Source organism: Cottoperca gobio, chromosome 11 (genome assembly GCF_900634415.1).
Source record: "Cottoperca gobio chromosome 11, fCotGob3.1, whole genome shotgun sequence".
In the NCBI taxonomy this organism is placed as follows: domain Eukaryota; kingdom Metazoa; phylum Chordata; class Actinopteri; order Perciformes; family Bovichtidae; genus Cottoperca; species Cottoperca gobio.
The window spans coordinates 8,050,923-8,338,592 of NC_041365.1; the positions used below are offsets into that span (position 1 = coordinate 8,050,923).

At 38.6% G+C, this 287,670-nt stretch overlaps 19 protein-coding genes, 2 non-coding genes and 1 pseudogene across 28 annotated transcripts; 15 read left to right on the forward strand and 7 right to left on the reverse strand.

Moving 5' to 3' along the window:
• Positions 1-153: 153 nt before the first annotated feature.
• On the forward strand, positions 154-317 carry LOC115016281 (U1 spliceosomal RNA). The gene has a single exon (XR_003833108.1). It is a non-coding gene; the product is annotated as a U1 spliceosomal RNA (small nuclear RNA).
• Positions 318-635: 318 nt separating this feature from the next.
• LOC115016284 (uncharacterized) lies at positions 636-807 on the forward strand (annotated as a pseudogene).
• Positions 808-3,783: 2,976 nt separating this feature from the next.
• Positions 3,784-20,434, forward strand: ptpn2b (protein tyrosine phosphatase non-receptor type 2b). Of its 3 annotated transcripts, none has more exons than XM_029443170.1 (10): positions 3,784-4,010; positions 4,800-4,894; positions 4,998-5,098; positions 10,856-10,954; positions 12,842-12,979; positions 14,026-14,235; positions 15,138-15,299; positions 15,565-15,773; positions 15,867-15,962; positions 19,497-20,434. In XM_029443170.1, exons 2-10 carry the CDS (start codon positions 4,879-4,881, stop codon positions 19,516-19,518), a joined length of 1,053 nt encoding a protein of 350 aa, XP_029299030.1. In that variant the 5' UTR covers positions 3,784-4,010; positions 4,800-4,878; the 3' UTR covers positions 19,519-20,434. The 3 variants fall into 3 exon arrangements, with proteins under 3 accessions (XP_029299030.1, XP_029299029.1, XP_029299031.1); XM_029443169.1 differs by having other exon boundaries at positions 4,800-4,890; XM_029443171.1 differs by lacking the exon at positions 12,842-12,979 and having other exon boundaries at positions 4,800-4,890.
• Positions 20,435-21,217: 783 nt separating this feature from the next.
• psmg2 (proteasome (prosome, macropain) assembly chaperone 2) lies at positions 21,218-25,369 on the reverse strand. The gene is made up of 7 exons (XM_029443287.1): positions 25,180-25,369; positions 24,198-24,369; positions 23,554-23,612; positions 23,028-23,146; positions 22,770-22,949; positions 21,773-21,893; positions 21,218-21,560 (listed from the first exon to the last, which is right to left on the reverse strand). Exons 1-7 carry the CDS (start codon positions 25,234-25,236, stop codon positions 21,480-21,482), a joined length of 789 nt encoding a protein of 262 aa, XP_029299147.1. The 5' UTR covers positions 25,237-25,369; the 3' UTR covers positions 21,218-21,479.
• A 1,086-nt stretch (positions 25,370-26,455) lies between these two features.
• On the reverse strand, positions 26,456-33,432 carry LOC115015787 (probable 2-ketogluconate reductase). Of its 3 annotated transcripts, none has more exons than XM_029443349.1 (6): positions 33,241-33,432; positions 29,605-29,983; positions 28,861-29,032; positions 28,067-28,242; positions 27,854-27,950; positions 26,456-26,759 (listed from the first exon to the last, which is right to left on the reverse strand). In XM_029443349.1, exons 2-6 carry the CDS (start codon positions 29,978-29,980, stop codon positions 26,603-26,605), a joined length of 978 nt encoding a protein of 325 aa, XP_029299209.1. In that variant the 5' UTR covers positions 29,981-29,983; positions 33,241-33,432; the 3' UTR covers positions 26,456-26,602. The 3 variants fall into 3 exon arrangements, with proteins under 3 accessions (XP_029299209.1, XP_029299208.1, XP_029299210.1); XM_029443348.1 differs by lacking the exon at positions 33,241-33,432 and adding an exon at positions 30,467-30,498; XM_029443350.1 differs by lacking the exon at positions 33,241-33,432 and adding an exon at positions 30,257-30,359.
• A 7,587-nt stretch (positions 33,433-41,019) lies between these two features.
• On the forward strand, positions 41,020-55,288 carry ncaldb (neurocalcin delta b). 2 transcript variants are annotated; one of them, XM_029443381.1, is made up of 4 exons: positions 41,020-41,236; positions 50,294-50,727; positions 52,466-52,571; positions 53,301-55,288. In XM_029443381.1, exons 2-4 carry the CDS (start codon positions 50,350-50,352, stop codon positions 53,393-53,395), a joined length of 579 nt encoding a protein of 192 aa, XP_029299241.1. In that variant the 5' UTR covers positions 41,020-41,236; positions 50,294-50,349; the 3' UTR covers positions 53,396-55,288. The 2 variants fall into 2 exon arrangements, with proteins under 2 accessions (XP_029299241.1, XP_029299242.1); XM_029443382.1 differs by having other exon boundaries at positions 50,297-50,727.
• Positions 55,289-57,077: 1,789 nt separating this feature from the next.
• grhl2b (grainyhead-like transcription factor 2b) lies at positions 57,078-74,197 on the reverse strand. Its single transcript, XM_029443306.1, has 16 exons — positions 74,178-74,197; positions 71,291-71,480; positions 70,682-70,749; positions 69,121-69,490; positions 68,070-68,140; positions 67,698-67,854; positions 67,339-67,450; positions 63,607-63,701; positions 61,290-61,448; positions 60,407-60,464; positions 59,998-60,137; positions 58,738-58,775; positions 58,444-58,535; positions 57,847-57,932; positions 57,680-57,744; positions 57,078-57,192 (listed from the first exon to the last, which is right to left on the reverse strand). The coding sequence occupies exons 1-16, from the start codon at positions 74,195-74,197 to the stop codon at positions 57,078-57,080; spliced, it is 1,836 nt and encodes a 611-aa protein (XP_029299166.1).
• Positions 74,198-84,095: 9,898 nt separating this feature from the next.
• On the forward strand, positions 84,096-87,980 carry znf706 (zinc finger protein 706). The gene is made up of 3 exons (XM_029442518.1): positions 84,096-84,227; positions 86,274-86,419; positions 87,051-87,980. The coding sequence occupies exons 2-3, from the start codon at positions 86,285-86,287 to the stop codon at positions 87,144-87,146; spliced, it is 231 nt and encodes a 76-aa protein (XP_029298378.1). The 5' UTR covers positions 84,096-84,227; positions 86,274-86,284; the 3' UTR covers positions 87,147-87,980.
• A 3,830-nt stretch (positions 87,981-91,810) lies between these two features.
• ywhaz (tyrosine 3-monooxygenase/tryptophan 5-monooxygenase activation protein, zeta polypeptide) lies at positions 91,811-100,082 on the forward strand. The gene is made up of 6 exons (XM_029442883.1): positions 91,811-91,932; positions 94,647-94,954; positions 95,945-96,071; positions 97,431-97,594; positions 98,204-98,299; positions 98,489-100,082. Exons 2-6 carry the CDS (start codon positions 94,661-94,663, stop codon positions 98,708-98,710), a joined length of 903 nt encoding a protein of 300 aa, XP_029298743.1. The 5' UTR covers positions 91,811-91,932; positions 94,647-94,660; the 3' UTR covers positions 98,711-100,082.
• Positions 100,083-102,817: 2,735 nt separating this feature from the next.
• pabpc1b (poly A binding protein, cytoplasmic 1 b) lies at positions 102,818-109,554 on the forward strand. The gene is made up of 14 exons (XM_029442580.1): positions 102,818-103,544; positions 105,117-105,310; positions 105,791-105,906; positions 106,097-106,236; positions 106,351-106,445; positions 106,520-106,657; positions 107,017-107,112; positions 107,206-107,572; positions 107,698-107,808; positions 107,927-108,066; positions 108,194-108,278; positions 108,555-108,685; positions 108,868-108,967; positions 109,161-109,554. Exons 1-13 carry the CDS (start codon positions 103,352-103,354, stop codon positions 108,958-108,960), a joined length of 1,899 nt encoding a protein of 632 aa, XP_029298440.1. The 5' UTR covers positions 102,818-103,351; the 3' UTR covers positions 108,961-108,967; positions 109,161-109,554.
• Positions 106,765-106,900, forward strand: LOC115016296 (small nucleolar RNA SNORA5). Its single transcript, XR_003833122.1, has one exon. It is a non-coding gene; the product is annotated as a small nucleolar RNA SNORA5 (small nucleolar RNA).
• Positions 109,555-109,744: 190 nt separating the features above from the next.
• Positions 109,745-112,117, reverse strand: LOC115015372 (type-4 ice-structuring protein LS-12-like). Its single transcript, XM_029442582.1, is given in 5 exon segments — positions 109,745-110,102; positions 110,104-110,113; positions 110,613-110,736; positions 110,825-110,893; positions 112,033-112,117. Coding segments are annotated over 4 exon segments (387 nt in total). The 5' UTR covers positions 110,874-110,893; positions 112,033-112,117; the 3' UTR covers positions 109,745-109,898.
• A 5,991-nt stretch (positions 112,118-118,108) lies between these two features.
• Positions 118,109-127,231, forward strand: lix1l (limb and CNS expressed 1 like). The gene is made up of 6 exons (XM_029442581.1): positions 118,109-118,634; positions 121,214-121,377; positions 121,720-121,860; positions 122,304-122,399; positions 122,832-122,909; positions 123,765-127,231. The coding sequence occupies exons 1-6, from the start codon at positions 118,295-118,297 to the stop codon at positions 124,014-124,016; spliced, it is 1,071 nt and encodes a 356-aa protein (XP_029298441.1). The 5' UTR covers positions 118,109-118,294; the 3' UTR covers positions 124,017-127,231.
• A 283-nt stretch (positions 127,232-127,514) lies between these two features.
• On the forward strand, positions 127,515-133,339 carry sf3b4 (splicing factor 3b, subunit 4). Of its 2 annotated transcripts, none has more exons than XM_029442528.1 (6): positions 127,515-127,622; positions 128,794-128,922; positions 129,061-129,603; positions 130,412-130,579; positions 131,090-131,251; positions 132,997-133,339. In XM_029442528.1, exons 1-6 carry the CDS (start codon positions 127,589-127,591, stop codon positions 133,164-133,166), a joined length of 1,206 nt encoding a protein of 401 aa, XP_029298388.1. In that variant the 5' UTR covers positions 127,515-127,588; the 3' UTR covers positions 133,167-133,339. The 2 variants fall into 2 exon arrangements, with proteins under 2 accessions (XP_029298388.1, XP_029298389.1); XM_029442529.1 differs by lacking the exon at positions 127,515-127,622 and adding an exon at positions 127,741-127,870.
• Positions 133,340-134,868: 1,529 nt separating this feature from the next.
• LOC115015793 (synaptic vesicle glycoprotein 2A-like) lies at positions 134,869-150,621 on the forward strand. Its single transcript, XM_029443359.1, has 13 exons — positions 134,869-134,997; positions 139,052-139,805; positions 140,503-140,683; positions 140,868-141,019; positions 141,674-141,807; positions 141,980-142,069; positions 142,719-142,826; positions 143,689-143,777; positions 143,871-144,035; positions 144,179-144,312; positions 147,210-147,416; positions 147,511-147,670; positions 148,869-150,621. Exons 2-13 carry the CDS (start codon positions 139,190-139,192, stop codon positions 149,050-149,052), a joined length of 2,220 nt encoding a protein of 739 aa, XP_029299219.1. The 5' UTR covers positions 134,869-134,997; positions 139,052-139,189; the 3' UTR covers positions 149,053-150,621.
• Positions 150,622-154,065: 3,444 nt separating this feature from the next.
• On the reverse strand, positions 154,066-156,533 carry LOC115015608 (cathepsin S-like). Its single transcript, XM_029443078.1, has 7 exons — positions 156,371-156,533; positions 156,020-156,142; positions 155,690-155,839; positions 154,836-155,060; positions 154,595-154,760; positions 154,327-154,429; positions 154,066-154,237 (listed from the first exon to the last, which is right to left on the reverse strand). The coding sequence occupies exons 1-7, from the start codon at positions 156,488-156,490 to the stop codon at positions 154,138-154,140; spliced, it is 987 nt and encodes a 328-aa protein (XP_029298938.1). The 5' UTR covers positions 156,491-156,533; the 3' UTR covers positions 154,066-154,137.
• A 1,258-nt stretch (positions 156,534-157,791) lies between these two features.
• On the reverse strand, positions 157,792-163,328 carry LOC115015607 (cathepsin L1-like). The gene is made up of 8 exons (XM_029443077.1): positions 163,260-163,328; positions 162,483-162,603; positions 162,290-162,412; positions 160,414-160,566; positions 160,097-160,321; positions 159,248-159,413; positions 158,273-158,378; positions 157,792-158,147 (listed from the first exon to the last, which is right to left on the reverse strand). Exons 2-8 carry the CDS (start codon positions 162,600-162,602, stop codon positions 158,048-158,050), a joined length of 993 nt encoding a protein of 330 aa, XP_029298937.1. The 5' UTR covers position 162,603; positions 163,260-163,328; the 3' UTR covers positions 157,792-158,047.
• A 3,284-nt stretch (positions 163,329-166,612) lies between these two features.
• LOC115015711 (leucine-rich repeat and immunoglobulin-like domain-containing nogo receptor-interacting protein 1) lies at positions 166,613-172,240 on the forward strand. Its single transcript, XM_029443236.1, is given in 3 exon segments — positions 166,613-166,932; positions 169,666-170,823; positions 170,825-172,240. Coding segments are annotated over 2 exon segments (1,830 nt in total). The 5' UTR covers positions 166,613-166,932; positions 169,666-169,677; the 3' UTR covers positions 171,509-172,240.
• Positions 172,241-175,433: 3,193 nt separating this feature from the next.
• On the forward strand, positions 175,434-181,924 carry vps72a (vacuolar protein sorting 72 homolog a). Of its 2 annotated transcripts, none has more exons than XM_029442483.1 (6): positions 175,434-175,851; positions 178,337-178,489; positions 178,710-178,830; positions 178,978-179,178; positions 180,877-181,021; positions 181,168-181,924. In XM_029442483.1, the coding sequence occupies exons 1-6, from the start codon at positions 175,735-175,737 to the stop codon at positions 181,556-181,558; spliced, it is 1,128 nt and encodes a 375-aa protein (XP_029298343.1). In that variant the 5' UTR covers positions 175,434-175,734; the 3' UTR covers positions 181,559-181,924. The 2 variants fall into 2 exon arrangements, with proteins under 2 accessions (XP_029298343.1, XP_029298345.1); XM_029442485.1 differs by having other exon boundaries at positions 179,002-179,178.
• Positions 181,925-188,710: 6,786 nt separating this feature from the next.
• LOC115015542 (ras/Rap GTPase-activating protein SynGAP-like) lies at positions 188,711-229,074 on the forward strand. Its single transcript, XM_029442946.1, has 22 exons — positions 188,711-189,577; positions 189,722-189,842; positions 193,326-193,429; positions 201,948-202,036; positions 202,312-202,433; positions 205,466-205,619; positions 205,835-205,933; positions 206,042-206,281; positions 206,600-206,935; positions 207,094-207,238; positions 208,358-208,502; positions 209,761-209,997; positions 210,516-210,717; positions 211,381-211,571; positions 212,677-212,881; positions 213,620-214,198; positions 217,706-217,976; positions 218,133-218,410; positions 218,537-218,698; positions 219,237-219,448; positions 222,069-222,141; positions 224,153-229,074. Exons 3-22 carry the CDS (start codon positions 193,330-193,332, stop codon positions 224,174-224,176), a joined length of 3,864 nt encoding a protein of 1,287 aa, XP_029298806.1. The 5' UTR covers positions 188,711-189,577; positions 189,722-189,842; positions 193,326-193,329; the 3' UTR covers positions 224,177-229,074.
• Positions 229,075-230,531: 1,457 nt separating this feature from the next.
• Positions 230,532-231,746, reverse strand: LOC115016090 (relaxin-3 receptor 1-like). Its single transcript, XM_029443756.1, has one exon. The coding sequence runs from the start codon at positions 231,744-231,746 to the stop codon at positions 230,532-230,534; it is 1,215 nt and encodes a 404-aa protein (XP_029299616.1).
• A 14,765-nt stretch (positions 231,747-246,511) lies between these two features.
• Positions 246,512-253,336, forward strand: LOC115016037 (zinc finger protein 516-like). The gene is made up of 4 exons (XM_029443704.1): positions 246,512-247,850; positions 248,484-249,773; positions 250,060-250,124; positions 251,315-253,336. Exons 1-4 carry the CDS (start codon positions 246,512-246,514, stop codon positions 251,363-251,365), a joined length of 2,745 nt encoding a protein of 914 aa, XP_029299564.1. The 3' UTR covers positions 251,366-253,336.
• Positions 253,337-287,670: the final 34,334 nt, after the last annotated feature.

Consider the following 287,670-nt stretch of genomic DNA (forward strand, 5'->3'; position numbering starts at 1 on the left):
AGTCTAGTACAAAAGTGTTTATTCTGTATTAAACTCATGTATATTATCATCCCCTTATAGTTTCTGATTTTGGTCATTTGGTCACATTGTCGGCACCATCAGTTAACACGGTACGTCTGCGGATCATATGCCTGCCTCTGTGATGTACAACTCATACTTACCTGGCAGGGGAGATACCATGATCAAGAAGGTGGTTCACCCATGGCGAGGCTTGGCCATTGCACTCCGGTTGAGCTGACCTATGCGAATTTCTCAAATGTAGAAATCTCGACTGCATAATTTGTGGTAGTGGGGGACTGCGTTCGCGCTCTCCCCTGATGATATTGTAAAAATTAATCCGAAGTATCCCCAGTTGATTACTTCTAAGATGTGGCACCAATATGACAACGATATATATAGCTGCTTGTCTTACGTTATATATAAGGTTCCATGTCATGTAACTTGTGTGCCAGTGCCACTATTTAAAAGAAGCGATTTCTGTGATAAATAATACACCCGTAGACTTTTTTCGTTAAATGAATTCATATCCTGCTCATGTAGTACAGATTTAACATTGGGAAACTCAGATTTAGATCTCTTTTAGTCATTTTCTTTTGTTGTTGGTGTATAATTTTGTCACCGGAGCAGTTATAAGAACACATTGTATTGTATAATTGCAAGTCTAGCATCTGTTCTTATCAGTTTATTATATGGTACGTCTTTTACCCGGGGACCATATATTAAATTGATTCTTGGAACAAGGAAATGGAAACGGAGCTTGCCCCGTCCACTACACGCATCGACTTGGTACTGAACGGTGCATCCCCTCTGAATGCTTAATATAAAACTTGTTTATGTCTCCCATTAGTGTATGTAATTAAGTTCATAATTAAAATTCTACAGGGTTCAAGTAGTTCAAAGTCAGTGGTTAAATGCAACAAAGTACTTTTACTCTGGTACTTAAACACAACATTTGAGGAACTACTCAAGTATTTACCTTTTATGCAACTTTTATAGTTCTACTCCACTACATCTCAAAGCGAAATATTGTACCTTTTTACTCCACTGCGTTTATCTGACAGCTTTAGATTTGTATACTGTTCCTGTCCAGGGAAACTGTTAGGCTGATGTTGATTTTGAATGTTTGTGATGAAGTGAAACCCCTTTGTAGGTTGAGAACAATCTCCTTCTTCTTCAGCTAAAAAAAACTATTAAAAAACCCTCTTGGATCAGCTGGATGATGCATCATCACAAAGATAAAAACAGGGCTGTTTTTCTTTTCTTTTCTTTTTTTAAGTATGTGGTTCTCACAGGACAGCAACATGCCCTTGATTAAATTACCCAGCAATATATAATGGAGTTCAAATTAATACAACCTGAAACATCTTACTGCAGTAAAATGCAACATAATGCATTAGCAATATTAATCCAAAAACATCATATATAATAGTAAAACACTGACAGTACGTTATACTGCACAATGAATACTTTTCATACTTGTAAGTATATTTTGCCAATAAAACGTGCACTCAAGTAATGTTCTGTATGCAGGACATTTACTTGTAGTGGAGTATTTTTAGAGTGCCAATAGTACTTTTACTTAAGTAAAGGATCTGAATACTTCCACCACTGGTTATAACAACAGTTAACATAAGCTGAACACTTATAAATACTTTTGGGTTGACCGTACAGTTTAACAGTTGTCCTAAACTGTTATTGTTATGCATTGAATATAATATGAAACATCCATAAAATATGTCTCTTAATGTTAGTCAGGGGTCGTCAGTTTTGCCAATGATAGAAGGGAAAAGGTTGTGGACTACTGCACTAGAGTGTAGTTTTGTCATACACCCATCATGTATCATGTTCCTGCCATCAAGTAGGAACATTAGCACACACACACATACACACACTACTTGTTTTTATCACTTAGGAGGAACCTTGCAAAGGCTACATTCACTCCCTAAAGATTTATCCCAACCTTATCTATAAACATTAAATTCCTACCCATAACCTTAATCCCGACTGTAACCAATAACAGACACATAAAATGTAATGCTTTAACAGCTGGGGAGCAGCTTTTTGTCCCCAGATGAAGGCATGCTCCCAATTTCATTTATACAAGCACGCACAAATGCTCTCCCGCAGGCCTTTTTTTCACATTTGCTTTAAGAAAAGACACATGACCAAGAAAAGTGTCATCCTTAAGTATATGAGGCGTGTGTCTTTTTAAATGTATGGCACATTTCCTCGAGGCTCCTTGGTCAGTAGTTTGAAAGAGAACATTGTGTTCAACTTGTGTTTTTCTATGTTGTGCAATCAGTTCACACATCGAACCTTATCTGATGATAAAGCTGACCTGAATGTTCTCATTTCCCCCTTAAGTTCACCCTCAGAGACTTTGACATTTAGATGAAACAGTTTTCCAGTTATCTTAAACATATTGTGTACATAAGCTGTATTCATCACTGTAACTATATCACACATAATGAATAGTGTGTGTCACATATAAAAGTCTAAAATACTCTGTTATGGCCACATGGATATACAATGGAAAAATGACTGTACGTCTCCTAGCATAATATATACCACATGGGTTATATAAAACATTGGTTTTCAACTTAGCCTGTTTATACAAGGTTGTTATATGCTGATTATCAGTCTCAGGGGGATCATCACATCACTGTGGGTGTCTTTATGTTTCAGACACGTTCAAACATGTCCACCATTTAATCAAGCAGACAATGTCATGAGGCATTTTCTCATCTCTGTTTCCTAGTAACCTGGCTCAAAAAGAGAAGATTAAAATATTGTTAACTGTGACATCAATGCAGAGCTGTCTGAGGTGGAAAGGAAAATGTAGAAATGTTGTTTTTGACCTCTTTGTTGTCCTGCACTCAGTCTTATAAGAATCAGATTACTGAAATGATGTCCCGCACAATGAGCATCACATTTATATTAAACTGAACATCTTGGGTTTTGGACTGTTGGTCAGACAAAACAAGCAATTTAAATTTGTCACCGTGGGTTTTAAATAACAATTATTATTTATGATATTTTATGGACCAAATGATCTATATATATATATATATATATATATATATATATATATATATATATATATATATATATATATATATATATATATATATATATATATATATATATATATATATATATATATATATATATAAAAAGAAGAATAAAGATCAACAGAATAATCAATAATGAAAATAGTTATTAGTGGCAGTCCTAGTTCAAATTCAAGTTTAAGTTCTTTATTTATTTATAAAATACATTTGTGGTAGACAGTATAGCAATTGAATAACTGAATGTAAACAGAAATGTAGGAAATGTATATGCATGATGAGAAGTAATATAAAAACGGAGGTAAACAGTAAAAGCAAAACACTAAGTAAAGTATATAAAGTTAATAGATTAGTAGTCGCTATAGATTTGGTTTCGTTATCACTTATCATTTAAATCTGAATAACTAGGCCTAAAAGTTGACAAGTTGTAAAATTAAACCTCACCATCATAGCAAATACTGTCAAATTACTTCATACACTATAACTTTCTCCAAATAAAAAATATTTTATAAATATGTAATAAACACATAATAATGTAATATAACAAAATGTATCTACGCACTTATTAGGTGAAATTATATATATTTATTCTCAAAATGGGCGCTTCAGATTGAGTGATGTAGATGTTTGACATCTCGTGCGTTTACTGAATCTTTGCTGCATTTGTTTTTGACAGCTACTGGAGGACCTTTACTGACGCATGCGCACATGTCACTTCAGATGTCAACTGAGACAACGGACAGTTAGCGAGAGCTCGGTAGCGTAGGGAAGTAATACTAATTTGACCAAAAAGCTTCTCCAGCCTGAATAAAGTAATGAGGTAGATAGTCGGAAAGCTAATTACACTTACCTCGATTACAATAGACTGGCATTGCCACGGTGAACATGGACCAGGAGTTTGAAGACATAGATTCAGAGGGCCGGTGGCAAAAACTGTACCTAGTAAGTCTGTTAGCATAGCTAGCACAAAGCTAATAGATAGTACTTAAAGCGCGCATACATTTAACGTTAGCAAGCTAACAGTTCGGCTAGCTCATCAAGTATCCGATATCTAAACTCATTTATCGCCAATTTCCTTCATATTTTTGTTTTTTGCTTGTTTAAAGTTTGTTTAAATGTTTTTCTATAGACAATGCAACACTTTAATATGATAACGTAAATCTTACCGTAAGCTTAGGTTTAGTGTTATAAGCTGGTGCATGAGGTTGAAGCTCCCAGTGATAAGCTTCATATCGCTATTCACTTGTTTGACTTTTATACTATACTCGACAAGTAGGATCTTATTGTGATAAATTGTATAAGAACGTTGTGATTAGTGAACAAAAACAATTCCAGATACAATGTTATTGGGTTGAGGGTGGCAGAGAATATGGATATCTTTAAAATAACACTTTAAACACACATTTTTAGCCTGGCTTTTATCTTGTGTGTTTATTTTAACTTGCACTGTTACTGTTATTTATTAATTTATTATTAGTTATACTATATCATATTTTAATTTATGCCTTTTATTTCAACAAATGCACTTTGACTTACTATTATTTCCAATTATTATGTTCAGCACTTGAAGTAGCGTTGATGTATGACTTATAAAGTTTGATTGATTGGTTTCTTGCTTGTTCTTATCAAATGCTCAAGTAGTAGTAGGATTGAATCCAGTGTTGGTGTGCCATAAAATGTCCCAGTTATTGTGAATTTCTGGTTTCTAAAAAATCTTGCTATTGTCCTCAGGAAATAAGGAATCAGTCCTACGAGTGCTCCTATAAAGTGGCAAAGTATCCAGAGAATCGCAACCGAAACAGATACAGAGATGTCAGTCCATGTAGGTAAACATTTGTGGAAAGTCCAAACTGTTTACTGTGTGATTTTTTTTTTTTTGTCAATTTGTAACTAAGCCCCAGATAATCTTTTCTCTCACGCTGCCTGCAGTTGATCACAGTCGAGTGAAGCTGGAGAGCACAGAAAATGACTACATCAATGCAAGTCTTGTTGTCATGGAGGAAGCCCAGAGAAGTTACATATTGACTCAGGTAAGTCAAAGGCTTTTTATTCAAGTATAACAATCATGCACGCAGGTCTAATATAACAAACTTAACACTAAAGTGAAGTCTTCAGATTTCTTGGTTTGCTCAACCAAATAGTTGAAATTGCAAAGATATTAAATTTAAAGACAAGCTGCTAAATATTTGCAGATGAATTTTCTGTCAACGTACTAATTAATTCATTGATGAAACATTTAGGCTCTGAAACAGTTCACTACTAAACTTAACAAAAGCTACAAAAAAGTTGATAACAATTTTAGCACTTTAACTGCAGTTTAGTTACCCTTATAGACGTCAGTTAGTTAGTGCTATCACACAACTTGTGGCTGTTGTCTATGTTATGTCACTGAGTGTGATAAGGAGTGCTTAGTAAATGCAGGAGTGTGTGTGGTTTTGAGACAAATTTTGTGTTTATGTAGATCTTGAGAATGTGTGCTCTTTCTGATGTTATATCTTTGAAATATTTAATAATTAGTGAGTAGTAGTAGCCTATTTCAATTTCAAAACCGTAAATGGTGATCTTTCATAATCTATTGTTTACCAAGAATGATTATTGATTATTTTTATATACATACATGCACATAAAATAATAAAGTGAACATCATTTATTTATTAAATATAAATATTTATGTAGAGGTCATACAGTATTTTGTACCTAAGCTATTTCATTTTTATAATGATTTACTGCTTTGAGAAAATGGAGAATGAAAAATGGTAATATCACCTGGTGTATTTATAACATCAGACCGTAAATTGGCTCTATTTAATATCCTTTTTTACATATATTTAATAGACAAGACAAAAACTAAAGCAAAGTTATACATAATTTAGTGATAGTTTCTTATTTGAAAACTGAGATAAATCTACATTTAATGTATGTTTTTTGTCTGTAGGCAAGGCTGTTGAACAAACAATAGTCTTATTCATCAGGCCATAGACATGAGATTTAACATACATAGCAAAGAGTAAAGCTATTAAACTATGTCAAACGTCACTAATCAAATGTTTAATGGCAAAGAAATAGGGGAGAATCTGTAATGACGACCCTTAATGGATACTTTTTCCATTTAGCAGAATGATGCTAGTCAGCTGCTTGGTATTGATATTTGTTTGGAATCATAAATGTTTACCCACCATTATTGTAAAGATAACTGATATCTAAAAATCTGTTTTGCGTGCGTCACATTGGCAGTTGGGTTGAAAGTATTTGATGTGATGTGATGATTTCATTTTTCATACTTCGTACATGTATACGTTTGCATTACTATGATTATTGAGGACCAAAGCCTGATGTTAAGTCATTTGTAAAGCCTAAGTGATCAACATTGGTTCTGAACAGAAACACAACACAGGGTTGTCTTCATCCCACACAACTTTGAATATTTAAATTTCTTCAGGAAGTGAAAGGGCAAATATCCACTTCACTTTTTCAAGTGATGTTTTTTTTCTTGCTATCATGACCACAGAAAACTGCAGCTGAAAAAACACATTCCTTTTCACCAAATGATATTGCCCAACAAACACTGAATATGGCTTCAGTAATTTAAAGCCACAGAAAGTTTGTGCAATTCAACACGACAACTCTGAAATATTAAGTGTCTTAGAGGACACTGTGGATTGTGCCTTTCAATGTATTTCAAGAATCAAAAATAGAGGCAGACATTCATCTAGCAATAATATGTCAATATGTGTATTTGTGATGCACTTTGTTGGATGCTCAGCAACATGTTTGGTGGCAGTTTGTTTTCAAAATTTGTGTTCATTTTTTGTTTTGTTTTAGATGAGGCAAGATTGTGTAATGAAACACTGATCACAGATGCTCTGAGATTCATTACTTATAAGGTTTCTTGTTGCACAATGAAAAATATGATAAAGAAAGCCAAACATTTGAAGTAATGCTTGATTCTGTCTAATTCATTTTGGGTATCCTATCAGGAAATGGGGCAACCATTGAACACAATTTAAGCAGTTTATTCTGCAATTATTTAACAATCCTTCAGTTATTTGCATCCTAATTTACCTGACTATCAAACAGTGTGTCACTCTACATCATGGGTGTCAAACTCTGGCCCGCGGGCCAAATTTGTCGGTAACTAAGGAGTACAACATTAGGCGACACTATGAAACGAAACACCAGGACAAGTACAAGGACCTGGACACGACTCAAAGGAGCCAGAAAGTAGAGGAGATGAAAAGAGGTTTGGTTTCACAACAGAATATGTTCAAAAAAGTCACAGCACAAAATGAGGCTGCTGTAAAGGCAAGTTATATCGTGGCAGAAGAAATCGCCAAATCAACCCAACCCTTTAATGAGGGAGAGTTTGTTAAAAAGTGCATGCTGAAAGTTTGTGACCAAGTGTGCCCAGAGAAAAAGCAAGCCTTTTCAAGCGTAAGCCTGAGCAGGAACACAATAGCTGAGCGCACATGTGATCTTGCCACCAATCTGCATGACCAGCTGATGGAAAAGGGAAAAGATTTAGTTTCTTTTTCCCTTGCTGTGGACGAGAGCACTGACGCGTCTGATACTGCGCAGCTGTCAGTCTTCATCCGCGGTGTCGACTCAAATCTGTGTGTTACGGAGGAGCTTTTGGGATTTAAATCCATGCATGGCACAACCACAGGGAAGGACATCTTTGAGGAGGTTTGCAAATGTGTAACTGAAATAAACCTGCCGTGGGATAAACTCGTGGGATTAACCACTGATGGTGCGCCAGCAATGAGTGGTAAAAAGAATGGACTGGTGGGCAGGATTCGTGAAAAGATGCGGGAAGAGAACTGTGCAGGTGAGCTATCTGTTTATCACTGCATCATACATCAAGAGTCACTGTGTGCTAAAGCCCTAAAGATGGAACATGTTATGACCACAGTAACACAAGTTGTTAACTTTATAAGAGCCAAAGGTCTGAATCACCGCCAGTTTAAGTCTTTTCTGGACGAGTTTGGTTCGGAACACACAGACGTGCCGTATCACACAGAGGTGAGATGGTTAAGCCGCGGAAAAGTACTGAACAGATTTTTCGAGCTGCGTGAAGAAATATGTCAGTTTCTGCAAAGGGAAGGACACAGCAGAGCTCTGGGAAAAGTTTCTGTGTGACATCTCAAGCCACCTTGATGCGCTGAACCTGCCGCTACAGGGGCGGGGCCGCATCATCACAGATATGTACTCGTCAGTGAGAGCTTTTAAAACTAAACTCTGCCTGTGGGAGAATCAGCTGCTGCAAGGAAACCTGGGCCATTTCCCTGCTGCCAAACCATAAAAACGCAGATCTCTACCGCCGTGTGCGCACAGTTTGCTGAAAAACTCAGTGTACTCGGCGCTGAGTTTATCCGACGATTTGGCGACTTTGATGGTCAGAAATGTAGATTTGAACTGCTTAGTAATCCCTTCGCAGTTGATGTGGAAAAAGCACCAACTAACCTCCAAATGGAGCTGATTGAACTCCAGTGTGATGACACGCTGAAGTCAAAGTATGATGCTGTTGGCGCCGCACAGTTTCCACAATTCATCCCTGACACAATGCCTCAGCTCCGCACCCAAGCTGCTCAATTGCTCTCCATGTTCGGCAGCACTTATCTATGTGAGCAACTTTTCTCCTCAATGAAGATGACGAAAACGTCTCACAGGATACGTCTGACTGATGAACACCTTTGTTCGATAATGAAGGTTGCCTCAGCTCAAAGCCTGAACCCCGACATTAATGAACTGGTATCCAAGAAAAGATGCCAGGTATCTGGCTTGGGCACATCAGATTAGATCAGTGTGTCACAAACTGAGCAGTAAAAAGGCCTGAATGGTTGATTTATTCATTGTTATTTTGATTTCAGATTTATTAGCCTGTGGAAAAAGTTAATGTTGATATTTACCTCAGAAGGCTGCAAATAGAAAAGAGGCATTCCATTTTTTATTAAAATTTTATTTAATATACCATTGATGTTTTTTCGTTCGTTTTTTGAAAGTTGATTTTGCACTATTAAGTTATATAAGCGTTGCTTGTTCCATATTTAGTGTTAAAGCAAATCAGTGTAGCAAACTGAGCAATAATTAACGTTTTATTCATGCACTTTCTCTTGCTACTTCAAGGCTTGAATGTTTGATTCATTCATTATTGTTATTTTATTTTCAAATGTATTATTAGCCTGTGGAAAAAGTTTATTTTGATATTTACCTCAGAAGGTTGCAAATAGAAAAGAGGCATTCAATTTTTATTTTATTTTATTTGATATGCCATTGATATTTTTTTATTATTATTATTTGAAACTCGATTTTGCATGTCACTATAAAGTTATATAAGCCTTGCTTGTTCAATATTCAATGCAAAACTTGTTTGGGTCCCTATTAAAAGGTTAATTTGTTCAACCTTGGCCCACGGCTTTGTTCAGATTTAAATTTTGGCCCAGTCTGTATTTGAGTTTGACACCCCTGCTCTACATCATAGGTCACTAACAGGCGGGCCGCGGTCTGAGTCCGGACCCAGACGCCGACCTATACGGACCCGGACCTATAATTAATAAATTATTAAGGGATTTTCAATTTTGACGGGACACTTCTATTTTAACTGGCGCAGCTTTTCTTGTTCTTACGGCACTGGTTTAGCGGTTCAGGAAACTCACAGACCAATTACATGCGAGTTAAGCCATCCCACGTGATGCTACTCAGCCAATCAAATCTGTGCATTCCAAGCGGCAAACATTGCGACTCTGAATACAGACAGATGAGAGGCGAGAGGCGCGTGACAGACGGAAAGACGAGTTAACGATACAGGGAGAGAAGACGGAGAAAGGGAGAGAAACACAGACGAAGAGACGAGTGAGCGGCAGACAGGGAGAGAACAATAACTACTCATGGCGCTCTCCAGGAAGAGAACAGAGCTTTCAACCCAGAATGGACTCATTCATGTTCATCCTTCACACTGGGAGTACAACACCAGTGTCTCATATGGTCAGAGACCGTGGTGCTCATTAACAGTGGTAATGTGAAACGCCACTATGAGACAAAGCACAACGTTTTTGACCAAACATACCCTCTCAAGTCTGAACTGAGGGCACAAATAAAGCAAATAGGCCACCTGTCATCATCATCAGCCACAGAGAAAAGTTTAACATCCTGGGTTAAACTGTTTAATTGTTAAGATGTGTTGAGACTGATGTATTCTAACAGTCAGTAGTTGATTACGTGCAGACATTGATACAGCTACTAGGCTACTTCAATATTTATCACACTAATTCATAACGCAAGTTAGACATTATGATGCTCCGGACCTTTGCTTGCGGAAATTTCTCTAACTGGTCCTCTTAGAATTTTAGTTGAATACCCCTGCTCTACATGATGGTATTTATTTTAATCCTTTTACTGACACATTTTGTTGAATTTACACATAACAATAAAAGCAAGCAAAGCAAACAAGATCTCAGCACTGTCCTGTGTCTTTGTTTTCTATTCTGTATTATTTGAGATTGACATTTAAAGACATTGCACCTTACATAATGCAGTTTTCTCAACTCAACCACATCATAACCTTTAACAGTATTGACCTTTTACATTAACTGTTGTTAGTTGCACAGTTATCACATTGATAAAGACAATCCTCAGCTTAATGTTTTCAATGTTCGGTCATGTCTGAAATATTACGCACATCTCCATTGCAAAGATATCCCAGAATACCACTGGACTCATTTTCTCCTGCCATGTAACTGATCAAAGCATGTTTGTGTGCGTGTTTGTGTGTGTTTTATTTGTGTCCACAGGGCCCCCTCAGGAACACCTGTGGTCACTTTTGGCTCATGATCTGGGAGCAGAAGACCAAGGCGATTGTCATGCTCAACAGGGTCATTGAGAAAGGCTCAGTAAGTACACAATATAATAATAAAATGAATTGTTAATGTCAGGTTTAACATCTGTTATTTGTCTGGTGCGTACACACCCACACACAGACTAGTCATACACAGACCACTTTATCCACAGCAGCAAAAACTTTCTTAAAGTAAGTTTGCATATTTTTTACAGCTTGTTTGATTATTCTTGGGCCTGGTCCACACATACACAGGTATTTTTAAAAACGGGTTTTTTTCCTTTTCCGTTCTCCAGTCTGTGTTTGATAATGTAGCAGTGATCTCTGTAGCGCATTCTGATGCATCTGTTCCTCAATAAAGTAACTCTACTTTATGTGTAAACATGTAAAAAGTCTGGTTAGCAAGGCTATTAAAGTAATAATAATAATACATTAGATTTGTATTGCGCTTTTCTAGAAACTCAAAGATGCTTAGAACCGGCACTATTTTGGCCACGTCTGCCATTGCACAAAATGCTGCCTCATGTGTGACGCCTCACAAAGGAGATAACAGCGCACAGGTTAACTCTGGAAGGAGTTTCACACAAGGTTTCTGTGACCTAAAAAACGACGTGTATGAACGAAAGGCCAAAAGGCACAGAAAAGGCTACTTCTTAAAAATACCAGTGTACATGTGGACTCGGCCTTGATTTCTGTTTAAATGGTCCACAGTGAAGCTCCACTCTCCTGTCAGCAGGATAACAGGAATTCACTGTTTTGACAGCATGTTCACAGATTTATGTGAGGAACTGGGATGCGGCACAGCCTCTCAACTCTTCCTGTCAAATCCTGTGATCCTGTGATGTGCCGATTAAACACACACACACACACACACACACACACACACACACACACACACACACACACACACACACACACACACACACACACACACACACACACACACACACACACACACACACACACACACACACACACACTACACTCACACTCTCTCTCATGCCGAGCAGCTTTGATCTATCTCTTTCTCAGTAAAGCAGCTGTAGTGGATCTCGCTGGGTCATGAGATTCACTCTCCGACTGTTTTCTTGGAAATAGCCGATAAAGAGTACCTAGTCCACAGATATTATTAACCTCCCTTACAAGGATCTCTTATGTAGGCCAGCTCTCCAATCCTGCAGAGGGCAGGTTACATAATCCACTTATACTCAAGAGTTCTGGACATTGTCTGTTTACTAAGAAAATACTGTATGATGAGATGTTTGTTGTGGATATATATAAAATATATCTTTGTCTGCAGTACCGACTGATGGCTTGCTGTTTCCTAAAAAATATTGAGGGCCCTAATAGATCAGGAAGTCTTTTTGGAATAGAGCCAAGATCATCTTAACTTTGTGTGAAGACTTTTCCACTACTGGTTTATAATGCTGATAATAATACTCTGATAATCATCATCAAAATAATAATAATAATAAAACTTAATTTATATTAAATTGAAAATACATTAAAAATGAAAAGATATAAAATCTTGAAAAAACTTGTCAGAATTTTGTATGTATTTATTTTTTATTCATTTGAAATAATAACGCAATGTGGCATAACACAAAATGTGACCTAAATTTAGACATAAAAAAACAAGGCTGTGATAATATGTGTCAAATAAATTGGTTGGATTTGTTTTTTGCAACATATTGAGGTTTGTGTATGTTTCTGTGCATGTGTGAAAGTGTTTTATATGTGAGTGTGACCAGTTAACCAGGTATGTGTGGGGAGAGAAGACAAAGCGGATGCCTGCGATCAAACTGTCCTCCTCTTAGTCGTCAGCTGCTTTGCCTCAAGTGAACTCAGCTAGCATCTGCTTTTCATCAGGTGTATTTCTTTGTCGAATGTTTTCATTTATTTGGTATTTCTTACTATGTTTGTCTCCTTTCTGCTGTGACAGGAAAAGTGTGCCCAGTACTGGCCCACAGCGGAGGAGAGGGAGATGGCATTCAGAGACACACGTTTCCTGGTCACGCTGCAGTCAGAAGACACCAAGTCTTACTACACCACCAGAGTGTTGGAGCTGCAGAATCTTAGTGTAGGCCAAAGTTTTACTTACAACAAGGGGCATTCCCAGTTAAAAGTGTCAAAAGGAAAACTGAAATGATTCAAAGGTGTCACACCAAGATGCAACTACCTGCTTCTCATGGCCGATACTGATAAGATGATTGATAATTTCACATTTGTATTACTTATTTTAAAAAAGAAGTTCATAACCTGTAGTTCATGCGCACCTGGGGGTAAGAAAAGCTGGGCTATAGTGAGCAAAGATGGATGATTTAATATTCAATAGCTCTGACTTGAAATCTAACTGATGTCAGTGTTTTTAACAAAAAAACAAAACAAAGAACAGTTAATTTATTTTAATTTCAAGTACATCAAAAAAAACTTGTATTGCAATAATGTTGTCTTCCTTTATCTGAGTGTCTAGATGCTGTACTTAAGTCAATGAAAGCAATTTAGCTTCGTATTAATAGTGTATGGGCAATAATTTAATTAGAGGACTAATCCGTAATAATATAAACTTTCCATTATCGGCCAATAATTTATCAGCGTTCATATATATCGTGCATCCCGACTCAAAACATTTGTAAGACTCATTGTTTTCTGTTTTCACAGACTTTCAGACAGATTAAACAGAAGTTCTTTGTTCCCACACACCAAAGTGTTTGCCGTGTGTAGGTGTGGAGAAAATGCAAATGAACTGTAGATTATGCAGCAGAGAGATTTCAGTATGTAAATTACACAGCCTGATTTTCATCTACATCTTTTAAATAAACACCTTTTTAACACAACATTTAAAATATCAACAACTAAAAATTAACTGCGAAGGTGATGAAGCAAAAAAAAAAAAAAAAGCAAGAAAAAGAAGTACACATGTCTTGATTAGCTGTTTTAGTGTGACACGTTTTCAGAACATGGCTTCTTGCATGAATTGAAACTGAAACTGTTGGAAATGTTTGCTTAGTTCGGCTCTCAAACACTAGTGAAATAATCTTGAGTCACCTCAAACCAAGCTCATAAACATCAGCCCTTATAAAGTTTTGTAACTGCTAATGAGGCCTCTGTTTGTCTGTCTCACAGACGGGGGAGAAGAGAGAAATCCACCACTTTCATTACACCACGTGGCCTGACTTTGGTGTCCCAGAGTCCCCGGCGTCCTTTTTAAACTTCCTCTTCAAGGTGCGGGAATCAGGAGCGTTGGGGGTGGATCACGGGCCGGCTGTGGTGCACTGCAGCGCTGGAATCGGACGCTCAGGGACGTTTTCGTTAGTCGACACATGTGTGGTTCTGGTACGTCCTGCCTCTTTGTTTGTATCAGTGTTTCACTATCCTTATAAAGGAATTTGTTTTGCCTTTTTGTTCTTTGCTGAAGTAGTTTGATTTTACATTTAGACATCTAGATCCAACACCCACATTTCTTCTGTGTTGCCATGTTTATGTTTCCTCCTCTAAATCACTCAGCAGCAGCCTTAATGTTAAAAGTTAATTTGTCTCATCAACACGTATTCTTTGAATAAATGATCAAAGTTTTCCATATAGTTTCCTGATCGAAGCCTTTGAATGAAATGCAAAGAAAATTGAAGGCTGATTAAATTGTTTTATTTAAAAGTTTAAATAAACCTGATCTGATTGATACCTGGTTCAGAATGTAGTTAAAAGTGAAAAGAATATGTAAAGAAACACCTCATAAAGTGACTTTTATGTGCCTCAATACAACCCCCAGCTGAAATGCAATGTTGTTCTCTTGGCAGAGTAAAGTAGGGCCGCACGATATGCAAAAACATTGTTGAATATCGCAATACAAATATTACCTGCGATAAATAAACCGATATTAAAGTAGTAAGTTCTGCTGCTTTCAGTATACTGCTAAAAAACAATCACAAAAAGTAGAATGTAGTAGAAAAAGTGCAGTTTTCTACTGATACTCTCTTTCAACTTATTTAAAAGAATCCCTGAGTGCAGTCTGTTTATCGGTGTGACATTGCAATGATGATAGAACAATGTATTGTGCAGCCCTAATGTAGAGGTAGATAAGCCAGATCAAAGAAGAATAGGTTAAAACTTGCAGTATTCTTACTGTCACATACTGGCGATATGTAACTATGTGTCAGGCTAAAATTCTCCTTCAAAACACAACCAACAAATTAGTCACCAGATATGGAGAGAACAACCTGTCGTTCTGTCCTGAGCAGATGGACAAAAGGAAAGATCCTTCATCAGTGGACATCAAAAGCACCTTGTTGGACATGAGGAAGTACCGCATGGGCCTGATCCAGACCCCTGACCAGCTGCGCTTCTCCTTCATGGCTGTCCTCGAAGGATCCAAGTACATCATGGGAGATTCCTCCGTACAGGTACCTACACCACATGACTAATTATATCACTAAGTACACTGCAAACCTTGTCCTCTCCATCTCTTGTTTGCTTGTAAACCCAGAGACTCTTATTACGCTTCATCTGCAAGGTTCAGTTTGCGAGTTTCTCCAGGCCGCTGTTAAACACATCGATCTTGGGCTGAAACTGTGATTCTTTCAGTTTCTCTTTTTGAATGTCTGAAGCTTGTATTGTGTGCAGTAGAAAAAAAGCTTGAAAGTAAAATATTTTCCACTGTTTGTGTAGAACCGGTGGCGGGAGTTGTCCGGGGAAGATCAGGAGCCGACATCGGAGTCTCCCCCCTCAACTCAGCCTCAGGCCAGGTGTACGACAGAGCGATGCAACGGCAGCCAACAGGGAGGTCAGCTGGAGGAGGGAGAAGACTACAGGCAGGATGGCAAAGTACCAGCACAGTCTCCGTGCAAGGAACAGGAGCAGGATGGCGGCACGACACAGTCAGTTGCTAAATGTTCAGAATAGGTCATTGGTGATTTTTATATTTTTACTGGACAGACAGCTGTTAACCCGTTTCCCCCCTTTTCACACAGTAAGCGACGCAGAGAAGACAGCATCTCCAAATCAGGCACAGCCAAGACATCCCAAAGCAAGCCCAGGACAAATGACTCAGAGAAGAAAAGGAAAAGGTGATTATTACATATTTTGGCGAAACCACCTCTTATTTCTTTATACATAAAACATTAAGTTGTTGTTCTACGATGATTTGTCAAGCACCTTCACAATGTCACTTCTGTATTCATTACACGCTATGATTTATACCGCCAAGTGTGATATACAAACATTTATGTATTAATCTACACGGACTGTAAGAACCTGATCCAACACATCATGCTTCATCCTTCATTTGCTAAAAGCTACTGCTGGTGCAATCCCTATATAATGTTGTTCCATAAGGAGAGATGTAGAAAATCTGGATTGGGACATTTTATTTGCATCCTTCCTCGTAGGGCTGTACCGAATAGTTCAACACTTATAAGCTTCATTCATAAAGTTAATATTCAAATTCCAATCAACATTCTTATTTGTTGTCTATCCATTCTGTTTTAACCCAGTATTTCTGCACAGTTGAAGATAAAGATTAGACAACACTACTATAATTAGTATTATACTATTTGTAGAATACAATTCCAGTGGTGGCTGCATAGGTTTGTTTCCGACATGGTGATCAAAACAGTATTCTGCTTCAATCCGTATTTGTTGGCGTTTCAAAAACAAAATTTTCACTGCGGCCAAAAAACTGTTTGCTAAAATCTATTTCTGCTCCAACATTATTAGTTGTTACAGTAAAAGATCATAATAGATCAATTATGTTATGGCCTTATTAGATTACAGACAAGACATTCGTAGCTTCGAATGTAAAAACAAATGACATTCAGTACAGCCCTACTTCCTAGTTTTTTAGTTCCTTTCCTCCACAATAATTGTGATGTAAAAGAGATGCTGAAGCAGAAAATACACGAGTCAGTGTTCAGCTTCATTTCTTTTAACCCCACAGAGGAAATTCAGGCTTTCCCAGTGCATGACTCAACTAAAGCTAAGCTTCACACAGAGCTGAGGCTTTCTAATTTCCTCTTTCCCATCTCTCTCAACATTCTCAGTCATTTAGTGTTCAGCTAACTGACATCTACTTCATGTTCTCATAAAGGCAGGACGGTTAGCCCTGATGAAGCACTTATTTCTGATGACTGTGCACCTCCAAAAATGGCTCACTAAGCCGTTTCTCAGAAGCCTTCCTTTGTTGTGTGACATGTCAGTGTTGTTCCAGTAATTCGGCCCAAACTGCACCATTTCTGACGAGCTCTTACTCTGCTGTTGTGGTTCTTCTCGGACAGTTTGGGCTGCATTTGCTGCACATGACAAGAGCTGGCCTGTCCAGTGGGGGGCAGTGTATCTTTACCCCCCTCTGAGACAGCAACAACAACCACGAAGAGCACATTTAGAGGACGAGGTTTACCCACAGCTTTTAAAAAGAACTCCCTCTCTTGTACATGGAGGTGTGTGTGTGTGTGTGTACGTACGTGTGTGTGTGTGTGTACGTGTGTGCACTTTAGTCTGCTGTGTTTTTGATTCTGTTGAGGTGTTGCTCTACTTAACATGATTTGGAGTTGTGTTTACTTTGGCTGCACTCTAGCTGTGTGTGTGTGTGTGTGTGTGTGTGTGTGCGCGCTTTGTTACTTTGGCTGCACTCTAGCATGGTGTGTGTGTGTACTTGTTTGTGTGCTTTTGTGTGTGTGTGTGTGTACTTGTGTTGAAGCTCTGAAATGTCAGGTTGAGGTAGAATAATGAAAGGTGCTAATTTGTGCTGTCCATCAAATTTGGTGGGATCTTTTTATCTGTCATGCCAGTGTAAAACACAGTCATAGTCAACAACCACTGACGCTTTCACCTCACTATCACTGCTTTGCACATAGAAGTGCTGCTGTTTTGTTGGCAAGTAAGGTGGTTAAGACAGAGAAGAATCATTGATGGTCTCTTGACAATCATACAAAGGAAATGAAGAGTAAACTCTGGTCCTGGTCGTTAGTCACACCAAAAGTTTGTTGCATGTTCCTGTGGTTTTACAACGACTGTTGTTTCATGAGGTCTTCTTTACGTGTCTTCACCTTAGCATGACACTTTTTCCTAATTGGTTTGTTGGTTTTAAACTGCATCAGTTGTGTTTTGGTCTTGTTAAAGTTTGAATGGTTTGGATGTTTGAAATTTGTCAGGAGATTTATGATCAGGTCTAGGAGGGCCTTTGTAGATTTAATAGGCTGGAGGAACATTGAACAATCAAAACCTTTTTGTTGTCTTTTGCTGTAGTCTTTTTAAATAAGATATTTAGGGGCTGCAACTAATGATTATTTTCATTATCGATTCATCTGTCGATTAATCAATTTGATCTATAGAAATGTAGGAAATACTTAAATACCTTTTACAATTTTGTAATGTTTTGTTTTGTCCCAAACTAAAAAAAGTGAAATTTAAGAAAATGTCTTAAACAACCATTTAATTATCAAAATAGTTGCTGATTAATCTTCTGTCAATAAAGTTATCGTTCATCTCAATAGATATAAAAATGTCTTTCTACAAGTTAAATGTAATATTTATGCTGATAGGTTTTAGCAGTAAAAGGCACAGGACCGTATAAATACATCCTGGGCAGATGTAACAGTGCAGTACATAACCTTTTGTACTGGCTGTTTATGAACTTGGAACTGTCCAGTGCTCATTCATCTTAAGTTTAAAGAGCCCAAGATTGATATGCATTGATAACAATGATATCAAATTGACAAAACAGAAAAAGAACTAGACAACATCTTTGCTTGATAATTGACCTAAAGGATTAATCGGTGATCAAAGTTGTTGCTGATTTAATTTTCTGTTCATCATCTAATTGATTAATTGACTAATAGTTTCAGCTCTACTCTCATCTTCAAAACCCTCCTACATCATACTGGGATAATACGCACTCATGTGTTCTAATGCTCTGCAATAACTGAATGGAAATATTCTTGAAAATGTTACAGCAAGAACATCTGAACACAGTGTCACATGTTGCTTATTAAACATGATGGCTGCTTTCGCTGCATTTAAATCTAATATTGGTATGGTCATAGTGATCCAAGACGCTGTATTGTGCCACAGCTCCAGCTAGCAGCTGTGCAAATCTTTCTTGTACTAGAGATGCATCGATTACAATTTTCTTGTCCACGCCCTAGTCCAATGTTTTCACACGGCAATTTTCTTTCTAAGAGCCATCGACAGCACACAAACACTTTTGTAACTTTTCTGTCATGGACAATTTAAATGTTCATAATAAAACATTGACTATTAAATTACTTACATTTTTTCCTAAACTTTCCCAAGTTACGGGATCTTCTCTCACTCAAACAAATGTAAAAATAAAAGTGCTCCAAGTTACTGGACAAATAAAATCCAACTGAAAATGAATTGCAGTATATCCCACTTTATCCAACATATTTTACTTCCAGAAGAGAAGATGCAACACATTTATATAACTACGCACTCAATGTCATTTCCTCCGGTGCATCTCTATCTTGTAATGTTGTTGCTAACTTGATAATGTGGCACGGGTTCCTTTGATCACTCTTGAGCTTCACTGACACTCAATAGTGTTTTGAGTTCAAACTCTTTAAATACTTTGTGTGTTGTGACAGGGCGAAAACCAGTGACTGCTAACCACCTCCACCTGCGGCCGTGCACCTACAGCTCTGGCAGCAAAGCCAACATCGGCAGGGATCTTCAGCTCTCTCCCAACCTCTGCGTCCTTCCTTGACTTCAAACCACTCTTCCTCACCCGAACAGCCAGCTCTCCTCTCTTTTATCGCCGTTTTCTATTTTTTTTGTCCCAGCCTTGAAACATTATTCAGCCACCGCACACCTCCCTCTTCCTCCTCCCGTTAGCAGCATGTCACTCCTCGGTGCTACCACAGCTCCCCCACGTCTCCTCATCCTCTCTAAACTGTTTACAGCAGACACTTCGACATTCTTTGAAGACAGCACATTTGAAAAGACGAACACACCAGCGCTTTCTCCCAGTCACACCTTAACCACAGCCTGCGCTGCTTCTGGAGTCAGAAAATCAGTTTTTTTGCTTCATTATTATTATTATTATTATTATTATTATTATTAGCAGCTTGTCATTCTACTATGCTTCTTCTGCATTCATGAAATTAAGACCGATACTAGGGGCTATGCATTGCCAATTTGAAATGCTGTTCATATGTGTATTTTTAGAAAACCTTTTTTCAGAGGCAAAAATGTTCTATTTTTTATAAGAGATTACTTGAAGTTTTTCACGGTGACGGAGGTTGGTTAAATTAAAAGCACTGCCTCCTCCCACATGAGAAATTCAGTGGCATGTAATGTTTCCATGATGTACATAGTGTTCTTTTTAAAAAGATGTGTGTAAAAAGACATATTTTTGCTTGTAAAAACAAAAGAAAAAAACCAACGACAATGTTAAAGATTTGAATACAGTATAGAAACCTGATTTGATGACTTGTTCTCCTTTTTTAAATGAAATTGTCTTAAGTTTCTTTCTCTTAGAGTGTAATCTACAAATAAAACTGGTATTATCTAGTTTACATAACAACCTGTCTTTTGCTCTTTTCTGGTTATTTCACCACAAACCTGTCAGTTGATTTGTAAAGCAGAATGCTACTAATGAAGGATTTCACTTTAAGCAATCATTTGAGATTTTGAGAAATATGAGAAGATTGATAATACTCATGTCTGTTAACTATAAGGCTCCAGCCTGAAAAGTGAGGTTAAATTAACAAATTATATTTTTGGTTTGATTACAAATGGCATGGTATCTCATTTACTATATTAAATCAACATATTTACTTACCTTACTTACAGAAAGCGATTTAAATGTATGTTTTAACTTCAAACTAAAAATACTTTTGGGATAGAAAATATTCTCAGAATCCCCTTATCTGTTTTTTTAAGCAAATAGTTGTAATAGTCTTAATTAATATTAGTAATATTTCAAATGCACTTTTAGGGGAAGCAGTATTTTTCAAAGGATAAGTGTTTTTTTTTACAGATGCAAACCTTTATTTCATGTTTCTCTCTTACATACTGTCAGGACATTTCTTTCCCACAAGCAGTTCTACACAGAAACCACCCAAAAACAATGTCGTAGACCGCATACTGTATTACAAGATCAAAGAATGAATCAGTGTTCAGTCTTTTTACCACATTGTAAATTGTTGTGAAGTGTTTGTAGAAAGGAATCAAATTACAGAGAGGCGGGACTACCAGGAATACAGTGTGGCACCTGGCCAACTACTTTCAGTTAGGCAGGCAGACACAAGGTCCAGTGAGAGTAACAGAATCAAAGTCTTAATCGTTTTAGAGAATTCACACTGGATTCTTGTCACAACCTTTTATTGGAAAAAAAACAAATCAAATCTTGCAATACTAGGAAATAGAATTCCTGAAGTGCTCGTTTGGGTCAATTCCTGTACTGGAAGTTATGTTTGTACAGCTAAAAGATTATTCTGAGTGGGAGGGTTATTTTAAGGTTTTAGGTCCAGACCAGGTCATCTCAATATAATACACATATATAAGACTTTGCTGCTTTTACCAGAAGCTAATTATGAGCATAAAATAGCAAACACTTGATTTGTGTCTCAGAAGAGTGCTGGAGGGATGCCGCTCCCAAAGAGAAGACTCCAGGAAGCTGGGATTTTCCATTTGTTGGGCTTTTGGCTCTGAAATGTGACACAGGCAAAACCTTAATTAGAAAGTTCTAATCTTAAATCACATGTTACAGTATATAGTGAGTTCTGAATCAAACGTGTTGTCCATTATGACAGAATACTTTTCTAAAGCAAGTATTAAGTCTCTGCAGGTTTATTTTCTTATGTATTAAATAGCATTAGTGGCTCTCTAACCCAACTGTGTAAGCAAGTGTGTCACTTACAGGATCGTCCAGCAGGTGAAGCCAGTCGTTGAGGTGGTTTACAAGCGTGAAGGCGTCTGGGATGTTGTCGCCTTCTGAACAGAAGAGCAGCAGCACAGCCAGCGGGACGTCCTCTGCACAGCTGAACATCCAGCACACGAGATCAGACAATAAAAAACACCTTGATCAAAACTTACTACTGGCATGTTGCAGTGTGCTGAATTTAAAACATTGTTGTAGAGTTGTAAAGTGTGCTTTGATATTATGATACTAAAGATTGGGGCTACCAATTACTGATTATTTTTAATATCAATTAATCTGCTGATAATTTTTCAATATAATTTAATCTGCTGACCATTTTTCAACTGTTTAGTCAATGAAACGACAACATTAAAAAATAAATGGCCGTCACAACTTCCCAGAGTCAAACGTGACATGTGACACGTGTTCAAATGTCTTGATTTGTTTGTTCCAAATACCCAAAAATATTTAGTTTACAATGAACTATGACAAAGAAAATATTAGAATATTGGAATTTCACTGAACTTTCACCATTTCTGCTTATGAAATGACTGAAACGATTAATCGATTCTCAAATTAGTTGAGCAGGAGGGCAACTTTTTCATAACGATGACTTAGCATCTTGTAATTATGAGACAAAAATAAAGATGTGGTTAACAGTCATCACATGTTCACATCATATGTTGCTTGCTACACCCACACACCCACAGCTGGTGTGCAACTCCGTTTAATTAGTAAATTAATGCTCACAATGCTGCATAACCAGCTCAACGGTCACAACGACTTACTTAAGTTTAAATGGTAACAATTACAACAAAAGGGCATTGTTGCTGTTCTTACTTCTTAAACTTAGGTAACTAAAAAGTCATTAGAACTTCTAAAATAAGCCTCACCATTTAACCCAGTTACAGCTCTCTCTCTCTCTCTCTCTCTCTCTCTCTCTCTCTCTCTCTCTCTCTCTCTCTCTCTCTCTCTCTCTCTCTCTCTCTCTCTCTACCTGTCTGTGTAGAGTCCTTTAGTTATGCCTCCTCCAGGAACGTAGAGGCGAGGCTCTGCGTTGGCGTCCGATAGTCCCGGGTACGCCGACACCTGCTCCATCTCCTTCCAGCCAAGCTCCTTCAACACGTCCGCGCTCACCTTCAGCAGAGAAGGAGTCACCAGGTACCTCAAAGGAGTGCTGACGTGGAAACAAATGTGTTAACCGATAGCAAAGGCAAAGAAATGCAGTGATGACGAGAAGTGTGTAGTTAGGTACCCTTGCATCTGCTGGTCGTCCCTCTGGTAGGCCTGACTGCTGGACAGAACGACAGTCCTGGAGAACCCGCTGGCTTTGATCCACGAGACGAGCAGCTGACGGAACTTTTTAGATTTTGACTGCAATTAAAACAAAAAATTTGAGCTGCCAATACAATAAGATAGAAAGTTAGATCAAAATGAAACGTTATTGTCGAAGTGACAGAAATTCTCCTCTAACAAGAGTCATCAACAAACAAATAATGCACAAAACACGTTTGAAAACACACACACACACACACACCGATGGGAAAAAACTGTTAAAACAATTGTTAATGTTTTAATTAACTGTTAATTCTGGGCCCATGGAAACAAACTATATTCTTATGGAAGATAAAGGTGTAGTTCATGCTCTCTTAAAACATATCTCAGCTAAAAAGAAACTTGATAATACAATTAAAAAGGAAGGCCTCAAATTCAAAAAACACTCATTTGGCTCATAAAGAAATTAAGAATCAACTCATGCTGATGCAACAGACGAGTTTTACCTGGATAACTGGCGCCCTGATTTGAAGAACTGCCATCTTCAGTTCTGATGCTGTGTAAACTGAGAAAATTATGACAGATTATTTGTGGATTAAATCTTTGAATGTGTTGGATTTCTTTTCAGTTCACAGCTGATGACCTATCTCACAATTTATTCACTGTGTGCCGAGTCCCTGTTTTCGTTTTTTTTTTTTAAACCGTTATAAACACTGAATAAAGCAGTTTCATGTAAAATGTCAGTGTTTCTCTGCTACCAAGATGTAACAAGTGTATTGTAAAAATGTGGCTTGAAACTGGACAAAAAACAAAATTTCTGAAAGCTTCTGGCAGACGAGCGCAACGCTGACACACGCACAGGCTATACGTCACCATTACAGGCGACCAAATGAAATGCACCGTTACCTTGGTTAAAATGACAGATTTATCTAGGTTTCAAAATTGTTAGAACCATTTAGGATAATGTAAGTACACAACACAGTAAAATGTAAAAAAATATATTTTTATGCAGAAATGTTATTATACATTTAACAATAATAACGTCTTAGTACAAACCATACTTTCACAGGAAAATAAAGTTAGTATTAGTTAGCAGAATTTAACTGTACATACTACACAGGTGAATTGTGCACATTTACTGCGATGGTACCTTCTGCAGGAGTGTGCAGCTCCTCAGTGTCTTCTTTGCGGGTGGAGTACGGGTTGTTTCCAGTCATGGGGATGAGACAGTCTGTGTGTATGTAGCCCACTCTGGTCATGTTGAGAGTGGACACAATGAGGTCCACAGCCAGCTGGCCCACATTACCAACCGCCACTGCTGGCTGGGGGGAAGATTAAACAAAAAATAATAGCAATTAGCAATTATTTTTGATATCCTATTAATTGTTTTATTCTTTTTTCGTGCAAAAATGCAGCTGCATTTCATGGTTCCAGCTTCTGATTTGTGACGATTTGCTGCTTTTCTTGTCTTAAATGACAGTTAACTGAATTATTTTTATGCCTGAACCAAAAACTCCAGACTCTGGGTGATGGACATTTGTTACTATTTACTGACGTTATACAAACCAAAGAATTAATCAAATAATTGAGAAAATAATCAGTTGATTCAAATATAAATAATAATCAATGATGAAAAGCAGCCCTATACAAAATAATTAAAGGTAAATACACAAGTATTAATAATAATAATAATAATAATAATAATATTAATAATAATAATAATAATAATAATAATAATAATAATAATAATGATATGCCTTTTGATACAATAAAAGTCACAGTACTTTTACTTTTGATACGCTCGTACTTTCACTTTTACTATGCAGGACATTTATTTGTAATCGAATATTTTAACTCTGTGATATATAAAGAAGACTTTTTTCGCCAGGAAAGAAAATATTAGTATAATAAAGATAGGCTATATATAATAGCCTATAGCATAATGATAAACTTTCTCAAAATAATTTCAAAATACCAAGAAACTTATTTTTACGTTTTAGGATTAACGTTATAGGATCTTTAGTTGTATCACGCGGAAATGTGTTTCTAATGCTTTAGTAAAGGATCTAAATACTTCCTGGACCGATGCGCAGCTCTGATTCTGGGATATTTATCTACATGAAGTTGCTCACCAGGACGAGGGTGAAATCTTTGAAGGAGGGCGGTGAGTTTTGTGAAGAGATAAACATGGTGCCGTTTATCAGAGCTTAACATATACTGATTAAATAGATTAAAATGTAATTATATTATCTGAAATGATATTCTCCCGGCAGTTTTCACTTCTATTTTCATGCCTGCTTGTGAGGACCTTCTTGCGCGGCGTCGATTGTTGATGATGACGGTTTTAGGAGCTACTGGAAATGCCTGAATGAAATGTCGCGGTGAAGTTTTATTTTGGAAAACATATTTAGTAAATGTCTCTACCGGCTGTTAATATCTTGTTTATCGATCTAGGCTCCTCCTTTAGGATATATATTTGAAATAGTGTTCATATTATAATAAGGCATATTAACGGTCATACTGCAGCTCAGCAAAGATTTCGAGCGTAGTAGAGATCTGCAACTCCTAGTAAAATCTTAAACACAACATTAATATATATACTACTACTACTACTACTACTACTACTACTACTACTACTACTACTACTACTACTACTACTACTACTACTCCTAAAATAATAATACATATAATAATAAAAAATGTATATATATTTTTTTAAGCAATGTCAAATTCAATTCAGACATAAAAAGCCAAAACTATATAAATACTATGAAATAATAGCTAAAATGTCAATTTTGAGATTAAAGTAATCGTAAAATCAAAGGAAATCAACAATTATGTAATAACACATGCTATATTAATAAGAGTTATTACCTCTGCAAATAATCAACAAAGATGAGTTAACCTGATTTAATATTTCTTCTATGGTATTTCTATAGCTCTGGTATGTCTCGTTTGGAGATTCCTTTTAGATATTTAAAACAATATTTATGTCTGTTTGTAAATTGGTGTCAAGCATATACAGCTGTCTTTAATTTCATTGTTAGGTCGGTTCCTTTTACAAGCCGTCATGTTTTTTTTTCATCCCACCTGTGCATTTTCTATGTTATTGTATTTATTTTTATTTTTATATTTATTTTATTTTTATTATATGCACAAATACAGAACTATAAAGTGTAGTGCCAATACTATTAATATATTTTAATATATTAGATTAAAACCTCATAACTCTTAATGGCAGCATGTTTATTTTAACTCTGCATTAGTTTTACATCGAAGACTCACCTGTTTCCTCAGTTTTAGTCGCTTCCTCAAGTCAAAGGATCATGGAAGTAATGAAGGTCAAGAGTGCAAGGTGCAAACATTGAGGTAGCTTTATAAAAAGAAATGTGTAGGTGTTGCAACATGTACGTAAACTTTATATTTTAATGTAACAATCATTCATGTTCATCACAGTAATAATGGCAGAACAGAACAATCAAACAGGTAAAAACTAAAGTCTCCTTAAATATATACTTCAACTTGCAATAGGAAAACACTTCTAAATACAGACAGTCATTTTGGTTTGACTTCATTGGGAATCGATTGGCCTTTCAGTGCAGCCACAGCATTTTCTACCATCCTCTGCACCATCTTTCTTGTTGTCGTGTAAGTGTTGGTGCCGACGTGGGGGGTGATCAGCACATTAGGAAGGCTAAGGAGAGGATGATCCCTGAAAACAAGATGAAGATGAGGAGTTTTTAGGAGCCAGCAAGGAGTTGGTCGAGTGTTGGTAAATGTCAAATTCTGCTCCCTTTCACTATTATTAGTTAGCTGCCTGCTACAGCTGGAAACATGGTTGAGTAGAGCGAGGTTGCGGGCCAGAAAACCAAAACAATGAGCTAAAAGACGCTAAAAAACAATCACACAGCTGTACAGAGCTACAGAGTAATAATTCTCTATATCATATGATTCATAAAAAATACTGCCTAGTGAAGCTTTAAAGGGAAATAGACGTAATAATAATTTATGTATGTAGTAGAAATACATTGACCTGAAAATGAAAACAATGTGTATGAATGTGTATGAATACTAGCTTTACTAGAATACTGGCTGAATACTTGATCTATATTAAAATAATTGGGTTAGGGCTGGCTGCATGAGATAATGTTGTTGAATATCCTGATATTACTTGCGATAAATTCACAGATGTTAAAGTGCTCAGTTCTGCTTTTCTGCTGCTTTCAGTTTTTACTGCTAAAATACAATAAATTGCTTGTAAAATAAAATCTTAAAAAGGAAGGAAATTTGTCCCGACAAATTGAACAGTGAACTGAACACAAAAGGCACCAATAAAATAAAATAAAAAGGAAATTGACCTTTTAAAGTGCAGCTTTCCACTGAGTCTCGCTTTTAACATACTCAAATAATCCCTGAGTGCAATATCACAGTCTTTCTTGATGGGTTTATTGCACATGATAAAATCGCGTTGATGATTAAAAAAGCAATATATTGTGCAGCCCTAAATTTACTTTTATGCTGATGTCCCTGAAAACATTTTGTGTCAGTAAATACTGTGATCTATTGATGTGACAAGGATTATTTTTGTACAGTTAAAGGGAGACTTTTTAACTTTTGCTGGGAATTGACTCAGTCATGTCAAGTACACAGAAATGTTTATCCAAAGCAAGATCGAGTAGCAAAACTCCTTCGTATATTGAACTGAGCAAGAGTGTGTGTTGTACAACATTCAATTCAAAGAGGAAGAATGTTCTTTTTTCGTAGCTATATAATCTCATGAACTGTGGTTAAAGAGTGTGGTGAGACCTTGGTAACGGTTCAGGGTGAGTGACGTCTAACGCCGCCGCACGAATTGTTCCCGACTGCAGAGCTTTGACGAGAGCGTCCTGGTCCACAACCAGACCTGAGGCAGGAACAGTGCAACATCAGGTTACACATCAGGGTTTCAGAATGACTTCACAGTAACGTTTGTAATTCTTTAACAAAGATTAGTGAAGTCTGGGAACACATTATCATCACCTCTGCTGATGTTGACCAGAGTTGCTGTGGGTTTCATGAGGGACAGCTCTCTGTGGCCGATCAGGCTGGTGGTTTCAGGGGTCAGGTTGACCGCCAGCACGACAAAGTCCGACTCTTTCAGCAGGTCGCCCATGTTCTCACGGTAACACGCACCCACCGCCTGCTCATCTTCCACTCTAATGAACGGCACAGAGAAGAGATGAAGCTGACTATCAGCATTGTCTAGTTTATTCATTGCTTTAAAGTATCTGGTTATAGGGTGAGTGAAGAAGTTTATGTATAACAGGTATAGTTTAAGGATTTTTTATATGATTATAATAATAATAATAATAATAATAATAATAATAATAATAATAATAATAATAATAATAATAAGTAATAAAACAATAATTATTTATAGTGTAGTTTCTTTTCATACAAGAGATGCAGCTTGAAGTTCTTTACAAAATAAAATGCAAATTCAACACATTTAAACAAAGGCAAATAGACAATAAAATGAGGCGATAAAAAGACAGTAGATACTAAAATACAAAGTAAAACAGAGACCATTAGTAATGATAATAATAATTAATAAAGAAAATAATAAGAATACATTCATTATAAGTATTTAAGTAAATAAATAGGTTTTCAGCTGTTGTTTAAAAATGTTCAGAGTCTGCGTCTCTAATAGTTCTTGGTAGAGTATTTCAAAATTATTATGCTTGTATTTGCCATAAATTAGTCTTGAAATGAAATGCATTGACTAACAAATTTCTAAATTAACCAAATTAACTATTTTGTCATTAACCTTATACCTCCGGTTCCTGTTATGATACAGGATCTTCATGTCAAATCCTTTGCCTCTTTGAGCGATTTTGCAGCCAATGTGTCCCATTCCAATAATCCCCAGAGTCGACCCTGAGACTTCAACTCCCATCAGGTATTGTGGTATATGGGTGGTGTTGGGGTCAACAGCTATTTGGTGACCTACAGAAAAACAGGACATTTCCTCAGATAAGCTGAAGGTTGTTGTTTTTATTCACCAATAACACATTGAGGAGTCTGCTTAAAAATGTTAATGTATCTCACTTTGAACAACACTTTATTAGGGCCATTGTAGGTAAAACATTTCAGAGATTAAAGTTGTAAGGTTACAAGAAAAAAATTACAAATTAGCAAAAAGATTAGATTAAAGTAAGAAATTAACAAGAATAGACTCAGAAAGATTGTGTGATTTTCCCTCGCTTCACTTTGCAAGGTTGGATCAACTTCACACCACAGACTCGACCAGTAAAGAGGGAATGTTAGCATCTGTGTGTAATAGTTCCTGATGCACAAAAGCTATCAACTCATCCAAATCAGTATGTTGTTTTCTTCTGAAAAGGCACAATTCACGACCTTCTGCAACTAACAAGTTATGAGCACTTTATGTTTAAGTTTTTGAGTGGAAAAAGCCGAAAGTTTTAGTTACATATTATAAGGATTCAGTAAACCTTTGACCTCATAGAGATTGTAAAGCCTGAGAAAATTAATGATTTATGATTTTGGTCTTGACTCACCTTCAACAATCTTGCGTGCAGATGCCAGAAGCAGACCCATCGCTATATCTGCAGTGGCATCGCTCACCACCCCCGGCGTGTTGGTCACCTTCACTCCCAGACTGGTGATGTATGGCACGTCCAGGTGGTCGATGCCCACTCCTCCGTTGGCGACCACCTTCAGCGAGGGAAGCGAGCTGAGCAGCGAAGGCTCGGCTGCGGGGAGGGTGTTCCACATAAGCATGGCCTGGATTTTAGGACCATGCAGTGGAGGGTTTTGAAGGAAGTCTTTGTAACAGATGATTTGGAAGTGTTGTTTCATTATGTCAGTGACCTCTTCGATGTAGCCTTGTTCGCCCACCTCTGAGATCAGAGCCCATGGCTTGTTGTCCTCCATCACCTGACGGGATGAAACAAGTTAAAACACAGTTTGACAACCACATAAACACTTTGGTTCATTTCCCGCCAAAGAGGGGACCGAGGTGGAGTATATGGTGTCTGAAACTGCCCGGGTCCCCAGACCCTCAGGGGCCAAAAGGCTCCATTTGATTGTTAGCACTGTTTGCACTAAAAACACATTATAAACTGGAGAAATACAGAAGATTTAAATCAACAGTTTGGGAAATATGCTTACAAGTACATTTACTAAAGTATTACTTTTACTACTACTTACTACTTTTACTTTATTGATTGATTTGTTGTTACACCAGTTTCCAAGATGGATTCCTCAAGCTACTCAAATCCCTGTCATGAATGATACATTATTATTAGTTATTATTAATAATAACTAGTGGCACATTAAAAGGTCACGTATGATTAATGAGAAAGTTAGTAGAAACATGGTAATTTGGCAAAAATTGGTAATGGACAGGGCAGCACTCACAAGAGATCCTTGTTCGTGTTGGTTTCCTTCTGAACCAGGAAGAACTACTTAGGATATGTGGAGGATTTCAAAATAAGAGCTTTTGTTTTTTCAAGACTACCATTACTATTACTCAATGTCCTGTGCCTTCAAGTTTTGTCTACTGCAATAACAACAACAACTACAACAACAACAACAACAACAACAACAACAACAACAACATAATAATAATAATGATTTATTTAAAAATAAAATATTTTTTAGGATATGATGACATTGACAGCCACAGAAAAGCCTTTTTGAAGAAACATTATGTTCAGTGTGAAAGTAAAAGATTTTTGTTTTTGGAATAATCTTAAAATAAGTCAATGTTGGTTTTAGTATTGAAGATTATATCAAATAATACAAACTGTAGTGCAGATTCAGATCAATAATAGTGTGGCAGGCAATTTTCACTCAGAATAACACATTAAACTCATAAATTAAATGCATCAGTGGCCTCAGAGCAGAGCTCCAGCCTGACATTAAACTTAATTAGCACTCAAATCTGAGAGTGAGTCACCAAACCTACACACACACACACACACACACACACACACACACACACACACACACACACACACACACCACACACACACACACACACACACACACACACACACACAGTTTACTTTGCTCCTTATACTGACAGAAATAAAAACAGATGGGAACTAGGAACATTGTAGAACAAAATGCCAAACACAATAATATTGGTAACATTGCAGAAACAGAGACTGATGTCCATAAACTTGTTGCCCCTGTGAATGCTGGGATACCCTCTCATATGATGTTCGGGAGGGTCAGCAACACCATCCTGGTTAACCTTTGTGTTTAACGTATAAATTGATTTTCACAATTATGGTCAAACTAAACAGAAGAGTGTAACGGTTGAGACCAGTGGACTTTGACCCAAACTTAATGTTAGGCATTTGTAAATAATCTTAGAAAAAGGCCACTGTTAGATTAAATATTGCTCCTCTACTAATTTAGTATTTATTTCATGCTTATTGTTTAATTTTAACAGGCCCCATTGCTCTTGATGAGGAAATTAAGACTAGATTTTAGGTTATGTTTTTTAATTGTCCCTCTTGTATGAAGCTAAGATGGTTCTGGACCAGAAAACTATTATTTCTGCTGCTCAAGGAGGAAGTCCGCAGACCTTTATGCAGATGAGACAAATTAAGTATCGTTGCAATATTTTCTGGTGTGAGAGAAGATATAATTTGACACAGAAATCATAAAACATATGTCTCATTCAATGTAATGTAGTAAGGTAAATAATGTTAACTTGAAGATAGTTTATTGGTTGAATGTACCAATTACCTATTGATTTAAACCAGAACATTTTTATTTATGAATCATACAATGGGTACAGCGTATAGGTGTGTGTTCCATGCATTTCTTTGGCAGTCATAAGTCATAATGACTTACTGCATATCAATGCACAGATTGATTTCAGTTTTAGTGAAGATATAATGAAATTACATCAACGTGTTGTTTGTCAATGTAGGTAACAGTTAGATGGACTAAAGTATCGCAGTATTAGAGTAAAGTGTGCAGCCAATATGTTTTGTTAAAAATGTGAAGTGTGTCAAGCCCAATCTGAGATAATCCTGATAACATCACTATGACATTTTATTTATTTATTTTTCACAGTAAAAAAAAAAGCAGCAGAAACACGACAACAAAAGAAAAGAAGCAAGCAACTTGAGGTTTATAGAAGGAATCTCACCACAAAAGGCATTATAAGCTAATACAAAATGCTTGTAATCAGAACAAATAAAGAAACAAGCAAGCATAGAATCAAAAAGCAAACATAAATTAATCATAAAATAAAATAAATAAAAGGATGTAGTGAGAGTATGTTTGCTTATGTGTGTGAGTGTGTGTGTGTGTGTGTGCATGTAAAAGTGTTCATTGAACTCCTTACAATTCAGAGTGAGAGAGGTGTGTCAATTATAGTCAGATATGAACAGTTAGGAATAGTTTGGTTCATCACGCAGGATCTGAGCATATATTTGAAATTCTTTATCATCATTCGGGGTATTTCCTCAGACATTAGAAAGCTCCATGCGGAGCTCATGATGCAACTGTTTTCACAGGCTGAGTACTTCTACTCATGACATGCAAACTGATAACGGTCATGATTGGCGGAGTGTCCCTTTAATTTGTATTTGGTTGCACTGAACTGACCAAGTTGAATTAAATATTTTAAATAACTGCACCCAACCCTGTCTTCTTACCCCCCACCAAAAATAATCTCACTATAAGCACGAAGACAATGACATCTGATAATAACTAAACTGTAAATTACAAATGAAAATACCTTTTTGTGTTGCAGTACAGATCTGTGCATGTTTGTCACTTTAAGAAGCCGGGACGCTTGTGCTGGACCCCACAGTCTCCTTACACAGAGACTTTGCATTCTGGCAAAGTTAATGATATTGTCAAGATAGAGTTTTATAATGTTGCACAGCATTAATGACTCACCCTCAAGATTTTAACATAAAACTGAGGGAAGCAAAGTGTTTACTCTACAAGTCTATAAGTGCCATATGTATGAAAATGTGCATGCAGTAAAAGTGTAGGTCAAAGTGCTATGAATTATTAACTTGTGGGTCAACTAAACAATCTCAAAATAAGCACATGAGTGCTCAGAAAGAAAATGCATCAAATGATCCAAAACATATTTGATGTATGTAGTAAAATGTTTTATAAGGAATCAAAATTTCACTTCATGTTAGTTCAGTTCTCACCTTCAGCTGGGGCTTGAGGAGTTAAAACCCTGCTGTTTCCTGACTCTCAGTTCTAAAGAGTAGAAACTGAGGGTTAAGAGGAAGGGGGTGCAGGAAGAAATTTAGCTGGTCTTTGATATTATCCAACCACCCATTTGCTCCAGATAAAGATCAGTTTGAACTCGTAAAACTTGAGAAGCTAATCTGAAAGCAGCTCAGAGGGCCGTCTACACCCGGTGGCATAGAGAGGAGAGGAAGGGAGGAATTCATTAAGCACAGTGACCAGACAGGCAAGAGCTTCAGGGTGGTGAATGCTCAACACTGAGCACAGCGACCTATGGTCAGAAATCTTCTTCAGCACGCTTAAAGATACAGTACACAAAAAAAAATGTTCTCCAGTCACTTCTCCTTTTGTATCTGCTTGTTAGTATTATCCTCAGAGGGCAAGTTAAGCAACCATAGCAGCAAATAATAATTGGAAGAGCAGAATATAAAAGAAAGAGTAAAGTAAATGTAATTTATTGAGTTCATGCAAACTGGCAGTTAATCAATTGAATTACTTAATTTATGACAAAAAGAATGAATTATAGCATCAACACAGTGTGGGAAATGTATAATATAATATTAGATGTTTACAAAAATCTATTAATCACATGATAAATATTTACAAATTATAACAATAAGAAAACGTTAGGTGTATGAGACATGATAATGACATTCAGATATGCAAAGTATGTGTAAATTCAAATGAATAAGTACCATAAAAAGTAATAAAAGTAAATGTTTTGTTGACCCTTTTTTTGCATTAATGACACAACTGCTTCTTGTGTTTGCCTTTACCATCCAGCTCACCGAGCCACAGTGCAGCAAAAAGTTGCTCAACCACAAGTAAAAAAGTGGGTTATCTTTATTTATAGGCCTACAGCACTTTTTAAACCAGTAGTTACAAAGTGCTCAACAGAAGGAGGGAACACAAAGACATAAGAAACCACCAAATGGTAAAAGGCAGCATCCAGTATGTGGGGTCGGTGTGCAGGCTGCAGCTGTAAAAAAACTCTTTAATGCCACTTATATAAGAACCTTTGAACCTATATAACCTACATTAGGTCACAAATGCGAATTGAACATGTAACCACTAGGTGGCAGTAATACATTAACCTGTATCTGTGTGGCAGTGCGGTGACTTGGAAGTGTTGAAAGCTGCTGCTCAGGCTGTTACAGCCCACACAACCTGCCTGCACTTATGCTGCTTTTCTTGTGTGGGATGAATGACCTCAACCATCTTGAGTTTTTCCCATTTACACTAACATAGCAGACGAATCAGCAGGCAACAGCAATATGTATGTTCCCAACCTTTTTGGCTTGTAATCTATTTCTTGTGACCTATTTAAGTGTAGAAATATGTGCAGGTTATGGCCTAAGTGAGTTCATATTGTTGCATTAGAAGGGTTTTTAAAGGTCTAATTTGGTAAAAAAAAAAAAAAAAACAGAACAAGGAAATGGATCATATTACTCCTGTATTAGCTGCTCTGCACTGGCTCCCGGTAAAATACAGAATAGAATTCAAAATCCTTCTCCTGACTTACAAAGCAATTAATGGTCAGGCTCCAGCATATCTTAAAGATCTCATAGTACCTTATAAACCAACTAGAGCATTGCGCTCCCAGACTGCAGGGTTACTTGTGGTTCCTAGAGTCTCTAAGAGTACAATGGGAGCCAGAGCCTTCAGCCATCATGCTCCTCTCCAGTGGAACCAGCTTCCAGTTTGTGTTCGGGAGGCAGACACACTCTCCACATTTAAGAGCAGGCTAAAGACTTTCCTTTTTGATAAAGCTTATAGTTAGGGCTGGCTCAGGTTTGCCCTGGATCAGCCCCTAGTTATGCTGCTATAGGCTTAGACTGCTGGGGGACACCTCCCTACTCTCCTTCTCTTCCTCTCTCCTCTCCTCCCCTCCCTCTCTTCTTCTCCCTCTCTATCTGTATGCATTTATGTAAATGTATGTTACTAACTCATCATCCGGGGCATCATCCCCGGAGTGTCTGTCTCTCATGTGGCAGGTTGCCACTGATAAAGTTTACGTCAGGATCATGAATCGTGGCTGCCCCTGCTGACCTGGTCCTGCTGGACACCGGGAAGCCTTATTGACATTTTCCTGGATTCATCCATACTTTCTCTTTTTTTTCAACACAACATAATTTCTGTCAAATGTTGTATTTGTACTATGTTGTTTATCCTGTACACACGACATCTATTGCACGTCTGTCCTGTCCTGGGAGAGGGATCCCTCCTCAGTTGCTCTCCCTGAGGTTTCTTCCATTGTTCCCCCTTTAATTTTGGGGTTTCTTTTAGGAAGTTTTTCCTTGTGCGATGCGAGGGTCTAAGGACAGAGGGTGTTGTAACCTGTACAGTCTGTAAAGCACACTGAGACAAATGTATAATTTGTGATATTGGGCTATACAAATAAATTTGATTTGATTTGATTTGATGAGGAACCTGAAATCAAAGCAGCTAATTAAGCCATCATTAATTTCATTATTTAAACCTGTGTTGTTTCTATGTTTTCTTGTGACAGGTTTAAATGTCTTCTGTGAAAGAGCAGTAAACAATACATAAATATAGCCTTATAACACTGTTATTAGCTGTTTTGAAATAACTCATTTTGAACTTTCTATTTATTATTTTGTCTTAAAAACTACATTCACATTGTGATTTACTGAAAGCATTTGAGTTAGTTGTTTGAACCTTTAAGATTCTCATAAATCTTTAACTTTATCATAAACCTTTTAGTAGACACAGAACATTTGTTGAGCATGCTTTTCTTTCAGTTGCATGCATTCACACCTGAAATCTGTTATTACGTCTTTTCTAACTGTATTTCTCAATGACCTGACTCACTGTTGCTCTGTGAGGTTTTCTGTGAGGTTTTCACACAAATGATCCGTAAATACAAGCAGATGAGAGATTCTACACAGTCACAAGGTCACAGGCAAGGCCCTGTGTACAAGACAGCTGCAGATCAGCAGCTTACCTTGCTTTTCACGGGTATGTAATCTCACCACCTGAATTTAAAGTATCTTCTCCTCCCTGCAGCTCCTCATCTCTCCCTCTGTCTTTTCACTCCCCCCCTCCTCCACCCCTGTGTCGGTCGCTCCTCTTTACCTCCTGCCGTCAGGCCTTTGGCACTGTCCCAAACTTTCACCTCTTCTATCTATACTGGCCAGGAGTCATTAAAGCTTTCATCAAGCCAGTTTAGATCTCCAGACAGGCTCCGCTTCGATCTGCCACCACGTCCGAAAGCAGGTGCACCTTTTAGTAAAGTGCTGACTCACTAAGAGGACACGACAATTATATCCCTGGTTCATCACACAGCATATTGGATATTGTTGACGACGCTCTTCTATGATCAATAGGCAAACACAGAAGTATGATCCATGTCACATCAGGAGGTTTTTTGTATTTTGAGGATCACACATTTAATCTTTCAATACCACCCCTCCCGATGAACACTTTATATCATATCTCAGTATGACAGAATTAATAGTGTTGCATGTCATGATATCGGGTGAGCACTAATACCTGTGATGTCACAGCTGTCACGACACAGCACAGAGGGACTTGCTGACATGAGTCAGCGGCCTCATCCTTACTCAGCTTATTGCTGATGCAAAGCTTTTTGAAGTCAAGGTGTAGTTGATTTCTTCCCTCTGCCTCCTGTGAGCAGTTAAAAATAGTAAAAAACCTGACTTTGTAGGATTTATAAATGGTGTCAGTGCTGTGGTGTCATTTCTGCTTTCTTGTATTTTCTGGCAGAAGTAAATTGCAGTGAAACAAGACAGGGAAAGTGCTCTATATATAACTCCTTACTGTCACGTCCAGAGAATAAAAGTGATCTGTAAAGAGTGATGCAGGTAAATACTGGTAATACTTACCAACAATTAACTTGTTAAATTGAACTAGAAACAGAGTCCTGTTTGATGCCTTGTGTGAGGTGCTTGCATTTATCATTTTGGAAATGTAATTTAAGTTGCATTTTACTTATTTTGTGGGGGCATTTTAGCTTCTTTTGCAGATGTTGCTACAAACCTGCATGGTCACAAGTCTTTTTAAATCAAAAGCTGACATTTCTCCAAGCATTAGACCCTGGTACCATTATACAGTGATGGGAGAAGTATTGAGATCTTTTAATTAAGTTAAATAATAGCTAACAATAGTATAATTATAGTACATATGACTCTTAAAGTATCCAAAGTAAAACAAGTGTGAGTCTAATGAAGACATGATCATCTGATTTGACCATTTTACAGTATTGCATGTGTAATTACAGTGAAGTTGAATTAGCATGTGTGTATATTTGGGTTTGTCCATTTAACTCTCATTAAACTCTCCAGACATCAGCCTTTTCTGTTAGCATCACAAATATAATGGGAATGGTTGTGCTGTCTTGTGAAAAAAGTGCCTTCATTTCCTTCACTGTTTTGCTGTTTGTGCTAACACTTCATGTCGAAATCCTGCTGAACTTGTTAGCAGACATCTCCAGGTCATTGTTCTTCTGACCACTATTAGATCCTGTGCCAAGTAAAAATGTGCATGTGTTCAGTAACTCTGGTTTTCCCCAAAGGGTTTTTCCTCCTGGGATGTTCCTGCACAAGTTCAGTTCAGAGGATTTCCCCTCCCACAGGTGCTGTTTTCCTGCAGGAATACAAGAGAGTTCACACCCGTGTCTCCCTAACGATTCTGAAGAAGCTCAACACGCAGCCTTTGGCATGTTCTGGTTGAGAATAAATTCACCTGCTGGGTAATCCAGTCAGCCTGAGCATTAGCCTGCTGCTCATGACGCACAGATCGACTCAGTAGACCCGTCCTTGTTCTCTTTTACTGCTGGATGATCACCTGCTCCAGTGACACATGCTTTGTCTTTGTGGGGACACTAAACATCTATAACCGCTCTTACAGCAGATCATAATATCATCAGTGATGGACAATAACAGTACTCGCATACTGTACTGAAAGCTAGGATGTATTTTAGAAGCATTGTTGTTGTAATTGTTGAAATTCCCTTTACATCCCAACAGCAATCAATAAATCAAATGCTTTTCCAAAAAAAAAAAAACGGCATCTTTGGCTGTCACAGGACTGTAATAAGTATGTCTAATCATGATCGGACGGCCTACCTGTCTACCTACCTGTCTACCTACCTGCGTGCACTCTGCCCGTGCACTGATTGCGCGTCACCTGAGTCTTCCACAAGCTGCTAGCTTGACAGCTGTGAGTCCTAACAATAGACATGTTTGTTGTTTACGTTCATTATGATAATTTGGGGGGAGTGGCTTTGGAGAAAGGCCTGAAGGTACTAGGCTGTCAGTGTCGCCAATTTGGCAACTTTCTTGCTAGATTTAGCAACTTGTGGAGCTTGTGCTGCTACCTACTGTCATTGGAAAAGAGTTGGCAACATTAGGCTGGCTTTCGGTTGTTTTAAAAATATAGCTTACACTTGCTGGCTTCTCCAATGTTACCTATCTAAGCTTTAAGTACAATTTTGAGGTAGGCCTACTTTCCTTTCCTGCTACCTTATAGGCCTATTTCTACACCACTACATCTCAAATTAGTTGATAACTCAATTTATTTTGAAGAATCAGATTTTAGATTAATAGTACAAATTAAGATAAAATCGTTTAAAAACTTGTTTTAAATGCACAAGCTACCCATATAGCAATAGATAAGTTCCTGCTTAATCAGCTGCAACATTAAAGTGATGAACACTTTACTTTTTGTACTATTGTATTGTAAGTATATTCGATGCTAATACCTCACCACTGAATTTCACATATTGATCAGTAATTTTGCAGTGTCAGTAGAAACTTGAAAATGAGAATAGTAACAGAAACGGCAACAAATTCATTATGACCCAGTCTTCTACCTCTTGTGGAAAACTTTTTTCTAACTTTCAGACACCTTTCCTCAATAAGATCACATTAATCAGCCAAAGGATGGCTGCCAGGTAGCTTAGCTCACCTCGAAACCTAACTTTGGCCACACTCCTCAGCGGGCTCAGAGCAGCACAAGGTTAACTCTGTGCGGTTAGATAACAGATAATCAGTGAGAAGAAGTGTCTGGTTCTTTACCGTGCAGCTCAGTAGCTTCTCCAGCCAGCACCAGCTACTTAGCCTCGTCCCTAAAGCCGTGGTTACCTAATGACAGAGCCCTGATAGAGCCATGGGCCTGCTGATTTAGAAGGTGGCTCTCACCAGTTAAAAGCCTCTTGGCTTTTGAGCTGTGGCACCAGGCCTCACTGGTATATGTGTGTGTGTATGTGCGTGTGCGTGTGCGTGTGCGTGTGCGTGCGTGTGTGTGTGTGTGTGTGTGTGTGTGTGTGTGTGGATGAATGCAGAGTTGGGGATTGCTCTCCAGTCAGATCAATGTTATGCAAACCTATTAGTCAGAGGTTGCAGTGCTCGCTCCACAGTACTCAGGGACTCGCCCTTAGGGTTAAACTCAATGATGAGCTCTCACGTCTGTTAAGAGTGAATAAAAAAAGTACTCTGAATTACTTACCCTGAAACTGCATCAGAGACTGAAGTTTAATCATTAAACTTTTTTTTTTTACATTTCATAAGCTTCTCTATTTGTTTTTGTCTTTACATATTTGTAGGTCTGCAGTTTATGATTATTTTTATTATCGATTAATCAGACGATTATTTTCCAGATTAATCGAATAATTGTTTGGTCAAGAAAATGGCCTTCTAAAATTCTCAAAGTCCAAAATTATTTTTTAAATGTCTTGTTTTGTCCATCTTACTTCGGGGTTAATACACCAACCATGAACCACAACATCCGCAGTTTGAGTCTGGCTTGTGACCTTTGTTGCATCTCCCCCCTCATTCCTTGTTATCTCTCTACTGTCTATAATAAAGGCAAAATGACACCCTGAAATAACTTTCAAAAAATGCTCTTTGCACTTGTGCCCAACTGGGTTGTATGTGCACGTGACCCACCTCTTCCACAGATGAGATATATTTTTATATTGTTGTCACTTGACCTGAGTTTGATGTTGCATGTGTCACCATAGTTGTATGCATTCATGCATGCATCTCAATTACTAAATCTAATTTATCACCAACATTTCAAGGTACATTAGTCAAGCCCTGCTGAGATATGACTTCAATATACAATTATTTTAACATTGATAGCCATTAATTTGGACTTTTGCAACATTGCAGAGAAGTGCAACATTACATTTTTATTTAAGTTAGATGGATGCCTGCAAGCATGTGTTCTGGATGCTTTTCAGACATTTAAAGCTCCCCTTTTATGTATATTTGTTTAATGCAAATGTCAGGGAGGTCAGGAGTTTGCTGACTCAGCAGGCAGTGTACTTTATAAGGCCATTAAGAAAATGCTCGCTGGAACACTGGCTGAATAAGCTTCCACTAATCATCTTAGGCAAAGCATGGCTGCCAATGTGCCTGCATGGGAACACCTGTACTGCTCCACAGCAAATGCACGGCGGTATCATCACCATAATCTCATCATTATCATCCAATAATCAAAAACAGTTTCACTGTTCAGTTTTACAATTTCTTCATATTCCTAAAATATTTAGAACAAATTATAAAGAATGCCAACTTTACTACTATATCCCTCTTTGAAACCACACAATTATTAATACTTATATTAATATGATAACCATGTATTCATGAATTTATGTCTGAGACTGAATTGTTTTATACGCTAATCTTGTTGCCAGGACAACGCGGCTTCCTATTGGCCGTCGCCGCACCACGTGATGAGCAGTCTTGACGTCACGGCGAGAGGCTGCACGGCTGAGCGGAGTATGTGCAGCGGAACAAGCCTGCGAGAGTTTGCACTGATAGCAAGCCGGGAAACTGCAGCTCCTGAGTGGCTCCTGCTGCAACCTGTTGCCCCCCTTTGTCTCTGAAACGTATTACTCCGGTGACACGAGGTAATGGACTATTAGAGAGACCTTTAACAGGCCCCCCACAGCAACTTAAAAGTGAGGTAAGTTGTCGCTCATGTTGTCCTTCCCTCGTAGTTTGTCCGCTTCCTGTTACTTTTTGTTGTTGTTGCTTGCACCTCAGATGAGGTGAATTAACAAGTAACAGCTTCAACTGTAACTTTACGAGCTCTTACAAGCACTCTTATTCGTCTACATAATACAACAGTATTTATTCATTTTCTTCCTAACTTAGCAGCGCAGCAGCAATACAAGATGCTAGCAGGATAAAGCTTTAACTAGATTTCTAATCGGATGAGGCTGCTTCTTCTTTCCTAAATTACCCCTCTGAGGAGCCTGTTGTAGAGGTGCTTGATGTCTTTATAAACTCTCCATATTTATTTGTAGAATGAGTGAGGACAGGAAGTGGAAAAAGGAGTCCTGCCTCCACCCCACAACGCTGAGTGAGGTGAGGTAGGGTATCTCATTTCAGCAAATACACATCAGTCAGTCAGTGGATTAAAGCAGGGCAGGGGGTAGCATTATTGAACTGGTGGTGCGTTACCTTGAATTGAAATGCTTTGCTGTGACTGAATGCCTTTGGTAGAAGGATATATATATATATATATATATATATATATATATATATATATATATATATATATATATATATATATATATATATATATATATATATATAGTTTAATGAGGTGACTTGGTAATTCAGGGCATTACATAGTATACAATAGCTGTTAGAAATTCAAAAACAATTATTTGGAATGAAATTAACAGTCAAAGAAGTAATTAGATAAAGGCTGTACAGATCAAATAGTTGACAATGATTTTGATCATGTATCTATTTAAGTATTTTGTCAAGATCAAACATTTGCAGGTTCCAGTTTACAAAATGTGAGGATTTGTAACTTCCCTTTTTGTTTTTTTTTGCAGGATATATTTAATGATACATTTTACATTTCAAACACATTTTTAACTAGAGCATAAACAACAATTTATTTAATTATTTTCAGTCATTCTAACATTAGTAGATTTATTGATTGTTTAGTCTATAAAATGTCAGAAAAGGTGGCCCCAAATCCAAAGATGCATGCACTATGAAACGAGTAGTGCTAAAGCAATAAGTGTAAAACTTAAAGTAATTCAAAGTAAAAATGCCAAAAAACAGATGAAAAATTAATCAATAATGAAAATGGTCATTAGTTGCAACCCTACATTAAATTGTTCATCAGTGGACCATATTCGTTTCAGGTTTCCATTAGACGGGCAAAAAGCTCAAGACTGAAGACTGAAAGTGGCTTGTAGAATCAAGAGGCCCTGTGCAAATGTACTTTTCCTTTATCTGGTGGCTTGTAGTAATTGAATGCCACTGGGTTAGTTTGTGATGTGGCAAGTTTGTGACAAGAACCTGCCATGGTTGAATTTCCTCTGGGGGTCCCTGTGAAGTGTTCACGAAATGATCAGAGCGTGCAAAGATGTGAGTGGACACAGAAGGATAAAATAAAATGTTACAGTGACTGAGTGAAGAAAAGAACAAGCTCATTGGATAAAATGTAAATATAAGTGAAGGAAATGAGAACGCACAAAGCAAACTGAAAACTAACACACAGATCCTACATTTTGCTATCTTTGAGGCTCTGTGGCATCCAGATGTTTTGATATGTTTTTAGGAAATTAAAACTCTATCTAGCTGTTCCTCTCACCTCCAGACAGCCAACACAACATAGCAAAAATAATTTTAAGACCTGCGGAGGTGCTAACACAAGGGTGGAGTCGAGATAATAGCCCCTTTGGTGTCAAAAGCATCTCTCCAAACATTTCAAGATGCTGAACTCTTACAAACGGTCGCTAAATTTGAACAGATGTTCTATTTTCGTGTGCGTGGGTTTGTTTTGGGCCATACTGACCACACTGGCAGCCTCCTCTGTATTTATGCTCGTCTGCAGCAGTTGGTGTTCTTTTGAATTGAATCAGACCCTGTTTATTTTGTTTTTTTTGAGAAAGCAGACGGGGAGTGTGATTAGGAGAAAAGCAAGGACGAGTGTAAACTGAGGATGAGAACTTGCTGAGATAAAGAAATACATTCTGGCCTGTCACACTGATAGTATTTTGGATAGAAAGACACATTTCACACATGCTGTGCAGCAGATATAGCTGGCAGAGGGGGTCGGCAGTTGTTTAGTCATTGGACAGATTGACATTTCCATCTCAGTAGCCTTTGTCTTTACAACAGGCTGTTTCAGAGAGAGGCACATTTAGATATTCAGTGCAAAGTGAACAGCACTCTCCTCGTGCAATCGGTGACTATTTGCTGCGTGTGTGTTTGTCCAATCCTGAGTCTGTTGCAGCTCTGCCTGCCTTCTTGCAGTTGTTGTCAGTGACACTTTTTTTTTATCTTGTTCTCATTCGCTCCCTCATAATGGTTTCTCTGTCATGATTGTGGTTTTCTGCAGCGCTTTGACGCACGAAGCTCTCTGTCTGACAATTGGAGCTCATGTGTGCTGCATTATGATGAAGTTGCTGGCTCGGGTTTCTCAAACTGGCAGGATGAATGGTATTTAGAGAAGCGAAGAAATGGTTTAAGAAATTGTCAAGCAAAGAAATAGTATTAAACAAAAATCACAGTTGCAGTCGGCTGTGAAATAAACAATTACATGTCCAGAAAAACAAAACCCTCAATAGTACAGATATTTGAGACGTATTGACAGTTATTCACATGACTGGTGTCCATTAAAAAGACAGAGGCAGTAAAGAAGGAAGTATTGTGATTAACACACATATTAAGGAAGTGTAAGAGGATATTGTGGCTATTTTTAGAGCTGTTGCTATGAAAGTTTTTGTTTTTAAAGAGTGATTTGACCTTCAACCTCAGTTTGATGTGACTCTGATTATTGTTTGCTCTCATGAGGAGGCAGCTGGCTGCAACTAATGATTAATTTCATTATAGACTAATCTTCTGATTGTTTTCTCAATCAATCGTTTAGTCTAATCTCTAATTTTCAGAACCTATGGTGACATGTTCTTGTTTTGTCCAACCATCAGTCCAAAAACTCAAAGATAATCAATTTAATATCACATGACAAAGAAAAGCAGTAAATCCTCTCATTGGGGAAGCTGAAAGCCAGAAACATTATTGAAAAGATAAATCAGTCATCTAGGTGGTTGCAAATGAATTTGTGTCGATGGATTAATCCACTAACAGTTTCAGCTCTAAACTGGATGATGTTTGTGTCACGAGACCGGTGGCATCGAAATCCTACAAACCAGAAAGATTACTTTCACTTTTAGTTGTTGCATAGTCACATTTCTTATTGTATCTCACTTTCTAATACTTTTTACTAATCTTTTGTTACTTTTTTGATTAGTTGCTGCCGTAAATTGCTATAACCTTCTTTTACTAACGGCCCATGACTCCTCTACTGAAGTTAGCTTCGCTAGACAGACTCTGGTGCAGATTGGACCAACAGTAGACCAGTCCTGACCTTACACTAAATAACACAGGAGATAAAGTTGCAGCCAGATATTCAAGGAGCCACTAAAGCATGCTACACTGAACAGCCCTCGTCATGATTCTTGTAACGTGAGCATGGCTGCTCCTGCAGCAGCATTTGATGCTGGTTTGAAATGTGCTGCTGACCAGACATGTGATCGCAAACGGGCTGAAAACGTTTTAAAGAGAGAGATGGGCAGGGCGTAGTTCATACGTGCCACACTTATGAGAGTAATGGCTATCACAGTATAACAGTTCCTTGTTGTATTGTATTAATTTGTTACTTTTTTACATTAGTTTGGTTATTACGTCGGTTAGTAATAACCGCTCGCATGACTTTGATGTGCTCAACATACTGTAGGTGTCTTCAGTTGCTCACATGCAGCGGTGGATGTCATTTAAGCTTGAGGTAAAAAGGGTCTTGAATTGAGTCTTTGTTGTGCTGTAGGGTCTCACTAGTGTTAGTAGAAAGTTTGCTGCCATGTCAGTTTTTGTCATCCTGAACTTAACTGCACTGTAATTACACGGATGTTGATCTCATGCCAACATTGTTTTTGTGTGTAAACAGCTACACAACATCTTTTATTTGATTTGCATTAGAGTACTTTAACACAAACTTTAAATACTTTAAGTCATTTTTTTTTTTTTATGCAAAAGATGCCCCAAAGTCTCTGATTTCAGCTTCTCGGGGTGTGCATTATTTATAATACATGCAGCTGTAAACCTGTTGTTGGACAACTCTGAGCTGTTGAATGAATTGCTGATCAATTACTCTCTTAAATAGCAGAGAAGAAAGAGAATGGTTTTGATGTTGCACTCCTCAAAATCATGTGTCTGGGTGTGGTGTTCCAAACCACATTTGACTCTGACTTGAGCAGCTGCGTCTCAGGACTTTTCCAATTTGTGGTCGTCTGAACCTCTATAATCTGAGATGGGTAAAGTTGTAGTTTTTATTTATTTATCACAGCTGAGATGACATTATTTAATTGCGACCTGTGGGTGAATGTCAGATCTTGCAGGTCTAATAATTGCTGTAGCCTGAACACAGACGGATAATATTGCATTATGAATGTATCATTCATAAACTCACCATCTGTGATCAAATCTTCTTCACTCACTCTGTTGTGAAGCTTTCTTGTACTCTCTGTTCTTGGATTATCTGTGGGACCTTTGGGTTTAGATTTACCATCAGGATATAAATGGAGACTTCTGCCTCTTACGTAATAAGTGGGCAACAAGATGTCCTGGGATGAATGGCGTGTCGAGGGCCTTTTGATTCAAGCAGCAAGGATGAGTCAACCGTTCAGCTGCTGCAGTACGAACATATCGGCTGCACAGTGTGGGATTTTGTCGTCTTAACTAGTAGTTAAGTATACAGTAAATAGATTGTCTCTTTAAAATAAAACACACAAATTCATGTTCTCTAGCATTGAATATAAGTGTTGAGTACTGAGATTCAGCATCAAATACTTGGGTCACATTTTTAGAGTTGTTTACTTGCAACTAAAGATTCATTATCCATGAAAATCCATAAAATCATCACAATGTCTCTGTTGACTTATTCATATTACATGTTTTGTGCTGCAACCAATAGTCCAAAACCCAAATATAATCCTCTTACTTTCATAGAAGATTAAAAAAAACTTTCAAGAAAAATAATTGTTGTTGAAGTTGAAACCAGTGGCTTTCTTGGGGCTATTTTTCTTATTAAATAATTCATGTATTTTCCAAAAATCTCAGGTAACAATTTTGTTGACTTTACTTTTTCAGCTTTAATTCAAATGCATAATTAATTCAGGAAAAAATGTCCAGCTAATACATTTTTATAAAGGAAGAGTTCTTTAATTCCGTCAGCAATTTAGCACATGTTGCTATTAAATATTTATTTTTAAAAATCTGTTTATATTCGCCAAACTAAGGTATCGAAAAAAGCACCCATTTATATTGAACAAACATTAAAGCTGAAACCATTAGTTGATTAATTGATCAACAGAAAATTAATGCTAACTATTCTGATCATTGATAAACTGGTTCCAGCTCACATTTGAGGATTTGCTGCTTTTTTTCTTCATGATAGTAAATCTATCATCACTGATGATGTTGTCATGATATTGTCTTTAGTGAAATCTCATGCAGCATTGCTGTCGTTGGTTGTTAGTTGTAGTATTGGTTAAATCTGTCTCAAAGCCCAGCAGGTTGATCTTGTCCTCTGCTAAACGCTTCAACATGTGTGTTCAGTCGGCATTATTAGAAACTGACAGTGACAGCCTGGATTATACCTGCACAGGCTGAGGTTACTGACTCTCTCAGGACTGTTCTCCTCTCGGACGCTCTCACGACCTTAAACAAGTGCCTGGTGTTCACGCACTTGTCTTGACATTATGAGATGGTAGAGGTAGAGACTCTGCTCAACCTCGTGACCTGTCTACTTCTCAAAGCCTCGGTTACGTAACTGTGCCATCAAAGGTCCGCCAGCAGCGGCAGGTAAGAGTCTTAACGGGTAATTGTGGGCAGTGATCTCTGAGGGACAGAAATAGCTGAGTTCTTAGGGATGACTCGTCGAAGGGATGTTCAGTGGATGTCTGAGCCCTCATCCCATCATTTCTTGTTTTTAAACACACACACACACACACACCTTCAGCCAGGAGAGAGAGGTCAAATTAAATTACAACTAACAATTTTTGTGCTGCTGATTATTTAATTTATCCTTTAATTGTTTGGTCTATAAAATGTCAGAAAATAGTAAAAAAAAAATGTCCATCCCAGTTTCTCAGAGTCCAAGGTGATGTCTTTAAATGTCTTGTTTTGTCAGTCCAAAACCCAAAGATATTGAGTTTAATATCATTTACAACAGAGAAAAGAAGGAAATCCCCCAACTTGCATAAAACATTCTTCTATCAATTATGAAAAAAGAAGCCAATTTAGTATTTTTTTGTTAATCGACTGGCTGCGGTTCTAAATTACATTATATTAATTTGGCAGGCCTGTCTGTGTACTGCGGGAGGAAACAAACCCACAGAGGGGAACATGCAGCAAAAAAGTGAAATGCTTGCCTTGTTGTAATGACAGCATTCAGTGCGAGACAAAACGCTTCATTACACACAATAGAGCTGCAACTAGTTATTTTCATCATTAATTAATCATTTTCCGTACAAGTGAAAATGGACATAATAATAATATGTTGTAAAGGCAGCAAGAGCAACACTAATTAACCTTCCCTCGAAACATTTTAGTCGGCTCTGCTTGTGTAAACAGTCTGTATGATTAGAGCCGCAGCTAAAAGCAAACAATTAAACAAGCTGTCAGTCTGAACAGAAAGTGTAATTAAATGCATTATTGTGATAATTGTATTTTCTTTCTGCCAAAAACAAGAGTGATTGTTTGGTCAGTAATCATTACAACGCAGCCTCTATAACCATGGAAACGCTCCACACAATCCATTAAAAAATTTAAATACTATTTGCAGAGTATTTGGCGGTCATAAATGACATGAAAGGAGCTTGTGTGTGTGTGTGTGTGTGTGTGTGTGTGTGTGTGTGTGTGTGTGTGTGTGTGTGTGTGTGTGTGTATAAAGGGTAAATTTAATGAGCAGTTTTTGAATTTTTACAGCCTTTTTATGCATTTAGATTTTGAATGTGAGATATAAGTCATTTTGGTTGTGCATCATATGTTTGGTCATTTTGTTTGAAAAATTACTCAAGGGATTAATAGATGATCAAAATAATTACCTACTAGCATATTAGTGGATACCTTTGGTTTTAATGTTGTATTGTAAACAACCCCGATCTTGCCCCTCTCAGGGCTAGACTGTTTGCTTCTGTCTAATTTAAAGACACATTTCCAGTCTTTATATGAGCAGGACCCCCGCTCTGTATCTGCTGCTGTGTTTTGTTCCAGGAGAGATGAGTGTGTAAACAGGTGTTAATCTTCTTTTCACGCTGCTCCAGCATCCACGCTGGATAAAGTAAAAGTAAACTATATGAGTAACAGCAGGGAACTCATTAGAGGCTGCTGCCACATTGCTAGAGTCCATTGTTTACTCTGAGTTAATTAAAGGATTATAGCTGGCTGTTTATGGAACATGCGAGTGTGAAATAAAGGTAGAAGAAGGCTGAGTCTTTGCATGAGCAGTTAACAAAAGTAATGGAAATGCAGGCTATTTAATTCAAACTGCAAACCACTTCCTCACAAAACTACATATTCATACAGTTTAATTCAAAACGCCAAAATTGCTTCAATCAATTTGTGTAGAATAGTGTTTCCAAGACTCTTGTCTCCTATTGAGTTTGTCACTGAAGCAGCACTTTTCATTAACGCTTAATTTCATTGTTAATGGAAGGAAGAGCATATTCCCACTTAGTCTTGATTAATTAATGGATCAGTTGAAAAAGCTTAAATGGGATCGTAAACTGTCTACAGTTTGCATACAATAATATTAGTTGGATCGCTTTTCATATTAAAGCGCTGAAGTCTTTAAACAAAGTAAAAGAAGCCACAAACATTTCTTCATTTCCCTTCCTGGAACAAGCTACCTGTACAGTAATTTGCTTTGGCCTGACCTGACCTTGCTGATTTTATCTGTCATTAACCTCGGCTAAGCTTGGAACAGCTTCCCTCTTCTCTCCGGCCTGGAGAGCTCAGCAGCAGCTAGCGGTCTGACAGGGGAAAATGCTAAGCACATTAGCTGGAGGGTTAAATGATGAACCGCGTCTTCGGTCGGTCGAGTGTTAAGGCTCCCTGTTTGCTTTCTAGTACCGCGTTCTATTTAGTATGCATGTTTATTATCGGCTTGGAAAGCATAAAACAAGTCAAATCGTACTTGAGGTTTACTACATTAACTATATCCTTCTCTACAGGTTTTATTTCAAAAGCATCATCAAAACCCAAATGAGGTCGATTAACTATCCTAATTATTAATACAGAGCATCTTTGTGTGTGTTGCATTGTAGTTTGTGCAGGAAATGGAAGGTGTATCTGCACAGATGCATGCAGACAGACACATTGGCATGAATTGGGGTTATCAACACTGTAAGTGTGGGCGTAGTTGTGCACCTGTGGTGGTTGTGCACGATGAAAACATTAGGTGGCCTCCTGTTGCAGGTGCATGGGAGACTGAACCTGGCTGCACAAGACCGCATACTCAACTTTATCTCCCTGCTTTTCTTTTATCTAGTGTACTGTCATTGTTTCTATGATAATGTTTATTTGCAGTTAAGATAAGATAAACTGTCAACTAAATTACCACAAAAGAAAAGTTGTCTGTAAACACCCAAATACAGAGTGATACATGTGACAGTGAAGCGAATACAAAGAGATGAAATGAAGATAAACACATAAACTTAAGCATTGTATAATCCACGGCTTGTACTGAATACTGGAGGGACTTTAAATACCAGGGGTTATTAGGCGCCAGTTTTAATCTGGTATAACTTCTACTCAAGTCAACAACTCTTCGTGTTTGTTGGGCACTTTGACAACCCAAAACTCCCCACAGGGTTTGGGTTACTGTGTCCCTTCTCTTTCTTGTATGGAAAAAGCTCAAGGTCATTTCAGATTATTTCTAACAACCTTTTTCTATCCCCCCCTCTCCCCCTCTTTCTTTCTTCCTCACTGTCAGCAGTCTAAATCGCCGCTGCCCTCACATCCCCCATAGCCTAAACAGAAGCAGCGACCATGGGCAAACAGAACAGCAAGCTCCGTCCTGACGTCATGCAGGACCTGATGGAGAACACAGACTTCACCGAGCATGAGATCATGGAGTGGTACAAGGGCTTCTTGCGGGACTGCCCGAGCGGCGCGCTCTCCATGGACGAATTCAAGAAGATCTACGCCAACTTCTTCCCTTACGGAGACGCCTCCAAGTTCGCCGAACATGTCTTCCGCACGTTTGACGCCAATGGAGATGGGACTATAGACTTCAGGGAGTTCATCATCGCCCTGAGTGTGACCTCTCGTGGTCGGCTGGACCAGAAGCTAAAGTGGGCTTTCAGTATGTACGATCTGGACGGAAATGGATACATTAGCAAGGCAGAGATGCTGGAGATTGTAACGGTGGGTTTACTGTTATGGTCTGGAGTTTTTTTTTTGTAACTTTACTTCCCTCCATGCTTCGTTCTTTTAACCGTTCAGACTTTCTGCTTCTCTAGCTGTACATAGCCCTCAGTCTTTCAGTGGCCATTGCATGCCATCATGGTAACGCCATGTTCCTAAAACTACTCCTGCATTGAAGAAACATTTTGCTCAGCCGTCCACACCAGCTGCTCCATCATATATCCATCTGCTTCTGTGTTCTGCACCATTTGACTGCCCATGGCAGGGAAACCAGCCGCTGTGTAATTTTAGAAACCAGCAGTTCCTCTATTCCCCTCAGACATCTCTAAATAAGACTTGGCTGTGGTGTATTTCTAGAAGGGAGCGGCCCTCCTCATGACTCAGCACTACATCCAGCAGCTGTGCGGTTCCCTCTGTCGCTACCTCAGCAGCTTCACACAGGCTCCTCGTCTTATTGGATGAATGGTTTAGACACACAAACACCAGCAATCCCTTACACATGTGGCTGTTACTTCCCACGTTCCTGTGCCGAATAATGTGTAATCCCATTGCCTAATCAGTGTTCTTTATTAATAGTGTGTCTGTGTAACATGAGCGGGTGTGTTTGTCTGTAGGGATGCCTTGATACATTGGCAACATATCCATCAGTCTAATATTAGGCTACATCTAATGATGAGGATTAATTGATGGGTTAAAAGTAGTAAAATATATCCATCACAATTACCCAGAATCCTAGGTAATGTCTTCAACTTCCTTGTTTTTTCCTGACCAATAGTTCAAATCCCAAAGATGGTAAATTTACTGGATATAAAACCCAGAAAAAGCAACACATCCTAAAGGAAGCTGTAACCTGTCATTTATTCTTGTCATTTGATCAATCATTTATTGATTAATTATCTTTCAATCAATTCAATCATCCTAATTTGTTTTTTAATTAAACTTTTATTTACTCTCAAATTAGCAACAAATAACAATGACATGGCTTTAAAATAATCTGACTTCTATTAATGCCAATTAATGCTGGATACATCGTTTAGTTAATCAATAGAAATGTTCATTATAATTTAATATTACTTACTTTATTGCTTTATCTACTACAAATACCAAACATTTGATTACTCCTTTGTGTGTGTGTGTGTGTGTGTGTGTGTGTGTGTGTGTGTGTGTGTGTGTGTGTGTGTGTGTGTGTGTGTGTGTGTGTGTGTGTGTGATGCACATGTACACAGCTGTGCATTGCTGTTTGGACTGATGGTCCGACAAACTCTTCATCTTTATGAGGAATATTTCACACGTTCTAAGGTTAAAGTGTAAAATATTAATAAATATCTCAGATACCTAAACAATGGAGCAAATACGTTCACTTTTATCTATTTTAAAACCTAAACTACGTCTTTTAGACATTAATACTTTCTGTTCGTTTCTGTGTTGTCAAATCAGCCCCAGAGCCAAACATAAATTAAAGTAATCCTTTATCTGTCTTCCTCCGAGAAGTGATACATTGTTTGATGGGTCGTGTATATATTTCACTGCATTCTTAACAATCCAGCTGATGCACCCTTGCAGTTGTTCTTATGTCTGTAATAACTGATATGAAACGTGGTCAGACTGTAGACTCTTTATTGTTGTTTTTATTGTCAGAGTTCTTTGAGATATTTAATATTTAAATTGTATTATACCTACTTTTACAAATTTAAACCTTTATGATTATGATTCCCTCCTCTCTGTTCCCTGTCCTCAGGCTATTTACAAGATGGTTTCCTCTGTGATGAAGATGCCCGAGGATGAGTCCACACCAGAAAAACGCACAGACAAAATCTTCAGGCAGATGGACACAAATCGAGATGGTAAGCCTTCCTCTGTCTGCCTTTCACTCTGCCGCAGTGTGTCCTGCTGGAAAGCGTATAACTAAACTCAGTGCCCTGTCAATCTCAATTATACTACATTGTGAAGAATATGGGCTGATTCATTGGAATAGAGCCCAACTTTTCATTATGAGAAACCACTCAAATGTAACTAAAAACAACCAAAGGGGATAACAAGACACCGAAACTCACGCAATTAAATTAAAAGAAGCAGAAAATCAACCTTATGTGTTAACAGTGGTCATGTTCTGTAGATGCACTCTAGCAGTATAAGTTGGAGCCATTTAAATAAATGAAGTAAGATGGATAAATAGTCTATTATTTGTCCTCAAGGAGGAGCAATACAAATCATTTTCCACTGTAGGTGCATACATAGCACAAACAAGTAAGACATACAGGATTTCACAAAAGAATATACAAAGAGATTAATTAGCGCTCTACAGGCTGGAGTTCTTGGACTTTAAGAGGAAGTTACTTATTTAAAACTATTTTTGGCTGAATGAACAAAGCGCTTGCTAAAATGGGCCTTTCTGCAAATAGGTAGTCTATACCTGTGTTTATTTTATTGCTACAGACATTTTGTAAGAGACCTGCAAACCTTGGGGAAGATATTCGCCCTTTGTTTTCATTTAATCTTATTTTTGATCATTTTAGATCTGCTGCAATGAATAAATAAGACAATTAATCTGTGTTCCTCTGTCTCTCGCTCAGGTAAACTTTCCCTTGAGGAGTTTGTTGAGGGAGCGAAGAACGACCCCTCCATCGTCCGGCTGCTTCAGTGTGATCCCAGCAGTGCTGGGCAATAGAAAACTGGACTCTTTCCCCTTCGCTATTTTTGATTAATTTAGCACATTTTCAAAATCTCTCTCAGCTGACCCACCTGAGATGGTTGACATTTGATCACTTGAGCTGTAGAGGCACATCCACACACACACACACTCACGCAGACAACATGCAACTGTACATACCACAAATACCAAAGCCTGCTGCATATATAATCTTTCAGACGCCCACATGCACATACTGTACATGTGCCTCTATGCCTGATCAAAATCTGCAGACAACACAGATCTCATACGGTACAAATATAACTCGAAGGACTGATATTCCATCAAAGACTTGTTAAACACTGAATCAAAGTTGTGCTATCTCTGTCTGAGAAGACGGTCGGCGAGGATAGTCCAACAGATTTGTGCGGTACATTGAGCCGACTCCAAGTTTATTTTTATTCTTTTAAAGCATGATTCCTTATTTAAAGGGAATTATGCTCATTGTGTTCACTTTTAACTGACTAGGGTTGTTGAGTGAGGATTTTCACAAAGTATTGCTATCTAGCTCCATGTTAACACTGGAAGAAATGAAGTAAATGAGTCTGGGATGACAAGTGTTCACAGCTTCCAGTATGGCTTATGTAGACAGGAGATCTGGGACATTCAGTTTTAAACTAACAATAGAAACATTTAAGAAGGGATGAAAGCTGATTTTTTTTTTTTTTCAATGTATATTTTGGAGGAATGTTACATCAAACCAAAACTGACTCTAAATGAAGGAGAATATTTTGACTTCAGATTATAACCAGCTGTTCTTTTGAAAGTGACTTTTTATTCCAAGTTCTGTGTCCTCTCACACACACACACACACACAAGTTAGATGTTATATGAATATATAGTATGTTACTTATATATTCTTTTTCTCTGTGATCACATTGCGGCAATTTGCTGCAATGGAAGAAATTAATTTAACAATTTTGACGTATAAATTATTGGAATGTGATTTAAAACATTTTAATTTACTTGACGAATATGAAAGAAAGTTGTACAGTATATTTACTCATATTTATGGTAGATATGTTAAAAAAGAGGGGACCGCACATATTTCAATGCATTAAGCTTTGAATATCCACAGCTGCATTTAGTTTGTGTAGGTTTTTTTTTCCCCATTTGAGAGAAAATAGCTACAGATCTGTTTGATCCCAAGCCCGCCCCTCTACTGACATCATATTTCCCAGGAAGCCAGTACACATTATCAAGATTTTCTAGTACTGTGTAAACAATGATATACTCATCATTAAAGTGCAACAGTAACAATTGCAAAACTCAAGTTTTGTACAAATGTGACTTTACATCTCTTGAATGTGCACCATAAATTTAAATACAAATGTTTTATTGTAATTGCAAGATTTGAGTGATGATGGAAATTAGAGATATTTTTCTGACTATGACACACAACTAAACAGAAGAAAGCAGTTACGTTAGTAGCGAGTAACTGCAGCATACAACAAACCTCACTGTTTTTGCAGAATTTACTGAAAGCTTTACTGCTTCCATTCTGCTGGATTTTCACCTGCCTATATCTGACATTCTGAAAACTCCAAAATATGTGTTTAGTCTGAAAAGGTTGATGAATGATGACTTTGGGAGAAAAATAAATAGTTGATAAATTCTCTGCACATTTCAAGTAGGTGATCATCAGGTATGTCAGTCTGACATTTCACTTCAATAGCATCTTGTGGTCAAGTGCCAAATATAGATGAAGAAAAGAAAAAAAACACAGTATTGTATCCATTTATACTGTACAGTTACCTGTCGAACATAAAAACTGTCACTATCATTTTGTAGATTTTGTATTGTTAACTTGCATTATGTGTTCTGTGTAGGTTGTCCATTTTGTTATTCAAATAAAGACAAAGTGGGAAAATGGCTGATTGTATTTTTATATATAGTCATAATTCAACATGTGTGATAAATAAATAATTTGCCATGCCAACAGAGTGACTCAAGAGATGATGTTGGTTAGTCTGTTGAACCACTTTGGTCAAGAAATAGCTATGTTGGATGGGTTGCCAAAAAATGTCATTCTTCTCGGACTACAAACCCTAATGACTTTCCTCGAGCACCACCATTGGAGTCATATTTTGCCGGTTTTGAGTTTAAAGTTACAGTATGGATTACCATGAAATTTAGTACACATTCATTTCACTCTAGATGAATTGTAGTAAAATTGGTGATCCCCTGACTTCTCTTCTAGAACCATCATCAGGTTAAAGAGTTGAATTTGGTTAATGACCAAATGTCTCTTCCCATTCATTCCCTAGAAACGTGTCTAGGTATGAACAGCATCTTCGGAATGGTTTTCCCATCGGCCTCAGTTAATTAGCAAACGGTAGCATGTTTGCACGCCACAGTTAAGTAAACTGCACCCTACAAAACAGATACACTTTCAATAAAAACAGGGTTTAAAAATAGTTACTATGAAATGAAGCTAAACCAAACCAAGAAAGCTAACGCTCGCTAACCGACAATCTAGTGAAAGCTAGCTGGGGAGATAACCACTGCTAGCCATAGCTAAAACTAAATAAATACAAATCCTGAGCTCACTCTCTAATTGAAAAATAGCTAACTTGATGAATAGACATTGTGGTAGTTCAGTTTGATTACCCACATGACAGGGACAGTGGCAACAGCTCAAAATGAAGCAAAAAACAAGAAACTTAACCTAAATACACTAGTCTCAAAGCTAACTAGCTTAAGTTAGCTTAAGTTAGCCTAGTTTAGCAGAGCATAGCAATAACTTCCATTTCTTGACTAGTGAAGTTCATGTGATTTAGTGTAGCTAAGTTGCCCTAAAGCACACAAAAAAAAGTCTGGTTTGTATAACAAAAAATGACATCTTAATGTTTCTACTTTTTATTTGTTTTCTCAATACAGCCAAGCACATCAGGCCAAGTGCCATTTGACACCAAACTGAAGTTGTTTACCGTATTTATTTTCAAAAGTCTTTACCATCTTATGTTAGGTCCTACAAATAAACACTTGGGCTATTTGTTGAAATGTAAGTAGTACAATATGGCTTAAAAATAGAGATAAGCCATTTAAAAACTCCTTGAGCACTCTTAGAGAGGGTGACTATAAACAAAGTCACTGAAATGTGAAGTACTTGAAATCCTTGGATAAATTGCTAAAGAAATGCAAAACATTGTCATTAATAATAAATAATAACTAACAAAAACGAAGGCTGGCATGCAAAGAAGCTTAGTTAATTAGGACATACTAATTCAAGCTACTTACAGTACATCAGGTATTCCATGAGTCTACTCCTGATGTGTTATTTGGCAAGAACACTGTACAGAAAAGTAGAACTTTTTTATACAATAAAAAAAATCAGCAAAAGTGGAGGACACTCCATCGCCTCACAACTGAGACGATGAGTACAACCAGGAAGTAAATATAACCAGTTCATAAGGATTTCTATAGAGTCCTCTTTTTATTAGTGTCGTCACCCTCCTGCGCAGAAAATATGACTTGCTTCATAGTGTAACAGTGCCAGAGAGGGATCAGGTGTGTGGACGTTGACCTCGGAGCGTCGGACTAACATCGCCAATGGACCGTCTCCAATACTGTCAGTCAGCTTATCAGCCAATCAATAGCAGCTTCGTGGATTGTTGTCACAGCGTCTCAACTTGCGGCCTTCGAGTCGGCTGACGAGCGGTCAGATCTCAGTCAGCGTGATCTTGTAGGCATCTGCGTAGCTCTCGATGTTGAGGATGAAGGTGTCTTCATTGGAGTAATGCTCGATGATGTTATCGTCCATGTTCACCAAGATCCTGATACAAAACACACTTAAAGTTTAATTTCATACGCTTTGAGGGATAGTTCAGATGTTTTGAATTGGGTTTGTCATACATCCTTATCTATAGTCAGTGTAGAAGCTACAGTTGATGGCGGCCGGCATCAACTGTAGGTTAGTTCAGATTCACCTAAGTCGCACAATAACACAAACAAAGTAACCGATCCAGGCAGCGGTAGACCAGCAACTCCCATGTTCTGGGAGATAAAATTACTGTTTTATTCAAAGGAGTCTGGTGGCATTGAAGAGAGCATAGATTGATATAACTGCTTCAGTTCCCCATCTGAAAATATTCTGAATATAGCATTCACTTAAACTGATATCGTTTTATTTAGGTGTTTAAAATACATTTAGCTGCTGCCCCATTGTGCAGTACATTGCTTAGCTTGCACTTCAAAATATTCAAACTATCCCTTTAACATAAGACTAAAATTGGCCTAATGCAATCTGTTTCCCTTACTCACCCTTTTTTACTCTTCTTGTACACTTTGGCTATCCTCTCTGGGGCCACTCCGTACTTCTCTGATATCTACGAATGACAGAAGAAAACAGTTTGTAAACAGGTGCCATGCTGCAAACAAATTGTGCCTTTGACATCACTTTTACATGTAATAAGAGAGGCGTCACTCACAGCATCCATCAGGCCTCTGAGCGTGGGAGACTTCAGCATCAGGGCGTCAAACACCTCGTCCGTCTCCTTTCTTACGTACAACAGCACTTCAAAGAGGAGGGAGAGGGACAAAACCTATTTATTTCTTATAATTAATGCCATTATTATTTTCTTAACTAATTATCTCATTATTTTATCTCTATTTTTTTATTTCAATTATATATTTTAGCATATTTTATATTGTCTAATGTTATTGTCTATTTGCCCTTGTTTAAATTAGTTGCATTTGTATTTTGATTTACTTAGAGCGATCAGCTCTTGTATGAAAAGTGCTCTATAGATAACGTGTAGTGTTATTATTATTATAATCAATAATAACAATTAAAGTAGTGCTCAAAACAATTATTCTACAGAAAACTAATAATCAACCATTTTAAAATTCCTTTCCCTTTGGCAAAAAAGCCAACAATCTTTATCTAATCTCAATGTTTCATCACCATACATTACCTTGCTTTTTAATTAATCATATAAATAGTCTAAACTTCCATAGACTGATGATTTCTTGATATCAGTTAACAAACGTGATAAAAGAAAGAGGAGGAAGCAGCCATCTTGTACCTCTCTTGTGTGTCTCCTCTTTGATCTGTTTGGGAGGTGACGGACACAGATCTTCATCTGACGGCCTGAACATCCTCTTCACCAGCACACTCCTGGTGAAAACACACACAAACAAACAAAGAAACAAACATTTGTCAGGTGCCATAAACGTGTATGTGTTGTGTTTGCATTTCTGGTGGTGACACGCACTTCCTCTGTATGTGTTTGGTCGGTATCTGTACCTGCTTTCATTTGCATATTTTATATTTGTATGACCTGATGTAAATGAAAATGCTCCTGTTGACACACACTCACCCTTCTCTCTCCATCTCCTCTGTGTTGAAGGTAAACACCTGCAAATGTAGTATTGCAGTGAGCATTGATGTAAGGTTTAAGCTTTATGCACAAATAAAAACATTAAGTAGTATATTTCATTTATACTGATACATTTTTCAGAAATACTAAAGTAAAAGTACTAATACAACAATGTAAAAATACTCCATTACTAGTAAAAGTCCTGCGTTCAACTCTATGTCCTGCTATTTAAGTAAAAGTACAGAAGAACTATCAGTATAATATACAACTTAAATATACATTGTAAATCTATTTATGATTGGATTGTAATACTGATGTGTCAGCAGCTTTTTATATTTAGTATCTGATCGAGGTGGAGCTAGTTTGAACTATATACTGTTAAAGTAGGTCGTTTCTCCAAAGGGTCACAGGATAAATCTGTCCTGAGATGATTAATGGGAAAAAACTAAAAACTAAATCTGTAATCACTTCTTGGACTTCTCTCTAATCTTTGCATTTCTGTGAAATATTGGAGAGTTTGAACTCTTTGTGCATCAAAGTTTTGTTTTTTTTAAACATCTGAGAATTTTCAAAATATCATCATATCCTCATTCTTGATCTAGGCCTACATTTGACTTATGATACTTAACATTTACTGGTAATAGAGTATTTTTTGTAATATTGTAGTACTGCTAGTTTCACGTAAATAAATAATCTGGCTTCGTCTTCAACCACTGGGAACAGGTAAAGTCCAGGACATCCACCCTTATTGTTAAACAAAACAATAAACTTATAAATGAATAAGTACGCAAATTAATGAATTGAACTAAATATTAGAGCATTTGTACTGTAAGCGAAAAAATACATCGACTCCTAAATCAATATATACAACATAGAAAACGACGTGTACTATATGGCAACAATATGGTCACTATAAACTTCAAACTCACAACGCTGCATGATCGGAACTAAATCTCTGTAAGAATATTACAGTACGCTATTACATTCATATTTATTGCAAATAAAAATGCCAAGTACATTAAGGTTATATTAAATTTACTGAGTGCTATAAATATACAATGGTTCCATTCACACACATTTATAATCTAAAACATGAGTTTCCACCACGACTGAGAGGCGGTTAAAACCAGAATACATTTTTTTTAATGCAGCCATCAGGTCATCCGGAAACTAAACTTCAGCTCCAATTTCAACTTCCAGCAGATGATAGGAAACAAGTTCTTTCACTTTTGATCGTAGAGAACAATAATGTGCGTCTACCTGTCCGGCTCTCTGCAGGTTGCCAAAGTGAACGTCGGGGATGAAGAGTACGGGCTGAGCCTCCAAGTCGCCCATGGTCTTGAAATAGGTGGTGTCGGACTTCTTGGCAGCGGTTATCACGCCTACACCTCCATCTTTACCTGAACACCAGTAAAGAAGAAGATTTAGAAAATAACATATTTTTATCTAATGAAAAGCAACACGACCACACATAATTTCACGCCATGTACTTTCACAGTTATTATTATTATGAAAGCCGGAGGGGGAACGATGTGTTTACCTTGTTTTCATGTAATCAAAAGGGCGTTTTATACTCCTCCGGTCCTAATATTGCCCCCCGGATCTATAATTATCTCTGGTTTTGATGCTAAAATTGCACAAACAAAATTATTTTTCATGCAACTCTAACCTTTTGACTTCTTGCGGAACAGTTTTCTCTCCTCGTCCCTTATTTTTCTCTCTGCACCCTGAGAAAAACAACAAACATAACGAACACATCGGTTAGTGGAAATGTTTACCATCCTCCTTTAAACACATTAAAGTCTACGAAATGAGCAATGACTGCAGCTATTCTGTTGGACAGAATATATACATACATATATCTTTATATGACTAGTGCTCTTATTGCAACTGTGCTTTTTATTGCTGTGCTGAACTTTTCTCCTACATTTCATTGTACCGTTGACCCTTGTTAATCTACATATGACTCATATAGTAAAACTGAAACTGAAAAGTCAAATGCATTACTTGGTGTGTGCATCATGTGTATTGCAGGTGTAACTGGAGGCTCAATGTGCAGGTGAGACCACTAGAGGGAGGACTGATGTCATGATTTAACTCTCACTCAAACACACCGTCTGTGACACATTTACAATATACACTGCAGCATTTTCAGCTCAACATATTGTAGACAGGCACATTGTACATTGTATTACAGCCAGGGGTGGAGGAAGTATTAAGATATTTTACTTCAGTAAAAGTACTAAAACCACACAGTTAAAATATAATCTGTCTGTAATCGTATGTATTGTTAGGTAATTCAATCTATAGCTAAACGTTATATTTTAGAAGCTCTGTATGTAAAAATCTTAATTCTAAAGTACCGGTTATTTCCTGAGTTATAAATACGTGTAGTGGAATAAAAAGTATAATATTTGTCGCTGAAATGCTGTGAAGTAGAAATATACAATGGCATCACAATACAATGTTTACTAGTATAAAAATCCCTTTAATGGACATTTATTCACTGTCAAAATGTTGGAACTTTTGTTGGAGAGGAAGTGATTTCTCACCTTGTCACAGAAGACCTTGATCTGTGAGTAAGCCCTGTGCAGCGGCTTATTGCTGCGGTTGTTGTAGCTGTACGTGTCGATCTGGATCATCAGAGGAAGACCCTTCACCCCCTTCTGAGAGGAGAAGTCTGTGCTCAGACAGTTGACTGTGATGAAGATCTGCCGGGAGGGGGAAGAGAGGTGTTTGGTGTTACAATAAATAACAGTTTATTTTTCTCTTCAGGCTTTTTTCTTTAGAGGAATGTTTTCATTCTTTGGTACACAATGTAACCCACCAGAACATCCACAACAACACAAAGTGTGAAAAAACAGCATCTATGTGGATATTTTTATATTGATTTGTGGTTGAAGATACAATTTTAATTTTTCAGTTTCGCCCTCAGAGACACACGTTGCATCCTGTAAAATCTGTAATTCAAATGTTTGTTTTTGTTGTTGTTGCCAAAGACATACAAATTCAAAATGTCTACAGTAGGGGGCCATGATATTGTTTCAGGATATGTGGAATTGCTGTTGTGAGTTTCTTGGGTTTTTTTCACAAACAAAATTCCTTTCACTTCTGTTACGTTTGTTTTGCACCAGAAGTTTCCGATATCTCAAAATCCCTGAAGATAGAAATCAAAACAACTGCATGGTTACATAGCACGCTGGATTAGTGTTATATAACAGTGTTGTATTTCTGTATTTATCTGCAGTTTCCAATGTATTCAGACTTGAGAATTACAATTGTGAGGTGCATCACAGGTGTGGTCTATTGGTTCCCTTACCTTTTTCCCTTGTTTCTCCATATTTATGCAAATGTTTTATTTATTTAGGGTAAACCCCTTGAGGTGGGTCATCTCGTTTTCGAGGGGGTCCTACACATAATACACATAAAACAATCATGGCAACAACCGTAAAGTGGCAACAGACAAAAACAACAAAAAATTAAAGAGTTCCACATACACAAAACTACACAAATATATTAATTAAAAACAACTGTAAAATGGCCAAAGTAGCCAAGGACAGATGTTCATTAATGTCACTTGAAACATGTACAATTATACTCAAAATAGGAGATGAAAGCATTCTTAAACATACCAAAAGATCAAATGTTAGAAGGTAAATTATTCCACTCAGAGAGAGTCTAAACATAAGAGCTTGTTCTTTTTATTTATTTATGCTCCTTGCCTCTCAACTGTCTGCTAAGAATAAAGAATAACTAAAAAATATGTACCATGAGCTTCTTACTTCAAAATATACATGAAGCACAGAACTAGTTCTTTATATTCTGAGCTGTTGTTTAGCTGTCTAGACCACATAACCATTTACTGTAAACAACCTTCCTTGTTTATAGCCATCCCTAAAAACGGTACACTCTTATTTGCTTTACAGGTATAAATAACTTGTCAAGAAGTTTCCTTCTTTCCCTGATACATAAAAGGCACTCTTACGTTCTTTATTTGGTTTAAAACACGCCACATAAACTAGATTTCCTTTTGTAGAAATGAATCATTCTTTTACTTCCTCCTTCGGCCTACAGCAGTAGAAGCATGCACAACAAACTACCATGGCATTACACCTGTTCCTGCGTTGCAAAAGATATATTCAGGCTCAATAGTCACACAGATTAAGAGAAAGAGAGGGATAGAAGCAGAGAGAGAAAAAGTCAATATTGGCCCAGAGAAGTGTGCTTGGATTTCCACCAGCAATGTCTTTGTCTGCAGGCTGCTATTACAATGAACGAGCCACACACACACACACACACACACACACACACACACACTCAGATTGACTCATACACACAGTCGGTCGCATTCACACAGAAATGAGGGCAAAACAAACAACAGAGGGTGGGGACAGGGATCGGTGTGTTGGCCCTTGGGGGCCTCTGGAGTTAAACAGTGACGGAGCTTCATTTAAGGAGTGGCCACAAGACAAACAGAGCAAAAGTACACAACACTGCCAATCAGCTTTGTGACGGCCAGCGGAGAACATACCAGTCAGAGAAAAAGGAGTCGCTTTACGCTTTAAATTCTTGTATTATAAGAAAATGTGGATGATTTGATTCACCAGTTTTAATGAGCTCCTGAGTGTTGGTGATGTCTACAGGTGAGGTGCTTGCATCACAGTTAATCTGACAAGCGAGTGCATTTGTTTGCCAACCCTTGAATCAGCACATAAAACCTGTCCCGCTGCTTTTTTTAATTTTACATCTACAACACGCCCCTAGCAAGATTAGAGTAGAGTAGAGCGGTTTGAAGGAAAATTACAGTGACACTTATATCCTGCAACAAAAAAAATAAAATCTTTTTTTTTAAGTATTTGTGTTTTGTACCTTGGCCTCTTCATTCACGTCCCAGGTGAAGGAGATGGCATTGTAGGCGATTTCTTCGATGTTGCCGATCGTGTTGAAGCTCTCCTTGTAATCAGCTGTGAGGACAAGCAGAGGGACGGTTTATGTCTGCAGTCACAACAACCTTTCTGATATACCTTCTGCTATAAAAGCATGCTCAAGAGTATTTCGAGTCTACATATTATCAAGTTATCTGCTGTTTAAAAAAACCTAACCAAACATCATATCTCCCCCCTGAAAAAAACTCCACACACAGCACAAATTGGTCAATAAATGAAACAAGTAGGTAGCTATTGTTTGTTAAGATAAGTAATCAAATGGCACGCTTCGATTTTATAAGATAAAATCTTATCTGTTTGAGCAAACAAACTCAAAGGCTTCAAAGGAAGCGGGAGGAAACATAGGAGGCTATCTGGCTCTGAGACTCATATTAAAAGCCAGTCAGGTGAGCGCATCAGCCGGCTATTGTTGACCTGTGTGACCACAAACTGGAAGGACTTTAAATGGGAGGAAAATAGTACACTGGTATGCTGTGGGAAAGGCTCATATGTATGGTAAAATAAATTAAAGTATGTTTTTTTACTGAAATATTTATGTCTATATAGGAATAAATTGGGCCTGGTAGGAAAGGGGCCGTGTATTGAGAGAAGGACTAGCTGATTGCAGATTAATCAATAGTAAAAATGAGCGTTCAGCCCTGACACACAGACATGATTTAGGCTAAACTTCTTTGGAGAAGTAGCTCATGCTACAATAATTCTGCTGGTCACCGCTCTGAGCATCCCCCCCTCTGCTTCAGTGACCTCCGGCCTCCTCCATCTTCCTAATGACACACTGGCTCTTTAGCAGGTGCACAAAGCAGCAGGGCAGGTAGCCACATGTCTATCTGCCAGTAACCCCCGATAACTAGCCCCATTCAAATGATCCATTCTGTGACGTGGCCCAGGGGCATGATGCCCCCCACCCACCCCCTGCTATTCAAATCAGCTCGTTGGACAGCTTCAGGTTACAGGCCGCTCCGAGGAGCAGGGTGGAGGGGTCTGTCACCTGACCTACTGAGCTGTTTGAGCGGAGATTCCTCACTTTGATGCACAGTCATGCACTCACATATACAAATTAGAGCTGCATTGATTAGTCAATCAATCCATTCGTAATTTGTAAAAGAAAAGTAGCAATGTTGATAGTCGATAAATTGTTAAAGTAAGAAAACATGCAAAAATCCAGCCTCTCAAATAAGAATTTTCTTTGTCTTTAATGATATCAAACTGAATACTTTTGTGTTTTGGATTGTTGGTCAGACTAAACAAGCAATTAAAATATGTTAACGTGGGCTTTTGGGTTATCGTGATGGCCACTTTATACTGACATAATATGGACCAAACCGATCTGAGAAAAGAATTACATGATGAAAAATAATACTATATTGCAGCCTTAATATAAATTATGAATAAACTAGAAAAGTGCATTCAGTAGAGTGCAGTTCTCCACCAGGTGTGTCTCCCTCTCCCCTCCCGAACAAAGAAGAGTTTAATCTCACACAATTGTCCCTGCAGGCTTCCTTACAGTCAAGATGGCAGCAAAGATAACAAAAACAAGATTTTATTCATCTTGTAGCATGTCTAACATTAGTGAATAATAACATGGAATGAGTATTATTAAAGATACTCCGGTTACAAAAGGAAAACAAACTTTTTCATGGATGGCAATATTTGAGCCACGACAAAGGCCAAAATATGGACCCCCTGCAACAGACTAAGTAAGGCTTGTTTTCAGCCTAGTCGATTGCCAGAAATGCCTTTTGCTAGATAGGTATCTGTGTGTACATGTAAATGTGTCAGTGTGAGGGAAAAATACTTCAGCCCTGTGGGTTGAGCTGTAGATGCATATTATCTATGTATGGCTAACACACACAAACAAACACAGACTCATTACACTGGCAAATTCCAAATATGATGCCAAAGAGTATCATGCTAAAAAGATAACACATATACTCTTAACAGCTTTAAACTGTTTCATCTTCAAATCATGTCAATATTGAGATGCTGTTGAGCAGCAAAACAACAGAATGTGAACTTATTGCATGTATAGCTAAATCTTTAGTAGTTTCATTTTTAAATGTGCTGTATAGGCCTATACATGCATTTTTTAGGACAGCGGTTCCCAAACTCTTTTGCTTAAAGAAATAGTTTGATATGCGTATTTTCTTTCTTGCTGAGCGTAAGATGAGAAGATCGATACCACTCACATGTCTGTGCGGTAAATATTAAGCTACCACCAGGAAACAGTTAATTTAGCTTAGCATAAAGACTAGAAACAGAGGAATACAGCCAGCCTGGCTCTGTCCAACGATAACAAAGTCTGGCTAGCAGCACCTCTAAAACTCACAAATGTACACGTTATAGCTAGTGTTTTTTTGTACTAAAAACAAAATGGTTAGGCTATATGAGGGACTATTTCTAGTTAATGTTTTAATGAGTAAGTTGTTAGACAGAGTCAGGCTAACTGTTTCCAGTCATTTTGCTAAGCTAAACTAACCGGCTGAGGGCTGGAACTTCATATTTAACAGAGAGATATGAGAGTGGTATCAATCTTCTCATCTCACTCTAGGCAAGAAAACAAATATGCATACTTCCTCAAATATAGTATAGGCCTAAATATTCCCTTTACTACAAACCATTGTACATTTGCTACCCATGTCAAAGAGTGCAAGTCTATCAAAGGGTGATTTTTTCCTTCTCAGAAAAGGTTTTATTTTGAACAAGATACATTTTGAGAAAAGTCTACAACTAAAATTAATTATTGCAGCTGAATTTTGTATTTTTCTTATTTCCTACCACAGTAACCATTTCACAACCGCTTAAATGTATCTTGTGACACCCAGGTTGGCATCAACAGTTACTGGAAGATATAAAGATATGCATGGCTGATTAGGATTTGTCTTGATTCACGTAAATATAGGAATTAGGATAAAGATCTAAATTGGGCAAGAATTGCTTTCAACAGACCATAACCAGCCACGGTAACAGTGTGGCTAGCATTCCTCTCCCTGTCCCAACAAGCTGTGTGTTGGTGTGTGTGTGTCTCCCAGTTTCCCACATACCTCTGAATCTCTGCCTGGTTAGCAGGCCCAAGCTTGTCAGACGCAAACCGCCTACAAGTTTCTAAAACACTCATTCAACAAGGCGTAAAACTGCTCAGTTCATATTCAAATCCATCAAAAAAACGCCGGCAGACGAAAGGTCAAAAGTTTTAATATAGAAAATATAATATGAGGCTTCAGATACACTTGTGGGAAATTCTGCCAGCGAGAGAAACTTTGTCACGTTGTTTTAGATCATTACGTTTTTTCTCATATCAGTGTTTTGCTCAATGTCTCAGGCAATGTCTCAGGGATTAAAGGATTTGGGTTGTGTGTCTCAGCAACACCTAGACATTAGGAGATTCAGGTGTGTGTGTGTTTGTGTGTGTGTGTGCGTGTGTGTGTGTCTGAAGGTGGGCAGCCTAACAGCCTCAGGCAGACAGTTGGGTGGGGGCTTGTTTGCTCTCAGTTTGGTCATGCCTTGTTTATTAGCTAAGTGCATTTCAGCTTTTGCAATAACATATATTTGTCATTGTCTTTCGGTTTGTGTGTTTTGATTCATTCAATCAAGAAGTTGCTGTTGTTTTACATATAAACACGAAGAAAGCTTTGGAAGATGAAGTAAGAAGTCTTACCGATGTCTAAGACTCTCTGTTTGGCTGTGTGCTGCCGAGAGTGCCAGTACTTCCAGTACTTCAGCTGCTCGTCTCGGTTCTTATCTTCACTGAACACCACCATGATCACACTCTGAGAAGGGAAAAAAGGCCAAATTATGGTAAAGTTTTAGACCATCACGTGTCTCCACCCTTGCATGTATGGGACGGGAACATAGTTAACCCATTGTTAATATGAAAAAGTAGATGAAAAATATGCATATTAAGGTTTGGTAGACTTAAATTACATACAAAGAAAAACATATCTTGGTGTTTTCCTTGGATGATATATAAACTACAGCTCAAAATAACTGGGATCAATGCATAGCAAGAGCCCTCACCCGAACTTTGCTGATGGGGTGACGGAGGCGTTTGTTGGCACTGAGCTCGTTGAGCGTCACAGCGTAGAACTGGCCTTTGTTCAGGTAGGTCATCGGCCCCTCGCCCTGCTTCTGACGCAGTGAGCGAGTGGCGTCCAGCGTGTACTGGAAGCTGTCACTACACACACACACACACAAACAAAAACATAGAGAATAACATGTGATTAGACATAACACAGTGGGATGGGGGTACAACAACACACATTTTTGCATTTCTTTATGGATCACTTCAAGTCAAAATGGCACATATCTGATTATTGCAATGTAACAAATATATGGATATACGTGTGCTGTAATACCGAGTACTACGTGTTTGTTTTCTGAATGACTTACACTCCTTCCTGGTGAAATAAGAAGTCATCTGTAGCCAGAGAGGAAGGTGTGTGGTACTTCTGTTGAGAACGCTTAAAACACATAGAAAGAGGAAATTATTTGAGTTAATTTAGCAGGAGAGGAACTTGTTAAACAATGCTGTAAATGAGGAAAAACACCAATAACAGTGAAGTCATCAATAAAAATCAAAACGACGACATGGAGATTTTATGCAAACAGGGAACAAATACAAAAAACACTTGTAGATTCCTGTTCAGGTAACAAACCTTTGGACTCTCAGTGAATCGTATTTAAACATCTATCTGTCGTCACGTACCATTACAAAACACCTCCAGCCTTGCATGGACTTTTGGTGTTCCCATAATCAGTCTTTTACTATTCCTTGTGCCTCGCTACATTTCCCATAGTGCCTTTCAACAGCCCACAGAATGAGCCTGATCATTCACGCAGCTGTGGTGTGTACTGTATGTGCAGATGGACCAGATAATAGTAAAATCTTTTTCCAGTCAAGAAAAAGTGAGAATTAATTATTTTTATAAATATCTTCTCGTCTCGACAGAAGCACAAAAATTGACTGACGCTAAACATTTACTTGGGATTTTACATTTGACATTTTCTACAGTTTGACTTTCATCTACATTAATGAAAGAAGATACACCATCAACAGACCCAGGAATGTAAAAAAATAAAATCATGAACAATCATTATTAACAGTAATACAGCGCTTTAGGAAAGTTGCAAACAACTTTGTTGTCCCCTAAAGTCTACTTGTGACCCCGTGTTGTGGGTTTAATTTGTCTATGAGTCATGGTCAGTTAAAAAAGAAAATAATTATAGTAAGTAAAACAGTTTTTACGGTCCAGTCTTTAACGAGAAAAGAGGAGAAAAGTCAGAAAAGTCAGAAAAATAAAAAAACATGATTTACTGATCTACAGATAAAATATGTTTTTAATTCCCAATTTGAATTTAATAATCTCATGACCCTTCATGGCTGGGAGTTACCATTTAAGGTATATTTTTTCTTTCCTGTGACTCTGGCGTCGTCTCTCACCCCATTTCTCTCCTCCTCATACGGACTGTCAGGCGGACTCTGCTCGTCTTCCTTCACATACGAGCTGTGACTGACGGTGGTCACCTCGTACGGACTCTGTTCGTAGATCACCCTCGATGACTCTTCTCCCTCCACCCTGTAGTGAAGCCCCGCCCCCGTCATGAAGCCGGGCGCGTACACCTCGGCCTTCACCGGGGCCATAGCTGGCGAGGCTCCGTCCCCTGACACGGCGTCGGTCGAGCTGCTGAAGTGCTCCCGTTTGCTCTCCTGGTGCTCCATGTTCAGTGACAGGTTGACGGGGACAGATCTGAGGACCTGAACACGGTTGTCCACTGTCTCCACCTCGCTGCTGGGGTTGCTCGGCAATGCCCTGAACAAAAACATGGATGAAATAGGATTTAGGATGTATTCCTGCTCTTTGTTTTTTTAATTATTTCACCCTTACTGAATGGCTGTACTGTATTTTGTATTCTAGACTGATTTTATGCTTCGGTAGGTTGTGAAAACCCACTGCGAACAGCAAGGTAAACTAGGGATGGGATGATATAGGATTTTATAGCGGATCGTGATTTACACAATGTTGCTATTTTTTTTAATCCTTTATGAAGGGGGTCCTTTGAATTATGATTACCTTATTTAGATTATTTGTTTTTCACTAAAAATTATGTGTGTCCTATCTGTGATGCAATACAAATATTTGTTTCTTGTACTGTAAAGTGATTCCAGTATCTTTTAGTGCCATTTGAAGAGTTTTAAAGCATATTCTTATATATATTTTGGGATAAAATGATTTTGGCCAGGATATTTGTGACATAAAATGTTCATATCGTCCATGTTTAATGTGAATTACCATTTAACAGAAACTGTTTTACTGAACTACTACAACTCTGGAAGATAAATGCTGCCAACATGTTTGTTATGACTGAAGGAAACAGACAATTAGTTTTGGTGAGTAACACTGAATGTAATCGTAACATTTGTATATTTACAAGAACCTGCTGCAGGGCGGCTTTAATTATGTCAAGATTGGCATGTCTAAAAATCTTAACCTCTTTTATAGCTCCTGTTTTAATTTAAAGATTAACAATGCATCCGTACTCTTCTATTCAGAAAAACAGAGACCTGAATTTCAATGATTCCCTAATTACATAAGTTTCATTTTTTGTTCCAAAAGCAGGGAAACTTTATATCATAAAATCTTTTCTCTTTTCATTTCCAGGGCTCATTATTTCACTGGCCTCAATCCAGACTGTGCTTCTGTCATTCAGTATCAGCGCGTCTACATGTCAAGTAGAACAAGACTCACTCGTCCGTGATATTTGCACACATGCATACTAGAAGTGCTGTTCTCACTTCACAATTATCTTAAATTGTATTTATATTCTTGATGAAACTGAAAGTGTTTTACATTTAACTGCTTTATAAGTAATCTTTGACAACGGGTGTAATTCCACACATTGCTGGGAAAGGTCTGCTAGCAACTACATGTTTAGCATTTTTTTCTTTCTGTCTGTACATGTGCAACCTTGAGCGAGACATTGGAAGACCAAAATTCACTGACCTCCTATCATGTTCCTCTGTAATTTCAGCGACTTTGGGAACTGGCAGAATCCTCTTTTCTTTAGGCACCTGGAAGGGAAAAAGGAGGCGGTGTTATGTTGGCCTGCAACCTTTATTTGACATTTTTCTTTTGATTCCTGAAGACGTTGTAGAAAGTCAGAGCTCCTACCTGTTTACTACAGGCCTCTCGACAATGTATGTTTAGCATTAGCACAGAAATGTGTTTTAATAATAATCAGTGTTTTAATTTAATTAATTGTTGGACTGAGCATTATAATACTGTGAGCATATTTACTTAGACTTTTAAACAGCCAGTGTGATTTAAAAATGTAGAAGTATAAATTAATATGCTACTAAATGATAGATGAATATGGTATTGAATTATTTTTCTGTGCTCTTTGTTTATCGTGTTGCTTTTTCCTCTGAAGGACGTCACAGACAACGACTCAGCTGAAAAATTATAGATGTAAAGCCTTTTTGACACAGTCCTCAAGGTTTTCTGTTGAACATGCAAGAAAGGCAAACAGCTCTTAGCTAAAAGTCAAGGAAAACTCAGAACATGCTTTACTTAATCTTGTTTTTAAAAAAGCATAAAATCCTCCATACAGACCTTGTAGTATTCGTAGAGCAGACCCAGGGCGTTGGCGCTGTCCTCGTCCCCGTTGATGCTCATCATGGCCTTGGTGGCGGCTGTCAGCGGGTTCTCCAGGTACGACCTCCATGCCTCGTCCTCACTGGTGTAGGCCCGCCGCACTGCGGGGTAGGAGCTCTCGTTGGGGACCACCACCACCAGACGCTTACTGACGGACACATTTAAATATAAAGTGGACATAGATTAATCTGCTGGTTTTAGCTTCACAAGTGCTAAGCAATAACTTTAGACATCCTAGGACCAGAAAAAAACATTTCCAGTAAGAGGAGTTATCACATGCAATACAAGAAATGTGTTGAAATGCCGTTTTGTGGTAAAAAATCTATGTTGTCAAGTCTGTTTGATGAAAGATAATTATAACATTGAAAATTAAAAACTGCTAGTGAGTGACATGCAGGCCCTGCATCATTCTTGACCAAATCATCAAACAACCAAAGCAGGCCCCGCTAGTAGTGGACCAAGCCTGAAAATGAGCGAGGAACAAGGGAAAGAAAACGAAAAGGAAGATTTGGTTGCAAAAAGAAGTCAGTTGAATGGAAATATTTCAGCTACAGAAAGGATGATTTTGACCAAAAACAGGTACTTTGTTTTCATCTGGTCAAAATGTCTGGGTTTTTCTCATATCGCAGAAAGAAAAAATTGCAATTGAATTTTTTTCCAATATCGTGCAGCCATAATTCTAGATGCTCTATGTCCGATGATGGCTTAAGATTGATGTTTACATAGCATCTATCGCTATTGCTGCGTATTCTATGTGGTTGTATATATTGTGCATTTTTATATTTAATATGCTTTGTGTTTCTTTCAAAGCTGTCTCTAAAGACTTGTCTTTAACTTGTAGTCCATCATACCCAGAACTACAATTCCCTTGATGTTTAGTCATACAAGTTCAACAAGATGTTCTGCATTACGGCTGATCAAGTGATGTTCCTTTAACCTTGTGCTGCTGCATTCACTTGCTAGCTGTTCTCGCCTTGAAGAAGGTCTATGGATGAAAGCTTGCTTATTAAAAAATGTTTGCACAGATTTGAAAGTCTATAGCTCTAGCACCTCAGCTAAATCTGACACCAGGTAAGAATTGTTTTTTCCCCTCTATTCTTAGCTTAACAAATGCTAAAACCTGCTTGCTTTTCTCTGCTTTCAAATATTAAAAATAGGTTTAATTTGCTTGCTGATTAAGTAAATTTTTATTTTGGATATTCTCTCAAATCAAATGATCCAAAAGATTATCAAACATGAATATACTATAGCCCTTTTCATGCCTGACTTGTGTGTTTACGTGGGTTTGTCTCTCCACTCTGTAGGCCTACTTAAGTCGAGATCACAGACCAGTTAAACACACATTGTTGTCACAACATCTCTTTGAACTCCAAGCCAATCACAAGAGAGGCTCTGAATGTGTCAACTTGCACTTGTTGAACTATATCAGTATAATGTCACACCTTCAGCAAAACACCTGGAAGTAGTGAGTTATAATGCTGGAGCCTCAAACTAGTTCATTTTTTCATCATTTGTTAATCATTTCATCACATATTAATCGGGAATATTCATAGCTGTGAAATCGTCTGTACATCTTGGAACCTATAATTTACAACAATCAATAACTAATTTGTATCACTGTTGTGGTTTGTCTAGTTGGCATGGACTCCTGTCTGTCAGATGTACCTGTACCAGATGCACCCCTTATATGTAATGTCACATTGATGCATACTATTATGGAAAAAGTTGTAATGGTAGAAAAGCAGCACCCGGGATAAATCTGTTTGACCAGGTGTGCCACATATTATCACAGATGTAGATGTTGTTTAAATTACAAATTCTGGTCAACTTCTCCACTGCAGGTATAGAGCTGACATGCAGGTATAAATAGACCAAAGACATCAACAAGAGGTGATGTTTATGTTTTGAAAACCTCTACTCTGATCTGATTAAATATTACCCCTATAGGTCATAATAGTGGCAGTTGTGGTCACTGATGCAGGATGCATGAAACAGCATCACTGCAGCACTTCGATACATTTAGTCGTTTTAAATACACAATAATACTATTACATTACACTCATCATCGTTAGGAAATGTTATCTTTCAATGATAATCTAGAAATGGTCATTTAGGTTATTATCAATATAGTTATAATTGAGTACTAAGACTATTAGAAAATGTAAAGCTCAATTATGGATGCAAAAAATCTATGTCAGATCCTTTTGATATTTCTGTCAGCAAAGACCCCCTCTGCTATTTTTAATATATAATAAGAAATAGAAATATTTCGAAAGCATAATCCCCCCCGTAAAAAAAAAAAGATAGCAAAATGCTTTTCTGGTTGCTTTTCATTTCTGACCACTGTACAAAGGTTTTAATTTATTCTTTAATGTAAATAAAGGAGTTTCTTGTGTTATGGAACACCGTTGGCCGACAGGCAACACACACTATCCTTATTCACACACAGACCCATCGCGCACTGTTGGCCTTAAAATCTGAAAATGTAATGCAAAAGTAGAGTTAATACTCTTATGTCCAGTCAAAGACATCAAAGTGTTTAGAAAATCCAGTCCTTACACTTTGAGGGCTCCCCCCCCCACCATCAGTCAAAAATGGCGAATTCAGCTCTAATAAAATCCACGGCGCCAAGTTGACTTGTTTCCTCCAAGGCAAATAGTTGAATATTTGTCACAAATATCCAACAGTAATATAATGAGAAAGTGACACATTTTTAAATCCTATAATACAACCTGAAGACGAATTTAAAACAGGCATATTTTTCTTTTAATTAGCGAATAAAAATATAGCTTTTCCCTTCAAATTGAAACCATCACAGATCCTCTCCGCAGGCTCGATCACTTACTTGTCTGTCTCCTGTGACATATTTTGCTTCCTCTACGATTCTTCCTTGTGAAACTGGACTTTCAAGTCGGAGCAGGTAATAGAGTGAGTGAGTTGCCAGAAGTTGGGCTACAGGTAAATCGACTTTTTTCGCCCCGCTTCTTTTTCCCTGCCCCTCTTTTCTCCTCCGCTTCACCTGGCAGGTAAAGCCGCGTTTGTCCGCAAACAGCCAATCACTCTGCTTGTCTCGTGTTCAATTTGCAAGCAGATTATGATAATTATCCACACATCCTGCTGCCATGCATTATAATATTTGCCTTGGCTTGCTTTTAATGGCAGCAGGTCAGCTTTGGCAGAAATTCTTTCACTGTAAAAAAGAAAAAAAAAGAAAAAGAATTGAAGGTGAGGGCGAGTCTGAGACTGATTGGCTGCTGCAGATTAAGCCGGGCTCTGATTGGCTGATGGGCCATAGAGGCAGGTAGAGGCCCATCTCACCTGCAACCAAACGAAAAGACTGCATTGAGGGCACCATGACACAGAAGTCAGGAAAATGCATTTAAATACTGATGAAATAAACGTCCTTGTCTCTGGATGTTATCTACTCTAGAAGAATAAATAGAATATATAGACAAATAAATTGGCTAAAAGTTGTTGGCCAAATAGCCTCATAATTGGCCTGACGTGTAATTCTGAGCCACCTGCTCAAAAGAAATGGAGGGCAGTATTTCATCTCTAAACTGGTTCCATACCATCTCTATTGTTCATATTGTAGTTGTAGTAGTTTGGCAGATTTATTGTAATCTAATTTATTGTTGTATTTGTTCCTGTGTAATGCCTGTCAGTCAGTGGGAAAGAATACGACCAAACTGCTGAAACTCTGAGAGCCAGTCAAAAAACACTGCTGTCTTATAATCTTCACGTGGGGCTGATCAATCTGTATTTATGTTAATATGTTAATGTTAACTGGGGACTGTAGTACGTGTAACGTTGCGTTAATTTGTTTATTGGACTAAATCCAAAATGACAGAAACTAGAAAACGACCCGCATATTCGTTTTGTCTGCCCGGTGGCGGCGCATCCTGGAGAGGCAGCCACCTCCGTCAGACAGAGCCCCAGTCAGTGGCCGTAGAGACTTGAGCTCAGCCAGAACAAACCCCGGCCCTGCAGTCACAGCGGACTGCTGGACCTGTGTAACAGCAGCAACAGGGAGTTTGCAGTTCCCCGGCTGAATTCGAGCTAACTGCTAACTGCTAACTGAAGCTACGCCGTTTCCCAGTGCTGCCGACAGCTCTACACTCAGTGAAACAGCCTCCTGGCACCTGTGAGGACGAGGCGAGGTGGTGCAGGTGGTCTTCACGTTTCTGCCACTTTGAATGTAATCCAAAAAACAAACTATAAAAACAGACACGGAACATGGCTGTAATATTTACAAGTGAGTCAGGCATAATACATCCATGGTCAGGCAGCTATGCTTCTTCTCCCTTTGTACTGAGGGCAGACTGGCGCTACACTGACTCACTATCACCTGTAGAGGAACAAGTGGTATTACAAGACTGGACGGAGCAGAACTGTCAGCTAGACTGCTCATCTCAGAAGATATCTCTGCAACACAACACAAAGACGTCTTTGACATAACGTCAACACTTTTACCTCTTCACATTCTGTTGATAATGTTAGTTAATTGTTTTAAGTTTAAGTTCTGGTATATTTTACACATTGAACCTTTAACCTTTTGCACCCCCTCTCTAAATGTTCAAAACGACTTGTCTGTGAGTGTCTGTGTTTCAGGTAATCTCAGAGCAGACAGAGGGCAGGGAGGAGCCCTGTCATTAGTTTACACAATGCTATTGTCCCATTAATGAAGCCATTGTATGAGGAGATCCAAGAGTTTGGGATTAACCTGCCAAAGCAAATTGTGTGTGTGTCTCACACAATGCTGGAGCACGGCTGAGTTGGGGCGCAACAATTTGAGACCACTGACCCTAAATACTTTAAATAAAGTATAAAGGGAAAATATAGTGTTACAGCAGTTAGGTCAGACATAAACATACATGTGTGCATTGTGTTTTAATCACAGACAACATAAGGACATTGAAAAGGTAGGTAGGCAATGAAAACATTGTGTAAATTGTGTATAGTGCTTGGTAAAGTTCTGTACATTATTATCAATGTAAGTCTAGAAGATAATGTTTAATGTCTCATTTTGGCAAGGACATTTATGGATTTCTGGAACACTCGTGAAAAAACTATAGAAATACTAGATAAAAACTAAATACACAGGCATTTTCACTTGTCAAAAGTAACTAAGTCCATTTACTCAAGTACATATTTTAGGTACTTTACTTTACTTGAGTATTTCATTTTTTGTGCTATTTCATATTTCTACTCCACAACATTTGAGAGGCGAAGATTGTACTTCTAATTCCACTACATTTCTTTAAATTAATTTTCAGATTAAGATTTGACTGTACTTTTACTTACAGTAAGTAGGAGTTTGATTGAGAGGCTATCACTTGGTAATAAAGTGTTTTCACATGGTAGTATTGGTACTTTTAACTAAGTAAAGAATCCAAGCTCTTCTGTTGTACTCCACTATATTTCAGATGGAAACAATGCATTTTTGTATCTACATTTACAGCTATAAAAGACCTCAGAAATTCTTCACTACTGCTGCAGAGTTACATACAAATAATGCAGAAAAGATAGACTCCCCTCAGTTGGATCTTCAGAAGCGGTTGGGATGTAATATCCAAACTGGTTTAATGTCCTTTGAAAGTGTTTGCATGACAACATGCAGGCCTTTTGCTTATGAATGCCCTCAGGCAATCTTATATGGAAATCTAAAAATTACGTTTCAGATTCAGTTAAACTGTCATTGGTCTTGTGTTTGTGAGTGTGTGAGTGTTTTTGTGTGTGTGTGTGTGTGTGTGAAGAGCAAGCATGTGTTTGCGTTGCACTGCGAATAATATCCTCCCTTGTCTAATTTGTTTTACAGAGCACCTGGCAAGTCGCTGCGCTCTCTGTATGCATTTGAATGGAACTGCTAGATAAATACAGGTGGGGTCCGTTTCTTACAACAACACGCAGAGATGATCAAAAGAGTAAGAGAGAAAAAAGATGAATAGTAGAATGTATTCCAAGCATATTTCTATCCAACTTTATTACTACTTTTCCCCATGAACATGGATAGCTTACTGAATGGGCTGAATAGGTCAGGCCCCTTGAGCACAAAACTTCTGTTAACATTTCTTGTTGAAAATTGAATGAAACAACTATACAGAGTTTCAAAACAGCCATAAAACAGATGGAAACCCACCACAAATGTACAAAAAACGAGTACGAGCAAAACTACCATGAAGAGACACACGATGACTGCAAAAGATGCAAAAAAACTAGAACACAAACATAATTACCACAATGAGACACAAAACGACTACAAAGGGACGCAAAACCACCACAAATACACAAAAAACAAGTACAAGAGATGCAAAATTATCACAAGGAGATGGAAAACATCTACAAAAAGACACAAAACAACTACAAAGAGACACAAATCAACTACAAAACACCACGTAAAACTACAACTAAGAGATGCATAACAACTGCAAACAACGTGGCTGTGAGGGGGAGATGGTGTCACGGTGTGGTAAAGGTGAGGACCCAAAAGCAGAATGCAGGACGAGGGTTTAACAAAAAGCGAGGCCGGGCTGGAGGCCGACGGAGTAGTCGCTCGGGAGGCCGGGCTGGAGGCTGACGGAGTAGTCGTTCGGGAAGCCGGGCTGGAGTAGTCCCTCAGGAAGCCGGGCTGGAGGCCAGGACTGGGGGCCGGGACAGCCTCTCAGGAGACCGGGCCGGAGTCACTGGGGTCTCGACAGTCGGGGGGAACACGGGGATCTCGAGAGTCAACGGGGACACTGGGTCTCGGGAGTCAAGGGGAGCGAAGGGGTATCAGGAAGAGATGGGAGCACAGGGTTCTCGGGAAGAGATGGGAGCACAGGGGTCTCGGGAAGAGATGGGAGCACAGGGGTCTCGGGAAGAGATGGGAGCACAGGGGCTGGGCCCCGAGGAACAGAGGCATCACAGTGGCTGGGGTATCGAGGGACAGAGGGAGCCCAGGGTCTGGGGTATCGAGGGACAGAGAGAGCACAGGGTCTGGGGTATCGAGGGACAGAGAGAGCACAGGGTCTGGGGTATCGAGGGAAAGCGGGAGCCAGGGTCTGGGGTATCGAGGGAAAGCGGGAGCACAGGGGCTGGTGTCTCAAGGGACAGAGGGAGCCCAGGGTCTGGGGTATCGAGGGACGGAGGGAGCCCAGGGGCTGATGAATCGAGGGACGGAGGGAGCACAGGTGCTGGGGTCTCGAGGGACGGAGGGAGCACAGGGGCTGGGGTCTCGAGGGACGGAGGGAGCAGGGAGGCAGGGAGATGGCCGGGGTCTGCAGAGGCGGCAGGGAGACGGCCGGGGTCTGCAGAGGCGGCAGGGGTCTGCAGAGGCGGCAGGGAGACGGCCGGGGTCTGCAGAGGCGGCAGGGAGACGGCCGGGGTCTGCAGAGGCGGCAGGGAGATGGCCGGGGTCTGCAGAGGCGGCAGGGAGGCGGCCGGGGTCTGCAGAGGCGGCAAGTAGACGGCCGGGGTCTGCAGAGGCGGCAGGGAGTGCCTCAGGCAGAAAACTCCTCAACCATGGCTTCTTTGCTACCTCGCTGTGGGCCTCTTGAAGAAGGGCCTGCTGGTCCCTTCCACATGCGGCCTCTTTCCATTACCGCAAAATACATATTATCTCGACATAAAGACTTAGATAATCCTCGTCGTCAAGCACTGCTGGGTCCATTTTTGGTGGGATTGTACTGTCACGGTGTGGTAAAGGTGAGGTCCCAAAAGCAGAACGAGGGTTTAACAAAAAGCGAGCTTTATTAAAACAAAGCCCGGAACACGACCTAACATCAATGACAATCCCACAAAACACAATGGGGCAGACAGGGCTAAATACACAGACACCAAACGAGGGAACAAGACACAGCTGGGGAGAAAGGCAGAAACACAAGGTCAGAGTAAATGGACACAGGAGGAACACATTAACAATCAGAAGGAGAAGGTAAAGACACAGACAGAAAGTACCACTAGACATATAACAAGGGGGAGTGAACACTTCAAAATAAAACAGGAAACAGTAGTACAAGAACTGTGACAGATGGGGGCTTTACCATGCCTGTGCCGGGAGCCCATTGTCTCAAAATCTATCCATGCCTATGAATCATTAACTCTACTCAGAAAACAAAGTGAGAAGTATGTTTTGCTTGATTTAAATCAAAATAATGATAATGTATAAGCTTTTCTCTTATCTGTTCCTTTCCTACATGACTTCTCCCAGCTGGAATGTCTGCCATGTGGCGGTATGACAGCTGGATGAGTGCGAAGGCTCTCATGCAAGCTGCCACAAGCAAGCTCGGGCAAGACAGGAAAGTCAGGGGCGAATACCTTCGTGTGTGTGTGCGTGTGTGTGTGTGTGTCCCACTCTGTGAGAGAGGTGAAAGGTGTATCCTACATACTTGGAGTTTTTTCGCAGGGTGAAGCAGCATGTCTGGACTTGGATTAGGTGTCAGAGTCTACCTGTTTGAGTACAGAAACTCACAGCTGGGAGAGAGACGGAGAGTTGTGGTAGGATGAGTCGTCTTCCAGATGGACAGCTGTGGAGAAGTAGAATAATGATAACTGGGCAGATTGACAGACACATTTAAACAGGTAAATGACAGACACATATCCATCTCTTTATACAGACAGATGTAAAAAAAAAAAAAAAAACAGAGGAAAAAAAACATTAAAAGTGTTTTAGTAAGGTGTTGTCATCCTTTCTCTTTGCATGCATTTAAACTGATTGATACAATCAAGTACATTTCAGAGCAGCTGTGCCAACCTGGGGTTTAGGACTCAAAAAACGGGAGGGGTCACCTGATATTTACGTAAAGGGATAAAACATAAATATATATTTCTGCTACATAAAAGTCTGTTTAGTTTTTTTTCACTTGTATTTCTTGTAAAGTACTAAGTACACCTGAATCACTTTTCTGTTGATCTGCTTGTAACTGAAGAGACAAATAAATATTGCTTCATTTTAAGGGTTAAGGATATCTTGATCAACATTTTGCATTTTGCAGAGTAACATATTTTGTACTTTCAGCACTTCCTTACTTCTTTAACTTTAACAGTATAAATAAAATCTGTATGTGAAATTGTTAAAAAAAACATATACAATTTAGTATTGTCTAATAAGCCAGAAATGACATTCAATCCCAGGCTGTTGACTCTATCTACTTACAGCCAGAGTTGGTGCAGTGCTGCTGCTGTTAGTGAGGTCAGTGAGTGCTGTCACCACCTTCACAATCAGCCTCTGTCCGAGCGGCTTATGTCTGACCGACCTCTCCGTGTGTATGTGTATGTGTGTGTGTATGTGTGTGTGTGTGTGTGTGTGTGTGTGTTTCAAGGTAAGAAATTAACTTTTTGCCCCCTGAAGGCATGGTTTGTCAGTTTTAATAAAAGCACTCAGTTTGTACCCTTAAGTTTGGTTTTGCTTTGTTCCCCCTCAGAGATAGATTGTTGGTGGTTTAATTTTTAATTTGATAAAAAAAGATTCTTGACAAAATGTACTGTAAAAACAAGCTTTTACAAAACACGCTTTCACAAACCCTGTGTGTGTCATATATGTCAATCAAGTCACGTGATGGGAGGCCTCTAACGGCAGCAGTGAAAGTTACCTGCATGTGGATGTGTTGTGACTGTGTCACGGCTTGTGTACGGCCCGACTGGTCTGGCAACATTGTGGCATGTCATGGTGGTGGTGCAGCAGCAGCAGCAGCAGCAGCAGCAGCAGCACTGTGGCTAAACCTGTTTGGAGGAAAAAAGGAAAGCATGAAGGTGGAGTAGGGAGAGGAAGTGGCCAATGGGGAAGATGAAATCCAACTTCCTCTTCCCTCAACAGTCTCCAGAGAAACAAGGAGGTCACACTAACTCCCTGACAGCCACTGTTGCTCTCTCGCTGTGTGAAATTTTCTTGCCAGACAAGTTTCTCTACCCTGAAATGCATCTTTAAAAACATATTTTTGACCTTGGTGTAACCTCCTGAAAACTAGCTGACCCTGGATATGTGGTCATGCAGTGAGAAACATAAATTGCAAAAGATAGTTTATAACAAAAGGATCCTTCAAAAACAACTTGGCTGAGCCGAAAGTGAACCTGAAAGCCCTTGTGGCGGAAGAAAGGACCCAAATGTGAAAAAAGAAATCTCAGGCTGTCTGCGGCAAACCCCTTCTTATTCATACACACAATGGACAGCCATATAATATTCTCCTCCACTATTGAATAGCTGACACCTAGAATATTTGCTTTCACACAGGCCCTAAGGCTAGACAACCTCACCCTAAACCTAAGTTAGAAAGTCCCTGCACAACAACCTACAGGGTGGAGGGGGAGGGGGGGACATGAGAAATGTGTGGCTTTTGTCATTTTTTTCTCTTTCTTTTTACTTTTTACTTCCTTCTGAAAGCATATGCACATCCTTCTCTCTTGAGAGATACCCCCCCCCCCACACAATGACAGGCTTGGAGACTTTTCTCACAATGATAAAATTTCTCTCAACACAGTCATGACACCTCACTGACGCGAAAATTTCCAACAGGAATGAGTGCTATAATTACTGTTAGTGAAACAAAATACACGTACACACACACACACACACACACACACACACACACACACACACACACACACACACACACACACACACACACACACTGATTTGACTGACTTATTCTTTCTGTTTTGGTATATTATGTTTATACTTAAAAACAGAAAAAACACCATCATAAACTGTACACATCATTTTCCATTTTCTCCCCCTCAATAATTCCCTCCATCCAGATCCTACCTCCAAAACACAACAAATCACACGGCCTTAAATGTCAAATAGCACCTTCCAGTATAATTTACTCAAAGAGTATATACAAAATGAATAAATACAATGGAGTACTAAAAAAAGAAAAATAGTTATGAATCTATAGATAAGAGTCTTTAATTTATCAAAGTATTGTATGTCCAAGTGGATTTGAATTTCTCAGGATGTCTCCAACTTTAGAAAAAACCCTAGTTCCATCAACTACAAAGAATAATTTGGGAATGAGGTGACTTCCAATCCACTAGGATTCTCCTTCATGCCTACATGTTCAAATTCTTATTTAGAGACAAATACATTGATGCAACTCACAACTACACAAATAAAAACTATGATTTTATTATTTTCTTCACAGACTGATTCTATTACTAGACTATTCATTTTCTGAAGTCATTGGGATATGTGAGTCTTTGTTTCCATCATGTGATAACTGGAGTTGCAGTTCATTTTCATATTAGCTGCATTCAGTCAAATACGGAGCTCCACTGTTCCCTAAACCAAAGTAAGAGATACAAAAGATTAATATCTCATGCAGTCCCATGAAACACATCATGGTTTGTCATGTTGCGACAGTATTTTGTATGTAACTGTGAGTAAAACTAGATTTTAATAAATGTTTGTAAGAGTCAAGACATATCTTACCGGGCCATGCGTACAGTAAATCTTTAATTGTTTAAGATAGTTATAATGATTCAGCTCTTAACATTACAGCCATTGTTAGTAATAGGTGAATGTCAGCGTTAAGCCTGTGTGCACATGTTATGGATGCTGTAGGCACCTTATACATTTCTTCTGTACCTGCCCCCTAGTGTTGCTCTTGGGGAACCTTACTTTTTTTTAATCATCATTGATCTCTCAAACTTGATGTGTGATGCATATAGTGTTGGTCCTGTACATACACACAATATCTATAGATTGGAGGTGCTTAGAATCAGAATCAGAATCAGAATCAGAAATCCTTTATTTGTCCCACGACGGGGAAATTTATGTTGTTACAGCAAAGAGCTAGAGAGTAAAGTGGCTGGTACACAGTTAAATAGAATAAAATACAGTAACAGTAAAATAAGTCATTGGAAATACATGTGTAGGAGTGAATATTGCACATGAGAATGGTAATTGCAAAAGTTATTTAAAAAAGTGAATATTGCACTTGACAGTGGTAATTGCAAAAGTTATAAAAAGTGAATATTGCACAAGGCATTGATAATTGCACACAGTGTTGGAATAGACTTTTCTCGGTGTGGTGGTCTACCAGTGGCCTTGGTGATTGTACAGTCTGGCCGCTGCAGGAAGAAAGGACCTACGGTATCTCTCCGTGAAACACCGCGGGTGAAGCCTTACTTACTTAGTTTAGTAGTAAAACCATTATTAACACAGAATGAGGTGTAATGTGTTCAACAAATAGCAAATAATCTGAAAAATAAATGACAAAGTGCTTTCCAGTGAAGAGAAATAAAACACTGAACAAATGTTGTGTAAAACAGGTAGACAACTATGTCCTACTTTAAAAAAATATATTTGCTTTCTTCTCCTGACTCCAGTTTACTACTATATTGGTTACTAACCAATCTCTGCCACGTGGGGGCGACATTGTCAACGTCATGCATCTGCATCACGGTGAGCCCTACCGGTACGTTCACGGAATCCTCCTATAATCGTAGAAATGGCTTTATCCCTACGTACTAGTTTCGTGGTTGAATCCATGGGTCATTTACATGTTTAAAATAGGTTATTTACCTTGTTCTACTTTCTAGAAAGGCAGCATGTCTGATAATAAAGTTAGATAGCATTGCCTCTTATGCCATTCTCATTTTAGTTTTTAGTTTTTTTTTTATATATATATATATATATATATATATATATATATATATATATATATATATATATATATAACTCTTTTCATTTATTGTTTAACCTTTTACCTCTGTGTATATGCACTGTTGCTGTCATCCAACTGCTGTAACAACCAAATTTCCCCTCTTAATAAAGGTTTATTTTATCCCTATACAACACGCATTTTACGAGTGTCATTGACGCAACAATATCCTTCAGCTGTCTGGGAACTGAGCAGCTGTCACACTAGTCTGTGTGTGTGTACGCCTAGCAATCGACACGTACAGTTATTTATAAGAGGTAAGATGTGCTGTATTTTCAAGATTTAACAAGCTATAAAAAATATCGCTGATACTTGTCCTTGTTACCGTTACCCACAGACTGAAGGAAATATTCAGTTTAGGGTTTGCCGGATAGCTAACGAGATAGCCGGAGTGAGCCACGCGACAGCTCTGGTAGTTCAGGGAAAACAAACTGCTGTCACCTCGATCACAATGAGCCAGATGTGCTGTGGTAACTTCACGGTTTTGACTCAAGGAGCCTAACAGGAGGACAGTAAAGGAAGAGGTAGAGAGGATATTAAATCTCAGTCGAAAACAGTAGCTAACAGCTATTTTGTTAATTCTGTCTGTATTCTCCATAGTCTGTATATATTCTCACATTGTTTCTATCTCTGAAAACGTATATATCACTTTATATTCCTCACGCTCTTATCACAAATACGACTATTTTTAAATCAACTGGCTAACATTGTTAGTCCTTGTTCGAAACAAGTTAACGTACTGAGTGCTTAGCAGGCAGATTTGTCATAAACTAACTATGGCTAGTTACTACAGAATATATTGCTGACTAACAGCATACTATTTAAAGACGTCAATAGTAAGCAAGGCTGGATTACCAACAGGGCAAAGTAGACAACCACCCGACTCCCTATAAGACTCTAGGGGTCTTGAAAGTCTCTCAATCTGAGTGTGGTAATGTGGGAGTATGCACCCCTTATGTTTATCAAATGTTAAGGGCCTTAAAGTGGGAACATTAATACCTAATATTAGGTTCTTGGGGCCCTTTTTAATGTGTTAATCTGGCCACACAAGTAGTATGGTTGCATTCTTAGGGGACATCATTGTAATTATGCACCAAAACAGACGCCCTGCCCACATGCATGTACCTTTTATCCACCTAAACTCTTTTTTCTCAACTGTTTTTATTGATGTTTTACATACACAAACTTGACAATAATGTTAAAGCACTTGTGAGTGACAGTGTTATGTAATAGCAGATTATAATAGAAAAAACAACATACAATACAAGACAAACTGGACACATTGCAGTAAACATAATAACCTCGCCCTTCAGGTCAGAAGAAAAAAGAAAAAGTAACTAAGGTTAAAATGGGGACTCCTTCAGGGATAACTGGGGAGGTAATTTTCTCTGCATAGTCAGAAAAAGACCCCTGCATCTTTTAAAATTTATTCTAAGAACCTTTCAATGTTATCCACCTAAACATTTATGAATGAAGGGTCTAACTAAAAGTGCCCTCCGTGGGGATTGTGCTGGACCGGAAGAACTCGTTTATCCCACCACACAGTAAAACATTTTAATGGTCAGGGCAAGAGAGAACTTGTTTACCTCCCAGATACCACTCACTCAAAAGGGCCAATTGCAAGTAAATTTGTAATAACCTGCCAAACCTGGTCATGTTCCAAGAAAAATGTGTTATATTTGCTGATAAAAACCTGGAACTATGCAGATAACAGTAAAATTGCTTACTGGTATCAACTCCTGTGTAGTTCCTACGCTAAGCATTTCTTATGTTGCTTAGTTTCCCTGGTCCTGCATGTTTTTCATGAACTCAATTACTCCTACTCTCATGTAAGTCGAGGTTTCACCAGAAGCACCTGCGTTTCAATTCAGGTTAAACTGAAGCTTTATCTTGTTTACTTTGCCTGACACTGGCCGACTGGCAGTTGTTGGTTCTTTGCTTGCTTTTTACAATGTTTATATCCACTAAACCTTTAGCTTTATATGACAATAAATATCTTGAATCTTGAATCTTAGCTGCCTGGAAGAAAGTCCTAGCATCGGCCCTGCAAAAAAACTGATGGAAAATAATGAGAGAATTGACTGTCTCATTGAACTAAATTTTCTCTGTCACCCATACTTTATTTTTATCACAGTAAACATGGTATTATAAAAGCCTTTTCTATGGGCACTAAAATAACTATCAATTGGCTTCTACTTACTGACTTGTTTATGGTAGATGTGTAATAAAAAAAAAGTGAAGTCTGTCCACAACACTGTGTATTGGTAAACATAAGTCCTTTGTCCTTGCTTCCTCCTCTTTAGGCTTTGCCAGAATGGCACGCGGGCATCAAAAACTTCAGTCTCAGCAGAAAAACGCCAAGAAACAGGCGGAGATGAAGAAGGCCAAGGGTCATGATCAAAAGACGGCAGCCAAGGCAGCCTTAGTGTTCACCTGCGCTGTGTGCATGGTGAGTATGAAGTCAGCCAGAAGCCAAAACCCGACTCAGGATGCAGCTTTGTACAAAGTCTTGAAAGTTTGGAAAATGCTTAATTTCAACTGTTATGATTTCAAGGTTAGGAATGTGCTTGAATTTGAATAAACTTTAAAAATGCCTTCTCAATCCTTTTCACATAATCCGGTGTTTTAGCTACACAATCACTCTTGTAAAGCCAAAATCTTTTTAATATTTGAAACAATCAAATCAAACATACAATCAGAGTTAATATGTACAGTTGGTAATATTAACAAAGTGACAATATACATTAATTGTTGTGGGTATAAAATAATTCTGTGAACTTAATTTTTAGAAATTGTATTTACAGCAACAATTTAGATGTGATAATGGCTTTGAGGGTTTGGATCTTTTTGGACTTTCAACCTTGAAAGTGCTTGCTCTTCCAAAGCTGTATGAACCCTGAGGATGGGAAAAGGCTTTTATTTTCCGTTTTAACTTGTTAATTCTGCTGGTGTTTGGTCCCTTTTTTGATTTTTATAACATCCTTTCATCACTGAGAAGCTATATTTTCCAGAGACGAGGCCTCTGCCATTTCCCTAAATTATAACAAAATATTTGTTGGGTGTATTGTCCCTTCCTGCAGTCCCAGATGCCCGACCCAAAAACCTTCAAGCAACACTTCGAGAGCAAGCATCCGAAATCCCCTCTGCCCCCCGAGTTAGAGGGAGTGGAGGCATAAATGGTCACCCTGGATACCAAACCGATTCAATGCCCTGCCCTGCACCAACTCTGCACTTGTCTCAGTCGGACAGGAATGGATGATTTGATGTAACGTAACCAACATGAAGCAGTTATCTTCATTTAGGCTTTAACAGGCCAGGTTGCCTTTAACACAATGCTTCCTCCCATCCAGTCCTCTTTTTGCTTGTATTTAAAATACATGCGGGGCTAAACTTAAATGGCAGTTTTCATTTCAGGGCCACTGGTGACCTGTACGATCCAGGAACCCTCCAAGTGGTGAATGAAGATTTCCCCCCCACAGTTTCTCAGAACTGCCCTCATGTCTTGTGCACATAGGAGTATTTCTCGCTAGCTCTTGTACCTCTGACTGAAGCTTCGATGGATTACATTTGCTGATTTAAACCTTTATATCAAACGTGACACGCGATGCAAACGCATACAGTGTCTTTAAACAAAGCGCAGGTTTGGCTTGGGTGGGAGATTTCTTATTTTAAATTTGATGCAATCAAGGCAATGCCAGATGTGACCTTGTCTATTTTATTTGTGCTTTGAGTATTGAATCAAATGGCTGTGACATTTTTCCCCCATATCAGTTGTTCAATATGGAATTCCTCCAGAGCGCTGTCTGCCATGTTATACTGCAATCTTTCATCTCGCTAATCATATTTTCACAAATTGTAAGTTAATAAATTTTACGGGAGCGTGTCGGCAACATGTGTACGCTTGGAAAATGAATGATGTGATGTATTATAACATTTTATTAAATTTTACTTTGTTGTATATCTGCGTTTCTCTAGAAATTGTTTCCTTTCATAAAATGCCAGATAATCTGCACCCTGGTTTGTTTTTCTGCGTGGTGGGCTAAAATTCACTTATAGCTTTCATGGTTTTGTTGGTCCATTTACTTTTACTGCCAGTTCAATATTTACAGTCCATTTAAATCGACTGCATTTCTCTGCTGCTGGCTCACACAGTGTAAATGTTTTTATGTAAATGTGAATTCTTTATTGGACATTGGATGTCACTTGTAAATGGAAAATTTGTGTGCACAAACTATTGCATATAGTCAATCTAGAGCCTTAATAAGGCTGAAAGGGAGAGAAAGGAAGACTCCCAGAGAGAAATTATCCAATAATCTATACATTTGCATAAACTTGTACATTTGCTGCACTTGGAGGTTTTTGTCAGCTGATCTTTTTTGGAAAACATTACATTGTGGATGCTTGTTCTTTTTGGGTTTTCACTGGGTTTAATTGCAAAACACAGAAATTAATATTAGGTTACTATAAAAAGTTCAGAACAGGTAAAGAAATACATATTTACAACTCAAAACTTCATATATAAATATAATATATATATATATATATATATATATATATATAAAAATCAGAGCATCTTGCAGATAAGTATTTCAGTTGAAAAGGTAAAGGGTTACAAATGGAAAACAGGACCTTGACGCAAATGACACAAGTACTGGTGCCTAATCTAAAAAGGATATTCAAATTATATTGAAACAAATATATCAGTGGTGCGATGAAGAACCTGATACCAACTGTCATAAAAGCCATGCATCAGACAAACTGCTGACAACAGGAAATGACTCAAACTGCAGCACCATGTCTTTCTAATTAACAAACAATGAATACTGTCTAAACCCATAAGTCACTCGACCAACTGAAAATTATGTCTTTCACTCTTTTTCATCACAAACAGCATTTCATTTCCTGATGTCCTTTTTCTCCAGCTGTGACAGATGCATCAGTTCAGCTCAGACTCTGTGACTGACAAGATGTGTTGTCCCAACATACCCACACAGAAATAAAATATTCCATTTACTGGTGTTACAAGCTTGACTTGTATTCACAGGGTCACAAAATTACTCTTTGTCATAACTGAGCCTAAGAAATACACTTGATTTACCGTTGATTCTGAGTATTCAGAAGAAAAATTAAGCCAGTGCCATACTGCCAGTTTTTTAAATGGTTTGAGTGGCACGACTAAATGAGTCAGACGCCACATTGTTCCTCTGTCTCCACACACACACAATCCACCTCCTTCTTTTCCATCTGTAAACATGTACATTTTAAAAACCAACGCATGTTCATTCATACAAGCACACAAACACACACATCTGCCAGATCTCCTTTGTGTGTTATGGTCCCTAACATTGAGGAGCACTTGCACAAAATGAATTAGTTGGATTAATTAGGTGAAGGAATTAATTAGATTCCCACCGGCTATAGATCATCTATTCCCAGGCACATATATCAGTTTGAAGAGATGAAAACAACTGCAAACCAGAGAGCGCTCTCACTACTGGTGATGAAGAAATACTGGTGTTTTGGCTTTTTATGACAGTGTCTGTGAAGGTTTATTTCGACCAAATTATGAACAATTGTTCATATCAAGTTTATATGCATCTTTCAACAACTCTGGGTTCTGAAACATACAAATTCAGTACAGAAGTCCTTTGTAATTTACTGGTCTGCTTCAGAACAACAAACTCCACACAAACGTTAATGGATATATATCATTGCTTGAATAGTTTATCATACTTCAAATATTGTCTTTAATAATAATAATAAGCTTTATTTGTATAGCACCTTTCATACAAGAATTGCAGCCCAAAGTGCTTCACGGCAAAAAACATAACAATTAGTACAAGGACAGAGTAAGAGCATTTACAGTTCAATAATCACAGTGTAGATGTAAATGAGTTTGAAGTATCATTATAGAAATAGCCGAATTAAAATAGCAGATAAAATTGCAGAATTAAAATAATATAATATAGCAGAATTAAAATTGTATAAAAATAGCTGAATTAAAATAGCAGATAAAATAGTAGCCTTTACACATTCTTTGACATTTTCATAATCCCTTTGTCTGTACTTTCATCTATATTTGTTATTGCAAATAATCCACATACTTTCTTCCTATCCCTGTTCTCTGCTTGATGATGATTCTTTTAATCATGCTGTTTTTGAGCTTGAGCTTCCATGGTCTCTATTTCTTTTCATTAAGAAAACATTTTCGGTGGAGGATCATTTGTATTCAGGTAGGCAGGTATTCAAACGATTATTTTCATTATCGAATAATCTGTTGAATATTTTCTAGATTAATTGTTTGGTTTATGAAATGTCAAATAGTGAAAGATGTCCAATGAAATATAAAACATAAAAGGAGGACATTTCTATTTTTGAGAGGCTGAAAACATGCGATATTCATATTTTTTATGAGAAATTATTATTAATAATATTTTGGCACATTCACCTTTATTTTACAAAGGACAGCGTAGAAATGGGGGAGTGAGAGAGGGGGGGGGGGGGGGGGGGGGTATGACATGCAACAATGGTCCCACGGCTGGAATTGAGCCCGGGATGTTTTGGTTATTTGGCATGCACTGTAAGCACTCGGCTAACAAAGCACCAAGCAATATTACTTTACCAATTAATCCATTATCAAAATAGTTGCCGATAATTGTTCTGTCCATCGACTAATTGATTAGTCGAATATCGTTACAGCTCTACATTCAGGTATACCTTGTATACTTTAGCTGTAGCCAATGTTGTCAGAAATATGTCAGAAAGAACATTGTAAACTTGAAAGAAGAAAAAAAAAGGTCACATTTTTTACAAGACAGGTCAAGGAATTGGATTCATGTGTGATACCAGCAGGCTAATTAGTGGCTATTTGTAAAACTAGTGCAACTAGATAAACAGGGATGTGGACTAGACTGAGTGGGCCTGAAACTGCATATCAAGTCAGTGAGGTGAGCCATTGTTCTAATCAGATTCAATGTAGATTCACTGTTAAGCCTGTTTAGGTAGCCATGTATCCTATCATCTCTTTGTCTGGGCAAGAGTATGATGAAAGACAGTTTTAAGGTTTGTGTCACCTATCGGATGGCTCAGTAGATTTATGACGGCATGGTGTGATACCTTAATGAGAGGCCAAAACATAATTTAACATTACTTCCATAGTAGTGTTAATTTATCATTATTAAGCAAATACTATCTCATTCAATATGTCAATAGTGTGTGTATGGAGCTCTCAGTGAAAATACAATTTTAATTTCTTTATTTTTCACTTGTGATCATAGGGAAACTGAATTCAAAGTAAATACATATTGTTTGGTATATTATTGAAAGATGGAACCACACATTACACATACACACTACAAAATAGCCTACATAATTATCTTGAAAAAATATTTTTACATAAGAATAGATTCCTGAAAACACAACCGAATTTCTAATTGTTTTTACAAGGAGCTGTTTAATTATTTCTTATCACTGATATTTATGGAGACGAAGAACTTAAACAAGCAAGAGAACAAACAACTACATGTCCCATGAATCTTTGCAGATGTTGTTTGACAAACACTGTTGGGATAAGTATTTATTTCCCTTCATACAACAAGCAAAACTTTGTAGATTTACAGTTAGATGATTTCAGAAGCAGAGAATAAAAATGTCCAAATGTCTCCAATAGTGTTTTCTAAACGTATTGTTAACCTAATTTATAATAGGAATTCAAATAATATTATGTTGCTTGCAACTTTTGAAAAAATAAAAGAGGAAAATTATCAACTGACTGTGTTTCCAGGTCTGTAATTTATTTTCCTCTAAATGTGGTTGCCCTAGCAACCCGAGTCTGACGTCATCCGTCCCAGCGCGACCCTGCTGCTGTGTCTTTGATTGGAGGGAAACCCCGTGGATGAGCGGGAGAGATCATCAGCTGTGCGGCCGGGAATCAGGAACAACATCGTCAAACGACACTCACAGGTAAGTTCACATGTATTTACTACTCATGATCGGTGCTGTTTTCGACGGCAAATCGTTAAATTTTGCCCCGTGTTCTTCGGGGATTATTTTAATCCTGCCTGCATCGTTGCTACTGTGGGTTGTAAAAGAAAACCAGTGATGCGCCGCTGCTCAGTCATTGTTCGGCGCTTAACGTACTGAATGAGAAGCGCTACTGCACTATAACCCATCTATTTCTATTACACGCTGTGTTTAGAAGGCAGCTTTTGAGTGGAACACATTAGCTGTTTTGTAAATGAAGCAACCTTAAATTAATGCTTAATGCTCGTAAAAAACAATAGCTAGTGGTTGTTTTCCGGGAAGCGAAAAAGGGCGTTCACTTTGGACTGAAATAAGCTAGGCTCCTTTCCATCCAGTTAAACTGAGGCGGTGACACCATTATTGGGGTCTATCTGCCCATCTACAGCGTTGTTAGACATTTACACGTTACACATCGAAAATATTTAGGCCAAATCCTATAGGAAGGCCTGTATTCTTGCTTGCCGCACACAGTACGATGCGCGCGCGTGTGTGTGTGTGTGTGTGTTCGAGACATGAAACTGGGTGGCCGACATTCCTCTAAAGGGTGCAGGTGTCTGCTGGCAAATCTGACTCACTGATCGTGAGATTTTTGAAATGTCTTTTCTGAAAAAAATGTTTCACGGCAACGTTAACTGGAAAGCAATAAACTGCAAATTATTTTTATTTTGATACAAGGAAATTGTGAGATGTCTTAGGGAGGAAGTAGTCTACTTATAGAAAAAATAGCTAGTGTTAACCATATTTGACTAGTTTACTGTACAGTACAACCTCACCTGTATTGTTCTAAATGCTGCATTTTAATTACGTTAGAGTTCCTGTCCTGCATTTAATCTCGTATAGAGCAATACAGTGTTTAAAAATAAAATAAAAAGACATACATCAGAAATGATTGGGTGATTAATGACTAATCAATTGACAGAAGATGTATCTGCAAGTATTGTGATGAGATGTTATTATTTGTGTCATTTATCAAGCAAAAATGCAGAACACTCACTGGTTTCAGCTTCAGTAATGTGAGCATGTCCCGCTTTTCTGTGTCATAAGCATACATGATGATTAGCAGAGTATTTTGGGGTTTTGGACTGTTGGCTGGAAAAAACATGCAATTTGAAGATGTCAGTTTGCCCTCTAGAAAATTGTGGTGATTTTTTTCCTCCTATTTTCTAACATTCTATACACAATCTATCTATTCATCAATTATAATGATTGATCATGAATATAATCTGTTTGCAGCCCTAACACAACATCTTGAATAGGTCAGCATTTCACAATATCTTGTACCTTTACATTAAACGCCCCAAACAATTAATCTAGAAAACATCTACAGATTAATGAAGTAAATGGCTCTTGTAAATGAAGCAACCTAATAATGGGGTGGATCATTTGCTGCAATCCTAATGGAACTATCTCTTTTAAATACTGTGGCCCTACTATGACCACATATTGTTGAAAGTGTGTGATTCATCATGCTATTTTGCAATTTGTACATTAGCCATTTTCTCTTGTGGTGTTTCTAATGACTTGGATATTAAGTCAATTTAGTCACTAGACTGAGTGCAGATGAGTCAAGCTGGTTGGAATCCAAAAAGCTGGTGTGCACACACCCAAGATAAACTTAGTACTGAGAAAAGTCAAAGCAGTGTGAGAGACTGAACTAACTGAACACTGATAGGAAAATAATGATAGAAATGTGATGAATAATGTCAAGTGATACTGACCACTGCACCAGACATAGACTTCTATTCCATGTAATATTTACCAATTATACTCGAGAGTGGTCACAGTAGAGACTGGTGCAGGGATGGCGTGTTTCTGTAGGCTAACCTTGGAAGTTAGCATCTCACTGGTTGACTCCACAAACGGATTAGAATGGAATTTTGGATTATTGCAGAATATGTGGCAAGCAAACGTTTATTATACTTTCATGTTTCATTCAGCAAGATAATATTCCCAAATTAATACCACTTTTATGATTTTTGAGGCATAAATTTAAGTGCCAAAAGGGACAAATCTAATGTTAAGGCTATAAACATACTACACCACAGTCTCATTACTCCCAACACCACCACTAACTAAAGGTGGACTCGTGTTCGGTGTGATGACGTTCAGTAGTCTAATTTAGCCACCTGTTAGCAACCGCCTTTTTTTAAAGAAACGTTTGAAAGCTTCAAAATTCAAGAGTTGAGTATTTATTGATGTATTTTAACAGAGCAACAAAACGTTAATATCTCTTAAACTTGTGTTAACCACCATTCTTATTTCAGGCATCTAACCAAAAACCCATTCAGAAAACACATTGACTTTGAGACAAGGGAGTCAAATTCTAAAATGCTAACTCAATTCTGGGTTTTAGGGCTGATTCCTGCTGCACTCTAATCATTCCCTGTTGACTGATTGCCATTTTTTGTATCTTTCAGGTGTACTTTTTACGTGCATGCCAGAAATCAGGTTATGCAGGAAGGATGTGTTTTCGTTCACGGTTTCATTCAAGTTTAAATGATCAAATACCCCTTCCCCACCATGTTGCTCCTCTATTTCTCTCCTTGTTCCTGCCCTCCCCCCAACACTCTCCTCTGTCATCCTAATTCATCTCCTGTCCCCTTTGTTTTGCCCTTCCCGACCCCCCTCTCCTCTGTCCTTCCTTCCTTCCTCAGCCCACACAGGAGCCATGACGGACAAGGAGGAGCAGATACAGAGAGCCAAACTGTCTGAGCAAGCTGAGCGCTATGATGACATGGCTGCAGCCATGAAGGCGGTCACAGAGGAGGGCTCGGAGCTCAGCAACGAGGAGCGCAACCTGCTCTCTGTTGCCTACAAGAATGTGGTGGGGGCTAGGAGGTCCTCCTGGAGGGTGGTGTCCAGCATGGAGAATAAGTCTGATGACTGCTGTAAAACAGTACTGGCCAAAGAGTACAAAGAAAAGATCGAGAAGGAGCTGAACGACATCTGCAGTGAAGTACTGGTAAGAAACAGAGACAATGGAGAGGTGCGAATAGGGTGGAAGGAACTTTAACATGTTCAAACAAGAGAGATAACTGTTTTTCTAGTAAGAACTGGAAGCATTAGAACTAGGAGTGGGCGGTATACCGGTTTCATCACTGGTATCGCGTCCTGCCACGACGTGGATTTTGCAGTACGGTTACCGTGATAAACACGCACGCGTTTTGGTTTTTAGAACAAACTCAAGAGCGATTTACTTGCCACAACACCCGATGGTGTGTGTGTGACAGTGTCTAAGTATTTAAAGGAAGTACGCCACTTATTATAATATTAAATATTGCTATGTAGAAAACTACCTAGTTACAAGAACAGCCAAGTATATTAATATATAGGGGAACCAAGAAGTGATTCTAGTAATGACTTACAGACGGACATTAGTATTTTAGATGATTAGGATACATCTTGTATTCACACATTCATTGCAGCTGTAGACACAATCCTGTGAACTTGAAAGGACAACTCCCTGAGTGAGTTTCTGCAAGTTTTAAGATTTCCATAAAACATGCCCCACTAGCAAAGTTTACACCTCATTCACGCCCGCTTAATTCCACGGACTCAAGCTTCAGAGACCAATTGCACATTTTGAAATCGAGGCTGTGTTGCGACGTTCATTCGGAGTGAGAGAATGTGGTGATACATTTTATTTTCTGAAAGGCTCTCTTCAATGTTTCATATTCTATGTATGATATATTTTGTTCTGACTACCTCAGATTTAGAAAGACTGACAGTGATGTTACTGTGATATGAATACAGGAGATGAGCAGACTGCAACAGTGAGGATGAAGTTGTCCTTTTAAAACAAATATGCTGACTATTGGGTCAAAAGGTTGCACACTTAAACACACCATCTCAAAATACTGTGGTCAACTTATGAACTGACTTGAAACTGCTCGTGCAGTTGTGTGTTGAGTTCCACCCATTTCAACAATAACGTTGCACACCTTCATTGCAGGACCTGCTCAACAAACATCTGATCCCCAATGCTAACTCTAACCCTGACAGCAAAGTCTTCTACCTAAAGATGAAGGGAGACTACTTCCGCTACCTGGCTGAGGTGGCCAACGGAGATAAAAAGGCGGGTAAGTAAAGCAGACTTTGTCATTTCTGAAGTTTTTTTTGTCATCATACATCGCTATTAGCCTCTCCATCAACCTCCTTTTGAGGAAATCACACTGCACAGCGATTAAGGGGTCGTGAGCAGTACGTCAAACGCATAAATGTTTTTTAAAATGACGCCATCTACTGCTAAAAAACACGAATGTGTGTTGATTTAAAAAATAAAAATTAGATTTAAGATGTGGACACTAGGCTTACCTCAGGTGAGTTTTGTGGCCAGAATACAGACACCCTCCCTGTCCTTGACCTACAACTGTCAGCCAAAATGCAGATGAGGGTTGCTGCTGGGTTGTCGTGGCAACAGGAGCAGCACCATGGCGTTTTACGGCATATTTAGAGTTCTTTTACTCCTTAATTTCAGATTGTGTTGTGGGTCATAGCATGTCGTATTTGCAATCCCATAGAAATTAGTGCAATACTTTTTAACTCCATGGTATATCCATTATATCCCCGTGGGTGCTTTGTCACCTTTGCTTGGACACGTTGTGATCCATAGTTTTCCAATCTGGCTTTTGGCTGTTAATAGTAACCACAGAACATGCTCACATCATTGATCTTCTAAAATGTATTCTCTTTCTGAAAGGCTTTAGCCTAACATTTAGTTTTTTTCATTTATTCTGATTCATTAATCATTATGTGATGGTAATGTTATTGTCTTTGCTGTTGGTGGTTCATATTGCTGATAGAACATATCTTTCTTTACTGTAAAATGCTGACCACAGCCCAAAATGAATCTTTTCAAATTGGCACAAATGGTTGAAACAATTAATCGATTAGTTGATTGATAGAACACTAATCAGCAAATTCAAAGGTACTTCATACTAAATTCAGAGCATATTGTTTAATATTATGTACACAAGATGTTAAATTACAGTTAGAAGGCTATTGTAGATTTGTGTTTCCAGAGGCTTTAAGGTATTTCTTTCTAGTAAAAATGCCAAACATTCATTTGTTTGCTTGTTGCATAGGAGGATTTGCTCCTCTTCTTTGTCTTAAGTGACAGTAATATGACTGGGCTTTAAACGGTTGAAAGGACAATTCAGAAAAGCTCAAATGTTTTCATTCCATTTTGTGAATGAATCGATGATCATTAACTGCAGCCGTGTGTGTGTGTGTGTGTGAAACTGTATGCAGGCTTTTAAATGTATGAGTAAATATTGGTAAGCGTGGTTGTGATTACTAGAAAGAAGTCTGAGAAGTAGGAACATGCACAGTGGAATACTCATATCTAGTGCAGTTACAAACTAATGTAAACGCACCTCAAGAGATCTTCCCCCATTTCATAAATCTGCTTTCTGATTGATCCGTCTTCCTATGTACAGAAATCATCTGTTGTTCACAAAAGGCCTACCAGGAAGCCTTGGAACTGAGCGAATGTGAGATGACACCTACACATCCCATCCGCTTAGGCCTCGCGCTTAACTTCTCTGTCTTCTACTACGAGATTGTCAACTCGCCTGAAAAAGCCTGCAGTCTGGCCAAGAAGGTAGGAACCGTCCTCTTCTCACATTACTGTTTTTATTTCAGTTTCTTTTTTGATTCTATTTTCCTTCTTCTTTTTGTTTGCCAGAAGCTGTCGTAATAGACTTTTATCCAGTATTAAGCCACATTCTCACGATGCACTTGCAAACTACATGTTTTTACCAGGTGAAGGATTTTAGTTATCAGACATCTGGATCTTAAATTTTCAGAGAAACGAGCTGAGCAAACGATTAGGGGGCTGTGCCATCATATGTGACTTTATAACCATTTAAAGTGTTGTGCAGGCAAGTTCATGTCCTCCATCATTCTTAATAATCCCGGGGAGAGCCCTAAATTGTTGGACATAATTACATTGTGTTTTCTGCATTTGACTAAAGCTGTATAGTGGGGTTGTTATGGTCTTGTAACTTTTATTATAAAAATTGTGTCAAGCACAGCAGAAATGTACCCTTTTATCTTGAACCCTGTTAGTGGCTGGTTTGCTGTTGTGTTTTTTTATTCATCATTGTCTTTTCATTTTGGCCCTGCAGGTATTTATTTAAATCCATCTCAGGTTGGTTAATTTGCAATCTTTTTTTGGAAACTGATTGATTGCTCTCTCTGTCTCCTCCAGGCTTTTGATGAGGCCATTGCCCTACTGGAAAAACTCAACCCTGACTCCTACAAAGACAGCACCTTGATCTTGCAGCTGCTCCGTGACAATCTGACAGTGAGTGTCTCATCTTCATCTCCCAGCTGTGACTTTTATGCTTTCACTTTCTGATCTCACTTATCTCTACACTGGCTTGGTTGAGTTTCACATTTACTCATCAAACTCTACTAAATCTTTGAGATGCAAAAGCTTTTCCCATGCTTCTTATTGTGCACTAATCCCACTATCCTTTTTGCTTTATTGCAGCTGTGGATGTCAGACGCCCAGGGTGAGTGTGATGAGCAGGAACAGGAACAGGAGGAGAAGGAGAAGGAAAAAGAGAGAAGGAGGAGGCGAAAGAGGAGGCGAAAGAGGAGGCGAAAGAGGAGGCGAAAGAGGAGGCGAAAGAGGGGGCAGCTGAGAAGAACTAATCTTCAGAAGAAGAAAAAACATCAAGAAAAACACATTTTTTACCTCTCACCAGCCTAAGTTGTGTGTGTGGGTGTGTGCACATACATGCACAGATATGTATGTTTACACTCCACTCACAATGTGTAAAGTACAGTATGTGTGCAGATACATTGAAGTGTGTGTGTGTGTGTGTGTGTGTGTTAATCGTATGAGTACCTCCACAGAGAAAAGAATGGAATAGATCAGTTTTTTTTGTTTGTTTTGAACATTTCTCATTGTGTCAACCAGTGGATGTTTATTTTTTTATTTGTTTGTCCATTGTTTAGTCCAGATGAAATCCCTCCTTTTAGATCCAAATCTGCCCCATGTTCTTTAACCTTATTCACTGTAGCAAACTGCTGCTGTTGCAGGAAAACACAAACAAAAAACCTCTAACTGTAATTTTGATAATTTGTATGTTTTTACTCAACATTTAAAATCTTTGTGACATGTGGGTCAACAAAATCCTTTCAAGCATGTAAACTTGAAAAAAAATCCAATAAAAAAAAATATGGTCACAGCGGTGTAAATTCACAAAAATGTAGGTCTCATATTAGATGGAAGAATTTACCTTGGTAAAGATCTATTGCCATATTGCTTGTATCCATCCCGCCCTGTCAGTGTCCAGTGTAGCAGGTAGTGTTTTTATGGATGGTACATGTGTCATGGGTTCAATGTGCATTCGGGTGGAGGAAAGGTTTTCTGTATGAATGGCCACTTGCCAAAATTAGTTACACTTTGGTTGATCGTTTTGTTGAGGGTTACATTCCATTTGACTGACATCAATATCACTCTCGGTGAAATGTTTAGACTATAATTTCCTGCAATGCCCCATAACACATGACAAGGTATAGACAGCCTAAGATAAAGTGAACAACTTGACAAAGGCTCAATACTGTAACTTTTGATATTTTATCTTTTCAGCAGTGCAGACGATACTTTTGCCATGTGCTTTTATGTGGCTTTCTACTCTTTTCTATTCAGGTGTTTTGTATTTTCTTTTTGTGTATTTTATTCCCTTTGACTCTTGATTTGTCTCCTGGAATGTATGTGGTTCTCAGTAGTATGGTGTGAGGGTTAGCTGTGCTTGGAAACTGGCAGTGTTTGCTTAGGATTTAGCTCGAACCAGGTGGTGGTTTACAGTAACATTTACCTTCCTTAAAAGTACATTGTGAAAAAACTAAAACATGCTAAATATCAACTGATTATTAAAGTAACTTGGTAGAAAGCTGCATTATGACCACCTGGTAGTCACAAAGTAGTGCCAGTTTCTTCTAATCACAGTATCTTGGTTTTAAAAAGATGGGATGCAGGATTCAGAATTTTGCAAGTTACACTAAGTACGTTATGGTTATGGTTATGTGCTTTCATGTAAGTGGAATTAAAACATTAAAATCAAGTGTGCAGTGCTCAATCTGTTTGTTTGCTATATGTGCATGTGGAAGGACATGTTTTACAATGTATTAATGCCAGTGAGAAGCTGTGTTTGGCTTCTGTTGGTTCAGCCTGCCAAGATTTACAGACGCTGCTCACATTGAGACATCCTCACAGTGATCTGAGAAAGTACCCATGTTAAAGGAATACTTCACCCACAAAATGATCATTTGTATATCAATTACTCACACTGTTACCGTGAATAAAAGTGTTTCGTATGCCTCCGTGGTGAGCGCAGAATCAAAAAATGAAAAGTTGATGAATTGATGCCTCTCAAATGTATAATGGTATGTGGGGCACAACCTTTGATTTCTACCATTAGAAATGAACATTCAGTTTGATGTATTCTAATATTGATATATTACTGTCTTGAAGCAAAAACTAAATGTTATAAATAGTTACAATGTAATTACAGCTTTCATTGAGGGCACATACTCTTCTTGGCAAAATGATGGGCCTACACACACACACATTTAGACTTTTAGCAGCTGAAGAGATGCTCGTCTGTCACTTTGCTCTATTGTTGAAAAACTTGTGAGATGATGAAATAATGTAGCTTAATAAAAAAAATGTTTTGCATTGCCTCCTTTAAAAAAATCAGTCAGAAGTAAACCACCTTGAAAAAGGCTGCAGAGTTCAGGTTTGATTTTAGATGGACACAAGCTTTTCACTGACAACACTGCCCTCTGCAGATAAAGATGGCTTTGCTGGGCCATGTTGTGGTGCATGTAGATGTGCCATTTGTTCATTTCAAGCTTGCCTGACCAAAATACTCTTAATCTATGTCTACACAAACCTAGAAATTATTTGTCCAACCCTATTGAGACAATATCTATACCAATACCAAATCTAACTCACATGAGAAATAGCAAGGTGCCAGGATTTGTTTTTGCATTTATGTCAAACTAATCTATTCCTCTTCACAGCCATGCAGATCATGAGCACACTGCTGTTAACCTCAATATTTATAAGCAAAACTCAGTGCTTGAAGAAGTATTCAGATATGTACTAAAAGGTTCAGTGTGTAAAATGTGCCAGAATTTAAACTTAAAACATTAAATCATTAAAAACATAATCAACAGAAAGTGAAGAGGTGTTGACATTATGTCAAAGACTTCTATGTGTTGTGTTGCAGAGATATCTACTGAGATGAGCAGTCTAATATTTATTGTTGATCTCATTTTATCTCCTTTATATACTGTTGGGTTGTTTAATCTACAGCAATGCATCATATTCTATAAGATCATCATATGTTTGTAGCGTCGCTGTCCTGTGAGAATCAGGTATCTCTAAAAAAGAAACTTTTCATGGGCTCAGAAACACAGCCCTGTTTTCATCTTTTTGACATTGCATTTTCCTGATCCAAGAGGGGATTTAAACATTTATTTAATTAAGAAATAGGGGCATTTTTCAAACACATAAAGGAACTCTTCATCCTTCAGTTAATCAGAAACATTTCAAATCACCACATCTATAGATACATGGTTTTCACTGGACAGCAAGGGTATACAATATTTTAATTTGAAGATTTTCTAAGACTGTAAGAAACATGTAATGGAGTAAAAAGTACAATATTTGCCTCTGAGAAGTAGTGGAGTAGAAGTTTAAAGTGGCATAAAATTAATATATATATATATATATATATATATATATATATTATAATATGAATAATACTCAGTACCTCAAATGTGTGCTTAAGTTAAAGTACTTGAGTAAATGTACTTAGTTACTTTCCACCACTGGCAATGGTAAGCCTATCACGTTATACAATATCAAAGGGTCAGTCTTCAATCAGTAGGACCAATTCAGTGACATTTGTGAGCATATTAACTCAAATCAATGGCCTTTAGAAAAAAATCTAATGAAGTGAGTAATGTGGCTCTGTCTTTCATTTTCACTCTGATAGCAGCTACACGACAGCATATGATGTATGAAGGCTTAACATCATACTTCTGTAGAAAGGGTAAATGTATAGTGTGAAGGATTTGTATGAGACACAAATATAAATAGCATAGCTATATACATATATACACTATAACCTATACACCTTTCACATAATCAGATATGACATGTCACACATAGATGGATAATTGCACCCAAAAATATAATACACATGTACATAGTACAATTGTACTAGAAAGAAATATATATAAATATACAGAAATATAGTTGCACTTGGTACAAGCATGAAATTAATCAGGAGATAGTCTATCACAACTGATGGTGGCAGAGACAACAGCAGTGTTACATTATGATTTGTTCGTGTCAAATGTCTATGTTAAAAAGACATGTTATGCATTCCTGTATATCACATTTGCAAAATCATATGATACACTCGTATCATATGAGGAATGCCATGCGTTGTGTTGCAGTAAAAACTCATGGCATGACAAGCCAATTACATCCCCACTGTACCGGCTATTTAGTAGCGGGGATGGTTGTGAGATTTAGTTCCGCCTGTAGATCCTAACCACTGCAGAGGATTTCACGTCGTCCCCATGCAGCACCACTGAACAATCGACTATTGTGGTCAACATAATAAGTCAATTTCAGCCTTGAGCAATACGTTTTTACATGATTTCATCATCATGCGTACAGTTGCGGTGAACGCCCCCTTGTTAACTTTTTTACAACTACACTGGAAGATGATTGGTCCATTACGGTGACGCGCCCTGTGGTATATATTAAACAACTTCCCCGTGGTTCCCTCCCCTCTACCCCGGCTGTCAGTGCTGTGTGAGTGCGTGTGTGCTCCTGAGCTCGCTCGGCACATTCTATAAAAAAAATAAAAAATACAAAAAAAATAAAAAACATAAAAAATACAAAAACTCATTTTATTTCTTTTTGTAACAACGGTGAAGCTGGAGTAGACATTCGAGGACTGGACGGTAACGTATAAGAAGGGGCTGCCTAACGTTAAAATCGAAAGACATTTTTCTTCCCAGGCGACGTGTTACTGGTTCAGAAACGAGGCTAAGTAACGTTAATTTGCTTTTACCACAGTGTGTCAAATTTGAATGACAGTTTTAATCCCTTTAGAAGTCGACACTGTGCTATTTTTTAACATTTAAATGTTTTACTCAAAAGCCGGTTAACTGACAAGCCAACGGTTGTTAACGTTTACCATCAGCATTCTGCCCCGAACTGACGTGACGATAGTGACCGTTGGAGAACCAAGCGTTCGTAACGTCGTCGAAAACTTTTTCCGTTAACAAAACCAGTCTGCGTCCGAGTACTTCGCTAGCAATGAACCCCAGTGCTCCCAGTTACCCCATGGCCTCCCTGTACGTCGGGGATCTGCATCAAGATGTGACCGAGGCCATGCTGTACGAGAAATTCAGCCCAGCCGGAGCTATCCTGTCCATCAGGGTCTGCAGGGACATGATTACCCGGCGTTCCCTTGGATACGCCTATGTCAACTTCCAACAGCCACCGGACGGTAGGTAATTTATTAAAATACCGACTAAAATGTGTAAAGAATGTCTGTTTTAACATGACAGGCTGTGACAAGTGATAGCTAGCCTCTTTTCCACTACACGTGACTGCGGCCGACATGTTGTCGGTATAGGTCTCCTTAGTTGAACCTCCCCAGCAGTGGCGTAGCAGAAAAGCACCACGTCCGCCCTGTCCTGCCCACCCCAGTAATGTAGCAGTGGACTGCTGAATACTCGATGCAAATGTTTCTCTGTTCTGGCAGGACAACACCCCAACTGTTAAGCCTAAAGCGCTGCCTCACCAGTTTAATGAAATACTCCCTGAACGTTTGCCAGTCTCATTTGTTGTGATATGAACATTCATCGTAATCTGGGGGAAAAAAAGAACCGCATGTCAATTCCTTAACATGTTAGAATAGGTCTGCCCTGCACCATAGAAGCCCATATCTACCCTCCTCAAAAACTTCTGCATTCCCTTGATAAGCGCACAGCTTTGCATTTGCCTTCTCATTTTCTAGGGTGTATCTGTGGTTTTTTTTCTGAGATATAGTTAATATGGAAAGTATTATGGGTGGGGAATGTAGATCAAATCCTCTGTGATGCAGTATTTTTATTTTATATCCTGATAATGTCATCAATAGGACCATTTTTTTTTTTACGATCAATTAATCTGCCAATTATTTTCTATATTAATTGTTTGGTCTATAAAATGTCAGAAAATAGTGGAAAATGTCCTTCCCAGTTTCTTAAAGTCCAAGTTGATGTCTTTGAAATGTCTTGTTTTGTCATTCCAATACACGCATATATTCATTTAAATATGATAAAGATGGTCCCAAAACAGAGAAAACAGGACTAATCTATATTTGAGAGGCTGATAACGCCATTTTTGAAGAAAAATTACTATTTAATCAATTTTTCAAAGTAGTTTGCGGTTATATTTCTGTTAATCAACTAAATGATTAGTAGACTAATCGTTGCAGCTATAGACAACAACATATAATGCAATATAGGCCTAGTAGATTTTCTTAAACTAGAAAAATAACCGTTTCCTACACCAGAATGTCGCTTTTTTTTCCTTTTGCTTAATCCAGGGAATTCTTAAAATCTTAATTTGGTAAACCATAACGTGATGGTGGTTTAATAAAATTAGATGGTTGTTTAAAGGGATAGCTTCCGCAGTATAAAGGGAATCGTTTGTATAGTCTCACGCTGTATATACTGTATTGTGTCATTGGCTAACCCCCACCTAGTATCGTGTTTTTTGTAAACTATGTTATTCCTCCCTTATTTGATTTGTAGTTATTTAATTTATACTAATTGACAATTGAATTGAATGCAGCATCACCTACTGTTAAGCTGCCCTGGAGCAAGGGACTAAAAGGAAGATAACACTTTGCGGATCAGCAGATGAAAATGTGTTAACAATCTGTAGGCCATCTTTTTTCTTAGAAAAAAGCTTGGGAGAAACTTTGAACGGTTGTATTCAATACCTCCCTGAAGATGCTGTCATATCCAGTACAAGAAGATTTAGATATACTAAATAATCTAACGCCTTCTCCCTATGTTCCTTCCCTCAGCCGAACGTGCACTGGACACCATGAACTTTGACGTGATCAAGGGGCGGCCTGTGCGCATCATGTGGTCACAACGTGATCCGTCGCTGAGAAAGAGCGGCGTGGGAAACATCTTTATCAAGAATCTTGACAAGTCAATTGACAACAAGGCTCTATACGACACCTTCTCTGCTTTTGGCAACATCTTGTCATGCAAGGTAAAAGACTAGTGGCCGAATCCCCTCCTTGTTGTATCTAATCTGAAATATGGGGATGGTGAACCGTCACTGCTATGTACAGCATTGTGAGTGGACATTTGCATGCGTGTGCTTTGTAAGTGTTCATGCTATAAAAGACTTACTCCCCAACTTTTGCCCCCAACGGTTAGTTTCTGTTGCCTTGTGCCCTTAAACCAAACAATTAATTTGTATACCCATTAATATTAGAAATAGCAACTGGACATCGTTTCCCAGAACTGCTCTGCAAAAACATATGTTCATGGGAAGTGATGGATAGAAATGCGAGATTTAAAAGTCACACAGTTGAAGTAATTCTTCACTTGTTTCCCAATACAAGGCATGTTACAATAAAAAGTCATTTTCAGAGAGGAGACTAATATTTCAGGTGTGATCCAAAATAAAGTTTTAATATACTGCATGTGTGTGGCTTAAAAGCAGCATGTGTTTTCTTCCTCTAAGGTGGTTTGTGACGAGAATGGCTCTAAAGGCTACGGCTTTGTGCATTTTGAGACTCAGGAGGCAGCCGAACGAGCCATTGAGAAAATGAATGGCATGCTGCTCAATGACCGAAAAGTGTAAGTGAATGTTTTGACTCGTTTTAACTGTGGTGCATACTAATGTGTGAAATGGGATTACTGCACCTATTCTGATTGAAAGTTTCCCAATGAAGATACAGTTTACTAAACATACAATTGGCTTTACCGTTGTGATGAGCAGGACACTTAATATGTATTCAAATTTAGCTAAATGTCAATTTCAACGCAGATTCGTGGGCCGCTTCAAATCTCGCAAAGAACGTGAGGCTGAGCTGGGTGCCCGAGCCAAGGAGTTTACAAATGTCTATGTTAAAAACTTTGGTGAAGACATGGATGAAGAGAAGCTGAGGGATGTCTTCAGTAAATATGGTCAGTCAGGGTGTCCATGTTTCAAAAGCAATCTGCTCCTCTTCAAACGTTTTGATCCTCTGCAGTAAAACATGGGGCAAATGTAAAGTCCCTAAAGGTAATTTCTCTGTTTAGGAAACGCCATGAGTATCCGAGTCATGACAGACGACAGCGGAAAGTCTCGAGGCTTCGGGTTTGTCAGCTTTGATAGGCACGAGGACGCTCAGAAGGTAAGAGTTGTACCAACCACCTGGAAATGTCCACCAGTTTTAACGGAGTTGACTTAGTTTCTTGTTTTCCGCAGGCAGTGGATGAGATGAATGGGAAGGAGTTTAACGGCAAGCTCATCTATGTTGGCCGTGCCCAGAAGAAGGTGGAGCGACAGACGGAGCTCAAGCGCAAATTTGAACAAATGAAACAAGACCGCATGACTCGCTATCAGGTCCATTTCCTCTTTCAAATTATAAAGAAGAATTATGCATCATAGTTTGACAGCCACTTCAAATCAATCTCTTCTGTCACATTGTTTGGTGAAGCATATTGAGAGACTGCAGCTTTGTCAAATTCAGTGCTCCCTCCTTAGTAGGTTGCACTGGCCAAAATGGCTGCAACAGTGACTCTGTAGTTCATGGGCCCCACATCCCTTCCCATGGATTCTGGGGATAAATATGTATTACAGACAAATGCATTAAATAAACAGTAAAGAGATATTTTTCAGTCCATTGGAATTGGTTTATTCCTGTCTAATATGTAGTGTTTTCAAAAGAAAACACAAGTTAACGCCACTTGTCTTATTTTTAGGGTGTCAACTTGTATGTGAAGAACCTTGATGATGGAATTGACGATGAACGTCTGCGAAAGGAGTTCACACCGTTCGGCACCATAACCAGTGCAAAGGTAGGATCTCATCTGTTCAATCTTCTGTAATTTTTAGATTTACCAGTGTCCAGATTCATTCATTCATTGGTTTCATTTGACTCTCACTCTCAGGTCATGATGGAGGGCGGGCGCAGCAAAGGTTTCGGCTTCGTCTGCTTCTCGTCTCCAGAGGAGGCTACCAAAGCTGTGACAGAAATGAATGGACGCATTGTAGCCACCAAGCCGTTGTATGTGGCCCTGGCCCAGCGGAAAGAGGAACGTCAAGCCCACCTGACCAACCAGTACATGCAGCGCATGGCCAGTGTGCGTGCAGTGCCAAACCCAGTCATCAATCCCTACCAACCAGCCCCGCCCTCTGGCTACTTCATGGCAGCCATACCTCAGACCCAGAACCGTGCTGCTTACTACCCAGCTGCTGGGCAGATGGCTCAGATCCGCCCGAGCCCACGCTGGGCCACCCAAGGTGTCCGGCCACAACGTGAGTATATCGCTCCATTTTTTTAAGGTGTCCTTCCACCATTGTGTGTATTACGGTCATTTTAAAATTACAGTAACGCACGGTGAAACATGAAACTTAAGCCCACAATTGTTTTGTGTTCATAGACTTCCAGAACATGCCAGGTGCTATGCGTCCCTCAGCACCACGCCCTCAGACATTCGGTGCCATGCGGCCGACCTCCCAGGTGCCCCGCATGATGTCTGCCCAGCGTGTCGGTCAGTCACCTATACTTATTCAGCTGTCTGTCTTAACTACACATCAAATACAGTTCACCTGTATGGCTGCTGCTTTTGGTTTATGTTTCTGTCCCCCTGTTGGCTCTTCCTGCTGCAGCTCAGACCATGGGCCCCCGACCAGCCAACCCAGCCGCTGCAGCCGCCGCTCCTGTGCGTGGAGTCCCTCAGTACAAATATGCAGCAGGAGTCCGCAATCCCCAGCAGCACATGCCTGCTCAACAAGTCCCCATGCAGCAGGTAGGAATATTTATTTTAGGCCAGACCTAATGACTCATTCTGCTCTCCTCGTAGGAGATACATTTCAGTTAGATTTAAAACATTTTTGTCTGACTTTTTATTTTATTTCCTGCGTCCCTCCCCTTAGCCTGCTGTCCACGTTCAGGGACAGGAGCCTCTGACTGCCTCCATGCTGGCTGCTGCTCCACCACAGGAACAGAAGCAGATGCTGGGTAAGTGTCGGCAACAACTCTCCATGACCACATGCCATGTTACCCTGCCTCTCACTAGACCCAGTATGTACAATACCATTTCAACGTGAGATCTTATTATTCCTACTTCATACAGTGCTGACTCTATCCCCAGTTAAGAGAACCATACCCCCACTATACCTTCTGTGCTGTATATTGCATGTAACGCATGTATTTTACATGCTGTTGTCTTAGTAACTGGCCCCTGGCGAGTGATTATTACATTCTGTATTAAACCCTCAGTATTTGTCACTCTAGGTGAGCGTCTGTTTCCACTGATCCAGAACATGCACCCAAGCTTGGCAGGGAAGATCACTGGCATGTTGCTGGAAATTGACAACTCAGAGCTGCTCCACATGCTGGAGTCCCCAGAATCTCTCCGCTCAAAGGTAAGTACTTTTAATAAGAAACATTTTCACCCAAGGATGTGAGTTTATGACGTGCAAGTATGCATCTTCACTAGCTAGTCATTTTTAAGACTCAGGAAAGGTGGATGTTGTGGCAGCAGCCCTTTTTAAAATCACACCATGATGTGTGGTGTTGCCAACATTCAACAACTTAATCTTTTCAGGTGGATGAGGCGGTGGCTGTGCTTCAGGCCCACCAGGCAAAGGAGAATTCCCAGAAGACTGTGACAAATCCAGCTGGTGTCCCGAGTGTCTGAACCCAAGGTATGACTAGTGACCAGAGCTGCTTTTAACAAGGAGAGGACCATGTTGACAGGAGATTATGGCTTCTCATGATGACCTTGCCACATACTTGTTACTGTATTTAGCAGTGGGTTGTCGCCACATTTATCTAGTAATAGTTGTAGTAAACGATTAATTAGTATCACTGATTGCATTTGTATTTGTGTTTTCACAGGAGCGGGGAACCTCGAGACTAGCTTCACCGATGGACAAAAGAAATAAACAATGAAAAAATTGAAAATACACAAAACAAAGTAAAAAGAAGTCAAATGATATTTAAAAAAATACCAATGGAAACAAGTCTCCATTCAGGCCTATAATGAACAGAAATACCAGGCCTGGTTTGTTGAGTTAAAAAGAGAAAATACACAAAAAAGAGAAAAAGTTTAAATAAAAAACGACTAGTTTATTGAGGGTTTTAGAGGAGAGGATCCTGTGACAAAATAAGATTGAAAGCATTCCTTTCTGCCATTTTATCCCTTTTAAATGTTTGAATGTGTGGACTGTAGAAGCCTTATATTGTGAAATGTCCCATGATCATTGCTTGCTTGAATAAAACTTTAAAATTATCAGTACGTGTCTTTTTTGGTGGTTAGTGTAACTACAGATAAGTGACAATGAGCCTGTCCCATCACTCACACCAGCTGGATCATGTTAAGAGTTTCCAAGTGTTGGCCAAATCAAAATAATTCAGGACTCTAATGGTAAAGTGGTTAAAAATCAAACACCCATCATACAGACACAAAATGAAATGGACAGTGAAGTTTTATTTCAAGTTTTATTTGTGCTTTGGGACCGAGATTATGATGTCAATAATCACTGAAACACATTTTAGGCTGTTGTACTTCTGCCTGCATCCGATGCAAGACGGTGGTATGGAGGCACATTTGCATCTTTTAGAAGGACCATTTCATTAGTTTTCAATTGGTGCGCTTGGATTGGTCAGCTGTTGGAAGATGGCCTCCATCTGCTTCTTGAAGGAATCGATCTGGGGCTGGAGCTGAGCCTGCACGTTGGCAGCCAGGGGCGTGATCTGGGCCTCGGCGTTGGTGGCAACTGTCCTGAGCTGCTCCTGGATCTGAGCGACCAGGGGCTCCAGCTGGATTTTCTTGTCCTGCCACAAAGGTCCTGTGGGGTAGAACATGATGAGCCACCGTGCATAAAAAACAAATGCACCCTGCATATTACATGGCAAGTACTGTACTTGGGTACAAATGTTGTACTTTAATTGTAATTTAACAGAAAAGAAACCTCCATTGTACTTCATATTACATTTTGGACTCTGTACTCATTATATATTTTTCCCAGGTTTGGTTACTTTTCTGATTCAGATTGCTATAAATAAAATACTAAATACATTAAACAATTAAATTATAATGGTACTTCAATCTTAAGTAAAAGTAGCAATACCACAGTGGAAGTACTGTTACAAGTAAAAGTCCTGCATTAAAAGATTTATTTTAGTAAAAGGACAAAAGTATTAGAATCAATATGTACTTAAAGTAAAAGTACTCCTTATACAAAATGACCCATTTCAGAATATTTTATGTCATAATAAAACATTATGCAGCAAGTCATGACTCAACCATGACTGTGTGTGGAGGTCTCGAGCGGTCTCTGTACTCACTGAGCCTGGTTTCCAAGGTCGTGGCTGCTGATAATCTGAGTCAGGTCCTGGACCATCTTGTTCTTCATGTCTTCAAAGTACTGACCGAGCTTTTCGAGATCGGCAGCATCTTGTGCATAGCTTCCTGTGGGTTTCCAAAAACAAAACAAATCAATATTAAGTACATTTTACTTGTCCTTGCAAATTTGGAGAAGTAAATGTAAAGATCATACCTTGTGCCAGAGCAAGCAGAACAACGGCTGCAATGAGGGAGAATTTCATGGCTGCTGAGTGGAGAAGACCTACAAAAGCAGACAATATTGAATAATTCTGTATGATTGATATAACCTGACTGTTAATATGCTGCATGTTCCTCTCGTTTTTCTGCTCTATTGTAATGTAAATGTTAGCACTGAGTTTTGTTTATTCAAATAAAAAGTGCGCTTATAAATACAATTTATTAATATTATTGTAATCATACCCGTGCTGCCGAATGAAAGCTCAATCCTTTTATTCCATTAGGAAATGTTAAACTTCTGTGACAATTATTCCTTTTTAAAACCAAAACAACAAGCCTCATTAGGATGTTCGATAAAGTTGTTTTTCAGAAGGTTGCTCAATCAGATGACTCACAGAATTTTCTAAGAATGCCAGCCCGTCTTCTTCAACATGAGGAAATAAAATAAATATTTTCTAGGGGCAGTGTGTTTGTCCAAACGCCCCCATGTTAACTTTATCTGACCTTTAGGGGCATCATGTCCGTGGTGCCAGGTGAACCTTGAGTTTGGAGTAATTTATCACAGCTTTGTGATAAATTCCCACAAGATCACAAAATGAACCTGTTTCAGAGCATTGATTTTCAACCCCAAAGATTTGATTTGATTATCAATACATCTGTTGTGAATTTAGAATAGGATATATTCTAATGTATGAAGAAAACGAATATTTTCATAATGTTTATAATCAAATATACCAAAGTGGCTTGCTGCTTACGAACCTCTGCTACAGATGACGAAACAAAACTAAGAACATTTAATTATTTGGCCACAAACTATGAATAAGGACATTCAATTATATTACTAAGATCAAAAGAATAGATTGAATGGGATTTTGCCATAACTCTACATACAGTATTACAATAAAAACTTAAATATGATTTAGAATAAAATCAATTCTCACACAGAACTGGTTATTTACACAAGTTCTTTTCTTTAAAATTCATCCCTTCTTTTGCCATAATTTAACATCAGTTCCCTCATTAAATCTCTAAGCAATAAAGATGTAGCCTACATTTTACTTTCAATTAGTTACATTTCAGTAAAGTTTAAGTTTAGTTAAGTTCAAGTTTAGTAACAATTAATTTTACATTAAAGAAGAATTTGTGGAATCGTCTCAGAAGTTTAAGCCCATAAGAAAATGAGAAAAACAGATGCAGACTCACCTGTACTGCAGGAGAAACTAGACCGGATGGTGCCTTCCTGTAGGACTCCCACCCTTCTTATAGTCCCACTTGGTGATGCAGCGCTGTTCTAATTGAATCTGATTGGACAAGATAAATAAACATTATTGGATGTTTGTTCCTGTGAGGGAATCACAGCACCGACCCTTGTTGCTCAGTCTGCCACCTGGACAAACAAAACCAAAGTCCAACAGTCCCTCTGCTGACTATCCAACACTAGAGTGCATCTTATCATACTGATTAAATAAAATGCTCAATTACTGAGAACAGCCTCGTCATATTGATAGTAAGGTCAGGACAAAACTTTCGTTATTGCCACATCAACTTCAACATATATGATAACAAATAAGATAGACAGAATGTCCTAATATACTTAGTTATTAGTTTGTATATAATTGTTATTATTATTATTATTATTATTATCATTATTATTATTAATGTTTTTAGAATCAAACTTTATGTAGATTGATAATGTGTCATGTAGTCAGTCTTAGTTTTTCTGGTGATTTATTGATTGATTGATGTGATCTGTGTAGTTTGAATGTTGAGAGGTGTATATTTGTGTAAAAGTCCGTCTACATGTTGCAAACTAGGTTACAACATGCTGTGGTACCATGCTATGTACCTGCCCCAAGGAAAATAAACATTAACCATTAAATAAAATGTTATGCGAATCTAATGGGTTTTTTTGTGAAGTGTCTCAACACCTATTGGATGTATTGCCATGAAACTTGGTACGGATATTTATGCACCCTCAGGATGTTTATCATCACATTCCCATGCCTCATCAGGTCAACATTTCAATTAGTCCAGTACATATGTACCTGCAAAACTCCATCAGCCTCAGCTGTGCTTTGTGTTAATGTTAGCATGTTTACATGCTAAACTAAGATAGTAAACATAATACCTCATGAAGATTAGCATGTTAGCATTTAGCTCAAATCACCGCTGTGCAGCCTCACAGAGCTGCTAACTCTTGTTTTCTACTTACTTATCTATATACTTCTTCACCAGTGTTGGGGAGTGGTGAACTTCGTGTATTACATGCATACATTTTGCAGTAGCTTGCTGGTTACTACATTCATATTTGCATAGTTATTCAAGTAGTTAAACAAAGAAAATAAAAGATCTTGAGTGCTCAGAAGTTGCTCTTTAGTGGTGAAGACAAAAGTTAAAAAAAGAAAAAAGGTCCAAGGCACTCTTCTGGTAAATAGTAAAAAAAAACCTTTGTTCAAAACGTTATTTCATATCAAGGTTTTGTTAACTACTAAAATTACCAACAACTATTTTGGGCCATAAAAGGAAAGTAATGATTATATTTTGTTACCATTGTTTCTCCACTGTAATTTTTAATGTATGTGTTTAATGTCTGTTTTAGTTGTTAAGATTGTACAAATCAGATGTTACAAAACTGTAGAGTAAGACAACAGGTACATTCTTTTATATTTTTTAGATTAGACATTTTTGATGTTATGTATGACCTGTGAACAAGTGTGCACTTTTTAAAATAAACTCAATTGAGTGGTATGTAACTTTTTTGTATTAGATTTTGTTATAATTTCATAATCATTGTCAAATTAATCAGTTATTTTTTACAAAGTAGTTTGAACTACTTTTTCTAAATAGCGTTAGTTAGCTCCACTAGATTTCTACCGAGAGTAACTGTAATTTCTTCCAGTGTGATGTAGTTGGTAGTTTCCAAAGTAGCTTCCCCAACACTTATTATTATTTACTATATATCTTGAACTTTAATTAGGAGGTTTTACTGTATGTCTACAGGTATGTATTGAATTAAGAGTTAAGTTCAATCTTCTGACTAAATACTAAACCCTTTCTTTTGAAAATGTAAGAGTTATTAGTCTTAAAATAATATGGTCTTTAAAAATGTCTTTGTCAGCTGTCCTTTTGTATGACACTCGTTCATGTGGATGTACACCTTCTACCTTTGGTTTACATCCAACAGTCTATCTTTATGGCTGGTGTAAAGTAATTAATTCACAGCCTCCACTCCACCCTTAGTCAGTCATAAACAAGTCAAGACGGGGGGAATTGGGAATACAGGGAAAATATGTGAGCAGTGAACATAAACAACATGAGCTGTTTAATAAAACTTATACGACAATCCTATGAGTCTCTTTTCATCTAGTGGGAAAACCCTGCACTGGAGTTTTAAAAGTCAGATTTTGACTATAAATCTTAGATCAAAACCAGATGTGGGAATGTATTCGCTCTGTCCAGAGTCTGTTCACCGCTGGCCCGGACTCCCCTGGTGGAAACTGCTTAGGTTGTTTTTGTCTCTCAACCCATCCTTAAAAAAAAAAAAAAAGAGCTGGTATGCAATGATGACACTGACCTGAGTATAAACACTGCAAGAGGTGAGGACAGTTTGATGGAACAAAATGAGGAAACATAAAGCGGTGTAAGGTCGTAGTTTTGCAGAACATAAACTGGGGAACCGTACAAAACCTGGAAAGAGAGAGAAAAAAGTTCAGATTAATTTTATTATAATATTGTTGCATTAACATGTAAGCAGGATTGTAATGTTTTGTCTGGAGTGAATTGAAACTACTTTATCAACTTCACAGTGTTGGTAGTTTAAATTGTAACGATTTATCCAAAGGTAGTAGAATTAATCAGATCCTTTACGTAAGTAAAAGTAGAAATACCGTAGTCTAAAAATACAACGCACGTAAAAGTCCTGAATTCAAAATATTATTTAAGTGAAAGTATCGAAGTATTATCAGCAGAATGTATTAAAGTACTCATTATGCAGAATAGCTCCTTTCAAAGTTTTATATTATTATAGAACATTATATAAGTCATTATATAATTCATGCAAGGACATTTCAATGTTGTAGTTCGTCAATGTGGAGCCCGTTTGAGTTACTTTGTATACTACTGTGTAGATTAATAATATATTTAGGCTACTGCATCATACCCTGCATAATGTAAAAGAAAACAAAGCTAAATGTAGTAAAGTAAAAAGTACAATATTTCTCTCTGTGATGTAGTGCAGTAGAAGAAGAAAGTAGCGAACAATGGAAATACTCAGGTACAGTACAAGTAGCCTATATCAAAATTGTATGTAAGTACAGTACTTGAGCAAATGTACTTTGTTACATTTCACCACTGAATGTATCATATTTTATAAACTGATGTAATGTTTTGAATCTGTACTGTAACTGTACACAGAAATCCTTTATTCGTCCCATAGGACATTTACAGTGTTACAACAGCAAAGGGATCGTGCAGATGAAAGACAAAATAAAATAAGTAGGCTTACATAGTAAATAAAAGTGGAAAACCCACATGTAATAAAATAAAATAAGTAAACAACCATGGTAGAAATAAGTAGCCGCATATTAAAAGTAAGCGTACTAGCAGCCAGCACTTTACTGTTGTAGCTGGTCGAGATGGAGCCAGTTTGAAGTACTTTATTAGCGATAGTCCAGTGGTTCCCAACATAGGGCTCAGGGCCTCCTTCAAAGGGTCACAAGATAAATGTAATTGGTTGTGGGATGATTAATTAGGCCTGAAAGAAGAAAAAACAACGTTCTGCAAGACAAGTTTGTATTCACGTTTTGGAATTGGCTCTAATCTTTGCTTTTTTTGTGTGAATTATTGGAGCGTTTTACTTCTATTGGCTTCCAACTGTTATTTAACTGAAACCACCTGAGAGGTTTAGAGGGGAAATGTCTTTTGGATGGAACTGCTCACAACTCACAGACATCTGATATAGTTTTTATGTAAGATCTTAATCTGAATAGTAACTATATCTGCCAGGTGAATGTAGTTGAATAAAAAAATACAATATTTGACTCTCAAATGTACTGAAGTAGGAGAATAAAGTAAATGGAAAAGTATTTTCCAAAATCAGACATTTGACAGATAAGGTCAGTTTACTGCAATAAACACAAAATGTTTAGGCCGACTGTTTGTTATAATGATAGTAATTTGATGAACTGTGAGAGGAAGAAAAGAAGTGGTAAAAAAGTAAATGGTCCTGCCGAGCAGCAAACATAAATTAAGCTTTATAAAACGACTGGAGAACAACATCAGTGTCCAAATGTCCCTGAGCCGCATAGCTGAGGTTAGTAGCAATTAATGTATGTAATGAATGAGAGCACGCCCTCCAGTGAGCCAAACACTCATTACAATTGTGAGGAATGATTGTTGATTTTCCTTTCTGTTGTGTGTGCACTCTCAAGTAAACAATGTTAATGTGATTTATGTGAGATTGTTAGTCCCTCAGTCGAATAACATTTGTAAAAAAAAATTGTTTTTGCAGATTCAGCTTTCAAAAGAAGATTATATTCAAATGCTCCCATACTCCCTCACACTCCTCTGGCCTCAAACCAGACCGCAGGAAGAATGAGAAACTACACAAGACTCCAGAAAAGTCATGAAAAACATTTAGGGAGCTCAAGAGGAGGACTCATTTCCTCTTCAAGTCTTTGGTGGTCCACTAACTCAAAGTTAAACTCGGTTACTTCAAACTTTCATTGTCTGTTTCAAAGAAGGATCATCATTGTTTTTACCCTCTTATCGAGTAAACTGAGTTACACCGCTTCCAAGTTTTAATCACATGCTTCAGGCTGCAGAGTTGGAGCTGTAAACCCACCCTGTAGTTGTACTCTGTTGAGAGAACAGGGGAGGCTCAGATTTCTTGGCTTGATATTTCTTTGACTTTCCACTGCTGCATTCAGGTGCTATAGAGAGTGTCGTTACTATGAGAACAGTAGGCCTATAACTACCTTTCATGGAGGAAAAGGGAGTTTTTTTATGCCCAAATCACCAAAATGTCACATTCAGGAGTTTGTTATTTTAAGGAATAGTCATCTTCTGTGACAAAATTAAAGGTGAATTGATTAAATTATATTGTCAGTTTCTATTTGTAATAAGTAAACTGCAACAGTCTTAAAATGCATCGGGCAAAGTATATTAAATTAACAAATGAGATTAACATATTAGCAGTAGAAAGAACATCTTTCAGAAATCTCTGCTGCAAGCTTTATACATAGTGAAACAGAATCCCAATCACTAAAATGTTTACATCATATGGCATACTCTATCCTTAGACACAAACACACACACACACACACACACACACACACACACACACACACACACACACACACACACACACCACACACACACACACACACACACACACACACACACTCACACACACACACACACTCACACATAATCGCTCTTCAAAGATGGACAGACATATAATATATGTTCTATAAACTAATTAGCGAAAGATTTGTGTTGGATTAAATGAAAAGCGGACATGTCACAATAAAGACACATGTTTTGTGACCAACACTGGCCTGAAACTATAATAACACAATGATAGTCACTTACAATAAATACAATACAAATGTAAAATAAAATAAAAGCATAATAAACAACATGATTATGATTATCATGCAAACACACATCACTTTACATGCCTACAACAAAGCACACAATTGTTAAAAACCTACATCCATTATATAGGGTTTAGTAAATGGTAGATAATGGTAAAGAGTGCACTAGAGGGAAAATATTTATCTAAGTTTTCATCTTAGAAATTAAAATCTCCACCACTGATGTAGGAAAGAAAGAAAAGAGTGTAGCAGAGAATGGATACTTGATGTTGCTGCAGTGTTTATTGAGGTATATGTGCATACTGCCAATATGGATACTGATTTTTATATTTTTTACTTAATTTTATTTATTCTTGTTATTAGGTGGGTTTATGTTCTCTATGTATCCTATTTCTTCTAATTTTTACAATTATTATAAAGTGTTTTATTTTCCATTAATAATGGCATTCTATCCCTGTTTTTAAGTTTTTATGTTCGCTCTATGTGTTTTTTCCCTTAATGCAAAGCATTTTGTGCTGCATTTCTTGTATGAAAGGTGCTATACAAATAAGGTTTATTATTATTAATATAGTTAATGCACTAACACTGTACAGTGTGGTGGTTCTCAGTGTGTGTAGAGTACGAGGGGTCCATGAAGGCATCAGTTGACTGACAACCCCGCAGTCTAATCCAGAGAGTGAGGATGCACAGCAGCGCTGATATGTGTCGAATGAACATCGGCTAACTACTTCTTTCGGCTGTGATTGACAAAACCCTGCTAACACTTTGTTCATCCAGCCCTCAGGGACCATTATTTGAACCTGAAACCGTCGGGTTGATTGATACAAATTTAATCCAGACCGGGACTTCGCAGACGTTACGTCGGGACAATGGAATCTCACGTTATCCCGGACAGTATCCGCCCTCAGAGGCTACAGCCAGGCATTGGATTCGGTTCAGGTCCGACCGGGACCCTCCGCTCCTCTCTCCGGCCCGGGGTTACAGTCCCCATCGCGCCGCTGTTGCCCTCCCCGGCCTCTCTGGCGGCTTCGTCCGGGCCTCTTCCGCCGCCGCCTCCGCTGCAGTTCCACAGCCTGTACGGCGGTCTCGGAGCCGGGCCGTGGCCGGGGGCTGCCGGGCACTGTAACCCGGGGAACCCGGCGGTGCTGAAGGAGGCGGTGGAGGCTGTGGTCCGCAGCTTCGCCAAACACACGCAAGGTTACGGCAGAGGTAACGTCCAGCGGTGATAATACTCTGGTTAATGTGGAGATAATGGTGTTGTAATGTGTCATATTGTTCAGGTTATACTTGGGGAGTTTTGAAGAGCAGAAAGCCACTTTTAGCTGCGCCATTTGTTTGGAAGTGGATTAGCAACAGAAAAAAAAATCTTGCTACATTCCTGTAAAATACATGTTTGGCTACATAGTGTCAAATATACCGACTTCATATTGTTTTACATTGTATTATTGTGATGCAATATCACCATGATGCTTCTTTCTGAAATTAAAGTTTTCCTTTTGATATTTACACATATATAGCAACATAGGCTTCAATCACTTCATTATAGGATTAAGTACCACAGGTCTGGGGGATTACATGTACAGCAATACATTTTTATACCTATGACATTAGCCACATTAAATTCAATTTGTTTTAAATTTGACACTGTACTATATTATCCTGTAATGTAAACTGTAAGTACTATTAACAAAGGAAAGGCTAGGGCTTCACTTATTGTCAGTAGCAAAGATGTACTGGGTAAAATAAGGTTATCCACTTTTGTATTGAGCAAAATAGAGTTTATTCATCTTTTTATCATCAAAAACATGTTCATCTGTTATCCAGGCTGTTCCTCTTAGTAAGCACGACCAGATCAATGCAATGTGCACAACTACATTAACTTTTTATAGGAAAAAGCATGATTCAAACATTTAATTTATTAGTGCTCATATATGTCTGGTGGTCATAGTTTACCCACCTTAACTTTTTATCTATCACTACAACACATTGTAAAGAGCTATGCATAAAACTAACATTAAACCAAAAGCGGCTGGGATGTTGGCTGTTGAGCTAATACAAGTGTTCCTGCCCGCTGCTGCTAATAGGATTTATTTCTTAAAGATTGTCCCTCTGTGCTCCTGACTAACAGCCTCTTCCCCCCTCCCTCAATCCCATTTAGGCTGCTTAACGCTTTAATTTTGGCAGCAGCATAAAGACTGTTGATATTTTTGTCTTAATGTTGCTCCAATTTTGTGATTTAATCTTAAGAAGAAAGTGTTCTTGTTACAGAAAAATTATTGTCATATTTTGGTATTTGGCAATAATTTGTTCCCCTACATTTTATTGTAATTTGGGTTTTCTAGGTTTTTCCTGTGGTGTATTTATAATTATGCCATTTCCAGGGAATTAAAAGGCTTTAAGTTTTCTTAAGACTATTAAGACAACTACATTCATTATGTCTGTAATAATTTTATAAGGTCCATTTCCCACCATGTTGAATATTATTTTTTATGATCTAAGTCAATTTTTACTTTTCCCTGTCACACGTTTGTCAGATATGTGCTGATTGATACCAGGCCGCTGCTGCATTGTGGGTTTGAGTCTAGGCCAGCACTATTGTCCCATCCGCCCATTTCTGTCTTATCACTGTCCTGAACCCTTCAGAGGCTCAAAAATAACTTTTTCAGGGTCTGAAACATTTGGTTTCTTGAGCCTCTTTCGGGTGGTTTCTGATTTAGGGACACTACTCCACATTTCAGTCAAATATAATGCATATGCAGTGTGTCGGTAAACAGTACACAATGGAATAATATATATTTGTATTAAAAGTAATATAACAGAGAACAACTTTCTTTGTAAAAATACTTAACTTGATACTTTCCATAATTTATTAATTGTAATTGAAAACAAGACAAGTGATCCCTTTACTTTTACACACAGAAAGAGGAGTAACATAATTATTTGGATTGCAGTTTAGGGATTTATATATATGATGTCAGAATTTATAATTAAGTTTGTTTACAGAGGTGTTAATAGCCGCAAAGCTGCAGCCCTAAAACACACTGTACGGGCTCCAGTCTCTGCATGTGAGCAAGAAGCAGGCTGCTTGTGTTCGTATCAAACAGTCTCAACAGCAAAGAGCTGGGAGCCAACTGAAGTCAAACAGCCCTAAATTATGTTGGCTGCACTCGCATCTCCCTGCTGATCCAAACCCAAATAATAATTTATGACTCAGTTGCACATTTCTTTTTACTGCTTTTCTTTGTTGTTTCCTTTTGCAGAGCAGGGTTGTGAGTTTCTCACATGAGCACATAAAGTGTAGAGTTAAGGGAGTGTTTCTTTAAGCAGCTTCTCTGAGGTGATGCACAATTTCCTCTAAGCAGCCACCACCTAAATATTTTCAGGAAAATACTCTTGACTTGACTTCTTTGTGTTTCCAATAAAATGTTGCAGAGCAGTCAGAAGTGTTGATACACCACACTGTGACCAGGCTTCACACAGCTGCTTTGTCAGGAAAAAATAAATAAATAAGATTCACAGGTCAGCAAACAAACAACCCCCACCCCCACAAAAATAAAATATTACTAATATGTAAAAATACATAATTAAATCAGTACAGCACCTTATCACATTGGTAAGATATAATAAGTAGTTACAGGAGCCCATAAAACAATGGGTTTACTTTAAATCAATGTTTAAATGTATGCCTGTATGAATCCTTTCCAAGAATGACTTCAGTTGTGGACATTACCAACAAATGTGTGTGTGTGTGTGTGTGACAATGCTTCTTTTATCTCTGTGCTCTCCAGTAAACGTGGTGGAAGCTTTACAGGAGTTTTGGCAGATGAAGCTGACCAGAGGGGCCGACCTGCGGAATGGAGCTCTAGTTGTTTATGAAATGGTCCCATCCAGCAACCCTCCTTACGTCTGCTATGTCAGTCTTCCCGGAGGCAGCTGCTTCGGAAGTTTCCAGGTACTATGTCTTTCTCAGGATGATTGTGATAAGATCATCACAGATCTATTCTTAGATTTTTAAATGGTGATGATTGATGTGTTGGAAAAACTCTTCATCCAGTACCATGAATGTAAAACATTTTTAAGAAAAGGTCACTCCAGTGCCGTGTTACAAGCTGACAATATTCCAACAAGCTTGCAACCACAACATACCAAATATAGATGCAAATCAGAACCGATAATAAAGGTCTTTGCACACTTTACTCCACATAAACACAGGCTGTCTTTATCTTTTTGGCTGCATATCTGTAACACTGATTGTATCTGACTAGTAATGCATGTTTTCTTCCCCGCTTGACAGTTCTGTCCCACCAAGGCAGAGGCAAGACGCAGCGCTGCCAAGATTGCCCTGATGAACTCTGTTTTTAATGAACATCCCTCTCGACGCATCACAGACGACTTCATTGAGAAGAGCGTCAGTGAGGCGCTGGCGTCCTTCAATGTAAGTTAGATGTAACAGATTACAGAAGGTTGTGTGCTTCACTGTCAGTCAGGAGGAAGCACAGTTACACAGTGTATCTGCAGTATGCTGTGGTGGAATAAAATAATAAAACAAAGCGTGAAAGGACAGAAAATGATGAAAGTATTACTTAATATGAAGTTGGAAACTCACACATGGCTATTTGCATACCAATAATTGATGCTGTGACAAAGAAATTAAGAAAGCTTTTTAGAATCTCACACTTTTGCCATGAGAAACTTTCTCCAAGGAGACATACTGAGATCATTATTTAGACAACTACCCACTACCAAAAATGGTTTCATACTGTATAAAACACACATTTTAGATCCTTCTTGCCCAAAATCCAGTATTTATTTAACTGCTGTTTGGGCCAACACAGCTCGCTGACATGAACTAGTTGTTGTTGTGGTTGTTGTTTACAGGGAAACAGAGAAGAGGCTGACAACCCTAACACGGGAATTGGGGCATTTCGCTTCATGCTTGAATCCAACAAAGGAAAATCCATGCTGGAGTTCCAGGTGTGTAAAATTCAGGAATGCCTGTGTCATTAAGGAAGCATGCTACTCCGGATAGTGTGAACATAGTATTGTCAAAGTTTAAGCCCAGTTGCTGTGTTAAAATGTTTTGAGTGATGTGTTGAGCTTGAATGTGCGTACATACATTAAAACCAGTTACATTTTTTAAAGAGATGTGTAGTTTGTATGTCTCCAACATACTAGCTAGAGCTTGCTACTTCAGTGGGCTGACATACAGTTGTTTGAGCCCACATGTGACCTCTTTATCTTTTAGCATGGATCTTGAAGCCAGAACATTTGAACCCAATGTCTAATTGGTAAAAGGGAATCTGAAGGAAGCGTGCTTGTTTTGCAATTCTGAGTCGCTACTTATTGAGTGTCCTGAGACGAGTTTCATCCCTAATTCCAGCTGTCTTGGTTGTGTTTGTGTTTCAGGAGCTGATGACTGTGTTCCAGCTGCTGCACTGGAATGGGAGTCTGAAAGCCATGAGAGAACGACAGTGTTCCCGACAGGTACCGTGATTCATCACACAGATGGGTTCAATTATACCAGTGCAGTCGTAGTTTTCATCAAGATTCCTAAACAAACAATCTGTGTGTCAAATCTTTCCCTACATGTTATGACTGGTGTAGACAGAATAAACATTTTTGGGAGCTTTGCTGGAGCGCAGTGGTCAGCTGGAAAATAACATCACTGCAGATAGGAGAGCATTATATATTCTAACACCGGCTACCAGCAAGATTGATTTAAGAAAGAATCTCTAGTTCTCTAGTTAATCTCTTGCATTATAGTTTATCTTGTTTTTCCCACCTGATATGTGACGCAGGTTCAAATTATGGAAGCCCCAAATTTACTTTTTACTTTCCCTATATAGAGTCTGATATCTTAACTCGGGCTATCTGCCGATATTGTGTGCAGATCCAATACCAGTGCTCTCTTTTCACCACATGTGGAGAGTTTAGTGGGATCAATTCTATGTGAGGTAACATGGGGCCAAGGATTGGTGTGGTGCTAAAAACAGCAGCCCACTGGGCTAATGGATGTAGCTGATGTTTTTGCTTGTTTATCAGCAGGGTTACAGGAAAAATTCATTGCCGATTTTCATTCAACTTGGTGGAAGGGTGTAGCATTGGCTAAGAAAGAGCCCATGACATTTTGGAGCCGATCAGAATCACGGGGCGGTTACACGCATTACTTTTCACTTCCATTAAAGTCTTGAGTGCAATTGGCCTGTGTGGAGGTGTACGGCCCTCTTCTAATTGGAAATATTATGCTAACTATCCTTTAGCCAAAGATTCACTAGATTCTCACTAGATCTTGAGTTGGCAAGACCTCTTAGTGTTCTCTCTCTGTTATTTTATCTGCAGGAAGTGCTGGCTCACTATTCCCACCGGGCTCTGGATGATGACATGCGTACTCAGATGGCCGCCGACTGGGTGAACCGAGAACAGAGTGTGGCGAGCACTATTGCGCAGGAGGTGGCGTCGACGGAGCGAGAACTGGAGGACGCCAGGCTGGCGGGCAGAGAACTGCGTTTTTACAAAGAGAAGAAGGACATCCTGATGATAGCCGTTGGCCAACTTAATGCAGCAAACACTGCCACGCTGCCCTCACACTAAACCTGCCTCCATTGAGGAAGCATGCCTTCACACTCCGTAGGATTCCTGGTAACAGTATTGATCACGTCATAGATGTTTAAGGTGCTTGGTTTGAACTTCTAGGTTTTGTATCTTCTGTTTTTTTTATTATGGGGACCAGGTAATCAGGCCTTGACTTACAGTATGCACACCCGTCCATAAAACCAACTTTGCCGCTATAGCCGTTACCTCTTTGTGCCTAGTGATTACAGGATAGCAGTGCTTTTTTTTATTACCTGTAAACTTGCTCGGCATTCAGACTGAATGGGGTATACATGTTTTTTCATTATTTCATAATATATTTAGTCGAATTACACCTACAGAAACACAGCCTGCCTTTCATTAGTGAATGTACGGGACATAAATTAATATGACCCAAGGTATGGATTATTCTGAAGTTTTCATGTTTTGGGTGTGTTTACTTACATGTAGTATTTTAGACTCTGGCAAGTGAAGGTGGTAAAATGTATTGGTCTTAAAACCTTGATGGCACATACCCTGTGTTCATTAATAATCTGAATATTTTTTAAATATCACAAGAAATACTGCAAGGAGATAAAAGATCCCACCTATGGCGACGATATTGGCATGTCAACGGTATCCGCACATACACGCTTTAAAGTGAACATTTCCTCCGGTAGGACAGGCCGATATGCGCCATAAAAATAAATATGCCATATTTTACATGTAACCTAAATTGAAGGGGTTTTCTTATTTTGCCCAATGAATGTACACATTTAGAAAAGCATTGTATTTTATGTCCAGTCGGGCATCAGGATGACAGTCGGCATAATAATGTGTTAATTCCACTACAGGAAGGAGAGACTTGATGTTCTCTGCAACTTGGTGGAAACAATGTGTGCGTATATTAGTATCGACATCGGCAATCGGCCAAAATGAGTTAGAAAATATCGGCATATCTGCTAAAAATCCAATATCGTGCATCCCTAAACCCTTACATAAAGGGCACGCAAATGAATTCTGCCTGTTGTAATGGAACTATGGTGTTAATATGAGGAAATCGCTTCCTTAAATAATACCAGAATTCAAGTAAGCATTGAAGCATACTTATTGACTCGTGCAGTAATTCGTCGGTACTTTGCTAAAATGTCAGCAGGTGAATATTTGCTCTGACAGCAGCTCAGGTTTAAAAATCCGATATTGAACCGTCATTATGTTTTCTTTCTTCTTTTTGTTTGTGGGCTTTTGACTAGTACTAGTAGTGTTCATTGTATGCTAAGTGACCAGGACACTAGCCGAGTGTATATTTTCAGTGTGCTATCAACTAAAGGATCTGCAAAGCGATGCGGTTTAACATTTACACGATTGAATTACTCTTGGAATGCAGGTCATGTGCTTCATTTAGATGAGTTCAAAAGAGTTCAGTAGACTAAGATTTAGGACGGGATCTCCGCAGAAACAAAGCGGTTATTGGAGGTGAAATATGAAGGCCAAAAAAATGAAGTTGAGGGATCTTTTGTTTTTTAACAAGCTGATTCATCATGTGTGAGTCATTGTAGTCGATACAAAACAGTACCAGCACTTGTGGTTTATGTTTTTTTGACATACTGGAAGCTGATTGTGACCAGTGCTAGTGTATGTCCATGGGCTAAAAACTATGTATGTAACTCGCACTTATAAGCTTTCAAGTGTTTTCATGTTGAAGGACCTGATTTCGTTTATACTGTAAATGTGATATCTTTATATTTCTCTATGTATCTAAAATGTATTGAATACATTATACGGATGAAGGCATTTTGGTGAGTAGCCTTTTAAAGACCCCATGTAATGGAAGGGAGAGTTTATTTGATAATGTGTTGCTCTCTTGGATGTAGTGTTAGAAGTGAGTTATGCAAGTTAAACAGCAGGAGGGCTCATTCTCACCACTGAATGCAGGATTATCAACAGCAGAAACGGATTACACTAAATGTGGGGAGATAGCAAATAGAAAACAAAGAAGCGGAGATGGAGTATAATTAAAGCCAGATTCAATTTTATTATTTACTGCTGTGTGTCTTTTCCCTAGGATCATTGTGCCTTTATTAAATTGGTCACATGCAACAGTGAAAATAAATTTAAAGTTTAATTTCCTCTAATGAGGTCTTTAAAGGACGTTCTACTCTGCTTTACATTGTTTTTTGTTATTTCATGTAAAGGTAAATTTATAAATTATATGCTATATTACTGTTACAGGATCTTAAAGAAATAGTTTCACTTTCTGGCATAGAGTTAGACCAATCGATACCACTCTCATCTGTCCATTGAATATAAGGCTACAGCCAGCAGCCTGTTAGCTTAGTTTAGCATAAAGGCAGGAAATGGAAAGTTACCACCAGAAGACGAATAGGCAAATTTCGCAAAATGTTGAACTGTTTCTTAAATATGTTACATGACATTAGATTATGAAGGATTTATTAAATCTACCTTTGGTATACATTTATAATTATTATATATGGTTTGTTTGGTACTCGGCTTGCAAAATATGTGTGCTGCACAAGCAGGAAAATGTTTTGTCCCTGCAGCTCTCTTCAGTAAATACTGAAACGTTTTTAAAAGACATTTGAACTGATACAGTGAACTCTTTGACCTCACAATACTACAGCTCGAACCCTGTTAATTTCACATGTTCCTTTTCACTTTTGTTCAATCCTAGAAACTCCTCTGCAGATACATTTTATGAATCCATCAGTAATTGTATTGTCCCATTAACCAATTTGCTGATATTTGCAAAGCTCAAATATTTAAATGATCTGGTTTCAGGAATGAGGCTCAAGATCTAGGATTGTGTGTGTTTTTGTTGCATTTTTCTTCTAATTTAGATGCTTGTTATGTGTGGTTTTTTTTTTGTTTGTTTTTTTATACCACAAGCCATTTATATTCGAGTTTTCTTCTTACAAATGCCTTTTACCTTTCTTTGTGCTCATTATGAATGAAGGCTTTTTTTAAACAATATATTTTTTTTGGTATCCATTTTATACAAAAAAAACATTGGGCTTTTTATCTGTTGGCTGTGGCTTTTATGCATGATGTGTTGATTATGTTTTGTTTTTATATGTTGCATATTCCATACAGTATTGTTTTATGAAAGTGTTTCTGAAGGAGCTTATTGTATGTATTTTCTATGAACATTTTGTATTACATGTTTATACTTTTAGTAGATTTATATGATGTAATAAAATGGCTCATACAAATGTTTATTAATTTGTCATGTTACTTATTTCACTGCTTAGTACACAACTAGGACCAAGTAAGTCTAAACAGATAATCATTTTTATATATATATACATCAACATAGTTTACTGTTAAACAAATACGAAAGTAAAATATTCTTAAAAAAGTAATGGAGAAATATGGAGGGATTATTTTTATTTATTTATTTTACTCATTCTTTAAATATTCTTTTTTTAAATTTTTTGTTTATTATAATTACATTTATTTATTTTTAATTTAATTTGAGTTCAGTTTGGTTTAGTCTTTCACTTCCGCCTCCGGCACACAGACAGGAAGAGGCGGGGCCTCAGTTTAGGACGCTTGCCTGGCGTTGTTCATTCAACATGGCAGCGGGACCAATTTCAGAAAGAAATCAAGGTAACTACATTTTAAAAGCTGTTTCAGTCTTTTATTTAAGCCATTTTTGAGTCTGCTTGTTGGTTACATTTATAACTGCTCACATTGTGTGTATTAGCGCAGGGTTAGCCCATAGATTGTGTTAAACAACCGCCAGTCGATCACATGGAAGTGTTCAGTTGTTAGCTTGGCTTTCCGCTACTTTATCCATTCAATGAAGTTATATTTACTTTAATGTATTTAACTTTTTTTGCTGCACAATAACTAAGGTGATGCGTTGATTTTTGATTGATTTGAAGTATGGCTGCTGTTGTGAGAATATTAGAAGCAGAGATACGTTCTGTTAGCTAACAGCTAAAGTTAGCCTAGCTAGCTAACCATGTTGACTAGCGAAACAAATGATCACATTTTTCTCATTGAACTTATATGTAGAACATCTTCAAGTGCTTTTACACAACATTTGATTAGCTAGGGATGTGGTCAGTAGAACATATTAATATTATTACGGTTTTAAAAGTGAAACAGGTAGGTTAGACAACTAAATTTCAGTTATAACTGTCATTAATAGCTAGAAAGCTTTATTATTAAAATATTGTTGGCAGCTTTGTGGCCTATTCATGGTTGCATTTATTCACTGTTTTAGTTGTCTGCATGTTAGTTTCTAATTGTTTTTATAAAATTAATTTCATTTTCTACAGCTGTTATTTCAAAAGGGTGTATATATATATATATATATATATATATATATATATATATATATATATATTTTACAAAGAACTAAAATGGCACAAGTTTGTATTCAACCGTTGTTCCTGGCCTAATGAGTTACTTTCTAGAAAATGTACAACCTTTTATGTGTAACTTTAATCTTAAAAATGTTGGATAGTTCCGAAATGGTAATAATAATATTGAATGGAACTAATGAATGAAAATGCAGCATTTTCAGCAAAAGAAGATCAACATTGCCAAATGAGTGTTTTTCATTGTGTATGAGTGCACAACCAGCAGTTAATGAATCCTATCAGTTCACCATTAATTCAATATAAATTGAAAAGATCATTCTGAATACATTCAGTTTTCCTTTTGAAATGATTTTCCTTTACATGGATTTGGAAGAAAAACAAATTCATGTAAAGTTTTATCTAATTTAAGATAATTTCCAGTTTATTTAAGTTCTTATTTGTTTTTTCAGATGCCACTGTGTATGTTGGTGGCTTGGATGAGAAAGTGTCAGAGCCGTTACTATGGGAGCTTTTCCTGCAGGCTGGTCCTGTTGTCAACACACACATGCCAAAAGACAGGGTGACTGGCCAACATCAAGGTGAGTAACAGCTAATATTCTCTAAAACTGATTATCAAGGTAGCAACAAGAAGAAAAATCACCTTAATCTTTTTGCATCGGTAAGAATCTCCTTTGCAGATGAATAATCATGGAGCAACTTTTTTCTCTCCTTCTCAGGTTATGGCTTTGTGGAGTTCCTTAGTGAAGAAGATGCTGACTATGCCATCAAAATCATGAATATGATAAAGCTCTACGGCAAACCTATTCGAGTTAATAAGGCCTCTGCGCACAACAAAAACCTGGATGTGGGTGCCAACATCTTCATCGGTAATCTGGACCCAGAGATTGATGAGAAACTGCTCTATGACACATTCAGCGCCTTTGGCGTGATTCTCCAGACGCCAAAGATCATGCGAGACCCAGACACCGGCAACTCCAAGGGTTATGCTTTCATCAATTTCGCAAGCTTTGACGCTTCAGATGCCGCCATTGAGGCCATGAACGGCCAATACCTCTGTAACCGGCCCATCACTGTGTCCTACGCCTTCAAGAAGGACTCCAAAGGCGAACGCCATGGCTCCGCTGCAGAGCGACTCCTGGCTGCACAAAACCCTCTCTCACAGGCAGACAGGCCGCATCAGCTGTTTGCAGACGCTCCACCACCACCAAGTGCGCCAACGCCAGTCCTAACTGCAATGGGAAGTGGGATGCCAATGCCAGGTATGATCCAAATACTGTGGTTACAGAGGGTAGATATAGGATATTCTGTGGCTCCCCTCTATTCAACTGTACATTATTTAACCACGCTAGGTATGTGCCCTGCGTGTCTGATCCATTAAAATGCGAAAGGACACAGTGAACTCTCAGTTCAGTGAAGCCATCGATGCGTCCAGTGGAAACACAACATTTATTCCCTGATAACCAGAGCCGCCAGATTAATTTCAGAATTGTGTATATGACACTGTACATTTAATAACACGAGACAACCAATCTGGGGAATATATAGAAAGCGTTCGCAAAAAGTCTGTTGGGACACGGCAACACAATAATTCCAGTGAGAAGGGTCTCGTTCTCAAGAGACCCTTATAAAACTTTGTGGCCACAAAGTACGTTTTTGTGACAATGGGCCATGGTTAAATGTTGGACCCTGGTGTTGGGTTTCCTCTTTCAATACCCTGTCATATTCCATACACAGCAGCTGCCTCTGATTAATGATTATAGATTACGTAGTTGATTGTGGTGAGTGCCATGAGAGCCGAGAACATGTTTCATTACTAGCAACGAAATTAAGTAAATCCCAGTAGGAAATGGAAGTGATGCGTCTTTTTTGAGTAGGTGGTAATGTCATCAATTTGATTTGATCTTGGGTGATGTCTGTGAACATAACAGCTGACGCATGAGCCCCTTTTATGAGATTCTAGTGAAATGAAAAAAAAATATAACAATGGATGAGAAACGTCTATATAATATTTAGTTATGTCATCTAATATGAAATGATAACTTGTTAATACAATTTGTTTCTGTGCAGGCATGCCACCTCCTGGTTTCCCTAATGTTCCTCCTCCTGGATCGATGCCTCCATCAATGCCCCCATCGATGTCCATGCCTCCTAATGCAGGGGGACCAGGCCAACAGGGCGGCGGTGGTGGCCCCCCACCCGGACCACCACCCTTCCCTCCCGGCAACATGCATCCAGGTACTAGTTTGTTAAAGATTAAAATATTTCCACAGTGGCTGCAAGTGGTAAGTTATGCAAAAATATACTGTTAATGTTTGACAGGGTTCCGACGGGTGCTGGGAAACACGGGATGGAAGTGTTTCCAAGGTTTAAAAAGTTGTTGGATTTTGAAAAATTAGCTTGAAGCGGCTTAACATTTAAATCACATAGGATGCAAAGTTTAAACATTTTAAAACATGAAACTTTGTTTTGTTTTCCTTTTTAATTACATTACATTAATTAATTAAAGTACAATAATCAGTGTGCTGTATATACTGTATGGGAAATATGTTATTTTTCACAGCTGTAAGGTGCTGGAAAAGCTTGAAAGTGCACCTTGAAATGTTTGAATTAGACTTCAGAAAAACTGCAGGAACCCTGGTTTGATCATTTGTAATAGATCTGTTTTGTCCAATTCTTTAGTATATTCAAAAACTAGGAAAGTATTTCCTTACTGGAGCCTCAAGACCTTTTGTTTCTGTTACATAGGTATGAATCAGATGCCCATGCCACCTCCTGGTCCTCCTGGCATGGTGCCTCCACCTCCTGCTCCTCCAGGATCAAATCAATCTCGGGCACCACTACCACCTGGCATGCCCCCTCCCCCGCCTATGGGCATGCCACCCAGAGCACCGTACGGACATCCCATGGGTAAGCACTGTAGCATCTCCTCAAATCTTTGTTTTCAAATAAGTCTTTTCAGCTTAAAAGTTACCAACTCAGTCATTTGTGGAGAAATGGCCTCAAAGAAAGAATAACTGCAATGTTGATAATGCAGCTAAATATATTTAAGGATTTGTAATATTGACAAATACCCAAGTTGCCATGACTACCATGACAACTATGGGCAGGTCCGCTATTGATAAAGCAACATTTCTTGCTGGGTTGTCGCAATGGATTTTTAAAGGACACCTTCACCATAGTCTACGTCTAATACTGAAAATAAGATACGGTTGACATGGGCATGAGAGAAACGTAAAAATCTTTGGTCCTCGGGCCACTTTACTAGATCCATCTCTCACGCTGAGATGCAGTGAACATGTAAGATAGCTGCCCTTTCACCCTGATCTGGAGGTGTGTCACCGGAAAGAAAAACCTGATCTGGCAGTTCAAGGCTGGCTGTAAAAATTATTGAATACCGATATGACACAATGTTGCATTTTACAAGCTATGCTTGTGAGTTTAACTCAGTTGACAAATGTGACCACAGTTCAGGAGATGATTGGAAACATCCAACTTTTTATCATAAATCCTTTATTAGTCCCACAACGGGGAAATGTATCTTGTCACAGCAAAAGAACATATGAAGTAAAAAGGCAGAACACAATAATTAAATAGAATAAAAGATAATATAAGTACCAAGTGAGTATTGCACATGTCAGTGATATTTGCACAGCAGTGGTGGAACAGTCTGTTCTTGGTGTGGTGGTCTACCTCTCTATCTTTCCATGTTAGTATGTTCCGCTCTGGAGAGAGCTGCTTGTTGGGCCAAATTCCGCCGAAGAGCGTTAACTTTATCCAAACACTCGTCCTTTCAGCTCGTGCAGTTCGGCATGTCTCGTGGTGTAATGACGCTCGAGATTATTTTTCATCTCCGCAAGTGCGTCCACACAAACTAGGCACACTGGCCTTTTATGTCCACAAAGAAATCACCGTTCGTCCAATTTCTCCTGGAAAGTGCGACATTCCGCATCCAGCTTTCTCTGTTTTACACTCTCCATGCTGCGTTCACTGATGTAAACAACAGTCTCGTTTAAAAGTTTTTTGACATGACGTGACCATGACACGTTCCGCTCGTGTTGTGTTCAGGGACCCTGACCTTGGCCAGGTCGCCCGTTTTAAAATATTGCCACCTAGTTTTTTTTGCTAGTGGATTTTTTTGCGTGGATTTTATGAATTACCCCGAGGGCCGGATCAAATGGTGTCGTGGGCCGTATACGGCCCGGAGGTTCCCCACCCCTGGTGTAGTATATTGAGGGGGGACCCCTATTAACTGTCACCGTCGTACGGCCTTCTGGGTACAGCTCGCTCCCAGTTGTTTGCTCCAACAGGGTTGAACATTTGCACCAAAAGCAGGTGAATTTCAACAAACAGTCAGGCGCCCTAGTGGAACAGAATGAACCCGCTTCTGAAACGGGCTGCAGCACCTCTGGGGGAATCTAAAGAAATATGAAGTAAACTTTTTAACAGCGCTACAATGTTAAATCGTTACACTGCCAAACGGCATGATGGGTACAGCTCGCGCTCTGTCGATGTTGATGTGAGCTTTTGCATCCAAATGACGTGAATACTCATGCGTTGCTTAGGGAGGCAACTAGGTCAAGGCAGGTTTATTGCTAAAATACCGTTTACTGTGGTTAACTCTGTCTCTCTCCGTTTCTTTCTCTCTCTCTCAGGTCACCCTGTGCCTCCAGGAATGAGAGGGCCTCCTCCCATGCCGCCACCTGGCTACGGTGCTGGCCTTCCTCCTCGTCCTCCTTTTGGTTTCCAGAGGGGCCCGCCAATGCCTCCGAGGCCCCCCGGTGTACCGCCTCGCGTTCCTATGAGAGCACCAATGCCACCATAATCCATCTCCGGCTAAAGAAGCGGGCTCTCATTTTGCTTTTTTGTTTTTTTAAACCTCTTAAAATCTACTCAAGTTTGTAATAGTGAGAATAATTTAACCCCGTGTTTGTATTTTTTTTTCATGGTCATTGTACAGATGAAGACCTTCAACAAATAAAAAATTTTAGTACAAGTTTTGTAATGTTTTTTCTTTCTCACCCACAAATATTACATGTAGTAATTTGCGTGTGTGGTAAATCTCATGGTAATAAGGCCCTTTTCACGGCAGACATTTTGAAATGTCAATTTTTTTCTTTTAATAAACGCCATGTTTCCCTTGCTGCTCATTCACTGCCATTACTCTTAGTTCATGTTTGGTTCCACCTATAATTATTCTGTCGTATTACACTGCACGTCAAAATGTCTGCTGGTGGAAAAAGGAAAGTGCATTTAGACATTTCTTTTGTCTTGTGCATGGGTGGAAGTTTTGGTCTGATGGTGGTTATAAGGAACGATAAGGGCGTCACCAAAAGCTTTATACTGACCCTCAACTCAACTTCAGGAGAAAACAAACGATAACAAAAAAACATTTGAAAATAATAACGAGAAGCACGTAACATTTGCAGAAAAACTAACTCGGTGGACAGCAATCCAATATGAACAGATACATGGAAAGTTGCTTACATGTTAATAGTTCAACATTATTATGTATAACACTCTGAAATGAGCCAGTCTGCATAATGAATACTTTTAAAATATTAAGTATATTTTACTAACGTTACTTCATTCTAATTTAGTGTTGAGTAGTTTATAAGTAGATTATTTTTACATAGTGCATAATTCCTTTTACTACTACTTCCATCACTCGCTGTCAGGATGACGACCATCCAATATATAAATATGACACAAATATTAACTAGTGCATATGGAGTATCCTGATGTCCTCCTCACATAATCCAACAAACCTTTTGATTAGGACAATGGGTATAACTGCTGTTTCTTATAACAGGAAATTACAAGTTTCAAAATGCTTTATATTTAAATGTTCCACCAAATCCCCATGAGCTGTGGCTTTTGAGACTCAACTGACTAATATTTAGACGGAAGTCCTCCTGCACATTGCACTACTGCACGGCCTGAAGCATGTGACAAATACTAACAACAAAAAATATTTTTCTTAGGTCCATAGAGATATTATATTTGAATGATGATGACATCAGACTGTCTGTGAGGGAAGCTCACGTTTCTTCAGGTCTTCATGCAGTAGAAAAGATCAAGAAAATGGCAAGTGGTTGGCATGGCAACAGTAGTCAGGTGCGCTTGCACGTGTGTGTTGTCTGAGCACACATTTTGATATTAATGTGTACAGACAATCATCTATTTGTAAAAACAGATGGGTGGAAATAAGGTGTTTGTGCGCGCATGCGTGCGAGGGTATACATGTATAGTGTGTTAAATATAGATTTAGTGGTTCCTAACATGTTATGCACAAACATATCATACGATAAGAAAAAAAAACGAAAAAGCGTAAATTGCACCATCTTAAAGTGGCAATAGCTGGAAGAATGTGAACGACATGTGCGCAGATTGTGTGCAGATATGCGCCAAACCCCTCCAGATATGAAGGCGTTAATGTGCTCGTGCGCTCGTGAGGGTTTGCATGGGGGAGGGGACCCCTGCACATCACTGAGTGTGTGTGGATGCCTGGCGTGGGCTTCTCTCTCCTCCAAACCGCACAGCATCATCATCACTCGGTTCACGGCAGCATCCTCGTACGCACCACCCTCCTCCTCCTCCTCCTGCTCATCATCAACATCTCCGGGTTGAAGAGGGATCACATCGCAGGAATAAAGGTGAGCGTGAATATAACGTGAGTAATAATTAGCTGTTAGTGGCTGATGTCGTTTTATAGCGTCTTATATGTATATATATTTTGTATTATGAAGAGATCACGAGGAAGAGACAATGGGCGTGTTCTGTTTCACACAGCAATTAAAGATCGATTTTGTGAATCGAGTCGCGGCCCTATAATCTAATACAAGTCGTGACAAACTGCTGGCAGTGTGATTTCCAAGAATGAGCGCAGATGTCAGGATGCAGGCGAGCAGACAATCGGCTGCTGTTTCTGACAGATTTATATTTTAATCCGGCCGTATTTGTGGGCTGTGTAAATTGGCCTGTTAGCGACTAGGCCTTTTTTTTCCCCTTCTTAACATCAATGATTATGAGTGGAGTGGAGGCTTAAATATGCACATATTTAATCAGACTCGTGAATCCAATTTCTTGCTGCCCCTTTCTGGTAATCGCAGTTTCTGAAAAATAATAAGGAAGACACTAAAACAGCTGACTATTATAACCCTTTTTATAAATATGCCTGTAAAAGCATGACGTTAGGAGAACGATTCGTATTGTCGTCAATGTTATCTTCAGGTGTCCAGATTAATCATCATGACATTTCATATTCTGATAGAAATCCCTTTAATTAGATTTCATGCATGTGATGTGATGGCTATCTGCCCTGCTTGGCCTTGCAAAGGAAGTGGTAAAATGATGCTAATCGATTTTTGAATGGGGGAGAAAATAAGGACAAAAAAGGGTTGCTCAAACCAGATCCATCTTCCTCATCCTCATCCTGCTCTTCATTACTGACAGCGCTGTGTGTTGCAGGCTGCATGGGGCTGTAGAGATTCTGTCAACTTGACAACAGGGAACAAATGAGAAAAGTGGGTTTGCCTTTGTACAAATCTGACTAGTGCTCACATTCACTTTTTAGTTTTTTTGTGAAGAAGACATAAAAATGGGAATTTAAGGGGTGCATGTGCAGGTTACCTGTTGCATAAAGGATTCAGTAGTTTGTATATCATGAATCTATCTATCTATCTATCTATCTATCTATCTATCTATCTATCTATCTATCTATCTATCTATCTATCTATCTATCTATCTATCTATCTATCTATCTATCTATCTATCTATCTATCTATCCATCCATCCATCCATCCATCCATCCATCCATCTATCTATCTATCTATCTCTCTATGTGAATAATACCGGGTAAAAGAAAGGGAATGAAACCGATTTAAACTAATAATTGTTGTCTTCTTTTCTATCAGTGCTCTCCTACAGTAATAGCGTTGCATGTTAACTGTGCAGTAAGATAAAAGTACTATAGTGAAACTCAAGTGGAAGTAATAATGTTTAAGACTCATAAAGGGTTGGTTTATGTTAATTCATTGTTATAATCCAGTATCTTTTTTGTGTTTCTGGTTTGTATTTTTTGAGTCAATAATAGAGGCCAAAGAAATACACATTTATCGTTAATGCTAATAGTAACACCTGTGCTTTTCCGACTGTAACCAGTCAACATTTCTGCTGTGAAAAAGGCCTCTCAGACCTCTGTGTGTATGGGACAGTGATTACAGGCCTCTAAGTGCTCGAGTTTGAGTCATTATTAGGTTAGTGTCCGACAGTTTAGCCTGGCTGACCAGGCCTGTGGGCTTCATTTTAGTTTGTGCCAGTAAAGCTGCTCATCATGCGGACAGTGAAGGATCTGTGACTGCTGGAGATGATGTTTGAATAAATTTAACACAAAATTGTATTGTGCATTGACAAGTATACAGATGCTGAGTCCCTGCTATTATGATGTCTCCTTTACAGCAACTAGCAGAGACGTTGGTCTTAACTGCACCACTAAACAAGCAATAATAGCTGTAGCTGAGGACATCGATTTCATGTACTCAGTATCTGCTTATGGTAATGTAGAGATTTTAACAACCTCAAGAACAGTATTGTCATTCTGTAATTGCAGATGGTGCGTTTTAAAGGCTGATTCTAACATTTATTTAGCTTAAACATATTTATGTTTGACTGTTTATAGTCCAATAATATTAAAATAAACAAAAATATGATAGGATTTAATATTTCAACATTTAAATTGTACTGTAGGAGTATAGAGAAGGCTTTGAAGTAGCATTTAGTCCATCACATAGGTAGATACAATTGACAGAAAATGAAAACAAAATAAATGAGAAACAAATTTAATACCAGAAAACTTCACAGGTTTCATTTTGTGGCTGACCCCTGACCTCAGCATTTATAAAAACCCTGTTTCTGCCCCTGTATATACTTTGTACCTGACAGACATTTAAAGCTCCGCACGTTATTACCTGTCGGACCTCATTTTTTAAACAGGGGTCAAAGTGAGCGTCTCTCATTCTGTCTCTATTGTCTCTCTGCACCGTAAAATCAAAGTGACATTATGTTTTATTGCACGACGACCAGTGACACACAGTATCTTCATACAGCAGCATATGGATGAAGGTATTGTTAGTGAACTGCGCGAGTCAGTGCCTTATAAATGTTATTTTTTCAAAAGGAGATGTGACACTGCAGCAGATTTCCAGCTTCTTTTTCTCAATTTCAAGCCTCATTTGTTTGAGCACACAGCTCCTTTAAATCCACTGTCGTTTACTTTTTGAATTATGGAACGTTTACGGCTTTATTTGATTAATCCGTGAAGTATACTTTATTGGTTTTCTTCAATATCGTTTATGCACCTTTCAAATACTCACATTTTAGAGCAGTCTATAAAAGAAATAAAGGAGAGGTGTTAATATGTGTTACCTGTAAGGCCTTCACTGATCATTTGGAACATTATATCAGTCGCATTACATTTGTGTCACGGTCATGCACTGTAGCTCTTCACCATGAATATCCTCACCAAGACAAATCCATTAAAAATCACTCCCACCATTCAAGGCTTGATATCTCGACCTGTAACTACCATCTGTGACTCAGCAGTAAACACATGCTGGGCAGATATGGAAATGCAACAGCGTCTGGTTCGATGGTTTGATTATCTCAATGAAAAAAGAAGAACGATCAGTTCAAAGAAAAAGACATGTGTCGACAGTAATAGGCATTAACCCCCTTTCAAGTCCCCCAGGCTGAAAGAGACACAAAACGACTACAAACAACACATTATTCAATGCATTATTTTGTTTTGTTTTGTTTGTGGTAATTTTGCATCTCTTTGTAGCCATGTTGCTTCTATTTTTAGTCGTTTTGCATCTCTTTCTTACTTTATAGTAATTTTGTCTCTTTGTTTATTTGACTTTTCCAAGAAATGTTACTTCATTTCAGTAGTGCTGCAGGGATGACATTTTTGTAGTCCAACCCAGAAAGGGGTAATTTCATTGGATTTTGGATTATTACGAAAATAAATTCTGTGGCAATCAAAAGTTTATGCTACAACAAGGTAATCTTTATAATTGAACACCAATTTTATGATTTTTGAAGGTTAAATGCAATCGGCAGAAATAAAAAGCTAACGGCTATAAACAAACTGTACCAGAGTAGTATGACCACCAAGCTAAGAGCAGACTAGTGAGTAGATGAGTTTCCGTGTTCGGTGCGATGACGTTTTAAATCCCTGACAACCTCTTTAGTCTCATTTGGCCACTTGTTAGCAATCACATTTTTAAAGACACGTAAAAACTTCCAAAATTTCAAATACGTCATTGTTTAATGGCGTATTTTATGTCTTACAACAAAGAGTTAAAATCTCTTAAGCTTGTTTTAAACACAGACTGTATTTCAGGCATCTAACCAGAAACCCATTTAAAAAATCCATTGATTTCAAGACAAGGAAACCGGAGGTGCATAAATCCTAACTCATTTCCGGGTTTTTTGATCGTTCCTGCAGCACTATATAGTCACTATTACCGGGCACAGGCCCAGTGCCCATTCAGGAATCCATCCATTGTAGTGGGTCAACAGAAATGTGCACTGATGCTTTAAAGCTCCCATCAAATGCCTCTCTTGATCACCTTTTCATGAAATTACCAGTAGATGCCCGAATGAAAGTAATATAAGACTAGCTAATTGAAATTTCCATTATCTCCCTAGACATAAGAAGAGTCTGTTGTCAGTCAAGTGACTGACAACTCTTCAAATCTGCGAGGTCTATCCTGAACATACTGAAGCTTCAGGTGGCCTCTCCTCTGAATCTTTGACAACCCTTTTCATCTTCGGAACCTCTTTAAAATGGAGGAAGGCTACCAAAACCGGACTGCCTTCATAAAAGGCGCCAAAGACATTGCCAAAGAAGTCAAGCGGCATGCATCTAAGAAGGTCGGCCGCTCAGTGGATCGAGTGAGCGATGAGTACAGCAAGCGCTCCTACAGCCGGTTTGAAGAGGACGACGATGATGACTACCCCGTGCAGGGAAGCCAGGATGGAGGCTATTACCGTGGAGACAGCCAGGCTGCCAATGACGATGAGGGCGGCCACAGTGACTCCACAGAGGGTCACGATGAGGATGATGAGATCTATGAGGGCGAGTACCAAGGAATTCCCCGGGCTGAATCAGGCAAGGACAAGGACAGCCTGGCTGGAGGGCCGGGCTCGGTGAGTGCCGGCGCTCAGCAGTTCAGCGATATCGGAGTGTCCGAGGCCGAGAGGAGGAAGGACCAAGAAGAGCTGGCTCAACAGTACGAGACCATTTTACAAGAATGTGGTCACGGGAAGTTCCAGTGGACCCTCTACTTTGTGCTGGGGCTGGCTCTCATGGCAGACGGCGTGGAGATCTTCGTGGTCGGGTTCGTCCTTCCCAGCGCTGAGAAGGACATGTGCCTGTCTGAACCTAACAAAAGCATGCTGGGTAAGACTCTTCTACAGTAACTTCTCCTTCTGTTGTACAGCCTCTGGTTTGGCTGTGTCACAATGCATTTTTTGATGTTGCTTCAAGGATTTTGCTAAACCAACCGTCGAAGAAGAATTGGCTGTAAATCCAAATTGTATTCCTCTGAGCCATAGAGCTTCATTGTTGTCCAAAAACTATTGAAAACACATCAACGAGCCACATTGTTACAGTGGGTGACGTACAATGAAAATAAACACTTTGAGTCAATGTACACCATCCTGCTGACGGAAAACTCAGTAGAGTGTATAAATCTGCAGCTGAAGATAGTCCCCAACGATTGCACTATTTACTCATGCTTGGGTAACTTTTGCTAAAAACTACAGTCCCGAGCAGTTTCAGTGAATTACTTAGCCTTTAAAAAAAAGGTACTATATATTTGTGATTTGTTTTTTTCAGTAGAGAACGAGCTTGGGGCTGAGAGTCAAACTAACTTATTATTGGTTTTGGTGTTTTCATTGGATTTGTTGACAGTAAGAAATCCTGGTCTTTTATAAAGAGGAGAGTTTTATTACTTTTGAGAGGTCAGCTGTCAGTAGAGTAAGCATGAACCTGAAAAGCCCATAATCTAACTGTAGGAGCATAGCAGAAATAAAGAAGAGAGGGCAGACTTACTTCTGTTGCTGTAATAGTTTCATTTCCGTTGCTCTCTCCACAGGTCTGATTGTATATTTTGGGATGATGGTTGGGGCTTTCCTCTGGGGGGCTCTGGCTGACCGGATAGGCCGTCGGCAGTCTCTTCTCATCTGTCTCTCCATCAATAGTGTCTTCTCCTTCTTCTCCTCCTTCGTCCAGGGATACAGTACCTTTCTGTTTTGCCGGCTCCTCTCAGGTGTTGGGTAAATTGAGAAATACTGTTTATATTCTTTCCTATTCTGATCTGAATTATCAAGATATTTAATATGAAATAAAATAACTCACCTCTTGGTTCTTCAAAAGGCTGTTAATCTCGCAATCCAAACTGTGTGCTTTAACTCTTAAACACGAGGACAGTTCAACTCAGTTGGTTTCTGATCTTTGCAGGATTGGTGGCTCGATTCCCATCGTGTTTTCCTACTATTCTGAATTTCTGTCCCAAGAGAAGCGTGGCGAGCACCTCAGTTGGCTCTGCATGTTCTGGATGATTGGGGGAATATATGCATCTGCCATGGCCTGGGCTATAATCCCACATTATGGTGAGTACAGTAACCTATCCCTCAATTTACATGATTATCATTAGCTACCTCAGGTACTGTTCAAGTTACTTGAGAAGATCGATACCACTCTCATATCTGTTCATTAAATGTAATGCTATAGCCAGTTAGCTTATTTTAGCACAAATACTGAAAACAGGGGGAAATAACTAGCCAGGCTCTATTCAAAGGTAACAAAATCTACCTACCAGATGAAGATGAAGTTCACTAAATACCTCATTATATATCTTGTTTGTTTGGACTATTCATTGGCTCTGAGCAGTTATCAGATAGCAATTTTGTTACCTTTGGACAGAGCAGTTTGAAGTCTTTATGCTAAGCAAAGATATCCGGCTGCTAATTGTAGCTTCGTATGTAGCCGACAAACATGAGAGTGGTATCAATTATCTCATGCATGTTTGCTGGAAAGCATCTTCCCAGAGACACTGCACTGCGGCCGACCTCTGACTTCCTTGGAGGCAGGAAAAATAAGAAAAGGTTTCATACAGTGTCACATAAAATTAAATATATTCCAGCCTGTGCTTTACACAGATGCATTGTCTGACCTTATCTGGTATTGACTTAACTGACATTTCTAGGGCGAAGTGAAAGTGTGAGGTGTGAACTTATTTCTTTCTGGGTTTTTTTGTTTCTCAGGATGGAGTTTCCAGATGGGTTCGGCGTATCAGTTCCATAGCTGGCGTGTGTTTGTGTTAGTGTGCGCATTTCCTGCTGTGGCAGCCATTGCTGCCCTCAGTGCCATGCCAGAGAGCCCACGCTTCTACTTAGAGGTTAGCAGATGTGCTTGTTGAGAGTCTGACAGCACTAGCTGGTTTTTACTCATGTATGAGTACAAATGTGAAGATAGTTTGTTCTTCTGAATGTTTAAATGAATGGGGTTGAAAACAAATGAAAACCTAGAAAGTTTATACACAGTACAACGTTTCTTTTTCTTTTAAACAGAATGGTAAACATGACGAAGGCTGGATGATTCTGAAGCAAGTTCATGACACTAACATGCGAGCAAAGGGACACCCAGAGAAAGTGTTTTCTGTGAGTATCTCTGAGAAAATATTGTTGTATTAAATCATATTGTTTTGATAAGCTCATAACCAATACTTTTGCTTTTTGGGGCATTTTATGACATGGGATAGCCGACAGTAGAAAGATGACAGGTAAGGAGGGGAGAGAGAGTTTGGGAATGAAATGCAACAAAGGTCTCTGGTGGTTTAGTGTAAACTGTACCGTTAATAAAACTTAGTCTACAGTCGAAAGCTTGAACTATTTTCACCTGAGGTCACTTCTCCAACATACATTATATTATAGCAGGTACATAAACAATACATTAGCTGCTATTGAATGCAATGAAAACATGACTTTTCACATAAAAATGTAAACTGTCAGGTATATAAAAATAAACAGACATTGTCATCAGGCTTTAAATGAACAATACACCAACACCTTTTAGCATTAAGTAGTGGTATTGCAGTTTAATTTCTAGGGGGAAAAGTACAAATATTATTTCTGTTTGCTTCATTCTTTTCCTCTCTCTGTGTTGTCTGTCTGACATTCATCTGGATGGAGGACTCAAAGCAGCAGGAGGAAGAGTTTCAGAAATGTCATTAGTAATTAGAAAATGTCACCATCATAAATCCTTTCATGACATCTGGCTTAAGGACTCTTCTCTTCTCTTTCATCCAAGGTCACCACAATTAAGACGGTGAAACAGATGGATGAGTTGGTGGACACTGGCACCGATACTCCAGTCTGGAAGCGCTACAAGCTGAAGATTATGAGCCTATCCCATCAGGTGAGTGAAGAACATTTGATGTTGTGCAGGCAGTTATGGATCAAAACTGAAACCAAGTTTTATAAGCATGAAATAAAAACACTCCTGAGATCATATTTGTATGAGGCTGTGGCCTTTTACAGCTTGGGGGCTGGCTGTAAAAGGCATTGGTGGAAACTAACAGTGTGGACAAAGGTGCGTGGCAGCAAGTCCAAGAGTTATTCGTTATTTTGCCCTCTTAACCTACGTCTGATATCAAGAGTGAATTAAACTGGAAATCAACAAATCATTAGAGTTGTCTTATTATTATTAGAGTCCACATGCAGATTTTCTCTCCTGCTTTTTTTTTCTTCCTAAAATTGAATTTGGTGATCATTTGTTGCATCTGTTACTAAACTGTATTGTTATTCGTATTTGAACTTGTGTTTTCATTGTGTTGCACATTGTTGCAGCACCAATTTCGTGCCTGATTTTAATTTCCATTCCGCCTACGTTCTGCTACACGCCTACAACCTCCATTTTCTTCTGAATCTACTAGTGCACCACCTGCCTAATGCCTACTCTGAAAAAGTCTCCACTCTCAATGTTGAGGCTGTAACAATGTCATTTCATGTGAAAGCCAACAAGATCTTTGGAAAGAGAAAACTTGGGAAAACCAGCCTGGCTGCTGTGAAGTTTGATCTCTTATTCATTAAGTTAATTCTTCAAGTTGCATGTTACTGCTCAGAATTATCAGCTGACATATCAAAACATCATCAGATCAAAGTAAGAGTACAATGTGTGTAAAAACCTTTAACTGAGAACAATCTTATCAGGAGTTTAAATCTGGTCTCCGTTGCTTTCTTTTTCAAAACTTGTGTGTTTTGTTCTTCACATTTTGCAGATTCGGAATAACGTTCTTGCCTGCTTCAGCCCAGAATATAAACGAACGACTTTCATGCTCATGGCTGTTTGGTTTACCATGTCGTTCAGGTAAAGTAGAGTCTCATAAAACATTTGCTATGCGGTGAATCACGTTGACTTTTGAGGCTTATTTCATCTGTACTGACTTTAAAAACTTTACAGCTATTATGGTCTGACGGTATGGTTCCCAGACATGATCAAGTACATCCAGAAGCAGGAATATGAGTCACGCACAAAGACCTTCACTAACGAACGAGTGGAGCACGTTACTTTTAACTTCACCCTGGAAAACCAAGTGCATCGCCAAGGACACTACTTCAATGACAAGTAAGTGTGGGCGGTGGTTTTTGTTAAACACAGGTGGATTAGTCAGATTTACATTTAAATGTTACTAAATCAACAATAAAGCACAAGAACAATACTACAGAACAGAACATTAAGCTAAAAGAAACCTGTGACCTGCTCTACAGGTTCCTCAACCTGAAGATGAAGTCCATGGTGTTTGAAGACTCTGTGTTTAGGGAGTGCTACTTTGAGGACATCACCTCCACACACACCTTCTTCAGAAACTGCACCTTCATTGCAAGTTTGCTCTATAACACAGGTAAATATTAACGGAAGTATCATCAGTGTGTTCAGTAGTGATGTGCACCAAGGTCAATTGTTTTATTTTTTAACCATTTTGTCTATAAAATGTCACGAAAAAGCATCAGAAACACATAAGGTGTGTCTTCAAATCTTCTTGTCCTGACAATCATCTAAAACCCAAATATATTCTATTTAAACCTGCAGTGATTATTCTATTTAGACAGAAGAACATTAACATTCATTTTGAGTCATGTTTCTGTCTTATATCCACTCTCCTTTTAGCTCAGTTTTGTTCTCCTCCACCTCCTAAGAGGAATATCTGGCTCTCTAGCTGCTAAATGCTCCACTTTGTTCAGAAGTTAGTCGCTGACTTTGTCTGCCTGCCTTTGGGTGCTGGGCAGGTAGCATGCAGTAGGTTTAACAGAGCTTTTTTGCTGTAAACAGCTGCTTCTGTATCTAAACAATACTCATGAGAGCAGTGAGAGTCACCCAAAACCGTGACACTAAAGCGCTCTGTAAAGCTGAGGGGACTGCAGAGTCAGGTTATAATTATATGTGAGAATCAGAATCCAGTTTATTGCCAAGTAGGTTTTCACATACAAGGAATTTGCCTTGGTATTTTGGTGCATAACAAACACATAAGAAGAAGAAAATTACAGTAAAATTATGAAAAATACTATAAGAAATATGTACAAAATATTTGAATTAAAAAGAAATAGCAGTTTTTAAAAGTGGTAGTTATGTGCAGAAATTTAAGGTTCACCTTACGAAGTATAAAAATAATATCCAATGTACAGAGATATAATCCCAAAGATGTGAGTTAACCTTTTCGTGTAGTGTGTATGGGAGTGTAAGAGTCCAAAAACGTTTACTTTCACATTATGATAATAATAATAATAATAATAATAATAATAATAATAATAATGATAATAATAATAATACTACTACTTATTATTATTATTATTATTATTATTATTATTATTATTATTAATATTATAACGGTAATAATACCAGTAATAAAAACAACACAAATAATATTAATAATACAAAATCAATAAATAATAATAATAATGCAAAATAGTAATAATACAAAAAATAATAACAATAATCATGATAATACATTTTATTTATAAGGAACCTTACAAGTCACCCAAGGACACTTTAAAAAACAGATAAAACAGTCAATACCTGATACAGTGGAAATAAAATGATAACAATCATTCGTAATTTAAAACATTGTTAGTGTAAAAATATTGACAAGTGCAGCTTTAATGTGATATAAAACAGAAAAAACGCATCAAATAATCATGCAGCGCTCGTTTTAATTACACCGTAGGTTAACAGTAATGATCACTAAACCTGTTATTACACAGCTGCTTGGCTGAAACACAAATCATTTGAGATTGAGTGTGAATTTTAAGTAGTTTTGTTGCAGCCTGAAGTAAAAATAAAGACACAGATGTTCAGAAGGACTGCAGCCATGGAAACATTCTGTTACCGTAGCAACATAAACAAGCCCAGACAGTTTGACAGCAGAGTGACGCGAGGAAATCAGAAAACAATCATCGACAAGTCATCAACATAATAAATCAAAACATATACAGCCAAATAGGCCTGCCTGCAAGTCATTTAAAATGTCTTTAAACGCATCCAGAGAGACAAGGTCATTTTGTAAAAGAGGAAGCAGCGTAATTAAACATCCCTTTTTCGTAATTCAGTCCTGGCTTTAGGGACAAATAGTCGGAATAAGTCCTGGGAGCAAGTATGTAGATCGGTAGGTAAGATGGCCTTATAAATAAGACTTTGCCAATGGTTAAGTCTACTAGTGGACAAACAATACAACCCCAGCATACAAAGAACAATATTGTGCTTTCAATCAACATGTCAGATTCTGCCTGAGACAACAGAGAAGCTGTTCCTTAAATCCCACAGAAACCGCCTCAGCAGCTTTCACAGCAGCAGTATCTTCTCACGCCCGAAGCCAACGATACATTATTTTATGTTCATGCCATTTGGACGTCTAAATATTCTCCCTTTAATAACACTGTTATTGGTTATTGCTATGGAAGCAGTTTCATAAGTGTCATCACAACATCTAATAAATAATAAAGTTACAGGCTTTAGAACCTCTTCTGACCTTTTATATTAATTCCTCCGTTATTTATTTAAAACAGTTCATAGTGATGGATGTTGTTTTCATGTTTAATCTCTGCCGGAAAGGAGTTTTGATTAAAAACAGCCGCTCACAGAGTATTGGTTGTGTGGTGGCTTTGAAAATGTCCTGGCTTGTTTTTGCTGAGATTGCAATCCTCTCTATCCATGTTTTAGGAAAACTGATCATTTATGCCTGTGTGTCCATATATTTAGTTTCAGGGAGGAACAATGAAGTCCAATGTTCTTTATCCAAAGAAATTAAATGCTTGCGATGCTTTTAATAATAATCATAGTATAACAAAAAAACTATAAATGCTGAGAAAGGATGTTATATCTGTTGCTAATGACTTTTTAGCATATTTTAGGAGAAGATAAACTGTAAATAAAGTAGATTACATTCATACATTTTGTTGCTTTTACCTGGAAAACATGCAGAGGAGGTGATAAGTACGTTTTTCCAGAGCTGAGGAGTTTCTCCAATCCTCCGCTCGGCTGCATACAGCTCCGACAACGTCCGTAAATAAGCCTGTGTTGTCTGCATGAGGGGATCTTTTCACGCTTTTCCAACATTTCTCATCTGGATTATGGCAGCTGGACAGAAAACACAGATTTGAAAAGGAAACTGGAAAAGTGCAAAAATAGGATTTAAATAAATCCATCCCCAGGGGTAATTACAAAGTCACATATCATGTCAATCAATGAATCAGTTCCTCAAGTGTTCTTACATTTTTTCTCTCTCTCCTTTTTCTCTTTCATCAGATTTATTCAAGTACAGGTTTGTCGACTGTAAATTGATCAACAGCACATTCCTCCACAACAAGGAGGGCTGCATACTCGACTTCAGCGACGACTTCAACAATGCCTACATGATATACTTTGTCAACTTCCTTGGCACGTTGGCGGTGTTGCCTGGCAACATCGTGTCGGCTCTATTAATGGACAAAATTGGCCGTTTAAGGATGCTGGGTAACTAAATATAATCTATGCAGATAATTCACTTTAGACCATAGAGGCTATTTAACTTAATGTAATTCTGATTCCTCTCACCCTCTCTCTTCAGCGGGGTCCAGTGTCATATCATGCATCAGCTGTTTCTTCCTGATGTTCGGCAACAGTGAGTCGGGGATGATCGCCCTCTTGTGCCTGTTCGGTGGCATCAGTATTGCCTCCTGGAACGCCCTGGATGTGATCACAGTGGAGCTCTACCCCTCGGATAAAAGGTAACATGAGATGTACCAACTCGTGAATGTTTTTTAATGTTGATTTCCTGTTGAATTGGGAACTTGTGGGGAGTCAGAGGATAAAATGCCAGTGGCTGAAAATAACTACTATTTACTGTACCTTAGTACAATGTTGAGGTACTTTTACTTTACTTGAGTATTTATATTTTATTCTACTTTCTAATTCTACTCTACTACATCTCAGAAGGAAATATTGTACTTTTTACTTCACTACATTTATTTGACAGATTGAGTTTCTTTGCAGATTCAGATTAAAATATAAAATATATTCAACTAATTAATTACAATGTTGATCCTTGGGGGGAAATTCACACCCAGCAGTATATAAAATAATTAAAATTAGCTCCACTTTCACCAGCTGCAACAATAAAGTGATTAACACATCAATGCATCAATAATTATAATTTAATAATATAATATATAATGTTCTGAAATGGGCCGTTCTGCATAGTAACACTTTTTCTACTTCAAGTCCGTTTAGATTCCAATACTTTTGTACTTAAGTTAGATTTTGTTATTATTGTTTTTAATTTTTAATTTATATTTATTTATTTTTGATATAGGGTTAGGGTTGTTATTCTATTTAATTTGGTTATATTTAATTTCTTTATATTTAATTTGTTTGTGGGGAGTGGAGGTGTGCATGTCCTCTAAACAGCTCACTGCTCTCAAACTAACATGCTCTGATGAAGGCTTCATGATTTTTCAGCCTATTGATTGCAAATAAATATAGTCGAAGGAACAACACATGATTCTTTTGATGTTTTTTTTACCTCAGAGTCTTTACATTTCTCTTAGTTTTTTGGGAAATACAGATATTGCTGTTTTTTTGTTTTTAAATCAGAGCCCCAACTGAACTCAAAGGTAAAACAAACAAACCATACTTGAAGAAAAATGACCTTAAGTCAAGATCTATGTGTGTAGTTTTAGAAACAGGTAGGCTTAATGGTCTGTCTTATTGATTATTTAAGGACTGTACATTTAAGTGAAATATCCTAAATGACTCCCTCTGGTTGGATTATTATATGTTTTTTACATTTACATCACATTATGACTCATGTTCAAATACAGTAGTGTGGCACATTGAAGCAGGAAAGTAATGCTCAACTCTCTCTTTGTATCAGCTGCTGAAGCCTCCTCACTGTGGTTGTGTTTCTCCCTCTCTTCTTGTCTTCAGGACCACAGCGTTTGGCTTCCTGAACGCCCTCTGTAAACTGGCGGCCGTCCTGGGCATCAGCATCTTCCAGTCATTCGTGGGCATCACCAAGGCCGTACCCATCATATTTGCTGCTGGTGCCCTCGCTGCAGGTAGTTTCCTTGCAACAAAGTTGCCTGAAACGCGAGGCCAAGTGTTGCAGTAAAACAAATGACCAGCAGTGGGCAGCAACGCACATCAGGAGTTTGTGTTTGACAACGAAGAGCCCGAACATCCCTGAGAGCTTCAGCGCTGCCCGTTACACACCAACAGAGCAGACCGCCATCCCCATTGTAAACCCAGAATCCTTTGAAATATGGATTGCATCATTCAAAGTCTTTACAGAGATTAAGAGAAGAGCACACAGATGTAAAAAATAAATTACCTGCGCCATGATGGCACAACTACATCTGAATAACACTTTCAAAAGCGTAGTATGCACAGGGTGATGCAGTACAAATTGTGGTGTGCTGTAAAGTTAAAATGTTAATTTCTGTACCACAAATCTACAATATCAAACACAAATGAGAGGACAGAGACGTCAAATGCAGAGATCAGACTGTAAAAAAAAAGCCATTTATGGGGAACAGTGAAAAGATTTAGTCTATGTATGTGGTCGGTTTTCAAATATGAATGCAGTGTTTTTCTTTCTCGTCTGTCCTCGGCCTCAGTGACCGGCTTTCAGTGCTGCTTTTTCTTTTTCTGCTTGGACAATTCACTCCACATTTCCATTCAGATTGATGGTTGTGCTTTGATGAATATTTTCTTTGGAAATATCTCACAATGAATTTCCAGGCAAATATATTTTCTCTAAAATGGCCCTATTACCCTCGACCACTGCCTTCTGAAGCCAGAACTGTTTCTGCAAAATAATATGAAAACATTCCAGTGAGACTGGATTTATTCAGATTTCCTTGTCCCTGCATAGATCTAGTCTGCTCCTCTACTGATAGGCTCAAAACAGACAGGTGAAGATGCATTTCACTGGATTCTCTGTTGTAAATGGGAATAGTTTGATCCAGCTCCTCAGTGTTAAACTAATGTTTTCCCTCCCTGTTGTTGAACCATGCACCTGTGGCAGTGTGATGTCCGCAACACAGCTACGTCTGTGGGACGGATTTTGGTCAAGTGGCAAATGTTGAGAGCAGATGCTCTTGTGTAATATTTGCCTAAATTAGTTGTGTGGGTGTGCATGTGTGTCTTTGTTATGTGAGACAAGAGAAAGTGTTTCATGTGTTTCAGTGCAGCCATGTAGACCACATCTTACTGATCCAACAGCAGAATGTACGGAACAGCAGTCACACATTCATCTGTGGAAAGTATATCAAGTATATCATGCAGTAGCTCAGGTGTGGTGAGATTTTTAGGCCACGTTTACAGCTGGTGTTATGTTTTAGCGGCACTCCACTAAATTATTGTACATGCTGGATAGTTTTCGGATTAAAAAAATAGATTTATGTGTTAATTTCGCCTGAATTTAAAAAAAAAGAAGTAATTTGAGTGTGAAAGTTCATTCTTTTTGCAAAGCCTTCAACTGCATCTCTTTCTTTGCAGTTAGCGTTCATAGAGAATGATGAAAGCTCTGGAAAAGTTACTAAAGTTGATCTTAACATTCTTTTTTTCATCCATGTTATTTGGTTGTTTTGTCTTTTCCTGTTTGACCTAAAACAAACAATACCGTATCCTTTCTTACAATTGTGTTAATGCCCCTTAAAAGTCATGAGTTTACACTCATAAGCACAAATCAACAGGACTGAAATAAGACGAATGAGTAAAAACAAATAAAAAGAGTCCTATTGATCAGGCAGTGCGGGAAAACAGAGATTGCAAATTTTAAGGGCCCCTGTTCCTGACATTCTTTTACTGCATCCATAGGTGCCAGATAAAAGTGAAAAGTTATCCCGCACTGTGTTCCTGTATGATTCTGCTTAATCGATAAGTACAAAGAAAATTGCCGATTGTGACTTTGATCTAAATTGGACACAATCACTCTAAAGGAAGCTATCTGAGTACCATTATTTATACATATCACTACTTCGGGATAATTTCTCCAAAAGTGTACATCAATATGTGTGCTGACAATCAGTGTTTGAGTATGTGGGTGCTGCTGCTGCTGCCCTGTAGAGTATGTTGTTTGACCTAAAGACGTCCTCTGGATTGTGTGTGTGTGTGTGTGTGTGTGTGTGTGTGTGTGTGTGTGTGTGTGTGTGTGTGTGTGTGTGTGTGTGTGTGTGTGTGTGTTCAGTATGTTAGAGGCTTTGGCGAGGTGAAAAAACACACACTTCAGAAAGATAGCGGATATTATCTCAGCTATGGGAGTTTCCGTGTGTGTTAGACTTTAAAATAATTATTTTACATTTTTATAAGTAAGTTCATTCACTTTACTGCCGAGAGTCAGATGACGAGATCCATACCACTCTCGCGATAAGTATGGAGTTGAAGCCAGGAGGTGTTAGCTTATCTTATCTCAGTTTAGCTAGCCTGGCTCTGTTCAAAGTAAACAAAATCTGAAGAAATTCTGGCAAATAACGCCACATAAAACTACAACTTGTTGTTTTTACTTTGCTGAAAGGTGAATTTTGTTACCTTTGTACTGAGCCAGACTAGCTGTTTCCCTCTAAATTAAGCTAATCTACATATTTAGCATAGAGGCATGAAAGCAGTATGAATTTAACTTTTAACAAGAAAGTGAATAAGAGCATTTCCTAAAATGTCAAACTATTCCTTTAATGCTGTCTAATCTAGAGGATAAAATCTCTCCTTTAATGTCTTGTGCGTATTTAATGTGAAACCTTGTCCCATCTTGTTCATGTTGGAGACACTGTTAGGACGTGTCATGTGCGTATGTGTGTGCGTGTGTGTGTGTGTAAGCTGACTCTAAATCGTCTGTCACATATTTTTCTACTTATTTCTGTTGCGGTGTTTTCATCCCTGCGATGAATACAGCTCAGTTGGGGACCATGGAAATATATTTACACTAAAGAGAAGAAAAAACAACAATATATGCAGTGTAGAATTTAATGTGCTGTTCTTCATAATAGACTCGGGTGCTCTTTTGCTGATACAATTCAGTCTTTAAAACAAAACCCCATCAAAGATCTCAGAGAGGACGTGCGGTCTGTTCTCTGTTTAGAAATACGAAAAAAAGGATCACATCTTAATAAATTCACAAAGACGACTTCGCCCTCTAATCCTTCTGTATTCAACCAATCGTGACGCATGTTTGTATCGTATTGTCTGACTTCTTGGACGTTCTGTATGCCAGCTGTTTTTGTCTAAAGCAAGAACTAGTGTTTTCATTGTTGTATGATGACATAGATTTGTTGCTTGCAGTGATTGTTCTTAATCAAAGTGGGGTTAAAATTGGTGAAACTTGAGTATGTGTTCTGAAAGTAAGTTAGTGGTGACTGTTCTCCTTGTTAACCTTGGACCCAACTCTTTTTTTAAATAAAAATATATATATTTATTATTTTTTTTGCCTGTCACAAAGGTACAAGATATGGCCGGAAAAGAGCAATACGCTTAAGGAGAAAGGAGCTAAAACTGTGCATTAATTAAGTACAATTTGACAAACTTGTTCGTCCACGTGAATCTGTTTTTGAAAGGGGGAAGTGTGAGCAATAAAGTGGAGGCTTTCCCCAATTCTGAGGAAACAGGAAGTCAATGTTAAATCTAAAAAGAACCACTGTTTATCAACTCACCAAAAGAGCCCCCTCTGTCAAATTGAAGCTCCTGTTCAAAATGTACTATTTAATGTTACTATGTGTAGAATTTGCATTCTATATATATATATATATAAATAAACTATCAGGGTCACTGGTTTGAGTTTTACCTATGAAGGCAGTGATATGGGATGTTAGTTAACACCAGCCTTAAGACTTCCCTTAATGATGGCTCTCTGTTAAAGGGGTGGAGGACATTTTATGGCATGGTTTATGTCTCCTCAACTCTTAAGAGCACACAAATCAGTTCTGAATGAATTCTGAAGAAAAAAAAGGCCGACCCATGCCAGAAAACAACTTCATCTGCCAAGAACTGCAAGAATTCCTTCACTGGAACGAAGGAATTTGTTTGTTTTCTTTAGTTTGACTCTGACCTGTTTAAATGATACTTTAAATGTGAGTTCAATTCAGAAAATTCAATGTATCGTGTGTAGAAACTAGATGTTTGTATGTGCAAGTTTGGAATTTGTGGAACAAAAATATCAATGAAAACTATTCCAAAAAAGTTCAATATGACAAAATCTATTGTGTCGTCTGTTTTGTAAATGAAAACCTTGGTTATTTCAGTATTTATTACTTCTGGATATTGAGAATATTTTAAGGTGAAAAGGTGCTGTATTTATTTTATGAGAGAGTTAATTATGCTCGGATTGGCCAGTTCTATGAAGAAAATCATAATGGAAATAAAACCAGTCATGGTTTGCATTACACAGCATGAAGTAATCTTAATGTTCAAGAGGTTATTCAAACTTTTAATGTTTGGTTGTACTAAGCTGCAAAATCTTTACACCACTGCCTGCAATAGTGCAGTTATGTTGTAACATAGTCAGCTGCTCTGTCCACAGGTGTGAAGCTTAAACTGGAGCAAAAGTTACTAGTTTGCCACACTAACAGTACTATTTTTGCAGTCATCTAGTGCAGTGGCTCCCAACCTGGGGATTGGGCCACCATAAGAGGTCACGGGATTAAGCAAACTGTTGCAACATTACTGGAAAGAACTCATGCCACTTGCTTTTCCTCTATAGTTAAGATACATTCACGCTTTTCCAAGTCTCTTTAAACACCTACATGCACATTGAAAAACTATTCTACTTGCTGTAATCATTCCTCCTACAAAGTAGTTAAAGATCCTAACATGTTTACTGTGTGAAAACCCTCAAGTGTAGAAATATATTCAAATGTAAAGGCTTCAACCATCTGACAAAGTGGCCATCGACAAGAGTCCGTATTTTAATTAGAAAAGTGTTGTCACTCCACTGCAGCGCGGCAAGGAAACACATTCCAGGAAGCAAAGAGGGAATTTGTGCTAAATAGGATTCTGTGTGATATAAACGTGCTCGTCTAACTCAGACTGCAGAAGCCTCATTAACTTGATATGAATATTAGAAAACAGCTAATGAGTAAAGTCTGTAGCGTGATGTGCTTTGAGCAGAATTTACAGAATAGAAAATCCACAAGTTAAGGGTAAACATGTTTATTAAATAATGTCCCAACCACTGTTGAGAAACGTACATTCAAATATCTGCTGATCAAATGATGGGGAAACAAGCATAGAGAGCGATCCCACACTGGTTGTGTCTGTTCCGGGCCATCTTGACGTAGCCTTCATCTCCATAGTTTACACCCCAACTACAATGAACATTTAGAACAAAACACCAATGAAACGCCTAATCTATCTATATTCCAAAATTACCATTGAACACAAATCTGCTAGTCACCTGTTTTTAACTAGCCAGTAGTCGTATCCCCTCTCGGTGCCATAGCCCACAACCAGCACTCCGTGGTTCACATTGTGGGTGCATGTGTGGTCTCTGTAAACTCCTGTAGGGCCACACAACAGGTACAGAGAGCAAAACTGAGCTCGAGTTGAAAGCAGACATTTACACAGATCCATGGAGAGAAACCGTGAAGAACGCACTTCCTTGCATCCAAAAAAAGATTTAAACTAGTGCATTATGTAAAGGGAGGTATGGAGTCACAACTCACCATGACGGTAAAAGACAAACTTGGGCCTGGACGCATCAATTGCTACCGAGATCGGGCCAATACTGGTTAGAGCTGACTTCAATGCAATCTCGTCGCCCTTCGGTAAGAAGGAGTAGCTTGAGCAGTTAGCAGCCCGGTAATGAGAGTTATACTCGCAATGACCACTCTGAAAAGCAAGCAACGAGAGTTACAGGAGAGTTAAACCTTGAGAATTACCACATGCATTTTAATGCAAGCTCACCTTGCCGAGGTAGGGGTAGTTAGAATCAGAATCGATGCCTTGGTTTTTAATGATGTATTGGAAGGCTTTTGACATGAAGCCGCCGCTACACCCATTGTTACCGAAGTTTACAGAGCAATCCAACAGGTTCTGAGGACTGAGGGACATCAGGACGCCTGTAGACTTCTTGAGTTGCCCTTCCAGAGATCCAACTGCACTGAAGGCCCAACAAGAACCACAAGAACCCTGGAAGATAGAAAGTTAAATGTAGAATGGGGCTGCGATCTAATGGCCTTTTGCTTCCCAACAGAGTGAAATGACCAGGAGTATCAGCCATGATGAGCTGGTTCTCTAAATGAGGAGCGGTGGTTCCTCATCTCCTTTAGCATATAGGACACTGGACCGTCATTTACAAAAAGAAAGGGGATAACAGCATCCCACAATTCCTTGTAGCAGCAACATTTAGGGAGACACTAGTCGGCCATAAACGTCTAATTGTACACCAAGGAAAAAAAGTTAACACAGCCTTAGGCTTATTCTGGACAGGAATCCTTTACTTATACAGTATAGAGTTTTGTCACTACTTTGTTGCCCCTCTATGAATCATAAATAAAGTTGCTTTAAAAACAAAACCACAACATCTGTAGCCAAGTGCAGTCGGATTATTTTGGTAATGAATTCTCCTTCATTTCTTTGACTTCATGTTTTGATTTTCATTGAATCGGTTAGGAAGTCATATTTATAGAAAGAGTTATATTTTTGAGTTATATTTTTTGGGCTATCCAACAGCCTTGGTCTTAAACTACAGCTACAAAACCCAACCAAGTCCTAATTATCTTTGTTGAGGTGTATTGATACTTTGGGGTATACCTCACCTGCATTTTGACCTCAGTTACAAAGCCTTTATCCCTCCAGTCCAGTGTTGGTGGTAGAGAGGCGTTCACTGTGGGATAGATGGAAGGACCCCTCGCCACGTTGGAGGGCACGACGGTGCCCATCTGCATACTGGTGATCTCCTCATAAGTCTACAAATAATGATTAACAATCAGTTCTCACTACATCAATGTGTCCATTCACCTTGTAGGGCAAATGTTTGTGGACAAACACATGTAGCCTTTGTTAAAACATCCACTTGCATTGTTTGTTGACAGTCTTTGAGGCTACACAGGAGTTTAAAGAAAAACTATAAAAATAAAGCAACTCACCAGATCTCCCATGTGGTTCATTGCCAGCTCATAGGTGTGCAAGCCCAGGGAGGTTTCCAAGTTATGGACATTAATCATTTCCAAGTTGCCTTCCCATATCCGCCTGCGACCCAACTCCTCAATCTGGAAACACAGCACATCAAACATGTGATACAAGTACATTTATCCATCACACGTAACAGTGAAGACTCAGAATATGAAGTAAGTATTTGGGGGGGTTTTACATCCAAAATACTTAATTCATATTCTGAGTCTTCACTGTTAAGTGTGACACAGACAGAATTCACTGTTAAGCCATTCAAAAGCAAAAATCTGTTAAAAAGTAACTTGGTTGACTTGACTTCGTTTTACCTGGTGATCATAGACTTTCTTATGCATCTTCTTCCATAGCTCCCAGTGTCTATCCAGTTCTGAACTGATAGCAGCCGACGCAAATCCACACATGGCGAGGAGAAGCAGGCTTCCAAACATTTTTGGTTGTAGGAGAAATCAGAACTTGGCATTACAACAGAAAACACAATGCTTTTATAGTGTCCTACATCACACTGAAGACCTGGCTCAGGCTTTGATTGGACAGCTGCAGCAACTTTGATTGAAGCACCACCAGCTTATATCAATTAACATTAAGAAGCTGTGGAGATAAAACCAGACTAAATCCACACATTGGAAAAGTGTATGTTAAATATATAAGTACATGCATGAAAATGAGCAGATTGTGAGTATTTTTATGTTTAGGCAAAAGTTGAAAGATTCATGTACATGTTAACAATGATATACACTCTTATTTCCAATACATATTCATTCATATTCGTTCATATCATTTGACAAATTGACTGGTAGAGGATGATATTCTTAGACATTCTCATTTGATAACAGTGATGCTAAAATATGACCCAACCTGAGGAGATCACTGGCAGGAAAGTCGAGGCTGAAGCTCAGGTTTTTATTAGGCTTTTTTTGCCACTTGGGGGCAGCAGAAAAAAGTTGTGAACACAACATAAATCATTACCTTTTTCAGGTTGATAGTGAACTTGTTAGCTTTTTTACACGTCTTCTTTACATGGCCACCTGATTAATTGAATTCCAATATTAATTCTTCTTTTAGCTCTGTTATTGGTCTCCACTAACTCCTGAGGGAAATATCTGTCTCTTTAGCTGCGAAATGCTTCACTACGTTCACCAGCTTTATTGTCTGTCTGCCGTTTGGTGGTGAGTAGGAAGTATAGCCTACAGAGCCTACAGCCTACAGTGTGCTGCCTATTTTATGCAGTCCATGTGTGCTGCAAGCACACTATAATTATGTATGCCTAATGTTATTGCTCCTCCAGGCTAGTACTAATACCAATGTTTTTCTTATAGTTTGCTCTGAGGAAGAAAAGCAAGAAAAGAAGATAAATGTGACAAACAATAATTGACTGAATAACTATATATTGACAAACAAGATCAAAAAGAATCCAGTAGAAGAAGTTTAATATTCTCACCGATGATTAGGCCTATTATAAATAACATTATTTAATAATAAGAAACCTTTTCTACAATAATAACTCCTCCTCCTACTACAGTACTATTACTAACAATAATATTTCAGACCCATGTCACCCTTCTTAACAGGCAGAAAAGAGCCAAAAAAAGTTTGATTAAATCCACAAAGTTCACACACTGAATCAAAGCCAACATTTAAATGTGAAATTTTAAATAAACACATCAAATTGATAAAAATGAATACATATTTTCTCTTCAAAATGACACAGAATGAAAGATAAGAGCTTAAGTAGATGAAACTCAGACATTTATATTTTATTATATTAGTATTAACTCAAAAAAAGCAAAAGTTCATTGAGAAAGACGACCAAAGCAAATACAGTAGCTGAACAAATGTAACACTTTTTAAACACTATTTCTTGGGCCGTTTTTCAGGACATCATTTACAGTTTCAGTGTTGCATGTAAAAAACAAAAAAACATGGTCTCTAATGTCAAATAAATAACCTAAATTCTACCAGGACGAATCAGGTGACGGGTCACATTTTCACAGCGTAGGGTAGACTGCAAAACTGGCAATACCGCAGAGATTATTCTTGTTTCTGGCAATTCGAATGAAGCCTTCTTCTCCCCACGCAGTTCCCCAACTGCAATCACAAAACATTCACATTTGATATTTAATATTGGTCAAACATTTCCTTTCACATGAGGTGTAAACACATTTTACATGTAAATTGCTGTAAAACTTTGAAGCCAGAAGAGACAAATTGACCTGTTTTTCACGAGCCAGAAGTCTTGTCCTGCGTCTGTGCCGTAGCCCACAACCAGGACAGCGTGATTTGTGAACTTTGGGTTGCAGTTTGGTACGTTGTATAAACCTGAAAGATGCATAACGTTAATAAACGTGGTTGAGAGAATGTAAAATAATAGAATCTATTTTATGAATCCCCTCACTTCAGTAAACATCATGAATCCTTTGTGTGGAGTTATCTATATGAGGATTTGGGGAATGGCAAACATTTCATCATTTTATTTATCTACTTAGAAATTAACTGACAGTTCATGATGTAAAAACCCTCCTGTCCAGGCACAAACACTATATGGATAGTGTAACGATAACATATTAGACACATTAGAAGAAGAAAATAAGATCAGAAACTGACCAGTAAGAATGAATAAGACATAAGATAAAATAAAATGATAATTAAAACAAACAGTTGACTTAAAAAATTAAAAATATATAAAAATAAAACATTTGAGTTAAAAACAATAAAATAAGTAAACGCAGTAAACACAGAAGAAAACTGAAAAGTGCCACACAAAGCTACCATTCGACTATTATATCTAAAAGTGCAATCAATAATCTACTTAATGATGGTAACTTTTCACACATTTATGTAAAGACACAAATGTGGGCCTTGTCCAAATATTTGTGGATTTTACACACTCAGAATAAACATAAATATCTCAAATGTGAGCATTTAGCACCCCCACAACAATTAAGCTTTAAATCTTCTTTGGAGCGCTGTGACAATATTTCAACTGCAGTGGGTCCTTTAATAACATTTCTGAGACTAACTAACAACTACTAATAACTTTTTGAAAAATTGAATTCCTAAAAAGTTCTCCATAAGATAAATGGAGCAGAAAATGTCTGCAAAGACTGAACTATTTTTGGCAACCAAAGTATAAAATATAACATATTGCACATGTCATGTAATACATTAAATGTACACAGAAGCCTCACCTCCTCTGTAGAGATGAAAAGATTGCAGCATGGCGTTCACGGCCACAGCCACTGGCCCCACTGATGCCACTGCAGCCTGCAGAGTCTTCTCATCTCCTGGTGGGAGGATGTGGAAATCAAAGCAGTAGCCGGCCTTTCCTTTCACAGAATATCGACATTTCTCGTTCTACAAATACATAATATATTATGTATTACTATTTATTCAAACCTGTAAAAATTAGGCATGTTTTTTGGTCTTAAAACACTTTTTAGTTATGTAGCTTGATTTGTTATATGGTTGAATATACATAAAATAATAATCCAGTCGATTATGTACATCATGCATATAATCACACTGCATATATACAGTGTAAATATTAATATGCAAAATAAAATTCAGCTAAAAACAGAGCTGTTTTACACTGTATTTGACACATCCGTCAAAACACAATTCTAGTTCTAAAATATAATGAATTGTTTCATTGTTACAATGGACTTCAGAATTATTTAGGAAAAATGACACATGGCATGATGCTTTGTCTTAAAACTGTATGTCAGATATTCTGAAAATACTGAACATCCAAACAGTAATAATTATCTTGAAAGAAAGGAAAAAAAGGAAAAAAGGAAAAAAGGAAAATAAATCAAGAAACAAATAACAAGAAAAAAAACAAGAAACTAGTAACAAAAAAGAAAAAAAAAAAGAAACAGACAAAAAAAAACAAAAAAACAAGAAAGAAAGAAAGAAAGGAACAACAACCAAATATAAAATAACAAGAAACAAACAAAATGTTAGTAGTTGCACGTTTGTAAGGTCAATCTCTCTTTAATAACCTTGACAGTTCATTTAATAATAATGCTGAGTATGACCTGGTGTTTGTAAGGGTAAAAGCTCTCTGAGTCTACGCCTTGGTTGCGGATGATGTAGCTGTAGGATTTAGAGATGTATCCTCCTCTGCAGCCGTAATTCCCATCGCTGGTACTGCAGTCCACCAGGTTCTGTGGGCTCAGGGGAACAAGGACACCAGTTCTCTTCTTCATCTGGCCCTCGAGAGCTCCCAGAGAGCTGAATGCCCAGCAGGACCCACACAACCCCTTTTGAACAGAGAGATCATTGGCACTGGTTGTTTATTATATTGTTCTCAGTTGCTCAATTTAAAAAAGGCTGATCTCAAAGTATTGCTTACCTGGTTTTGGACGGGGCTGACCAGGCCGTTCTTCCTCCAGTCGACACTCTGAGGTGTCGCTGCGCCACTCGCTTCCTTTAAAGTGCCGTTTCTGAAATGAACAGGCTCCTCCAGCTTCAGGCCGTTCAGCTTCTCATTGATTTCCTCCGCTGTCTTGATAGAAAAGAGGGCTGGTAAATATATGAAATGCACATAAAGCAAATAATACAATATCAAAGCTTAGTGAAGACGTCACATCTAGTATTGCACTACTGTGTTTCTACAGCAGTTTAAGGACATAATGAAATCCATATCAGTGTTTTGCAAATTCATCTTCTTCTGCTAAAAGTTCTTCTCAAATGGTTTTGCACTGAAACAGCTCTGCTGGTTCCTCCATCCTTGTACAAAGAAGTTTATTTTGCACACATTGTCCCTCAGACACCAGCAAGTAACCATAACATTATATATATATGTATATATATATATATATAGTAAACATATATAATCAGATTTTAAAATCTGTTTTCAGAATAATCATGTAATTGCTTTAAACGTTGCATTTGATTTAATACTGAATTTGCCACAATGGCACAAAACAACATGACCTAACCTTTGCACCACAGTTGTACTGTTGTATATATTTCAGTCATTATACACTATTATGCATGTACACATATGTTTTACGTAACTTTATTAGCCTTCCTTACTGCACTCTACTTATAATAGTCCGGATTGTCCATTATGGTACTGCCATACTGGATTAAATTAATCAGATTGTATCAAGGAAGATTAGTGCTGCTCTATAGGTCAGGATTTAATTCAAACCACAGAGGGTGCAGGTTTAAATGCAGATTAACAGTGTTGGTCCGTGATATCCGTCTTGCACCAGCAGAGGTCAATGAGTGTGAATCCACTTTAGATTATAATATAAAGCAGCGGGAGAGGAGCCCGCTGTGCCATAATGTTGCCATAATTATGGCACATCTTGTTATGGCAAGATGTGCCATAATTATGGCAACATTATGGCACAGCACATAATGTTCAGTGCTTAAATATCCGTCCATCCAATAGAGATCCCTCTCATACATGTGTGTCTTTAACAGTGACCATAGACTGAATATATAAAATCGTGACATGGTCAACAGTGTTTGAGCGTCCACTCTGGTACTGTAACTTGTAGGACCGCCTCTGTTTGGCAGCAAATATCTTGATGTTGAATATTTTAAAACCTGAAAGATTATTTTTTCTTCTGATCTGCTACAGAGGGATGTTTTATTGTTGGCATAAGACTACTTTAGTGAGTTATAAATCATGGGATGTACAGAATGCAATACCGCTGCTTAATTCAGCCAACGAAAAGAAGGTAACCTCAAGTAAACAAATAAACAAACAAAAAGAAACAAACAAATAAAAAGCAAGACACTAACAAGAGAGAAAGAAACAACAAACAAACAAAAAAGAGTGAAAAAGCGTAACCAAATCTGTGCGGGAAGGCTCAACATGCAGCTCAACGCTTAATAAATAAAACAAAGTGACGTTACAAATAACATACTGCACTAGTTTTTAGCAGCTCACATCCAATGCAACCCACAGCCAGGCAACAGCAAAAATCTGCGTCATCTGTAATATGATGCAGATAAGTATTTTCATGTGCCGTCTACATATGGTTGGTTATTGCTTTGGATTAATCTCATTTTAAGATACTGTTACAAAAAGCTAATTATCTGCATGTCTAAACCTACATTCATGTTCTCTAACAACCTTGTGCAGTTTTGCAAATTCTTACAATAAAAAGCTTTTAATGTTACTGATGAATTACTCCAGACTAAGATTTAAATTTAAATGTACTGAGCAGAAGACTGAAAACACCAACTGTTGCCTTGGAGTAGATTCTTACCATGTCAGACAGATGATTGAGTCCCATTGTGAAGCTGTGTGTTCCTGCGGAGGCCTCCTGGTTGTGTCTCAACACAAACTGCATGTTCTTTTCCCACACCGCTCTCCTGAACACGATCTCAGTCTGAAACAGAAACACTGACTGAGTGATCTGATGATGAGTGTGTGTATGAGTGTATGATGATGAATCCTACCTGATTGTCATAAACCTTGTGATGTTTGATTTGCCACTCTTCCCACACTTTATTTAAGGCAGACGAAGAGTGGTCGAGGACCAGAAAGGCCAAAAGCAACACGGCACGAAAAATATGCATCCTGCAGAGGAAAAAACAAAACTAGTCATATGTCAGCAGATGTGACCCTTTTGTAATTGTAACTACAACTGAAATGATTAGTTGACTAACTGAATATTATTAGATTTTTGTTTTCTCGTCTGACAAAACAAACAACTTTTCAAGCTTAAAAGAAAACCTCCCAAAAAGTACTAAGGACAAGACCTCAGGTGTAGCTACGACCCTCTTAATTAATCCATTAATTAAGAAACTAATGGTGAGTTGCAGCCCTAATTCAGCCTAATTCTTACAAAAGGCTCCATTACATCAGTCCCTGCATTAACAAGCTCACCGGCTTCTTTCTGATATCTTTCTGCAGTAAAAGATATTCACAAAAACACTTTGACAAAGAATGTTATAGTGGTTTATGTGCACAGTGCTTGTCTAGTCTAAAACAACAACATAATAAACTGCATATAAGATCAAACATGATTGCCAGCACACAACTATAGAGGGTAAGTCAAAATGTTTCACTAATCTTTGAGCTTCTCTCTCAGTAATCTATCTACCCTTGTACTTGCCTATTTCTCCACACGCACATGTACACACACACACACACACACACACACACACACACACACACACACACACACACACACACACACACACACACACACACACACACAGAGTATACTGTACCTTGTTGCAGAATATTTAGCAAGATTATTTTGCCCCAGGAAGAAAGTGCACCCGATTTTTACGGACCTGGAAACCTTCTCACTAAAAAGAGGAAGTATAGTTTCCTCATACACACACTGTTGCTTGTTTTTTGCTCGGTTTTTCATTGCATCTGCTGTGTGGCTGGTCATGTGAATCTAATTTCCAACCAGCTGCAGAGGACCAAAATACCCCTCCAGTACCAGAAACCAAACGTACATGATAGAAATACATTTAAATTAAACCGTTTGGGGAGGAAATGTTAAATTAACTGCATTTATATAGCGCTTTTCCAATCTTTGCAAACACACACACACACTCACACCATGGGCCATGCCATCGGGAACAATTTCAGTAGTTCAGTATCTTGAAATGTATGTGAAAGAATCTGTGGATGGAAAAGTTTAGTGATTTAAAATTAGAAATGATTTGGCAAATTCATAGATGATTTGTGATCATAAAACTGTGATAAAGTTATATAAACCAACATTTTATAATTATGACCTGCTTGCTGTACGTTATCCCTTACATGCCTTACATGATGTTATACTCACATTAAAGCCTGTCTCCATTCACATTGTAACAAAATCTGCCAGAATAAAAGGCTAGTCCTCACCTTGAGGTTGCCATGGCAACCAGCAGAGACATCAGGAAGATGCTGCACCCTGGCGCCTAAATCTAAAGTGAGCTTTAACAATGCTGGTAGGCAAATTGTGTTACCTGACAAAGGCTAGCTATTCACACCTGTTTCCAGTCCTTATGCTAAGCTAACTAGCTGCTGGCTGATGATGTGGTAAAAAATCTTCTGACGTAACTCTCTGCAAGAAAGCAAATATTTCCCAAATTGTTCAACTAAATTAAGATGCTGACAATACAATTTTTAACGTCCCAGGGTAAAACTTGGTTGAGGACCTTTTGTTGAAAATCACCTCTCCCTCCCCTCTTTTTCTCTTATATCTATACTGTATTCTGGCTAATGAAGAAGAGAGAATTACCCAGTGACATCACAGCAGTCACCACTACAGGGAGTAGCAATGACAAAACAAAATGATGGTAATAATATACAAAAAGGTTTTTATGTAATTAAGAGCTTTGATTTGGCCGAGGCTGTAATTGGCATTCACCACTGATTTTCTCTTCCGGGGTTGGACAGAGATTCGCTGATGAACGCAGGTTCCCCGAGGTAGCAGATGGTAAGTTCCTGACTCAGCAGTGGCTCTTCTTCTGTGGTGATCACGCACTTTTTGTTTCCACACACTCCTCCCTAATCCTGCAGTTGAGCAGAGAGGCAGGCAAATCTGATTGTGGTTTATTTTTTCTAACGTTTATTGAATCTGAAGTGAGTGTGCGCTAATTAAACAAATTAACGAGGGGAGCAGTGTGGGTGTAGAGAGAAACTAAATTGCAAATGTAGAAATGCACAAATAAATTTACACCCGTTATATTTATGAGGCCCACAGTCAACTATTCAGGTCTTTAAGGGACGTGGGATGAGATGAGAGATTATTCAGATGCAGGGGAAAAGAAACCAAAGTCAGCTAATTCTAAATTCATGCCACTGCCCACCTCTTATTATTGAGACTTGACATAGATTGATTATAATGCTAATTGTAAATTGAGTTAGCTGAAGTGTTCTCTTATGTAACCGTAAGAGAATGGGATCACGACAAATGAGACGGCTCAAAAACAAAGATTTCTATATTTACATGGATGGTAGTCTCATCGTTCATTCTTAGTGAATAAGTGAAAAATATTTCAATTGTTGATGACTTTAGTTGTAGTGAAATCTATGAAACCCCATCATGCAAGTGTGTTTTAAAATGACCTCGATACTTCAGACCTGCAGAAACCCATTCCTCTGCCTGGTCCCCAATTTCATCTTGTGTACTTGCAAATAACAAAATGAGTCTCTCTAACCTACTAACACTACCGTAACTTTAAAAGTTTAAAATCCCATTTGAATGTGTCTTGTTGTGTTTCCTATGTATTGTGTTAATCCTTTTTTTTTGTCTTATAGGACATTTTTTATTTTTTTTATTTAGAGTCACAGTGAACAAGCAGAGCTGAGAGTCTGATGTGAGTCTGATGGTGAGTTGCAATGTTGGCATTCATTAATTAAGATTATATAAAGATAAACTATGGCCTGTTTATTACTCACAACCTAGAGAGATTGGATCACATTACCATTAAGAAGTCAGGGTTATACACCATTCACTATTCCTCCCCTCCCTCTCTTCTTCTCCCTCTCTATCTGTATGCATTTATGTAAATGTATGTTACTAACTCATCATCTGGGGCATCATCCCCGGAGTGTCTGTCTCTCATGTGGCAGGTTGCCACTGATAAAGTTTACGTCAGGATCATGAATCGTGGCTGCGCCTGCTGACCTGGTCCTGCTGGACACCGGGAAGCCTTTTTGACATTTTCCTGGATTCATCCAAACTTTCTCTTTTCCAACACAACATAATTTCTGTCAAATGTTGTATTTGTACTATGTTGTTTATCCTGTACACACGACATCTATTGCACGTCTGTCCGTCCTGGGAGAGGGATCCCTCCTCAGTTGCTCTCCCTGAGGTTTCTTCCATTTCTCCCCCTTTAATTATGGGGTTTCTTTTAGGAAGTTTTTCCTTGTGCGATGCGAGGGTCTAAGGACAGAGGGTGTTGTAACCTGTACAGTCTGTAAAGCACACTGAGACAAATGTATAATTTGTGATATTGGGCTATACAAATACATTTGATTTGATTTGATTTGATATTGCATGCTTAAAGAATACTAGTAATTTTGTCTCCCTTTGAGATGTATTTTTTAAAATGTTTGCCAATAAGATAAAATACAATAATTCCACCTGCCTCCTTTGATTCAGAAAGAAAATTATTTTCAGTAATTAAATATCAAGTGTCAAAATTTTGTTAGGGCTCAGTTTTGTACTAAAAGAGTGGTTATTATGGAGTTTTTGCAGCATAATACTACTTTTTAAAGATGTAAATACTAACAAGATCTAAACATCTGGTTGGACAGATGGTTTTAACCTTACACTGCCATCCTGGACTTTTCAAATCAAACCTTTCAAATGGCTCTGACATTGAAAAGATATTCTGAGCGCTGAGAAGATACTCCTTTATTTCTAAGTGTCAGTGCTTACATTCATTCCCATCTGGTGTTTGCGCCTAAATCTCTGCATTTGGCTGACCTATGGGCCTGCCTCCTGTCATCCAGTGCAGTGTGTTGGATGTCGCCCAGGAGCTAGTGTATATAATCCCCCAGCATGCACCGAACACCCGCGCATCAAGACCCATGGTTGTTGTTGCCATGAGGACAGCGAAGCAACAGGGGAACCGAGCTGCAGCGACACGCTTCCTCCGGAGCTGAATATTTCAGAATGGGAGGATGAAGCTTTCTTGTTATGATATGTCTGCTCTTTCTCTCACGTTTTAGGTTTCATTTGAATGCATTTCTGAGCAACTGAAGGTCGGACCAAAAAGATTTACTCTGCTCTTTGAATAATCTTTTTTTGTGTATATCCAGAGGCAATTTCAGAAAAAGAAACCCACTTGCAAATACGGTCTTGTGCTTTCTTTTCTTTCTTTTTTTTAACACAAAATTGTTCAAATGGAGATATCACAATGACAAGCCCTTCAGACTGAAGAGACGGTGAGTCACAATACTTGATTTTGTCACTATAAGATCATTATGAGCCTTTTATATACCATACACTGTGTTTGAGCATTTGAAGCTGCCAGGCCGCAGTAAATAACTGTGATTTCACCTTTGTACACTGTTTTCACTCTCTAGCATGTACGCTCTCGGAGGAGTTCAGGAGGAGTCAGCCTCCATCACTCACTTGCTCCTGGGGAGCTGCTGACTATACAGTATTCCCCAGCTCTATAACCATAACTGTGTCGAGATAAAATTACCGCCTTAAAAACATCATCACAAACACAGAAAGAGATCATTTTCTCCCCGATTCACTCTGTTGAATATTACAGGTTTTAAAATCCAATGATTTCAATGCAAAATGATTTAGGGACTCTTTGAAATACAAGCATTAAATATGTCAAAATTGTAAAAAAAATAAATACAATTTAAAATAAATACATAAATCAGTCTGCAAATAAAAATAAAAATGATACACTAAATTCACTTTAGTGAACACGGTTACATTTATATTTTACATTAAGAAACAGAGCTATTACTTAAAAAAATTGGTACTGTAGTTTTTCTCTCTGTCCCTCTTCTTCTTCACATGTTCAATAGTGTTGCATTGTTCAACATGTGAGGAGAGGTGGAATCACACTTTTTTTTTTTTCCAGCACTATCTTGGCAATTTAACACGTCTCAGCAAGTCACACTTTTTTGTATGAGCTGATTCCTTAGTCATTAACAGGCTTACAATTTGTTTGCCTCCTAATAGTCTTTTTTCCATGTTAAAAGAAATGATGTCTGTTCATATAAAACGACAATATAAATTGTTGCATGAATTATATCTGGAGTTACAATTTAATTACTGATAGATTTGAATGTAACTGGCCAATCTTTCCCCAGTTACAGTTGATCTTCAAGCAGTGTTATACAACCATTGGCCCTGGACATACTGTACAGAAATATATTTTTGCTACTGCCGCCCCCTTGTGGTGGATTTAAGCAGCGCCTCCCTCCCTGTTCATCTTTGTCACATGATTCTGGATCTGAGCATCAAGAAAATACCTCATAGTTTTCATATTAAACCATGTTCTGCTTTTTGCTGCTGATCTTGGTCATCTTTTTATTACCCCCATCCAAAGTAAGAAGTTCTATAAAGTTTAAACAAATCCACATTAGCTATGAGTAATAATACTTATAGATTGATTCACATGCCCAAAAAAAAGGGGGGGAAAGAAAGGGCTTTTCAGCCTTCAATTTATTTTAACAGTAATCACAATATCTAAATAAACTAAATATCAAATATTTAATGTAATAAATGGCAAAGTGTATGTATTCTTCTGACATTATAATGTGCCCAAAGAGGTGATGTTTACAATAATTGAGGACAGATAATTGAGCGGTTAGTTCTTCCATGTGATGCCTCACACAGTGCAGGTTTACACTTGAACGGTGAGTAGACAAGGCGTAGGCTTTTCATGTTTTTTTTAATTGTGGTGCGAATAACATCCTTTATATGTATGTTATCACTGCAGACAATATCGACCTCAGAATGGAAGTTTATTCTTGACATTTGGGAACAGAATGTGCAACGTAATAATCTAAACTCAAAGGCCCTCTTACTAGCTTTGAATAGAGGTAGCTTTGCAACAAAACATTATTTTATATAACACTTTTAAAGTAGAGGTTACAAAATTCTCTTCAGGAAGAAGAATAGGTAAGAGAGAGAAGAAACAGAATTAAGTGCAGCAACAACCCATAAAATGGAAGAGAGAAAGCCAGAGAAGACAAATGAGCTTTTAGCTGCTATTTAAAGATGGAGGCTGGTCCCAGATGGATGATAGCTTTCACCTCTGTCATCTTGGATTATTGCAGTACTTTAAACAACATAGATACAAACCATTATATATTGTATATAAAATGATTGACACTAATAGTGTGAAAAATATGATTCAGGATCACCATCTGACATCATTTGACCACACCTTCCTTTGCTTTCTGTCTTTTCTTCTTCATCAGCTTTTGTCTATATGAAGACAGGACCCTCCATCAGCAGCTTCCTGGTTATGAAAATCTACTTCCTGTTATCCAAGAGATTAGAAAAAAATAAAACTATTATGTCCAGTTTAAAAGAACAGAATAATGTAATAGGCCACATCGTAAAGGAATACTTCACCCACACAATGACCATTTGTATATCAATTCCTTGCCCTGTGTTTCCTTAACTTTTTGAAGAAGACTTAGTTTTTCTCACATGCCTCCGCGGTTTAACAGCAAAACTATCAAAACATCAGTTTACACACAACTCGTGCAGTATTATTCAAGTCTCATGCTCACTACTTCTCAAACACAGGCATTTTGGATAAAACACTTACTTTTTAGTACTCTTCCTCTTAAACAGTGTTACACTTGCGCAGGAGCGCTACTCGTCCAATATAGATAAAGATAATATAGTTAAATGTGGACCCCATTTAGTATAATTCATCAATAATTTATCAATTTTTAAATTCTTTGTTCACCGTGCAGGCATGCAAGAAAAACGATGTTTTCTTCAAGAATTCAAGGTAACATAGGGTGAGTAATTGATATACAAATGGTCATTTTAAGGTTAAAGTATTCCTTTAACACTATCAGCCTTCGTGTATTTATGTGTCACAGAAAGTTGTATTTCCCCCATTTTTACTGATGTGACGTCAGTAAATATCTCTCTCTTCTCAGCTGTCTCTCTCTCTGTCACACATGCAGGAAGGCCACCAGATGTTTGAGGGGATTGCCGTCCACCTATGGCTGTGCTGGGGATCTCTATACCTGTTGGCAGCGGGGGTGGCATTCTCATCTGAAACACGCCGGCCGTGTCCGCAGTCTTGCCACTGCAACGCCGTGCTGCTGGAGGTGAACTGTTCCGATGGCCAACTCACCACAGTGCCCGAAGTTCTGCCACAAAACTCTAAACTACTAAACCTAACACATAATAAGTTCAAGACTCTGGTGCACGAGCAGTTCCAGACTTTGACACAACTTTTAGACTTAGATTTGAGTGACAACATCATAGTAATAATTGAAGTGGAAGCCTTTCTCGGCTTACAAAGTCTGATAACTCTGCGTCTCGCTCGCAACCACCTGAAGATTATTCATGTCGGAGTATTTGATGGTTTGCCAAAACTAAAGTTACTTGACTTAAGCAGCAATGAGATCCTTGTTTTTCTAGATTTTACTTTCCGTGACTTAACTGCTCTGCAGTGTATTAAAGCAGCAGATAATGACTTAGTTTTAATTTCTCATAAAGCTTTCACTGGCTTAAGCAATCTGCAAGAGCTGTGCCTTGATTGCTGCAACCTCACTGCTGTGCCGACGGAGGCCCTCACACAGCTCGCCGGGCTGAGAAGTCTTCATTTTCACCGACTGGGCCTCACCACGCTGCCAAACTACTCTTTCCGTCAACTAGAGCGTCTCAAGGAACTTGTCATTTCTCATTGCCGCTGGCTGGAGACTCTGTCAGGAAACAGTCTCTTTGGCCTTAATCTTACATCCCTAACCATTAGGCACTGTAACCTCAGTGCTGTCCCCTACATCCCTTTGCATCATCTTGTATATCTTTTATACCTTGACCTTTCTTTTAACCCAATCACCTACATTCATGGCAACCTGTTTGGAGACTTGCTCCGTCTCCAGGAGCTCCATCTGGTGGGGGGATCATTGCTACGTATCGAAATAGAAGCATTCAGGGGTCTGGCACATTTCAAACTGCTGAATGTATCTAGAAACCTTCTCGCCACACTCGAGTTAGGAGCTTTCCATTCAGTGGACACCCTAAGAACTCTGGGACTTGATAATAACCCACTAGCGTGCGACTGCCGCCTGCTGTGGGTGGTACGAAAGAGACTATATCTGGACTTTGGTGGATAATCCACCGACTTGCACTACCTCAGTCCAGTTGCAGGGATGGTATTTTCTTGACTTTACTGAAGGTAAACTCCCAGGCCTGCTCACATGTCGGCAGCCTCGTATTCTGAACCGCAAACCTCAAGAAGTGAGAGTAGATCAAGGACACACGGTGGTGTTTTACTGCCATGCAGAAGGTGACCCTGTGCCATCTGTCACCTGGTTAAGCCCACAGCTAAAACCTCTATCACCCATTGGTAGAATACGGGCTCTCTCTAATGGCTCGCTGGAGGTACGCTATGCTCAACCTCATGACAGTGGTGCATATCTCTGTGTGGCATCTAACGCGGCAGGAAATGACAGCCTGCCCGTCAGCCTTCATGTACGAGCCTTTCCATCATCTTCTAAAAAAACCTTTCGTCTTAAAGGTTGGTTTGCCTTTCCGTCCGCCTCTCCAAGTGTGAATGGAAATCAGAGTATCCCATTTGATGTCAAGACGTTACTGGTAGCTGCAACCATTGGGTTACTTTCATTTTTCAGCTCAGTGAGCGTATGTTTCATCTTCATGTTCTTCTGGAGTAAGAGTAAAGGGCAACTAAAGCACACAGCCACAATAGCATACGTGCCGCGAAGCGCCACGTCAAGTAGTAAGGGAGGGACAGGAAACTTTATGGAGACAAGCAGGTGCACCATGAAACTAATATGAGTCAATAAAAAACCTATTTCATGGTATGACTTGGTACATTCAAATGTAAAACTTACTAGACAGATTTGATTTCAGAGTTTGTGAAAGTGTCTAACAGACGCTGACTGTTGATTTATTCATATAAATGTAAACATGTTAGCGAGGGCCTATGTTGTGCAAAAGTGAAACAGATCAGACGTAAGCCCTTCTAAACATTAAAATCTTTAGAATCTAACCACATCATTGATTAGCTTTATTTTTCAAGTCTGTCTCTTTATATGAGACAGAAGTTCCACTATAACAAACCCTGAATGTAAAGCAACCAAAGTAAGCAATATTTAATTAGCATAATGCATGTACCGTAGAGATGTAAAGTATTCAGTTGATTGCATGTTGCTTATATTGCTTTTGTTGATGTTAGTATATGGAAACAATTTAAGAACTTGTTTTTGTTTATTTGGTTTCTAAAGAACAAATTAAATAGTGCTCTGTTTAATTGAAACAATTATGATGGACCTCAGATGGTAGCTGTGAAATAATTCAAATATGTTAGGAATGTTAACCTTATATTAAGGTTAATGTACACAATACCTGCATCTATATAGCATTTCTACTTAATTTGATTATATATCTTTTGCTGGTATTTTAATATTGTCATATATTGTCACTTGTTACATATTGTCACTGTACTCATTATTTAATGGATGTGTAGAATGTATGTTTTTCTTTCAATTCCCCAATAAAGCACTTTATAAACTCCAGTGGAACCAGCTTCCAGTTTGTGTTTGGGAGGCAGACACCCTCTCCACATTTAAGAGCAGGATAAAGACTTTCCTTTTTGATAAAGCTTATAGTTAGGGCTGGCTCAGGTTTGCCTTTTTTCAGCCCCTAGTTATGCTGCTATAGGCTTAGACTACTGGGGGACACCTCCCTGCTCTCCTCCTTCTCTTCTTATCTCCTCCTCTCCCTCTCTATCTGTATGCATTTATGTAAATGTAGGTTACTAACTCAACATCTTTTTCAGAGTTTCTGTGTCTCTCATGTCTCTCATGTGGCAGGTTGCCACTGTTAAAGTTCACATATGGATCATGAATCGTGGCTGCGCCTGCTGCCCTGGTCCTGCCTGGACACCGGGAAGCCTTTTTGACATTATCCTGGATTCATCCATACTTTCTCTTTTTGATCACAACATCATTTCTGTCAAATGTTGTATTTGTACTATGTTGTTTATCCTGTACACACGACATATATTGCACGTCTGTCCATCCTGGGAGAGGGATCCCTCCTCAGTTGCTCTCCCTGAGGTTTCTTCCATTTTTCCCTCTTTAATTGTGGGGTTTCTGTTAGGAAGTTTTTCCTTGTGCGGTGCGAGAGAATTCTTCCTCCCAATCATTGTGAAAATAGTTAGTTTTCTTTCGCTTTTCTGCCAAGTTTAGCGTAAAAAACGCACCTTCGCGCCCCATCGTAGCGGCTCCCGCTAGCTTGTCTCAGCGAAAAGGGAAATGGAGATTTAGCTTGCGCCTGGAAAAAATTCTATATTCAATATTGTCATTTTAAAATAAAGAATAATTCAAGTGTTATTGATTAAAAAAACTGCAAAACAATTAAATACATTTTTTAGACGGAGCTCCATGGTGACTAGTGCTATAGATAGTGTGCAAACACGTGACAAAACTGTGTGACGTATGCGTGCAACGCCATGTTGGATGATATACAAATCAACAATGGCGTCTAAAGTGAACAACAATAGCAATACAACTCCGACTTCTTCAAAGTATTGTGACTCTCTGGAGTCCTCTGCAAAGGCAAGATTCAGACTGAAAAAGTTCAAATTTGCGGCCGTGACCCGTACACGCTAAAGCCGTCTGATTATATTGTGATTTAGATTCATTACCGCCGATTGAATATTCGGATATTGTGAACTACCTTGTGCTACAAACGTTGTGGGCAACCAACGCACAAATGAAGGCATACAAGAGCTTAGATGCTTATAATTTCTTTGTTTCTGGCTGGGTTGGTAGTCTTCCTACCAAACCACTGAAAGATGACAGGGTGCTCGTCCATGCCCGTATAAATCACTCTCGAAGAGCTCGAGATACACCGCTCAAGCCGTGGTTTGTGAGTGAGAAGAGCGGCGATGTTATCCTCGAACACTGTGATTGTATGGCGGGACTAAGCGAAGCATGTTCTCACATTGGTGCTTTGCTTTTCGCAAGTGAAGTAGTCTCAAGAATAAGCCAAACAAAAACATGCACAGAAGAAAAGAGCAAATGGCTGCCATCACATGTAAAGAAAGTGCCTTATTTACCAGTCAGCGATATGGAGAAGTAAGGTTTTACAGTGTTCGGATATATCATAAGCACAAATGTTTAACGTAAACATTGAAAACATAGCTTTAGCACGAGCTCTTACCAGATATAAAGTGAACGCCACACACACGGGTGAATTGTGCTTTTTCTTCTGTTAAATCCTCACAAGTTATGTTGCTAAACCACAGCTTACGGCGTTCGGTAGACAGCAATTCATCCCTCTTTTGTGGATCGTTGTTTTTGATGATTTTAGGAAATCTAAAGAACCGTTTCTCTGGCTCACGAGTAGCGTTATGACCACAATTATACACTGCGCACACGGTTGGCATTTTCTTTCAATCTTAGACGTTTAAATACAAAGAAAATTAGGAAGCGTTGCAGCAACTCCCACGCGAACGGGCGCCGTCTTGGTTGTGTATATCATCCAACATGGCTGATAAAAATGTAGGCACATAAATTAAAATAATGATAACACATTTAACAATTAAATGACACAAAACAATCAACATAGTAAGGGAAAAACATAAGGGCTCTCCATTCATTCCAAATCACACCAACATAACATGAAAATGGTCAGTAAGATTTCAGGAGGTTCTTCGACATTTATAATAGGCTGATCTTTGGAGGGGCTAATGCCTTTATTGGTCTGCCAGGACCATCCGCTTATGAAGGAGTTTAAGGTTTTGTCCTCAGGATGTCATTTCAGGGCACCCTTCAGGAGAACTAAGAGATTCAGTCTCCTTCATCCCCACTGCTCTTTCATCCCCAGTGCTATTAATATGCTTAATAGCATACAGAACTCTAGCTGCACTCCTTGCACTTCCCTTGCACATTTGCACTTTAGTACATGTGTATTTATATCCATTTCCATTTCCCTCCTCTTGCTCTATGGTTTACTGTGTTGATGTGTCGCTGATGTTGTCTTTTTGTATTCTGTTTTATGTGAACCCTGGCTGCAAAGTTTGAACCTTAAACCGAATAAATGATTTAAAGGGCAACTGTGGCTGTGGTTCGTCGAGGCTACTAATCGAAAGGTCGGAGATTCAATCCTTGGCCGCAGCAGTCTTCATGTTGGCGTGTCCTTGGGCAAGATACTGAATCCCAAATTGCTCTGTGTGAAGTACCTAATAAACTGGCACCTTGTATGGTAGACTCTGCAACCAGTGTATAAATGTGTGTGCAAATGTTATAAAGCGTTTTGAGTCGTCGCAAGTCTAGAAGAATGCTATATAAATGCAGTTCATTTACCATTTAAATCAATAATAAATATTAACCACAAGCACATCTAGAGGTATTTCAGTTAATGTTTTATCTAGTTATTCATTTTCGTTGAAACAAGCTGATTACCAAAATGTTAATTACAACTTGCACAAGGAAGTTCATCAAAATGATGTTGTTGCCATGGCAATACATTAGCTCTCCGCTGGTTCCATGACAACAGTATCAAACATTGGCTGTGTGTGGCTGCCATTCTAAATGTACCAGCTGAATAATTGGGTGAATAAAATAACTCGATATGAAGAAAGTTAAATTTTATACAAACTTGTGTACAAATTGTATGCTTTATCAAGTTAAATTGTATACATTTTAGCTATATTGAGAAGCAATTTTATTGCGTACCGTATCCCGGAAGTACATAATCTGCTCCGGATGTATTGGTTAGCGACAAGAAGGAAGCGGCTAGTCTTAACGGCTAGCATTAGCTGTGTACTTAGCTTGTATTACTACAGTTCGTTAAAAAGGGACACTTTCTTTTAGCATACCAGTGAGAATTAAAAGCGTATTCGTAACTTAAATATATATGGATACGAACAGATAGTGGAGTAAGCCCAGCGAGAGGTAAAAGAGGTCCCCCCATACAGCCGATAACGATTAAGTTAGCACAACAGTAGCTAGCTAGATACACAAACGTTTGTTAGCATTGTTGAAATTACAGCCATGACTCTGGCAGTTGACCGGGAACCCAGAAAGTCTGCGGGAAACCGTCTTTCAAAATTGCTGGATGCTGAAGAAGAGGATGACTTCTATAAAACCACGTATGGAGGCTTCAACGATGTGAGTAACCAAACCTACAGTTACAGAGTGAAGTAGCTAACGACAATACGTTAGCATGTGGCTCCCATCTAGCTTAAGTTGGTCTCTTGAATAGCTGGTCAAAATACTCAGGCTGATTTGAATTAAACTGTTTATTCACATTATAGCATAAAAGGGACACATTGTTAGATTTAATCATATTAGGCTGTTACTGACTATATTTGAGTAACGTTACTCCCCCCTCCTGTTCAATATCTCTGGTTTTATCAGACCATCTTTGCTTCATGACAATATTAGATTTACAGGATTTTTCTATCAATGTGATGAAATAGTTACCTTGATATGTTAGCTATTTGATTTACCAGATAACAAGTTATATTATATATATTATTAACAGATTCTCAATTGAGTTTCCAGAAAATGTACAATATCTTTATACATATGCATAAATATAACCATATAAGATTTACATATACTTTGATAGTCTTGTATTTTTATATGGTTTCCTTAATTTTCTATTAAAGTAATGTGTAACCTGTACAATATACTACAGGATTCCTTCATATTTTATGATTTTTCATATTCTTATGGGACGCTTTTGATTAATTGTTTTAGGAGCACAACCAGTCTTGGTGAAAGGCAGCCAAAAAGCCCAAATTATTCATTTTTATCCAGTACCCAGCAACTAAAAAGATTTATTCTGTTGATTGACAGGTCAATTTATGGACTAACTTCACCAGTCACAAGAAGAAACATAAAATTGACTTCATAGGCCAATATGTTGAAGGCATTATGTAGAAGTAAAAAGGCACAGTAGGTAGAGTTAATTTGATTTGAGGTGTCTTACGTTTAGTCTTTTCTCATTAATATAAAGAAGTTTGAAAAAATTAAAACAATCACCTCAGTATAACACAATACAATTTAACAGTCAGTAGCACACACTACAGTGCTGCTGATTGAACCATAAGGTTGTATTATTCTAGCTTTGTGTTCCTAATAGACAGGCAACTGAGTGTTGCCTTTTAACAAATTGCTCCTTTGATTTGAAGAGTGGCACTGTGTTGCTCACGTCTGTGAGTAGGGCTTGTCAAGTGTGCTCGAAGCCATAGTAAGGGGAGAAAAATGCATACAAGCTCAAAGATGCAAGAGATATGTTAACCACCGACAGAGAAAAAGGACACACCAAAGGATGAATCTACAAAATGTACCTTCAATTAAGGCCTGCACCAACTCTGCTCATCAAAGCCAATGTGATTCATCCAAACTGTGACCACGACTCCAATATTTCCTGGCCCAGTCTGTCTTAACAGCTGACAAATTTGTGAAGGCTGAATGAGAGTGCCAGCCTTTCCTGCGTCACACTCTACAAGAGAGAGGAAAGGCTATAAAGTGTTCAGGCTGTATTGTGTGCCAGAACATTACATGCTTTTATTTGATATTGCAGCAACTTAATTTAAGGCTTACGTTTAAGATTCTGAAATGTATCCTCAATTTGCAAACCTGTCTAGTTAATTTTCTTCAAACAGCTGCTGGTTCAAGGGTCAGCTTGTGTAGGGGGATTTGGCAGCGGCTGCTTTGGCAGTTCTGACGTTCGTCTCGGTTGAGGTTGACAAGAGTAGCTAGGTAAAAAAGAAAAGAAAATCCTAATCTCATCTCTGTTGGCATTTAGTGTGACCATGCCTGTGCACGTACTTATATTTGATGGATAGTGTGACTTAACATTTTCAACTTGTGACAGATGTTGGCCTTTGTCGCCGCATTTAATTTGTGTTTGCATGTGTTGTCATGTTTTTCATGTCATAATTAAATAACTTTACAGGTTTAGTCTTATCCAGGTACTCGGGCTACTCGGTATTAAAGAACAGATGATTTTTCTTCCCTGGAGCTCTGTTGTCACAGGCTTTGAAAATCTCAGACAAAATGCAGCTTTTAAAACTAATGCTTATTAACATTTACCTTAAAATCACCCACTTTTGTGTTTGTTAATGTGATGAAGTTCAATCCGATTTTATGTTCTTGTACATAAGGTGTTGGTAGTTTTTTTTTGGTCTACCCCTTTTAAACACACTCCATGATGAGCATGATTGCTGTAGCACCTTGAGATCTGCTTGGTGTCAACACAAACACATAGAGAGAGCTGCCTCACTGAAGGTGTTTTTGTTGTAGATCTGTGAGTGTGAGTGTCCTGATTATCTAAATTAAAAATGAAGTTCCTTGTTCTACTGCAGAATCTCATAACTTCATAGCTAAGCCCCTTGCTTAGTGCACATCACAAAACCTAACTCGACTAAATTATGCTAAACTAGCCTATTTAGCTTACAAATGGTGGCACATCTTCTGTATTAACTTTATCAAAACAAATCTAACTTATAGAGAACCTCAGAGGACATCTGGTTTACCAGACTGACTCCAGGGTGTATACTGAAGCTGTTTGCATAAACCAGGTAATCAATTTCATCGTGTTTCATACATTTAGTCTAAATGATGCCCTTATGTTTCCTTTCAGGAATCAGGAGATGACGAGTATCATGGAGAACATTCAGACACAGAGGATGAGGTGGACAGCGACTTTGACATCGATGAGGGTGATGAGCCAGACAGCGACAAGGAGGACGATGCACCTCGGAGGAAAAGTCGGGTTGTTACTAAAGCGTATAAGGTAGCCACAATCATTTCAGGAGCTGTCAGACTTGAAATAGGTTTCTACATTAGAATTACATTATTTCATCATTCTGCATTCATATCTGAGTGACCTTTTCAAAAGTACCTGTTCTTGTGACGTACGAGCATTTTTGCCCACGGATACACAACATGAACACGGAATACATGAATGAAATAGATTTGCAGTTAATTGGCTTTTTGTCTTTCTTTAATCCAAGGAACCAATAAAGGTGGCAAAACCCAAACCGAAAAAACCCTCCGAGGAACAGAAGAAGACTGAGAAAGTTAAAGTCGAGCTCAAAAGAAGGATTCCACAAGAATTCCAAGATTTTGCAGAAAGTAAGATTGCAACAAACCTCTGCCTACACACTGAATGATCCAAAAACACTTCACAAAACTGTTCTAACACATAAACCATCACTTTGTAAGCACAAGATGATTGTACTGCAGTTTTTCAGTATTTGAACATTCTGAATAATTTTTTAGCTGTTTCCCTTAATCATTCTTTAGCTCGGAAGTCTGTGCGACAGTCCACCAGTGAACATACCCGAAAGACCAATCTGCGCTTGCAAGAGCGTCAGGATGCCCCTCGGCGGCGGAGAGGTGCTCATCGGGACCGGCCCCTTACGCAGGAAGAACTGCTGGCTGAGGCCAAAATCACAGAAGAGATCAACATTCAATCTTTAGGTGAGCACATGTTGGTCAAGTTACTCAAATGAAAGAGTTTTGGTTCTTGTTCTAAAGCTTCAGTATATACAGTAGTATGTAACACAGGGGTCGGGAACCTATGGCTCTTTCGATAACGCAATATGGCTCGCAGACAATTTTGAGCTGACATTTAACATGATTAACAGGTAATAAATAATGATATTGTGTCATTTTAAAGTAAAACATTTATCAGTGGATTTGTTTTTAGTTCTCCCCTCTCCTTTCCTCCGCTCTGTCTCTGGCTGTAGGTTAAGGTGTGTTCACACGTGTGTGCGTAGGTGAAACCGAGCAGAGGAGAAACTGCACAAAGCAAGCAGTAGACCGGGGGGGTCAAACTCAATCACAGAGAGGGCCAACATTAAAAACTGGGGCTACGTCGAGGGCCAAACACGGTCCACATTTATTGAACAGGATACACATATTGGATAAAGTGCAAAAAGATATGGAACATATTTAAGTCAACTGCAGACGGATTGCTGAGCAGTTCAATTTTAATATCTGAGCTGCAAAGTCGGCAAATGCTCTCAGTTGATCAGCAGAATGCTGTCGGGAACACAGCGGTGGAGATGTTTGTCAGTGTTTGGAAACACGTAGTGACCAAAGTTTCCTTCTGCATCAGAGTCTCCCACAGGCAGCTCGGCATCACACATGTCCGTGATCACACGGCCCTGAAGCTGCAGGTTTAACAGTGAGATGCTTCGTTATGTCGCACAAACAGTCCAGCTCACATCGTCCCAGAGATCTGTGGTGTGTTTCCCTTTGCTTTCCGAAAACTTTCATTCCATTCACATATTTAGATACTTCCTCGAATGGTTGTGCCATGCATTGATTAAATTACCAAAACCGGCGGGCCAGTTATGACAGACATATGATATTTTCTCGCGGGCCTGATATAATTGCCTTGAGTTTGACACCCGTGCAGTAAACACTGAAACTTGCACATAAATGAGATAAATAACGTAAGCATTTAGTTTATTTAATAAAAGAGCTACATGTTCAATGAAACACTGATACTGCTATTAGTACTCGGAGAAGTGTTATTCTTAAAAAATGCACGCATAAAGTTGCATTCAAATCTATTAAATATATGGCTCTGAAGGAAATACATAAACAAATATTTGGCTTTTATGGCTCTCTCAGCCAAAAAGGTTCCCGACCCCTGATGTAACAGGACTAACACGGACATATGTTTGACTCTTATTAGTGCGATTTGTGTTTTTACGCTGCGCCACTAAAATAAACAATATAACTATTTCATAGTTATTATGACAAATACAGCATAAGTTACACATATCATTGCCTAGACAGACGAAATATTAAGTAAACTGTATAACAATTAAATGAACCCTAAGGATCCTAAAAATAACAGTAAGTTTAGTAATATTTCCTCTTAACAAATGGTGTGTCTGTTGATGTCTAAAAAGAAATGTTGTGGTGGAACAGATGCCACTAGCTGTATTCAGAATACATGTCAATCAATATCCCATCTGTTTGGCAAAGAGATACAGAAAATCATAGTAAATATAATATGACGATTAACTTTACTAGTAATTGTTGTTACAAAATTAGTAATGAATTAGAAAAATGAACCAATCTACTGTCTCAAGATGTCTCAAGTTGTTTAGCTCAATGACATGAAATATAGATGACCTTATTAATTTCACTTTCTGTGTGTAGAGAACTATGAACGTCTGGAGGCGGACAAGAAGAAACATGTCCACAAGAAGCGGCGTTTTGAAGGACCCACCATCCGTTACCATTCTGTCCTGATGCCACTCGTCTCTCATTCAGTCTTAAAAGAAGAAAACGTAGATGTTGAAGGGTACTTAACAACTGATTCAGAAAAATTGCTTCCGCACCATTATTCAAATTTGTGTCTGCTTGAAGTAATCTGATTTAACTGACCTTAAGTCTTTAAGTAGGAAAATCTTACATGCATCATGTTTGTCATTTTCCCATCTTCCAAAGGTTGGATCAGGACGTCCCTCAGACTGCACCACAAAATCCCACCACACCGTCCCAGCAGCCTGCCGGAGGCCTATGCTCTCGTACTTATATAACTTTCAGCGAGGACGAAGCTTTCGATGCGGCCTTTTCACACAGCGGCCAGTCGAGTCCTCAGCTGCCCGTCCAGGAGGTTTGTCCTGTCACCCACAAGGCCGCACTGTACCGAGACCCGGTCACTGATATACCATATGCTAACACACGGGCCTTCCGCATCATCCGAGAAGCGTACCGTAAATATGTTGCTGCTCATGGATTTCCAAACACTTCGGGTGGGGGCACGGGACTTGACTCCTCGGCAATGAAGGGTTCCCGCCAGAAAATGGTTCTCAAGCAGAGTGCTATGGCAACATAGATTTGTTTCAAAAACTATTAAACGTATTAGTTCAGGCAGAGTGACTTGGTGGAGTGACATCAGGAACCGGGGGGTGAATACCTTTTGTTCTTCACACGACTGTCTACATCTAGTTTTATCTCCATCCATACAAACTGTCATTGGCACCAGAGTTTGGGGATTCAGCAGTCAATGTGATTATTACCTCACAGTTGTTGAAGCAATTGAAGGCAAAATATGTTCAGTGCTGTTGTTGACTTGACACAGCAGGAAATGACAAGACGTGAAATATCTTGGTAAAAAAACACATTCCCTTAAACTGCAAATAAAAGAAGCTACCTATGTCTCTGTGCATAAATTCATTTTGTAAATGTTCACCCTGATTGATTGAAATGTAGGTTGAGTGGATTTGGAAGTAAAGTAGGTCTCCGTCTGCACATTAGCAGCTTTTGAATTCTTTCTTAAATGAAATGCTTTTTTTTTTTTTTTACTGTCAATATATTTTGTTTCTACAAATGTACATATTTCTCAACAGAAATAAATATTTGAAACTTGTAGTAATTAATATTTACTATTTCTATGAACTTTATTATATCACACTTCATAAACATCAAACCCTGAAACAACATCTACTCTGAAAAGACTCTTAGCAACTTAGCATCTGTCTTTCCTGTTTTCTGTTCATTTAATGTTGTTTTTATTCTGTAGTCATGATTTACAGCTTGTATCCCCTCATCCATCATCATATTAAAATGTATTCCATCTGTGATGCCCTTCACAACTTCAAATCCACCCTGAATCTACCCATACAGTGAGATATTTGTGTCATTAAAACTAGATTAACCTTGGTTTATCCAGAAGAAAAATGACTAAATGTAGTAGTATTATTCTTTTTTTAAACCTTAATTTCACATTTAGTCGAACGCCATTACCAAAATCACATTAGATAGTTTTGGGGAAATCTGGGCTCAGGAGTTCAATTTACTGCATGTATCTGGCAAGTCATTCGGGAAGTTTTAATTAACCAAATCATTCAAAACTCTTATTGTTCATTGCTAAATTTGAACAGAACAACAAACATTACATTTTGAAAGACCCTGTATGCTTTGTTATTGACACAAAACCTGTTTCTTCCAATTTAATGTTCTTATTCCTCCTTTTTTCATGTTTAACCTAATACTTACTGATAATAGTCTAATGTAAATTTCCCCTCACTCTGTAGACAATGGACAAGACGTGATGAATGCCAGCCACATGAATCACATTGCAGTATCTGAATAAGCCAGTCAGCCGATTAATTTTGAATATGTTTGAACCGTGAAGCTATTATAAAAGGTGTTATTTATTTTTCCTGGTAAGGAACAGAAAATTGTTAGAGCTCTTGTCTCGAGTGTCGGCGAGAACAATACTGCTCTGTTGGTCCCTCTAGGACCTCAAATGTTGTTTTCTATATTTATTCTCTCAGGGTACAATCACAGAGCAACAGAGTCACGCTGAACAACACTGAGTGCTTGACTTGCGTGGCACCTTTGACCCCTCACATTGAACAAGAATCTCTCCCCTGCACGGCGTTGTACAGCTTTTGGCCATCTTGACCAGTTCGTGTTACATAAAAGTCCACTGGGGAACAAATGTAATGTAAACGTTTAGTCACCCAGGTTTCAAGGGTAAAAATCACGCTCATGAAATACGATGAGTAGCGTTCACATTATTCTATTATTAGTTTGTGTTTGAGCCGCAGTACGGCAGTTTTGACATTCACACTTCAGCCGGGAACATGATCGATGAGGATGCCGGCGTCAGTGGTGAAGCAGACCTTGAATTCCTTTTGGACTTTCATGTACAGATTCAAGCTGAGTCGGCCTTCATTTCAGTTTAGCCCTCAGCAGATGGTTCAGGGAGACATTTTCACTTTTGAAGGAAAGCTCCCAAAATTCAAATTTGATGTTACTGCCAAAAGGATCATGTTGCACTCAAGCGGATTTTCTCCTGCTGTTCCTGTAATGTCCTGATGATGTTGAGCAGAGCATCTCGCTTACCAGTCAACCATGTCTTTGTTCTGTGTCGTAGCCTGGCTGCTTACGCTACAAAGCTCGGGCTTCATTTCGTCTTCTTTACCTGTTAACTGGTCTTTTGATTGGGAACAAAAAAAAGGAAAATACATTTTGAATGATCTCGTGTAGAACCCCCTGACCTCTCCTAGTGCACTCGTTTCAAATATCCTGTAAACTTGGGTGTTTTCGTTGCTTGATGAAGTATCTGATAGAGAAAGGAACTTAAAGTAAAACCATAACATTTACAATAAATAGATTTAGAGGCGAAACGATTAATTGATTGATCGATTTGTATATTGAAAAAACTGGAACTTTACATTTTTGCTTGAAATATAATTTTTCAAGCAAGATAAAATAAAAACAGATTTGGTTTCAGCTGATTTACTTTATCTTTCAGAAGTTTTAATGAGAAAAACAAATTGCGTTCTAGAGAATTTTCATTGCCATGTTTCCACTATTTTCTGTTTTTTATAGACTAAACAATTGGTGCAAAAAATATGGAGATTCTTTCGATAATTGATTGTATGAATCATTTTAATGCCAAAACACCAACTGTTCCCTGCTTCAAACTTGTCAATTGTGAAGATGAGCTGCTTTTCTGTATTTGATTTTATTGTAAACTGAATATCTTTTGGTTTTTGGGACTGCTCGTCGTACAAAACGTGATTTTCTTTATTTTTGACATTTTGCACACTAATAGATTCATCAAGAAAATAATTTGCTAATGAAAATCGTAAGTTGCAGTCTACGTAAGAGTTGTATCTTCCGTGACACAATCCTCTCTCAAATTAATTACGCTTGGTTTTGAATGGTATGAAGTACAGCACACTGTCAATGAGGGCCTTTTAAAATCCACTTTGCACGAGTGTAGTAGGTGAAACAAAAGTGCTATTAGTTATGACACGTATCTACTAAAAGGAATACGTTGATAATCCTTTATACATCAGGCTTTCACATAGATATGATCATTGATCTTATGTCATAAGTGTCACAGTGAGTGCTGTACCTCCAGTGGTGAGGCCAATGTTCCTGTGACACACCAGGCTGCTCAATTGACATCAGGGACAAAGATTAAATCTACCGTCACCTTTCAGGCAGTCAGATGGTCTCCGTCATGATACAAACAATGGTGGTGAAGTGAAGAGCAGAGGCGGATCGGCCATCTGGAAGCTTTCCTGGTGGGCCGTCCGACACCCGACCTGACTTGCTCTGAGAGCTGAGAGTGACAGACTGGTTGTATTTTTGTATTAATCACGTCTGCCAAACAAATTACCATCGAAAAACAAGAAGACCAGACAAAGAAACCCCCCCCCCCCCCCTCAGACTGATGTGACCAAACACCACAAATTGATTCTTTTTTTTTTTTTTTTGCTAGCAGAATAAGAAAGTATTAGTTATGCTAACAGCAGCATGTTGTGCTGCTTTGGCAGCTAAACGAGCAGTTTTAAGACAACAAAATGAATCCAGAATAGGATGAAAGGCCCGTGGAAGGATATAGCTAAAAAAAGGAGTGGTGGGTGTAGCAAAGACACATCATCGGAAATAATCTACCAGCCTTTTTACGGATAAGATATATCATTTAGCACTCATTGTATGCACACGTTGTTGTCACAGTCTTCCACTGTAAATGAAAATGTATTCAGCGCAGTGGCATCTACACTTTTCAGATCTCAAAGAACATGTTGCACAAAGCCATGTCTAAAGGATTTGAATTGTAATGGTGTCAATTTGTACCAGCAGGCATTTATTTATTTTATCATGCCTTTTTAATTCTATCAACCTCAATACTTTGAAAGCAACTGCTGCCCACACACTGTGCCACTTGCTCTGGCGAAGAATGAAAAAAAACAACAACACATTAATTCAAAAATAACAAGTTATCCCTTAAAGCGACGATGATGAATTCAGTGTCAGGCTTAAGCTAACGTCTCTGGTGGATAGACGGATGTAACGTATGCAATCAAAGATATTTAGCCAGTAGTGTTTTAGAAGCATTACATTGAAAGCATTCCTCATGTCATGTGAAACAGAACACTGAAAGCTTTGTCTCCCACATACTGCACAGTGCATATGGTACCAATTGAACAGTTTTCAGAAACGGAAGAGAGGGAACTGCATTATCACTCGTTCTAGTGTGGTAGTTGCCATGGAGACGAGTGTAGGTGGTGTACTGTGCTGTACTCCTTCCCTTGTCCTCTCCCCTCTTCTGTTGCCCACCCTCTCTGTTTTGCTATGTGCAACAGCCGCGCAACTTTCATTCCTTCATATTCACTCAAATGTTTTCTGCTCGGTTTGGATTCTGCAGGATTTGCATCGAGTCAAATTTTCATTTTGAAACACACTCGCGTTCAATTTATTACCTGTCATTAAGCCCCCCCCCCCCCAAAAAAAGCAAGAAACAGAAAGTTAAATTGGGTTGAAAGCGTCTAATCTTTGTGGATTCAAAAGGTTTACATGAGTATCATATTATGCAAGTTTTTAGACATTATCGCTACGTTCATTTAGCATCTTCTTCATATTCTATGACTGACAGCCTCTGTTGTTCTGCTTAGATCGCTCAATTCCTCCCTGCATTTTCCTTTATTCCATAAATTTGTTTCTTGCTGACCGTCCAAGTTCTTGTATATGCTTTGTCAATCGCTTCTTTTTGCAGACCAGCTATTCTTTTATCAGTTGCCATGGAGATGCATGTGTTTCTGTGTGAGTGAGGGTTGAGAAGGGATGTTTCATTTCCAGTTTTGGTGTATTTTTAAGGACTGAATGTGCTGTCCAGTGTCCCAAGCAGGAACATTTTTTTCTTTTCTTTTTCTCATGGGGCAATTTTAGGTGTTTTTTTGTCCCGGAGGCATATCGATATACACGATAACTAAATTTGTGCTCCCTTGATTGTGTTTTATGGGACAAAATCCTTGAAATTGGGGTCAATTTTGCCCTTTGCCCACTGGTCCAAAGCTAGTCTTTGACATTCAGTAACATCACTGAGGTTTGCGTCTCCCCATCAAATATTTTCCTGCTTCCTAAACTTGTCTTAGTTGATCATAGTAAAAACCTCCAATTAATATCAGGAAGATAAAAGAAAATGCAAAAGATTATTTCAGTGACTCTAGTTTACGACCATGTCTATAAACACGACTGTGAAAACAAACATGTTAATCTGTTTTCTGTTTTAATGCATGGTTTGTCTGTGTTTTTTTTTATAAGAGATCTGACTTTTAATGATTAATTTAGAGGATTATTACCATTTAGGGAAAAAGGTTATCGTTACTCACTTCTCAGTCTTCTAACCATTTTATATCCACCAGCCTCATGTTTGTGATATAGAAACAGAAAAATAACCGGGTTACACTTCCTTTTAAAAGGATTTATGTAACACTGTCTTTATATATGCCCACGAAATGATCTATGACAAATTCAGGATTCAACAATTAGCAATACACATTTATGTAACATGTTTACATAGCAGATATCAAAATAAAAATGCTTTAAAGCAGAACAATTGCTGGTGCCTCCACTTTTCTGAACCTCTATGGACAGTGTTTGTTGGACTGTCTGGCTTTTTGTTTTTCAGTGACAGCAATAAAAGTGATAACAGACTATTAATATACAAATGAGTCACACTGACTTTGACTTCTCCTGTGTATGGGCTAAAAAAAACATTACTGAGTACCATAAAGGATAGGATCTAATGCTGTTCAAGTAGGCCACATGCACATATGTGCATTGGAAGAGATATTGGTTTGTATCACTATTCCTCCTCCATAGATATGTATATAAACATATGTGAAGCGTCTTCCTCCTGTGCAAAAATGTTCTCTAAAATCCAGGCTGACGCTAATAGGTAATTTAATACTAAACACTGTAACTTTGGAAGATACCTGGAGGACTACAGTTGTCATACTTTGGTGCAAGCTTTCCAAAGTTTGAGAAACCAACCCTGGTGGTGTCATCAGACAACTGATATTTTTGAAAGACATAAAAGACAGTTTGAAAGACAGGCATTTACCAGATGGGGGAAGTTTAAATTAGGATGCTATTGAGTTGCATTATGGGAAACGTAGGATCCAGTGTTTTTGGACCGCGATGCATACAGGGACTAAAGTGGCTTTAAAACACCCCTCATTCATTTGAATGAGGTCAGCAAGGTGCTGTAGTCCACCACTATGCCGTTATTATGGCCAAAATAATTCACAATAACAATAAAAAACTGAACTGTCCTTTAATTTGTTTCTGATGCTGATTTGGATGAATTTGAGTAGCCCGTATGCTACATCTATCCATGGCCAGATTAGCATGCTAAGGGCATTATTCCTGTGCAAAAATGTTACATATTAATTTAGGAATATGCATCATGTAAGTATATGTTCCGAAATAATAAAGATCTTAAAACTAGATTTTGATGCTCTTGGATTGGGCACGAAAGCTAGGTCCCTTATCACGCCGGTTGTGCTTTATAGTAGTACATATTATATTGAAAAACACAATTAAGTTACCACAAAGCAACTTCTACACAGTGCTCCTGTTTTTTTGGGGCCCTGGGGATCTTGTTATCAGAAATATGTAGTGCCAATGACCAGCTGTCAAAGAATAAAATGTTTTTGTCTATCCATTTTCCCATTTGGTTCCCATATGCACTGTGCAGCTGCTGAGAGCACTGTCTTATTAAAACGTTGTTTACATGAAATATTACTTTTATGCTCTGAAGGTTCCTAAAGCTATAAAAACAATCTAAAAATAAGTTTGTGGAAATGTTTCGAGTGTGCAAACTTATGAACTATTATTAAAAGTGCAGCAGTCCTACTTTATGTGTGAGACATTAAGCCCACTCGACATATTCAAGAGGTAACTCAAATTAACTTTATTATACACCCTAACCTCTTTCCCCTCGTAATTATTCGGCGCAGTGGGCGGCCGGTCGTCATCGTTTCGTTTCATTTTCGTTACAAACTCCAGAGAAGGTACAAGCGCAGGGCGGACTCGATCTGCCTTTGGAGGCGTTGGTTTCTGTTTCTGCCTATCTTACGCACTATCTCCGCCCTCGAGGGAGAGACTTCTCCGTTTACCGACCACCTTTTTTTTTTTACACGCACTGCCGTTAAATCAAAATTAGGTGTGACGGACTGCAAGAGTGCAAAGGACGCGGCGTCAATTAAGCACCGGATTCCCCCTCGTTGTGAATTTCTGGATTATGGGGACGTCGTTATGCCACGCAGGGTGAACCTCAGCCGCTTTCCAAGATTAAATCACCCGAGCTAGAAACAAGGAGCACGTCAAAAAATGTGCATGAATCAGATTTTGTTGAGAGGCTGCTGCACATCATCGGGATTTCACCTGTAAATACCTCTGGGATGTTTTTTGTTTTTTTGTGGTTTTAGTGCGCGCAGTGTGCAGTAGGTGTGTATGTGTGCTGCTCGGAGTTGTCATAGCTCGCAAGCATCACCTTGATAATAATTCTCATTTTAATATCGGCGTGAGTCATGTGCAGCGTGCAGTAGTAACCATGCAGAACCCGTGTCGTGTCGTAACACTCTGTAGAGTATTTTAAATGAATATATAAGTGATAAATGTTGAACTAATTGGCTCTGTGGATCGTTACACCAAACGCGTTAATAGGACTTCGCATTATTCCCACACAATAAAGCGACGCAGGGGCTGTTTGAAGTCACATGTGCCCAGAACAAACAATTAAGATGACAAAAACCGTCCTCAGAAGAGATTCTCCATATTACCGAGGAAGCTGCATTGGGATCACATCTCAGTTCCTGGATTGCACTAGAGTTGGAGGACAGGGAGCAGAGGAAGAAGAGAGGGAGGAGAAGCAGAGGAGAGCTGCTGAGCTGCACAACAGAGCCACTGCTGATGGGCAAGCTTTGGCTTCAGTGATGGACTGAGCTGAAGGTGACGGGACCCCCTGTGACAGCCGGCTTCACGTTTTCCTCAAGAGCCTTCACGCTTGACAAAAGGCATGTATGGACACACTGCAGCATAGGTGAGAACAGGAGGAGCTGCCCACACATCAAATTGGCCCTCATGATTGAAATACAGCTATCTCTCAAAGAGCACAACACTGGCCTTTTATTTGGAAACAGCCTCTCAGGTCTGCATGAACTGATTCTACCTTTGTCCCATAAAGCAAGTACACCTGGAACCTCAGCCCCTTCCCAAGTGCCCTGGAAACCTACCGGATTCTGTCTGCAACCACAGATGTAACTAAGCTTTCAAGATTTCTTCACCAGGAAGTCCTGTGTTTTTGGGTAAGTGTTGTACACATATGGGCAGAAAGTAAAGTGACATATAGATGTATATCTACCCCATCTCGCAGTGAAGTGTTCAGCAAATGTTAGTGACAGCTGGCCTGGAGAGGCTCACTAATCGAGGTGGTGAAGCCGGTCGTCCACCCTACACCCCGAATATCGTTCTGTACAGGCAGCAGGGTCTAAACCAGCTGTTAGTACTCACCGGCGTTGCTGAGGTGTCTGGGTTCAGGGTCTGGCTCAGCCTGTTTTTAAGGTGATGCATTGAAGGCAGAATGACACAGTGATGAGTTCAGCTAAAGTGGGACATGATTTTCTTCACTCTACGATCATCGCAGAAAATATCACGGTATCAGTGACAGTGACCTTTAAAGCATTGAGAACATAATTATAATAATAAACATAATTATAAACCTGATAAATAAGCATGTAACTATATAACTTAAGCATGTTAGTTGACACGTTAAATCAACTACTAAATAAAAGATAACATCAGCTGTGAGCTTTTAAATACATTTTTATTTTTTGATTATTAACAATTAACGTAAGGCGGTGCTCCTGTCTGTACCTTTAACTCACACACTCACTTATGTCATTTGTTTTCAATATCGTAGATAAGCAAATGTACACGGTATGATAACCGTCAATTTTAAGACAGCGGTATACCTCGATACCGGTATACTGTTACAACCCGAGTGGGACATCAGCACACAGGAACATTTAAGGTTTGTCTCATAAGTATTTCATGTGTTTTCATTGCACAATGTTTTAGGAATCATTTTACCCGTTTATTTTGGAGATATTCTACTAGAAATCTGGCACAAAAGCAAAATGAGCCACCGTTGGGTTCTCTTGTCGTACTGAAAGGTCCTTCAGCATTTGCTGATGGATGTTTGATAATACAATTTATGGAGCGTTTCCACGTACAGTGGAAGTTCTGATTATGCACCATGTTCTTTGAAGGATATGAGGCCTTAAGTATCGCATGCTAAATTAGCATAGTACATACAAGACAATTTTGTGCCACTCAATGTAGGTTTTAGTCAATTAATGTAATTTTCTGGCATTTGAAAACACACAAGTGCTATGAATTTGATTATTAAAAGTTAATCCAAATTCAATTTAAAACACTGTATTTGTCCCTGGGGGGGCAATTTGCAAAGACAAGTAGAGTACTACAGTCGCACAATATTGGAACTTCTTTTTTAAATTATGTAAAAATGGAGGATATTATGACACTAGTAGCCTATAATACATGACATAATATGATAATAATACATGCATAATACACAAAACTGCTTCAAGTGTCACTGCCCCAAAATGCATTTTGTACACGTAATATTGGATATCACATTACCTGTAATGCCATACTGCAAAATGCAGCATGTGACACCTGGTGCCCCACACTGAGAAGAATATTATTTATTCATATAATTTATTTCCAAGAGAATTTTCAATAAGGGCCCTGCACCCTCCCCCTCTAAAGGTGACATCAGTGTTAGGACCTGAATTATTGTCCGTTAGCTTCAACCAGACTTTCTTATCATTTCGCAATGATTTCATTGATACCTGTAGTTTGTAAATGAGCTATCTCTGCACATCTAACTCCTGCACAGTCTACAGGGGAGAGCTGCGATATCCAAATGAGATATTAAGGGCTGACCCGAATGCTTCAAAGCTTCGACCGTTGCTATGGTAATATACGTCAGTTCTACGTTTAGTCAGAATGAAGTCGAAATGACCAAATTGGATTTTGCAGGGTTATTTAAGCTTTCTCAAATTAGTTGACAACATTTGCCCAAAAGTGTCCCACTTTCACTGGACATAGCACTGAGGTCTGTGTGTGTACTTGATACTTGTGTGAAGTCTTCTGCTGTCACAGTTTCCCTCCATCTCAGCTGGCACGAACAGATGTGCTTGATGTTTGAACAGTCTGTAATTTAGCACAGATATGATTTGAGGCCACTATCTTTACAGCCCATTATATTGCAGTGTGGGCTCTTGAATACAGCTAAACAAAACCCATAATGCAGTGGAGAGAGAGAAGAGCTTCAGTTAATGAAATGTCTGAGGCTGCACACTTGATAGAACGAGATAAGTCCGGCTCACTCTGACTCATTGCCCCTCGCAGGATTTCCTCGTCCTCCTCCGTGTGAAATGCCTATAAGATGTGAACCATCTCATACATCTCCTCATGGAATCATTTTCTTAGTTTAGCTGTAATAGCGAGGCGGGTGTCATGGACATCTATTAATCTTTCTCTGTTCCTCGTGGACAGTTGAGAATCTGGACTCCTTGCCTCTCTGCCACAGTTGTCAGCTGGGAGCCTGACAGCCGGCAAAGAGCTGAATCTACTCCAACACCAAGTTTCCGTCATAATTCTGCTGCTCTTCAGCCATCTTCAATGCGACGCATGGAGGGGGCTTTCTCTCGCTGCCAAGGACAGAAAGGCTTTGTCAGTCTGTTTGTGAGAATGTTTTCTAAAACAAAGTAGGTACTCCTGTCAGCGAGCTCCTGTCCTGCAATCTTCTCAAATTGTTTTCATTTGCCTCAGGCCATGAATTTCTTTGCCATCCTCATTTTTTTGGAGCAACCCAACAGAGGAAACACAAGATATTTTTACCCCTCTGGTGGTTCTTCTCCATCCTGAGCCTCTGTTCTCTCTCTACACAGTCTAACAACGTACTGCTTCTGTTTTCTCTTGCAGAGCTGCCTCACAAACATCTCCTTGTATTCACCTCCTCTTAATGTCTTCCAACATGGCCACTAGACTTAGGTCATATTTTCCTAATGTGTTTTTTAAAAATGATTCCAATCACAGAACAAGGAATTAAACACTGACACAATGATTATCAATTAATCATAGTCACAGCTTGTGGTTAAGCAGCATCATGACATTTAGTCTACACGGTTATAAAGGGCAGCTATGGTAAGTTGAATGTTGCTTGTAATACAAGTATATCATTTACTGTGGCCTGCAGCTCTTCTACGGTGAGTGAAATTAAGACGGTTAATCTGCACCACTTCTTTGGGCAGAACATCTTTTTCAAGACATGGACACGTTTTGAGTGTGTTCACAGGCTCTGCAGTAACCCCAGATTGTACCTCACATGTATTATCATTGCATTCGAGTCACACAGCTTCAGTTTACTTGAAAGATAAAACCTTTGACAAAACCCAGAGGGTCATTTAACATCACTTACTGACATTTTTAAGGTTTTTCCAGAATCCCCAAAGACCCAAATATTCCACCTGCTGCAGGATAAAAAACTAGTTCCAAACCAAAATGTATTGTTTGTTTGATTTGAACCAAAATGATCCAATTTTGTTTTCTTCTTTGGTCCTATTTGTTTATATTAATGTTACTTTCCTTTTATTTACATGCACAATAATGTTTTATTTTCTTGTCATTGTTGTTGTGAGTAAATATCCATCTATGAATCTTAAAAACTAAAGAAAAAAACTTGTGTCTGTGCGATATAGCTGCATGGACACATCTTCAAAGTCGTGGCTGCCGCATCAGAGTCAGTTTGGGTTGGTTGGTCAAGCGGAGGTTTGCTGTGGCGGACCTGGAGTTTTAACCCCAAGTGAGTCAGTTTAGAGGTGTACTGTTCTCTGTTGTCTGTACCTCACTTTCACAGCCTCCTCTCCAGTCTGTCGTGGTCCAGTGAGATTTCTCCCTGTTGTATATGTTTTTATATGTTCCTCCTTCAACCTGCTGTTTTCCATCGACACCACTGTTGCCAACGTTTAGTAGATGCTTTAACATGCACTCCAGCCTCAGCTGCAACATTTAGCTCTTTCTCCTCTGCCATCCAGCTTCCGGCTTCCAGTTCTTTTCAGCCCTATGAAGCCTTTACAAAAGTACCTCGATATATTGAGGATTCTTTACAGCTCAATCCTCCACTCACCCTCTGAGCTCTGCTTTGTCACACTCCCAGAGTTTTATTTTGACATCCTCTAGGTTTGATGGCGCCATTTACCATTTTACTCCAGCTTGATGCACTCCGAGTCTTCCTCCTCTCTATGCTCTTTTTACTTCCCCAGATGAAAGCAGCCATTTCTGCTCCCTACAGGGACGGGAAGAGAAATAATGTTCTGTTAGTTAGCACAGCATGTAAAGCTGTTGTTTCATGTCACACATTAAGACCTACGCAGTGTTGTTTTGATGTGTTGGGAAGAAACAAACAAAAGGCAGTTCATATTGACTTAGTTGAGAATCACCTCGTTTTGAATTGCGATGAGATGATACAGAAGTATCTCAGTACAGTCGGTGTTGAGAGCTTCACAATGCTGCTTAATTTCATTTTCACAATTTTCTATTTTAATATGGCTCATTTACAAGCACAGCAATAATGCTTCTAAATACAGTAGTAAAAATGAAGGTAGTTCGATGGAGAGCTGTGCGCAAGCTGCGAACATGTTCCTATGGTAACTAGGCCACACTCCCCTTGGCTAGCTCACACACACAGACAGAGGGACCATCAGCAGAGAGATAGGAAACACACATGATGGAGAGCAACTTCAGATTGTTTATTCAGGTTACTGGTCTTATGCTTTTACTGCACTTGAAGATAATTTACATTTTAAAATGTCTGTTGGCCTTCAGTAATCGTGGTTACATTGCAGGATGTTGGAAGTCACTTTCTTTCTGCACCTCCAAAAATATCAAGCCGATCTCAGGTTCTTTCCCGTGGCTCCCTCACACCCACACTGCCCCTGCTTCCTCAACCCCTCCACCCACCGCTGCTTTCAAATCCTGCAACTCTACCTCTTCTGTGCATTTAACTCGATTACAGTGCTGTTTCTAAACATAGCACCGCAGTGGCTCTGAGTCAGCGGCGTCACTTGTCACTTCTCTTGCTCAACTTTTCTTGCCGACAGAATGCTATTCACTTTTTAGTGCCATTATCTTTTTAATGTAAATATAGGACTCAAGTTTAACTGTGTTAAACAATAGCCCTGATGTTTATTCACCTTGCATTTAAAAGCATCAAGTAGCTGATTCTCTTAATGACAGCAGTGTACGTGTCCGTGTCCTCGGCATCTCCATTAGGTTGATGCAGCAAGGTTTCGCGGCTGTCAGTCACGCAGGCTGATTGTTCGGACACCTCGCTGCTGATGAATGGCCGTAACCTTCTGCACACATGTGGTGGAAAGAAGTACTTAGAAATGTAATGTTACTTAAGTACTAGTACAAACGTATTCACATCAAAATATACTAAAAGTACTTAATGTACTTATTATGGCGAATGAGTACTTTTAACACCCTGTTTTAGCTTGAATATATATATATATATATATATATATATAAAATAAATAAATGCAGCATGCAATGGTCACAGTGGACATCAATGTGCTTTGGGTGTATGGAGTACAAGACAATGTCACAGATTTATTTTATTTGTTTGGTCTAGATGGGCAGAAATGTGTGATTCAAGAAAAATGGATTCATTTACGTTGAGATGTTACTCTTTAAATACTAGACACATAAAATATCTCCATCGTGAGAGGATATCGCAAAACCTGGGGACAGAAAGTCAAAACTCTACTAGGGGTAACTGGAAAACAAAATCTTAATGTAATTTAGGTTAATTGAAACTTTATATTTTAAGATGTGGCCAGTTCTAGTGTTCAACTAGTGTTGAGGCAGAAATCAATATTTGAGAGATTGATAATGATGTATTCATTTGTTTTATGTTTTTGATAAGGATATCTGAAAACGTTTTTTAAAGCGTTGCAATCAAATATCCTGAGCGGGCTATTTTACAGTTAAAAGTACCGTCAAACATCTTGTATTTTTGTACTGCAGTTTCTGGCTGCTTATTGGTCGATATACGTGGATATTCATTTACCTGTGATGAACTGTTTAAAGCCGATAATATCAGCCAAACAATTTATTGGTAGGGCTGGAAATCTGACAGAATCCTAGTACAGGGGATGTTCTGACCAGCAGCATATTGATTTTTGATTATTATCTTTTTAAAGCAGTAATTAATCACATCTAAATTCACATTAAAATAAAATCTAATCATAAAATGCTTTCAGTTTTTTAGAATTATATAGACAAATAAAAAGTTTGACCCTTTTGAATACATACGTTGTTACATTAGTAACTTTAAACTGGCAAAAGGCTGAACTGCTGTGATAAATGGATATGAATTATTATCCAAAAATAATAAACTTGCATTCATTTGATAACATTTTCCTCAACGTTAAACAACAGTTTCTTGTTGGGCAGATTTAGCTGTAGGGTAAATAGTGCGCTTGATCACAACAGCATTTAATTATTAAATATACCTTGACCTTATGTTATGGATATTATTTGAGCTGTCAGAAAAACAGCACATTTCAAGCCATAATTACCATTTTGTTGTTGAACAGTATTTACTAGTCGTAATATGGCAATTAAGGAGGCATTCATATGACATGAATGTGACATCTGCCCCAGCAGGCCTGTCTGTTAGTCACCAGAGGCTCCAGACCAGACATAATGAGATCTTGTGTATGTGATCTGTAACTGGAAACACTGTCACTCCAAGACAAAGTGGACTGCTGCACCATCAACACTGTGGACACTCTCAATAAAATTAAGCTCATTCAATTTTCTCAAAAGGCTCAGCTCCCACCCTCGATGCAGTGAATTTTAAAACGGAAATCATGGAGAGGTCTCATACCTGTGACATAAAACAAACAAAATAACTGTCGGAGCACACCGCTTCATTTACAGCATAAATAATGCAGATTCATATCATGAATGAAAATGCAAATGATGATCAGAAATGCTTTTATTTCTTAGTATAAATGGGTTTTTGTTTTTTGGGATTCAGAGTGGCTTCAGTAAAAGCATCAATATTGGCATCATTTGCCATAGTGCTGTTTATTACAGTCATAAATTGATGTCCAAACCAAACAAGTGAGTGATTGTATACATGTAGTGACATCATTTTAGGTGTTTAAATACACGATACAAGCATTTATGTTCATCTGCGGTTAGAGAAGTGACGGTACTATATAAAACAACTTACCACCCTGACTTCTAAAGTACATACTGTCCCATCAGTATTCTCTGTGGGACTTTGGGACATGTGTTTCTCTTTTTCAGTCGTGTTTGTGTCCTCTGGATGACATCACTTAATGGGACACAGTCAAACCTCAAAATAACCTTCCAAACTAATGAAACTGTGGGGACTTTTGATGATGGTTCCCAACGACTTGTGATCCCCCTGACTTTCCCTCTAGGACCCCCGTGAGGTCACTTTAAAAAAAACCAAATATGTCTTGCCAAGAAATCTTGTACATACATTAATGTCCCCCTCAGGATAAACTCAATAATCACTTTGGTGACACCCTGACTGATAGTTGACTGTTATAGCAATTAAAAAAAACAAAACGCAATCATCTTCGCAAAGACTTTATACTAACAGGAAGTGACGTCCATCAAACTGCGACTTCGTCACTGCCAGTCTAACTTTACACAAAAAAGTGTCTTTAAGATTAAATACTTTTTGTTTGTTTGTTTCCAAGATCTTCCTGGAGCTCTTTCACCACCACACACAATTTATTAAAAAATATTCCCCCTGCTTCTAGCAGCGCCTCCATCTCCTTTGCACATTGCATTGTGGGAGAATAAATTGGGAGAATAGTTTTTAGAAAACAGTACACTCAAAAATGTAACACATTTTGTGTGCACTGTCTGGTTTGAGTGCACTCAGTAGGTGATTTGACCTGGAATGCACTCCCCCTTGTTAACCTCCATCCCCTAGTAGCATAGACAGTGCAGGGGCACAGGGGTTGTTTAGTTAGTCTAGTCTGCCTGACTTATTGATCCTTTATCTGACTGAGGTTTGTGCAAGTTAGAATCTATGGTTCTGAAATATCAGTAGCTTAAAGCATGTGTCCATATAGTGGTTATCTTTTGCAGAAAAGCGCTAGCAGGGTACTAGGGAGCGCTATATCCCAGCCCTTCATCCAAAAAGCGCTCCCACTGCGCATGGGTTTTGTTTCTTTGATAATAATATCTTGGCAACATATCACCACTTTAACCACCGTTGTATGATACATTAGCATTGCCCCTTTGCTTTTTATTATCCATCTGAAGTCAGAGCGCTCCAAAAAAGATGCTGGTTTCAATGCTTTTTCTCAAAGCGGCCACATGTGCTCTCTCCTAATCCATGGTGCTGTCCTTGGTGCTGAAGTCGCAGACGGATTTGTAGTTGCAACTTTTTCTTTGAGTCCCGCTCTTCTGTCTTGGTCTCTGATCTTTGCCTTTGGGGCCGGGTATTAAAGCAGTTTGCTAGTCGGGGGTGACCGAAATGATACGTCCCCCCTCGGAAAAAAGTCGGCAAAATGAATGCACTTCAATTTGTCACTTTTCTAGTGTGAACTCGCTCTATACCAAAAACATACTTAGGATGGAAGAAACCTCGGGGAGCGACTGAGGAGGGATCTCTTTCCCAGGATGGACAGCGGTGCAATAGATGTCATGTGTACAGAATAATCTGCATCTCTTGGTAAATAAATCGCTGCAGTGAGATTTCATGGTTATTACTTTGTTTTAACCGTTTGCATTCGGTAGGGAAGCTTACACCGTGATCACTTAGCTTGAGGAATGGCACATTGTGTCCTGATACTGCATCTATTTTATGTCTATAAAATAATAATATATCCTGTGAAAAAAGGTTATGATTTTATTCAATTTATTAAAAAAATAAAGTTTCCAAATGTGTATTAATAGAGAGATATATACCAAAGGTTGAGTATGTTTCTCCAACACCCACTCAGTCTTCCTCTTTCTGTCGTTCTCTCCCTCTGTATCACAGTTAGCTAGAGGCTGTTGCCACCCACACACTTCGTCCTGACATAAATTTACATTCACAATAGCCCATGTGAACACATCCATGTGTTATAATATGTCACGTTTACTTAGAGCACCACATTGGCAGTTGGCTGCTTTAGTGGCAATGATTTTATCGTAAATATGCAAAATTTTCCTCCGCATGTCTGTCATTCAATGAGAACTAAATATCTCCTTCAGGTGAGGAAGATAGGTCTGATCAGCTCCCTCACTTCACTGTTACCAGAAACACAGTGTTGTGCACCATGTTACTTTGTGTCTTTCATCATCTTTATTGTGCAGTTTTGTGCCAATATTTTCTACAGTTCAAGTAGAAGCCCTTGGAGTTGTTTCCATGGATACCAAACAATTAGCTTGGATTCAGAATAGAACCTGGAGAGTCGCCTATTTACAGGCTTTGGAAGCGAGGAAATCAGAGGACGGCAGAGTGTCTTGTTTCTCTGTTGCAAAGGGGAAAAAGCAAAAAATAAGAATTGCTCAATCGGATCAATCACAGACCAAAATAGAATAGCAGAATGAACATGAAACATCATCACGTTTTAGCTTAAAGAGACCAATTTACTGATGAATCTGACATTTGATGTCACTTTTAAAGGATCAAATGTATGATGAGCGGTTTTGATTACAGAACGAGCTTAGAAAATGCATCAATGCAGCATATAAATAAATATATGATAGGATGTGGCTTTATGGTAGAACCATGGCAAAAAAGAAATTCTTCTTTGGCTTCAACTAAGGGGCTTTACACACTGAGGGTGTTATTTGTGTGCGATTATTTTTGCATGTTTTCAAACTGTTGTTTTCGTCATGAGTATTTTCACATAGAATGCGGATATTATGCGTTGATAAAGCGGCTTAATTATTTTTGGAATGAGGTCCATTTTTCTGAGCTTACATAAGACGAATAAAGGCATCAACCAATCACGTTGTGTGCAACGGACGTAACGTCCCAACATGGAGGCTCCGTTGTCCCATTAAGCACCCCCTGCCGTGTAAAGACTTTAGAGGTGTTCATGTAATCTGCTTTATTGCTACGTGGCCGTTTTCTGTTATGTTTTGCCGTCGGCAGTGAGGAGTGACATACTGTGACAGTCCCACCAATGTGACATTTCACTTGACACAGAAGCTGCGGTAGCCAAAACAATTAAATTAACAAATAAGAAAAATTCAAGTTTGAGTTTAGTATCTTATTTTCTGTTTAAAAAAAATGAAGGTCATTCTAAAAAGTAAGTATGTCAGGTACAGTCACTGTGTGGTGACAGAAGCAACAAAGAGGGTCAACATTTAACTAAATTAACTGCTAACACCTGTGTAATGTTCAACTTATTTGAAACAAAACATTTCCTGTGCAATAACCATGTTTTTGCCCAGTCTATACCAGTATACACATTACTGCAAACAAGTACAGAAGCAGGTTTACTAATTGTGCTCGAATGTAGCGAGGAAGCTAACTAGCGATGTAGGAAGATGACGTCCCTCTTTTTTATTCTGCCCACTATATTCTGATTGCTCGATTGTTTCCTCTAACAGCCATCAAATGGGTACAATGCTAGACCTATTTGAATTGCTGAACAAATTGCACATGTGGGTGGCGATTCACAGGTCTGGAACCAGGCGACGAAATAGGACAATCTTTCAGGAGGGAGACATTTTACAACAAAATGTCCCATAAAAATAGAAAACTCTGTTTCTAAAACTCCTCTTGCATTTCTGTTGATGCTCGTATGGAGAGATGAGGATTTTAGAGTCTCATGGAGGCTCCTGCTCCGGTGCATCGTCTCATCTTTCTTAGCCAACACACAGTCGTGTAGAGAAAGCATCAGATCTGATTCCCTACTGATAGTTGTCTATACTTGTATCGATCCATCATTATGTTTGGAGTTTGCACAAGCCCAAAGTCAGACGAAGACCATAAAGTTTGAGACGACTCATTGTTACTTCTTCCCACTATATAGAGGTCAAATATAGTTCTCACAAAAGATGTTGCATCATTTTCCACTGGCCTTGGATACAGAAGGTTTGTCAATGGAGAGGCGATGAATAGCGTCTAAATGTCACAATGTTGTTCTTTGTGGAGGCTGTAGCTGTCTGTCCTTGTTGGTGAGCTTCAATTACACCTCCTATTATGCATTGTTGATGTGCTGAAAGCTTATTTGTGATTATTATGTGTTTGTCATGTTTTAAAAAATGCTATTTCACCTTCCTGTATGTGACCAAAGCAGCTGCAAGGCTATGAATAATATATAATATATATATATATATATGTATATGTGTATATGTATATATATATATATATATATATATATATATATATATATATATATATATATATATATATATATATATATATATATATATATATATGTGTATATAGTTTATAACCTCATAAAGGGTGCAAAATATTGTACTTTTTAGTGATAATGTAACAATCAAGAAATATTACTTAGATAACTCATGGAAAAGAATATAACAATTCAAGTTATTATATCATTATTCAACATTATAATGACATTAAACTGTTAATATGCAATATTGTACTAATGTGCTTTATTCCTTTTGTGACCCATTTCAAGGAACATTCTGTGTCATTAAGTTATTACATCATCACATTTCTGTAATATTGTTCTTGGCCTCATGTTGTGTTAAAATCTCACTAGAGTGTCAGAGCACTTTGTCAGCTAACACACACTGTTACTTGGCATTCTAAGAAGAGGAAAACACTTTTCTTATATATATTTATTGTTTCTTCACCAAAATCTGGTATGAAATGTACTTGGATTCATACATTTGTTTTCTCATTCTAATCCATTTTTTTGTACTATTGGCTGCCTAAGTAAGTGTTACACATTTGACATTACATTGTTAGATGACACGAGTGAGAAGAACTTTGTCTGAGCAAAATCTGATGGAAATGTACTCAGCAACAGCTCTCCAGCAACATGATACATTTAAATGGCCTTAACTAGGCTGTCATTAGTCTGACTCACAGACAGTTTGCCAGGTTCATCATATAATATTCGCAGCATTTTGGTTTACTCCAAAAATCATCTTTCATAATACGTAATGTGTTTGGATGTTGTGTCTGTATTCAGATGGGAGAAAAAAAACACATTTTATATTCATTAGAATAAGACATTTAGGAAATTGTGCTTTGAGGTTGAACACCTGCATTTGTTGACTAAGTATAATGATCTCGTGTCTCTAATGTCTTTTTTATTTATTTATCTTTTTTCTTTCTTTTCTCATAGACCAATCTCGCAGGGCAAGTTTTGCCTCTGTAAGACAGTCAAGCATGGAGACCCCTCCCAATGCCACCCCACAGCCCTTCAGACAGCCGGTGAGTACAATAATGTTGGTCACACTCTCCTGATGCATATGTAAGCTTTCTGCTCACAAAGAAGACATGTGCACATTGTTTTTTTTAAGACCCAGTCTGATATTGTAAATTCCCACAATGGATGCAAAGCCCATGTGATACTAGAGGTTCTAACCAAGCCTGCTAACAAATGATGGATATTTGTTATTGCATTATGCAGTTTAATACAACAGTTGTGGCAGTATTTATACTATTTACTTATTATTATTCTTTGTTTTCCCATGTTGAAACTTCAGAGTTTTCTTAATCGAAGGCTGAAGGGCTCCATCAAGAGGGCCAAAAGTCAACCCAAACTGGACCGGACCAGCAGCTTCAGACAAATGATTTTGCCTCGGTTTCGAAGTGCTGACCAAGAGAGGTAAGTTCCCTTTACTGTATAAAGATCATCAGTGTCAGATGGGGGTTGGAGTTTGTGTCATCCAGAAATTACACAACATATTAAACCCTTTTCAAAACAGACCTTTTTTTACTTATCATAGCAGGAAAAGCACAAATCTAAATAATATCATTAATGACGAAGAGTTCCCTGCTAATATGGCTTACTTAAATGGAACAGTGCCATTGTTAATGTTGTTGACTTTTCATCCAGCGCCTTATATCAAAATGTCCACTAGTGCGACACTTCAGTTCAAGACAAGATACCTCTATAACCAATTAACTTACTTATTGTTACTCACATGGCATGCTTAGCGTTTGTGTTATTGTGAAGTAAATCTTGGAACCCATCGGCTATCGGTCTGACAATGACTAAGCCTCTAAATGTTATTGTTGAGTCATTGTTTACAGTCCGATTAGCAACTTGAGACGTGAGAATGGAGTTGGGGTTGAGAGACGATGTCTACAGTTCATCTCTATAAACAGCTTTCAAAGTAAATAAAATAAAAAAGCAAATAAAAGGCTGAAAAATAGCTGATGGGTTCCGAGATTTCATTTCGGCCAATGCGTTCCGTCTCCTTTGCTCTCCACACGGACTGTTTACCTGCATGCAACCAATGCCCGCTCAAACCTGATTGGTCAATACTACCCGGGCTACAAACACGGAAACCAGATATAAAGATTACTGTGAATGAAGATGTGTTTAAATCCTCTCCTCAAAAAACTAAAAGCTGAGCTTCTGTTTTAAAGGACTATGTGTGTTTTTATGTGGCTGAAGTATAATGTGTATAAATCCCACACTGCTGGTTGCGCTCTGAGGAGCCCACCTGACACTCTTCCCTTGAGCTGTGGCTTCTTATCAACCACTGACATAAACAAAGCCCTTGCAGATGAAGGGCATTGCCTTTAGTGATACATTCACAGATGGTTTGAGCTTTTTTCCAGAGCTTCCAGCGTCCTGGATGCTTTGGATGGTTAATTACATCTGTCATCATATAGCCATTTTTACCTGACAAAGATCTGACTGAGGTTAAAACCATGTCTATTTAAATTAATTTGCAGTTTGTGCAGCTGCTACTCTTTTGATCAGTGCACAAAAGGGAAAACTATACAAAACTGTGATGACTGTAATTTTGGTAAAACATCTTAATTGCAATTGTTGGCCACTCAAGTAGAATTGCTAGAATTACATTCAATGCGATTTCAGTTTTATCTTCAGGATGCAACATCTTGCAGCTCTAGAGGCTCTCATGACAGCTTTTTTCTTCTTGGTTTTGTATTCTGACATGAGGTCACATCCCGGAGGGTTCAGGCTTGCATAGTGACCAACATTGTATGCAGTTCTCACACAATCCAGTCACGACGCACACATGGGAAATGTAAAGATGTAGAGAGGGAAACGCTGACCGGACGCTTTCCTCCCGCCGCGGGAGATGCATACTAGACATTTCCAGGGCTGGTGTGGATGCTCAGAGAAGTGGAATGTATTGTTGAGCAGGGGATGTAAAAATATGTTTTAGGAATATGCGAATGAGCGGCAATGCAGAAGGCCAGTTTAAATGTTAAAACTAATTGTATTATTAGGAATGTGTTCTGTGGAGGCAGCGCTGGAGGAGATGATGGGTTAATGGCGTTAGGGTTAAAGGGACTTTGTGCCTCAGTCACACCGTGTGCTTTCCCCTCTAACCGCAGCCGTCCACCAGCTCCCACCAGCTCCCACCGCTGCCTCAGACAGCTGCCTTCACAGCCTGCTTTGAGTTCTGCCCACACACGCTTAATTCACTCAGTAGTGTTAAGTTGACTTTGCTATAAACCCTCGGCGTCCAACTTCACACTCTAGCTTTCCAACCCAGCTGCTCTACCTCTTCTGCCAAATCGGTTTACCAAAGCCGTTCTCATGTACTGCATTCTGCGGTGGCATTGCTCATCATAATGGGCGATTCACTGCACCTCTGACCGACATTAAATCTGGCTTTAAATTAGTACTGCTCATTTGCTGCATAATTATCAGGTGTTTCTTCAAAGCCGCTGCTTTTCCTTTCCACTCATATTTCTCACTTATGTTCAAAGCCTGTGTTAATAATGCAGCATGCTAGACTCAGCTTCTCAGTGTAGATGCACTCTGCATTTCCAGTGCATTCTTCTTTAGAGATAGTTTCAGAAATTGTTAAAAGAATAATTCAACATTTTGGTGAATATGCTTATTCTCTGGGAGCTAGATGAGAAGATTGATACCATTGTCATACAGCCATTAAGCAGGGGAGGTTTTTTTTTAATACACGTTACACTTTTTTTGATGAGCTCGCCCTGCTTCCAGCCTTTATGCTAAACTAAGCTATCGCCTGCTAGCTCTAGCTTCACATCTGTCTCACTAGCGTGATGTCATGAGGGATATCAATCTTCAACTCTCAAAGCAAATGTGTTTTCCTTACTTTTTACATTTGACCCACTGACCTTGCTTCGCCACAGCTCAACTTGGCTCAACTTTTTCCTTTTCCACCACCACTTTTCTTTTCCCTGATAGAGCTGCCCTCTTCTAAAGGTTACCCAACTGATCAGGTCTAATCCTCTGAGTCTTTTTATAACTGCACTACAGCATTTCTGCAGACGAGCCCCACTGAACAGTTTACATTGATCCCCATGTACACAGTAGGCAACACCAACATTACATTTACAATGAAAGAATTGCCAGACAATGCCACTAACTGAGACACTGTAGGCCAATTCCTGCAACATGCAGTATGACTCACATGAGTCGAGTCAACAGACCAAACTGCCAACACCAGAACTGATCTGAAACTGGCAGTCTTAGCTTTCCCATAAACTCATTATAAAAGGATCACATCTCAGAAATCGTACTGAAATTGCAGAAGTGAGGATTTCTGAGCTGCAGTGACTCATTTATTTGTTATATGAAAACCTGGATCTGATGGATGTTTATCTAAAGACCACAATATATAATGCAATATGATTATAATGTCATTTCTAATCAAGTCTGAATTCTTGTCTCACTAGGACACGCTTGATGCAGAGCTTCAAAGAATCCCACTCCCATGAATCCCTACTTTCTCCGAGCAGTGCTGCGGAGGCTTTGGACCTAGTTTTGGATGAAGATGCCATAATCAAACCTGTCCACTCGAGCATTTTAGGACAAGAGTACTGCTTTGAGGTGCGTTGCATAACAATTTCATTCTCCCTGGCTTTACCTGCCTGCTAATGGACTTATCTTTTGAAACTAATTGTAGATTTCTTTAGCTAACCAATCAATTTCATTTAAAAATGTTCTTAGTAATGTAAAAATATCAAATCAGGTATCACTATAAAGCCATTTCTCGGCCATTTCTAATAATAATGGATATAATCTAAATGTATGTTTGTCTGCAGGTGACCACCAATTCAGGGACAAAATGTTTCGCCTGCCGTTCAGCTTCAGAGAGAGACAAGTGGATTGAAAATCTGCAGCGAGCTGTAAAACCTAACAAGGTAGATACAATAGATTATTTCATCACAAAATCCAGATTGTAACATTACCAACTGATGTAAATAAAGACTGTTATAATGCAGTCACAGAACTCCTCGTTTCACTTCCAGGACAACAGCAGACGGGTGGACAATGTGCTCAAGTTGTGGATCATTGAAGCTCGAGACCTCCCGGCTAAGAAACGCTACTATTGTGAGCTGTGTCTGGACGACATGCTGTACGCACGCACCACCAGCAAACCCCGGACCGACACCGTCTTCTGGGGCGAGCATTTTGAATTCAACAATTTGCCTACCATTCGTAGCCTTCGATTGCACCTCTACAAGGAAACTGACAAAAAAAGACGCAAGGTAAAGCGTTTTTGTAGCCTATTGATCTAAAAAACAACAGTTTTGCTTTGTCTGCAGATGTCTAACAGAGTATCTTGTACTACTCACTTATAGCAAAGGTTCAGTGAGTAGTAGATCATCTGTTTAATATCTCTGTTAAACATCTACAGACAAAGCAACACAGTTAAAGTTTTGATTCTCAACTAATAAGCTGTTGAAATGTTACAAATACTCTATGAACTATTTGTAGGCGGACTATCAAAGTCAACAAAACATTTTATTGTGCTCCAAATATAAAGAATACAATTAAAATAAATGTTTTTTTGCTTGGTAATTTAGGAGAAAAGCACATATCTCGGTCTTGTCAGCATCCCCATCTCCAGCATCACGGGCCGGCAGTTTGTGGAGCAGTGGTACCCTGTCATACAGTCCAGTGTCCTCGCCAAAAGCGGCGGTGTTGGAAGTACCAAAGTGATCAACGCCTCACTACGTATCAAGTCTCGCTACCAGACAATGAACATCCTCCCGATGGAGCTGTACAAGGAGTTTGCCGAGTACATCACCAACAACTACCGAACACTGTGTGCCGTTCTGGAGCCACTGTTGAGTGTGAAAAGCAAAGAGGAGGTGGCGTTCGCTCTGGTGCACATCCTGCAAAGCACAGGGAAGACAAAGGTGAACAAAGGGGTCAAATGTAACCTGATGCATGTTTCTCTCCCTCATAAATCATCGCTGTATTATATATGATATGTAGATTCCTTGCATTGGAGTTTACAAATGAAATGATGTTTGCTTTCCTTTTCTGCTGGAGTGAAAATACAATCTCTTCTCAGGAGTTCCTGTCTGACATGGCCATGTGTGAGGTGGATCGGTTCATGGACCGTGAGCACTTGATCTTTCGGGAGAACACGCTAGCTACTAAGGCTGTGGAAGAGTACCTCAAACTGATAGGTCACAGATACCTCAAGGATGCTATAGGTGAGGCTGCTGTGGCTGAATACAACTGCACATCACTGTGAATGAAATCTGATGAAAGGAAAGTGTCAAGGTCAAAGTGTGACAGACTAAATTCCAGCATCACCAACATCTGTCAGTTAGCAAAACAATTGATATTGTTTAATGTTGTTGTTGTACAATTGTGATACGTTTGTGACATTTTCCAAAATGACTCTTATTTATTGTGGTGGCAGCGTTGTAGAGATACAAGTCTTAAGAAGACCTAAATGCCACATAAACAAATTGAGCTGAAATAACATTTATGTCACCACATAAAATACACAATTCTTCTTTTCTTCTCTCACACAATGAAGGGAAAATAGTGAATAAGCTGTTTAAGACTTTTCTTGATGCACACAATACTGTGCTTGATACAAAGGAAGACGCCATTTTTCATGTTTTATCCCATTTTAAAGTATTGACTGAATCCAAACAGCCATTGTTTAACAAATTGGTACTTCACATTTGAACTCATCTAAACATTTTCATATCCTGTTATAATCATCTTACACGGCACCTTAGTGACATTATTTTCATATTTAGTTACTTTGCTAGAGGAAAAATGCCATTTGGCTTTTACTCTCTGTAACTATAGGTACAGCATGTGTGCAGTCGTGGAGCGTACAGCCCCCGGTGCCGCAGTAAACACACAGATAAGCTCCACGTGAAGATTATAAGATAGCAGTGGTATTTAGACCGGCTCTCGGAGTTTCAGCAGACTGCTCTGATGAACTGATTGACGGACACAGGAGTGAAGAAATACACTGTAAATACATCAACACTAGAAGAGTGAGATAAAGCTGTAGAAGACACAATATAAAGAATACACTATAATACTCCAAAACTTAGAACACGATAAATATGACAAACTACTACAACTAAAATATAAATAGGATAACATACTATAGTTTTTTATTTTTATTAATTGAAGTTTTTGATGATTTAGATTATATAGACCCAGTAGTAGAGGTGAAATACTGCCCCCTACTTCTTCAGAGCAGGTGGCTCGGCATTGCACGTTTTAAGTAGTTTAAGGGCTGAACTTTTTGTATAATGATGCATTTTGGGAAACATCATGATTGCGTCATCTACAACTTACAGGTGACTTCATTCGAGCCTTATATGAGTCTGAGGAGAACTGTGAGGTGGATCCCATGCGTGTCCCGCCGTCAGTCCTCGCCGACCATCAAGCCAACCTTCGAATGTGTTGTGAGCTGTTACTCTGCAAGATCATCAACTCTCTCTGGTTAGTTTCCCCTCATTTATACCTCAGAAATAGTATAAGTGTATCATTTCTGTATCTGTTGATTTGTGCCATGTAGGGTAAAACCTGCAAAAGGCAACTCTTTGTCTGGCGTCCATTTTGGTCCTCACCAATCACCTTATATAGTGTTAAGAAAATTTAGAGTCCTGCCTATCCCACTTTTCCTAAAGGCAGTACAGTTCAGAAAATATCTCAACATTCTTTTTTGGGAATGTGGTATTATACAAATGATAAATACAAAGTAAAATTGCTTTTCCCCTTTTTTTGCTGCGTTAAAACAAAGAAATAAAACAACACCTTCTCTCTAACCCCACACCGAACCCAAACTGTCGGAAAGAGAGAGCGAAGAAACACACAAATACAAAAAACTAAATAAAACACACACACACACACAAAGTAAATATACAATCTGCCAATGTACTACAGATGTGAATTATCTTAAACTGAACATGGTCCCCTTTTAAATACATTTTAAATAAAATGAAATAGAAGGATGCTCAAGGTGCTTACATTAAAGAACGGATGCATTGAGAGTTAGTTGTCCAGAGAGGTGAGAGTTTTTACACATGAGATGATAGGCTGCCATCTTTTGTAGAAATTGGCAGATGAACCTCTCAAGGAATATTCCATCTTCTCGAACGAGAGAAACTGAAAACGTCAACATTCAACATTCTTTGTTATGCAGTAATTCACAATCCCAGACAAAAGTCTGCTGAAAAATTACAGATTTCAAACTGAAAACATACAATCTGACAGTTATTGAATCTGGGGGTAAGAGTTATAAATATATATATAAAAAAATAACAAAAACAATTAAATAATTCCAGCAATAAAATTGAAAAGCTTGTACTTATGGTGTGGTTTTAGTTTAAAATCTAACTTTCAGTTTAAAATTTCAGTTTTACATTTACAATTTTAGTTTTTTGAATTTACAAAACATTTGGCCCCCATTTGTCTCCATAGTAACAACAATATGAAAGCTTTCTTTATGCAAGCTTTGATATGTAACAGAAATAGCTCAATTTAAACAGGATTGTTTACTATTTAGATGTTTTTCCCCCCATGATTTAATCAGATTTCAATAGTTTGATTAACACTTCTCCATCCTGAGCTATGGTAATGTTCTGTATATTTTAGTCTCCTGACCTTGCTGAATCCCTGGGGGCTTTGGATAAGCTGCTGGACTTGATCTTGCCGTTGTCCTTGACAATGGTGTAATAAAATCATCTTCTTGTTTCAGCATATTTCCCCGGGAGCTGAAGGAAGTGTTTGCCTCATGGAGAGCCAGATGTGCTGAGCGTGGAAGAGAGGATCTCGCCGACAGCCTCATCAGCTCCTCCCTGTTTCTCCGCTTCATGTGCCCCGCCATCATGTCCCCTTCCTTGTTCAACCTAATGCAGGAGTACCCCGCTGAGCGCACATCCCGCACACTCACGCTCATAGCCAAGGTGATGCAGAACCTGGCAAGCTTCAGCAAGTGAGTCTCCGTCACCGCCTGTCCTCTTACACCGACATTCATTTGATTCAGTTCATTTTTAGATTTCTAGACGTTGTGGTAGGTGCAAGGTGGGAAGCATGTCACAGAGTAACATCACGGATATAGAGCATTGCAGTTTTGACTGCGAGGGTATAAACTGTTACTCGCTCACAGTGAGCTCCAAGGCTTTCAGCTGTGTCACATGTGTCTTTACATTCACCCTGTACTCTTCACTGACATTTCTTTGAATATTAAAACAGGTGTACTGGCTTAAATATGCACCTATTGTATAATTAAGACACCAAAAGTTGGGTGGTAAATTAATATACTCTACATTTCAGGAACATTGCATACAAATGATCAAATATGTAATACTTATTTAGATTAACCCGAGGTTTTATGTATAAAAATAAACATGATAACAGCTTCTCCAATGAGAGGATTTGCTGGTGCACTGGTGCATTATGGTTCCATCTTCCTCTCTGTCTTCATGTATCCTGTCATTATTGCCTCTGCAGATTCGGACCCAAGGAGGAGTACTTGTATTTCATGAACGAGTTCCTGGAGATGGAGTGGGGCTCCATGCAGCAATTTCTCTATGAGATTTCCAACATGGAAGCCGGAGGAAACGCTGGAGGGTTTGAGGGCTACATTGACCTCGGCAGAGAATTGTCCATGCTCCACAGCTTACTGTGGGAAGTCATGGGGCAGCTTAGCAAGGTAGGTGCAATAACACGCCGCAACATTAAATGAAACATTTAGTATAATTTCTTTCTCTAACTGAAGAATGTAGAGCGAGGAGAGTTGGACAATTAGTTTCTGCAGTTTTCTATCTATCATACACAGGATGAATATTATTTGAACTCCATTAAAACTGTGAATTAGTACTTTAATATTTAACTGCAGTGCGTGCACTGTTGATTTATTGAGATTGTACTGTAGTCGTAACATAATGTTAAAATGTCTTAACATTTTTAGCTTATTTAAATTGCTGTATTCTGTGTTTTATTAAAGCTATTTTCTGCGTTTTATGAATGACATTTGAATTTTGTGAATGAATAAGTGAGTCATACTGTATGAAGCAGAGGTTTTCGATCCCTGGGGCAGTATTTTTATTTTCTACTGGGCTGCACAAAAAGCTGAATAATCTCTCTCCTGATACATTCAGATTCCTGAAATAAGGATATCTGCCGATACTAAGTACTAAGCTCTCTTTATCCCAAAATTAAATATTTATAAAACATGTGTTAGCAGGACAATGAGTTTGAACTAAAGTAGGTCATCAGTACATGAGGTAATCAGACTTATTCATGGTATAAGAAAGGTTGGCCTGATAATGCATTTTGGATTTTCTTGATTTTGAAAAACCTTTTCACGCTGTAGGACGCTATTCTCAAACTCGGACCCCTGCCACGGCTGCTGAATGACATCAGCGTTGCCCTAAGGAACCCGCAGCTCCACATGCCTGCAAATCACCAGCCGGACCGACCGAAGGACAGACTCTTCTCGCGGCCGTCTTTCAATCGTCTCATGTCCTCTGACTTCCAAAGCCTTATGATGCGTGACTTGAACAGGTATCCTCTCATGGTTTCTCTTGACAAAGATGGGTAATGCTAAGGCTTTTACATTTGAACACAGCATTGATCCCTGCTGCGACTTTATTATGACAATGTGAATGGCCATAATTGTGAATATGCACCTACTGCACATTAACAGAGGAACTACAGTCTCTAATGGGTGTAGTTAACAGGAGCACATAAACAGGCCAAGAATACACAATAAATGAGAATACAGTTGCTCAAAAACACGCATGTTTCTAAGAGCCCATAATGCTAATGTACCTCTTCAAGCTTTGTAAGTAGTTCATCAATCAGTAATTGCCAGCACCATCTGTTCCCAGACTCTCTTACCCAAACCTCTTTCCTGTTTTAATTCATGTCGGCACTCTGCCAGAGATAGTTGCTCTCATTACAGCACAAGTGTTTAAATAAGAACTCTTTAAGTAAGAGAAAAGCAGCGTTAATATTAGAGGACTCCACTGCAACTATTTTTTGTTTACTAGTATACCAAGCAGTTGTCCGTGGAAGCACAATCTGCAGCTGTAAACATGTCAATGAATGAGAACGACTGCAGGCACGTGCGAGAGGACAGGGATCAAACGTCGGGAATCACACACCTCAAACCTCAGAGGTATTAGGCTGACAGATGAAGGTCATGGCTTCTCCTCGCTGGGTTTCCACAAGTATCATTGTGCAACTATCCCTGTTCATCCTTAACTACCAAACTTACCAAATAGTTTTTCATTTTATTTCAAATTTAAATGTACAGCTTCAAACCATAAACAAGCTGCAACTAATAAGTGCATTTTCGTCGTGGCGAGATGAATCTAGTGCATCGTAAGATATTTGGAAAATGAGAAAAAAAACACATACTGATAAAAAATAAAATTGTTTATGTTTTTCCGATTAGTTGTTTCTTTCTTGTTAAAAACTTCTTTATCCTTTCAAGCCTCTGAAAATGATTTAAAAAATCACTCTTCGATTAAACTGCACACATCCTGCAATTCCATGCAAGCAGCGATGAGGGGCTGCAAGGAGATATTGCCTCATATTAAGGGGTCGCAAGCAAAAAAGGGTTGGGACCATACTTCTTCAATTTGTAACATCTGTGTACCTGCAGTTCGATAGACATCTCTCGCCTGCCATCGCCTACGACCGGAGTCTCAGCTGTAGAATCTCTCTCATCTAATCTGAACATGAGGCGTCACGCAGAGCGAGACCTCCGCTCGTCGAGGGAAGTGTTCTACGTGACCCGCCCGCCGCTGGCTCGATCCAGCCCCGCATACTGCACGAGCAGCTCAGACATCACTGAACCGGATCCAAAGGTACGATGTCAAACAGTCTGGTTCTTGTTGCTGATTTATGTCTTCTAAGTGTCAGCACATGCATTTTTATAAAACATGCCATAAATATATTCTCTGATATGACTTTGGGATCGCACTATTATCGACTTGAGGTGAGCACTTAGGTTTAATTGCTCTCTTTGTTTCTGATTTTCTTTCTGAGAACCTAATTTGAGTGAATTATAATTGAACTTCAGATCATAATAACAGGTGTTTGGTAATGTGTTATTTAAAAAGCCTTTTTTCAAGTATGACTTTCCATTTGATTAGATAGAATTTCTTTGCATAGCACGTTATTTTCCAAAATAATTACTTTTAAAGGCCAAAAAGCACATTATGTCAGTGTCGCCTCACTCCTGGTTGTCTTCGAGTGCTGATTTTAAAAGACAAGTTAATAAATTAAATCGGAAAGGTAAGTTTGGTCTTATAGCACAACAACATGGATTAAAGAACATGGAAAATAAGCTTTTATTGAATACAACAAAGAATTATATATATATACTATGTAAAACAATGGTGTAGGATAACAATATAGATGCATGTAACTGTCTAAAGGCCTCGATATAAATATATATGATAGCTAAATGTTTTAAAATTCAATTTAAACCTAAAGAGACACATATACTGCACTGTACTGTGTATTTTCTTTCTTTTAGTATATAACTAAATCCTGTCCAAAGTCCGCACAGTTACAATAAGTGTTTTTATTGTTTCTCTCAGGTCCACAGTGTGAATAAAAGTGTGTCCATGATGGACCTTCAGGACTCCCGTATGAACAGCATTTCCAACCTCAACTCTGTGGGAGACATGCTCACCTCCTCTCAGGCCTCCATCGCCGGCCTGGGCCACAGCTTCGGAAACCTCTGTGGTCCTCTTCGTATGGGAGGGCATCTGCCAGCGGGCTCTGCGGGCTCCGGTTTGAGGCTGAGCCAGATGGGCCACATAGGCGGGCCCACCGAATCCATCTCTCAACAGCAGCAGCAAGCAGCGGCGGCCATGCACTTCCCCCTGTCTTTCCAGAACCCGCTATTCCATCTGGCCGCCCATAACTCCCCGGCACAGTCTCAGCCACATCCCCCTCCTCTCCTCCTCGCCCCAGAGCCCGAGAATGGCCACCACGACTATGCACCGGCTTTTGGCAACAGTGCTTTCTCCCGCAGCGAGGACTTGTCCGCCCTGCGGTCACAAAGCAGTCTGGTGCAGCCCAGCATTGTCCACTCACACAGTTATAGTGATGATTTCACCCGGCAGAATCAGAGCAACGACTACGCCTGGCACCAGCTGTCACTGCAGGTGCAGGTAGGAAATCTCTCACTTATCTTCACACTTTAAATATTACAGAAAGTCTGTAATGATATGCAACGATATCTTTCTCTTAAAGGGGCGACCTTCTTCTTTTTCACAAATATCTGCAAGACTTACATTTGCAATAAATATAGAAAATAATAATAAATACATGTAACACACAGGGGTGTGAATCACAAGATATGATTAAGATTCTTTGGTTATTGATGTGATATTTGCTGAAATGTTGTTGTTGCAATTTCAATTTGGTTAAATTCAGGGCCCTGCGATCGATATGATTCTGTATCATATGCCCATTCAACACATCAGTTACATTCATGTCAACTCAAAAAAAGAAGCTGACATATGATTCGTCATTGATGATCATTGACTCAATACAATGATCCAGATCGATGGATCGTTGCACCCCCAGTAACACATAAAGCTTCACCATTTGATCTATTCAGGAGACTCCCATAGTTTAGATAAACCTCAACTGTGTGGTGTCCACACCTATATTTATGGATGCAACACCACTCTTCTGTAGGAATCTATAATTTAGGGTTTAGTTAAAAGCAGTGTGCAGTGCAGTGTAATGCTGCACCTTCCATAACTCCACATTTTACAGGCAAAGAGGTGACTTACGCAGGCACCGTAGATTGTAAACCTAACTTTGTAACCACAGAACGTCTATCTGCCTATTACTTCAAGCAGGACAGAAATGTGTCTCCATGTTCATACTGAACTGTGAATAACATCCAGAATGGAATTGAGTTTTAAAGAGCACCACTAGGGGGAGAACTTGGTGGCTTGTCTATAAACTCGAAATGTTCACTGATATTGATTTCAATTGTTGACTTGTATCTGTAGAGGTGATATCTAACCACCTCTCTATCTATCTGTAATTAAAATGTCCTAATTACTCAGATCTCATTTTAAATCTTCAAAGTGGACCACCTGTTGTGTGTTTATTGCTGGGCTGTCAGATCTACTACAGTATACAGTCAGTTAATTGTACTGCAATATGCTGACAGGTGTTTCTATTATTTTGTCAATCCCCATTTATATCAATGAGGGTAAGATAAATAATATAAAACATATGTTCATATAATAAATCTGTTGTTTAAGACCAATTTAAACTCTTGGCTAGTTACTTTCTTTCATTTTTTTGAGAAAAATGTTGCTGCCTAATTTCTTTTTAATTTATATCCCTCATATAAAAAGGTTTTAAAGGCATCACTTACTTAAAACAATCTGCATGAATTTACCTAAAGGTTTTAGAGTAAAACCTAAAACTGGAAAATGCAAATATGCCTCTGTACCTTTGTTGGACTACCTCTACTCTTATATGTTGTACATATCAGTGGAACTTCTGGTTTGTTTACCTATTTTTTCTGCTGTTTCCTTCATTTTAGTAATCACTTAATTCCAAGAGTCGCAGCCAAGAATGAATTTTGGCAGTTTAATAAAAATACCTGTTGTTATACCTATTGTTTTTTTCTATTTCTAGCCAAAATGCCCACCAAAGTAATGTATTGTCATTTATTCTTAGTGTGATTTTAACACCTTTATTGAGCAACAAAAATGTCTTTGTGAATTCAGTTTCACCTTTCGTTAGATCCTGCTTGCACTTTTGTTTTCACTGTGTTCAGTTTGGATTCTCAGTAAAGCTGCAACTATTAGTTGATTTTATTTTAATAATTGATTAATCAGTAATTTTTTCATGACAAAATGGCATTTTATGGACCAAACCATTAATCGATTAATCTAGAAAACTATTTGGCAGAATATTCGATAATGAATAATTGTTGTTGCAGCCCAATATGCAAATATGACAGTGATGAAAGGGCACTTTTGAGTGACGCTTGTTATGCTACAGACAACACACTGAACACTCTGCTGAACTCTTTAGGGTACTTGACAACCATCATGCTGTGTGTCCGGAAAACTAGTTAGTCAACATGGCAGAAAAGAGTAGCATAACTGTTGATACTACACATTATATTATATATATATATATATATATATATATATATATATATATATATATATACATATATATACATATATACCCTCTGTGCACTGCAGATTACACTCTCTTGACAGTATATACTAGAGTTTGTGCCTTGCAAGTAAAAGCTGATTGTTTTGGAGTAAAGTTATTTTATACATTATGCAATTACAATTTGTGCAATTAGTGTCAAGCTTGTTTTAAAACTCATGGGTGCCCACATTTTAAACTTAAATTAAACTGTCACTTGTTTGATACAAGTTTAGAAGGATTATTGCATTTTGTTGGAACACCTTTTAATTAATCTAAAGCGACCTTTTTGACTGTGACTTGATGATGTACTCAGGGGCTGCTGATCCATATCACACCGACACGTTTACTACAGAACGTCTGTGTAAAGGTATAGTGTTTAATGATGCAGTCATGTAGTCTTCAGCTATTTCTGTCTTTTTTATTAATACAGATGGTGTGTCAGAACAAAGCTTTATCTACTCATCTATCCATCTCTACATCTACATATAAAGCAAGATACACATTCATCCATACATTCTACTGTTGGTTATAAAGCACTAAACCAACTCAAAGTTATTTTAAATCAAGGCTCAAAACCTTTCTGCCTCTGCCTTTTATCCAGTACTGGAATGTAACTAAGTACATTTTCTCAAGTACTTGTAATTTACTTTATTTCCATTTATGGTTCTTTATGGTTCTCCTCTTTATTTTACAGTTTTTAGTGTACTTTTGAATCTACTACATGTATTGCATGTATAACTTTAATAACTAGTTACTTTGCAGATTCAGATAATAAACATAACTCGACTATTATAAACATGATGTGGTGTTATTATAGATTAAGCTACATAGCTGTATATAAAGTAGTTGAAATTAGCCCCACCATTTCCAGCTGCAGAACTAAAGTGATGCTTACACATAATGCGACTATAATTATAATCCTATAATATAATATATGTATGAGTCTGAAATAGGTAAGTCTGGATAATAAGTACTCTTGGTACTTTTTAATATTTTTTGCACTTTGACTGAAGTTGACTTTTGAATGCAGGACTTTTACTTGTAGAGTATTTCTTCACTGTAGTATTGCTACTTTTACTTAAGTGAAATATCTGAGTACTCCTTCCACCAATGCTTTTTTATTTATTTAATAACATTTGGGAATATTTCCTTCATATCTTGCACTGCAACAGCATCATTTTATTCTTTTGTTTATTTATTTTTATCTTTAATCTATTTTATTTTACTCCTAAAATCCTACTTTTATGAATCTTTTTAAGTTGCTTCTTTCCTTCATCTCGGTGTCTCTGGATCAAATCTGTTAGGGGGAGGCGGCAGCCATGTGTCCTGCTGTTTGCCTTTTTCTCTTATTGGATTTTACCACTGGAGGGCTTCAAAGTTAGATATTTTCACACTACACATAATGACTTTCAGTAAACATTTGCCTAATTTTCTCGTCAATTTCTTTTTTTGTCTCGCACCTTATTCTCTCCTCTCAGGAATCTCTCCAGCAGCAGCACCTGATGGGAGTCGTATCTCAGACACCCACTGGGACAGGCACCCCTGCCTCCTTGGCCACACCACCCACTACAGTACACCCTGTCCGCCAGTCATCCATGGCTCCGCCACAACACCTCAAGTCACAGCGGTCAATTAACACTCCAGCCACCGCCACACCTCCAAAAGTTCGCCCTCAGAGCAGGAACCTCCTCCTCGACTCTTCTGAATCAAACTTCGGCAGCGGGCCGAAATTGCGCCATCAGCAACAGCATCAACATCAACAGCAACATCAGCAGCAGCAGCTTCAGCAGCAGCAACTTCAACAGCAGCAGCAGCAGCAACTTCAACAGCAGCAGCAGCAGCAACTTCAACAGCAGCAGCAGCAGCAACATCAGCAGCAGCAGCAGCAACATCAGCAGCAGCAACATCAGCAGCAGCAACATCAGCAGCAGCAACATCAACAGCATCAACAGCAACAACATCAACAGCAACAACATCAACAGCAACAACAGGAATCTCAGCTGTCGGTGACAGACAGTCCAGCTCCCGGACTCCCGTACCAGACTAGCTCCGCCAAAGAGAACCAGGGCCCACAAGCAGCTGCAGAGGAGTCAACGGACACGCCCACAAAAAGCACCAAGAAGTCTCAACAGACACAACTGCAACCGCCACAGCAACATCTGCTCAAACCAGGCAATAAACAGGTCAATGTAACTTCAGTCTCTTAATTTAAAGCTTGACAATTCTCTAGTGTCTCACTGTCATGTTCTCAAGGCATTTTTATTATGAAGAGTGGAATTGAAAGCATGTTGTTGTTGCTGTTGTTTCAGGGTTCTCAGTCCACCTTGAACACCTCAGCCCTCAATGAACGGACAGTCGCCTGGGTGTCCAACATGCCACATCTCTCTGCTGACATCGAGAGCCTGCGGCCGGACCGTGAGGGTCAGCTGAAAGAGTACTCCAAGAGCATGGATGAGTCACGACTAGAGAGGGTCAGCACTATTTGTTTTTTTTGTTTTTTTCTTACTTGCTTCCTATGAATACTTAACATTAGGTTTAAAAATATTAAAAGCAAAGAACCAAATACTAATAGGGTAACATATAATAATAGGAGTCAGAGTCAGCAAAAATGATTTTATCTGGCCAATAAACTCAAACATTCAAACATGATAGTATGAAAATATATATATACTTTTTGTTCTGATAGCAATTTCTACATGTATATAACCTGTACTGAGGTCACACTGTTTCAACCTGTTCTGCCCTATAATAGTAAATATCAGAGCTATAACAGAATTGCATAGTGGTGGCTGTTAACTATAATGAACTCCCACACGCTCAAACACACTCAGGCAGTGCTTATTGCAAAGCATTGCAATTTGTGATTGCACACATTTAAGCCGACCACAGTCCCACTGCAGCTTTGTATAAAGAAAGCTGTACTTCAGAGCCGTGGCACTCGGCACTCAGGAATATTTCTGAATACCAGTGACGACACAGGTGAAGTGACTTTTTATTTATTTTTTTCAGGTAAAAGAGTATGAAGAAGAGATATATACCTTGAAGGAGCGTCTGAAGATGTCTCATCGCAAGCTTGAAGAATATGAGCAGAGACTTGTGTCACAGGAACAGCAGACAAGCAAGATCCTAATGCAGTATCAGAACCGTCTGGACGACAGCGAGCGCCGTCTAAAGCAGCAGCAAGTGGAGAAGGACTCTCAAATCAAAGGCATCATCAACAGGTGATACGTGTTCAGGTTGAAGTAGAGCTGGCAGAATTGAGGCCAGCTCTTTGTCACACACACATTTCTACCAAGTTAATACATTATATTCAGAAAATAAGCTTTTCAGTAAAGTGAAAAGTCAGGAATGCAGCTCTAAAAGTGTATTTTTGAGTGCTACAACAAAACACATCCACAGGGGAAAATGTACAGTATGCAAAGTAAAGCTGGTTAAAAGTGGAGACCTGCTTCACTATTTTGTAGAAATTGCCTCCATTCAAAGAAATGCGTTGATCCGCTGTATACAGACTCAGACAAACACGTCTGTGCTCAGTGAAGAAAGAAGTATCAAACGCAAATATTTCCTGAACTTTAAGACCATAACAAAATCTGATTAAGTAAAAGATTTCCTCTCAAATGCAACTTGCATGATGTCATATGTATCCGTTTGTTAAAGAAATAGTACAACAGTTTATTTTTGGTCTTATTTGCGTTCTTGCTGAGAGTTAAATGAGAAGATACCGCTCTCACATCTGTGCTGGAGCCAGGAGGCAACTAGCATAGCTTAGCTTAAAGACTGTGAGTCGCGGTAAACAGCTAGCCTGGCTGTGTCCAAATACATAAATAAAACTCCCCTTAAAGTTTGGGTTGGTAACATTGTAGCCAGCAAGAGTAAGCTATATTTTTTAAAACTATCCAACCGAAAAACCCATCCCAATGTTGCCAACTCTTTTCCAATGACAGTAGCTAGCAGCACTAGTTCCAAAAGTCACAAAATCTATCGAGAAAGTCACCAAGTTTGCAACACTGACAGCTCGTCCCTTCAGGCCTCCCACCAAAGCCACTCCCCCAAACGTATCGCTATGAATGTAAACAACGAATACGGCTATTGTTCGGACTCACAGCTTTTGGACTCCGGTGACGCGCAATGAGGTAGGTAGGCAGGCAGGTCGGACTTATTACAGTCCTGCGACAGCCACATTTATCAGATTATTTTCCTTTTTTTTGTCAGAGCATTTGATTTATTAATTGCTGTCAGAATGTCAAGAGTATTTCAACAAATATAACAACAAAACGTAAGGTACAACATGTTCATTAGTCAGCTTTAGAGGTGCTGATAGTCTTTATAAGGTAAGCTACTGGCTTTAGCTCCAGACAGATACCCTGTGGAGTTTGTGTTTGAAAACAAACACAATGTTATTTCGGTCCTAGCATTTCCACATTTATCTGCCTCATTATGTTTATATACATTTATATTCACCAGTTTTTATGAGCATTTTCAATTTGTGCATGACAATACCTGAGTGTATTAAAACATTTCAAATATCACAAAAGTTTTTAAACTTTGCTGAACAGTTGGGGCATCAATAAAAGCAAAGTGTGACTAAGTGTAATGGAAACAGACTTAACCCATAAATCTTGACGTATGTGAAGCATGTGACTTCATCGTCCACTGAAGCTACCGCTCCACTGAAGAGTTGAACAGTTAAAAATCCTCAATGTTTTCAACATTGTTTTCCACCGTTTGAGGTTCGACTGGCACTCTTTTAAATCAAGTGGAAACCTCTGGGGCTATGCAGCGAAGCCTAAGTGGAAGTGCCAAAACTGCAGTTCCTAGAATGGCCACTTGAGGCTGTCTCTAAAAGGGAGTCAATCTCCACATATCCCCATGTTAAAATGCCCAATTTAACAGCTTCACAATGGTTCATCAGAAACCTATGGGTGACGTCACAGAGACTATTTCCATATTTTATACAGTGTATCTTTTAAATAAATAATTTCAATGCAACTCCTAATATTTGCATAATAGCAGTTGATGGAAACAAGCATTCCTTCGCATTTTCTTTTGCAGATGTTTCAGAAAATTTGCACTACATTACTAAGAACATGAAATACAGACAAACAATGTCCCCACTCAACCTTTTCCATAGCAGCAGTAGCGTGCAAAACCTTTAATACCTTTAATACACAGTGGTATCGAACTTATTTTTCAACTTTCAGAAAAAAAGCAAATAAGAGAATTTCCCAAAATTTCACTCATTTAAATATCCACTTATATGGAAAATCATACCCATTAAGCTCATACTTTAATATGAAACACTTCACGAGGTTGGTTTTATTTTATCTCATTAACTTGATTACAAGGACAGAAGAACAAAAACAGACTATTTCTGACTGTAGCTGTGAGAGTACTCGAGGGAAATGCTTCATGGATCAAAGTGGGATTCCTACCCAATTAAATACTTAGTGCCTTACATTCAATGTTATTTCTGAAAGCAAACGTTTTGTATAACTGGAGTATACAGAGCTCACGTCTCATCTCATTTGGTTGAATGATTCCTTGAGTTAAATTAAACATTTCCTCTGATAACAGATGGTGCAGATAGGTGCACACTGAACTATCTTGCACACACTCATTTCACAAGTTGTGTATCTGAACAGCTGAATTTGAACTGCCTGAATTATTCTAAAGGCAGTTCAGATTCATCTTCAGGAGGCTTTGAGGATAGCTGAACGCACCTAGAAAGATGTCAAGACCTTAATATCATCATATGGCCACATAATCCTAGAGTAAATTTATAGAACACCGGCTTCTTATGTTTGTCAACCGGTATGTTTGTTTCTATTTCCCTGTTGTCAGACTCATGGCTGTGGAAGATGAGCTGAGAGTGGGTGCCATTCCTGATATTAAGCCTCGAATCCTCACTGACCAGGTTTGTGCCTGTGTCTACATCTTTTATCATTCCTATTTGCTAAACCAGTCATGTCCTAAAACAGCTTGCATCATTCTTACATCACATTCAGCACATTTGCCAAAGCCAGTGCAGGGGAAAAGTTTGCAGCTGTCATACACTTCACCTATTCCCATCTTTCAAGAGTACGTTTATGTCACATCTGAGATAACATTTCACCATTTTACTGCACATGCTTGAGCGGAGAGCGAAAACACTTCGCTGACCTTAAAAATCAAGAGCTGGATGGAGCTTAAATTTATGTGCAGAGGTTAATCTGGTTCTCTGAAGGAATAGCAAGTCTTCAACACTGAAACTGAATATTATTTACCACAAAAAGATTATTATTATTATACCACAGAACGCATTCATGGTTAGAAAACCTTGACTGTGACTCACCCAGCCGCATCACAGTAATTCTGCAGGGCTCAGTGTCGTGAATGCAGCATGTAGGCTGAATTGTGACGAAGGTGAAGAGGCTTCGTGTGTGTGTGCGCGTGTGTGTGTGTGTCATATTTACGTTGAAATAACTCAGGAGAGCAGCATTTGCTGTCGTTCAAATACACTGTCACCTTCTTTCAGCGCTCAATATCAAGAGCAAAAAGACAAAATTGCTCAGACCATATATAGAAGTGTTTCTCCAACGGGTCTGCTCTGAGATTGTAATTCTTTTCACATCAGACTTCCTGAGGTCAAATATGTGTGCGTGAGGAGGAGGACGTCCAAACTCTGGAGCCCAGTTTAGAGTAAAGCAGTCCTTTTTTCTAAAGTCATAGCTATAAAAACAGTGTTGAGAAATGCTGTTCCTTCAGAGACAGTGGGAGAGTCTTGTTATTTACTGTGTGAATGTGAACAGTTATATCCCAGAAAACTAAGAATTTAGATTTAAAGGTATAGTTCAGAATTTTGGAAAAATACGTTTAATTTGCTTTTTTGCCAAGACTCGTTCCAGACAATTCCAAAATGTCCGACCTCCTACTAGAAGAAGTACAATGGAACGCCTCTCGTTGTCGGAGTTCCTACTTGTAAACTCGGGGCAAAGCCTTCATGAAGAAGCGGTTGTCTGACGTCACACAAACATTGATGTACACATTGTGGTAAACCATCAACTAAAAGGCAACGTAAAGTATATTTGCCTGTATTTACACAATAATGTATTCTATCAAATAGCAAAACCTGTTCTGCATGTAAACTGATGTAAAAGAATATGTAGCCAAATGTATTAGGTAGCTGGTTACGGTTATCAATCTCTAAAAAATGCCCCCCCCCCCTCAAAAAAAAGTGTTGGCTGCAGTGGCTACACTTGCCACAGTCAGCCATGGTTTTTGTTTACGTTTGGCGTCGTGCACCTGGAAAGCTTGGAGGTCGGAAGTTGGACAATTCAACTGGAAAAATTCCAATCTCCAAGTTAGTCTGGAACGCAGCTAAAGATGAGAAGATTGATACCACTCTCGTGTCTATATGTTAAATATGTCACTTGAACTAGAAGCTGGTTAGCTTCGCACAAAGACTGGGAAAAAGGGTAAATAGCTAGCCTGGCTCTGTCCTAAGGTTTAGTACAAGAACTAAAGTGTTAAAACATCTAGTTTCTGTTTTACAGAGAGTTATTTCTTGGCCAGGAGCAATAACTTCTACAGTCTCCACTGGTTGCTCCCAGCCAAGAAATACTCCAGCCCACAACACCCCGTAAAATGGCAAATTGTTATTTTCACACTTTGTTTTTTGTACAGATTAAACAAACAAGATATAATGTGTTAATAATTAGCTTTATTCCCTGTTTCCAGTCGTTATGCTAAGCTAAGCTACACATTTACCGTTACAGACATGAGAGTAGTATTTTGGACAGTGATCTCATCTAATTCTCGGCAAGACAGAAAATCTAATTATTTTTCTAAATGTCAAACTATTCCTTTAAACTTGCGCCCTCGTGAAGCTGTAAATGGAGATATGTTGTTATTTCATCTGTATTCTCTTCCTTCGGTCTATCAACCAGGGCTATGGTCATCCAGGATCCTGACTGCCAATACCAAAGTGACCAGAGTTCATGATGGTCACTCCAGTGTAAGAAGACTGATTCAGATCCTACAAAAACCCATGAAGAGAAGTTCTGCAGTGGATCCAGCAGGACCACTGGAGGCTTCATCTCAAAACGTTCTTAGAAAAAAACTTTGCACATATTCAAACTTTGCCTGTACCAGAACTTGACAATCAGTTTAGCATGAGGACCAACGTGTGCAGTGAATCGTCTGCACATTTTGACTGAAAGATAAGCCAATGCCACAACAATGGCAATACTGAACCTAATGAGTTTCTTTATTAAATCGGAAGGAGTGAGAAGAGATGTGTAAAGCACTGGGGATGAAGATGGATTCATTTATTTTCTCCGCTACAAGCAGCCTACTCACTTCTCACTTAAGTGGCTGCAGACACAATGTAGAAAAGGATTTTACAAGCACAATATCCTCTTATGGTGACGCCGGTGACAAGCATGTTGTTAAATCAGTTGCCGTCTACAATCCTCAGATGCAGGGCCCATGCAAAGATCTATATTACTATTTGATTCTGATTAAATCGTTTAGTAACATTTTCACACTGCAACGGTATTTTCACTTACAAAAGGGAGTTATCATTATGATTTTCGCACCCTTTTGCATCCTTTATAATACAGCCATCCCATCTGAATAGATGCCAAACAAATCTTACAATCAACCTAATGCTTCAAATACAATCTAAACCATCTCGTTGGTTACATTTTCCTTCGGTACACAGTGTAAAGCCTGAACAAGTCTCTTGCCTCTCAGTGTATAGAAAAGTATTTCTTAAAGCTACTAAACCTTTTTAAAAATGGAAATACTCTACATAAATAATCTGACATTATAATGTGTTTTGTTCACTTTGTAATAATAATATTAATCATAATAAAAGATATATATGACATTTCATAACAGTGATACAAAGTGCTTCATAAAAGACCTGACATGAAAGACAAATCATGTGAAAATGTAAGAAAATACTTAATTTAAAGGGGCACTCGACCGATTTCACGCAGTACAGTACTTCTGAGCCTTAAACTGTTTTATAATGTCTCTGAGACTCTGGAGAAGACAATATCTCCGCTTGGGCTTGGAGAATCCAATTTCATAACACAAGTCTGCGTTACAAACTGGGGGTGTGCAGTTACGGCATTAACCAGGCAGGGAGAGAAATATGGGAAATGTAGGGTCCAGCACAAGACTCCATTTACACCTGGTACGAGCATGTGACCTTTATCTGGATACATTATTTGGATTAAAAACACACCATGAGCCTTTGCATTTACACCTTGGTATGCTAAGCAATGCCATGGATGGGTGTCCTTAATTTGTAAATCACTTTTTGCATGGGTAAGAATGTCTAGCTACCGCTACTAACCGTGGTTTCGGTATAGAGCCGGGTGTTGTATAAATGACGATACCACCAACAATATAAGTATACTTTAAGTGATACCGATACCAATGGAGTACTTTATTTGATACCTTTTTTCCATCCAAATGATTTGAACCCAAATACATTTTGAAGGAATTATTGATTGATGCGGTGATGTATCATGTGACTTATTCCCTTTCCTTCACATTTTATGCATTTAATTTTATGTGTAGTACAGCTATACTTTCAAATGTTTTGGTGGCATCTTGAATCGCTGAACTGCCAACCCCTATGAGTGGTAGCTGCCGAGTATTATGCTTGCGGTGATTGGCTGCGATCAAAGTCATAAAAATACTTTTTTTCTTCTTTCTAGATACAAAAAAGGATCAAATACAGGTATTGAGAAGTTTGGAGACTACTTAGTACTTGGTTATTTCAGTCGATACCTTAAAGGTACCAATACCCAGCCCTATTCCGGTGATTTTTTTTCTTAAGACTATGGTCACACTGTACAGATGTGATTTACTCAAGGTAACTATGTCACTATGTGAGCCTGACCCTTACAGATGTGGTCTGGCCTGTCTGATCACATTCCGATTACGGGCTTTTAAACCTAGCATTTACATGTGTTTTTCTTTCTTCCAGATAGGACATCCAGATACAGATGGCATGTTAATTCCAGGTGTAAATGGGTCTAAGAGTCCGGATATATGGGCCTCAGCTGCTTCAATTCTTTTTGTAATCTATCTCCTACAAGGCCTCTTACTTAATTGAAGTGCAATACTAAATCACTGGAGTGCCCCCTCCTCCTTTTAGGGATAACAAACTCTACTACATCTATTTAACATTGTCTTTAACAAAGGTTATGTTATTAGAAGTATTCGAAAGATGAAAATGACAGCTGTAGCTTCTCAAGCAGCAACAGCAGGGCTCCAGCTCATCTTTGATTGACAGCTCCGAATGAATGTTCGTCTCATGGACTGTCTGGGAGACAGTGTTGGTCTAAAGCCAGCCGAAACTAACCAAGCGTCAAAAGTAATAAATCAACCTGAAAAAAAAAAAATCACAGCCTTCATTTCTGCCATTTTCATTATTGATCTTTTTAGCCTTTTCATGTTTAGTTGTACAGCACTTTGTAACATTGGTTTGAAAAGTGCTGTAGGAATATTTTTTTTAATAACTATGATTATAAACATTATGTGCAACTGGAAACAAATCATATTATAGCAAGTAGTGAATTACTCATCTGTTGTGTTTAATGTTTCTGAAGCATAGATGTGCAACAGTTCTGCATGTGCTTTTTAAATGCGAGGACGAGTAAGTCGATTTGTTGTCAGATATTATTCTAATGTACAAAAAAAACTTTAACCTTATTGGAAGGCATCTTTTTGTATCCAGCCTGCTGACTCTTCCGTTTTTTTTCAGAAGAGCGTGGCATTCAGCCTTTTGCATTATACAACATGAAAGTACTGAGAGAAATGACAACAGTGAAAACAACAGAACAATAAAGAGTTTCCAAGCAGGGATATGTAGTATATGTGCATAGGATTTGACTGCCTTACAGTCTGTGCCACACGGCCCAAAAATAACAATGCCAATACAAAAAAAACTTGTAAACTTTGTATATTAAATGTCCTTTTTTTGTAGTCAGGTGATGAATTAATAAGCAGTGTGTTGGTTGACTCTGTATATTCAGAATCATTTATATTACACATTTCATGGATTGATATAGTTTATCTTAACCTCTTGCCTTTAAAAATACATTTTCTTTCAAGATAAATATCAAATGATACAAAGTTATATGTTTAGGTTACCAGAAATGTATAAAATAGCTTAATGTATATCTATTCTTATATGTAAAATGTATTCAAATCAAGGGTAGGCCTTCAGGCATGTTGAACTTGTGGTAAAAACTGATTCTTATATAGTATAACTCTTAATGCTGCAATCCAGAAACTACAGTGCGATGGTGAGACTGTGTTCACGGGATGAGAGCTAAGTAATTTCCTAGCATAGCACATTTCTGTCCTGTGGAATAATAAGACAAATTCTTAAAGTATCTCGCCTATGTTTGTGTAACCAAAATAGCAGTGGTGCTTTCAACAATACTGGATTGCAGTTTTAAGTAATATTTAAAAATAATGCGTTTTATTTATTTGGCCTGCATTGCAATACAGTATTTTGAAATGTTATACTGCACTTCTGTTTTCATTTTACGAGACGCTGCAATCCATAATCTGACAGATGTTTATAAAGACATACAAATCTATGATATGCCCATGTGTTCTTGAAACTTTCTTTGTGTTAGCTGCAGTGGTACAAATCTTTATACCACAACCTGAGAGGATGCTTTATACCATGTGGCTTAAAAACCTCCATTCATTTAAGAGACAGTGCTGTTTGGTTGCTCGATCATTGCTATTTTAGGATTTCCTATGTATAACGTTTGCCATCACGGGGCCCTTTCTAAAGTTCGTCCTGTTTACTATTGTATTTAAGTGCCGTTACCATTATACTCACACAAATCTCCTTTTAATTAAAGGATGAGATTGATCGTGTTCCAGGTATTTGTCAGACTCTCAGGTGTTACAAGGAACACAGAGATATTGCTAATAAGAACTTTTGATATCTTCAATGCCAAATGCACAAAAATATTGAGACACAATCTTTGGCAAGTGATGATTAAAGCTAAATACAAATCAAAAAGAACATGAAATGAAGGATCTGTGCTAAGGCAACAATTCTGCTTTTATTTTAGTTGGTTCCCGGGCCACATCTCATCCATATAAATAGTTTCATTTGCACCTTCTCTTGTATTGTTTGTTACACAAAAAGGAAACACGACTTTGGTTTCTTGGCCCAAATGAAAAATGCGACAAATGCTCCAGTGTTATAGAACTTGGTGAGGAATATTATTAAAGTTACTGTTGAAGAAGTGCTTTATGTTTACAGAATCATGAGATTTTAGAGGATGTATGAACCTTTGTGTACCCAGAGGAGAATAACTGCCGCTTTGCTGCAGCTAAAGCAGGACCTAATAAATTAAATGAGATATCTTGTATATTTTGAATAAGGTTATTTACCATCTATCAACATATTTATGTTTCTAAAATGGATGTATATCATTATGGAATGAAACAAAGTATTTTTCTTGGCAGCTATTATTCTGCACAATTGATCTACTGTGTCACAAATATATAGTTGGTGGGATTTCTGACTTGAATTGGGCCTACTGGATGTAATACCTTCATTTACTTGACATTTCTTTTGAAATAAGCCATGCCCCATGGATAAGCCATACCCTCCAGCCCCCTGATGTTGTATGGTGGATGTTTAATGTTGGTAGTTTTATTTATGATGGTAGTTATTGTAGGTATGATTGCGCTTGTAATTATTATTATTAGTGTAAGTATATTTGATTGATATGATTTGTTTTGTTTGAACAAAGGGAATGTATTCATTTTTCAGGTGATTTTTCTGAGTGATTTAAATAAACGAATAAATCCCGAACTGAAGATCTTTTATTTTAAGTCAGGATTCATTTTTAGGAATTTGACTGCAAGAATAGTATGTTTACATTGCTGTATGTCGGGGTCGTAATCACCTATAATAACTCCCCGGAGCATTTTTAAACAAAAATCCTTGAGCATCCTTGTGGCATACTATACAGCCTTTTTTAGTAATTAAAACATGTCATAGTATAGTATGTAATTAAAATGTAATAGTATAGTATGCCTTAAAATAAAGTCATAAAAAATGCTATAATATATAGTACGCAATAAATATGTAATAGTGTTTTATTAAAAACATTTTTTTTTGTATATCATAAATATAATGTCATACTTTAATATGCTATAAATAAAAGTCATCAAAAAGACATAGCATAGTATGACATAAAGAAAAGTCACAGTAAAGTATGCCATAAGTTATAGGATAATATGGCATAACAAATTAATACAAACTTTAACCCTTACAAAAAGTAATTAAAAAAAATCATAGCATAATATGCCATAGTATGTATTCTGTATCTATTGCTGTCCTTGTGCTGCAATTAAAGCGTGTGGGATCAGTTTGAGCTTCTTTCAGTACTTGTGGTGTACTTGGATCCCTAAAGGCAGAAAAAGCAGCAGATGAGTATTTTGCCATAATATTGATCTTACAGTTTTTATGTAAAAATGCATAAAGCTGCAGTAATATACAACAATTTTAGCATTTCTTTTCAGATATTAAGCATTTAATCTGACAGTTTAATAGTATTTTACGACAACATTTTTGATATTGTGTTATTTGATTTTTGTCTAAAACTTTATCAAAACAGTATTGAGACCCTTAAGCCTAAAATAAATGTATATACAGTATAACGTATTAAAGCTTTAGTGCACATTATATGAGGATGTCTTGTTGTGGGTCGGGCTGGCATGCAAAAACACAATAAGTAGTAAAGAGTGAAGGTTAGAAACAATTATATTTATTAATTAAATTTAAACAAATGACGGAAATGTGTTCACACACCTGGATGACACGACCACATTGCAGACATACAGTGCAGAAATATTAACTGTTCCAAACGGAAAGTAGTAGACACATTTGTACATACGTTTTTTTTTCAGTAGAACAACACAAAGAAGAAGATGGAGAAGAAAAGGTATACAAGGGACATCTTGGACTACACAATTGTAGCGAATTAAAGAATGAACTTTGCTTAGTTGAAACCTTTATTAAGCCTTCACTGAACAACACTCAAGTCCTGCAGTGGATTCAGACGGCTAAAACTGTAAAACACAAGACCAACAAGAGTTCAAGATGCAGCTTATTCATAATAGATCTGAAATATACATACTTTACATCCTTACAGGAAAAGACAGGTCCTCATAAAGCCCACAACAAACTCTTAATAAAAAACATCCTATCCTTGTTACTTGAAACTAAAGAATAGGTGTAAAGACTTTGATCGTTGTGTTGTGGCTTTACATGGTGGACACCACTGTTGGCAGTGTTGACAAAGATGCATATCTCCTCGAGTCAGTTTGGATTGTCTCGCTATCCATGTTATTGAGAGGAATGGCCAGCTGCCCAGTTTGATCTGACTTCTCCTCAGAATTAATGGCGTAGGGCATCTTGGACATGATAGCCAGACTCAACTTGAAGAGCACGTTATGGAGAGCAACACGGTATTCCTTCCTCACCAGACAGTAGATGACCGGGTTGAAGCAGCTGCTGGTGAAAGCCAAGCAGTTGGCCAGAGGGAAAAAGTATGTTTGAGCCAAGTAGTATGAGAGGCTAATATCAACAATGTCAAGATGGATCAGGACACTCCAAAGTGTGAGGATATTGTAGGGGAACCAGCAGGCGCAGAATGAAACCACCACCACTGCAACAGACTTTGAAATTTCGGCCTTTCGGCGAGAGTTGCTGCCCTTCAGGTTATGCCGACAGAGGAAGCGCAGCAGGAGCAGGTATGAGAGGATGATAATGGCGTAGGGCAGCAAAAATCCCAGCACCACTCGCAGAAGCTGGTGTATCCCAAGCCAGGCTGTACCATCTGGGAAAAGGAGCAGGCATACTGTGTCATTGCCGCTGCCTACACTTTGCAGGTTTGCAAACACACCTCGAGGTGCCGCTGCTATGAGTGCTCCTGCCCAAATAATAGCTGTGGCCACCGGAGAAGTGCAAGACCTACTGCACAGGGAGGTTGTGGGTTTAAGAGCAGTAGCCACATAGCAGTACCGGGTCAAACTCATAGCTGTCAGGAAAAAGCAGCTAGCAAAAACATTGAGCGCAGTGAGTAAGGACACAGCCTTGCATGTGGTCAAGCCAAAAGGCCAGCTGTAGTCCATTGCAATGTCTACGGCCCAAAAAGGCAAGACCAGGGAGAACAGCAAGTGCGCCAAAGCTAAGTTGAACACAAAGAAGTTGATGGTGCCCGTGGTGATGGTGTGAGTGGAATACAGCAGGAACATCACTAGGAGGTTCCCCAACACTCCTGCTGTAGCCACAACAAAGTACAACACAGAGATGACTATTCTTAGCCAGGGGGATCCATCATCGTCAGGAATCTCCAGCCCATTTTGGAGGCTTGTGTTGTAAAAAATCAGATGGGAGTTATTACAGGATAGGCCTCCACTGCAGCCATTCAGGATACTGTTGAAGAGCTCAAGTCTCTTGAAGTGAGTGTTTGACATTTTGCTTCCTTGAAGGCAAACCTGTTAAGCTATTATTTGACCTCGCTTGTCCTTGTGTGCCAATACCGAACTAAAAATGTAAATTCTGGTTGTCTGTTTATTAGCTGACAGTCATCTATCCCTGCAAGGAAAGAGGAAATGATTATTAGATAATAGGCGCTGCAGTTTATGAGTAAATAAATACATTAGCCTTGTCAGATAAACAAATTACACTTAAGTGTTACCCACAGAGTCAAATAATTCAATTTAGACCTCAAAGAATCAAACTTCTCTGAGAGGAAACATAAATAAAAAGATGAAGTGATTAAACTAATTCACCCTTTGAAGTGGAAAAGCCTGCCAAGAGTCCTCCGGAGTCTATTTTTATCATACAATAATATCTAGCCCACATAACATAATCTACATCGATATAATCTATAATAATCTATACAAATTCATTTTCAATCATAATGAAGTGTGAGACTAAGTATTCAAAGTATTATTTATAGAAACAATATAAATGTTTTATTTGTAAACATTTCATTATAATGTTATAATCTACCAGGTAACTGACATATGTTATTCCTCATTTAGCAGATACACTTTTGAAAATAGAGTTTCAGATGCAATATGGAATAACAGAAATCCCTTTTGCACTTTACATGATTAATATCTAAAAAAATTATATAATTAACAAAATAAGATTTTGATATTAATAATGTGATTTAATCTGGGTGATCTGAGGATACGTAGTAAAATGCAGCTGTGTTTACTCTTTACTCAATTGAACGGAAGTCTTTACTGTAGATCGGATTCTTTTTTAAATTTCTCCCCAGATCTTGAGAGATACAAAGTAGTCTTTTAAAGTACATTTACAAGTAAAAAACAAACAAAAAAATCAATAATTTGACATTTATCTGTCTAACAACCTAAATGTTGTATTTTATTAGCAAAAGGAAAACGATCGGTAAAAGTTACTAGTTCACATTTGGGTTAAAAATTACTTTATTTAACACTAATGAATGCATTGCTAAATTCTCACATATTTATGTCGGTATGGTTTCGTCATCAGAAATGTGAACAAATCACTTGGAAAGCAACCGATCTAAGGCTGTTAACTCCAAAGACAACAATACATTCTGAAGTCAAATGTGCCAGATTCAGCAGCTCAGCCAGATTCTTCTCTTTTGGATCTCTAATGATTAAAGTTTACATTTATTTCTAAACTTGTGATCGATAAACAGTTTAATAAACAACCAAACAGAAACTGTTTTAGGTTTCAGAGAGACAGCACTCTGCTTTGCCACAGCAGTTCTCTTTTTGAATAACTAAATATACTGAATATGTGTTTAAACCACAAAAGTCCACTTCAGCTGTTTGTCACATTTCTGCACATATATTCTAAGCTATATGGAGAAAAGCAAATCTTACCTGGATGTAATAAAGGAGCAAAATCTTCAGGTTGCAACAATTTTCTTGTCATCACCAGCTCTGCTGCACAGCATGGGATTATCTCGAGGGTGGACAACAACTATGTGGATGTCATCCACCCGGAATTCATGCTCCACCCCATCATATCTTTCTCTCTGCATATTCAGACTGGAAATCCCCTGCAATGGCTCTATTGAAATGCAAAAAACAACAACACAGAAATTAAGATGGAAACATATGATAAAACAATAAAGAAAAAGGCAAAATACTCTAAACTGTTTTGGGTTTGTCTTCTGACAACGAGATTTTTCTTGGACACCTTGATTAAGAATTTTGCATTCACTTTTATTATGTTTTTCACACAGTTTTCCTATAACAGTCTGGTAGTTATTAACTTGTGTAACTCTTGAAAGCATCATGCAATTAAAAATACAGTTATACACATACTCAAAGCAATCGTGCAACATTTGTTGGTATTTGTATTACTTTTAACTGACGCTACAACAACAGCATAAATTCAAATGGCCACATCACAATTGTTATGAGTCCGACTCACCTGTACAAAGCCCTGAAAATATGCTCTCTGTGCACTGTCCCGTGCTGTAACGTACTTTGACCCTACTTCCTTCTTCCTTACTGCAACTCATAACTGCCCTTCTATGGAGCATTGTTTTACTGATAGGTTTGGTTTTGTTGTCTTATTTTAGTTAGTTGTAAAGCACTTTGTGTTTTGAAAAGTGCTACATGACCAAATAAAAAAGTAAGAAATTTGGGTAACACAAATGAAAATCACTCCTGTTTATGAGGTTTCTCAATATATCATTGTCTTCACTAAAACATTCAATCTGATCCAGGATCTGTCTGGAAAGGTTAATAAATGCCACTACTACAATTTACACTTATTGCTTACTATTCTTTGCCTCTGCATTAATTAAATAGAGCACATATGAGAATTCTTTCTCCAGAGTAAACGCTTTACATTAAATGGGTAAATGAGTCTTTCTGAGTGTTTGCACAGAGTCTGCAGGTAACAATGTCCTTAACATAAAAAGACACTTGGACAAGTAGGCCTACATGCAGGGGAAAAGATGACAAGACTTTGACAGAAAATGAAAGTGTAACAAAGCCAATTTATTTATTTTTCTATTTATATCTGGGGCAGTTGCTTCATGATTAGATTGAGCAGCAGAGATGATTCTTCATTATAAATCGTTGATAGTGGAAAGAACATCAGCAGTGAATGACTAAATGAGATTAGCTTGGAATAGGCGGAAGAGTGGGGAAGTTGATTAATGCTGGTCTGCCAGAACTGAGCCATCTTCATAAACAAAACATGCACAGTTCATGTTTTCGTGGCAACAACGTGCTACAGAAACAACACATTAATTTCAACCCGACTATTTTTCTTTGTTGCGCAGCTTTATGTGAATTATGCTATAATGACGAAAACAGTGAAGATTTCAACTTGCAACATTTTATTTTGATCAGACAAGGATCTTCACGCTTCTACTGTGCAAACGGGCAGATTAATCTTTCAACACAGAGATGCGGCTCTCTTAAATGTACTCTTTTGGCATCCATCTTGTTCAATTATTATTATTTTTTAACAATAACAGCTTTTTTTCCCTCATTCCCCCTGTTTATAAGTATTGCATTTTCATATTTTGGTCTGCAACTTCAAGCACTGATACAGAACACATGCCAGGAGACAGCTATCTTATCTCAGCACAAAGAGTGGAAACGGGGAAACATTAGCACCTTAATAACATTATGGCTGTAAATAATTATCTCCCTCAACATTATTGTTAAACATTTGTGTGCAACTGAGTCAGGTGTGGGGTGTTCTTTGCTATGCTTTGTAGATGCTATACATCCTTTATAAATAGTTAGTTTGATCTGTAAATGATTCCATAGATGCTGGGTAAGCTTTTATTAAAATTAAATCAAAATATATTTTTTTGATGGTAAGGTTAAGTCATTGAATCTTATTCTGAAAAAACAAACAAAAAACAATCATTCAAGTTTTTTTCTCCAAAGATTAAGAATAGTTATTTTTTTCCATTGATATTAGTATCGTAAAAGCAAAGACAAGATATGGTTATAAAGACCCAATTTCCTCTTTAACAGTAACTTTAAATGAGAAAACAAAACACAGTTTCTCCGACAACGACCAATCAAAAAAAGTACAAAAACTACCAAAAATGTTAAATAAAGACAAATATGGTAAATTAATTAATTAAAGCTGCCAATTAGAACTCCCAATTGGGGTCAGTGGTGTCATACATACAGGATTTACTTTTGTAAAACACAAATGAGCTGGGCCGATTTATCTGTTCCACTTTTATAAATGGATTACATTCTGGCTACTCCACGATGGTGTATGCATTACTGAGCATGCCAGCTGAGTTGTGCCGTGGGGAATGAAGGAGGTCTGTGAGGAGAGTGAAAGGACTGTAGTGATGAGGCTTTGTCGCCACCCTTTGTAAAAATGAGAACACAACACTTCACTGTGTCAAGAGGAGGAAGTCTGAAACAGGCTTCCTTCAGTACTATGCTTTCTCTGAAAGTGAGCCCTCTGGTGACAAACGTCGGACCTAACAACAAGCAGCCTGAGCTCTTACTCTATGATGGGGAGAGAAGCTGCTCAGGGAAATAACATATTATGCAATAAAAAAGGAAAAATACAAAGCATTTCTTTGCAGAATAACACTATATGAGCACATGTAAATCTAAAAACAGTGGCATTCCTTTAGAAATCAATTACTGTAAGGCCCTACCCCTTTCAATTTGAACACGCTTCTCCTACATGTTAACCTGTATGACCCTCATAGTTAACCCATACTGGATGCCCATGGCCCCTAAAGATACACCAGTATGGTTCTGTGATTGTCAGAAAGCTTACAAACAATGTTATCTACAATTTTAATACTTTGGTCGGAAATAATAAATATGCAATCTTAAATCTTAATTTGTAAAAAATGTGTTTATTATGTCATAAGGTAGACTCGTCTTTACCTTTCCTAAAGTTTTCATGTTGTGCCCGCTATTGGTTGAGCAACAGTTTCATAATATTTAGATTTCTGGGCAATAATTACCGGTAGATAATATGTAAGCATCAAATGTTCCAGCTGGTAAAGGTGGCGATACTTTCAACAGTATTTTTTAGGCTCCTGCCAGGTATCTTGATCCATAATAATCCATTCTAATTGATCAATTAATTTATATTTTGTATTAATAATCTGAATATGCAAAGACATGCAGTGGAGTAAAAAATACCATATTGGCTTCCAAAATGTAGCGTGGTTGAAGTAGACCTATACATGTACTTAATGACATTCCACCACCGCTTATTATACCACTTGTATACCGCCATGATCAGTAACGCGACAACGAAGCAATTAGTGTAATGTGATGTAAAACCCTAAATTAATTATGTTACTTACTTTTTGAAGGTAATAAAACATCATATTTAATTTAACTTTGTTTCCTGTGTTAATGGTTGTGTTCCTAAAGACCACCGATTGGAGGCCATTCACGTGTTAATGTTCTCGAGTAAACTAACGTTAATCTAAGACAACTGTCCCGCGCGCGCGCCCACTGGTCACCTCTCAGCTCAATTGCAGTGAATGGGGCAGAGCCGCGCGCACGCAGAGATCACTCGCCTCGCTTGTTATTAACGTTAATAACGTTATCTCTCGCGTCACTCATGTCCCCTACGACGACTGCTGCCGCTGCGCAGGAGGAGGACGGGACTGCGGTCCAGGTGCACCGCTGTGATTGAAAGACGGTGAAGTTTCAACGCTACCGAGAAGAAAAGAGATGAACCCACAGCTGACGTCCTGATTTGTCGACAAGTGTTAATCTGTTCAACAAAGCTCGCCATCGTTTTTTTTTGTTTGTTTTTTTTATTATTATCGGTGACGGGATTCCTTCAGGAGCGACCTGCCGCCTAACGTTAACCCCAAGGTAAGAAGCTGAACGACGGTTAACTAACAAAAGATAGTGGGGCAAACAGGGGTGGGATGCTGTAGTGGCTCAGTCCGTTTGTGGGTGCTCTGTTTTGGGGGAGTTTGTGTGGGCGAAAGTTAACTACAACGGTTAGTCAGTAATATGGATGTCAGTCATAGTAAAACACTCGGCCAAGTGTCCTCTGGATCTCGTGTGGGAGCTGGCTGCTGCTGCTAGCGACAAGTCTCTCCTCGCTCCACACATTATCATCTCTATTATTGGACTATTATTATTATCTTTACTGCGGTTTGGCACCGCTGGGAACGGGCTAGCAGTGAACATTGTCAACGCACGCAAACTTGTGGTAAGTGAGTGCAAATGGGACAGACAACAAGGCTGCCATTGTACCAGATCAGCGGCGGATTAACGGAATTCCTTTTCTCTGCACTGTCTCAATGGCCTCCAGTCTCTCTCTCTCTCTCTGCCTCTGTGGGCATAACATCTTGATTTCGAGCTCTCTCCACCTCTGGCACTTGTTAGAAACAGTAAACTAAAACATCTCGCAGCCAGCAGCCACTAAACCAGAGATATCCAACTGAGCCATTGTAAAACATGTGGATGGGATAAAGCTGGCCAGTGGATTGTTTTAGTTATTGTTATTGTTACAGTTAAAAAAAGAAGAAGGTAATTAGTAAACAGGAGGGCTGCAACTTACATTATTTTTTATTATTCAGCAATTGTTTAATCTTTATAAAAAGTCAGAAAATAAAGGAAAATACCTGCCACAATTCCCCAAAGCCCAAGGTGACATCTTTGAAATGCTTGCTTTGTCCGATCAACAGTATACAACCAAAAGGCATTTAATTCACAGTGACATAATAGAAAAAAAGATGATAATGTTTAGCATTTTTGATGATAAGTGTCTGCAACGATTAACCAAATGTCAAAACTGTTGGAGATTAAGTTTCTGTTAATCGACTAATTGTTTCATCTCTAGTAGGCAGCATTGCAAGGTGATGCCACTGGCCTTTAAACCCGGGATGTAAAGAGTTAATGAGCATGAGAGGGCAAATATGTGTCAAATAGGTCTTCAGGGTGTTGTTTGTCTGTCCTGCTGTAGTCTCATGATTGATCATCAATGTTAGCATTGAAGGATCTCCTCCCACAGACAATCTGACAAGATAGAGGCTGTAGCTATTTTATGTTATAGTACTCAAAGACAATAAACAAACACAGTTTTTCTATTTTTCTTACTCCTCCACCCTCCTTCCATACACTTGCACATCATGCACAACATGCACCATCCCCAGCTCTCCCCCCTTCCCCCCGTGTATGTGGCCAACCAACATGTGGGGAGGTAATCCCAGCTATTAGGGTAATCTCCTCAGCATGACGATCAATAGGGTAGGGTGTGCGACGACTACCAGACAAGAGTAGCGGGGGGACAAAATTTGTGGTAACGAAAAATGATTTAATCATCTAGATTAGGTCAGGAGACTGTGGTCTGGATAGGGGCTTGTTGCTGGAAGGGGGAGGGGTGCAGACAGAGCAGACAGGAAGATGTGAGGGGTAAGGCCATCTCCACTTTGGGCAGCTCCCTTGTGTGACAATGGGATGAGACATTTTGTTTTCCTTAATCTGGAGTAAATGAAAACAACAAAATACGGCTTTGAATGGACAGTGCAAACCCCGCTATGGAGCTGCTCCAAGACAGTCAGTGTAACAAGGAAACACATTATATAAGAAACCAGATTACTACAAAAAACATTTATTGCGCAAAGGTAAGATTGAGGCTATAGAAACCTAAAATCACAAACCAAAATCACACTGTTTGGTTTTGGTAACAGCATTTAATAAAACAGAAAAAAAAAGAAAATCGTGGTGATGACCGACCCCAACAAATTACATTTTGAGTCTTTAAACTCCTGTGAGGTACTTCCAGCAGAGGACATTGTAAGAGAACCCCAGGAGAAATGGGTGTTCAAAACAGGTCAAAGTCATTATGCTGTTGTTCCTGTGAATGCATTGTGAGGTCGTTAAAACACAGCATGTGCCTGTGGCTCTCATCCAAAATCTCTGGTATACGAACTCTTTTTTTTCATCAACGTATGAATATGCTCACCATTTGTTAAAGTCAGACATGCCAGTAAGATACAGCAATTATATCAACAACATTGATATCTCTTAAAAAATACAGTATTTCATTACTTTCTGCAGATTTCTCAAAATATACTGTAATTATAAAGCATTTGAAAGCATTCAATACTTAATATATCATGTCTCAAGCAGTACGAATTACCCTTAAATGTGACTGCACAAGGTCACAAGTCTGCAAAATATGTGATTCTGCTTCTAAAAAATGGTATGTGTGCATACGTGCACATTCTTGCTGAGTGTGCATCCTCTCTTCTGATGTTACAACAGCACAGCATAGAGATGGACCACATACTGGATTCAGTGCAATGTTAACATATGCTACCTGTCCGTCCCATGTTGTCTTTTTTTTTCTGTATGGGGTGCTGTTCAAGCTACCTGGACCTTGGGGAGTTAAAAATATTAATCAAGTTAAAAGTGACTAAACAGATGGGAATGGAAGCACTCCTAAAAAATATCTTTTTAAACGACAAAAAGGGATTTACCTAGTTGCTGTATCTTGCCATGGAAATACATTTGATTTAATTAGAGCCAAAACAATCAGTCGGTCGACACAAATTCATTGGTTTCAGCTTTTTAAATATAGCACAGTATATAATTTTTTGTTTAAATTTATCAACATGGGCATCTGAAAATTGTGATGGGCATTTTTCTATACTTTTTGGTTGAACTATTAATCAGGTAATTGACAGATTATTCGATAATCCTAACAATAACAGGTAATTAATATAAAGATCTGTCAATACATTCTGTCAAAATATAACTAATCAGTGTACATCTCTGTTTTGAAAAAGGGAAAGATTAGCATTTACTGTGTCACTACCATTGTTAATTCAAGTACTAGGCTGCTTGTGTTTTGAAGAGTATTGTAGTGTAATTGGCCTGAAGTGAAGCACTGCATTAGACAATGCAGTGCAGCATTCCTCTCTGGTCAAGAAGCAACTTTTCTTTGTCAACATCTCGCCCACTAAAACAAAAATATTACTGCAAGTAAGTATTGAATGGGTTTTGTGATGAATCAGATAGGTTCCTAGAAAAAAAAAATGAACTTGCCCTTTAAGTCTCCAGTGGAGGAACTGGAGTGCAAACACTGGCAAAATGTCCAGATGGAAGATGGGAGGGATGAGTAAGGCGTTCACAGATCCCTTCTGTTTGGCCCCATTGAGACAGAGGGAGACGAGATTGGATGGGTCTGAGGGAGTCAGGTTACTTATCGGCCCATTCTACTCCAAAGAAGCGGTGGTGTAAAAGATGCAATACCCCCTATGGGAAACCTAATCCAGACCCTGCTGCCAGCTGTCATTCTTTTGCTCCAGGGTAAAATCGCAGGTATCACTTTACCCTTCAATCCTTACCTTAATCATAGCAGGAAATAGGAAATTACACACATGTTGTTCTGTACTACAACTCAACATCGTCTATGTCATTTGAGAGTTTTGATCTTATGCATTAGTAAAGATCTGCAAAGATCACAAAAGAAGCAATCCCATAGGCAAAGTCAATTTCAAATCCTCTTACCGGCTGCACTCATGAGATTTTGCTGTAGATTTTTTATTTTAAAGCATCTAGTGTATTTTAAAGTTTTGGCATTTGACTAAAATCAAGACCAGATTCTTATCCAAATTACAGAGGAAAAGTATAAACACTCAAATCTTCCACAGCATTTATTTTTACGTGGTATTTAAGCCTAACCACTTCCAGCCAAAGCTCACTATTGAGATGAAATACTCTTATCACAAAAGATCAAGCTGGTTAAAATAAAGAGCGACCAACATTGAATTAGGTGATTTTTAATCTGTTATTTGATCTGCAACTCTGCAATGTTCAAGGTTTTATATTATTTTACATTAATTGATTAGTTGATCAAAATTTAAAATAAATTTAGCAAAGAATCCCAAATGTAAAGATTTGTGGGTTTTCTTACTTGAGTGTGAAACTGAATGCATTTGGTTTCAAATTGGGCTCTGGTAAATTGTGATGGCCCCCTTTTCACTATTTCCTAATGTTTTGTAGACCAAACGATATACTGACTAATTGAAAAAAGAATCAGAAGATTAATAGATAATGAAAATAATCATTATCTGCAATAATTTGTCTTAAAATCAAGAATTGACAAATCTCTTTCAAAGCCAAACTCAAGAATTGTGACTCAAACTGAAGGTGTCATCAGGGTTTTAATCCTGAAATTACCGAGTATAAATCAAGTGCGACTATCACGCTCTAATTTTCCAGGTCAAACCATATGAGCAAGATTTGTTTCTTACTCTAATCTCACTTTAATCTAAAAATGGTGGTGTGGGTATTTGAAGTTTGAGTTTTTTTCTGTGGCGTCAGGCTTTGGAGGAGGGCACTACCACAGTGTCCTGTATATTTAATCTGTGTTAATCTGTTATGTTTTCTTTTGCATTGGCAGTTTGATCCATACTTAAGTGATTGCAATGAATGGCGGTGTTAAAATGTACACCTGACAGCGATATTAGGTGGAAGGATGACAGAAAATCTGATCAAGTGAAAGATAGGAAGCAGAGTGATAAAGAGACATAAAGGGAGACAGTCAGAGCGAGTCTGAGCTGACCTTGCCATGATAATCTAATCCCTGTCGAGAGTGCTTTTTTTAGAGAGCAAGTTAATGCTAGCAGATTATACTCCAGTGTCTCCCACACTGGCCAATCCACACTGAAAGAGAGTAGGTCCATAGTGGATTCTCAGACCCACCACAGTACATAAATTAACATCAATAATAGAAGCTATTTTAAAACGTCTCCAGAAATCTCTTCATCTTTGCCTTTCTGCTTTCAGTTGCATTGTTCAGTTCATTTTTGATGTCTGCATTTGGTCCTGCATGAGACATCTGTTCACATTTCCACAACAGGTAACATCTCTGCCAAGGATCTCTCTTCTCTTTGTCAGTTTCCCTTCCCTGTGTGTGCTTAATAGCACTAAGGGGCATCCATGATAAAAGGCCACTCATTGAGCAGCTCATCTCATGCTATGAAGAGTAATCCCTGTATATGTTGTGTAACCGAGTGCAGAGTTGGACGAGGAGGGGGATGGGCACGAATGTGCGCAAGTTTGTCCGTGCTTGTGACTGTTGAGCTCATGGCTGTCTAATCTGTAAGGTGCATTAGGATGTTTGTCCACAGCACTGTGTTGCTTCACTGTCGTTTATACAATTAACTCATTCTAGGAAATTGTGTTGGTCTTGAATGAGTTATGTCTAAATCATACATTGGTACCAGGTTGTATTGAGTTTTATTAGTATGCGTCAGTCAAATCATATTGTGCTCATTATACTGTCAACATGCACAACACAGAAGTGCGTCTTATACTAGAGAAAAAGAGAAAAGTACTAAAAATAAATCAATGTTTGCCCTGTGGTCACAGTATGGTCATTATTTGAAATGAAAGCTCATTTTGCTTTGTTGAGCATGCTAACTTGTGTTGGATAGTTATTAAGTATGTCATTTTATGCACGCACCTGGGAGTGTGTGTTAACTCCTCTACTTCTGGAGGGGGTCATCTTCAACTGCATCAGCAGAGATTATATGTTTTCTGCAAGTAAAGAGTTAAGAAACATATTTTTCTCTTTTGCTGGAGCATCGTTCTGTACAGGTGTTCAATCCGACTGACTGTCGTATCTTTGACTTCTATTTTGTCTTAGAAAGAGTCTCGTATGATTTGCTGAAATGTATGCATATCTCAGAAAGTTGCTAATGTATGCACAGTATAGGTTAATTTAACATTAGATATAACACATTTACATTGATAAGCTGATTGGAACAATTTACCTTTAAATGCAATCTGAATCTATTATTAAATATACTTACACTTATATCCACCACAGCTTGGAGTGAGTACAGGATAATAAGCCTCCAATAAGGGAATGGATACAGTAGCAATAGCAGTACAATATGAATGAATCATTACACATCACCCTCTGTAAATTGTAACTGGTAACATGTTCCAATAAAATATTAGGAATCAGTAAAACATCTAGTTTCTCAGTATGAGGTTCAATCTCTTTTCTGGGACACACAGCCTCTAGGAACTTGACTTTGTATTTTCTATAATTATCTAATAACTGATGCTTTTTAAAGTGATTTGATTTTTGCACAATTACAGCAGACAGGTGTACGAGTATTAGGAAAGCTAAAAGTACTGTGAAGATAATTAGATTATATTTACAGCAAAGAAAACCTTCCCAGTGTGTGCGTTCATTTTGGTTTATGCTTAGTTGTGATTGCAGTTGATGGAAACAGGCAGGATTATTGGACACAAACGGTAGATGCGAGCTGAGGCTTAGCGAGTGACTGTGGCTTTGAACACTAGCATAAGGACAGTCACATGCTATCTCCAGTCAGGGGTATGTTGGCACAGGCTTGTTGCTGGTTGTTGAGAATATTTGGATGACTTCAGCACATACACACACTCAGGCAGGCACATATACATGCATGCACAGTCATGGGGTTCACACATACCTGCTTCTATCAGCCTAGAGTTGCACAATTGTGAAGATATTATCAATTAGTGGTAATGTCTTGCAAAAATAAAACGTATTTGAGGCATTTTGGTGCGTTGGATGCTATAGTATCTTGCAAAAAAACAAAAAAACCAAGGGAAATGCTATTTCTAAATCCCGGCAGGAAATGACACCCACAGTTTTAGTGCAGAAACCAGGCACACAGGCAGTGCACACACATACGACACACCAACAGTGGATATTTTCACACACACATCACAGCACACTGGCTCTCAGCATCAGTGCCCTGACCATAGGGAGTTTGTGCTGAGCTGGTTGGGACGTCAGGATGAATCAATGCGAGGACAGCTGACTGGACATGCCTATTCATCTGCCAAAGAAAAGAGAGAGAAAAAGGGAGCGAGGGATTCTAAAAGAAATGAGTTAAGCCCCTGGAGCAACATGTTTGGCTATCTGCATTACTTAACAGATCTTCCAAAAGGCTTTCAGTAGTTATGGGATGAAAACAGAAAAGGTGGAAAACATAGTGACGTAAAGAGAGGGGAGGGGATTAAAAGAAAACTAGAGGGGTCAAATCATGTTGTTAGAAATTCAGTAAACAAAACCTTGCTCAACACAAACACTACCTAAATTCATTGCATTGTCTGATTGAGCAAAAGTAGGATACTGCAGACAATACAAATAAACAAATATATAGCACACACTAAGCACGTAGGCTGCTTTGACAAAGGCATAAGCTCATACTGTAGAGACGGCTAACTCCATACTGATGGCCCGTTTATTCCCATCTGTTGCCCTCAGCTCTCCGCCTTCATCCCCATTGTGGTACCTCATTACATTCGCCTTAACCTTAACCCCTTAATTGCCACCCTCCAGTTTTCCTTGCACATCCTCCCCCTCTTGGAGACAGTGTGCCACATTGCCCATGCACTAATCTGACGGCGTCTGCCTACCAAACACCTGCCATGTGCGGAAAAACCTCCTAAACTCCTCCCATATTCCCAATACAACACCCATTCCAGCGTGAGCGGATCAGCACACATGACCGCAGGCAGGCAGGCATGCACACAGACAGATGCGACCATGGATGGAGATACAGATAATTAGACAGACAACCTCATCCCCTGAAAATCACGGCCAGAGTCACCATCTCTCTCTTCTGGCCTTTATGTATTATGTGCACCTAGTTTTTCCTCACACTCAAAGACTGACAAGACAAACAAGAGTCGCCTTTTGTCCTGCCTCTTTGCTCAGACATGTATTCGAAGACAGTGACGTGTAGGCCCAGGCCTCTTTGCTTTAACAATAACTCTCTCGACCCCCCAATGAGGGGTGGAGGGCCAGACATGAGGCGATGTGACAGTTCTGGTGCGGCCGACACAATAGCAGGCTCTTTTTTTTTTGACTGCCTGGCTGGCTATACGCCGCCGAGTACTTTCTTTCACTATTAACAACCCAACAAATAGTCATGTTTGCCTGTGGAACATGTTTAACCACATCCTGCCTGTGCTATTTTCTTTCTTGAGAATGTTCTGTTCCTGGAAGATTTTGTTCTGGTTTATCAGATGTCACATGACATCAAGTTATCTTCCTGGCTGCAGAGTTTCCTTACATATAAAAGATAGTGTTAAAGAGGAAAGATAGGATTAAACTGTTATATATACCTTGTTACCTACCCACAATGTTTACGTAAGCACTTACCCCAGAATCAGGGCGATGTTTGTGTCTATGTGGGCTTCTAAAATGAAGTTTGTTGATAATGGATTATTGATCGTGAATTAGAGTGGACTGCCCCCTCAGGGCTCATCCTGGTTGGCCAGGAATGAATACATCGCTTCATGCTTCACGTCACACACTCAATTTAGGCATAGGAAACCAAAGGACCGACACACACGCATGTTGAGACACTGACCCGCGCTCTAATACGCACAGACAGGCGTCGCTCATCCACTGAGGGACAAAGGTTGTTCAAAAATCTGTGTGATGCAAATTGCCTCAGTGGGCTCTCTCTCTCTCTCTCTCTCCTCTCTCTCTCTCTCTCTCTCCCCATCTCTCTCTCTCTCTCTCTCTCTCTCTCTCTCTCTCCTCCCCCCTCTCTCTCTCTCCCCCCTCTCTCTCTCTCCCCCCTCTCTCTCTCTCTCTCTCTCTCTCTCTCTCTCTCTCTCTCTCTCTCTCTCACATACTGTGTGAAACTACCTTATGTAGCGTCTTTCATTGTGAATCTTCTGTCTACCTATGTAAAAGCAAAAGGAAATAAATATGATTTAGATTGATAGAACAAGTATATCAATCCTCTGGCAGTTCTTTGATTTGGGAAAACAAAATTGTGTGTTTTAGGCAAAATTGTCACCATGGAATGATTTAAATACAATCCACACTCGACATATTTGACCTATACATCTATTACTTTAATCACTTTATTAATATTGTATATTGTATCCTAAGAGTTCATTTCTCTTACTACTTGGACTTGGACTCTCTTACTTGGACTGATTGATGTCATTTGTGAATTTGGATGTTAAGTATAATTATCACAAGCCTCATTTTAATTTCTTTTTCTGTTTTTCTTTTTCAGGGAGATTCCCAAAACGGTGTGCAACTTGAAAAAGAACACATCTTCAAAATTCCAGATGGACACTAAATCTGTGATGTTTTGCAAGTTTTTGATGCCTGTTCTCAGAACTCACTAACTTTTGAAAGATACATTTTGAATAGTTAGAGGATTTTATTTCACAGCTGTGGTATTTAACATACCGGTGCTCTCGGAAAAGTAATGGAGACAGAAGAGAGGGATGATGTATCACAGAAACCCACAGCTAATAAAAAGGCAGAGACAGAGGAGGATGTGACCTCTGGCCACACCTGTGGGGTGTGTGGCCGCAGCTTTCCTCTTCTCAGCTCTCTGTCGCAGCACATGAGAAGACACACACGGGAGAAGCCGTACAAGTGTCCGTACTGTGAGCACAGGACGGCTCAGAAGGGCAGCCTGAAGGCCCACATTCGAAGCCATAAACTGGGACTATTCAACCATAAACTCAGTGAAAAGGAGGGGGATGGCGATCAAGAGCAGAAAGATAACTCCGAGACACCTGACCCTCCTAAAATCGTCAGCACATCTGACAAAGCTCATAATGTCAACGGGAAAGTGAAGAAGAAAGGAACCAAGAAAAAGGTTAAGGGCAAAGATGGCGTTGAGGTCGGTGACGGGGATGATGAGGCGTCCTGTACCTGCAGTATTTGTGGCCAGATTTACCCTCAGATACTGCTCCTTAAATCCCACATGAAAAGGCACCGCAACGGCCAGGATCACGGTTGCCGGATTTGTGGACGCCGTTTCCGCCAGGCATGGTTCCTCCAAAGTCATATGCGCATTCACCGGGTCAAAGCCCAGCTAAGAGATGACAAAAACAATGAGCTGCCTGCCACCATCAATGGAGTTCCTCAGGACCCAGCATCTCTGACAAATGAAGAGTGTCTATATGAGCTCTGTGCAGGCTGTGGTAACTTCTTCTTCGACCGCAAGACATTACGAATACATGAAAAGCTACATAAGCCGAACCAGAGTCACACTCAAAGTCCACCCCAGGAAGACATTGAAGCCTCTGAGCTGCACACTGCTAAGAGGCATTTTTTGGAAAGCCTGAACCTCACATGTGCAGGACCAAGGGAAACTTCGGAGAAAAAGAGCCTGGGCAGGCGACTTCCAGAGCTGGATCCAGTTTGTAGTTACCAAGCGTGGCAGTTGGCCACAAGGGGACGACTAGTGGAGACCACAGAGAAATGTCTGGGATGGCAGGAGAGGCTGGCAGATGCTGAGGTGGCATATGATACAGCAAAGGGAGAGTATGTACCCCTGAAGCAGGAGAAGAAGAGGAAGCCAATCGACACCTCCAGCTCCAACATTAAGAAGATGAAGGGTGACACAAGCCTTGATCACACATCAAACAGCTTGGCTCACACTAAAGGTGGTGACAAGAGGATTTCCCAGAAAGACCGTATTATGTTGAACGGACTTGGTCATGCGTTTTATGAGGCGCTGCAGACTAAGAAAGTCAAAGATGTTCAGCTCACACCCAAACAGACCAACAGCACCAGGAGCCAGGACCAGGAGGGTAAGACATACACACCACACCATACTGCAATATTTGTGCTACAGTTGGGAAAATACAGTCGTTCAAAATCCTTGAAAATGGGAATTAATTACCAAGCCCAGTCTGTGCTGAGGGAAGTATTATTTGTATTGAATATTGCTTTTTGTTTAAATTAAGATATCAAAGGTTATGTTTGTAGACATGCAGATGTGACACCTTTTCTGGTAAACCTCTGACTTCAATATAGGCAGACAAAGATCAGACTCTTACTGATATTTCTGCAAGGTATGTTAAGCTTACTAAGCCAATAATGTAGAAACACTCAAACAGCAGTTAGAATTTAACATTGTACAGTGGAAAAGGGAGACATCTAGTGAATTTATAGTTGAATTACAGCAACTGTAAATTCACTTGTTAAGGTCTCCTCACCTAAGCTTTAACGTCAGTGTCAATGAAACAATGATTTGTCCTCATTAACATCCATTATGAAACTTAGTATGCTTTCTATGGTCTGTCCTTAAGCCAATGCAACTTTTGACAATTCTTTCCTCGCTAACGTAATCACTGCTAGTGACTCTATATTGTATACATACTGACACAACACTTGCATTATAAGTATGTCCTTTACATTGCTTCTTCTGCTCTTGCCTACAGATAAAAAAACGTACTTCTGTGAGCACTGTGATTTTCACACTGGCGACGCCTCACTACTCAGGTCTCACCTGCGCAGGCAGCACCAGGACCCCCTGGGTCCGCACAGCAAACACACCACCATTTTGGACAACATTAACCAGAGTGGTTCGAAAGCCTCAAGATACATGGACTACCTCAGAAACAGGAGTGTGCTGCTCAGTCAGCCATACTGGAATCCTTACACATGTCCGCCCGGCCCGGCGTCAGCAGAGTCCAACATTAAAACAGAAAAGTCAAACGGTGCTGAAGTCAAAGGGCAGGGACATACCACTAATGATGCTGAAAGTCTCCTTAATCTGTCTTCATTACCCATAAGTGAAGAGGACGGCATTGTACATCATCCAATAAAGACAGAGGGCCTGGTTAGACATCAGTGCCCATACTGCTCCCACACTACCAACTACCCAGAAGTACTTTGGATCCACCAGCGGGTTTCACACAGGGTGGATAACAGCAGCTCCATGGCACCCAAGTGGGCACCCTGCAGTAACAGCCCCAAGAGCTTAAAGGCAGGTGCTACACAGTGGAGACGCACAGGTCCTCCACCGTTCCTTGAAGGCAAGGACTGCCCTGCTTTACCTGCTCCAAGAACTCAGCGCACACAGCCTCCAGTTCTGACAACCAACAGTAGCAGCAGCAGTAGCAGCAGCAGCAGCAGCAAGCACTCAGCCCCCAAGACCCAATCAGGCGTCCCTAAATCCAAGCATCAGTCTAAGGAGTCTTCAGATGGACAGTCCAGCAGGAGGTCGGGACTCCTACCTCAAAAGAAGTCTGGTGAACATAACCGGGCAGAGAAGGGTGGAAAAAAAAGCACCAGCAGCCAAGCTACTTCATCAAGCGGTATAGTGCACAGCAAGAGTGCCCCTAGTTTCCACCCAACAAGCAGCCCCAAACACAGAAGCCACAGAGCTGCAGTGGAAGGAAACTTCCCACAGGAGGGTTTGGGTTTCATGTTGGCCAGAAATCACGGCGGAACTTCATCCAACGCTTCTGCAGATAGACCCCATCCCCGCAGGCAGTCATGTGACTCCTCTTCGGGTCCAAAGGGTGCTGATCTGTGGGCTGCCATGAACATGTGGGGTCACAAAGCATATTTAGAACCAGTCCGTTTCGCTCAGGTCAAGAATGAATCAACAGGAGAAATGCCAATGGACATTGATATTTTGAGTCTCCTGAAAAACTACAGCCCCCACGATCTGGCTGCTATTTACCAGCACTGGGGGTTTGTTGATCCCAGGATTGATCCACAAGGTGAGCAGGAGCTTTGCTTTTGTTTTTAATTTACTGTAATGGTCAGATGTATATTGATTTTCAAGCTGTCTGATTGCTAAAATAAAAATGTTGATGGTTTAAACAATAGTGCCCGGCCCGCATGACTTTACCCGCTGGAGACCCAGTAATAGTGGCATGTGATGTTATGATGTTATACATTAAGGATGAGTGATGGTCAGCAGTAGGCTTTCTTTTTAAAACTTGTGAAAATCAGAATGAGACATATTTATGTTTACATACTCTTTTTATACTTCTATTTTTACAGCAATGTTGCAGTTAAATGGAAATTTTGTAAAAGAAGTCCACTCCACCTCTGAAGCTTCCAAACAAGTAAGTGTGTCTCCTATTCTTCAGCCTGCAAACAACTGATTCAACTGACTTCATTTTAATCAATTAAAAAAATCATTTTTATGCAATTTTATTTATATTGTGGATATCAGAGATGCATCGATTGCAATTTTCTTGGCCAATTCCGTCAGTCTGACCTGCCGATTCTAATCTTTCTTTTCAAGAACTATAAATGACAGAATACTTAAACATTTTTGGATATTCTTTCATGCTAAATTCAATTGTATGTTGAACTTTTATAATAAAACATTGTATATATGAGACTGATGGGCCATGACCAGTGACTGATGAGCTGGATCAGCGCACCTCTAATGGGTATATTAATATGTATAATTAAAGAGTTTAACATTTAGATGAAAAATCATAATTTTAAGTTTTTAAAGTTACCAGAATCTCCCTCACAAGTATGTACAGTATAGACTCACCCACTGTGTGTTCTCGTGTCTGCACCTCGTCTGCGTCTGAATACAGTTTGTCACTTCCAGGCACACGTGCGTCTGCGGATTTTCATTTTATTTGCGTGCGCGGCTGTCAACTTCAGCAACCTGGCTGTCTCTTCCTTCTCGTCTCTGTAAGAGAGGCTGACAGGGATGAGGCAACAAATAATAAAAACACATTGTTGTCCCCCTCAGGGTAAAACTCGCCCAGCATCTCCATGTGGTGTGTCATCAGCTTGTCAGTCAGGCCTACCCTGATGCTACCTACAACTGTTCTTGCTTTCTCCTCTTTCCCCCTAGAGGAATATGTGGGCAACTTTTTGAGATGGGCAGTAGCTCAGTCTGTAGGGGTGAGGAATTACACATCAGATTAACTAATATGGATAACACTGTGGGGGCAAGTATTAGCAGAAATGCTAATTCAAATGTATAGCTTCTGTTGAAAATACACGTAGTGCTTGAACAGTAACCGAGTTGTTACGAACAAAATACAACCTAATCATACATTCTTCTGTTACCCTTTAAATGTGTATGATATTGAACGTTCAAGTATCTGGCTTTGCACTGCTAGCTCATTTATTGAACAGTGTACATATACATTATTCACACACACACACACACACACACACACACACACACACACACACACACACACACACACACACACACACACACACACACACAGAGTTGTAAGATAAAATCTAACTGGTGTGCCTCACATTCGTCTCCCTGCAGGTGAACAGCCGCTCCACTTCCTCCTCAGGGTCTCTCCATAAAGGAACGTGAAGATACATCGTGTTCCTGTTGGCTCGCAGCCCGCACGATACTGCTGAACAAAGAGGCCTGCTGTTCTTTAAAGGAACCAGCCATAACTCCTAAAAGGACAGAGGCACTGGATTATGCACAATATATGCAAAGCAATGAGGTGGACTCTTATTTTGTAATATGGTTGTTTCATTTGAAGTGTTACGCATGCATTTTGTTTGTCAAGGGTGTAGATATGTTAGTTACCAAAACACACATGAAGATATGTTCTATGGAAATGAAGTAGAACTGTTAGAGCTTCGTGTAAACATAAACACTTACTTAGTGGAAATGAAATGCGAAGCTACATTTGCTAAAGGGTAAAGAGGACATTATATAAAGGCCCACAGATATCTGCTGGTTTTGAGAGAAAACTATAAAAAACACCAAATGTTAAAACCCAGGATGCCACTATAACAGTCAGAATTACACAAGATGTGAGCTGTGACCTGAACATTTTACTGTACATCACTTTTACCTCTCTATATTTGTTTCAGTTTTTTTCTTTTTTTTAAGGAGCTTACAAGTTTGTAAAACGTCCGTTTTTGGTTTAGAGTTAGTCTTGTATTTGATTGTCTCAACATTCAGAATATACTGCGAGGCACTTGAATATATATTGCAGCTTATTTTCACTTTTCCGTTTTAAGCCCATATTTACTTCCTGACCTGAGAGTGGACAGTTGTCATGTGACAAGGATAGTGGCGGTAAAATCAGAAGATTCAAGGTCCAGCAAAGGTTTGCTTTCACAGTCATGACCCCACTGTAAGGCACTATGGGGGGCGTTAAATCAACCTTTAGCACTAGTATGCACAGGGTGCACTGGTAATATTATTATAATCACACTGAACTCAAATTACTGGACAAATAATATCTGCTGAACATTACATTTGAAACACGCAGATACTTAAAAAAAATGAAAAAATAAAAATGCTTTTTGTGCAAATACTACAAAACCTCAACATTGTGACAGAACATACTCAGGGCAATTAGATTTTCTTTCTTTATTGCAAATTCACTTTTGATCAGTTTATACTCAAATACACACATATATATTTAAATCATCAGTGTCAGTGTTCTTGTCTTCTGCTACTGTCAGTGACCAACTTGCTCACTTCCAGTTTGCAGATTATACAATTTATTGTAAATCAACAACAACTAGGGTAGCATTAAATCCTTATCTTTTTGACCGTTGACGATGGTTGATATCACTCAACATATATCAAATCCATAGCTACAGGCAAATCCAACATCCAGAACAGACAATCAGTTTCATGTAAAGATAAAGATAAATGTACCTGAATTGGTCGCTATCGTCTTAGCAAGTCTGTCAAACAAGTTTTAATGTCAAGTGACTGATTAACAATGACATGTGGTGTCCTGCTTTATGATTCTAAGTTTGAATTTAAATGCTATAATTTGTCCTTTTTTTTTCTACTATCAGGAAGATAGCGTAAACATCTGCACTTATTACACATTGTGCTCGTGATGTAGCAATTTAATGCTGTGATTTTTAGAAGTAGAAACTGTAGTGAACAATTTCTACTGACGTGGCCCCGACTTTACATCTGCCAGTCAAGCTACTAAAGAAACTGAAACAATATTTTGTTTTTGCTTTTATGAAATACACCTCATTCTCAAAATTTGTTTTCATGTGTTTTCTGTTTGCAGATTTGTTTAGTATGTTTATATTTTTTAGTTCTGAGTCAGTGTATTCATCTCCCATAGAGAAATAGTCTATGCATTTGACAAAAAAGCCATCAACTTATGGATTCTTGGGAGATCTTGAGAATACATAATTTATTATTGACTTTGATCTGTGTGGAAAACTGTTTTTTGATAAATGTTGTTAATGATTGTTTTATTTAATGGTATTTTTGTTCGCTAAGAGTGGACTTTTAACAATCCTAGGTACTTGATATTTGTAGTAATAACAGAAAATGTAAAAAAAAAAAGAAAAAAAAAAAAAAAGATCAGAGTGCAGGGTCATGAAGGAAGGAAGCATTACGAGCCTGGGATCCAACAGCTGTCTGTAAAGGGACAGTTAAGCAGAGGAGTGACAGCGTTTTTTATGCAAGCCTGAACTTTTATGCAAACCTACAACTTAAATTTGAGCTCTCTCACTCTGTTCATTTTTGTGACTATGTTAACATGTTTCATAGTTGATAATTATGTCGGTATCAGAATCTCTATTTTCACCAGTTCCACATTTTGTCTGACTGTTCAAATAAACAAATAAAGTTGGTCAATGTAGATTTATATTATGATAGTGCTGTTGTCATTATGAATCCCCCAACCACACACACACACACCACACGCACACACACACACACACACACACACACACATATACACATTCTTATCCTCTGTTTGGATTTACTTGGTAATTTTACATCTTAAAAAGGCACCTAAAATGTAATAAATCAACCTGAGACGGCACAATCCACTCTTTGGTTGATGCAATGAGTCAAAAGCCAAAAAGGCCCAAAGAAGAAATCGTTTTTTTATTCACACTTGAAATGATATTTCATTAGAACCAGACAGTTAAAGGCTTTTACACATTTTAAAGATCGTTTGTATCTTCAGGCTATGCTTTCTAACAAGTGGTACATCTGCGCTGAAGAGGCTCATTTCACCTTAAAACAACTCAATGCAGTTTTACTACTGTGCCCTCTGTTTCATTTCAGGAGATACATATTATATTCATCACTTTGTACAACCACAAGAGATATAAACATGATATTTGATTAGAAATACTTTGTCATTATATCCATTCTCACATTTAAAACTACTGTTCATCAGAGCAGAGCCAGAGAGTGACTTACTAGTAAATACAAATCTTTTGTAGACTATATTCCAGTAATTTGCACCATATTATAGGAATGAATTACGAAAGGATTTTGGATGAATTGAACATTTAATTTTGGACATTTTAGTGATCTGTGTGATTGTTCCTCGGGTCAGCTTGATGTGTAATTAAATAAGGGTAATAATAAATATAAAATCTGGCCTCATCCTGTTCTGCAGTTTACAGCTTCTACCAGTAGATGGTAGGCAATGTCAAGAAATAGAGCAGCTAAATAGAGCAGCAGCTATGATACAAATTTGACACCTCTTGTTTTTTTTTTGCTGACTTCTTCATGGGGCAGTATATCCTCTAATCTTTTTAAACACTAATCCATTACAATTTTGCACTAAAACTTCCTGTTTAAACTGCCCCTGTATACGGATTGACATAAAGACAAAGCTTCAATGATGAGGCTTTCCCCCCATCATCAGACAAGTCTTTGCCTGCAGGCATGATTGAGACATTATCACACAGACACTACATGTAAATCTTAAACTTGGCCAAACTGACTCAAAAGGCAACTTTTAGCATTTTAAACACATCACAAAGAAGCATTTGAGCTGTACATTGTTTATGTGACTGTCCACATATGTGATGCTGACCGTATCTGGTTTGAACCCAGAGGAGAAAATAAATACTGAATAAAGGTTGTACTTGCAGCAACTGTTGTCTGGCACATCGACGAGGCATGAGTACTTGTTCGACTGAGCGCATGTGTGTCTGTGTGTCCTTGTCACAACGTGTTTGTCAGTGGGTCGTGTTATATCTTGGTGCAGTGACAGCATCAGTTAGCTGCCTGAGAGACATCAGAGATCATGTTCGCAGCGCCACAAGCAAGAGGGCAGAGAGTCGGTGCCAGCCACAGGGTCTGAGAGTAGATACTGTCAGGCGGCTGGGAGCAGGAGAAATGCAGTGGCATATGTTGTCTGACAGGGAAACGCCTGGCTGTTGTCGAGCAGAGAGGAGAGACGGACTGGTGGCCGATTGGAGTGACAGCTGTCAGAACAGTCTGTGTGTGTGTGTGTGTGTGTGTGTGTGTGTGTGTGTGTGTGTGTGTGTGTGTGTGTGTTGATGTACTGCTGTCCTTATGAGAACCAGTTTTAGACCTCGAAAGAAGACAGCATGTAAAGTGACTTTATTTTGGGAGCTGGTCTTTATTTTTTTAACAGGGTGGTTTAAGGTTAGAATTGAGGTTTAGAAAGATAAATCAGAATTATAGACTTGACGCTTGGATTCAAATTTATAATTAGACTTGAAGACTGAAGTCATGCCATTGGTAATATCACTAGGAAGTTTGGGAGGTGTATCATTACTTGGAAGAGTTCGTTTTAAGCAGATTCAAATAGATTCAAACCGTTTTTTTTAGGCAAACATTTAATTTAAATCAAAAGGGAAAAGGAATGTAGTATTCTCCATCAGAGTAACACATCACATTATAATGTAGGCAGGTGATGATACATTTGGAATCAATAGAGATGGTGATGTCCTTGAACAGTCAGAAATGTTTTACTTGAATTGAGAGTTTGGCATGTGGCTTGTCAGAATTGTCGCGTGTGGGTGGGGTTCTGCGGGGGCTGGAATTTGGATACGAAGCCTCAGTTTTTCTAAAATAAATTCTGGCTACAGTTCTGCATCAGGAGGATAAAATTAGTTGGCTTTCAGACTTAGGTGTAAATTAGAATCAGTTTACAGTAAGAGTTTAGGTAAGGTGACAATTCAGATTAAAGAGGAAATAAATATAGTCAACGTAAGCGCAGTGGTGTTGGGACCCCATCAGGGGTCGCAAGATTACTGCAAGTGTAGAAACTAAATTCTGCTCAAAGCGAGTCAATTTGCTTGCATTACCAAAAATCACAAATTTGTCTCAAAGGACTTCACAATCTTTACAGCACATGGCATCCTTTAAGCTTAGACACAAAATGTGGGTAAGGAAAAGCAAAAGAAAACAAACTCTTTGACAAGAAGCCTCCAGGAAACAAAATAGTTTCTCTAGCTGTACAGATTTTCCTCTTAGAAGGTAAAAATAACCCTCAACTCTCTCCATCACGAGGGATGGTCAGTAAACTTTTTAATAAGCTGACCTTGTGCATCAAACAATCAGACCTACTGTGTCTACGTGGGATGGGCCGACAAGGACTCAAATAGCTGGATTGTGTATCAGTGACAATGGGGCCGATCTATTACACACGCACGTACTACGTCACACGTCAGCAGCACGCCGGTAGGCCGCATAGCTGAGGGAGCTGATGTTTGGTATTTATCAAGTTTGTTTGCACTAGTTTATGACTCACTTGTGATTTAATGTGTACTTTGTTTTTTTCATTTTATGCAGTACTGGATTATTATTCCTGTTTAAGTTTTGACAAAGTTGTTGTTGCTGCATTTTAAAGATTTATTAAAGAATTGTAATTCCTGTTAGTTTTGAAGATCTTTGAAGTTGCTGGTGCACAATATTTGAATAATAAATAACAATTTAGTGAATCTATCTTTGAATTTATGTGTTACATTTTTGTTTTTACAAAGTTAGGAAAGCAATGGGAAAGTCAAGTCTTACACATACAATAATAATCCCAGTCACTTCCCCACAGCGAGGCCTACAGCTTGTTATTGAACAGGTGATACCCAAAGCCCACGTATCGTATCGGGACTGAAAAAGTTGGATTTGGTGGATTCCTTGTACCTCTGACTGCTTTACAACATTACTTTTATCCATCAAATACTAGCCGTATATATTGTTTTGCTTACATTAGGTATATTTAAAGATCTGTTCTTTCTTTAGTCATGCATGTAGTTATATTTCCATATAAAAAGCTAACATTGTTTCAGCTTATTACTGTATTTGCAGTCTCAGTTTTCGATACCGAGGCCCCACTGTGACAGTAATCACCAGACAGCAGGCTGAAATACTGAGCGCCGCCTCAGACAGGTGGACACTGGTGATAAGGAGATTTCCCAGCAGTCACAGCAGGTGACTTGAGATGTTGTTCTGTATACCTCGATTGTTAAAGCATGCCATTAAAATTTCCAGGGTCGAAGATGTGATTCCTGCCTGCACCAGTGTGCTGTACAGTACTACCGGATGCTTTGAATACAAGCAACCACTAAATGCAATATAATAGTATTTATTTATAGCAAGAAAGATTTGGAAAATATCAAGTTATGGATAATTAGACGCTTAACAAGAGGTGGCTTTCTCTCAAATAGTTTCACTTACCTTTGTTTACATTCTTTTTCAAACATTGCAATTCCTATTAAAAATGCTTTTCCATCTTCATCAAGAAGTTAATCCTCAATTCACATCAAAGACATTAAAGATGGTGGAAAAAGAAGTTTGTGAGAGGATCATTATGAACCTGCTTTAAGCACAGTGAAGATGAAGTGTGACAGACCAGGTAGAGTGAGACATGCAGGAAGAAGAAGGCATATCCATCAGATTAACACACAGTAATGTCTTCCTGGTCTGGCTCCCAGCCTCAGTGATTTATCAATGCAAAGCTAATAGCATCAATATGAATGTAACTAAAAATCAATATTTCATTACCTAATTGTTAGTGGAAATGAAGAAGGATGATTGTATGAGACAGCGTTTGAGAGCATCTGGAGTTCAGGGAGACATCTGGAGGACGAACTCGAACAGTAACTGCTCTCTCAGTTACAACACACTTTTAAAGAAGATGGGAAAAAATCAATGGACACGGCTTTAAGATGGTAAAACACTAACAACAAACAGACAAAATCCAATGATTTGTTGCATAATGCTTCTGCGAGGTTAAAACCATGTTTCAACCTTACATTTTATCAAATAGATCGCGGCCACACACGCATGCAAGCAGACACACACACACACACACACACAGACACACACACACACACACACACACACACACACACACTCCAAAAAGGCTCACAGTCCCACAAGATATCAAAGCCAGACAGTCATCCGAGACATCCATCACTTACATGTTGTTAAATGGAGGCGGTTGGCAAAAGTCAATATCATGTAATTTGGTGACAAAGAAGCATCAAATAAGTTCAAGTTGAATCCCCTCAGCTACTTTGAAAGTCATATTGATAATCACACTCTTACTTTCCGAAACCTTCAGCAGAAATAAATGTTTTCCCTTATGTCTTGTAAGAGCTTACATTTGACCTGATGATATACACTTGGATTATTTAACTAACCACTTGTACAACCAGTACTGTATGGCTTCTACAAATCAGGTATGATTTGCAACCGGAATAATAAATGGCGGTTGGTCGAATAATCGATTAGTCGATCGACTGTTTTGGGAAGTGAGTAATAGCTCTCAGCCTCAGACCCAGTCGCTCCGATTAGGACCTAAATCTTTAACAACAGGTAATCCATATATAGTTTACAAACAGCTAAATAATTTCTAAAAACAGCTGGGAACTGTAGTTTTTGACAAAGATTACTTAAACGGGAGTAAATGTATAATTTATTATGGACTTTTCTCAGACGTGAACTAACCCTGCTACATGTGTATAACATTGAGTTGCATATTCAACTGGACCTACGATAACGTGTAGGGCGGCCTTAAGTGCCAAATATACCTTTATGGTGTAATAATACTATAAAAATAGCTATTAAAATAATAACTAGTTAGCTAGCTCAGCTGATTCATGGGTAACAGTTAGACTATCATCAGAAATACAGAATATCACCAGACGTATCCTTGAAAGCCTGAAAGGTTGTTCTGTATCTTTTGTAACATGTATGAGAACATTTTTCATAAGCACTGAGGTAGTGGGACTCTCTTCAGATTTGGCGCTAAATATACAATTTTATTGCATTTTCAAAAACATTTTATTGAAGTATTTTGCCTTTATTTTATAGTAGCGACACTGTCACATGTCATGTGGAAGTGAGATGACAAAGAACAGAGTATGCTTTAGATTTTATTTAGAAGGAGAAACCCTGCGGCAGCACACAACATACTTAAGTGTATCCATTATGCACATAATATGTTGTATTGTACATCTTTAGGTGATTTCGTCGAATGAAACATGTCCCGAGTTTATTGTTTCTGCCCTCATGCTTTATATGTTATTTCCCAACATATAAACTGGAAATGAAATATATGTTTTAACCTGAGGTGATACTATGATTATAGCTCCATTACTCTTTGTTGTAAAACACACTCGTGTATTTGATCATAAGACTGAAAAAGTTCTTTCAAATAACAGCTAATTTCTAGTTCTGGTTATCTATGCACCCCATGTATGTACGCACATGAGAATATCTGAAAAACATGATGAATGTTCGATCAGTAGCTGCAGCCTGCGGTCACAGGGACAGATTCTGTACGCCATTCCTCAAACTCTTTTAAAGTTTTTGCAGCGTTAAGAACTAAGTGACCACTAATTTACTTTGTTACTGAACACTGCTGATTTGATTGTTTTCTGTAATTCACTGTTTTGTTTTGTTTTGTTTATGTGAAATTTGTATTTGTAAAGGAGATTCTGAATCTCAGCGGGAAATACTCCTGGTTAAATAAAGGTTATAATATGCATTTAATTTAAAGATAACTATGTTGCATATGCGAGTGGTAAGATCACGTAAATACGGCACGATTGTAGTGTGTGGCTACACTCATGATGAAAGCCTGCCTGAGTCTCAGCGACCTGAGGCGAGCATAAACTGGTTTGGAAATTAATTTCATCTTGCTCTTGAACTGCGATGCTGTGTAATTCACCATCTTCCTACACATTACTTATTGTGCTTCCTTCAGCAGTTCCTGCAAAGGTAAGAAAACAGACCATTTGCAATAAGTTCTTAAAGTCAGGGACAACAGAAAATTGAACGAGCGTGACATTGAGGAAGCAGAATATCATTTTGTGCTACAGTTTCGAACACATGAGCTAGAGTTCTAAATGAACTCAAGAGTTAGAGAAAAGTCGAATTTGTTAAACAAAATCAAAGCAAGACGAACAGATTTCAAACTGCATACACATTTAGCATAAAAGGGTCCGTGTGACTGTGTTTAAACATAACGGATCTAACTTCTACTTGCTCTCTGTGTTTCTCCTTTGCTCCTAGTATACATGCAAGTTATTATGTTGTGACTATTTTGTTATGTTGGAAGCTGCATTCTTAAAAAATGATGAGGACGTGCTGACATTCATTCTCCTGACCTGGTATCCTGCAGGAAGCCCAGAAAATTAAACAGCTGGCCATTGCAATTTGGAGCACTCACATAACGCAATAAAGAAAATACATTTTCAGGGATTTGCATATTTTCATTTAGCAGTCGATCAAACAGCGAAGGTGTTCGTTTACTTTTTTTCACTGCTGGGAAAACAAGATTTCTATTTAAACAAATGTGGATCTGCTTTATTTAATTTACCCGAAAATACCTACAAACGACATACCCAAAGGAAACTATAAGCTGCTCTTTAACCATTTGCACCAGATGCATGATTTTGGTCTCATTCAAAAGATAACTCTCTTTTTGTTCTTGCAGAACAGTGAAGAATCACTCCAAGTGCTTCTGGCACTGAGTAATAGTGGTCTGAATATACTGAATCTGAAGAAAAAATGTACTTCGCCTGAACTTACTTGTTGAAGAAGAAGCCTGAAGATGGGTATAGCTGGTAGGTATGGACTGGAAAACACAATAGGAACATAGCATCAAGTATTACCAAGTTCAGGTTCAAATTTCAGAACAAAGGCACAACAACACTCAACAACACTGCACTATTTCACTTCAAGGGAACTCACAGGGTCTCATAGGCGAACAATAGGTTTGAAAAATGACATCTGTAACAAATAAAAAGTAACCCGACTGTGGGCATGAATATGAGAGGGTCTGTCTGCATTACCCGAGACCTTGAAGGTATCACAGTCATGTACTGCTGTTGTTAAAAAGACTGAGAGGATATTATCTCGATGGTGCCAAAATAAATCTCTCAGCTAAAGGTATTATTTGTAATGTCAAAGATCTCATCGCACGCAGACACTTGTTAATGCTTTTGTAATTTATGTAATGGTTATTTATAGGCTTTGAATCTGTAGCTCAGAGTGGAAAGAGGGGTTTTGGTTTAATTGCTGTGGAGCAAAGTACACGACAAGGCCCGGGGACTGGAAAGAAGCCAGATCCCTCCACTGTCGGGCACTAATAACACATCACAGTGACAGAGATGCGCCTCCTCTCTACCTCGCTGTATCGATCTCCCATCTCGCTGTTAATAGTGCTGTTAAACACCAGCTCTTGGCTCTTTACCGTGTCCAAGCCCACTTAACAATAAAACTCCCCCTCCGTTCCCCTTTTAAAATGCCTGGGAGGTAGCGATTCAGCCGTGGGCAAAAATGTTGCTGGAGGTGTTACGGATTCACCTGCCCGCAGGATAGTACAATCGCATTTGTAGTCCCTAAAATGAGTCTTAATTATTATAAAGCAAACATGTGTTGTGCACGTATTGACTTGCTTGCAGGAGAACCAGCTCCTGTTTAATTTATCTGCGCGATACAACATGGAGGGAAGCAGAATAATTCAGATGGTAGCAATCACATGACAGGATGTTTAATTGCAAATAATCTGTGAATTATATGAATTATATGACTTATTATGAAATAATAAACAGTTGATTAAGAGCCGACCTGTAAGAGACTCATCAGTGTATCTGGGATTGAAGGTTTGTGCATGTTAGAGGAGAGAACCACTGTAGTGCAGGCTTTTAAAAATAGTGTGAATAAGTGGCTTTGATCTGCTATCTTTAGCCACGCTTGTGGCGAGGCTAGATGCTAATGCTGGTTAGTCGGTCCACTGCTTTGGTCCAGATTGAAATATTTCCACAACTACTGGATGGATTGTTATTAAATTTAGTACCGGAATTCACGTTCCCCCTGGGATAAATCCTACTGACTTTGGTGATCCCCTGAATTTTCCAATTTTTTTTGACCAAATGCCTGCAACGCTAATGGCATCCTCAGCTGTTCTTGCATTTGGTGCTAATTAGCAAATGTTAGCTGAAATGCTAAGCTAAGATGGTGAGCATGGTAAAGATTATACCATCTAAAGATCAACGTGCTAGCGTTGCCACTGTGTTATGTTAGCACGCTGGCATCTGCAGACGCTTGGTCTTGTTCTGGTATAACTGCTGATGTTAAGTTTTTACACTCAAAAAGTGATAATGTCTAATGTTCTCCCTCCCAACATCGTTACAGCGGCAGATTTATATCAGAAAAGTAATCATCTCTGTTGGAAATGTCTTCAGTGAGTTTGTCTTCAGCTTTTTCTGAGCTTATATTCCACCATGCTTTATTTGCTCATTTGAGAACAAGCTAAAAAAGAAAGATATTTTGCAAGTAGGTCTTTAAAAAACAAATGGCACAAATGATTGTAGGGTAAGATTTAAAATCATAATTCACACGAGCATAAAGTATTCCTAAAGTATGGTAAATGAACATTTTTAGGCAGTAAATAGTGCATTAAGTAATTGCCGATGTGGGAAGAGAAGGAGTCGTGCGTTTAAGGCAAACAATTGCTGCCGATGTAGAGCAGACGTCCAGGGGGAGTCCAAGTCTTTAGTCAAGGACTTATGTTTTATTAGTTGAACGATATAAAACATGACAAAATGCCTACTCAAAGAGAATCAAAGATTCTCAACCCTTCCCACGGGGACTTCTATATAGGGCAAGAGCTCTTCGCATCTCTCTCTCTCTCTCCATCTCTCTCCTGGGTGGTGTGTCGGCATCGCCTGAAACAGGCTCTAAAAACCTCCACTATCGACAAACAACCACCCTGAGTATTTGTAACAACATTTTCCTAGATCACTGAAACAAACTACAGTGTTTTTTTATTTTAATTGTGAATTTATTTTAATGTAGTATGTATTTTATGATTTAATGAACATAAGTTTGATATGGTTTAATCAACACAGCATAACATAAATTATTTATAATTCAAACAAAATTCTAGCTAAACTTTAATAACCCAAATCTTTAGCTTTAATCCTCTCTCTCTGAAAGAACCCAACAAAGACGAGGTACAATCCAGAGTAAAGCAATTTGTCACAATTTGCAAACCTTTTGTCACAAATCCACATTGCAGAAAAAACAAACCCTGCATGCGTCTGCCTTGAGCGCGCCGAGATTACAAAGACAAAAACTGATACATTCTTACAGGGCGGTGTACGTGTGTTTGTGCTTTGAAACTTTTTTCATAGTGTTTGAGCATAGCTCCTTTTAAGCCGAAAAAAACAACATTTGAGTTACTAAACAGGAGCATAACTGCGATGTTTGTTGTTTTTGATTTCACTGACGCCTCAGGAAGGAATTTCTAGCTTTGGTGGTGAGGCTTTGAAGAGAGTTTTCTTAAAAAGGTGTGCAATTTTTTTTTTCTTGTCTCGAAACAGCATTTGATTTTTATTTATCCTGCTAATGTCACGTGTCAGGCGCACACACAAACTGCACAAACACTCACAGACATACTTAGATCAGAGAAATGTTAAGACAGAATATACAGAGTACACTACGTTATATACACCACACTATAAGACTAGAAATGTTCATACATGGACCTGAAGGAAAAGGTCAACAACATTTGTACTGCTCTTTGGTCTTTCCCAAACGGCTTTACATTATTTTCATATTCATTTATATTGCTCTGTGCCATAACATGGACACCCTTGTGGCCTAAAGGCGAGCAAGAATAAAACGGATACATGATCCTTTGTGCTCCAGCTGAATCTAATTCAGTTGTCTGAAGTGATTTGTTTGAAAAAACTAAAGATATCTCAGAGTATATAACATTTTCCTCAGAGGACGGGATTTCCTTAATAAGCAAAAACAATCCATTGAGCAAGAATATGAGATGTGGTTGAAAGCCCTTCAACAAAGATAGTAAGTAAACCTTGAGTTATAATTTCAGAATGAACTTTCACGCTTGACAATTAAAATATTTTTAAGGATTTAAACTAACTGACAAAAATGGTCACAGACTGAATCAGAAGCTTTGAGCAGTGGAGCCTCCTATTAGTGACAGAGAACAACGTTTTCAGCTACTTCCTGGTTAAACGCTCACTGAAAGTCAGTGAAAGCCACAGGAACGATCATAATATGATAACTCTGTTGCAGTTTTAACCAGAAACAGAAGTGAAGACAGTCAGGAGCAGTGATTTGTCTTTTCCACCTCTATTTTGTGATTCGAACAGCATGGAAACAGATGGCTCGTGGTCAGCCTGCTGCATTCCCCACATCCAACTAAGTCAAAGCATGCATTCAGCGATTCTAATCAAATACACTTTTTGTCAAATTCAACTAATATCTCGGTCCGCTAGATGTCCATTTGTGTTACTGTAATACACAGCCTGGAAAACAAAGTGGCTCCATCCACACAACACTATTCCAGCCAATCAGCAACAGGGGGCGTTAATGCTCGTGCACAGGACCTGGGAAAAGCCATGGATGTATGAAGAGAAAGGTGGATGTGAGAGGAGTGGTTAACGTGTAGGGGGGTATTTGTTTGGGTGTTGAGATCAAATATGAACTATCTTTCTCCAGAATCTCTGACTCCAATGCATTATGTTGAAAAGGGTCTGATGGGATCACATGTAGGGCTGCAACTAACGCTAATTTTAATTATCGATTAATCTGCAGATTCTTTTCTAGGTGAATCAATTCATCGTTTGGTCTCTAAAATGTCAGAAAATAATGAAAAATATCTTTAAAAGTCTTGTTTGGTCCGTCCACAACCCAAAGATATTCAGTTTAATGCGATATAAAACAAAGAAAAGCAGGAAATCTCCATATTTGCCATTTTTGCATGAAAGATTTCTTTTTGTATTTACTGTACATTTCCAAACATGTCCTATTGACCCAACTATAAAACGCTACTGAACACACCCTTTCCTGATCTTGCACAATAAACGTACATTTCCCCCCCCCATGTATGCGTTATTCATCACTGCGGTGAGTTGTGGCTGTAAAACTCAGGTGCTCCGACCGTGTTCATGTAGTGTTATCCAATGATTCATTAACTCTGCTGAGTCTGCACTTTGCCTCAATGTGGACATTTTTCTCCTGAATTGTTCACCATAATAGCTCCGTTCGGAATTATAGCTTTGCTGAAGGTGGCAATCATGTTGCCAAATTAGTCACCCTAATTTGATAAAAAAAAAAAAAAGGAGAAAAGATAGAGAATGACAACACGAGTTAACAGAAAAGAGCTTCAGCTGTGGCATCCATGCACTTCTTTAAGAATTTAGTTGCACTTTAACAAAGAGAAACCCTGAACATTTCTCTTTCTGCAGTCTCACTGAAATGTACACACACTCTCTCAGTGCAACTGTAAACCAATACAACCGCTTTTAAGATGTATTATATCAATCAACACCAAAGCTGTAACAGCTGTAAATTATCTTTGTTTTTTACCAAGTTGTTTTCGGTGACTCAACTGAGAGATGAAAGACAAAGTGAAAGAAAGACTCGGCTACACAGGACTCGTCATGCTGGTTCATTTCAATGTTCCTGAAGGTCGCTTCCTCTGAAAGGCCGGAAGGGAAAGAAGAAGTGAAGAAATATTCACAGAGTGTAAATAAAAGTGTAAAAAAATAAAGCCATTCACATTTCATCATGATCATGTTCTTGTACACAAACACATTTGTGTAGTAGCAATATCTTCCAAATAAATCCCAGAACGAAGGGTGTAGCGTGTAAAACACAATACTCCTACAAGCAGCTGTTAAGAGAACGTTTGATCAAATGAGATCAGATGAAATTAATTCTGAATGTTTAGTCGTAGTTTTAGATTAATATTGTTCTACTGAGCATGTACAGTAATAAGTAACAGTGTTGTCACCAACTAATAATCAGTGATGTACAAAAACAAATGTAACTATCCTCATAATAAAGACATGTCCAACAGATGTTTTCTGCAGGTACTGTGGAATTATTCTTAATAAACAAGTGATGTAAAAAATAAACTTGCTGTCATTTCTGGAGTTGTGTGAGAGGAAAACAAGTTAGAAAATGTTAAACAAAGCGAACTTTGTTCATTTTCCACTAATAAATATTTTTTGCAGTGAAGTTTATACGTCATCCATCTGAGTCATGCAGCTGTTACTAAGAGATAGATATGTTGACAAGTCAAGGACTGATTCTGAATAGTCAAAGACTATTATTGTTGTCCTGAATGGCTCGTAATAAAAAGCATGCTGTATCCACTTCAGCTTCAGAGTAATCATCCATGACCCGTAATGCTTTCATTTGCATTCCGGCCCTTCAAGCTTAGTATAGAATAGCTAAACTAGGGGATGTTGTTTCAGTGTTTTCCCCTTTTCCAGCAACAAGAACCTATTGCATGTCATGCCGCTTACATTTCTAGTGAGCATTTCGCTAAGATGTTTAATACAGCTCAACAACAGACAACAATACATTTCCTTTGAGCGGTTTTAAATGTTGCAGTCGTTGTGTCTTGTGTCAAATGTGTCTTTGGATTAATTGGTCCAATCTTTATGGTTCTTCACATGTGGTGAAATGCAAACAGAAATGTGCAGAAGGGACTGGTTTATTTTACGAGTTTGGTTCCACCGGTTCCGTAGTTCCTGGAGCTTAAAGGTCAAAGACGGCACGAATGTATAACTTTTATACAGTGTGCTATCACTTCCTGTAGGTCCAATAACACATTAGCTCCCTTTTAATATTATGAGGGAGCCAGGAGCGATTATGCCAACAGTGAGTTTCAAATTAAATTAAATCGGGTATGTTTGCACGGAAGAACCCTCATCTTTTAAACATCCTTTAAAATATGTCAAATATTTGTCTGGACATTTGTACAGCGTCTCTAAATGCTGTTGCAGTTCCTCTTGGTCACCAACAGAGGTTGATAAAGGTCATGGATGACTTCATGTCCTGTGGAGCACATAGTGATACAGTGTTGAACATATTAAGGTAATGTGATATTTACAATCTGCTGTGTGTCCTGCACTGGTTCCAATCTCTCTCCAGCTTCCCTTCAATTGTCTCTAGTTTAATTGCTTTACTGCCCCCTAAATACCCTCTCTACTCTATCTGGGGCTTTCAATCAATGCATATTCTCTCTCTCTCTCTCTCTCTCTCTCTCTCTCTCTCTGTCTCTCTCTCTCTCTCTCTCTCTCTCTCTCTCTCTCTCTCTCTCTCTCTGTCTCTCTCTCTCTCTCTCTCTCTCTCTCTCTCTCTCTCTCTCTTTCCTTTTCCTCAGCCCTCACACACATACAGACACACACATTTCCTTTGGCCCCGAGTCAGGAAGGGCAGCTGCAAAAGGCCTCACCAATGCGGGCTGACGAGAAGTGACAGCTCTCTGTATCACTCCCTGGCACTGACAACTGACAGATGGATACCACTCACACACACTGCAGGGGGAGAGAGAGAGAGAGAGAGAGAGAGAGGAGAAGAGAGAGAATCAGAGGTCGAGGAAAGGGGAAAGAGCCAAGCAGGATGATTCTCCGGCATTATTTTCTTTTCGTGGGGCTGTTGTGTGATTGAGTACTGGGTAGAATAACAAGCTTGTGTCAGGACAACCTGAAGCGCTTTTCTCTTTACGAACACAAACATAAACATGTGCACACACACTCTGTACTTGACCCTGTACTTGAAAGAAAAACAACATTTCTAATAGAGTTACAGACATAAATATATAAAAATATATATGTATAAATACTTATGTATATATATATATATATATATATATATATATTACTCTTTCTCTTACTCTTACTAGATTATCAAGTACTAAACGATACATAACTATATCTGTATGAAAACATACAGAAGACAAAAAAGAAATAAATAATTTAAATAAATACATTTAAATATATAAATAATTTAAAAAATGTATTTACTTTTTAATAGAGATTATATAATAACTCCTTATTACAAACAACCTAATAATTTAAGATAAAACAACATGTTTAATGTCCATTTGTGTTCAGATTTTTGATCACGGTGATCTAACAGTAACTCAAAGCGATGAGCACATTATTGAATTTCCGTGCAGAATACATTTTAGACAAGTTATTCATTGTTCTACAGCAAGGTATGAAATTGAAAGTGACATTCCCCTTCTTCAGTATCTATTCTTTTAGATACGTGCGCTTATGTACATAAACGCTCTTTGTTTTCTTGATCACATATCAGATGCTTTAACATGCTGTCACTGATGTGAATATGTTGCTTGATTGATGCCAACACGTTCAACTTGTGAATGTGTAGATATTTACAGTTCTCCCTTCTGACAGTATGATGATCCATCAGAGCGTAATGTCTGTTCCCTTATATCAACAATATTATTTATCATATGAAATGGTCTGCAGCATAACTGTAAAAAATATGCTAATTTACATGTACATTTTCTGCATTAATGCTGCTTACATAATCAAAGTGTTATTATATCCACTTGTATTATAGAGTAAAATAAACACAATTACAGTTGGCTGGAGAAGATATTTCTGCTCTGCCGTTGACAAATGCTGATGGGCTTGTTGGCTTGCTCCTCTTTTTCTGACATTGCCAATAATGTGAATTCAAAATGGAGTCAGGATAATGGAAGCAAAGTATTTCACACAAGAGCAGCCGTCTACACAACCTTCCAAACAACTCCATCTGAGCTGCAGATCTCTCACCGCTGCAGAGGGCAACAACATGCTGAAAATATTAGATTACATTATATTCCTTTGGCAGATACTTTTGTAAAGAGACTTTTAGCGTCTTTCTCAAAGACTCTTCGACACAAACATTGTGATTAATCTATCACTTTACAAACTGAGCCACAGTCACCAGAGCTTTACATTTCAGTTTTTAGCAAGAACTGAATGAAAGGAAGTCAAAGTAAAAGGATGAAAAGGGTCAGTGATTCCTACATTTTGAACTGTAGATTATAATGTGACAAAATTTAGAAAGATACAAATTATCTCTTGTTAAAAAAACTGTCGAATCTTCATCATGGACAGAAAAGGTTTTTTCACTGTGTACCAGTTTAGTCATTTATTGAAAAATCCCTTTTTTTCAAGCAAAAAATGCCACAATTCCCTAGTTACAGGTTCTGACTTGTGAATATTTACTATTTTTTCTGTAGTTAGAAACTAAATCTCTTTGGGTTTTGGACTGCTGGTGGGATACAATTATACATTTCACCGTGGATTCTGGGAAACTGGGATAACGATCCAACAGACCAAACGATGAATCGAGGAAACAATCAGCAGCTTAAGCTGTAATAAAAACAAATGTTAGTTGCAGTCCTAGTGTGGTATGCTATTATTTTGTCAGCCGCACCTACAGGGAGTAGACAAGAGCATCAAGTCGTATAGGGACACACTTTGCTCTGAAAGCGCCTAAAATCTTCCTTTTATTTATGGCATATCAATTTCGACCTGCTGAGATGTTCTTCATGAAGAACAGAAATGCCTCCAGTATCCTGAGGAATGAGGGAGGTAGAAGTCTATAAATAAATAATAATGCTGTCTGAAATTCTATGAAAACCCACACACAAAATGTTGATTATCAAATATCTTTTTAAAGCAAGGCTATTAACTGTAATTATGTCTTGGTCTGGTTCATATTCCGATTGTTTGATACATTAAAAAGTTGAAAGTAAATGGTGCATGACATAAATCATGTTGCAGGTATTCAGTATGAATGTAGAAGAAAACTTAAAATGACATGGACATCGCCTGAAGAAAAGAAAATCAAGCCGTTACTCACAGTTTAAGGGAAATAAAAATATATCATGTGCCTGCAGATTCGAGCTTATTGAGTCAGCCACAAAACAAATCTATTTTAACCTCAGTTGTTTGGCTTGGTCGTATTCACATGAGAATCAATAGCCAGGTGGTGATTGTGGTGGCGACAGACTCAACTGTGCAGAAAAGTGGAGAGTGAGAAATGGGGAAGATGAAAGGAAGCATTGTGGCAGTAAAGGAAATCCCTGGGGAATAACGTTAAGCAGACAAAAATCAAAATGGACACTGAGACTGTGCGTGACAACAGCAGACACTTGTGCCTCAGTAATATGAATAATAATTTTAAACTCCTGCTTTCTGCACTGTAAAATGCACCTACAAATGCAACACTTCTCCCCGAACAACAGAACATTAAATTAAAAGTCTCCTCTCAAATCCCTTCCTGTGACTGCCGTAAACCACGTTCTACTCTGAGAAATCAAATTTTACACTTACTGTGAGAGCCACACGGGGAGAAGTTGGCATTCAAGTGCAACATGCTCAGATTTGATTTTAAGTTGGCACACACTAAGCATCCGCACTGAGTCTGATTGAACTAATAAGCTCATGCCTGAAACCTTAAGTGACACTCTAAAATAGCAACAGTGTCAAGTCTCAAATGGGCGATGCCACACCAAGGCGATGATGACACGAGTATTGTATATAGGAGGTGAAGAGTATGGTAATGTTGTCAGTGCAGCCTGAGGCCTCGGAGCCATCATACAGCAAAACAAGAAGCTCTGCGGTACGCTGTCTCGTTACTGGCTGGCACATATTCTGTCAGTCTTCTTAATGCCAGCCTGCTGCTCTGATTACTTCCTCTTCACTTCCTGCATCCCTCACAGACTGCTTGACCTTTTGTAATTACGTAAAATCATATTTATTTTTGCTCTTTCTGCAGGGTAAATCTCAAGAACATGAAAACTTGTGATCATGATAGCTCGAGTCTCATGTGATCATCATAACTAGGGTTTCTCATGAGCATGATTGCTAGTGTGTTGATAGCTAAAGGCAGCTTGTTTTCTTGGAGAGAACGGAGTCTGATGAGTTTGATTCTCAGCCAGGAGGAGTGGACTTAAAGCGGCAGGAGACTCTGCTGCTCTCTGAAAACCCCAAGAATGTGTAAGGTGTAAGTCACATTACAGCTTGTGTTTTTGCTCTTGTATCAATGAAAGAATTGTGTTCTTCTGCAGTTTTTGACAACAAAATAATACAGAATTTGTAACTGCGCTTCAAAATGAGATGACATCATTTGTCTGTGCCTTTTAAAATCCAAATATATCATTGTTGAAATATGTGTTATGATTGTACACAGCTATGTTGTTATGGTTAAAGGACTAATGTAGTGTAGTAATGAGCCACCTGCTCCAAAGTAAAAGGGGGCAGCATTTTGCCTCTAATTTACAGTCATCAGTTATTAAAAAAAAGAAGCCTACTTCTATCCAATAGGATATTATAGGAGCAAAGTGCTGAAACTCTGAGAGCCTGGTCAAAATACACTGCTATCTTATAATCTTATTTAATATTATAATCCTTTACCCATATGTGTGTGTACTGTGGCACTAACCAAGGGGTTTGCGTGTAACATTACGTTTTGTTCGTTTATTTATTGGACTAAATCCAAAGTGACCCACACCAGGAGAGTAGCCCGCTGGGGGGCGGTAGGCACAGTCAGCATCGGGCATCGGACACACAGAGCCCCAGTCAGCGGCCGCAGCTACTCGAATTATGATAGCACAAACCCCAGCACCGGTAGGCTGGTGGAGCACTGGATCTAACCCGTGTAACTGCAGCAATAGAAAGTTTGCAGCCCCCCGGGATTAGACCCTCAGTGCTGTAGCTGAATTCTAGCTAGGTTAACTGCTAACTGCTAACTGAAGCTAACTCTACTCGCCTACCAGCAGCGGTAAGGACGAGGCGAGGGCTATAAAACAGTCACATACCATGGATGTATTATTGACAAGCCATTCAGTGCAGCTCCACTTCTTCTCCCTCTGGTCTGCAGCTACGCTGACTCACTATTGTTCCTAGAGGTACAAGTGGTACTACAAGACAGGACGGGTCGGGGCTAGTCAGTTAGCATGCTAATTTCCATAGATATCTCTGCAACACAACACACAGACGTCTTTGACATAACGTCAACACTGTTACCTCTTCGGATTTTGTTGATGAGATTAGTTAATTTTTGTTATTGTTTTAAACTGAAATTCTAGCATATGCTACACAAGGCACCTTTAAAGTTGTTCAGCTTTAGGCAAACACATAACAAATTGGTTAGGGAAAGATAGTGGTTTGGATTAAAATAACTTTTAACCACTTTGGACTGTCGTCAAATGCAAACTACTTGGTTAGGGAAGGATCACGTTTAAACAAACAACAACTTTGACTGTCGGCAAGCGAACAGTGGCCTTCCGAGACGTTTGTTCTTGACATTTTTCTGCGAGCAGAAAACATGCCTAATTTTTGCTTTATTTAATTTGAAATAACCACGTTGTAAATACGATGTAACATCAGTCCTCATTGAGACTCTCTCTTATATCAAGCATGTTAAACATGTTAATAAAATCTATTGCATTTTTAACCTTGAATTAATAAGGGTCCGTGTATTATACACATATTATAAGTCTGTGTTTTGCCTGGTGTCTAGAATTTGATTGCACTTTGGTTACATTGTAAAACACTCACTTCATATTTAAAAGCCAATGATTGTGAGACAGTATCAGCTGTAGCTATACCGCTTTAATAGTCAGTGGTCCGCTGCGAAAGAACTGTAACTGATAGTGGAAACACTGAATTTTACAACATTTACGAAATCCCTAACCCTAAAAATGCATTTAATGTGCATCAGTTACTGTATATGGACAATACCTGACCTGCTTAATAAGGTCAGAATCTACAAGGATACCGATACCAACCTCATACTAATCCACTATTTGATTTAAAGTACACTCAGCGGAGAAGAAAATATTCAACATACAGAAACACTACTTCATCTTCCACTAGGTCTTCACAAAAACAGTTTTTTACTATCTGCTGTAATATTAAAATCTGTACATTTATTTAAGTAAATCCCTCCCACACACACACACACGCACACACACACACACACACACACACACACACACACACACACACACACACACACACACACACACACACAGAGGAACCCAGAAGAAATCTGCCATGAAACTTAATCACAAAAGGTCATGTTGGCGAGTGAGGAACAGATTAAATTAGCATAGTATTAGATATGGAAAATGATTTCTGTCAAATCAAACTGTAGCACAATTATAATATGTTAATTACTTATTTCATTACGGAAGTTGATTGCAGTTCACAGATGAAATCATGCGGACAGAGACACCTGGAAAGAGGTGATGAAGCTTGAAACCCGTCCCTGGCTTCCTCCCTGCGTCCTCGTCATCGTGTCTCATCTATTCTTACTTTGGTTTTTCACGTACGCATTAATTGCCTGAACGTGCCACACAAAAAAATGCTTCAAAGGGCGCAGGACTTCTCATTTGTTCATCAAAGGGAAGATGATGAGTAGTGCAAGATCATATGACCTACCCACAATGCTCCTCATGGGAGCTGAGAAGCAGAGCTAAATCAGTCAAGCAGCCAATAAAAACCGGGGGAAAAGGAAAGCATTTTTCTTTGAGCAGGCTGGATAAACAAGATCAAATTTGACCAATTAGTATTATAATAACATGCAATTGTTTGTAATAGCAGAAAATATGATCTGTGTTTGTTACTTTATTGTCTCTTGCTGAGGGTGAAGATTGAAGCCTGAAGAGAAGAGTTTGTGTTTTCTCTTGCTTAATCTGGGATCTGGGTTTTTCTGTGACAACATTCAAACAGTTACCAGGCAGCTGCCAACTGCTTTTGTTTTCAAAAGATTGATGAAAAATTAAAAATGTGAGGATTGTTGACATCTTCATTGTTTGATTTGTTCATTGAGGCGACATACTGAACATTTATGAATTTTAGATTTTACAAGTACTTCTCTGTGGTTAGAGTGCATGAGATTGATTGAAATGGCCATTAAAGATATAAATAAACTGCAAGTAAATAAAGAAAGGAATACACGAGTGAAGAACTGACAGCTTCTGTTTTACAGTTTGAGATCGTCTTTCAACTCAAGCGGAACAGATTTATTACGTCCAAAATTAATATTTCTACATGTAATGCTTACCTCATAACTCCCCACAAACACAGACGGTTTAGCACAGCGGAGATCGAAAGAGTGACCATAATAAAGCATTGAATATTTCATCAAATACGAAGCCCAACATCAACTATTATGTGAAATAATATGCTATCTATCAAGCCTCCATGTGGCCAACAAAGGCCCTCCAACTATTGAAGTGAATATACTGTTTAGTAAATGAGAGTTGGACAGAGCTGACCTGGTACAGTACGCAGCAGCAGACAAAGACACATCAATTATGCAGCAGATAATTCTGAACCTAATAAACTACAAATAGGCATCAGATGACCATGAGTACATGGATATACTGTAAGTTTAATGAGTGCAGCTGAGTGTAGCAGCAGCATGAGGCAGAGCAGGAGCTCATCAGTTAGATGTATCTATGATTATGAAGAATAATAAAGCAGGCTGACATATAAGCTTTGAGTTTAAATGTTTATCTAATGCGTCACTGAACATGAGATGGAGGAAATGAGTATAATCTAGAAAGTAAGGCTGCACAATATATTGTTTTCTGTATTGTCATTGCAATGTCGCAGATTTTCTTTGTTGAAAAAAGAAAGCTGCACTTTAAAATGTAACTGCGTTACTGAGTTTTGTGGTCAGTTCAAGGTTCAATTTGTTTAATAAAAGAAGTTTGGAAATAATTTCCTATATTTTTGTAATTTAACAAGCATTTCTTTGTATTTTATCAGTATACTGAAAGCAGTAGAACTGAGTACACTAATATCTGATATTTTATATCTGATATTTTCCTCATATCATGCATTCTTACTAGAAAGTCACAAAAGTAGGACTTTCCCAGGAAACCAATATCACAGGCGCATTTTTATTTATATCCTTAAATCCAAAATTCAAGTAAGTCGTCTGCTAGAGACTTGAGTTTACATTGAAACAATAGCAAAATCCAAAACAACAGCAACAGGCGAGGACAATATGTCCCACTCGCACTCAAGTGTGAGTTTTTATTTTCACTACAACAAATCAAGAGCATGAAGGCAACACAAAGCAGGTACCATATGACAGCTAACATACACTAATTATACTCACCATGGAAATAATGCCAAAGAAAATATTGCATATATATTGCACACATATATGCATGTTAGCACGAGCAGAACATACTTACCTTGATGAAGGGAAGCTGTAGAGTAAATCCCACGGGATGATCTGATGTGACGTAATCCCAATTTGCAACAACAGGACTGGAAAACTCCACTCCCGGTTTGAAGCCTTTAGAATTTATAACCAGAAGCAAACAGGAACATTTCCTTCACAAAGCAATCCTGGAGTGACATGTTTGAACTGTTCGCAGACATGATTCATTTAGAAACTCTGTATGAATATTAGAGTTTGCAGAGTTTGCAGCAGTTTCAGCACACCTGTTGTCCCGCAGGTGAGCGGCACGGCAAACAAGTGGACGGGGCTTTGACGGGATTAAACAGAGCGCTTTAAACAGAATACAATAAATTGCTTGAATTTTGTTTTTTTTAATGAAAGGAAATTATTTCCAACATGGTTTTATTGGACAAATTGAACATTAAACTGAACACAAAAGGCACCAAAAAAAGAATAATTACATTTTAAAATGCAGTTTTCTACTGATACTCTCTTTCAATTTAGTCAAAAAGTTCAATATCACAAGAGTCCAATATCGCACGCAGTCCTTCGGGATCAGTTTATGACAATTTAAAAAAAAACTATGAATTGTGTCGCCCTAGTTAAATGTACTGTACATTAGTATCTCTCAACTGCATCCCTGGAGCCTTTCCGTGGAGCTGGTGAGATCTATAATAAGCACCATGATGGGGATAAAAAGCAGATGTCGGCGTGTGGTGGTGGATGAGCAGAACAAGGATCGTTCCCCACCAGAGAGTACAGAATAATGTCACCTCAAGGTCCATTTAGTAGCTGTTATGGTGCTTTCATACAACATCACATGATCTTTATCAGCAGATGGAGTTTTCCTCGTTGTCACAACATTTTGGATGTTCAAATGTTTGAGAACTTTAGGGCTTAAAGGTTGACCTTCAAATCGTATTCTCGACCTTAGAAACGAGAGTTGACAAAACAATCTCAACTCAAGGTCCATTTAATGGCTTTCAATCCGAGTAGATATGCCGACGCTGCAGTGTGACATTGTGGTAAAGCAGATTCTTAACAGGCCAGTGTGGACACAAGATGCTCAGTCACACAGCTGCGATGGCCTCGTATGTATGCTGCTTATTATATCTGTGTGGAGAAATCCATCAGTACTTGAGGATTTTGTAAACTTCATCAACACACCACCAACTCTTGAGCTATAAATCATTCTACAAAGCCTTCATATTTTGCCAAATTGGATAAATTTCTGGCATATTTTATTATCTAATCAGCAGCCAGAAAAGTTTAAGCTGATCTGAAACCTCTTTGCCTGATTGAAAGACTGACACGTCTTGTGTGAGTTACTCAAAGGCTGAAATACTGTGCAATGATGGCAACGCTAAATGACAGTCTTGCCTCTGACAAGTGGCAAATGGAGAGGATTAACATGAGCCAATGAGCTACAGAATGAATGTATGTTCAAACCTCATTTGAAGTGGCATCTGTGACATTGCCATGCCAATTTAGAGAGAATTCAATCTGCCGGCATCAACTCTCTAAAACTGTGATTGGACTTGTGAAGAGACCAATTTGTTTCTAAATGTGTGCAGTCAGGGCTCTTTGTGATTATGATACGATATCTGTATTTATTCTTGAGCTTCAGCTGTATTCTCAACTCCATCAGCACTCAAATTAGCCTTTCTTATCAAGTATTTGAGGGAAGATTAGAACATAATACAGTCTATCATTTTGAGAGGCAGGGTTAATGTTTGCTCGGATGTTTGAGAGGTTATCAGCTGTCAGTACAAATTGCTAGAAAGTTGATGAAGTCTGTGTTTCATTTGTGACCAGCAGTTAATCCAATGTACCAGATTTGTATTCTGGGATGAATTATTTTTGATGAGCCTGCCATCCCTTTTTTCGTCATTTTTATGCTTGTTTATACGTCAGGGTTTTTGCATATTTCTCAAATCTCAATGTCTGCTACTTTCAGTTCTGTAACAAAAATATACATTATATACTGTCTTTTATAATTACGACGGTACCTCTTTTTTACCCACAATGCTGTTTTATTTTTGACCTCCACCAAGGAGGATATGTTTTAGTTTGTCTGTGGTTTCGAAATAATCGAAAAAATGAGTTCCCGATTGGGGAAGTTCACGTGAACAACACATTTTGGTGCTACGACTTACCAAGTTGACGTCATACTACACATAAAGTAAATATTGGTTGGATGGCTATTAGCAATAACATACAACACATCTTCTTTGTAGCGTCCATGTTGTCCATGAACACATCAAAGTCGGTAGAGAAACTTAAATGGGACCATCTGAGGAGCATGTGAATGCACCTTTGGCCTCCGACTGCCATTCTAGTTCACAGTAGTTTGTTGCAAAGATAGTGGATGCAATCTGAAAGGAATAGTTCATTTGCCTTCTTGCCAAGAATTGGATGACAACATCGATGCCACTCTCATGTGGTTTACGGGGGGTTGTGTGTCGGGACTATTTCTAGGCCGGGAGCCGTTTCCAGACGACGAGCGGAGAATCCAGAACGTTTTTGCACACTGGACGGAGCCAGACGAGGCGTTTCCTCCTGCTTCCAGTCTTTATGCTAAGCTAAGCTAACCGTGAGCTGGCTGTAGCTTCATATTTACTGCACATGAGATTGGTATCGATCTTCTCATCTTACTCTCAGCAAGACAGGGAATATGCGTATTTCTCAAAATGTCGAGCTGTACCTTTAAACATATGCCTGTGTGTTGGCTTATAAAAGCATCTCACGGAAGATGAAATACAACAGAACTAACTATGACAATTATAAGGAACAATTATGTGTACTGACATTAAGATAGATACAGTATATATGTGAATGGCTGCTAATAGGCATGCCATGCTATAAAAGAAAAAAGGAAAGAGAATAATTATAGCATTATATATCGCATTTTATTTGCAATTATTCCACTAGCAAATCACAGCTTTCTCTTCCTTACATTCATAACTTAAAAGTGCTAGTTCTGTTAGTCAGATGTTGCAGGAAGCTGCATGAAATCCTGCGTGTGTCTCATGGTTTGATTATTGTGATGAATGATTATCATCTTTCTTGCTCTCACAGGGCAGCAGAGTAAAGGAATGACCAGTTTCTTAGACTATTATCTCTCATCTGTGTGTGCAAACGGCATTTTAATGCTTCAGAGGAGATGTGTCTGAATAAAATTAGAATAACTGGATGTGAAAGAGGAGGTTCACTCTGGTGGGGCCTGGCGTTAAAACAAATTGTGTGTGCATTAGTGTGTGTGTGTGTGTGTGTGTGTGTGTGTGTGCAACGGGACACAGGAGTCCTGTGTGTGTTTGTGTGTGCGTGTGTGTGTGTGTGTGTTATGTGTGCAGGAGAGCTTGTGTTTGCCCTGTCATATGATAAATGTTCTCTCTCTTATAATCTATGTGCTTCAAAATATGATGTATGTGAGGATGAACTTTGAATTATAACCTAAAGAGTGACTCATTAATCTTCCGACTTTGGTGGGGAGTGGACCAGTGGAATCCATTTTGCGTGTTTATGTTTTATGAATAATGCAATATTGCGAGTGGCCAGCTGGATCTGGGCAGTGACGTTCAGACGTATAGAAGTCGACATACAAGCAAACAGCTCTGTTTGCTGGAATGAAAAGGAGGTGAAAGTATGTTAGCAAGGAAGGTCAACGGATCCTATTAGGGTTTCACTATGTGCCACTCGTGACCTCAGAGCCCTGGAGACCACGTTGACGCTTCATTTCCTTGTCTGTTATCACTTTGGTGTATTCTGAACATAGTATCACACTTACAGACAGAATTGTGTTTTTATTCGCACAAGGTCAGCAAAGAAGGGAAAGGTGGGAGGAACTGTACGTTCTCTATCTCCCCGAAATCTGTGTGGCAAAAAAATGCTGCATTCAAGAGCCTCCAGTAAAATGATGTATACAGGCTTTCAAATGTACACTGAAACTTCTTAATGTTTAATGTTTTACTTTACAGATCGCCTGATGTTTCCTCTAGCACCATCATCAGGTCTAACTTTAGTTTGTCCTGTACTTGTGCTGATGAGCAAATGTTTGCATGCTAACATGCTAAACTAATGCTAAACCACTGTTTAACTAGAAAATCAACATTTAGTTGAACAAATTGCCAATCCTTGTTTTATTAGAGATCATTATTTAGAGATCAATTTATCTGCCAATTAATCTTGATTAATCCCTTTGTCTATACATTGTGAGAATGTGAAGAGTTTGTAACTAAAGTACAAAATCCAAAGATATTCAGTTAGAAAATGCAGCAAATCCGCACAATTGAGAGGCTGAAACGGCAAACATTTGGCATTGTATGCTAAAATATGACAATTAATCTTCTTTTGATCACCTAATCCATTAATAGACAAACTCTTTCAGCTCCGCTCCTTAAAATTTGGCACAACATACAACTTTGATTCGGTTTATTTTGTTCAGTAATCATTTGCATCAAACCTGAACCAGACGCAGTGAAATGCATCTGTTCAGATCATTTCTAACAAAAATATGCCTATTACATACAATTTTACAGTCATTTATGCTTCATCTGGGTCAATTATTGTTTTCCACAGGGAGAGCAAATATGAGGCACAATTGTCTGCGCTGCAATTTTAAACAGTCATTTAGGGTCCTGAGGCCCCAGTGGTGTCCTCAACCTGAGTGACAAAATCCTTTTCAGAAGGGAAATGTAGAAACGCACCAAGTTATCAGGTGAGCCCAGACACAATGTAAGAGGTGATTTACTCTGAGCGGACTACATGTCACCAGGGCTTTCTTTGTTTCCCTGAGGTCTGATTTGAACTTAAATTGCTTCTGTGAAGACTCGGCTTGGCTTCTCATTATGTTGCTCCTCCTACTGCTCACACATTAAGGGGTCTCGTGTACGCTGCTGTACTGTATCCTCAAATGGTAATGCCCTTCTTCTTTACTGCTTCACAACCTTTTGTCAAACTGCTGAGGACGTGTTATATTTCAGGTCATTTTAAAAAGCTGAGAAGCCCAATTCTTTCAATTTTAAATATATTTTACACTAGAAAATCATTATATTTCAAGACACTATTATCCACATGCAGGAGATATAATACAGTGTGTTGTTGATCATAAAAAGCAGACAGTCAAATTTCATGGATGAATAGATGAAGATGAAGAATAATCCAACATTAACAGAGTATCAGTTACCATTTTACGAGATGTTAACAATGCCTTTCTGGGAAGCTTAGAACGTAAAGATGGTAAAATCTTTGCATTGGTTTTAAATGAATAGGTTTAGATTTAGAAGTTACAGCCAAGATGTGGTTAGCTTAGCTTAGCATGAAGACTGGAGTCTTGTTCTCACACAGTCTACCAAAAATAAGGTTTTGGTTTAACTAAACTGCTTCGTCAATTACGTTCGTATTGAAGTATTTTCTCCTGGATTATGTTTCTTTTTGAAGTATCGCAAATACGTTTCTAATCAGAGTTTGTTTAGGTAGGAGGACGGTGTGGATGGGTCAAACAAAAGAAGAAAATGTTGACTTTAAGTCTGTAACTGAAATAACGTAACAAACCAAAGGCCAAACCATCCATGAACCTGAATTTAAGATGTTAACCACTTTGAAATGCTGTGTAGTTGTATAGAAGTAAGATTTTGTAGGGAACAGGTTTGTCTCAGGGAGGTTGCCACCAGCGGAGACTACAGAAAGTCACTGCAATCACTCCCACTCATTCACTACTACCTATTTTAAAGACCTTTAATAGTGTAAATGAAAAGCAAGACAGCAAATAAATGTATTTCCCAAGATGTCGAAGACAAGACTATTTCATCTTTTACCGCATATTTCCTAATTAAACTTTATGTGCTTTATGTACATACAACTTAAGTGCAGAATAATATTTAAAATGAAAAAACAATAGTTATAGCAAGTAATGCTGCTTCATCATTAGTTCATGCATATGTGCACGTATGTTGACCTTTTTATTCCACTTTTATGATTTGTTGGTGGAAACTTAATTAAATGAGAATAAATGCAAAAATAGGCACTTTCATCACAAGTTTCACTTCTATAAATTACTTTAATTTCATCCATCATCGTCCAGTCATCTGCCTGCCCCGTCAAATGACTGACAAAAGTGCTCATTCGACAGATTTAATGATATATTATCGTTAGCTATTCTCAATATTCAGTAACGGCTGATGACACACACACACACACACACACACACACACACACACACACACACACACACACACACACACACACACACACTATCACCACCGTGCAGCTGGTCGACCCACCACAATCATCTGAAACAAGATAGTGAAGGATATAGCAGGAAAGTGTACATTAACAAACTTGTAACTGCTGGCAGAGTGCCTCTCACCCTTCCTGTGTGCAGCCAGGCAGCCATAACCAGATGCATCAAGCACACATTACATCCCTATACCCTGAGTATTTACTCTGCCATCCAGCCAGAGAGATTAGTTTAGCTGGAGAGTTGATTTATGGACGACAGAAAGTAATCCCTTCTTGTCCTGCGTGCTGTAGTCGTGCCTCCTCCTTTGCCACCGCGCCGAGCTTACACAGTCTGAAAGCCCTTGATACCGTGTTCGCCCTAAGGTGTAATGTTTGATAATATAACTACTGCTTCTGTCACTAGGACCCCCCACCCCATCTGCACCCACAGCCGAGCTTCCTCCCCCCACAAATACATTACAGCCGAACAATGCTTTGAGATTTATGAGGGAGTAGTGGCATAGGAGAGAGAGAGAGAGAGAGAGAGAGAGAGAGAGAGAGAGAGAGAGAGAGAGAGAGAGAGAGAGAGAGAGAGAGAGAATATGCATTGATTGAAAGCCCCAGATAGTCCCATCCAATCCCGCCCCAAAGAACATCAGTTATTTTGCATCCTGACACAGCGATTGATAACTCGTAAATGTGTGCAGGGATGACAAATGCAGATGGAAACTGACTCTGACAAAAATGATAACAGCATCGGTCTCGAGGGGGTGACGGAGGTGGAGTCGGGATGCTGCTTAAAATATTTAATAATTGATACAGAGCCAGTGAGATGTTGTTTGACCCTGGAGGAGTGTGAATGTCATCAGAAAATTGCCAAGACTTTGAAGTGAAATACATTAATGATACGTGTGTGAGTGTGTGAGCATCTGTGCATTTGTGTATATTTGCAGAGGAGGACACGAAGCTTTGGCCTATAATGGTCGATAAATTATATCAGCACTACAATCATTATTTGTCTTCAGGATATAACATTTAATGTTTTTTAAGTTCTCAAGGCAGAGAGTGTTGTAAAAATGTTGTTTGAACAAGTTTTATCGTGCAGTATTAAAGGCCTCGAATCAGTTGTGTTTTGCTTCCTGCAAGCAGAGATACACCAGCAGATAAACTATTGTGCATATGAACGCTCACAGACAGAACATTCAGATTCCTAAAGGACAGGATTCGCTAGTTAGAAATATTTTGGCGCCGAACACAAAAAAAACCGGCAGAGATTGTGTTTTTCATCACAACGTAATTGTAAAAACAATAGTACTATATAAACATAATTTCTAGGAGACAGGGTTGTATAATTTCCTAGATAGTTTCCTGGAAAGAAGTATATACATTTAGCACTTATAATAGGGGAAATAGCAATTCCCTTGAAAGATAAGCTCCACTTACACCCATGTAAATATTAATTAATTCTAATTCTTCTTTACAGGAAACATCTTGGAAAAAAAACTATAATTTAAAGCATTACGGAGACTTGCCAGAGGAGAGGTTAACTAGAGTGGCTTTACCTACAGTAGAGTAGAGAGCAGCTGCAAGGAGAACCTGGGTTCACCTGCATGTTCTTAAAAACGCTCTATATATCACTATATTACTGCGATGTGCTTTGGATTAAAGCAGCATCCAAATGTCTCGTGTTGAAACATCTGAATTCCTCTCCATATGGTAACTTGTGCACCCCTGTGGTGGACACAGTAGGACACTGACAGTTTCAACCCTGTAACCCCTCATACCTCCAGCTAGACATCCCTCAAAATCTTGCAGCTGTCTAGTTTGGTATTAAGACAAATCAGTTCCCAAGGTACAGTATGTGAAGCACTTCAATCCTCTTACACAAGTCTGATGTCTGAAGAGAAACAGACAATTAAGAAGCTCCAATTAACAAAGTGCATGAGATTAAGGATCACTGTTTAATATGTCCATTATGCAGCCTCAGGGAGGAAACAGAGACAGGTTAATAATGGTATAGGTCCATTTTATAGCTTCATTAGTACAAGAGAAAACCTTGAAACATTTATTTTGCTTGTAGTTTCATCATAGAACTTAATAATCCTCTTCAGAGCTTCAAAAAGTATAACTGGAAACAGACAGGAGATTGTGATTGCCAAACAAAAGCCATTATCACACCCTACATGATAAGCCTCTTGGGAAGATACATGGTGAAAATGGAAATTGTGATAAATCCTTGGATGTGTTGCATCGAAGCAATGCCAGGCCTACATCTAGAAATGAGGTTGTGCATCTCAAAAACCTCAAGTCTCCTTACCCTAAACCCCATGGATGGATTACTGAACGGGCCTAAAGTGTCAGGGGCCCCTCCTGGGCCTGGTCACTCAAAGAGACACGTAGTGAACAGGAAGAGATGCAAAATAACCATAATAAACATAAAAAAAACACAAAGAGAATCGAAGCAGCTTCAAAGAGACACAAAATAACTACAAAAAGGGGCAAAACAACCAAAAATAGATACAAAACAACAAGAAAGAGACATAAAAAGACCACAAAGAAACACACAATGACCATAAAGAGAAACAAAATGACCAGAAAGTAACACACCATGACAAGAAAGAGACGCAAAACCACAAATACATGTGTAACGACTACAAAGTGACAGAAAACCACCACAAAAAAAGAGACGAAAGCATCCCAAAGCCTGTGTCTTGGTCTTATGTAGGGAAGACGGTGAGGTCTTTTGCATGCCTGTGCCCAGGGGCCCATTGTCTCATAATCCGTCCATGTTGAGCCCCATGCCTGGCTGAATGGATGTTAGTGGGATGGATACAATACTGTAACATGCCAGCTTCTAACAGATGAGAAGTGGGGATGATTGGGTTTGTCCTCCCTTGGGAATGCGAAAACAGGTGCAGAGCAGGCTGTTACAAATGCCATCACTTTAATAAATGAACTTCTCTGGGGAAAAAAAGCTGAACTCAAATTCTGATTAAAGCTGGACTGATGTTCCTCAGAAGTTAGTTCAAACTTCCTTTTTTTTTTTATATGTTTGACAACGCCTACCTCCAAAAAAAAGAGGGATGAGGATCCTGAAGAAGCAAAGGAGAGGGAGCCGACAGGAGCAGAATGTGAAGAGACATTAAAACACTTCAAATGAAAGGTGCGTCAGAAGAGCTTGTCAGTGCATTACCGCCAAGATTAAAGGGGTCTCGGTGTCTTCTGTCGGGTTCAAGGGAGACTGCATGAGGATTTGGCTCAGACTCTTAAATACCTCTGTCGACTAAGATTCAAACAAACACTTCCACAATAATTACAAGTTGACTTTTTTCATTGCTAGAGGAGAAGGTAACGCATTTTCACATGAAACTCCTTCATTGTCAGCATAAGTACCCAGTGCTGTTTATTCAAGTTGAATATTATTATTCAATGATTAGGGCACATGGCATAGAAAACATAATGCTAGCACATTTTAAAGCCTTTGGACTTGAAGAGGAATGAGGTATTTAGTTCAGGTATTAGTTAGAGAATGAAAGTGCCATTGGTTGTCAAAGTTGTTTCTTGAAGGTATCCTGCTTATAGCAATGACATGTTGTGCTCAATTTGCAGTGTATAGCTCTTTTAGGGCTTAACACACACACACACACACACACATGGACCCAATGTTACTTATACTGTACCGTATCTGAAGGAGCTGGTATTTCTCTTTCTCCTCATTCTTTTTCTTGTTGTGTCTTTCGGCAAAACAAACCCCTCATCCAGCCATGACCTCTGACCTCGCTGCAGATAGAGAGATATTATTGTATCATAAGTGCACTCAAGTTTCACGTTTAAGACTTTAAAGCAGGGGAGTTTAGAAGGAAAAAACACTCACACACTGTGTTCTCTAAACCAGTCAGCAGCTCAGTGGGAAGCCGTGGACTGCTGGTGTCCTTAATAGCAGAAGCTGTCAACACAGACAGGGTGGCTGAACTCTAGACGGGCCTGTCAGACGTCCAAGCAGCTGTGACCGGTGCTGCTGAATGCAAACATGAGTGGCCATTTGTATGAACTTGGCAGGTTGAGAGGTGACTGTCAAAACCTGGTTTGAGGAGAGAGAGAGAGACGCACATACGGTGTAGAAAAGTTCTTCATGGGGAGCATACTGACAAATAGTGACGGCATCTCATAGTGTTTTGACATTATCTTGTCTTTTGTAACAGCAGTCTGACAAAACAATCTCAACCCGAGGTCCACTTCAGCCGTATCACGCCGTCTGAGCAAACTCCATCTGTTGATGAAGACTAGCTCGTAAGTGGACCTTTGTGTTTGTTCAGTCGAAAAGCCCAAACTACTACGTCCTGGACTGTTGCTAAAAATTGGCATTAGATGTAAATTGCGAGATGTAATTCTTATACTGGGCTGTTTTGTTTTATAACAGAACTATAGATAGGGATAGAGGTGCTTGCATTCAACATTTGCACAGTTTCTCTGCTTTACGTTTTAGGAGAGCAAGAGATAAGTCCAAGTAAGTTGAGCATTGTATTTTACATTTGACAACTTTATGCTAATCATCTAAAACATTTAAGAGATTCCATTGCCGCATAAAAAGTTTAGGGGTTCTTTTTTTTAATAATAAGACATTTCCTGGAAAGTTATTATGTAATTTGGTACTAATTATGGGGGAAATAGAGACAGTGTTCAATTAGTACACTACCAAGTAATTCATCCAAATGAATTGCTAACGTAAGCAAGAGAGTCTAAGAAGTCAGTGTACAGCAGGTCAGCTAAACACACACAGATGTGTAAAAAGAATAAAGAAAATATAAATAAACAAGGACTTAACATTTGTTTGGGTTTGAATAGGTTCTGTCGATGTAATCATTTTCTGACTTACAGGAGATCATTTACTTTGCTGAAAGCATCTTTTATTAGGAAAAACAACAACAAACATTTGATTTTGAAGAAACACTTACTTTCTTATTGAAGAAATATCCTAAATGTACTAGATTGTTGCTATGGGAATGACCGTCTGATATCTGCAATATACATATTTATACACTTCACATACTAAATTGTAATACTTTGCACGCATACTAAACCTGTATGCCTTTTATGTGAAGTAAACACATTCATGTCAAAGCTATTATGTGGTTTAAGTAGATCATTTATAGTCCGCACAGGTTCAGAAATGTAAATTATTACTCGACCACTGATATGGATGGCATATGCCTCTAATGTATAGCGATGGGAGGCAGTTGAATTATATTTGCTTTGACTTTCTTGTCACAAGTACACAGCACATCCTGAAATGCTTGAAGTTAATAAAGCAGAGTGCATCATGTGGATGCAACAGCACAACATTTCACCGAAGAGACACTAATTCAAATGCTTTAATAAGAAAGACAACAGAAAAATCCAAATGTCAAAGTTGGGAAAACCTTCCAAAACAAACGGACGTATCTTTCCCACAGTCATGAAAAAACGGCAGCATATAATAACCCCCGAGTGATGCTAAGCTACTTAATGTAAATTCTGCTCCCTTTAGTTGACCGGTACAAGGGCGTACACACATCACAACAATGAAGACAAAAAGAAGCAGGAATTAGCTGAAGAACTCCGCAGACTGAAACAGAAGTGGCTGAAAATTGATTTCAAGTTCTGTCAGTGACGGTGAAGAAAACAACCGCACACACAAAAAAACAACATCTCTCACAGACTGCCTGGAGAAAACAAAACTGCGCCATTAAAAGTATAATAGGATTATCGTTTCTGTTTGTTTGTCACGGTGGATCAAGAAAATTACAGCTAAGAGAAGAGCTTAGAGCCACATTGTTATCACCACTTCAGAAAAGCGAGGCGCAGACACAGGCCATTTGCATATTCATTTACTGCTTTTGAAATGCACCTTTTTAATTAGTCTGTGTGTAACAATCACTTAATATCTGAAAACACCTTGACATCGAGAGCTGCCACAAACACATCCTCAGCCGCCGCGCACTTAACACGGGTTCATCAAGCAGCGGGGAAGTTGCACAACACTGATGTGTGTCGGAGTGATGTCTGAGTGGGAGGGAAAGAGCTGAAAAAGAAAGAAAAGAAACGATGAAGGCTAGCAGTCACTCACAAGGTTGTGGGAGCTGTGTTTGTTTGTTTGTTTGTTTGTTTGTTTAGTTGTTAGTGTAAGGAACAAAAAC

What these genes read in the sequence shown, in the direction of transcription:
- ptpn2b (XM_029443169.1), top strand. Translation starts at nt 3,954, where the DNA reads ATGGACCAGGAGTTTGAAGACATAGATTCAGAGGGCCGGTGGCAAAAA. An exon ending in TGGGAGATTCCTCCGTACAG is followed by an intron (nt 15,300 to 15,564) that starts GTACCTACACCA and finishes CTGTTTGTGTAG; the next exon opens with AACCGGTGGCGGGAGTTGTC. An exon ending in TCAGAGAAGAAAAGGAAAAG is followed by an intron (nt 15,963 to 19,496) that starts GTGATTATTACA and finishes GTGTTGTGACAG; the next exon opens with GGCGAAAACCAGTGACTGCT.
- psmg2 (XM_029443287.1), bottom strand. Translation starts at nt 25,236, where the DNA reads ATGTTTATCTCTTCACAAAACTCACCGCCCTCCTTCAAAGATTTCACC. An exon ending in GACGACCAGCAGATGCAAGG is followed by an intron (nt 22,950 to 23,027) that starts GTACCTAACTAC and finishes TTTCCACGTCAG; the next exon opens with CACTCCTTTGAGGTACCTGG. An exon ending in TTCACCTGCTGGACGATCCT is followed by an intron (nt 21,561 to 21,772) that starts GTAAGTGACACA and finishes GTCACATTTCAG; the next exon opens with AGCCAAAAGCCCAACAAATG.
- LOC115015787 (XM_029443349.1), bottom strand. Translation starts at nt 29,980, where the DNA reads ATGGAGGACAACAAGCCATGGGCTCTGATCTCAGAGGTGGGCGAACAA. An exon ending in TCTGGTCAACATCAGCAGAG is followed by an intron (nt 27,951 to 28,066) that starts GTGATGATAATG and finishes TTCCTGCCTCAG; the next exon opens with GTCTGGTTGTGGACCAGGAC. An exon ending in CACCCTGAACCGTTACCAAG is followed by an intron (nt 26,760 to 27,853) that starts GTCTCACCACAC and finishes TCTTGTTTTCAG; the next exon opens with GGATCATCCTCTCCTTAGCC.
- ncaldb (XM_029443381.1), top strand. Translation starts at nt 50,350, where the DNA reads ATGGGCAAACAGAACAGCAAGCTCCGTCCTGACGTCATGCAGGACCTG. An exon ending in AGATGCTGGAGATTGTAACG is followed by an intron (nt 50,728 to 52,465) that starts GTGGGTTTACTG and finishes CCCTGTCCTCAG; the next exon opens with GCTATTTACAAGATGGTTTC. An exon ending in GATGGACACAAATCGAGATG is followed by an intron (nt 52,572 to 53,300) that starts GTAAGCCTTCCT and finishes TCTCTCGCTCAG; the next exon opens with GTAAACTTTCCCTTGAGGAG.
- grhl2b (XM_029443306.1), bottom strand. Translation starts at nt 74,197, where the DNA reads ATGTCACAGGAGACAGACAA. An exon ending in ACGTGAATGAAGAGGCCAAG is followed by an intron (nt 61,449 to 63,606) that starts GTACAAAACACA and finishes CCCTCCCGGCAG; the next exon opens with ATCTTCATCACAGTCAACTG. An exon ending in TCAAGGTCTTCTGTGACAAG is followed by an intron (nt 60,465 to 61,289) that starts GTGAGAAATCAC and finishes TGTTTTTCTCAG; the next exon opens with GGTGCAGAGAGAAAAATAAG.
- znf706 (XM_029442518.1), top strand. Translation starts at nt 86,285, where the DNA reads ATGGCACGCGGGCATCAAAAACTTCAGTCTCAGCAGAAAAACGCCAAG. An exon ending in TCACCTGCGCTGTGTGCATG is followed by an intron (nt 86,420 to 87,050) that starts GTGAGTATGAAG and finishes CCCTTCCTGCAG; the next exon opens with TCCCAGATGCCCGACCCAAA.
- ywhaz (XM_029442883.1), top strand. Translation starts at nt 94,661, where the DNA reads ATGACGGACAAGGAGGAGCAGATACAGAGAGCCAAACTGTCTGAGCAA. An exon ending in CCTGCAGTCTGGCCAAGAAG is followed by an intron (nt 97,595 to 98,203) that starts GTAGGAACCGTC and finishes TGTCTCCTCCAG; the next exon opens with GCTTTTGATGAGGCCATTGC. An exon ending in TGCTCCGTGACAATCTGACA is followed by an intron (nt 98,300 to 98,488) that starts GTGAGTGTCTCA and finishes GCTTTATTGCAG; the next exon opens with CTGTGGATGTCAGACGCCCA.
- pabpc1b (XM_029442580.1), top strand. Translation starts at nt 103,352, where the DNA reads ATGAACCCCAGTGCTCCCAGTTACCCCATGGCCTCCCTGTACGTCGGG. An exon ending in CTGCTCAATGACCGAAAAGT is followed by an intron (nt 105,907 to 106,096) that starts GTAAGTGAATGT and finishes ATTTCAACGCAG; the next exon opens with ATTCGTGGGCCGCTTCAAAT. An exon ending in AACAAGTCCCCATGCAGCAG is followed by an intron (nt 108,067 to 108,193) that starts GTAGGAATATTT and finishes CCCTCCCCTTAG; the next exon opens with CCTGCTGTCCACGTTCAGGG.
- lix1l (XM_029442581.1), top strand. Translation starts at nt 118,295, where the DNA reads ATGGAATCTCACGTTATCCCGGACAGTATCCGCCCTCAGAGGCTACAG. An exon ending in AATCCATGCTGGAGTTCCAG is followed by an intron (nt 122,400 to 122,831) that starts GTGTGTAAAATT and finishes TTTGTGTTTCAG; the next exon opens with GAGCTGATGACTGTGTTCCA. An exon ending in AACGACAGTGTTCCCGACAG is followed by an intron (nt 122,910 to 123,764) that starts GTACCGTGATTC and finishes TTTTATCTGCAG; the next exon opens with GAAGTGCTGGCTCACTATTC.
- sf3b4 (XM_029442528.1), top strand. Translation starts at nt 127,589, where the DNA reads ATGGCAGCGGGACCAATTTCAGAAAGAAATCAAG. An exon ending in AATTTCAGAAAGAAATCAAG is followed by an intron (nt 127,623 to 128,793) that starts GTAACTACATTT and finishes TTGTTTTTTCAG; the next exon opens with ATGCCACTGTGTATGTTGGT. An exon ending in ACCGTACGGACATCCCATGG is followed by an intron (nt 131,252 to 132,996) that starts GTAAGCACTGTA and finishes TCTCTCTCTCAG; the next exon opens with GTCACCCTGTGCCTCCAGGA.
- LOC115015793 (XM_029443359.1), top strand. Translation starts at nt 139,190, where the DNA reads ATGGAGGAAGGCTACCAAAACCGGACTGCCTTCATAAAAGGCGCCAAA. An exon ending in CGGCTCCTCTCAGGTGTTGG is followed by an intron (nt 140,684 to 140,867) that starts GTAAATTGAGAA and finishes TGATCTTTGCAG; the next exon opens with GATTGGTGGCTCGATTCCCA. An exon ending in TGGTTTACCATGTCGTTCAG is followed by an intron (nt 143,778 to 143,870) that starts GTAAAGTAGAGT and finishes AAAACTTTACAG; the next exon opens with CTATTATGGTCTGACGGTAT.
- LOC115015608 (XM_029443078.1), bottom strand. Translation starts at nt 156,490, where the DNA reads ATGTTTGGAAGCCTGCTTCTCCTCGCCATGTGTGGATTTGCGTCGGCT. An exon ending in TAACTGAGGTCAAAATGCAG is followed by an intron (nt 155,061 to 155,689) that starts GTGAGGTATACC and finishes TCTATCTTCCAG; the next exon opens with GGTTCTTGTGGTTCTTGTTG. An exon ending in ACTACCCCTACCTCGGCAAG is followed by an intron (nt 154,761 to 154,835) that starts GTGAGCTTGCAT and finishes CTTGCTTTTCAG; the next exon opens with AGTGGTCATTGCGAGTATAA.
- LOC115015607 (XM_029443077.1), bottom strand. Translation starts at nt 162,602, where the DNA reads ATGCATATTTTTCGTGCCGTGTTGCTTTTGGCCTTTCTGGTCCTCGAC. An exon ending in ACAAGGTTTATGACAATCAG is followed by an intron (nt 162,413 to 162,482) that starts GTAGGATTCATC and finishes TTTCTGTTTCAG; the next exon opens with ACTGAGATCGTGTTCAGGAG. An exon ending in TCAGCCCCGTCCAAAACCAG is followed by an intron (nt 160,322 to 160,413) that starts GTAAGCAATACT and finishes TCTGTTCAAAAG; the next exon opens with GGGTTGTGTGGGTCCTGCTG.
- vps72a (XM_029442483.1), top strand. Translation starts at nt 175,735, where the DNA reads ATGACTCTGGCAGTTGACCGGGAACCCAGAAAGTCTGCGGGAAACCGT. An exon ending in TTGTTACTAAAGCGTATAAG is followed by an intron (nt 178,490 to 178,709) that starts GTAGCCACAATC and finishes CTTTAATCCAAG; the next exon opens with GAACCAATAAAGGTGGCAAA. An exon ending in GATCAACATTCAATCTTTAG is followed by an intron (nt 179,179 to 180,876) that starts GTGAGCACATGT and finishes TTCTGTGTGTAG; the next exon opens with AGAACTATGAACGTCTGGAG.
- LOC115015542 (XM_029442946.1), top strand. Translation starts at nt 193,330, where the DNA reads ATGGACACATCTTCAAAGTCGTGGCTGCCGCATCAGAGTCAGTTTGGG. An exon ending in CTGACAAAAAAAGACGCAAG is followed by an intron (nt 206,282 to 206,599) that starts GTAAAGCGTTTT and finishes TTGGTAATTTAG; the next exon opens with GAGAAAAGCACATATCTCGG. An exon ending in CTCGAATCCTCACTGACCAG is followed by an intron (nt 222,142 to 224,152) that starts GTTTGTGCCTGT and finishes TCTATCAACCAG; the next exon opens with GGCTATGGTCATCCAGGATC.
- LOC115016090 (XM_029443756.1), bottom strand. Translation starts at nt 231,746, where the DNA reads ATGTCAAACACTCACTTCAAGAGACTTGAGCTCTTCAACAGTATCCTG.
- LOC115016037 (XM_029443704.1), top strand. Translation starts at nt 246,512, where the DNA reads ATGGAGACAGAAGAGAGGGATGATGTATCACAGAAACCCACAGCTAAT. An exon ending in CAGGAGCCAGGACCAGGAGG is followed by an intron (nt 247,851 to 248,483) that starts GTAAGACATACA and finishes TCTTGCCTACAG; the next exon opens with ATAAAAAAACGTACTTCTGT. An exon ending in CCTCTGAAGCTTCCAAACAA is followed by an intron (nt 250,125 to 251,314) that starts GTAAGTGTGTCT and finishes GTCTCCCTGCAG; the next exon opens with GTGAACAGCCGCTCCACTTC.